General features: G+C 41.5%; 2 protein-coding genes and 1 pseudogene across 2 annotated transcripts; 2 read left to right on the forward strand and 1 right to left on the reverse strand.

The window, feature by feature from the left end:
• Positions 1-14,236: 14,236 nt before the first annotated feature.
• Positions 14,237-15,640, forward strand: LOC118902338 (annotated as a pseudogene).
• A 17,053-nt stretch (positions 15,641-32,693) lies between these two features.
• On the forward strand, positions 32,694-217,386 carry SCN8A (sodium voltage-gated channel alpha subunit 8). The gene is given in 28 exon segments (XM_036866860.1): positions 32,694-32,768; positions 99,303-99,632; positions 124,480-124,598; positions 126,524-126,613; positions 127,265-127,393; positions 129,290-129,381; positions 139,484-139,705; positions 140,699-140,762; positions 142,530-142,671; positions 144,235-144,441; positions 145,301-145,594; positions 155,585-155,947; positions 165,305-165,437; positions 170,237-170,475; positions 178,856-179,029; positions 181,139-181,495; positions 184,327-184,797; positions 185,337-185,454; positions 185,994-186,148; positions 189,065-189,238; positions 194,699-194,821; positions 200,642-200,926; positions 202,722-202,775; positions 203,289-203,426; positions 204,428-204,532; positions 207,506-207,776; positions 210,802-211,157; positions 211,159-217,386. Coding segments are annotated over 27 exon segments (5,943 nt in total). The 5' UTR covers positions 32,694-32,768; positions 99,303-99,356; the 3' UTR covers positions 211,951-217,386.
• Positions 217,387-218,259: 873 nt separating this feature from the next.
• On the reverse strand, positions 218,260-219,180 carry LOC118902768 (transmembrane and death domain protein 1-like). Its single transcript, XM_036867446.1, has one exon. It carries the CDS (start codon positions 219,178-219,180, stop codon positions 218,260-218,262), a length of 921 nt encoding a protein of 306 aa, XP_036723341.1.
• Between the last annotated feature and the right edge of the window lie 1,148 nt (positions 219,181-220,328).

The raw sequence follows: 220,328 nt of genomic DNA on the forward strand, positions 1-220,328 counted from the left end.
GACACACATCTTTGCCCTCATGGAGCTTATTAGTTCCAGTGGGGACACGGCAGAGGCTAGAAGCAACAGACATAATAAATAAGGTAATAAATGTGATGGGAAAAAGAAAAAGTCAAGTAGATGCAGGGAATCGAGTGCTGGGTGGGGCGAGATGCTGCTTGATGGAGAGGAGGGAGTCGGCCACCAGGGTCACTGCTAAGAAAGTTCTCTGAAGGCCCCGCCCTGCTCATTCTTTAATGCGCACCATAATCAGGTAGGGAGCTTGTGGAAAAAAACAGATTTCCAGGCTTCTTTGGCGTGTGTGGAGGGGAAGGAGGGTTAATATTTTTACAGGCACTTCCTGTTAGTCTGACGCTGGACGTCTGTGAACCGCAGGTGGAGACTCCACAGTAAGCAGCCTGGATGGTGACTAGGGCACAGCCCTGCCCTCAAAGAACTTACTCTTCAGTGAAATAGAGGGTCATCGGGATAAAACGTACTGCCTCTTGGAGCATTTCTCTGCCATTCATACGCACATGGGGCTTTCTGAAGTGAAGATTGCCTGGAGTAGAGAACTCTGGAGGGAAAAGTCTCGAGGAGCTAGGGAAGGAGGGATTCTGGGACAGCGATGGGAAGGCCTGCAATGAGCATCTAGGTTCCTGAGAGCCACAAAGGAGGTGCTGAGATACTGGGAAACGTCCCTTATGGGAGGATGAGAGGCCTTGAAATCTTCATAGGTTTTCCCAGAAGCTCTGCCTGGGGGGACAAAGTCTTCAGTCATGGGGAGACTGATAAATAGAAGGGACCTTACAGAGAGTAGCAGGTGCTATCGGTGCTGCCCCCGACCCCCTCAGGTCCCCTCACTGGCTCCGTGTCCACCGCCGGCTGCTTGTCTTCACTCCTAAGGGCTCCTGCCAACAACTGTCTTCAGAGGGTAAAACAAGGCTCGCGGGAGCTGTCTCAGCCAGGCACCAAGATCGGAAGTGCCTGTGAGTTTATTACGTCCCCTGGGTCAGTGGGAGCCAGTGATTGATGGGTGCAGGAGTATGAAGGAAGAGTCCCTTTGCCCCGAGATGGGCTACACATTATACTCCTGAGCTCCCCGCCGGGTTAGCCTGGGACTTCACCTGAAATCAAACACTGGCTTCTCCTTCCCTATTCTGCTTTCCCCAGCTCCTTAACAGAAGTGGGAATGTTTCTTTAGTAAATCACTTGACCTAAGACAGCAGAAAGTTCAAGCTCCAAAGCAACCTGCAGTTCTTTATGGAGAAGGGACAAAATAAGGGGTGGCAGGAAAAGTTGACCCTCTTTCCATGGCAACCTAGAGAAGCATTCCTCTCCCCTTGCCCAGCTTGGACCACTGAAATCTGCCTGGCCTGGCTTCTCTAGAAAGGGCATCATTAGTGGCCCAGGAGAGGAGGCACCAGTCTTTGGAATGCCCTGAGCTACAGGAAAATGATGGAAAATGCAAACTCGGTATCAATTTCAGGCAAAGCTAAAGGTGTAAATATGGAGCCCACACTTGAGTCAAAATAACTCCAAAACGCACATAGAGAAGACTCACCCTTTTTCGAAAGTCTAGGGAGCTGTCCAGACAGTTCAGGGTGTGCTGAGACCAGCATGAGAGACTTGGCCAAAAGATTGGACTTTCCATCCCATCTTTGCTCAGCCTGCCCTCTGCTGGAGTGACTTGTGAACAGCGGCTAGTCCAGAGGGACAGAGCCAAAAGCAGGAGGCCTCCAGGATCCCATTCAAATCCTACTCATCCTTCAGAGTCCAACTTAAATGTCACCTCCTCCAGGAAGCCTCCCCAGATTCTTGCAGCTGGAAGCAAGTCCTTTTACTATGTGCTCTCACAGTCCTTCATTTACACATCCCTAAATGGTGCTGTCTACCTTATGTCACGGTCATGTAGTGCATACGTTATCTCCCTGACTAATTTGTGAGATCCCAGGAGAAAAGGATTTCCTTTTTTTTTTTTTTTTTTTGGAAATTTACTCCCGAAAGATTTTGCACCTGCCCAGAAATGTCTCCTAAAAATAAACCCTGAATTTACATCATTAAAAGAAGTCCTTTGAATTCAGATGTATCTTCAAAAAGACCCAATGAAAATGTAACTATGAAAAGATGTCATCATGTTGCCCGGACTGTGAATTATTAACCACTTAGGGCATTAGCACGTCAGCAGTGCCCAGAGCTCAGAGCCGTAGTGTTATGGGAAAATTTTTTAGGTGGCAAAGAAAGATGATAAAAGGAAGAAGGTTAAAGAATAAAGGAGGAGGGACTTCCTTCGTGGTCCAGTGGTTAAGACTTCGTGCTCCCAGTGCAGGGGGCACAGGTTTGATCCGTGTTCGGGGAACTAAGATTCCGTATACCGCATGGCGCGGCCAAAAAACAAAAAAAAAGAATAAAAGGAATAAAGGAGGAGAGCTTGAGCACGAGACAGTTCTGAAGACAGCTGGCTGGGGAGGTTGGGGAGAGGTTGGGGTATTGGAGAGGGCAGAAGGGGACTCAGGACTCCCTTACCCTGAGCCAGAGGTTACAGAAGGAAAAGTGTGGGACACATATCAAAGGAGCCATTGCATCTTGTAGGATCCAAAGAGAAATTATTGGCTCCAAATACAAAAAGAAAACAGTAAAACAAAATGAACATGTACTTAATTAAATGTCAGTAAAATATAACATGTCAAATTCATTAATTGTTAAATTTAGCATTTATAAATATTCATTCCATTTGAATAGAATTTGTGGGTTAGATTTTCTCATTCATAAAAATTCCCAAGGAGAGACAATGACTCCTGAAAAATCGTAGCCAATCGCAAATTAAATATTACTCACAGCCAAATAATTTCTAAAGTAAAATTATAAAACTCCATTCAAATTTTCAGGGCAAAATTATATTTAATGTAGGATGTGAGTGCATTTTAATATATTTGATATAATAAAAGTAGGAGTCCCTGGGGCTTACAAAGTTTTTAAAACGGCCCTGAGTATCAAAGATCAACTTCATCCCCTTCAATTTCACTCTCTATGACGTCACACCTTCCACAAACAGACAAGCTGCTTCGTTCTCCAAAACAAAACTTGCATGGACCTTCTTGTCCACCTGCAAGGGCCAATCTTTTAGAACTGACTGATTGATTAAGTGCTTGGAATAAATAACTGAAATTTTTTCCTGTTCCCAAGGGATGCTCCAGAGGGAACCATTGTTATTCATTCCTTATGTATATTTTCCCAGTATCTTCTGCATTTACAAGCAAAAACTGGAGACATGCTTTCCTACTTTCCCCTTTACATAGCTATTAAGATACTGTGCACATCACTCACACTGCCATGTTCCTGGTCCTTTCTACTTAACAATCGAATCCCCTTTTTAAAACCCATAATTATGAGGAAACTACTAGTAACCCTCCCCGCAAAATGGTCAGAAGGGGAAGAAACGTACAGCCCTTTAGGAGGCAGAAGCAGTTTGTATCTAGTCAGAAGACACTGAGCTACAGAATGTAGTTAAAGAGAACTCCTAAGTCATTTTATACAGGAACAATTTGGACATCCGCAGAGAATGCCAAAGTCAGAGGCTATGGAATGAGTGAGCCCTGTAGAAGCCTGATGGCCAAGAGTGACATTTTTTTTTTTAATTGCAAGAGAAACAGTAATAGAGAAGGCCAATGCATCATCTTTCTCCTCATCCTTTCTTTCCTCTCTTATTCTTGCTGGAAATAAAAAAAGATGGCCGAGAAGTCTGGAGGCACAGGCAGATGGAGGCAGAGAGGGACCAGCTTGTCAATAAAAGTTGAGTGCATGCTGGGGGCAGAAGGAGAGGCATGGGTTGCAGGGCCTGGTCACAGCAGGGCTGCAGAGAACTCAACACCAGTTCAAGAGACCAGAGAAGCTGGCTGGAGTCCATAGTTAAGGGAGGACAGGAAGAAAATCCAAGGTTTAGTCAAGCCGTGCTTTCTCTCCTTGCATTTAGAAATTTAGTGAAGTCAATGAAGTGATATTTACTTAGTGGCTGCTGTGTACCAGGAAGGAGGACACAGGCGTGAGCAAAACAGATCAAGTCCACGTTTCATGGGGCTGTCAGGGAGAGACACAACACACAAATAGATGGCAAATACATGGGACATAATATCAGGTTGTGATCAGTGCTACAAAGACATAGAAAGCAGGGTAACAGGACAGAGAGTGACAGGATTATGGAGGAAGTGTGACTTTAGACAGGATAGTCAGGAAATGACTTTCTGGGGCTGAGGTGGTATTTGGGCAGAAACTCATATAAAGCAAAGGTCTGAACTATTTCAGTATCTGTATAATGAGTGTTCCAGGTATGAGTGATGGCACTTTGGCAATGTGCTGGGCTGGGTGGGAGATAAGGCTGGGGAGCTGGTCACGTGGGCAGAGTCCCAGGGAGAGGCTCACTAGTGGGGTGAGAGCAGCATGTGAAAAATCAAAATGGAATAGAAGAGAAAACATCAGAATGCACTGTGGGTGGTACAGTAATATATATGTGTACACAACATAAACAGAATTTCTTACACTAGATGTCCCAGTTGGAAAAGTCTGAAAGGCACTGATGTGAAGGTACTCAATCTGAACCTGGATCATCTTTACACACACACACACACACACACACACACACGTATTCACGTATTGTCGTAACATATACAATACCCATATATATGCAAATAGTAATATACATATACATGTATAGTAATAGACTTTTTATCTTGAAATAATTTTAGATTTTATAGAAGAGTCGTGAAGACAAAATACAGAGTTCCCACATACGCCCACCCAGTTTCCCCTGTTAGCATCTTATATTACCATAGTGCTTTGTTAAAACTAAGAAAACAACGTTGGTATATTATTATTAACTAAGCTCGAGACTCTATTTGGATTTCAGTCATTTTTACAGTTTTTAGTTCCAGGATCCAACCCAGGACACTGCCTTGCACTTAGTCACTATGTCTCCTTAGCCGTCTCTGGTCTGTGATAGTTTCTGTCTTTCCTTGTTTATCATGACCTTGACGATTTTGAGGAGTATTGGTATAAGATATTTTGTAGAATGTCCCTCAACCTGCAAACCATCCAGAGGTGGGTTTTTATCTTGTGTTTTTCTCATGATTAGAGTGGGCTTATGAGTTTTTAGGAAGAACCCTGAAGAGGTGGAGGACCTCCTATCACATCCTGTTGGGGGGTAGAGGATATTGACCTGACATCACTGGTGATGTTAACCTTGATCACTTGGTTAAGGTAGTGTTTGCCAGGGTTCTCCACTGTAAAGTGACTATTTTTCCCCTTTCCATTCTGTGTTCATTAAGTTCAGCCCACAGGAGGCGAGAATTAAGCTCCACCTACTAAGGGTAGAGTGTCTACTTGTATTATTTGGAATTCTTCTGTAAGGAAGGTTTGTCTTTTGTCCCCTATCCATATACTGAATCATAAATTTATACTAAGATGTCATGCATGTTCTATACTTTGGGTCGTAATCCAGTACCACGTTATTTATTTTGTCGCTCAAATTGTCCCAGCTTTAGCCATTGGGTGCTCTTTCAAGCTGGTCCCTGTGTCTGACATCCTTTTGTTTTTTGAGTGCTTCCTTGCTTTCTGGCACCACAAGTTGCTGATCTTTATATTTTTAAAGTCCTGCTGCTCTGAGTGTATCACTTTGTTGTTGTTTTTTTCCTTGCAAAAATTTGCATATTTATACTGTTGTATTAGACATGAACTGGAAGGGGGGAGTGGGTGGAGACTCTTGCCGTTTCCCAGTATCTATTCTCCCCTTCTTCCAAAATTACAAAGGTACCAGGTAAGCCTGGTTTTCCTAGCCTTTTTGCAGCCAGATGTGTCTCTTGACTGAGTTCTGGCCAATGATTTGTAAGTGGAGGTGATGCAAGCCACTCCCCATTTCTTGCCCTTACAAAGACGGAGCTTGAACGAGCTCCCTGGGTCCCTGTCCTCCTTCCTGCTGACTGACAGATGGTGAGATCCACAGCTGTTGCTTCCCATTAACTGCAGCAGCAAGAGCCCAGACCCCGTGTCGGGAAATGGTTTTCCAGCAGCTGAACTGGGGGCGTCCCCCAACCTGTTCTCTACCCCCGGCAGAGTCTTCATCACACCACACCGGCAGGACCAACAGACAACCACCAGCAAGCGGACCTCACACTGAAACAGGGCACGGTTGAGCAGCCTGCTAAAAACAGGTCTCGGGCAAATGTGCTCAGGGAGAGAGGAGATACGTGAGCCGCCTGGCCACAGCGCACCTCCCCCCCATCACAAGGTGCCTGGGCAGAGGTGGTTGACTCGGAGGAGGCTTGGCTTGCGCGGCCAGATGAAGGTCTGAGACCCAGCTCCTCACTGTCAGTGGGTAGTAAGTTGCTTTGGTTAGTTGCAAAAAGGAGATGCAGTTCCGATTTCACTTTTCTCTCCTCTCTCTCCCCCTCTTCCCTGATCCCTTTTAATGATAACAAATACTAATGATCAGAAACCATGAAATACTGGAGAAATAGAAAGAGCTAAGTGATATTCTGAATCCCTGGGTAAGGATCAAGGGAAACTAACAATTAATGAGTTCCTACTACATGCCAAACAATATGTCACACAGATTATATTATTCTTCAGAGCAACAATGAAGGCGAAATATTTTCTCTCTCACTGTTAAAAGGGAGAAGGTGGTCAGAAAAGTTAAGTGACTTTCCCAGGGTTGCACAGCAGGAAATCAGCAGAACTGGGATTGAACTCAAGGCTGCCTGTTCCCAGTTCTTTCCCCTACCTTGTCATCTCTGTGTCTCCAGGGCTGTTCAGGTCCTGCTATATAGTTTGTACTTTTCTACTTGGCCCTGTTCTTTTGGGGAGGGGGTTGGTATTTTTTGGACCCCAGCTTAGGAACCCTATCATTAGGACAACTCGGCTCCCTTTCCTTCTGGGCAGTTGTGATGGACTCTCTCCCACTCTGACAGTGGACCTTCTCTGGTGTCGTGTGTCCATTCTGCAACACTGAAGCCCGTCTGGGTTCTTCCTATGTCATCACATGCAGGAAAGCGTGCCTGGAACCGAGGGAGGGGCAGTAGACAGAGTCTCTGAACTGTCTAGCAATATAGAACCAATTCAGGTGTTCTGCGAAAACATGCAGAACGCTTGCGGGGTTGGGTTTTGCCTGGTGATGGCTGCCAACGTCATCTACGTAGCCTGGTGCTGAACTGCGTGAGCTTTGGAGCCAGATATCCTGGGTTCATCTCCAAATCTTGCTATTATGCCAGTTTGCTCTGTAACAAAGTACCTGGAAACGTAGTGGCAGCTATTTTATGTCACATGATTTTGTGGGTCAGGAATCCAGACGGGGCTTGGCAGGACAATTCTTTGGTCCACGTGGCATTAACTGGGGTCATTTGGTGGTCTTCAGCTGGCAACTGAAGACCAGCTGAAGGTCAGAAGGGTCCAAGATGGTTTCATTCATGTATCTGGTGCATCGTGGTGTTAGCTGGAAGTCTTGGCTCAGCTGGGCCCCTGTCTCTTTCCGTGTGGTCTCAGGGCCTCTCCACGTGGTCTCTCCAGCAGGGGTGTCAGATTTTTTACACGGCAGCTAGTGCTCCAAGGCTGGGTCTAGAATTCACAAAGCCCCCTTTCTGCTGTCAAAGCAATCCGAGGCCAGCCCAGATTTAAGAGAAGGGAGAAGAGATCTCACTCTCTGTGGGAGGAATGTCAAACAGTCTGGGACCACGTTTCACCCATCACTGCTCCTCACAACACTGTGTCCCTGGGTAAGTTTCTCAACTTCCTTGAGCCTCAGTTTCCTCGTCTGGAACAGTGGAGATAATAACACAAATCTCACAAAACTGTTGTTCTGAGGATTAAATTAGAGAGTGGATGCGAAGTGCTTAAGACATTGCCACAATATGTAATGCACTCAATAAATGGGAGCCCCTCTAGTGCCATGGTTAAGTTTACAGGCTCTGGAGTCAGACTGTCTGGGATTCATTTCTGCCACTTGGCAACTGTGTGACCCTGAGCTAGTTACCTAACTTCTTTTGCCTCCATCGTCTCCTCTGTAGCCACCCCATAGAATTGTGTTACTGGGATTGGGATCATACATGTAAGCACTGGCTCATAGAAAACACCCACATGTTGTTTGGATGGTGGGAGTGCGTTCCCTAAATTGGAGGAAGCATGTCCTTATCCTGGGCTTCAGTGACGAGATGCGTCTTTAGGTTAACACCTTGGGCACTCTTAAGGAAACTGAGCTCAAAGTGGAGGTGCCATGTGACACTGGATGCTGCCACTGACCCTTCTGGTCATAACTGTGAGCCAGGTACCAGGTAAAATGGGGTGGATGCCACCTTGCCGAGTTACTGACGATCCCACCATAAACCAGTGCAAAAGAGTCAATGTTGGCTGCTGTCTCTGGGCTGCAAGAAACACATCCACCCCAGACAAGGTAAAGCAAATCATTTCCACCTCCTGGAAAACATCAGAAGGAAACCGCAGAACAATAGCAGAGTGAAGGAGCAAAACTGTCAGAGGCTTTCATTAAGGATGGGGGCAGGGTTGTGCCATCCAGCTAGCACTTGGGGATTGTGCAGAGCCCAGGGAGTGACTGGTGGCATGGAGGCTCTGGAAAGTGCCCAATGGTCTGGCAGGTGGGTAATCCCATATCACAGAGGCCCAAGGTATCCATAGAAGGGGATGGCATCATCAAATCTCAGAGTTGGGAGAAATCCCAGAGGTCCCACCAGGTGCATGAATAACTCCTACCTTCTAGGACAGTGGTCATCGACATCTGCTTGTGCACCCCGGTGGAGAGTAGTTCGTTATCTCTTGTGGTAGTTCATCTTATTTATGTGCATCTCTGATTGTTAGTTCTCTCTTAAATTAAGACAAATCTGCTTATAATTCTAGTTCTGGTTCTAGTTCTGCTCTCTGGTAGCACACAAACAAGCCTCCTAACACATACTAGTTTTCTAGACACTTGAAATCAGTTCCCATCCCCTCTGAGCCTTCTCATCACCAGGACAAACAGCTCTAGCTCCTTCTATTGTGTCTCGGTGATCTGAACTCTCTCCACCACCCTCAGGATTCTTCTCTTGACCTTCTCTTTCTAGAAATAACACAAAACCACCCAGGTACCCCACAGCCAGAAAAACAAAAACAACTTTGAATTCGCTTGTGTTCCTCATCCACTCTTTAGTTCTGTGCTGACACTCTCTTATATAGTTGGTATCATAGCATTTGGGGGATGCTGCTGTCTTCACATCATGTGGTGGATGAAAATGGCCACAAATTCTTCGCTACTCTTTCCACCAAGAGGTGGAGCCTATTTCTCCACCCCTTGAATCTGGGCTGGCCTTTTGATTTGCTTTAGCCAGAACATAGCAGAGGTGATGTCTCAAGAGACCTAGCGGCTCCCACTTTGGTCCTCTTGGGATTCTGGCCTGAGACCACCATGCTGAGAAGAAGTCCAGGGTATGAGAGCCGGTGGAAAGAGAGGCCCATTTCTTTCAAACATTCCAGCCATCGCACCCGAGGCCCCAGACACACAAGTGAGGCCATTCTGTTGCATCAAGCCCAAGATGCAGCTGCAAGAATGGGGCCAGGAGAGATGAACATAAGAACTGCACTTTCAACCCACAGAATGATTAAAAAAATAAATTGTTCATGTTTTAAGCTACTAAATTTTGAGGGGTTTATTATGCAGCAGTAGAAAACTGATATTTTTACAGCAGAAATCATTCACTGGGTGCTTTTGCTCTACACTTACCCACAAGGGTTTTTCCCCTTGCAATAGTGAAATATTTATCTACTGACCTTCTCCCTGCTAGGTGTCCTCAGCTTAGGGCCCCCTGCTCTGGGGGGACAGAGTCCAGCTATCTTGTTTTGCCAATCAGCTGCATCACTGCTAAGAACACATGCCCAGCATGGGAATGAGCTGCTCAAGCCAGGAAACTCGACCCCTATTTTAAGTGACAGTTGTCATAGAAAAACAGAATGTCTGAAACTGACATCAGGAATAGGGTGTTATTCAATGGCTTGTATCTTATTGCCTGATACTGGGAGGAAGTTACAAGCCAAAGGAAAACACAGTAGCATATGGAAGAGGCCAAGTGGTAGACTCTCTGTGGACTCAAGAGAGGAACAAAATACTAGCTTCCATTGCCAAGAAGTTCTTTCTTTCTTTTTTCAGTATCTGTTTTTGTGTCTTTGGATTTCCAGGTAGCAAGACCTTAACAGACCTATAGAAATCAATTCATTTCAACAAACAATTCCGAGCATCTATTAAGTGCCACACCCTGTGGATGGGGAGGCAATGAAAAACAACACAGTTTCTGCCCTCAAGGAGGTCAGTTCAGAGTGGTTCAAATCCAGAGGACTTCATTGCAAGTAGCAAGGCTTGTAAATATGTCAAGATATCTGCTGCAGCTGTGATGCTTTAGCTCTGGAATCAGCAGTTTCTCTACAAAGCCTTGGTTCACAAATAAGATATACTATTGGCCAATAAGCACATAAAAACGTTGCTCAAGAGCATTAATCATCAGGAAATTTATATTAAAACCACAATGATATACCATTACACTCACTAGAATGGCTAAAATTAAAAGAATGACAATAAAATCATTGAAAAAGATGTGGATGACTAAAAAGCTCATACTGTTGAGCTTTGGAACAACTTTGGGGAAAAACTGGCAATTTTTAAATAAACTTGTAAGGTTTTGTATTTACCATGTGACCTAGAAATTTTACTCCCACGTATTAACCGAAGAGAAATGAAAATCTATGTCCACACAAAGACTTGTATGTGAATGTTCATAGCCACTTTATTCATAATAGTAAAATAATTGGAAACAAGGCAGATGTCCATTATCAGATGATTGGATCAAGAAATTGTGGTATATCCATACAATGGTCTACTCTGCAATAAATAGAAATGAACTGTGATACACAAGACAACACAGACTAATCTCAAAAACATTACGTTGAGTCAAAGAAGCCAGGCACAAAAGAATATATACTATATGATTTCATTTGTATGGAATTCTAAAGAAGATGAATGCATGGTAATAGAAAGCAGATGAGTGGTTGCTTGAAGCTGGTGTTGGATTGCAGAGCTTAACTGGGAAGGAACAACATAAGGAAACCTTGAGGGTAATAGAAATGTTCCATATGTTGGGTAATAGAAATGTTCCATATGTTGGGTAATAGAAACGTTCCATATGTTGGGTAATAGAAATGTTCCATATGTTGGATGTGAGCAGGGGGGTGGTTGCAAGAGTACATGCATTCATCAAAACTCATCAAATTGTATACTTTAAGTGGATTCATTTTATTGTATGTAAATTTCATTTCAATAAAGCTGATGGAAAAACTATACGAAGCGTATATGCAGAGAAGTGCTGCTATTTCTACCCCTTCTACTCAGTGTTCTGCTGGAGCCAGCTTGTACTTGCCTGCAAGAGCCAATTCTGTGCATCTCTGCAGGCAGCTTGAAATTGACCACGTTGGGAGTATTTACACCAAGGAAAGTGGCAAATTTACAAACCAAGGCTTTTGCAGGGTTTTGTTTCATTTTTTCCAGATAATTGGTTTACCTGCCTATCGCTGCCTCTACCTGACCTATCCTCCACCCCTTGTAGATAAACCATCTCACTGGTTTCTAGTTTATTCTGCCTGTATCTTTTTGTAAAAATCAGCAGATATATGTTTGTTTTCTTATTTCCTCTTTTTTCTTACACAAAAGTAGCATACTATATATGCTTTTTTGCATTTTGCTTTTATTCGCTTAACAATAAATCCAGGAACTCACTCCAGTTCAGTTCACAGAGATTATCTCCATTGTTTTTTCAGCTGCATAGTACTCCGTTGTTTGTACTGTAGTTTATTCAACCAATTTCCTGCTTTGGGGCATTTAAGTGGTTTCCAGTATTCTGCAGTTACAAGTTACCCATAATGCTATAATAAATAACCCTGTGCCTGTGTAGTTTTGTGTTGTTGGAGGTGTCTTTTGAACTTAAATTCTTAGAAATGGGATTGCTGGCTCAAAAGGCACATGTTAGACATTACCAACTTCCTCTCCATTGGGCTGTACTAGTTCGTATTATTACCAGCAATGTATGAGAGTGTCTGTATCATTACCACCTTGCCAACCACGTATGTTGTTAAGTTTTTGAATTTTTGCCAATATGATGAGTAAGGAATGGTATCTCAGTGTAGTTTCAATTTGTATGTCTCTTATAATGAGTGAAGTTGAACTTCTTTTCATGTAAAAGGGTATGGTGCAGACTCTTGCCCCCCACCCTACAAAACCTTTCATTTGTAGGGCCCCTTCTTGTCTGACCAAGTCTTAGCATCTTATTTCAAGTCATTGAAAGAGAATCTGATTGGCCCACCTCTCTGTGACTTGGTTGCTACCCCAGGTGCATTCGGCCCTGAGCAGCTGTCTATTCCTGTCATACAACAGGGGCTTGATGGGAATTCTCAGAAGGCAGTGAGCAGTCACTGTATGAAAGATGTTGAGTGAATACCAGTACTGAAAATGTGTGTTGGAGCCCAGATGGCCCCTTCTGCTAAGGCTGATACTGTCTGACAATTCCTTCATTCAATACATATTTTTCACGGAGTACCTACTATGTGTAAATGCTGGTCTAGGCACCATGGAGGAGGCAATTTTTTTAATTAAGAATATATTATGGAGCATTTCAAACAAATACAAAAGTAGAGAAAATATATAATGAAACTCCATAGACCCATCACCTAACTACAACTATCAACTCATTTCCATTGTTTTTTTCACCTATACACCACATACTACCCTCCCCCATGGCTTTACGTCATTTCATTTGTAGATATGTCAACATGAATCTCCAAAAGATAAGAACTCCTAACTATAAGGACATAACCATAATAACATTATCACACCTTAAAAATTAACAATAATTGCTTCATATCAAACATTCACTCATTTCAGGTTTGCATGTTTGGTTGTTTTTACAGTTTGTTCAAATCAAGATCCAAATAAAGTCCATATATTGTAATTGATTGATATGCCTTTCAAGTTTCTTTTAATCTATAGCTTCTCCCTTTTCTCTCTCTCTTTTTTCCTTTCAACTTAAGTATTGGAGAAAGCAGGTCATTTGTCCTACAGAGTTTCCCACCCATGGTATTATTTAAAATATTCCTCCATCCTCTGTACTTCTTTGAAATTCAGATTTTGGGACTTCCCTGGTGGTGCAGTGGTTAAGAATCTGCCTGCCAATGCAGGCGACACGGGTTCAAGCCCTGGTCTGGGAAGATCCCACATGCCACAGAGCAACTAAGCCTGTGCGCCACAACTAATGAACCTGTGCTCTAGAGCCTGCGAGCCACAACTACTGAGCCTGTGTGCTGCAACTACTGAAGCCCGCACACCTAGAGCCCATGATCCAGAACAAGAGAAGCCATCACAATGAGAAGCCCGCACACTGCAACAAAGAGTAGCCCCACTCGCCACAACTAGAGAAAGCCTGTGTGCAGCAATAAAGACCCAACGCAGCCATAAGTAAGTAAGTAAATAAATAATGAATAAATTCAGATTTTATTTTTTTTAATTTTATTTTTTCTGCTGCATCACACAGCATGTAGGATCTTAGTTCCCCAACCAGAGATGGAACCCGAGCCCCCTGCAGTGGAAGTGTGATGTCTTAACCACTGGACCACCAGGGAAGTCCCCAGATTTTATACATTTATTTATTTATTAAAAATTTATTTATTTATTTATTTTTGACCGTGTTGGGTCTTCGTTGTTGTGCGCGGGCTTTCTCTAGTAGCAGTGAGCAGGGGCTACTCTTCGTTGCAGTGCACGGGCTTCTCACTGCGGTGGTTTCTCTTGTCTTGGAGCACGGGCTCCAGTAGTTGCGGCACGTGGGCTCCGTAGTTGTGGCACAGGGGCTCTAGAATGCAGGCTTGGTAGTTGTGGCGCACGGGCTTAGTTGCTCCGCGGCACATGGGATCTTCCAGGACCAGGGCTCGAACCCGTGTCCCCTGCTTTGGCAGGCGGATTCTTAACCACTGCGCCACCAGGAAGTCCCTATACATTTATTTTGCAAGCTTCTTTCAGACAGACACAAAATATACGGTTGTCGACAGAGTGGAGAGAGTCAGGAGGCTGCGTCTGGCTCCAGCTTTCACAGCCACTGCAGTACGTTGAGCTCCATAGAGACAGTGCCCGGGCAAGTGAGAGCCGGATGGGCACTGGGCCCCCCTGTGCCTCACTGAGGAAAAATAATTAAACATGGGCAAAGGAGATCCTAAGAAGCCGAGAAGCAAAACGTCATCCTATGCATTGTTTGTGCAAACTTGCCGGGAGGAGCACGAGAAGAAACATCCAGATGCTTCAGTGAGCTTCTCAGTGTTTTCTAAGAAGTGCTCAGAGAGGTGGAAGACCATGTCCGCTAAAGAGAAAGGAAAATTCAAAGACATGTCAAAGGCAGGGCTTCCCTGGTGGTGCAGTGGTTGAGAGTCTGCCTGCCAATGCAGGGGACACGAGTTCGAGCCCTGGTCTGGGAAGATCCCACATGCCGCGGAGCAACTGGGCCCGTGAGCCACAACTACTGAGCCTGCGCGTCTGGAGCCTGTGCTCCGCAACAGGAGAGGCCATGACAGTGAGAGGCCCGCGCACCGCGATGAAGAGTGGCCCCCGCTCGCCACAACTAGAGAAAGCCCTCGCACAGAAACGAAGACCTAACACACCCAAAAATCAATCAATCAATAAATAAATTAAAAAAAAAAAAAAGACATGTCAAAGGCAGACAAGGCCCGTTATGAAAGAGAAATGAAAACGTATATCCCTCCTAAAGGGGAAACAAAAAAGTTCAAGGGTCCCAATGCACCCAAGAGGCCTCCTTCGGCCTTTGTCTTGTTTTGTTCTGAGTATCATCCAAAAATCAAAGGAGAACATCCTGGCCTATCCACTGGTGATGCTGCAGAGAAACTGGGAGAGATGTGGAGTAACACTGCTGCAGAGGACAAGCAGCCTTACGAGCAGAAGGCTGCTAAGCTGAAGGGAAAGTAGGAAAAGGATATTGCTGCATACCGAGTGAAAGGGAAGCCTGATGCAGCAGAAAAGGGAGGCGTCAAGGCTGAAAAAAGCAAGAGAGGAAGGAAGAGGAGGAAGATGAGGAAGAAGAAGAGGATGAAGAAGAAGAAGAAGATGATGTTGATGAAAAAGTCAGTTCTAGCGCAGTTTTTTTTTCTTGTCTATAAAGCATTTAACCCCCCTGTACACAACTCACTCCTTTTAAAGAAAAAATTGAAATGTAAGGCTGTGTAAGATTAGTTTTTAAACTGTACAGTGTCTTTTTTTTGTATAGTTAACACATTACCGAATGTGTCTTTAGATAACCCTGTCCTGGTGGTATTTTCAATAGCCACTAACCTTGCCTGGTACAGTATGGGGATTGTAAATTGGCATGGAAATTTAAAGCACGTTCTTGTTGGTGCACAGCACAAATTAGTTATATATGGGGATGGTAGTTTTTTCATCTTCAGTTGTCTCTGATGCAGCTTATACGAAATAATTATTGTTCTGTTAACTGAATACCATTCCATAATTACAAAAAAAAAAAAAAGAAAATAAGTTGCAGCTGTTTTGTTGACATTCTGAATGCTTCTAAGTAAATACAATTTTTTTTATTAGTATTGTTGTCCTTTTCATAGGTCTGAAAATTTTCTTCTTATGGGGAAGGTAGTCTTTTGCTTTTGCCATTTTGGATCAGACTAATCATTACAGTGTTTATCTTTCATACAGTTAGCTGATAAAAAGCTTTTGTCTACACACCCTGCATACTCATGATGAGGGTAATAAAAGTTGAACTGAGACAGTTTTCATCCATAACTGAAACTCAAATCTTGATCAGTTGATATCAGATTTCACATAGCCCAGTTACATTTACAAAGTGAAGAGTAACCAATCTACTCACAGGACTGGATTATTAGAATCAAACATTTTGAAAGTCTGTCCTTGAAGGACTAATAGAAAAGTATGTTCTAATCTTTACATGAGGACTCTACATTCTTTAACTCCCATTACCATGGAATGGCAGCTATATTTGCAGTTCCCATGTTAAAGACCTGAGAATGTATCCCCAAAAGCATGAGCTTAAAATACAAGACTAACATATTAAATTTTTTTGTTGACATTAGTCCCAGCAAAGGCTCTGGAAAAAAAGTGCTGGCTATAAATGTCTTCTCCTATTTTTCTAAATATGGATTGTTTAGGAAACTTGAGACCCTCCATTAAAGGTACTTTTAATTAATTGGGCCAACTTTTAAAATTGTATACCGCATTTTAAATCAGGTATATTTTCCTATATTATGGTCTGCCCCTTTATAAATCAAATAGACATGAGGGAAGAAGACACTTAAGCTTTGTGATCTCAGTATGAATTATCTGATTTATTTGAATTTGAATTTTCTTTACAAAACTCAGGCTCATTCATTAGAGTCATATGTTTGTCTGCTTAGCAGTTTAGGAAACACTTTGGCAATTTTGTGGTTTTCGAGATTACCATTCTCTTAAAGTGCCAGTGTTTTAAAATAGCGTTCTTGTAATTTTACACGCTTTTGAGATGGAGTGATGTTTTGTTATATAATGTGGACTTGGATTCTTTCCATTTGCATTTGTTTATGTAATTTCAGGAGGAATACTGAACATCTGAGTCCTGGATGATACTAATAAACTAATAACTGTAGGGTTTTAAAAAAATGTACGGTTGTCTCTTCTTTTGTGATGTCACTAGTCATGTTCAATCCATTATTAGTTCTTTAGGGGATACAAAGTGGTGATATTTTAATTCTATCATTGCTTCTTTATATATTAGCTGGAATATTTCTACAAAGAGAAACTTCTCCTTACCTGTTTGGTTATCCCTATTTATAGTTCCCTTAGAAAAGCAGGATAAGTACTTGAACCAGTTTCAACATAAGAATTGGTTCTTGGCATGGAAAATGCAAATTGAATCTGACATGGATCCTGCCCTCAAGGAGCGTCCCATTTGGTAGGGGGATAAGAAATGTGGACAGAAGTGATGAGAGAATCCAAGAGGTGCAAAGGATTCTGAGTATGTCCAGAGGACCATTGTTCCTAAGAGATAGAGCTGGCTAGGACTCAGTGCTTCTGGATACTGGACATCAGGGGGACCTAGTAAAAGTGTTCACATTTCAGCGGAACCTCTAAAGATGGGGTGGCAGGGAGTGCCAGTTGTTCTCTAACATTAGATCTCCCCTTCTTCTAAGCCTGGGCTCATGGTGTCCCAGAAATAAGATAACTTTTTATTCTTCCTTGCAGTTTGGTGTGGCCATATGGCAAAGTTCTGGCTTATGGGCTGTTATGAGAAAAAGTAACTTGTGTGATTTCCACATTGTACCCTTAAAGAGAGGGCAGGCCTTTCCCTTCCTCCTCCCCCATCCTACTGCTCACAAAGTAGATGTTGTGGTACCCCATCTTGGAACATGAGGACCAGGAAGCATCATAGAGATGGCAGAGCAACAAGATAGAAGGAAACTCCTGGGTTTCTGGTTGCCCTATGAGCCACTGTACCAGCCCTGGATGCTATCCAACTATGACAAGAACAAGGAATAAACCTCTTCCCCTGATGGGATAGCCGTGGTGATGGGAGTGCCATCTGGGGTCTCCCTTGAAGCATCTAGTATCTGCTGGTGCTAGGAAATGGTGGGAAAAGGAATCCAATTCAAAGAATGTAGGGGAAGGAAAAAGTGTGAGGCAAGGTAAATGTTTTCACATTGAAGAAGAGGAGAGAGCAATTAAAATATCCCAAAGTCTCTTAAGGGTAGGGCTATAGGTAGTTTTGAAAAGCATTGACTCTCCCTTTTCAATCCTGAAGTTTACTCAATGTGAGAATCAGGCTAAAGGTGTTTGTTACATTGATGGTCACATGGCCAAAGGCATTATTCACGCACCTTTAAAAAGTGAAGTGTTTTTTCAAATATTTTCTATATATTCTCAGAAATTATCTGATAGACGCTTTAGCACTCTTTTATTCACATTTAGATTTGAAATTCACATGGAGTTGGGTTTTGTGTATGGTATGAAGTAAGGACAAAGTTTCAACTGTTTTAAAAATCATCCTTTTTCTTATTGCACTACAGTGATAACTTTGTCATAAATCAAAGGCATTTGGGAGTATCTGCTAAAATTGAACATACATACACCCTCTGATCCATTAAGTCCACTCCTAGATGTATATCTAACAGAAATGCATTCATACGTGCATGAAAAGAGAGATTTGAGAATGTTTATAGCAGCACTACTCAAAATAGCCCAACAGACAACAATATTGTATTGTAATCATCAAACTTGCTAAGAGACCAGAACTTTATGGGTCTTAAGGATCATCATATATGGGATAGAGATGCTAATTATCCTACAATGGCAATCATATTACAGTATATAAATGTATCAAATTAACATGATGTACACCTTGAATTTGTGCAACGGTATATGTCAAATATATTTCAATCTTAAAAAGGTTAACTGTCCCCCAAAATAGCCCTAAAATGAAAACAACCAAAATGTCTATCAACAGTAGAATAGGTAAAGGAATCATGGTATATTCATGCAAGAAAATAGCATACAGCCATGAAAACAAGTGAGCTAAACTATATACAATAACTTTGATAAATCTCAGAAACAAGTTATTCAGTGAAAGAAATCAAAAGTAAAATAATATAAACTATCTCATTCTATGTATATAACGTTTAAAAATGGGCAAAACAAATCTATGGTGTTAGAAGGTTATCTTTGGGGAGGAGAGTAGAGTTAGTAACTGGGGGGGACCCGCAGAGGGTTTCTGAGGTACTATTAATGTTCTATTTCTTAACTCGCGTGGTGGTCACCTTGTAGTAATTCTTTGAACTGTACATTCATAATGTTTGCATTTTTTGTATGTGTATTATATATCAATCTAAAAGTTACTTTAAAAAAGAAGTTGGGGGACTTCCCTGGTGGCACAGTGGTTAAGAATCTGCCTGCCAATGCAGGGAACACGGGTTTGAGCCCTGGTCCGGGAAGATCCCACATTCCTTGGAGCAACTAAGCCCGTGTACCACAACTACTGAGCCTGCGCTCTAGAGCCTGGGAGCCACAACTACTAAGCCCACGTGCCACAACTACTGAAGCCCGCATGCCTAGAGCCCATGCTCCACAACAAGAGAAGCCACCGCAATGAGAAGCCCGTGCACCGCAGCGAAGAGTAGCCCCTGCTTGCCTCAACTAGAGAAAGCCCGAGCGCAGCAACGAAGACCCAACGCAGCCAAAAATAAATAAATAAATAAATAAATTTATGAAAAAAAAGAAAAGAAGTTGGTTGCTATGTTATATTCTAAAGGAAGGAAGACTGAAAGAGAGGCATGACAGAGTTAGGACAGAGCCTATGTGGAGGTGGTCTTCTTTTGGTTTCAAAGTATCAATAGCTGTTACATTTCTCCAGTGAAACACCAAAACATAAGATATTTGATATACATGCAAAGCAATGTTTGATATTTGATACAAATTGGTAGATGGAAGAGGAAGATAAAACTAGTAGTCAGATTTCAGCAAATCTCAAATACCATTGACCATTATTTTAATAAATCATTTATAGGGGAAAATGCTGCTAATTAAATGTGAAACCATACCTTAACAATAGTCCTGGGTGAAACCATACCTTAACAATAGTCCTGGGTGACACATGAATTGGTCATATCAGCTTCTTATTGCTTTGAGATTTCTTTGATTTATTCCAAAAGATCTGGCTATTTTTCCTCCCTTTATTTGCCTTATTTGCTTGATGATATTATGATTGACATTGCTTTTGCATATATGCATGTCAGGTACAAAATGGAACACAACTTCATCTTGTTGTGGGCCTCTTCCTTTCTTTGGTCCTGTAAAGCTCTTGGTTGGTCTTTACAGGAGAATTACAATTTTGGCCATTCCTCCAAAGTGAAATGTTTGCTTTATTACTACCAATGTGCCCCTGTTGCTCTGTTTCTCTGCCTTTCTGTGACTACAATAACCTTTCATTTCAATGAGCAGTCTTTTAAAGGACATTTTAAAAATCAGCTAAGCTCATCTGCAGTGATGCCAATAGAATAGCTATGGCCAAGTTCACACATGTGAAGCAGTGACACAGCTGCTGCCTGGCCAACAGTGACTATAAGAGGATTCTCGATTTCAGAGATGTTAAAATGTGAAAAAAAAATGTGCATCTTAGAACTGATGAATCAGTGTGTTGAAGGAAAAGGCAGAGTCAGAAAATTACTATTTACAGAATTAGAGGAAGTCTTACATACTTGCATAATTTGGGCTGAAAATAAGAAGTGATGTATTTCAAGGACCTAGAAGAAAATCAGGGAAAAGGTTAAAAGAAAATAACATAGTTTGCCTAAAATAAATATACTATGTTTGGTGGAGGCTGGTATTCATTAACTTGATGTAGAAAAGCATGGCTGGTCTCTCTCTCCCCTTGGGAGGCAAGGTGATATGATAACTTAGAGCATTGGAGTGCTGATAAATGTTTAGCAACTGGTTTTCTAGAAAAATGTGCATATATAGGTTTATTATAAATTTTACTGATATAAAGGGGATGTAGCACACAGTTTAAAAATATTATTAAATATACTACTCTTTGTTGTAAATTACCATATAGCCAATTGATTCCCACAGAACACTTTTGTTGATTTTTCCCTAACTCTGTATCCATAGCCAACCTACGGTTGCAGTTGACAAATGAGTACAGTTTTGACATGAACGTTGGTTGGTACTTTTGTTTACATTAATGAATAAGATCAAAGTGAACAGCAAAGACATATGCTGGAACTTCACTGGTTTGTCAATGACATGAGTGATTTCCTTGCTGAATCAGATAACAGTCTTCTAATACTGAAAGAATCTTCCCTCAGTGTTTTTATGTTATGAAGAATGTAACAGCTATAGACAAAACACACTTTCAAGTTTAGTCTACATTTCTAACATTTTCCCACCTTCTTAAGTCTAGACAATCAGCAAAATGATGAATGAAGCCCTGAATTGTAATATGTGCCAATTGCTATGTTGTAAATATTCCCAGCGTGGTCAATTTCAAGTTATCAAAGTGATCTTACTGAATGTGGAGTTAGGAAGAGATGTGAAGTAACACAATATTATTTAGTATTTCCACCCTATAGCTCTAAGAGATGTAAATAATCTTAAGAGTGTAGACACTAGTCAAAAGTAGTGGTAATAACTAGGAAGTAATTAATTTTGAATATTTATTCCCTTGTTTTAAATATAATATATTTATTTTAAGTTTGCATCACTTAATTTTTAATAATGGCTGTGCTTAACAAATGCTCATAAAATTCCTGAAACTTTGACTATCAGCTCTTACAAGGCTGTATGTGTCAGCTCCGGCACACCTCTGCTTTGGAGTCAGACAAGTTCAGGCTTTTATTTAACTTTACTGTTTCCTCGTTCTCCAACCATGGGCAATATATCTAGCCTCTTCAAGCCTGGTTATTTCTACAGCAGGGCTAATAATACCACCATCATAGAGATGAGTGAGGACAGAATGAGATCAAGTTTGTGAAGTGCCAAAATCAACACAAAATAGGAGCACAATATTAATTTTTTTTCAGTTAATGCACTTGGCTAGTCAGGAGGTATATTGATTTTTTTTAATTGAAGGATAATTGATCTATAACACTATGTTAGTTCCAGGTACACAACATAGTGATTCCATATTTCTATACATTACAAAATGATCACTGCACAATATTAATTTTTTCCTCTTTCTCTGGTCTTTCTCTCGTCTGATCTATCCTGAACACTGCTAGTTAAAATTACCTTCCTGAAGCAGAGATCCTTGCTATGTCATCTCTCTGACTTATAGTGGTATTAATCACAAACTTCAATTTGCTATCAAAGTCTACATCTTACCAATCTCATTTTTTCATTACTCCTTAGGTTGTCTGTGCCCCAGATACAAATCTGCTGACATTTCCCACAGAGTCCTTAGGGATCCCATCTCTACACCTTTGCTCCTGACACTCTTTCCTGTTGAGACCTTCGTATTATCTGTATCACCCTCCCCTCTCCCCGTCAAAACACACCTCCACAAGGCTGCCTTTGTTAGCCCCATCTCACGATGACCTCTAACCTGAGTACTCAGTGCTGGGGATGTGCCGGGAACTGTACAAAATGTCTATATGCATTATCCCCTTTAGTTAGTCCAATTTAAAGATGAGGAAACGGAGGCACCCTGAGAGTAAATCATTTTCCCAAGGTCATACACCTAGTGAATGGTAGAGCTCAGATTGCAACTCGGGTGGTCTGACTCCAGAACATGGGCTCTTAGACATCATGTTCCACTTAACTGCTTGAATAATTACCTTTTAAAATAAATTACATCAGTTTGTTTAATATTAATGTGTCATATATACTGTTATATATCACGTTCTTGGCCTTTTTCATGTCTAGGTTTATATGTTTTATTTAAGTACCATCTTCTTGAGGGCAGAGTTATTCATTTCTCAAACATTTATAAAGTGGTCTCCCTACGTATCAGGTGCTATATTAGACATTGGGGATATAGGACCTGTCCTTGGTTAAAGACATGACAAAACATCCATATAGTAGCATACTATGTAGCTATAACAAAAAATGAGGAGGCTCTTTATGTAAAGACATTGGAAGTGTTCCAAGATATACTGTTAAGTATAAAAGCAAGGGGCAGAACATTTTGTACACTATGCCAACTTTTGTGCAAAATAGGAGGAAGGGTTAAAACTTCTTCTGTGTATTTTTACCTGTTAAAATAATAGACTCAGTTCTTATCAATATGAAGTTCATAGTTTAGACAACATACTATAACAATGTTATAGTTATGTACAATGGAACTTTGACCATCAAAAATATATATTCTGAAATCTTCAAAGACTATAAAATAATGAATACCACTGTGGCAGTGAGGGCCAGCTGTTTAATGAAGTTTAATGCTCCCCTTGCAGGATATAGAGTTATTGCTGAGAAGTGGCTTCTAGCAAAGGACTTTGTTTCCAGCATTCCTTGCATGTGGGACCATGTGATTAGATTCTGGCCAATGGAATGTGGGCAGAAGTGATGTAACCATAAAACTTCCTGTGGGTATTGACATCCAGGAAGTTCCTGAATGACTGTGTACAGCAAAGCTACTTTACTCCCCTTCCTCCCTGCCACCCATCACCCATCGGGCTGCATATGAGAAATGAAACTCTATTGTGTTTAGCCAGTGAGATTACAGTGTATATCTGTTATTGCAGTTTGTATCAACTTCATTAATACACCTCTCTAGTATAAAATTTTCCTCTCAAAGTATAACTGAAAAATTTAAATGACTCTTTCAGACTCTTACTAATTTATCTCACCTGATACGCATAATTTGGTACACTGGCTGGAATACTCGCTGAAACAGTTTCACAAATTGATTTTTCTTATTTTTACCTAGTACCTATGGTAGGATCATCCACATCACAAAGCTATGCCACAGGCATATGTGACATTTCACTCTTTAATAGATCCAATATTTCCATTTTCTTGACAGAACTATATTTTCTTAGACCTTTTAACTTTTTACTCTAGTGTTGTTAACATCTTCCAGCTTTCCTCTTCTCTTCCTCCTTTTAAAAATTTTATTATGAGGGCTTCCCTGGTGGCACAGTGGTTGAGAATCTGCCTGCCAATGCAGGGCACACAGGTTCGAGCCCTGGTCCAGGAAGATCCCACATGCCGCGGAGCAACTGGGCCCGTGAGCCACAACTACTGAGCCTGCGCGTCTGGAGCTTGTGCTCTGCAACAAGAGAGGCCGCGATAGTGGGAGGCCCGCGCACCGCGATGAAGAGTGGCCCCCACTTGCTGCAACTGGAGAAAGCCCTTGCACAGAAACGAAGACCCAACACAGCCATAAATAATAAATAAATAAATAAATAAATAAATAAATAAATAAAAATTAAAAAAAATTTTATTATGAGATGCGTCATACATACAAAAGAGGGCATAAAACAGAGAGTACATTTTCAAGAAAAATCAGAAAATGAAGACCTGTAAAATGCCACCCAAGTCAAGAAACAGAACATTGCTGACCCCCAGAAGCCCTCCAATTGTCCCTTCCTGATTATAATTTCCTTTCTTCCCCTACAGAGGCAACCACTATCCTGACTTTGGTGATAACGATTTCCTTGCTTTTCTTTGTAGTTTTGCCTCCTGTGTCTGATCCCTGAATTATGTAATGTAGTTGATCTGTTTTTGAACTTTGTGTAAAGGGAGTAATCAGCTCTATTTACTTCGTGTCTTGCTTCTGTGTCCGAAACGATGTTTGTGAGAGTCATCCGTGTTGTTTCATGTAGGGCTAGTGAGTTCATTTCATTGCTGTAGAGCAGTCCTTTCTGTGACTATACTGCATTTAACTTATTCATTCTAGTGTTGAAGGACATTTGACTATGGTAAACATCGCCTTTATGAACATTCTTCCCCATGTATCCTGGTGCAGATGAGCATGAGTTTCTCTAAGGTACACACCTGAAGAGTGAAATTGCTAGGATATGGAATGTGCCTGTCTTTAATTTGACTGGATAATTGCATTCTGTCTTGCACAGTGCGCTCATTAGTGGTATATGAAAGGTCCCCTTGTCCCTCATCTAAGCCAACATTTGACATTGTCAGACTTTGAATTTTTTTGTCAATCTGATAGGCGTTTCATTGTGGTTTTAATTTGAAATTTTCATCATCAATAAGGTTGAAATACACCTCTTTATATATTTATTGACCATTTAGATTTCTCTTCGTGTGACGCGCTTAATTTAAGTCTTTGACTAGTTTCTAATGGTGGTTTGATTGCAGGAGTTCTTAATCTTAGGCCTGTGTCAGTTATATGTTTTTCAAATATTTTTCCTACCCCACACCTTGTCTTTGCACTTTCTTTATGGAATCTTTTGGAAAATAAAGACTCAATTTGATCAGGACTGGATTTATCTTTTCCTTTACAGGTGGTGCTTTTTGTGTCTGGTTTAAGAAATCCTTCTTTTCCCTGAGATCATAAAGTGATTCTCCAGTATTATATTCAAAGCTTTTATAGTTCTGGCTTTCACATTTAGATATTTATTTCACATGGAAGTAGAAGTCTAATTTCATTATTTTCCATCTGGTTACCCAATTTCAGCACCATTTATTGAAAAGTCTGTCATTTCCCCATTGATCTGCAATGTCACCTATGGTCGTACATCAAGAGTTCATATAAGTGGGGGTCTGTTTCCGGGATTTCCATTCTGTTCCATCGCTCTATTCATCTAACCCTGTACGAACACCATATATTTTTTCCCATTTCAGTTTTCCTTCTGTCATTCATTCAATACATTTATTTTGAGTGCCTGATAGACCCTCTTCTAGGTACTGAGGATAAAGCAGTGAATAAAGCAGACATAAAATCCCTGCCTTCCCAGAGTTTCTGTTCTAGTGGGAGAGTCAGACAATAAACAAGATAAATAAATAAAATAGACAGTAGGTTAGATAATAATATTTGCTAAGGAGAAAAATAAAGCAGGAAGGGGAATAGGAAGTACTGGGGGTGGGGCTGAAAGTTTGGATAGGATGACCAGGGAGGGCTTCACTGAGAAGGAGATACCTGGGTTTATATCTAAAGGGAATAGGGCGCACCCTGCAGCTGTCTGGAGGAAGAGAGAAGGATGATCCAGGCAGAAGGATCAGCAAGTGCAAAAGCCCTGAGATGGGACTGTGCCTGGTGTGTCTGAGTAATGGGTGAGGCCAGTGAGTGCTGTGGTGTGAGTACAGATAGAAGGATATGAAGTCAAAGAATTAGCAAGGGCCAATCCTGGGAGGGCTTGTAATTCATAATACAGGTTTTGGCTTTTACAGCTGTTAGAAGGTTTTGAGAGGAGTAACTTGACCTAACTTCTATTTAAAAGGATCCTTCTGGATGTTAAGTTGAGAAGAGACTGAAGAAGGGCCAGGGGAGAAACAGGGAGATCAGCCAAGAGGCGATTGAAACAAGTCAGGTGAAAGAAAATGGTGACTTGGACCAGAGGTAGCTGTAGTGAGAGAGGTTAGATTCTGGATTTGGCGACGGATCAGATGTGAGGTTTGAAAGATGGTAGTTAAGTCATGCTGATGATTGAATCCGAATCCCTGACATCTCACTCCACAGTCCACGTGGCTGACCACTATGAATACTGCCTCTCATTATGCCTATCAGAGAGTGTACTTACTACATAGAATGCATAGCAGTGACATCATTGAGGTTCCAGATGCTGATCTTGAGGCCTGAGGTATGCTCTTGTAGATGCAGTTTGACCAAATTAATCAGTAAATTATTTGTAAAGCTATAATAAAAGTAGGATAAGCCAAAAGTAAGATAAACCCAAAGTAGGATTGTCCAAAAGTCTACAGGCTAACACATGGTGGATATTGTCTTGGGGGATTTCACATTGCTTGCAGTGCAAAAGAAGACTAGAATGAGTGATGTCCTCCACATCGCCAATATTTCTGCAGTGTGGAAGATTAGGAGTAATCTCAGAGATAAAAGTTCCAGACTGGAGTCTGCTGGCATCACAGAAAGCTAAGGGATTAAATCCTGTGTCCATTGAAGGGAACAGTAAATTCAGAGGAAGCAGTAATGTCTGGAATGAGGGATAGAAGATTAAGTAAACTATTATGGGGTCAAAAGGTAGAGATGAGAAGTGAGGCAGAACATCCAAAGAGGGAAAGTACTTCTGCTGGATTTCCATCAGGAAACCATAGATGACCTCTAAAAGTAGTGGTGAGGTTGGGGATAGAACCCAAGTGTCACAGGCTCTCAGAGTAGGAAGGGGCATGTCCCACTTCACACTTTAAACATCTGTGTACACCAGGCATTCTTAACCCGGGGTTCAAGGATGAGTTTCACAATAGAATGTAAAGCTGTGCATTAGTATATGTGCATGTGTGTGCATGGATCTGCGAATTTATCTGGAAAGAAAAAAATCCATAGCTTTCATCAGATTTTCAAAGGAGTCCTTCATCCTAAAAATGTCCAGAACAACTGATCTTACAGTTTCTCCTTGAACAAATGCTTTTGGCTTCTTTCCTCAGGGGTGGTCTGTTTTGCTGCTGATCAGCTCTGTTAGAACGTCCTTCCTCATGGTGAGCTGGCACTTATCTTCTAGGAACTCCCACCCCTGGTCTAGGTTTTGCCCCCTGGAGCAACACTGGGAAGTCTAATTCCTCTTTCATCTCAGTGTATTGAATTTTTTTTCTGATATGAGCTTAGTTGTTAAAGGAAATCCTTGACATTTGTAATGCCTTCGAAGATTCTCATGAAGTCAGCAAAGATTCTCAAATTTTGAAAAGTTTGTAAGTTTAGCTACTCGGAGCTTAAAAGTAACAGATTCTATTACATGAACCCCATGTAATCCCATGAGGCTGAATTTCCATGTTCATGAAAATATTGGAGAAAGGATATAGAACTCTGTCCTCTCTCACTCTTTGGCAAATAATGTCTAATGGTAGCTCCAAAGGGTCTGATTTTCAGGAAAAGCAGTTTTAATAAGGAGGACATACATCCTGATTATAACAACCATAGAGCTTCAAAAATGCAAAACAAAAACCATTTACAAAGGCAAGTAAGAAGAAAGAGTTTCTCTATGTCATGGGATTAAATTTTTTAAAAATCTGTAACCTCAACTTCTCTAACTTATTTACACATTGGTTTTCTTATAAATTATACTACATAAAGCCTTTAGTAATTCTACTTTAACCATTTTTTTGTGGATTTCTTTTCCTTTCCTTCTCTTTACAATCATCTTGATATAGTTACCATATTGGAAATCAGTTCTCTGTCTCTTCATCTAGAATGAGGCCTGCTCCAATCAAAACCAACTTCTAGTTCAGTTATCCGGAGCCCCCTAAGCAGGTAATCTCTAAATGTTGATGTAAGATGAGAAGAAATAAATGCTCATTCATTCAATGAGTATGTATTCAAAGCCTACTGTATGCAATGCACACAAAGCCCAAGTGGTCAAAGAACTTACAGCTTAAGTTAGTACCCAAGTTAAGGCAAATACTTAAACTTATATAGTAGCAAAATAACACAGCAAAGAGTTATAGCAATAAGTCAACAATGTAGATGAAATGGACTCATAAAATATATTCCCATTGATCAATATAAGGCAGAAAAAGAGAAGAAGCAGAGAATAGAAAGAATAAATAGGAAACAAAGAGCACAATGTTAGATTTAACCCCAACCATATCAATAATCACATGAACTGTAAATTGCCTTACCACCCCAATTGAAAAACATAACTTGTTAGTTGGCAGGGGTGGGGAGTGGGGAACAAGACCCAACCATATGTTGCCCAAAAGAAACCCATTTTAAATATAAAGATATAAATAGGTTAAAATTTTTAAAATGTAAAAAGAAATACCATGCCAGTATTTGTCTGTATTAGACAAAGTGAATTTCAGAACAAAAAACATGGCCAAGGATGAAGAAGGTCATTTTTTTTTTTTGAATCCTGGTCTTTTTTTTTTTTAAGATTTATTTATTTATTTATTTATTTGGCTGCATTGGGTCTTCGTTACTGTGTGAGGGCTTTCTCTAGTTGAGGCGAGCGGGGGCTACTCTTCATTGTGGTGCACGGGCTTCTCATTGTGGTGGCATCTCTTGTTGCAGAGCACGGGCTCTAGGCACGCGGGCTTCAGTAGTTGTGGCACACGGGCTCAGCAGTTGTGGCTCGTGGGCTGTAGAGTGCAGGCTCAGTAGTTGTGGCTCATGGGCTTAGTTGCTCTGCGGCATGTGGGATCTTCCCGGACCAGGGCTTGAACCTGTGTCCCTTGAATTGTCAGGCAGATTCTTAACCACTGCGCCACCAGGGAAGTCCCACAGATGCAACAATTCTTAACAAAATGTTAGTAAATCAAATCCAAAAATATATAAAAAGGATAATACACCATGACCAATACATTGTCCTAGGTTGGTTTAACATTTGAAAATCAATGTAATTCACCATATTATTAGACTAAAAAGGAAAGCCATATGCAGAAAAAGGATTGAGAAAATTCAACATTCATTCCTGATAAAAGCTCTCAGGAAACTAGGAAAAGAAGAGACATTCCTCAACATGATAAAGGGTATCTAGGAAAAACCTACAGTTAACATCATACTCAGTGATGAAAGACTGAATGTATTCCCCCTAAGATGAGGAAGATTTTTGCTCTTACCACTTCTATGCAACATTGTACTAGAAGTCCTAGCCAGTGCAATAAGGTAAGAAAAAGGAATAAAAGGCATTCAGAATGGAAGGAAGAAGCAAAACTCTTTATTTGCCAATGACTTAATTGTCTCTGTAGAAAATCTGATGGAATCTACAAAGAAATCTACAACAGTTAATAAGTGAATTTAGCAAAGTTGCAATACATAAGATCAATATACAAAAATTAATTGTACTTCTATATACCAATGAATAATCAGAAATTAAATATAAAAACACTGGAACTTCCCTGGCGGTCCAATGGTTGGGACTCTGAGCTTCCACTGTGGGGGGGCATGGGTTTGATCCCTGGTCGGGAATTAGGATCCCACATGCCTTGCAGAGCAGCCAAAAAATAAAAACACTAATAGCATCAAAAATATGAAATATTTAGGAATAAATCCCAGAAAGGTGAAAAAAAAAACTGTATCCTGAAAATTACAGAACATTGTTGAGAGAAATTAAAGAGAACTGAAATAAATGGAATGATACATTGTGTTGTTGTTATGAAATCAATTCTCCCCAAATTGATCTACAGATTCAATGCAATCTTGATCAAAATTCCAGGGGGCTTTTTTTGCAGAATTTGACAAGCTGATTCTAAAATTCATATGGCCATGCAAAGGACCTAGAATAACAAAATCAATATTTAAAAAGGAAGAGCAAAGTTGGAGGGCTGACACTATTTGACTTCAAGATTTATTATAAAGCAGGGGTAATGAAGACAGTGGGGTATTAGTGTCAAGATAGACAAAAAGATCAATGAAATAGAATAGAGAGTCCAGAAGCAGACCCTTAACATACTTGATTAATTGATTTTTGACAAAGGTGCAAGGGTAATCAGATAGTGCAGGAACACTAGATATCAATGTCAAAAAAAAAAAAAGAACTTATATATTATTCCAAAAGCATGATCCATAGAAGAGGAGAAAGTCATAAATCAGACTTCATAAAAATTAAGAATTTCTGCTCTTTGAAAGACTTTAAGAGAATAAAAAGGTACACCCACACTGGGAGACGATATGTACAAATCACATATCTCATAAAAGACTTGTATCCGGAATATATAAACACCTCTCAAAACTCATTAATAAGAAACAAACAACCCAACTTAAAAAAATAGGCAAAAGACTTGAACAGACACGTCACCCAAGAGCATTTACTGATGACAAATAAGCCCACGAAAAGATGCTCAGTATCTTTAGTCATTAGGGAAATGCCAGTCAAAACCGTAATAACACTTCTTACCTGTTGGAATGGCTAAAATGAAGAAGACTGACCATACCTAGTGTTGTCAAGGATGTGGAGAAACTGAAACTCTCATATACTGCTAGTAAGAATGTACAATGACACAACCACTTTGAAAAGCAGTTTGGCCCTTTCGTTTTTTATAAATTTATTTATTTATTTATTTTAGCTGTGTTGGGTCTTCGTTTCTGTGCGAGGGCTTTCTCTAGTTGCGGCAAGCGGGGGCCACTCTTCATTGTGGTGCGCGGGCCTCTCGCTATCGCGGCCTCTCTTGTTGCGGAGCACAGGCTCCAGACGCGCAGGCTCAGTAGTTGTGGCTCACGGGCCTAGTTGCTCCACGGCATGTGAGATCTTCCCAGACCAGGGCTCGAACCCGTATCCCCTGCATTGGCAGGCAGATTCTCAACCACTGTGCCACCATGGAAGCCCTGGCCCTTTCTTAATATGTTAAATATGCATCTACAGTAGGACTCAGTCATTCCATTCTTAGATATTTATACCCAAGAGAAATAAAAGCATATGTCCATACAAGGACTTGCACACAAATACTCATAACAGCTTTATTTATAATGGGCAAAAACTGGATATAACCTAAATGTCATCACCAGGTGACTAGATAAACAAATTGTGGTATATCTCTATACTGAATAGTACTCAGCAATAAAAGGGAAAGAACTATTGATAGACAACCGAATAATTTCAAAATAATTAAACTGAGCAGAAGAAGCCCTACAAAGAAAGTACATACTGTATGATCCCATTTGTTTAAAATTCTGGAAAATGCAAACTATTGTACAGTAATAGCAAGAAGATTGTGGTTGCTTGGAGAGGGAGTGAGTGTGGGAGAGTGATGCACAGAGGAATTACACAGGGGCCTGGGAAAACTTTTGGAGGTGACGGGTATGTTCATTACCTTGATGGTTGTGATAGTTTCATGCATGCATACATATGTCAAAACTGTTCACTCTAAACATGCATAGTTTATCCTATGTCAAATATACCTCAATAAAGCTATTTAAAAATATATGTAGTGGGCACACTATGTGTGCCAGATCGTGTTCTCAGCGTGTGAAATGCATTCTCCTCTTTAATTCTCACAGCAAACCTGTCAGGTCAGTCCTATGATTGTTCCCTTTTACAGATGAGAACAATGAAGCCCATAGTCGTTCCCGTCCAAGGGTACTCAGTAAGCGGCGGCAGCCTGCCCATACTCTTTCACTCTTAACTGTGAACTTGCGGTAGAAATATGTGTGAGAAGCACAATAAGGTGCTAAGCGTTCTCACATTCATTGTCTAGATCCTCGTAAGAGAGTGTAGAGTAAGCAGTTCAAATGATTGTGCCTACTTTACAGATGGACAAACTGAGATTCAAAAAGATTAAGGTGACCATTACAGTTTCAGGCCTGGGGGAAGGGATGTCTCCCTCCTCCTCACACCAGAGCCGCGTCCACTGAATCACAAGGCTCCAGCTGCTGTTCATAGACTTCCGCGTTTTTTTCTCAGGCAGCCAAAGATAGGGTAAATTGAGTTCCTGGTGTTTATAGATGTCAGAAATTCTAACAACTGAGCACTGCACTGTTACTGGGCATTTCCTTCTGCGACTGTCGTTCAGGAGAAAGGTTAAGACTTGGCATTTCCAAGGGTCACGGGGCCCTCGAGTCCACATAGCACCTTTCGGGTTTCAACGCCCGCGTGCTGGCAGACAGCCCGTCAGCGTTCCGCGGCCGCGTCCCGGCACTCGGCCCGGGTGCCCCTCCCGCGCGGCTCGGCGGGGGCGTCGGGGAGGCGGGCCCGGGGACGCTCGCGAGGCGCTCCGGCGCGGCGCCCCCTGTCGGCGCCCTGCTCCCTCGCCCCGGATCCGGTCCGGGCGGCGCGGGGACGCCGGCCTGACAGCCAGCGAGCGGGCGGGCGGGCGCGCCCTGCAGAGGTAGGTGGGCTGCTGGGCGCAGGCAGGCAGGCGGGAGGGAGGGCGGGGGCGGCGTGCGCGGGCGGGGGCAGGGGGCGGGCAGGGGGCGCGCTCCGGGGGTCGGCGCGGGGGCAGGGCGGGCGGGGGGCCCGGCGGCGGGGGCGCGCGCGGCGGCGCGCGGCGGGCGCGAGTCATCAATTATGCAAGGACTTCGGCGGCGCGGGGGGCGGGCGCGGGGAGCGCTCCAAGATGGCGCCGACCGCAGTCCCGCCCGCAGCATCCTCCGCACCTCCGCAGTCCGGCCGCGCCTCCCGGGCCCCGCGTTAGGGCCGCCGCTGCCTCCCTTGCCGCCGCTGCCGTAAGTAGCCCCATAGCCCCCGCCCCGGCGCCTCTCCTCGCCCGCCGGCTTCCCCTTCTCGCCTCGGGACCCTGGAGCGGGGCTCGCCCACCTCCAGTCAGGGGCTTTGCCGCAGAGTGCGCGCCGGGGCTCCAGGGGCAGTGGAGCGGGGTTTCTGCCCTCCCTGTTTTGGACAGGTGTTTGGAAGTCTTGCTTCCTTCTACCGTGTTTACTGGGGATCCCTGAGGAGAACTGAGGACCACCGGCCCCCACCCCCATGCACCCTCTCTCTCCTCCGCTCTTGGCTGCACTGGGGGACACTGGCGTGCCCTCGGCGCCCCTTCCGTAGGGCAGCACCGTCTCCTCCCCATCTCTCAGAGCCGGGGCAGAGTCGGGGCCCCTCGCCCGGTTGCACTGGAAGGGCAGCGCCGTCCGGATCTTCTAGGCAGCTCCTTAGCTCTACCCCCTCCCCCATGTCTTACTGCATCCTTCTCCCCCATCCGGCTCCAGATTGTTACCAACTGCAGAAGCCTGGGGCTCGTGGGTTCTTAGGGCAGACAGGACTCCCCTGTCCTTTACTCGGATGCGTCCGTCCCCCTCCCGACAGGGTACTCTGGGGTTGTTGGGGGCCCCCGGGACCTTCCTCGGCAGGCTAGGATTCCTGCATTAGGGAGTACATCACTTTCAGAACATCCCCTTCCCCCGCCCCCACCCCTACGCCACCCGATGCAGAGCTTGCTCCTCTCCTCCTCTTTGCTTCCCTCCCCCACCTTCCCACCGGCAGCAGCACCCTGGGCTTCTGCTAGCTTTGGGCTTACAGGACTGCCCAGCTCCACAGGCTTGGACCCCTCCTCTCTAGTTCTCACTTGGTACTTGGGGGACCGCAAAGCCTCTGCATTTTTCCTGAGAGCTCAGCTCCATCGCCTCCTTGCCAGCAGCAACCACCGGTGGAGACTTGTCAGCTAACTTTCGGGGGGGCTTAGCCACGGCTTTCAGACCCCTTCAAGGGCCCCAGTTTCGAGGTGGGATGAAGTGGGAATAATTTTACAGCCTGATAAATATGATTCTACAATCCATGCCTTCCTTCCAACTACCCCACCCTGTGCCCTCTTCCTCACTTACACTGCAGTTTTTGAAACATGGGGGAATACATTTTATATCCGGAGATTCCAAGATGCCAAGGTTCAGCGTCGGTATTCATAATAAAAGGATGTCATCTGTTTTGGAGGAGGGGAAGGGGTAGAAGAAACTTTGCATTGCATCTGGCTAATTCAGGGAGAGGGAGAAATAATGAGCACAGAGCAAGCTCTACCAAACAGGGAAAATTGCTTTTGATGCACGCACAATGGGCACCAGAGAAGCCGGGATGGAAGCAGGAAGTGTGGGTGAGGGCTCTGGGGGCAAAGGGGGAGAGTGCTTTTTATAACCGTTTTCTCAAGTTTGAACCTGGAGAGCCTTTAGAGAGGTAGTGGTGTGCTAGGGCTGTGGGATGTTTTAGCTTTCCAAGGGAGATTTCGGGTGTGGTAGGTAGGTTTTCAGTGTTTCACAATCTTTCTGTACTTCTCTGTTCTCCACGTGTATTAGAAGATAATGGTGGTTAGGGGACTTCTTTTTCTTTCCTCAAAAAAAAAATTAGTTTTTTTTGATGTGTAATGCAAATGTCTGGATAACATTACCACCTGGTACCACCATCCCGGTAGAAATCTCAGGGGAATCAGACTTAAAATGCTGAAAGCTTTGTAACACGTTGACTGTAACCTGGTTCTTGAAATGCTGCAGCATTTTTTCTTTGGAGCTCATGATCCACAAGGCTTCAGTTCTCCCTGAAAGAGAATTTGATTGCTTGCAAGCGGGTAGTAGTGATGGCTTGGTACTCAGCAAACGTTGTCTGTCCTAGAAATTGAGGCTCTCCCTGGAGAGGGCTCCAAGCATGTTCTGTGTTCTATGGACTTCTGATTCAGGGTATGTGTAAATATGTTGTGTTTCTTAGTAGGGCTGGTGGTGGGTACTACAACACAGTTCTTGACATTGCTGGTCAGTTACTGGTTTCTTGGGTGCAGTTGGAGAGGCTTCAGTTTTCATTTGGGGTTTTGTCAACTTTTATCAAAATATTTGAAGGATTTTATTTTAAATTAATAAAGGATTATGAAATGGAATATAGCATACTTAAAAACAAACAATCATACAGTTGATGTTGCTTTCTTTGTAGGGGCTTTTTCGCAGGGCCCAACTTGCCCAGCTTTGGTTGCCGGTGTTGAGGTTTGCGCCAGGGTTTCCTGCTGTGGTGCTGAAAGGACAGTTCCCTGACAGTCCCGCCGTAGAGTGCACTCATGCTGGACATGATTTGGGTTTTTCTTGCTTTTATTATCAGCAGGCTTTCCTGTAGATGTGCGTGTGTGTGCACGCATGTGCATGCGCAGCTGGGTTTATACTTGAAGTTGCAGGCCTAGTTACCATATTTTATTACTCCCACATAACTCTTCATTTTGGCTGTCCCTCATGGAGACAGTGTTTTTACAGGCTGCAGCAGATCCATATGTAAGTCATACAGTGACATTTTGCTGACTGCATTATTTCAGCACATTTTGATAATTTCAAGTAGCAAGAAACTATTAATGTTATGGGGATTTGGTGTCCTCAAGAAGTAATCAGATAACTTGCTAAATTAAGCTGGATCAGAAGGGCATCTTCTTTGGGTTGATTTGAACAGTGAGCTGGGAAAAGGACTCAACACAGCAGAGGCCAGTATGCGATTCATTGTTTCACTAAAGTAATTTGTCAAAAAAGTATTTTAAAATCCTAAAATAGTGAACGGAGCCATAAAATTCAGCTTGTATGAATCTCCCACCTAGCACAGGGATCCCCTTATGGGAGATCTCACATAAAGCAGCTCGTTCCTTTTGGGTTCCACTGTGATTGAAGTACTTTTATGTCTTTGAAAAGGTAACATACATAAAGTTAAAAGACATATAAATTGGGGCTATGTCAGGGGCAAATGTCATTCTTGTGCTTCTTACCAAGAAAAGATTGACATTCAGTGTTCTATAGAGATTACACAAGAAACCTGCACCTGCTTGAAAAGAATACAAAGATAGAGACATATCCACCTAAAGCAAGAAAAACATTCTTGAATGGAAAGAAAAGTAACTATCTTTAATGTGCTGATATTATGTAACAAGTTGTTCTGGAGGCACATGCATGAATTAATGAATACTTAATTCCTATAGATTATATCTGAGAAGGAAAATAAAACCACGCTGTAACGCAGACGTAGAGAATGGACTTGAGGACACGGGGAGGGGGAGGGGTAAGCTGGGATGAAGTGAGAGAGTGGCATGGACATATATACACTACCAAATGTAAAATAGCTAGCTAGTGGGAAGCAGCTGCATAGCACAGGGAGATCAGCTCGGTGCTTTGTGACCACCTAGAGGGGTGGGATAGAGAGGGTGGGAGGGAGACGCAAGAGGGAGGAGATATGGGGATATATGTATATGTATAGCTGATTCACTTTGTTATAAAGCAGAAACTAACACACCATTGTAAAGCAATTATGCTCCAATAAAGATGTTAAAAACAAAAAACAAAAAAAAAACCCCCACACTGTACAGAAAGTGTTAAAAAATAGTTTATCCAGAGTCAGATCAGTTTCCATAATTATAAAAATAATGTATGCTTATTGCAGAAATATTTTAATATATAAAAGACAGGAAAAAAGTCATCCTTAGCAAAACAGTTGTCTGTGTTTATGGTTATTTCAGTCTTTTTTTTTTTTCTGTAGAGAGGGCAAGAAGCACTTGCAGAAGTTATTCAGAAGAGCAAAAAATAAGTATTTTAAAACCAAACCTTTTAAACTCTTAAGTTCACAGTCCACTAGTTAGTCATTGAGAGGCTTAAGAGCTAGATCGTTATATTTCAGTTTACCTTTATTTTCTGAATCATGTAAAAAAATTTCCACAAAATTATCTTTAATGTGAAAGAACTCATTCTTAGAATTGGACTCCTGTAAAGTCTTTTGATTTAAATATAGCAAGTTAACTAGAAGAATAAAGAAAACTTTACAGATATTCTCCCTGTGCACCTACTGTGTGTGAAGCATTGCACTAAGCACTAACACTCTTTAAATGGCAAGAATCAGCTTAGAAAATTATACTATGCTCAAAAACTATGGCTATTAAAGTGTTAAAAGAAGGAAACAGAACTTTCACCCTTCACATATATTAATTGCTGAAATGTTAACTGGAAGCCTATTGATCTTACCCAGTGATTTAACCTAAAAAGAATAATGTGTGCAGGAGTATGAAGTAAATGTATGTAAAGAAAAGACAAAGAAGAAATCCTCTGGAAAATTTTTGTCTGTCCCTTCGTGAAGTTATAGATACAAAATCAGGACCCACATTTAACTACCTATCAGGAACTAAGGTGAAATGAAGACCCAAGTTGCCTTAGTTACACTGCTGAGAAGAAAAAGTCAGAAGCAGTATAGGCTTTGGAGGTAGGCAAAACTAAGTTCAAGTCTTGATTCTGCTACTTACTAGCTTTGTCACCTTGGGTAAGTTATTTAATCTATCTGAGCTTCAGTGTTCTCATCTATAAAAATAGGAATAATAATACCTACGTTGCAAGGTGTTTGTGGGGATTAAATGAAATCTCTGTTTCCTTATGGTTCCTGACACATAGAGCTCAGTATATATTAGCTCCTTTTCCTCTAGGGATTTAGCAGCTTAGTGTGTATTTATATGTGTGTTTGATAGAGTATATATGTACTGTATTAAATTACAGTAGTCTGAAAAGCAGACGGTTGCTTTATCTTCAGTCTGGCAGAGAGAATAGAATCTGCAGGTGTGCTGACTTGGGTGGACATTGCTAATATAAAAGGAGAAAAGTTTTACTGTATAATTGCACTGCTGATCTCCACCAACACAGTGCAAATGCAGTTACCAAAGTAACTCTTTCTGCATTCATTCCCAAACTATTCTAGAATAGGACTATTTACCAAATAGGAATGCTCTGGCATTCGCCAGTTGGCAGGCAACTGGGCTGTTTTTAGCTATAGTTTGGGATCTGAAGGTGGAATGGGCCCAAAGGCTGAGGTGTCCCTTTATCCTTACTTGAGCTGAATGTGTTAATTGTAGTAAGTGATTATATGGGTTTGGAGTTGCTTTTGTCTTCAGCACCATTCTAGGTTTTCCCATTATATAGCCTTTTAATTGCTTTATTTGAATGAGTCTCATACATTTAGGTCGCATGGCTGACCATCTACTTTTGGTAATTATTACTCTATGTTTATCTGTTTATAAAAACTTTAAAAATCCTTCTATCAGTTGATTGTTTGAGTTAGGTAAGACAAATATTATTCTACACATTTTATAGCTGAGGAAACTGAGGATCCCAGAGCTTGAATGAGTTGTCTAGGGCTATGGGACCATTAAGTGATGGAGTGGAGACAGGGACGCAGGTTGGTTGACTCATGCTTAAAGATTTTTCTTCCATTAAATGATGTTATATTCTGATGTTCATATAACCAAGTATTGTGAACAATTTTGGCTTTAAGAAATTATCGTCACCCTAGGTATCTAAACATACCTTACTGAGTGGGCATAATGAAAGATTCTGGGATAGGCAGAGGGAGGGCAAGAGTACCTTTGAAGGAGAGCATTTTGGAAGCAGGAAGGAGACGGAAAATGAACAGAAGATGTATCAATAAATAAAATATGGATGAAAATAGGAGGCATTGAAGTAACGTGGTCGTTTTGTTTCTGCAGCTATCCTGGCTACTTTTTTAAAGGTCATCATGTCTTGGTGTCTACTTGTCATTTGTCATTTCTCTTGCACGTAAATACACATTTGGCTACTCGTAAATGCTCCCATGTTGCCAGTATAAGTTATAACCAGGACCACAGGGGAATTATGGCCACTATCACCTGGACTTTTTTGCTTATGCAAGGCTGAAATTGGTGTAGGACTCAGAGAAGAATTGGTGCTGGGTGGCGGGAGGGTTATGCTAGTTGAAGCAGAAAAAGTTCTGGGAGGCTCCAGATCTAAAAGAGCAAAGGTGAAAGTAGATAATAGTTACAATTTCCCTTAGGTATATGGAGATGCGTTATACTGAGGAGAGTGGAACAGAAGAAAAGCTGGGACCCTGAGGGTCTAAGATGTGCTCTTAGTTTGGGACCGAAGCTCTCTTGATCCTGGAAGGAGTCGATTGGGTTAGGATAACTAAAATGTTGTCTGGAGAGGTTTGGAACGCTTTTATATTCACTATTGGTGGTAGCGAGAGTCCTCCTGTGTTCACTGGGCTTGTCCCAGGATCTGGAAATGGAAAGCCTGAAATCCCTCAAAAGACACATTAACAGGCTCCTTTCATGTTCAGTTGATTAGTGCGATTTTTATGATGTAAAATCTTTTGAGTTCCTAGGGAGTAAGAACATTAGAGAAATATAGCGAATGCTTATTTATCCAAGGATGGATTATCTAGGCTATGAATTATACATGTCATTTATTTTCCTCTCATTTTCTGCATCTTGAGCATTTAACTGATCGTTAGCATTTCCATCAGAGTGAACTTGGGAAGGGAGAAAAAGTCAAAATTAAAATGTTACTTTAAATTTTTAGATAATGATTGAGAAAGGAAGAGATCAATGAGAAGGCAACTCATTTTTAATCTATTCTTATTCTCTCCTTATTTTAAAGTACAGACAGTTGAAAGCTGAGCCTCCAAGAGCTTCCCTGGAAGCCAGTGTGAAATAGCATTTTCCCCTCATTTTACTGAGTGACAGCCCTGTAAATAAATAGGGCTTAATTTATTACGTGGTTAGTTTCTTGTTTCACAAGGAATTCTTCTTCAATTAAGGATAATGCAGCAGGCTTTTCTTCACATTCACTAGTGACTTTTTGTCTTAGCAAAAAGCTGAATAAAATGCTTTTAAATGAAAACAAATTGATGCGTTATTATTAAATTGCAGAGAAAAATTGAGCAGGTTGCGAATGAGACTGGTAGAGCTTTCTCGGAGGTCAGAATAGCCAGAAATCTCATTTGCTACAGAATTCTTTTTTTTTTTTTTTAATTTTTATTTATTTGTTTATTTATGGCTGTGTTGGGTCTTCGTTTCTGTGCGAGGGCTTTCCTCTAGTTGTGGCAAGTGGGGGCCACTCTTCATCGCGGTGCGCGGGCCTCTCACTATCACGGCCTCTCTTGTTGCAGAGCACAGACTCCAGACGCGCAGGCTCAGTAATTGTGGCTCACGGGCCCAGTTGCTCCGCGGCATGTGGGATCTTCCCAGACCAGGGCTCGAACCCGTATCCCCTGCATTGGCAGGCAGATTCTCAACCACTGCGCCACCAGGGAAGCCCTGCTACAGAATTCTTAATTGGATTTCCTAAGATTTTGGTGAAGACTAAAAAGGCAGAATGTCTTATTTCTAGGAAAGATACCTTGAACAAAATAAAGCACTTTAAACAGATTTATATTGTGATAGGGAAGAAAGCATTGGGAGTGTGAGGAATCATCAGACTGGAGAGTGAGGAACGGTGAAAGAATGACTGCAGTGAAAATGGACAAGGGAATTTGGATGTGAACTTGGGGGAACTGCTCATGTTTTAAGAGAAAGAGTTCTCTCTCCTCTGCAAACTCCTTTGGATACATGTCTTTGTTCTTCTTCCTGAACTAAAGTTGTCCTGATTTTCCGGATAGGGCACAGAACCTTAGGAAGATGTTTTGTGTTTTAAATGTTATTTTATCCCTTTCTCTGCTAGAACTTTGCTGCAAATTGCTTACTTTATCTGATGTCTGCTTTGGAAAAGCTGGAGAAATTTTCTTGCTTTGTAGCGAAAAATTTAGTACCATTCTTAAATGTTCTTTCAAAATTTCCTTTTTTTTTAAAAAAAGGATTTTAAGTCATTTAATATAAAAAACATTTTCTCAAAAGGCACTGTGGAAGGTATCTCTGTATTCTATACATGAAATATATCTTTTACATTTTTTTTGAATAGTTAACAGAGGCAAAGGGTTAAAAAATCAGAGAGTTCAAAGTTAAGTCTTTTATACTGTCACCTTCACTCAGTGTGCCCTCCATAAAGGCAACTACTGTTACCAGTTTCTCTTGTATCCTTTCTACCTATATATGCCTGCACACATTTTCTCTCCCCTGCCCTTCCCCACAATTATGTCCATGGCCTTTTGAGGAAGACTGTTAAAATAGTTTGGGGATTTAACTCTCATTCTAGGTCATCTTAGATCAGTTAATTCCCCGTTAGCAAAAATTTTAGCGTCATTCTTAAGTGTTTTTTTTTTTATTTCCTCTTTTTATTGTTTTAAGGATTTAAGTCATTTAATATGAAAACATTTTCTCAAAAGGCACTGTTGAAGGTATCTCTTCCATTCTGTGTCATAAATTTGGGGATTTGAATATAGAGTATAATTAGAATTATATTCAAATTAGAATAGAAATTTTGCTAAGAACAAATCAGTTGGGCTGGGGTAGAATCCCCCAGTGGCAGATAAGCCTGCAAAGATACAGTAGAGTTAGCCAAACACTAAGAATTTTTTTGAAGTTGCATTTATCCTTGGAGACAATGGAGAACATAGAAGATTTTTTAGGGGGTGCAAAATGACACATCATCAAAGCCGTGCTTTAATATTTTAGGAGAATTGGGCAGCAGTGTGTATATAACAGGACGGAACAGAACAAGGAATGGACGTCCAGTTAATTGACTGTTTGATTTGGCCTAGCTGTGTGGTGACAAAGGCTTGGACTCGGATAGTAGTGATGAAGATGGAAAGGAAAGAATATAAATACAATTTTGTATATGTGTGTCACATGGATGTGTGCGTTTAAGTAGCATTTTTATAATGTAAGAAATCGTTTCGAGGAAGGCCCAATAGGAATTGGTGAATAACTTTACTTGGGGAAAAGGGAGGAGGAGGAGTTAAGATTATTTTGCTGTTTTAAAGTTCAGCGACAGAGAATCTTCTGTTTAGAAAATCTGAGGAAGTAAGTTCTGTAATACACATTGGCAGCGTAGTCCAGAGCATCTTGGTTAGCAAGCTACCTTAATTTCTAATTTTTAATACTTTCTCTGCAGAGGGTTTTCCCCCATCAGCTTCTCATGCTTTCTTTAAGGAAAACCTGAATCTTCCAACTTCTTTATTCTGTGCGTTCTCTCACTGATAAATATTACTTAATCTTTGTGGGTCTCTGTCCTTTTCTTATTTTGTGGTCTTTCATTCTGTCCATTTATAGGCACTTAGCTCGCTGTCTTTTTCCTTGATACTCTCAACTAACCTTCGGTTTAGCGTATAAAGAAACAAGAATTATGCACCTTTTCATAGGTGGATGACTGTTTTGTCCTTACTGAAACTCAATGACTTTCTTTCTTTGATCATTTGCTTATATTCTGTGTGTTTCAGGGAAGCCATAGTAAGTATTTGAAATTGCAGGTTGAATTAATGGTAGCAACTGAGAGAATTCTAATAGGTGAAAGCAGAGGGAAAGTGTTAGGCCTTATCAGCCAGTGATGTTGCTTGTTATTTCAGGTATTGACCTTGGGCTGTCAATACAAAATGTCAGACTTGCATAAACTTCCTTTGTGTAGCTGGGGTACAAGAGAGTAGAGAGTGGGCCCTAATGTGTAATTTCAGTATACTGTGATAATTTAGAGCAAAGGGTGAGCTCAGGGAGCTTGGGTTCTCGTCTAGCCTTTTGCAGTCAGTAAAGATCTTTGAATAAGAAAAAATAAAGGGTGGGCTTCCCTGGTGGCGCAGTGGTTAAGAATCCGCCTGCCAATGCAGGGGACACGGGTTTGAGCCCTGGTCCGGGAAGATCCCACATGCCGCGGAGCAACTAAGCCCGTGCACCACAACTACTGAGCCTGCGCTCTAGAGCCCGTGAGCCCCAACTACTGAGCCCGTGTGTTACAACTACTGAAGCCCGCGTGCCTAGAGCCCGTGCTCTGCGACAAGAGAAGCCACTGCAATGAGAAGCCTGCGCACTGCAACGAAGAGTAGCCCCCGCTCGCCGCAACTACAGAAAGCCCGTGTGTGGCAACGAAGACTCAACGCAACCAGAAATAAATAAATAAAATAAATAAATTTTTTAAAAAATAAAAAAAATTAAGGGTGATTGGAACATCAGAACATATACATGCAAAATAATAGAATGAGCCTGGAGAAAAGCAATTTAATTCAGTAAATCTTTCCATTTAATTTTCCTTCTCACCACCAAAGTTACTGAGTTTTTGCAAATTCCATTAACATTTGCCATAGTTTGCACTCAGATTGTTCGCAGAAGTCTCCATGGTTTATGTGGAACCAGTAGAGCAGGCAGAACTCATGTAAAAGATGTTAGTAAATTTAGACTCTGTTTAGGGATATAAAGCATCCTTACAGTAATCCCATCAGGAGGTTCTCTGTGCAGTCACACTGTAAGTTTGTACCTGCTTCCTAGTATGAATGCTCAAAGTAACAGTGATGAAGAATAGGTAAACAACAGACTCTTGGGAAGCCATTCTTAAAATAGTTTGGGGTGAGGAAAGTCCATAAAGACCACTAAACTGAAAGATGGCAATCTGTTTTATTAATCTAGATGTTCTAGTGCAAGTAATATTTCAGTAGGTTTATAGGTTTTTATTTTTTCACTTTCCTTCTATTTGTAATCTTTCTTCTTCCTTGTCTCTAGAAAAGAGGGGTGGTATAAAACCAAAGAAAGGCGCAGATTGAGTGATTGAGTGATTAAATGTAGTGGGGAAACAAAGTAGAATGATCCTATGAGTATTTCACTTACCTCACAAGGCTGTTTTCTGACTCATACAAGAAAACTTCAGCCATAAGGGCCAAAGAGGTAGAAATTTCTTTTATTTTGGGATCTTAATGTAGATTCTTTGCATTAGAAATTGCTCAAAAGCTATATAGTTCAAAGAAAATAAGTCCATTTTGAGTGATGAGTGGACATCAAAGACTTGTTATTAATTAGATCCGAGTGTCTTCCATCTTTAATTTTAATAAGCTTATGTGCAGCTTGACCCTTGGGGGCTGACGTGCTTTGTTCCTAGCCACACGCTCCTTCCTGACCATTAGTAAGTCTCTGGCCCGTATTGTCCCTTTCAGGTTGTAGGAGGTGCGCATCTTTCACTTCCCTCTCCTCAGCAGGCTGCCCAGGTTCCCAGGGGTGAGGCAGAGCACACAGGGGTGTGTGACTTCTATGCCCTGCTTGGGCTCAGCTCTGCAGCCCTGCCTTTGCCCAGGCTAGTGCTCAGAGAAAGGTTTTTTTTTTTAAGAGCAATGCATTTATCACTCAGTGCAACCTATTGCAAAATCTCAAGGAAAAAAAAAAATCCTCCAGAAAACAGTACAACTTTTCTAGCCAGGATTCCAGAGCCATCAGCTTCTTATAGGCACTGCTTCTGTTTATACATGTTGAGTTGTCAGGGCTTTGCCAGTTGTTTTTTCCTTCCATGGTTTAATCACAGAACCTAGTAAGAACTCTTATTTGTGAGAACTGAATGCTGACTTTTGAGGGTATTATAAAAATCTAGTGGATCTGTGGAGTTCGAAATGTGGGTGCTAGTCTATATTTTGGGCAAGAGAGTATCAGATATTCTTCTGGTGGAAATTGAGGCATCATAACCCTTGAAGTCTAGTTGTGGCCTTGGGCCAAGACACAGTGCCCCTGGGACAAACAGTGTCCTTTTTCCTATTTGGAAATTTATACCTATTAGGGTACTATAACCAAGTAGAGTACTATTTCCTTCAGAAGAATAAGTTCAATATTACTAATATTTGAAAACCTTTTGAAGTTCTAACTTATGTATGACAAATATATTTTTTCCTTTTTAACATTTTTAACAGCTTTGGTTATTTTTAATTGTTATTTTAAAAATTTACAAGCAGTACAGTTGAAAAAAATTTGGAATATAGTTCTATGACTTTTAACACATGTATAGATTCATGTAACCAGCACTACAATCAGGATATACAATAGTTCCATCACCTCAAAAAGCCCCCCTCTGCTGCCCCTTTGTAGTCAGACTCTCTGTAACCTGTGATCTCTGGCAACTCCCAATTGGCTCTCCATTCCTGTGGTTTTGCTTTTTTTAGAATATCATGTAAATGGAGTCATACTACAGAGTATAACCTTTTGAGACTGGCTTCTTTCACTCAGCATGATACCTTGGAGATTTATCTATGTTGTAGTCTTTATCAATAGTTTTTTTTTTTTTTTTACTGCTGAGTGGTATTCCATTGTGTGGTTATGTAACAGTTTGTTTATCCATTCATTTGTTGAAGGATATTTGAGATGTGTCCAATTTCAAGTGATTATGAATACTGCTGCTGTAAATGTGTAGGTTTTGGTGTGAATCTAAATTTACAGTATTCAAAGATAACCCTAAGGGTGAGATTGCTGAGTAATAAAGTAAGTATATGTTTACCTTTATAGGAAACTACTAAACTATTTTTCAGAGTGGTTATACCATTTTGCATTTCCACCAGCAGTGTATGAGAGTTCAGTTGTTAATATCCTCATTTGCACTTGGTATTGTCAGATTTTTGTTTGTTTTTTAGTTTTATTGTGGTAAGAACACAACATGAGATCTATCCTCTTAACAAATTTTTAAGTGTACAATACGTTATTGTTGACTATAGGTACAGTGTTTTACAGTGAATCTCTAGAGCTTATTCATCTTGCATAACTGAAACTTTCTGCCCAGTGGTAACTCCCTATTTCCCTCTTCCCCCAGCCCCTGGCAAACATCATTCTACTTGGATTCTATGAATTTGATGATTTTATATACTTCATATAAGTGTAATTATGCAGCATTTCTCTTTCTGTGACTGACTTGTTACACTTAGCATAATGTCCCCAAGGTTCATCCGTTTTATAGCATATGTCAGAATTTCCTTCTTTTAAAAAAAGGCTGAATAGTATTCCATTGTATGTATATGCCACATTTTCTTTAGATGTTATCTGTTGATGGACATTTAGGTTGTCTCCCTATCTTGGCTACAGTTGAATGGTGCTGCAATGAACATGATAGAGCTAATATTTCTTCAAGATCCTGATTTTAATTCTTTTGGATAAATACCCAAAAGTGGGATTGCTGGATCGTATGGTAGTTCTGTTTTTAATTTTTTGAGGAATCTCCATACTGTCTTCCATAGCAGCTGCAGTATTTTGCATTCCCACCAACAGCGTGCAGGGAGCTCCAGTTTTTCCACATCCTTGATAACACTTGTTATCTTCTGTTTTTTTTTTTTTTTTTTTTTTTTAATTTTTGTTTATGGCTGTGTTAGGCCTTCATTTCAGTGCGAGGGCTTTTTCTAGTTGCGGCAAGTGGGGGCCGCTCTTCATCACGGTGTGCAGGCCACTCACTATCGCGACCTCTCTTGTTGCAGAGCACAGGCTCCAGATGCGCAGGCTCAGTAATTGTGGCTCACGGGCCTAGTTGCTCTGCGGCATGTGGGATCTTCCCAGACCAGGGCTTGAACCCGTGTCCCCTGCATTGGCAGGCGGATTCTCAACCACTGTGCCACCAGGGAAGCCCCCCTTTTGGTATTTTTTTGATAATAGCTGTCTGACAGCTGTGATTTCTCACTGTAGTTTTGATTTTGCATTTCCTTGATGATTAGTGACATTGAGCATTGAGATTTTTTATTTTAGCTATTTTAATAGGTATGTAGTGGTATCTCATTGTGGTTTTAATTTGCATTTCCCTAATAGTAATGATCTTGAGCATTTTTTCACATGCTTATTGCCATCCATATATCTTTGGTCAAGTGTCTGTTCAAATCTTTTGCCCATTTTTTAAATTGGATTATTTGTTTTCTTACTGTGAGTTTTGAGAGTTTTTAAAAAAAACACATATCCTGGATATAAATCATCAGGTAAATTACTTGGACGTGTTTTCCCCTAGTGTGTAACTTTTCTTTTTCTTCTTTTTATCATGTCTTCTGTAGAGCTAACATTTAAAATTTTGATTAAGTCTAATTTATCAATTTCTTTCTTTTATGGATCATGTTTTTGATGTTATAAATAAGAATTCTTTGTCTAATCCAAGGTCACAAATATGTTCTCTGTTTTCCTCTAAAAGTTTTATAGTTTGCATTTTACATTTAGATCTGTGATCCATTTGAGTTAATTTTTGTATAATGTATGAAATTTAGGTCAAGGTTCATTTTTATGTATTTATTTTGCAGATAGATGTGTAATTGTTCCAGCACATTGCTATTAAAAGACTATTCTTCTTCCATTGAATTGACTTTGCACTCTTGTCAAAACTCAATTGGCTATATTTTTTTGGGGCCTTTTTCTAGGTTCTCTATTCTCTTCCATTGACCTATGTATCTGTCCTGTCACCAGTGCCCTACTGTTCTGATTACTGTAGCTTTACAGTGAGATTTAAAATTATATAGTGTGAGTCTTCCAACTTTATTCTTCTTTTTTCAAAATCGTTTTGCCTATTATAGTTATTTCATCTTTCCACTAAATTTCATAGTCAGCTTGTCTGTGTCTACAAAAACTCCTGCTGGCATTTTGCTTGGAACTGCATTAAATCAGTAGATCAATTTGAGAATTGATAACTGTATCATGTCTTCCAATCAATGAATATGATAAATGTCTTCATTTATTTAGGTTGTATTTGATTTCTTTCATCAACATTTTATTGTTTTCAGCATATAGATTTGCATATATTTTGTTACATTTATACCTAAGTATTTTTTAAGCTATTGTAAATTTTTAAAATTAGATTTCAGTTTCTAATTCATTCCTTGTATATAGAAATATGATGGATTTTTGTGTGTTGAACTTGTCTCTTACAACCTTGTTAAACTCATTAATTCTAGGAGCTTTATTATAAATTATTTTGGATTTTCTATATAGACAATTATGTCTTCTGTAAAAAGGAACAGTTTTATATCTTCCTTTCTAATCTATATGCTTTTTATTTCTCTCTCTCCTCCACCATTATTACAGACTTCTAGTAAGATATTGCATGAAAGTGGTGAGAGTGGATATTTGTGACTTCTTCCTGATCTTAGAGAAAAAGCATTTAGTCCCATCATTAAGTATGATGGTAGCTGTTAGTTTTCGTAGATACTCTTTCTCAGGTTGAGTAAATTCCCTTCTATTCCCAGTTTGTTGAGAGTTTTTTCAGGAATGGATGTTGAATTTTGTCAAACGCTTTTTCTGTATCAGTTGATATGATTATGTGATTTTTAAATTATTTTATCTGTTAATATAATGAATTACACTGATTGATTTTCAAATATTGACCTACCCTTGCATTCTTGGGATAAACACCACTTGGTTGTGATGTGTTATTCTTCTGTATTGTTGGATTTGATTTGCTAATATTTGTTGAGTTTTACATCTGTGTTCGTGAAGTTGTTAGTCTGTAGTTTTGTTTTTTTCTTGTCTTTATCTAGTTTTGGTATCAGGATAATGCTGGTCTTATAAAATAAGTTAAAAAGTGTTCCCTTTAGTATTTGGGGGAAGAGAAATTGTAGAATTCCTTTTTAAAAATATTTGGTAGAATTCTCCAGTGAACTGTGCCTAGAGTTTTCTTCTTGTGAGAGTTTTTAACTACGAATTAAATTTCTTTTAATAGATACAGGCCAATTCAGGTTGTCTGTTTCTTTTTGGGTGAGTTTTGGTACTTTGTGGCTTTGAAGGAATTGGCCCATTCATCTAATTTGTCAACTTTACGTACATAGATTTGTTCATAGTATTCCCTTATTATCCTTTTAATGTCTGTGGGTCTATAGTAATATCCTTTCTTTCATTCCTAATATTGATAATTTGTGTATTCATTCTTTTTTTTCCTTTGGCTAGAGGCTTAAAATTTTATTCATCTTTTCAAGGAAGCTGTTTTTTTTTTTTTTATAAGTATTTTTTTTTTTTTTTTAATTTATTTATGGCTGTGTTGGGTCTTCGTTTCTGTGCGAGGGCTTTCTCTAGTTGTGGCAAGCGGGGACCACTCTTCATCGCGGTGCGCAGGCCTCTCACTATCGCGGTCTCTCCTTGCGGAGCACAGGCTCCAGACGCGCAGGCTCAGTAATTGTGGCTCACGGGCCCAGCTGCTCCGCGGCACGTGGGATCTTCCCAAACCAGGGCTCGAACCCGTGTCCCCTGCATTGGCAGGCAGACTCTCAACCACTGTGCCACCAGGGAAGCCCGGAAGCTGTTTTTTATTTTATTGATTTTTCTCTTTTTTTTTCTGTTTTCAATATAATTGATTTCTGCTCTTTTATTTATTTTCTTCCTTCTGCTTGCTTTGAGTTAATTTACTCTTCTTTTTCTTTTCTATTTTTTTAAGGTGGAAAACTGTCTTTTTTAGATCATTGATTTGAGACCTTTCTTCCTTCCTAATATAAGCTTTTATTTTTAATACTATAAATCCCCCTGTAAGCACTGCTGTGTTTGCATTCTACAAATTTTGATATGTCAGACTTTTATTTCCCTTGAAAATTCTTCTTTGACCAATGGATTATTTAGAAGTGTGTTGTTTCAAGTGTTTGGAGTATTGGGAGATTTTCCAGAGTCTTTATTTTATTGATTTCTCGTTTAATTCCATTATGGTCAGAGGACATACTTTGTATGGTTTCAATATGTTTAAATTTGTTAAGGTTTGTTTTATGACCCAAGATGTGGTCTATCCTGGTGAATATCCCCTGTGCACTTGAATAGAATGTATATCCTACTGTTGTTAGGTGGAATGTTCTATAAATGTTAATTATATGGAATTGGTTGTTCAGTTCCTCTGTATCCTTGATTTTTTTCCTCCCAGTTTTATTGAGATATAACTGATATGAAGCACTGCATAAGTTTAAGGTGTACAGCATAATAATTTGACTTACATACATCATGAAATGATTATCGCAATAAGTTTAGTGGACATCCATCATCTCATATAGACATAAAATTAAAGAAATAGAAAACTTTTTTTCTTATGGTGAGAACTCTTAGGATTTACTTTCTTAACAACTTTCATATGTAATATACAGCAGGGTTAATTATGTTTATCATGTTGTACATTACATCCCAAATACTTATTTATCTTATAACTGGAAGTTTCTACCTTTTGACTGCCTTCATCCAATTCCCCCTCCTCCCAACCCCTGCCTCTGGTAACCACAAATCTGATCTCTTTTTCTATGTTTGTTTGTTTTTGTTTTTGAAGTATACTTGACCTACAACACTATGTTAGTTCCTTTTACACAACATATTGTTGTGATATTTCTATACATTTCAAAATGATCATCATGATAAGTCACCATACAAAGATATTACATAGTTATTGACTGTATTCCCCACGCTGTACATTTCATACGCGTGACTCATTTATTTTACAACTGGAAGTTTGTACCTCTTAATTTCCCTTACTTCTTTCTTTCCTCCCCTCACTCCCCTGTATCCTTGATTTTTTTCCTTATCCTTTAAAAAAAATTGAAATGTGATTTATTATTTAATTGCAACATTATATCCTATCTCTTTATTTTTTCAAATGTATTGAGATATTATTGACAAATAGGAATTATATATATTTAACATGTACAACATGTTTTGATATCCTTGATTATTTTCTGTTTACTTGTTTTATTGATTAGTAAGAAAGGAAGATTGAAATCTCTAACTATAATTATAGATTTGTCCATTTCTTCCCTTAGTTCTATCAATTTTTGCAACATATATTTTGAGGTTCTTTTCTTAGGTACACACACATTTAGGATTGTTATAAATTTTAGTGAATTGACCCTTTTATCATTATTTAATGATGAATAAATTTAAAATTTATTTTTAAATAAATAAATTTTTTAATTTTAAAATGATAAATAAATTTTTATCCCTGGTCATTTTCCTTGTTTTAAAGTCTACTTTATCTGATATTAATATAGCCTGTTAATATATAGTTAATATAGATCTGATAATTCATGTTTTCATGGTATATAGTTACCCCTCCTTTTACTTAAAAATTTTTTTTGAAATAATTTCAGATTTATAAGTGAGTTGCAAAAATAGTACAGAGAGTTCCCATATGCACTTTACCTAGCTTCCCCCAATGTTAACTTATTACGTAACCATAGTACATTCATCAAAACTAAGAAATTAACATTGGTACACTGTTAAGTAAGCTACAGAATTTTATATGGATTTCACCAGTTTTTCTACGAATGTTTTTTTTTCTGTTCTGTAATCCAATCCAGGCTGCCATATTACATTTAGCATCCTTTCATTTTTAACCTATATATATCATTGTATTTAGTGGGTTTCTGGTAGATGACATACAGTGTGTCTTTTTTTTAAAATCCATCCTCATAATCTCTCTTCTAATTGATGTGTTTAGACCATTTGCATTTAACATAATTATTGATATTTTAGATTTAGGTCTGCCATTTTATTATATGTTTTCTGTTTGTTCCTTCTGTTTTGTGTTTTTTTGTTTCCCTTTCTTTCCTCCTTTTGGATTATTTGAATTATTTTAGTATTCTATTTAAATTTCTCTATTGAATTTTTTATGATCTGCATTTGTATAGTTATTTTAGTGTTGACTAGGGATTATAGTACACATACTCAAGTATTCAGTCTACTTAAAATTAATATTTATCACTTCAAGTGGAATATAGAAACTTTAGTACCACATAGACTGGTTTGCCCTCTTCCTTTTATCTTGTAATTGTCATATGCATTACATCTACATTCATTGAAAACCCCATCAGACATTGTTATAATTTTTGCTTTCAATCATCTTTCATATTTTAAAGAACTTAGAAGTAAAATAAGCTATTACATTTACCCAGATTTTTACCATTTCTATTCTTCTTCCTTCTTTCCTGAAATTCTGAGTTTCCCTATTGTAACATTTCCTTCCATCTGAAGAATTTTCTTTAGCATCTTTGGCAAGTCTGCTGGTGATGACTTCTCTTGGTTTTCTTCATCTGAGAATTTATTTCATGATCGTTTTTTAAAGATATTTTCACTGGATATAGAATTCTGGGTTGATAGTTGTTTTCCAGCACTTAAAATTCTTGTTCCATTGCCTTCTGTTCTCTGTGGTTTCTGATAAAACATCCACAGTCAACTGAGTTATTTTTTCTCCTATGTGTAATGCATTATTTTTCTCTGACTGCTTTCAAGATTTTTTTCTTTGTTTCAGTTTTCACTGGGCAGGAATTTCTTCATCCTGTTTGCTGTTCACTGAGTTTCTTGAATCTACAAGTTTATGTCTTTTACTAAATTTGGGAAGTATTCGGCTATTATTTCTTCAAAAAACAATTTTTTTTTTTGACTGTGCTGTGTGGCTTGTGGGATCTTAGTTCCCCTACCAGGGATTGAGCCCTGGCCCACGGCAGTGAAAGTGCTGAGTCCTAACCACTGGACCACCAGGGAATTCCCTCAAATATTTTTTTCTGCACCACACTCTTTCTCCTTTACTTATGGGCCTTTGATGATACAAATGTCAGACCTTTTGGTATTTTCCAATGGGTCCTTGAGGCTCTGTTCATTTTTGTCTTCCAATCTTTTTTCTCGGTTGTTCAGCTTGGGTAATTTTTGTTGATCCATCTTCAAGTTCAGTGACTCTTCTGTCATCTCAGTTATACTATAGAGCCCATCTAGTGAAGTTTTAAATTTCTGTTATTGTATTTTCTAGTTTAGATTTTTTTCATTTGGTTCTTCTTCTTCTCCTTCTCCTCCTTCTACTTCTTTTTCTTCATCTATTTCTTTGTCGCGACTGTCTATTTTTGCATTTACTTCAAGAGCATTTGCCTTTATTTCTTGCAGCATGATTATAATAGCTGCTTTAAAGTCTGTTAATTCCAATATCTTGGGGTTGGTGTCTGTTGATTGGCTTTTCCCTTGTGAGATATTGAGATTTTCAAGTCTCTTTGTACAGGTTGACCCTTAAACAGTGTGGGGATTATGGACACCAACACCCATGCAGTCAAAAATCCACATATGACTTTATCAACGGCCCTCCATATCTGAAGTTCTGTATCTGCAGGTTCAACCAGCTGAGATTGTGTAGTATTATAGTATGCATTTATTGAAAAAAATCTGCATGTAAGTGGATCCACGCAGTTCAAACCCATGGTGTTTAAGGGTCAACTGTATATCAGTTTGGATTTGTATCCTGGACATTTTGAATATTATATTATGAGACTTTGGGTCTTGTTTAAATCCTGTAGAGAATGTTTTTGTTTGTTTGTTTATGTGAGCAGGCAGTCAATCCAGTTAGGTTCAGGCTACAAGTACCTACCGCCTTCTTTGGGCTGGGGTTCAGTATCTGTTCAGTTTTCAAAGTTCTGTTTGCTGTGCTATTTGTGTCTGTTCCATGTACATACCAGCCAGTGGCTAGACTCAGACCTGGGCAGTGGTATACCTCATAGATCAGTTGTCAAAACCTTCAGTATGCTGTTTAGGGTCAGATACTTTCATGTACAGCTTGGGGATGATTCCTGGAGTTCACACACAGCTTCACTGAGCTCCCTTTTCTTCCTGTTGTTCTCCCAAACTTTCTAGATCCAAAGGATTCTCCTTCCTGCTCCTCTTGCTAGAAAGCTGAGACTTGAATTTCTCTGCTCTGCCTTGCACGCCCTATGACTACCTTTCCCTTGGGAACCAAATAGCAAGAGGCTAGGGAGAGAAAACAAAGCAGTGGAGGTTCCCTCTATGCACCTGGGATCACAGTTCCTCAGGTCAGAGAAAAGGTTTTCCTTTCTGGCTGGTGTTGTCATTGCCACTGCTGCCTAATTGCCTTGGAGGTAGGGCAAGAGAGGAGAAAAGAAAAACAAACAGAGAAAATCAGGGGATTTCCTCTACTCCCTTTGACCTTAGGGGCTCCCTTTCCTGCTTCTTGGGCCAAAAATGGAGGTCTTCTCTTGGAGCTTTTTCTGTCTGTACCTGGTGCACAGTTCTGGGTTTGGGCTGCCTTTGAGTCCAGGCCAAGAGATACCAGAAGAAGAAAAAAGGGAAGCTCTGTTGGTTTCATGATATTTTGAGCTTTGGTTTGTTTTTCCTATCCACCTGCTATCAACTACTTTTCAGTCATCGGATAATGCATGGAGCATCTCTGTCTATCCATGGATTTTAGCTGAGTTCACTGGGAGAGACAGGGTGGAGTGAACTTACTCCATCTTAACTGGAACCAGAAACTTTGGTTATTTATTGGACACATTTTAAGAGAGGACCAAGGTTGGCAGGGGCAAGAAAGGTGTTGGCTTCAAGGCAGGTTATCAATTCTGAAAGATCAAATGACTGGACTGACAGGCCTTAGGGTCCCTAGTGGAGAAGACACCTCAAGGAAGGGCTCCAGTGTTTTCAGTGCAGGATGCTCTCTCTTCCTCCTTTTTAATTTTTAAATTTAAATTAAAAGCTTTAAAAAAATAGATTATATTTGTACTCAGTACAAAATTTCAAAGATATAAAGGGAACAAAGCGAGAGAGGTATGTCTCCCTCACTTACTTATCCCCTAGCTACCCAGTTCCTTCCCCTGGAGGCACCCATGTACCAATTGCTTGTGTATCCTTACAGAGACATTCCCCACAATACCAAATATAAAATGGGAATAAATGTGCATATAATAACAAAAACAGCAGTGTACTGTACATACTGCTCTATGCCTTGCTATCTCACTTAATATGTCCTGGAGACCTTTCCATAGCAGTGGCTACCGAAGGCTTCATTCTTCTTAGCAGCTGCAGAGAATGTCATTGAATGAATGCACTGTGATTCATTTAATAAGTCCCTTATTGGTGGGCTTTATTCCACCAATAAATGATTATTTAGTCAGCAAATAAATATTTATTCCATCAATTTCAGTCCTTTGTTATTACAGGAAAGTTGTATTGAATACCCTTGTATACATATTTAACATATGTGGGGCAATATCTATAGAATAAATACCTGGGAGTGACATTGCTGGACTAGAAAGTATGTGTGTCCATTTAAATTTACCAAATTGTTAATAGCATATTGATACCTTATTTCATACAACTGCAAATAATCCATCAATTTTTTAAGCCTTGGTAAGGAGAGTAATATTAGAATAGGTAATAGAAACCTTCATATAATCTTAAGTCTTTTTCTAACTCTGGTTAACATCTAACTCTGGTTCTGCCTAGTCTTTTACCAACATGATATGGAAGAAAAGGAAAATGTATTAATTGGCATTTTCCTTCTTTCTTCTCCCTTCTTACTCTAGTAAGAGACATGCCAACAAGCTGTGAAAAAAATATTGTAAAATAACTAAATAGGAAATATCCAAAAGGAAGGCTATAACAGTCAAGAGGATTTGGATGACCAATTGATTGGACAATCAGTTCCTAAACCTCAAATGTTGGTATGCATTAAAGCCTTTCTTCTGAGGAACATTTTATCTATCATGTGTTCTCACCTACACAACCATGCCCATATAGGTAGGTAGAGAGGGCAAGTGAAAGCTGTTATCATTTACTGTACTTATGGTGGAACAGAAGCCCGACAAATATAATGATTTTTTTTTCTGATCCCTAGATCAACACATTTGATGTGAAAATGTTTAATGTGAAGCAGTCTTGGAGACATATTTACTATCATGGATACCAAAGAGTTGTCACTTAGTGGTTTTTCTGATGGTTCATAGTATTTATTTGAAAGCAAGGCTTTCTTGGAAAATCTGACATACAGATTTTCCAACACGATGGAGCATTTTACTAGTAACAGTCCTTACATTACACCTGAGACTAGAAATCAGATCAGTTAGGTGCTTAAAAATTTTCATGTTTACTTGGCTTTGACTGTATTGTTATCTGCTTCAATTAATGTTTTTTTTCACACACACACACTGTATTTTATTTTTACAAGAGATAAATAGACTGACACCAAGCATTGTACATGGATGACCACAACAAAAGCAACAATGATTGCAATTACCAAACATGAAACACACTCATACTATGTCATAATATTGACATTCAGTCCAGTAATCCTCCACTGTAACAGCTCCTTTACTTTGCAGTGAAAATTGATTTGTATATTCTTTGCCTCTGAGTCCTTGTGGGATTTTTTTTTTTAATTCAAAGAGAAAGTCACAAAAATTATACTCATCCTCATCAGTTCACTCAGTCCTATGTAATTAATTTTTTTTCATCTTGATCTTTTGTTAGCACTTTTATAAGTTCATCAGTTTTTCATTAGAGTTCTGAAAATGCTTATTCATTCAGTTCAGCAGTACAGTCAGTTACCAGAAACCTGTACTTGTCAGAGTCTTTTCCATGAATTTCTTGAAGATGAAACCCTTTTATAGGAACATATTTGCAAAAGCATCAGAGTACACCCAGAACTGTCTGTAAATAACAAAAGACTTAAAAATGACCACGGTTAAAGATTTGATGAAAGTTCATAATAATGCAGTTGACAAGAAAATTAGTTATTTCTGAGATACACATTTTAAAGTAATAACTAGGATTATGACTTATAACATTATACCAGAACATATAAGATTTTTAGAAATTTCATGTAATGTCTGAAACATTTATATTAACATATTTCCATACAAATAACCCAATGAAAGTTTAGTATTAGTTGTTTTGTTTGTTTGTTTTTTATACTGCAGGTTCTTATTAGTTATCAATTTTATACACATCAGTGTATACATGTCAATCCCAATCGCCCAATTCAGCACACCACCATCCCCACCCCATCGCAGTTTCCCCCCCTTGGTGTCCATATGTCTGTTCTCTACATCTGTGTCTCAACTTCTGCCCTGCAAACCAGCTCATCTGTACCATTTTTCTAGGTTCCACATACATGCGTTAATATACAGTATTTGTTTTTATCTTTCTGACTGGTGTTCACTCTGTGAACTGGTGTTCACTTCACTCTGTATGACAGTCTCTAGATCCCTCCACGTCTCAACAAATGACTCAATTTCGTTCCTTTTTATGGCTGAGTAATATTCCATTGTATATATGTACCACAACTTCTTTATCCATTTGTCTGTTGATGGGCATTTGGGTTGCTTCCATGACCTGGCTATTGTAAATAGTGCTACAATGAACATTGGGGTGCATGTGTCTTTTTGAATTACGGTTTTCTCTGGGTATATGCCCAGTAGTGGGATTGCTGGGTCATATGGTAATTCTATTTTTAGTTTTTTAAGGAACCTCCATATTGTTCTCCATAGTGGCTGTATCAATTAACATTCCCACCAACAGTGCAAGAGGGTACCCTTTTCTCCACACCCTCTCCAGCATTTGTTGTTTGTAGATTTCCTGATGATGCCCATTCTAACTGGTGTGAGGTGATACCTCATTGTAGTTTTGATTTGCATTTCTCTAATAATTAGCGATGTTGAGCATATTTTTATGTGTCTCTTGCCCATCTGTATGTCTTCTTTGGAGAAATGTCTATCTAGGTCTTCTGCCCATTTTTGGATTGGGGTGTTTGTTTCTTTAATATTGAGCTGAATGAGCTGTTTATATATTTTAGAGATTAATCCTTTGTCCGTTGATTCGTTTGCAAATATTTTCTCCCATTCTGAGGGTTGTCTTTTCATCTTGTTTATGGTTTCCTTTGCTGTGCAAAAGCTTTGAAGTTTCATTAGGTCCCATTTGTTTATTTGTGTTTTTATTTCCATTACTCTAGGAGGTGGATCAAAAAAGATCTTGCTGTGATTTATGTCAAAGAGTGTTCTTCCTATGTTTTCCTCTAAGAGTTTTATAGTGTCCAGTCTTACATTTAGGTCTCTAATCCATTTTGAGTTTATTTTTGTGTATGGTGTTAGGGAGTATTCTAATTTCATTCTTTTACATGTAGCTGTCCAGTTTTCCCAGCACCACTTACTGAAGAGGCTGTCTTTTCTCCACTGTATATGCTTGCCTCCTTTATCAAAGATAAGGTGACCATATGTGCATGGGTTTATCTCTGGGCTTTCTATCCTGTTCCATTGATCTATGTTTCTGTTTTTGTGCCAGTACCAAACTGTCTTGATTACTGTAGCTTTGTAATATAGTCTGAAGTCAGGGAGCCTGATTCCTCCAGCTCCATTTTTCGTTCTCAAGATTGCTTTGGCTATTCGGGGTCTTTTGTGTTTCCATACAAATTGTGAAATTTTTTGTTCTAGTTCTGTGAAAAATGCCAGTGGTAGTTTGATAGGGATTGCATTGAATCTGTAGATTGCTTTGGGGAGTAGAGTCATTTTCACAATGTTGATTCTTCCAATCCAAGAACATGGTATATCTCTCCATCTGTTGGTATCATCTTTAATTTCTTTCATCAGTGTTTTATAGTTTTCTGCATACAGGTCTTTTGTCTCCCTAGGTAGGTTTATTCCTAGGTATTTTATTCTTTTTGTTGCAATGGTAAATGGGAGTGTTTCCATAATTTCTCTTTCAGATTTTTCATCATTAGTATATAGGAATGCAAGAGATTTCTGTGCATTAACTTTGTATCCTGCAACTTTAACATATTCATTAATCAGCTCTAGCAGTTTTCTGGTGGCAGTTTTAGGATTCTCTATGTATAGTGTCATGTCATCTGCAAACAGTGACAGTTTTACTTCTTCTTTTCCAATTTGTATTCCTTTTATTTCTTTTTCTTCTCTGATTGCCATGGCTAGGACTTCCAGAACTATGTTGAATAATAGTGGTGAGAGTGGACATCCTTGTGTCGTTCCTGATCTTAGAGGAAATGCTTTCAGTTTTTCACCATTGAGAATGATGTTTGCTGTGGGTTTGTCATATATGGCCTTTATTATGTTGAGGTAGGTTCCCTCTATGCCCACTTTCTGGAGAGTTTTTATCATAAATGGGTGTTGAATTTTGTCAAAAGCTTTTTCTGCATCTATTGAGATGATCATATGGTTTTTATTCTTCAGTTTGTTAATATGGTTTATCACATTGATTGATTTGCGTATATTGACGAATCCTTGCATCCCTGGGATAAATCCCACTTGATCGTGGTGTATGATCCTTTTAATGTGTTGTTGGATTCTATTTGCTAGTATTTTGTTGAGGATTTTTGCATCTATATTCATCAGTGATATTGGTCTGTAATTTTCTTTTTTTGTAGTGTCTTTGTCTGGTTTTGGTATCAGGGTGATGGTGGCCTCATAGAATGAGTTTGGGAGTGTTCCTTCCTCTGCAATTTTTTGGAAGAGTTTGAGAAGGATAGGTGTTAGCTCTTCTCTAAATGTTTGATAGAATTCACCTGTGAAGCCATCTGATCCTGGACTTTTGTTTGTTGGAAGACTTTTAATCACAGTTTCAATTTCATTACTTGTGATTGGTCTGTTCATATTTTCTGTTTCTTCCTGGTTCAGTCTTGGAAGGTTATACCTTTCTAAGAATTTGTCCATTTCTTCCAGATTGTCCATTTTATTGGCATAAAGTTGCTTGTAGTAGTCTCTTAGGATGCTTTGTAGTTCTGCGGTGTGTGTTGTAACTTCTCCTTTTTCATTTCTGATTTTATTGATTTGAGTCCTCTCCCTCTTTTTCTTGATGAGTCTGACCTAATGGCTTATCAATTTTGTTTATCTTCTCAAAGAACCAGCTTTTAGTTTTATTGATCTTTGCTATTGTTTTCTTTGTTTCTATTTCATTTATTTCCGCTCTGATCTTTATGATTTCTTTCCTTCTGCTAACTTTGGATTTTGTTTGTTCTTCTTTCTTTAGTTTCTTTAGGTGTAAGGTTAGATTGTTTACTTGAGATTTTTCTTGTTTCTTGAGGTAGGCTTGTATAGCTATAAACTTCCCTCTTAGAACTGCTTTTGCTGCATCCCATAGGTTTTGGGTCGTCGTGTTTTCATTGTCATTTGTCTCTAGGTATTTTTTGATTTCCTCTTTGATTTCTTCAGTGATCTCTTGGTTATTTAGTAAGGTATTGTTTAGCCTCCATGTATTTGTGTTTTTTACATTTTTTTCCCTGTAATTCATTTCTAATCTCATAGCGTTGTGGTCAGAAAAGATGCTTGATATGATTTCAGTTTTCTTAAATTTACTGAGGCTTGATTTGTGACCCAAGATGTGATTTATCCTGGAGAATGTTCCATGCGCACTTGAGAAGAAAGTGTCATCTGCTGTTTTTGGATGGAATGTCCTATAAATATCAATTTAATCTATCTGGTCTATTGTGTCATTTAAAGCTTCTGTTTCCTTATTTATTTTCATTTTGGATGATCTGTCCATTGGTGTAAGTGAGGTGTTAAAGTCCCCCACTATTACTGTGTTACTGTCAATTTCCTCTTTTATAGCTGTTAGCAGTTGCCTTATGTATTGAGGTGCTCCTATGTTGGGTGCATATGTATTTATAATTGTTATATCTTCTTCTTGGATTGATCCCTTGGTCATTATGTAGCATCCTTCTTTGTCTCTTGTAACATTCTTTATTTTAAAGTCTATTTTATCTGATATGAGTATAGCTACTCCAGCTTTCTTTTGATTTCCATTTGCATGGTATATCTTTTTCCATCCCCTCACTTTCAGTCTGTATGTGTCCCTAGGTCTGAAGTGGGTCTCTCGTAGACAGCATATATATGGGTCTTGTTTTTGTATCCATTCAGCAAGCCTGTGTCTTTTGGTTGGAGCATTTAATCCATTCACGTTTAAGGTAATTATCGATATGTATGTTCCTATGACCATTTTCTTAATTGTTTTGGGTTTGTTTTTGTAGGTCCTTTTCTTCTTTTTTGTTTCCCATTTAGAGAAGTTCCTTTAGCATTTGTTGTAGAGCTGGTTTGGTGGTGCTGGATTCTCTTAGCTTTTGCTTGTCTGTAAAGCTTTTGATTTCTCCATCAAATCTAAATGAGATCCTTGCCGGGTAGAGTAATCTTGGTTGTAGGTTCTTCCCTTTCATCACTTTAAGTATATCATGCCACTCCCTTCTGGCTTGTAGAGTTTCTGCTGAGAAATCAGCTGTTAACCTTATGGGAATTCCCTTGTATGTTATTTGTCGTTTTTCCCTTGCTGCTTTCAATAATTTTTCTTTGTCTTTAATTTTTGCCACTTTGATTACTATGTGTCTCGGTGTGTTTCTCCTTGGGTTTATCCTGTATGGGACTCTCTGCGCTTCCTGGACTTGGGTGGCTATTTCCTTTCCCATGTTAGGGAAGTTTTCGACTATAATCTTTTCAAATATTTTCTCTGGTCCTCTCTCTCTCTCTTCTCCTTCTGGGACCCCTATAATGCGAATGTTGTTGCGTTTAATGTTGTCCCAGAGGTCTCTTAGGCTGTCTTCATTTCTTTTCATTCTTTTTTCTTTAGTCTGTTCCGCAGCAGTGAATTCCACCATTCTGTCTTCCAGGTCACTTATCCGTTCTTCTGCCTCAGTTATTCTGCTATTGATTCCTTCTAGTGTAGTTTTCATTTCAGTTATTGTATTGGTCATCTCTGTTTGTTTGTTCTTTAATTCTTCTAGGTCTTTGTTAATCATTTCTTGCATCTTCTCAATCTTTGCCTCCATTCTTATTCCGAGGTCCTGGATCATCTTCACTATCATTATTCTGAATTCTTTTTCTGGAAGGTTGCCTATCTCTACTTCATTTAGTTGTTTTTCTGGGGTTTTTTCTTGTTCTTTCATCTGGTATATAGCCCTCTGCCTTTTCATCTTGTCTATCTTTCTGTAAATGTGGTTTTTGTTCCACAGGCTGCAGGATTGTAGTTTTTCTTGCTTCTGCTGTCTGCCCTCTGGTGGTTGAGGCTATCTAAGAGGCTTGATGGGAGCCTCTGGTGGTGGGTAGAGGTGACTGTTGCTGTGGTGGTCAGAGCTCCGTAAAACTTTAATCCTCTTGACTGTTGATGGGTGGGGCTGGGTTCCCTCCCTGTTGGTTGTTTTGCCTGAGGCAACCGAACACTGGAGCCTACCTGGGCTCTTTGGTGGGGCTAATGGCAGACTCAGGGAGGGCTCATGCCAAGGAGTACTTCCCAGAACCTCTGCTGCCAGTGTCCTTGTCCCCACAGTGAAACAGAGCCAGCCCCCACCTCTGCAGGAGACCCTCCAACACTAGCAGGTAGGTCTGGTTCAGTCTCCCCCAGGGTCACTGCTCCTTCCCCCGGGTCCTGATGCGCACACTATTCCGTGTGTGCCCTCCAAGAGTGGGGTCTCTGTTTCCCCCAGTCCTGTCGAAGTCCTGCAGTCAATTCCCACTAGGCTTCAAAGTCTGATTCTCTATGAATTCCTCCTCCCGTTGCCGGACCCCCAGGTTGGGAAGCCTGACGTGGGGCTCAGAACCTTCACTCCAGTGGGTGGACTTCTGTGGTATAAGTGTTCTCCAGTTTGTGAGTCACCCATCCAGCAGTTATGGGATTTGATTTTACTCTGATTGCGCCCCTCCTACTGTCTCACTGTGGCTTCTCCTCTGTCCTTGGACATGGGGTATCCTCCTTGGTGAAGTCCAGTGTCTTCCTGTCGATGATTGTCCAGCAGCCAGTTGTGATTCTGGTGCTCTCGCGAGAGGGAGTGAGAGCACGTCCTTCTACTCTGCCATCTTGGTTAATCCTCTGCTTCAATTAATTTTAAAAAGTAAAATTAGCTACAAAATTAATCTGGAAAAAAAAGACTATTTTTAAAGTGAATGGTGTGTTCTCTCCAAGTGGGGACCCTAATTGGGTAAATTATTAAGTAATAAAACTGGTTTGTGTGGCTCTTCAAATAGTCATCTTGCTTTTAATTTTTATGTATTTAACCCTATATTTTTGGAAAAATTTGGATGAGCATGTATTACTTTTTTTTAAAAATTTTTATTTATTTATTTTTGGCTGTGTTGGGTCTTCGTTTCTGTGTGAGGGCTTTCTCTACTTGCGGTGAGCGGGGGCCACTCTTTATCGCGGTGCGCGGGCCTCTCACTGTCGCGGCCTCTCTTGTTGCAGAGCACAAGCTCCAGACGCGCAGGCTCAGTAGTTGTGGTGCACAGGCTTAGTTGCTCCGCGGCATGTGGGATCTTCCCAGACCAGGGCCCGAACCCGTGTCCCCTGCATTGGCAGGCAGATTCTCAACCACTGAGCCACCAGGGAAGCCCCTGTATTACTTTTTTAAAGAAATATAACTCCGTAGAAAATATAAAACAAAGGAAAACAGTGATCTTGGAAGGCTGTGCACTTAATACAGTTAAGCAATTGTTACACAAAACATTGTTGGAATTTCTAGTTTGAAATTGCCCTTCAAACCTGTTCCACATCAGTCAAATTAAAAAAAAAAAAAAAAGACTAGGATCAGATAACACTATGGGGCAAACTGGGAAGGAAGAGTGTGACGGTTCTTACAATGACTTGAACGGAGTGGGCTTACTGGAAGATGCTGAGGATGGTTCACGGTGTATCCTTGGCCTTTCCTCCGATTGTGGCTTTACAGAGTAATGCAGCAGAGGAAAGACTGTCAAGAAACTTTTATTGTTTAAATACTTTATCTTTTATTTTTATCATCATAAAGTTTTGTGACCTTCTCTGCTTATCGTATAAAACAAGTTAATCAAGTGTGACCCTTATCATAAACTTACCGTGTCTCTTTGGGTCTAGAAACTCTCTCTCTTTTCAATGTTATTTACTGAAGTTGGATTTAGAGATCAGAGTCAGTATTCATCTTTCTGAGAAGGCAGCCGATGAATTCTTTGAATTTTAAATCATTACCCTAAATAGTGCTAATTTTCATTTAGGAATACAAAGTGCATTGTAATGATGACCTCTTTTAGATAGTGAGCTCTCAAAATTGTGCTAGTAGGATATTACTCGTCAGTTCGAGTACCTTATGCAGTTATTTGACTGTAGGCTAAGACATTGCTATTCTCAGTTTATGTACACAGTGATGCTTCTGGGAATGATTTAATCTGGACATGGAGAGACTGGGATTGTTCAGCTTTCTTTAGTTGTGTGTCAGAGGCAATAGTGAATAGAAGGAAGGGGCAGAGTCTCAGTCACAGCCCTAGACCTCTTATAGGCAGGCCAGGGTCCAGACCAGACAAGGTGAGAGTCTCAAGAGAGGCCAGAGTTCTGCTTCAAAGGCAAAAATGGCCAAGGAAGCCTACTTAATCTCATCTGGAGGTGTGGGAGGGAAGGGAGGAGTTCTTGTCAAAGAAAGAACATGTAGTCCTATACTGAGAGGATTATTTCTCCCTCTGGTAAAGAAGCACCTGACTGTGAATGTGCCATGGAAATGCATTTTCTCCATCAACAGGAGTATCATTACAGTAGATTCAGTTTATAAGATAGTGTGTCAGGTGCACTTCATTTGCTGTCTGTAAAAAGATGTGCCCAATAATGTGATCCTATACTTCTGTCATACAGAAGTCTTGCAAATAAAAATTTAGTTAATTGTTCCTCACTAATTTGACCCCACACCAGCATTAGATTATTTAAAAAATCAACTTTTAATTTTGGAATAATTTTAGATTTACAGAAAATTTGCAAATACAATACAGAGAGTTCCTGCATACCTCACTCAGTTTCCCCTAATGTTAACATCTTAAGTTACCATGGTATATTTGTCAAAACTAAGAAACCAACATCGGTGCGTTACTGTTAAATTCAAGGCTTTGTTTGGATTTTACCAGTTTTTACACTAATGCTCTTTTTCTGTTCCAGGATCCAGTTCAGTGTACCACATTGCATTGAGTCATCATGTCTCTCTCCTTAGGCTCCTCTGGTCTGTGACAGTTTCTCAGACTTCCCATGTTTTTTATGACTTTGGCAGTTTTGAGAGTACTGGTGAGGAATTTTGTAGACTGTTCCTCAATTTGGGTTTGTCTGAAGTCTTTCTCGTGATTAGACAAGGGTTATGGGGTTTGAGGAAGAATACCTTAGAGATGAAGTGTCTTCCTCATCACATCCTGTCTGGGGATGTGATGCTAACATGACTTATCACCAGTGGTGTTAACCTTGATCACTTGGTTAAGGTAGTGTTTGCCAGGTTTCTCCACCATAAAGTGACTCTTTTCCCCTTTCCCTGCTGTATTCTTTGGAAATGTCACTAAGTCCAGCCCACAATTGGGGGAGGAGGGGTGAGGATTAAGCTCCACCTCCTGGAGGAGGTACCGTCTGCACGTATTATTTGGAATTCTTCTGTAAAGGAAGACAAACTCTTTTTACCCGTGTGTTTATTAATTGCCATTTACAATTTACAATTGGCATTACAATTAATTGCCAATTACAATTACAATTTACATCACTATGAACACATATATTTTGGGTTATAATACAGTACCATTCTATTTATTTTATTGCTCAAATTGTTCCAGTTTTAGCTACTGGGAACTATTCCAGGCTGCCTTCTGTATCCCTTTGACATGCCCTCCTCCTTTTGCCACTTGAGCACTTCCTTACTTTCTGGAACTAGGAGGTGTTCCAGGCTCATCTTGTATTTTCCCTGCCCTTGCTCTAGAATCAGCATTTTCTTCAGGAGCCCTGGTTCTTTTCTTTGGAGAAACCAAGATCTGAGCATTGGGTGTGTGCATTGCTAGTAGCCCCCCTCAGCAGAGAGAGCTAGGAAATACACATATGTATACTAACCCACATGTATATACATATGTATAATTATTTATGTATCCATCTGCATATATATTAAGCTAAACATGGATTCACACTGTTATCTCTGACTCTAATCCTGTACCACAGAGTTTATTCTAGCCTTCCCCCCTTGCTTATCTGCAGTTCCTTCTCTGACAGTGAGAAACCTGCCTGTCACCATCCACCACAGTACATGGTGGGTTTACTTACTTATTTCATTATGTATACACGTGAAGCAAGTTCAGAATTGTCAACCCATACTCCCGTGAGCAGTAAATTTACCAATTAGCATACAGTGTTTATATACAGTTCCTTTTGTCTTTAGCCTTATAGTTCCCCACTGAAACAACATTTTCCAAGGTTACTTAGGTCAGCTCCTTTTTTCCCCCCACCCCCTTCAGTGAGTTTATGTCATACATTTATAATATGTGAGACTCATTTGTCACAGTCTGCATTCTATCTTGGGATCCCTTGACATCCTTTTTGAGTTTTAAAAAAAATTGTGTACATTAAAGTTCACTGTTTGTAAGGTATAGTTTTTTGGGTTTTGACAAATACATAAAGTCAGATATTTACCACCCCAGTACCATATAGAACAGTTCCATCACCCTAAAAATTTCCATGTACGTCCCCGCATAGCAGTCACACCGTCTAATCTGTTTAACGCCACTAATCTGTTTTCCATTCCTATAGTTTTGCCTTTTCTAGAATGTTACATAAATGGAATCATACAATTTGTAGTCTTTCACGTAGCAAAAATGCATTGAAGGTTCATCCATATTGCTTCATGAACCAGTAGCTTGTTCCTTTTTGTCATTGAATAATATTCCGTTCTATGGATATACCACAATTTGTTTATCCATTCACCTGTTGAAAGACATCTTGGTTGCTTCCAGTTTAAAGTTATAGGACCTTTATAGATAAAGTTGCTATAAACACTTAAGTAAACTGCCCAGCTGTGCAGCCTTAGAGTTTAGTCACCCATTTTCAGGTTTTTTTTTCTTTTTTGAGGGCAGAGGGAATAATTAACAATTGATAAAATTTGGGCTGAAAAAAGTCAACTAATTATTTACTTACCTTTGTAACATTCAACTTATCAAGTGGCTGCTGTATATATAGCATTAACTTTGGTGACTACGTGATACAAGAGAAGGTCTTGTTTAAGTCATCAAAGGAGGTGCCATCTAATAGGGGAGGTAAGATATTGTAGGCAGTGGTATAAGCCGGCATATAGGATTAGTCTGGGTTGAGTTCTGGTTCTTTGTGTCTGGTGGTGTGGTAGCGATAGTATCCAACTGATTTGTGCCGAAGTCTTAATTTATAAAGGCGACTGAGGGAGTTCCCTGGTGGTCCAGTGGTTAGGATTCCACGCTTTCACCGCTGAGGGCCCAGGTTTGATCCCTGGTCAGGGAACTAGGATCCCTTGTCCAAAATAAATAAATAAATATAAAGGCGATGAACCACAACATGGAGAGGTCAATGCCATTAAAAGAAAAATTTATCATTTACATGTCCCAAGAGAAGGGGACATGCCACATCACACGGGGACGCAATGAGAAGCACCTGGTTTGGTCAGTAGCGAGGAGAAAGCATGGCTCAGAGCCTTTGTGTTTTCCACGGGAAAGGCAAGGCAGGGCAGGGGAAATGGCTTAGAATTGGCTAGTTTGAATAATTCCTTGGATCCTGGGGCATAGGGGCTGTTCCTTGTTGTCTGGTACCTGGCCCTGGATTGATTTAGGGCAGGGGAAGTATTGGCCTTGTGTGTGAGAGTTAAATAAGATAGTCCCGAATATGGGCTCTTGCTGGCAGGGGAGGTGTAAACAATGCTGGCCATTAGTTTGGCCCTGTGATTAATGGATGCCAAATAGACAAATCCAGGCTCTGCGAAAACACAGAGTACTAATAGAACCTTCTTACATGGTGCTGTCTCTACCCAGCAGTCAAATAATCTAATTCAATACATTATTGACTGCCTACTTTGAAACAGGAGTACAAAAGTGTATGAGATGAGGTCTTTGCCCTCAGGGAGCTCATGATATATCAGAAAAAACAGATTCATTCATTCGCTAACTTTTACTGAACATCTACCATGTGCCAGGCACTTGCTAGTCTCTGAAGACACAGGGTTTAATCTAACAGATGGAAAGCTTATAACCAAATAAATAGAGTACGTTTCTCTCCCTTATAAACATTAATGTTTCATACAAAAATACATCCTTTTATTTTGCTCTGTGTTTCCAATTTCCCTCTACCCCCTACACTCCAGTTGTTTTCTGAATATATTGGGTGTGCCAAAAGGTTCATTCATTTTTTCCCATAAGATGACTCTAGTAACACATAGTTGTATTTAACTTCATTTGAAACAATTTTGTTAGATTGTATGTGACAGCTGTCATATCAGCGAGCATTTTAAAAAAAACATCAAATTTGGTGAATTTTTATGTAGCCATTTTAATATTGAAGATGGAAGAAAAAAAGCAACACTTCTGGCATATTATGCTTTATTATTTCAAGAAAGGTAAAAACGCAACTGAAATGCAAAAAAAGATTTGTGCAGTGCATGGAGAAGGTGCTGTGACTGATTGAACATGTCAAAAGTGGTTTGCGAAGTTTCATGCTGGAGATTTCTCGCTGGACCATGCTCCATGGTCAGGTAGACCAGTTGAAGTTGATAGTGATCAAACTGAAACAATAATTGAGAACAATCAACATTATACCACGCGGGAGATAGCTGACATACTCAAAATATCCAAATCAAGTGTTCAAAATCATTTGTACCAGCTTGGTTATGTGAATTCCTTTGATGTTTGGGTCCCACATAAGTTAAGCGAAAAAAACCTTCTTGACCGTATTTCTGCATGCGATGCTCTACTGAAATGTAATGAAAATGTTCTGTTTTTAAAACAAATTGTGACGGGCGATGAAAAGTGGATACTGGACAATAATGTGTAATGGAAGAGATCGTAGGGCAAGCGAAATGAACCACCACCAATCACACCAAAGGCTGGTCTTCATCCAAAGAAGGTGATGTTGTATATATGGTGGGATTGGAAGGGAGTCCTCTATTATGAGCTCCTTCCGGAAAACCAGATGATTAATTCAACAAGTACTGCTCCCAATTAGACCAAATGAAAGCAGCACTCGACGAAAAGCGTCTGGAATTAGTCAACAGAAAACGCATGATCTTCCATCAGGGTAACACAAGACCGCATGTTTCTTTGATGACCAGGCAAAAACTGTTACAGCTTGGCTGGGAAGTTCTGATTCATCTGCTGTATTCACCAGACGTTGCACCTTTGGATTTCCATTTATTTTGGTCTTTACAAAATTCTCTTAATAGAAAAAATTTCAATTCCCTGGAAGACTGTAAAAGACACCTGGAACAGTTCTTTGCTCAAAAGATAAAAAGTTTTGGGAAGATGGAATTATGAAGTTGCCTGAAAAATGGCAGAAGGTAGTAGAACAAAAGGGTGAATACGTTGTTCAATAAAGTTCTTGGTGAAAATGAAAAATCAGCTCGGTGCTTTGTGTCCCTCTAGAGGGGTGGGATAGGGAGGGTGGGAGGGAGACACAAGAGGGAGGGGATATGGGGATATATGTATACATATAGCTGATTCACTTTGTTATACAGCAGAAACTAACACACCATTGTAAAGCAATTATACTCCAGTAAAGATGTTAAAAAAAAAAAAAGAAAAATGTGTCTTTTATTTTTACTTAAAAAACTGAAGGTGCACCTATGGTCAACTAATCTATGACAAAGGAGGCAAGGATATACAATGGAGAAGAGACAGTCTCTTCAATAAGTGGTGCTGGGGAACCTGGACAGCTACCTGTAGAAGAATGAAATTCGAACACCCCCTAACAGCATACACAAAGATAAACTCAAAATGGATTAAAGACCTAAATGTAAGACTGGACACTATAAAACTCTTAGAGGAAAACATAGGAAGAACACTCTTTGATATAAATCACAGCAAGATCTTTTTTGACCCACCTCCTAGAGTAATGGAAATAAAAACAAAAATAAACAAATGGGACCTAATGAAACTTCAAAGCTTTTGCACAGCAAAGGAAACCATAAACAAGACGAAAAGACAACCCTCAGAATGGGAGAAAGTATTTGCAAACGAAGCAACTGACAAAGGATTAATCTCCAAAATATACAAGCAGCTCATGCAGCTCAATATCAAAAAACAAACAGCCCAATCAAAAAATGGGCAGAAGACCTAAATAGACATTTCTCCAAAGAAGACATACAGATGGGCAAGAGACACATAAAAATATGCTCAACATCGCTAATTATTAGAGAAATGCAAGTCAAAATTACAATGAGGTAGCACCTGACACCGGTTAGAATGGGCATCATCAGAAAATGTACAAACAATAAATGCTGGAGAGGGTGTGGAGAAAAGGGAACCCTCTGGCATTGTTGGTGGGGATGTAAATTGGTACAGTCACTATGGAGAGTAGTATGGAGGTTCCTTAAAAAATGGAAAATAGAATTACCATATGGCCCAGCAATCCCACTACTGGGCATATACCCAGAGAAAACCGGAATTCAAAAAGACACATGCACCCCAATGTTCACTGAAGCGCTGTTTACAATAGCCAGGTCATGGAAGCAACCTATATGTCCCTCGACAGACGAATGGATAAAGAAGATGTGGTACATATATATAATGGAATATTACTCACCATAAAAAGGAACGAAATTGAGTCATTTGTAGAGACGTGGATGGGCCTAGAGACTGTCATACAGAGTGAAGTAAGTCAGAAAGAGAACAACAAATATCGTATATTATTGCATATATGTGGAATCTAGCAAAATGGTACAGAGGAACCAGTTTGCAAGGCAGAAATAGAGACACAGATGTAGAGAACAAATGTATGGACACCAAGGGGGTTGGCAGGGTGGGATGAACTGGGTTATTGAGATTGACATATATACACTAATATGTATAAAATAGATAACTAATGAGAACCTGCTATATAGCACAGGGAACTCCACTTCATTGTACAGTAGAAATTAACACAACATTGTAAAACAACTATACCCCAATAACAAAACCAAACCCAAAACCAAACTAAACAAAAAAACTCGAAGGTACTTTTGGGCCCACCCAATACTTTAGATTTAGAGGAGCTTATTTTATGGATTTGAGTTTTCACATTCATGACAGATATAAGGAAAGGCATATGATCGACAGATTTTCTTTTAAGGATCTGGAGCAGATATTTTAAAAACTCAAAGTTGTGTTTAGGTAGTTGTCTTTTTACTATTGCATCTGAAAAGCAGCGATGGGGGAAGGAGCATAGTCACATGTGTGTAGCTGAAGGAGTTAGGGGAGGAGGGATTGTGCGGCACTATTTGGGGCTGTGAGGAAAGAGTTAGAAACTCGGGACTAGGAGTCAGGAAACTTGTTCTGCTGTTGATTTTGTTGTTAACATGTGCATCTGGAGCAGATGTCTTCCTCCTTCTAAGCCTAGTTTCCTCATTTACAGTTGGGGTTGATGATTACCACTTGGTCTACCTATCTTACATTGTTGTTAAAGATGAAATGAGATAATAAGACTTAAAGTCCATTATAAATGTAAGGTATATTACAATGCCTTATACATAAAAAGCCTCAGAAGATATTGAGGGAATGAATGAATATATCTCTTTTTTCTTTTGTTTCTGACATTCACTCCAAGGAATGAGGACTGAGCGACCTTGATCTTATTTTCTGAACTTTGGCAGTATTTATCATCTATAGCTATAATTTAGTAATTATGTTCTTTCTTATATTTAGTGATTGTTTTGAGTGAGTTAGTTTTGGCACTTTAAGGGGATAACTAAAGAGTATATATATTTCCTATCTCCTATGGAACCTAGAGTGCAAAGTACATTATAGGTACTCAATAAATATTTGTTGATTCATTGATACTGGTTCAATGTTTAGGGTATCTAAATAAACCCTTTGAGAACTAATTCTAAAGCAGGATATATGCAAGTGAGTGAGAAGTTGGTATACTGCCTGGGAGAGATCATCAAGGAAAGGATTTAATAAAAAAGACTTGATAGAAGGTTTGAGGCAGATCCTGATGTAGACCTTAAAGACACTGGAGGTTTAGTTTGGGAAACGAAGAAGGGCATGCCTGATGGAGGGTTAGAGGTTGGAATGGCAGTGGCGTATTAGGAGGTGCATGAACTGGTGGGACAGTAGTAAAGGCCAAGTTGTTGAGGTTTTAAGAATCATTTAAAAATTGCAGTTATTCACTGTGGCTATACATTTGTCAGAGTCAAACACGCAACGTTCGAACTTTGTTCAGAAATGAGTCCTTGTCATTGTATGGAGTAGCTCTTCAAGGTTTAGACTTAATGCTTACAAAGCCTCTTGCTTCTGCAGAGCCAATCTCTTAGACTGCTGATGTCATTAATAATATAATCCATGTAGAGTGTCAGGGGTTTTTAGCAGTTTTGTAGCTCAGATAAGCAAATAGGCCAGGAATTAGCAGCCTTTTATGGAGATGTTTGGGTTACTTTCCTTCTGGAGGATGAAGAGAATTCTTGCTGTGTAGGGATTCTCACAAGCTGGGGGGTGTGTGTGTGTGTGTGTGTGTGTGTGTGTGTGTGTGTCTGTGTCTACATGCTGGCCTCCGTGGTAGAGACTGTTTAAAGTGGAAAGAGGAGTCAAGTATGGGTATCAACAGGCCTGTGTTTGTGTGGGCTAGTGATGGCACTTCTCCCCTAAAATAAGGGTACCTTGCTTATCCAGGAATTACAGCAGGTTGGCAGGTGTCACCTCCTTCATGTTCACCATCAACCTAGTTATATATTAGTGAGTACTAGTTATATACTATTAAGTACTAATCTGGATATTTTTACTGGTAAACTGGGCAACACAATTTAGACATGTTACCTGACAATTTCAGTGTAGGACTCTTAAACCAAAATAAACATAAAAGCATGTCTAGACAATTATGTAAATGTCCATCTACTACGTTTATAAGATGTGGTAACTATCTTCTGATTTTGAAGGACGCCATGTAGATCAGGGAGTTGACTACCTTTTGACCTCAAGAATTAGCATTAAGGTTGATAGGTGAAAGCTCCTTAGAGGCAAATTCTGATGAAATGTGAGGAATGCACTTATTTGTTCACAGATGAAATGAACTGCCTCAGGTCACAGCTCTCTGTTCATCACGACAGCGGAGGCTGTTGTCTCTTGGCAGTTTGTAAAGGGAGTGCAAGTGGCATGGAAAGGTTGGGCTGTCAGCATCATCGTATCTCCACCTTGGCACCAGTGACATTTTGATTGGGAGAATTCTTTGATGTGGCGGGCTATTCTGTGCATTGTAGGCTGTTCAGCAGCAACCCTGGCCTACCACTAGATGCCAGTAGCACCCCCTTTGCCCGGAGTTGTGACACTCAAAAATGTCTCTAGACAATGCCAAATGTTCCCTGAAGGGCAAAACTGCCCCAGTAGAGAACCTCTGGGCCAGGTGAAGTTAAGGTGCCTCAGAACTTTTTAAACTTTTTTTTTTTCCTTTGCAAGTGAATTCTGCAGCATAAATTTTTTTTCAGCAGGAAAGAACTGTTTAGAGGGCCTACATAATTGGAGTCGTGGTATTCAGTTACTTTCCAATTCTGGGAGGCTTTCTAGGGTTGGAAGGTTTTCAGAACCTGTTGAGTGACTGTGAGCTTGGAATATATAGGACGTTTCCTAAACAGGGCATACTCTTGGGAGAGAGCTATGGGATGAAAATGAGAAGATTAGACAAGGTTTGAGTAAAGACACCCGAATGACTAGAGCAAGGGGAGAGATGTGAATTAGCCATTACAGCCAAGTCCACTGTGGTCAAGCAGCACATCAAGGTTCTCTTCCTGATCCTTTTCCTTCCCTCTGAAAGCCTGGACAGGTCTGTGGTGGAGGAGGAAGGAGTGCCCGAGGAGGTTACAAGCTTGAATCTTGGCTCCTCCATTTACTAGCTTTGACCTGACAAGTTTCTTAACCTTGTTTCCTATGCTTTGTTTATTTCATTTTTTAAAATTGTGGTAAAATATACATAACATAAAGTTTACCATTTTAAGCATTTCCCCCCCTACTACTTGTTTATCTTACAACTGGGAATTTGAACCTCTTGACTGCCTTCATCCAATTCCCCCTCCTCCCACCCTTTCGCTTCTGATAACCACAAATCTGATCTCTTTTTCTATGAGTTTGTCTGTTTTTGAAGTATAATTGACTTATAACACTATGCTAGTTCTTGTTACACAGCATAGCAATTCGGTACTTCTGTACATTTCAAAGTGATCACCACCTATGTCTAGTTACATATGTCACCATACAAAGGTATTACATAGTTATTGACTCTGTTCCTCACATTGTACATTTCATACCCATGACTCATAATTTTGCAACTAGAAGTTCAAGACTTCCAGTCTTAATCTCCCTCACCTATTTCTTTCCTCCCTACACTCCCTCCTCTCTGACAACCACCTGATTGGTCTCTGTATCTGTGACTTGGTTTCTGTTTTATTATGTTTATTCATTTGTTTTGGTGTTTAGAGTCCACGTGTAAGTGAGCTCAGACAGTATTTGTCTTTCTCTGCCTGACTTCTTTCGTTTGACATGATACCCTCTAGGTCCATCCATCTTGCTGCAGATGACAAGATTTCATTCTTTTTTATGGCCAAGTAATATTCCATTGTATATATGTACCACATCTTCTTTATCCATTCATTTATTGATGGGTACTTAAATTGCCATTTTAACTATTTTTTAAGTGTGCAGTTCAGTGACATTAAGTACATTCATATTGTTGTACAGCCATCACCACCATCCACCTCCAGAATTCTTTCATCTGTCAGAACTGAAACTCTGTACCCATTTAAACAATAACTCCCCATTTTCCCTTTCCCCCAACCGCTGGTAACCACCATTCTACTTTCTGTCTATGAATTTGACTACTCTAGGTACCTTGTATAAGAGGAATCATATAGTATTTGTCCTTTTGTGACTAGTTTATTTCACTCAGCAGAATGTTTTTAAGCTTCATCCATGTTGTAGGTTGTGTCAGAATTTGCTTTTTAAGGGTTAACAATATTACATTGTATGTATATGCCACATTTTCTTTATCCGTTCATCTATCAGTGGACACTTGAGTTGCTTCCACTTTTCGGCTACTGCAAATGATGCTGCTATGGTATTTTCTTTTCTGTTGTTGTTGTTTAAAAATGGCAACAAATAATGCTTCCTTTGTACCATGTGTAAAGGCTCCTTGAGGAGTGCCGGGCATTGGCACATGATAAGTGACATTTCCTTTCCTCACCTTTTTTTATGCCAGCTTCTTCACTTTTGCTTCTTTTATATCTCCCTCCTAGTACTGGTAATCAAACCAAAGCAGGGGCTAATGGATTTTTTTTTCCTGCCACTTAAAGTCTGTTCCAGGACTGATGTTTGCAATCACTGCCCTCTGAACTCTTTGTGTTATATCAAGACTAGTCAATCTCTGGAAATTGGAGTTGATTTTAAGGTTGCCTTAAGTGCTCAGGTTCTCTTTAATGGCTCTGAGAGTCCTTCACTAAACTCATTGTCACATTTTTCCCCAAGATAATTTGTTCTAAAACCTTGCTAGTGGCAGCTTGCTGTGCCCAGGGTCCTGAGGTCCCTTCATCAAGGGTTGATTCATTTGTCATTCAAAAGACTATTGATATCCTGAGGGTAAGTTTTAGATACACTTGGTGAATTTCACTGCTTTGTTCCTTTGACTCCTGCCTTTAAACACCCAGGCTCCCTCCCTGTGTGGGAAGGAATATTTTTGGCTGACCCTTTTCTGTCTGCGCTGTGCCATCTGTCACAGGGGTCATTGCTCAGAGGCTAGCTTCTTCCCTACTGGGAGCAGGTGGTCAAAACCAACGGCTATTGACAGGGTCAGGTTGGGGCAGCTTACCCGTATGCCCCCAAAGCTGTGTGTTTAGTTGTTATCTTCAGAGGAATATGAGAAGGCCTTACTTTTGGGTCTTTTTTGCATTAAAGAGGAAGGATGCAGATGTGATCCTAAATTGTTAGTTAATTCCTATAGTCCAGCCACTTATCCACTGTCCTGTCTGTGCTCTTGCCTCTATCCACTTCAACTGGTCTGGACTCTAAGACTACTACCTGAATCAACCTACAATGTACAAAGAAAGTACATCCATGAAAATTATGGACGATATAATTCCTCAAGCTGATTCACACCTAAGATGTGAGAAGTGACATCCTGATCCTTGTTCAAACAAAATAAAATCCCCTGAAATATTTCAATGCTCTTGGGTGGTAAAGACCTCGGTTTTAAAGTCTTATTTAAAGAGATTGTGCTTCCAACCACTCAGGATTCTGGGCCTGACTCACAGGAGAGCCAGCCCAGTGCTGAGTCACTTAGCCAACTTCATTCATTGATCATGTGCTTGTGCACAGCTTGGTTGCAAGGTGGGAGAGAATTACTATTTTCGAATGTTCCTTCCTGAGGTAGCGTGGTCCAGAAGTGAACCGAGAGACAGGATGCCAGAGTTCTATTCTTGGCCCAGCTATGCACCTTCAGCAAGATACATCCCTCCCCCCCTCCACCACTGTGTTAATATGGAAGGATTAGGGAAATAGGTAAAACCAGCACGACAGATAAGATAGAAGACGTTTTATATAAAATGGTTTTCCCAGCAAGATTATGAGGCAGTACAGCCCCCTACCCTGTGACTCCTGGTTGGCCAGGTTTTGTCACCACCCTTGCTCAAGTAACTTACCATAGCCTCCGCTTTTCTTTCCTTCTTTCTTTAAAGCTTTTTTTTTTAAATTAATTTATTTTATTTTATCTATTTTTGACTGCGTTGGGTCTTTGTTGCTGTGCGCAGGCTTTCTCTAGTTGTGGCGAGTGGGGGCTACTCTTCGTTACGGTGCGGGGGCTTCTCATTGCGGTGGCTTCTCTTGTTGCGGAGCACGGGCTCTAGGCGCGTGGGCTTCGGTAGTTGTGGCTCATGGGCTCAGTAGTTGTGGCTCGTGGGCTCTAGAGCGCAGGCTCAGTAGTTGTGGCGCATGGATGTAGTTGCTCCACGGCATGTGGGATCTTCCCAGACCAGGGATCGAACCCGTGTCCCCTGCATTGGCAGGCGGATTCTTAACCACTGTGCCACCAGGGAAGCCCTCCAATTTTAAAATAAGGAGGAGTTTCTCCTCCAAGATGAACCCCAGCATTCCTAGTCTTTGTTCTTTTTCAAACCAGTCATGCCTCTTTGCCACAGGACTCACTGCATTGTGCTTGGGTACATTCAGCTGTTTTAAAAAGCACAAACGATTTTTCTGTTAAGCGGGGGAATTATTTCAGAACAGTTTATGGAGTAAGTTCGTCCTAGGTGTGTGGCCTCAGGTTACTGAAATCAGCTTGACCCAATGTAAAGTACTGTTGGCTTCTTTGTGGGCTGCCTAGTTCCCCTCTAGGTCTACTGCTTGCATAACTCTGTCTCTCTTGCTTGTGTGCTCTTATGTCAACCTCCATCCTAAACATAGTTATACCTTTCACCTCTTCTGATTCCTGGAGAAGTAAAACCTTTTCTACCTAGGCCTCAGGTACTGTCTACCCCTTGGCATCCTAACCTCAATATGGTGGTATCTCTAAACTTCGCCCACAGAATTCTTTTATTTTTAATCTGAAATGGTTTAAGCCTACAGAAAAACATAGAGAATAATATAATATTTGCTTTAGGTCTCTTTCTGAATGTCAGAAATCATCATGGGTTCATCTGAAGCCCAGAATCACCGTGTGGGCCCCGCTCCCCAGCTCTTTTGAACAAACCTTCTTTGCAGAGTGCTTAGCCCCGCTGTAGGAGGTCTGCCTTCCAAGACCTATATTCATTATTCTGTTTCCTCAAGTGCTTTCACAGCTCCCCTCCCCATCCTTTGCTGTGACCTTGGGCAAATCGCTTTACCTCTCTGAGCTTTATATTTCTCTTCTGTAAAATGTGAATAATAGCAGCACCTGCCGTCGCCAAGTTATTTTGAGAATCAAATGCAGTAATGTATGTGGAGGTCGCTTGTAAAGCTCTGTGTTACATGTGGCGTCAGTCATCTGTATAGAGAACCCACAGCGATGTTTTCCAAGGCTGTGGGAGGGGGAGCGGAGGAAGGGAGATTGCCAAGGGAAGTGGTATATCAGAATCCCCAAGGGCTTTTTCATACTCTAACATATCTACTTTACACTTGGATGTGTTTACACACGTATGTACATACGCACAGATAAGAGTTAGAAATACTTGGAAGGTAGAGGCCATGGGGAAATCATCTCTATATTCCCTTCTATCATTTTCAAGGTTCTGAGCTTTTTTCTGACCTATCTCCCACATTGTTTTGCTGTGGAATGTCCACTTAAAAAAAGTCATTTTCTTAGTCTCTGTTTGCTCAAAAATCACATTTTCAATGAGAATCTTCATCAACTGTTTGGCTAAGGAGGTTTGCTTTTACCAATATGCTTTGCAAAATTTCTGTTACCGATTCTTTATGACCCCAGAATACGTCTTTCTCTCCTTTGTTCTTTATTTCTCCTGCTGAATGTAGTCTGAAGAGAGTTCTCCTGGTAAGAGTTAAGGATGCCTCAGCAATTCCTTTATAGCGCATTAAACTGAAGCTAGTCAGGTGTAATTACTGTTTAATCATTTCTGTACCACTGTGTGTAGGCTCTCTATATAGATCCTGGTTGCTGCTCATTGTCTCTTAGCCTTCCACATTTACTTAATTATGATACCCTGGCCCAAACTAGAGAAGGGATACTTGGGTGAAGGTATTCCTGAATAATTGTATTGAAGAACTATTCAGTTTTATAATTTAAAACGTTTAAGATTAAGTGTAGAAATTAAAAATGCTTATACTCTAGAACCCAGTAATCGAACTCCTAAGTATATATACCCAAAAGAAACTTTCTCATGTGAGCACATAGCGGCCTGGACAAGAATGTTTATGGTAGTGTTGTTGACAATAGTGCAAAATTGTTAGTAACAAAGATTCATCAATAGGGGAGTAAATAAATTATGGTATAGTCAAACAATGACCCACTACTATGAAGCTGTGAAAATGCATGAATAAGCAGAAAATATGTCAAAAGGAATAAATGTCAGCCATAATGTGGAATGGAAAAATGCAAGTTTTAGGATATGATCAGTATTTCACATTTATACAAAGTTTCAGAACATGCAAAACAATCCTTTTTGTTATATTGGATATGCTTTATGTGGTAATAGTTAAAAATAATATAAAATAATAAATTTTAGAACATGCAAAACAGTCCTTTATGTTATAATGGATACACTGTTTATGTGGTAATAATATAAAAAGTGCAAGAGTTTGAAAAACACCTAATTCAAAATAGTGGTTGCTTTTGAGGAGGGAAGAGAGGAATTGTATGGAAAAGAATACACAGGGAGCTTCAGTTGTATCTGTAAGGTTCTGTTGCTATCTATATGTTTTTGTTGTTGTTGTTGTTGTCTTTTGGCTGCAGCATGCAGGATCTTAGTTTCCACCAGGTATCGAACCCGTGCCCCCTGGTGTGGAAGCGAGGAGTCCTGACCACTGGACTGCCAGGGAATTCCCTGTGTTTTTTTAATACCTGAAATATTTCATAAAATAAGTCAACTGTAATAAAAAGAATTCAAAATGTATGTTTTAGTTCATTTAGGTTGCTATAACAAAATACCATAGTCTGGGTGACTTATAAACAACAGACATTTATTTCTCAGTTCTAGAGGCTGGGAAGTCCAAGGTCAAGGTGCTAGCAGATTCAGGTCTGGTGGGCGCCTGCTTCCTGGTTCATAGAAGGCTGTCTTTTCACTGTGTCTTCATGTGTGGAAGGGGCAAGGGAGCTCTCTGGGGTTTCTTTTATAAGGGACTCTATCTTTTGTAATTCAACATAAGAATTTTGGGAGGACACAAATATCCTATAGCAATGTATATAAAATATGACCCTCAACTTTGTAAAATTACAGACAAAGGAAAGAACATGGAAGGATTTAACAGTCATTCATCTCTAGACGGTTTTCATTTTTTATATTTTCCTGTATTTTTCGAGTTTTCTGTAGGAAAAATGATAATAAATATTACTCATTTAATATTTATTTAAGAGCTCACAGGATATCAAAATAAGACAGTAAAGTAGTATTGGCAGCCACTCAGAGTTTTTCTCCAATCTGGACCTGAGACTATTTTACAGTTACCTTAACTAGCTGTAATTTTCAAACACTTTAATTTGATGAGTGCTTTACTGTTCTCTTTGCATTAAAATTTTTTTTTTTTCTTAAAGAATTGGGTTTAGAGGAAAAAACTGCTAGGATTTTTAAAGCCAAAGAATGCTATTTAATATTATGTAAAATCATGTTAAGATGAATAATAATTTTCAAAGACTGACAGCATGGTTAACAAGTTAGCCACTTCCTAGTTTGAAGAAATTCTCATAGAGTTGAAGACAGGCTGGATCAGACTGCAGAGAAATAAACTTAATTTTAAGTTCTTTTCTGTTTGTCTTGTCCCTAGGACTTCACATTTCACATGTTCATAGAACAAACTACCCTTTCTTCTCACCTTAGATATTACTTTTATAGGAAACCCTACCTCTACCCCATCCCCACCCACACCCATCTGCCCCTAATTCTGGGTTATATGGATCCCTAGTACCTTATCCTTAATGCTGTTGTGTCACTGCATTGTAATTGGCTGATAATCTGTCTATCTTTACTGGGGTTTAAGCTCCACAGGATGGGATACAGATATTTTGTTCACTTTTCAATTAATCCCCAGTATCTAGCACGATGTCCAGCACATAGAAAGCACTGGTAATGCTTGAATTAATGAATAAATTGAATGAATCAATTAATGAAAATGTCACAACTGAAGGGGACATTCTGGAAACTGAGCCATTTGATAGGAAACTTTATTTATTTATTTTTTGAATTTAATTTTATTTTTTTATACAGCAGATCCTTATTAGTCATCCATTTCATACACATCAGTGTATACATGTCAATCCCAATCTCCCAATTCATCCCACCACCCCCCCACCCTGATAGGAAACTTTAGGGTTTTCTACTCATAGGTACAAGAGAAGTCATTAGGTTGAGTAATAAGAATTCCAGAATTCTCTCTGGAACTTTTTAAAAAAATAAATTTATTTATTTATTTATTTATTTTATAGCTGTGTTGGGTCCTCATTGCTGCGCGTGGGCTTTCTCTAGTTGTGGCGAGCGGGGGCTACTCTTAGTTGTGGTGTGCGGGCTTCTCATTACGGTGGCTTCTCTTGTTATGGAGTGCGGGCTCTAGGCGCGCGGGCTTGCTTCAGTAGTTGTGGCACGTGGGCTTCAGTAGTTGTGGCTCGTGGGCTCTAGAGCGCAGGCTCAGTAGTTGTGGTGCACAGGCTTAGTTGCTCCGTGGCATGTGGGATCTTCCTGGACCAGGGCACGAACCCGTGTCCCTTGCATTGGGAGGCGGATTCTTAACCACTGCACCATCAGGAAAGCCCCTCTCTGGAACTTTTAAGTGGGAAAATGAAAAGCCACAGTTTTAAATGCCATTGCCTTACTAGGCATAATGAATGAGGAAGTAGTGAAATGAAGAAAGTATACCTAGGATTGAAATAAATAATGATTTTAAAAGTTTTAATTGGTTCCTCCTTCATCTTATCTGATTTTAAGTGCTGTTTTAAGATATTGCTTTAAATGGTATGGTTTCTTTTTTCTTTCTTTTTGGTTTCTTAATATTAGATAAGTTCTTTAATCATCATTTATAAAAACTTCATATTGAAATATAGCATGCATGTAGAAAAATGCAGAAACCGTGACTATACGCTTGGTAAGTTTTCAGTGAACATACCTCTGTAACCAGTAAGCCAGAAGTCTCCTCCTGCCTCTTCTACCTTTCCCCAATGGAACTACTATCCTGAGTATTCACTTTTTGTTAATAATACAGTTTTTATAGACTACTTCAAACTGTCATACTCCTATTAATATCAGGAGTAAGTCAGCCTGTTGGGTCTGACTATTCAGATTGTTACTGTCTTCCACCTAGTGGTTTGAATGAAGGCATGGCAACTTCAGCCCAAAGGAGATGCTTCATTTTATTGACAATGAATGCCACATTCCCAAACCATCACTTAACTTTTATCACAGAGATCTTGGACTATGGGTATGTGGAAAGGTGATTAATAGAAAGTTATATAGTTGATTTTTGAGCCCTGGTTCTCTTGGATATTGATGATCTCAAGACTTCTGGATGCATTATTTAAAAGGTATTGGAGTCAATTTGCTTCCCAGTATAGCCGTTGTCTTAGGACAAAAACTGAATCTCATTCTTTCATTTATGCCACAGTTGTCTGACATGCCACTGTATTCCTCTTTGTGGGCAAAGCACAAGGCAAGGCATTCGGAGGATGCAGTGATTAATAAGCATGATCTTGCCCTTGAGTTACTTACGATCAGACAGGGAAAATGAAACACAGAAACATAAAACTTACAGTAGTATTTTAGGAGTGATATAAAATACTGAGGGGAGGGTGAGATTATTTTTGACTAGGGGAATATGAACAGCTATCCCAAGCAAGGATAGGTAAGGTAGCATTCCAGGCAAAAGGAGTGGTACAACCACAGGTGTGGGAATGGAAAAGCACAGAAGGAGTGAGGAGTGGTTTTATGGAGCATGAGATACAAGCAGAGAATGTCTATTAATAGGCTGAAAAGGACCCTGAGTGCCCATTTAAGGATTTGAAATTTTAATCAAAAGCAGCGGAGAGTCTGAAGGTTTCTGAGCAGAAGGGAGCCATGGCCATCAAACCTAAACTTCATACCAGTTTCCAAGTGTATCTACCAGTTTAGAATTACTGTACTGTCCAGAGGTTGCATGGGTTGTGCTGGATGAAAGGATTCATTTGTCACCAGTGAGGTGGTTAGCAATAGTTAAGGCACCATAACAATCATGAACAATTTTCTGCTTTAATTTTTCCTACAGGATTTTTTGCTAGTCCCATCGTCTCTGAGTAGATGAGAGAGAGAACTTTGAACATTGTAGGGGAAAGCGTAAGATTGATTTTTGTTAATGCTTTACAAATGAGATTAGAAATAGAGTTCTCATCTTGTTATCACTGTGCTCGTCCCATTATAACATTCTTTTCCTGAATGAGGAACATCAACCTACAGAAAAGCACACTGGATGAAGAGTCATATCCTGAGTTTAAGTCCTGGCTCTGCTACCTGCTATCTTTGTGACCCTGAAGATGTCACTTAACCTCTGTGAGCCTGTCATAGGGTGGTTGTGGGATTTCAGTTGGAAAGTAGTTGTGAAAGCATTACTAACAGTACTGGGATGCATGTTGCTGTGCTGTATATTCGGAGATGATGTTCATGGATGCTTCTGAAAAGACTGTCTACATCACGTCCACAGTGCTTAGAGGCAGTGTGTTGTCATAGAAAAGCACTGGGGTAGAAAGCAGAAGCACCGAGTCCCAGCCCACGCCCTGCCACTTGCCGGTGTAACTCAGATGTAACTGTCTGCTTTTGTAAGCTACCTTGCTTTTGTCTTAAGGCACCATAAAAACAAAACAGAACAGCAACAGAAACAAAACGCCCTCAAATTTGGCTCCAAAAGACTTTATGAGTAATGCGTGTCTTCACTGCATGATTCTTTTTTATAAATTTATTTATTTATTTATATTTATTTTTGGCTGTGTTGGGTCTTCGTTTCTGTGCGAGGGCTTTCTCCAGTTGCGGCGAGCGGGGGCCACTCTTCATCGCGGTGCGCGGGCCTCTCACCGTCGCGGCCCCACCTGTTGCGGGGCACAGTCTCCAGACGCGCAGGCTCAGTAGTTGTGGTTCACGGGCTTAGTCGCTCCGCGGCATGTGGTATCTTCCCAGACCAGGGCTCGAACCCGTGTCCCCCTGCACTGGCAGGCAGATTCTCAACCACTGCGCCACCAGCGAAGCCCCCACTGCATGATTCTTGAAGAGATTAGCAAAGCGTGTTGGGCATTAAGCTGCTAGACTTCCTAAAGAGTATTCTTTAGCCACTCCATATAATAGTTGTCCTGTCTCCTCTTTTTCTTTCTGTCCCCAAACTTCCCAGCTGCACTGACAGCCACCTCCAGTAGCAACCACGTTCCCGGAGTTTTCCTTTGTGGCTTCTTTACCATCATCATTATTATTATTTAAAGAGTGTTCCCCTTTCCCTTCTTACCCATTGTTCTTTTCAGCATTAGGAAGATAGCTAATTTTAACAGGTAAGGAATTCTCCCTCCTTAGAAAATGGATAGGGGCGCATTTAATACTTTGTCCCTGTGTCACTGGCTCTTTGAAACAAGGCAAGTCAGTTGGCCTCTCTAACCTCAAATACCTTTTCTGTGAAATTGAACCTGGCAGTATTTGCTCCTTTAACCTCACAAGTGAGGCTGAGATGAGGTAAAGGATAAGAAAATGCTCTGTAAATGTTACAGCCCTATACAAATATGAGGTTGCATTAATTTGTAGCCTCAGCAACTGTTTGCAAGTTTGTCGCTCTGTCAGCTGAATCTCCTAGGATTCCTAGCAAGTCTAAAATCTTGTTCAGGAAAGATCTATCCTGTTTTTAATCGTGGCTGACCACACCAGATTGTTTGCTGCGATGACCTCCTAGCACTTCACAGGCAGGCTACTGTGTATTGCTGTATTGACATTTGTGTAACACCTCAAGAGCTTTTGGCAGATACTCTCCCATCAGCTCCTCGCGGTAACCCTGTGAGGAGGCTTTCGTTACCCCCTGGTTGAAGCAGTATCTCAGACCCCCCTGTTGTGTCTGTCTCCCTGCTTGTAGTCACCGTGTCTGAGAACCACAGCAGCTACTTGGGTGACCCATCTTCCCTTCCCCCATACAACCTCATAGAAGTGTGAGCCGTGCTTGGTAAGTAGGTGATCTTCTAGTAACCATTTAGTGGGTCTGCCCTGCTATTCGTTAGAGATTGATTCAGCAAGTGAAGAGCAAAAACCGTACGCGCTCCACGAGACCTCTGTGGTTCCTGTATTCCAGCCTCTTAGCCACGCGCGACGCTTTGGTTCTCAATGCTGCTTGAATGCCCTAGGTCTGACCCAGTTGGGGTGTCACCTTTTTTGACCAGTGAAACAACCTGCGAGTTGCCTGAGTAGCAAAACTCCATATAAGCTGTCCATTCTTGCATCTTCCTCCTGTTTATAGAGCTTCTTTGGAGTAGGCAAGTACCTGACCTTAGTCTACGAGGGAAACCCTGCGGGCTTTGGAGGGAGGCTGCTTCCCATGTGACCTTGGGAATTCATATTTTTTATATGAGTCTCACTTTCCTCGCTTGTAAAATGAAGCTGTCAATACCTGCTTAATTAGGTTGTTGTGAGAATTAAAGGTAATGATTATAAAATGCCTGACAATCGATATTATAATAATCTTTATAGACATTACACCAGCTTTGCATACAGGCACATAACCACATTCATATATTTCTGCATGTCCATATCAAGTGAACTTTATTAGTAAACAATCACAATCCGTTGCTATAAGAGGTGTCCGCTGAATTCTGGAGTTCAAAGAGACCCAATAATTGTTTTGTGTAATACTTTCAGAGCCATCCTGACACTCTGCAGGAATGTCTTTGGGGTGACATGGGCAGAGCGAGGTGGACTTCAGGCTCACTCCCTGCTTCAACCAGAGCAGAGATGCTTTTGTGTATGTTATATATTGACATTTCATCTGAGATTTCATTTGAAAAACAAAAAAGCTTTAAAGTTTTCATCCAACTTTCTACTATCCAGTACAGGAATCTACTTTACAACATGACTGCCAAATAATGACTTAGGAGAATGTGTTCTGATATCAGTTTTCTAAGTTATAAGCTTGCCAGTGCCTGCCATATAGTAGACACCTAAGAAGTGCTTATTGAATGAATGAATTCTTGGTCACGGTTATCGTAAGGATCAACCAAATGGTACTTGACTTCTTTTTAGCCTCTGTGTTCATTCCTTTATTCAACGCATAATTATTTGATGATAGGTATTGAATCCGGACACAATTCTTTCTGATGTAAGCCTCTATACATTTAGAAACTTTGTAATTCTCTCAGAGAAGCCAACTTTGCTTAGCCTGTCGGAGTCCAGGGTAGCTAATTAGTCTATTTTTCTGGAAGCAGAGCTGAAAGGGATCTTAGAAGAGGTTCAGAGAAAGGGAAAGAGTGCTGATAACAAGAAGTAGTTTAGTGAAATGATGAAGAACACAGACCCTGGAGCCAAACAACTTGGGTTTGAATACCACTCTGTGATCTTGGGTAAATTACTTAATCTCTCTGTGCTTCAGTTTTCTCACAAGTAATATGGGATGGTAATTATACCTACCTCACAGGGTTGTAGGAAGGATCAAAAGAATTATAATAAAAACTCTTAGAGCTGTGCCTAGAGCATGTAGTAAATACTCCATATTAACTATTATTATTGGTAGTATTATGATTATCATTTATTTATTGAGACCTACTTCACATGCATCATCTCATTTAACCCTCAAATGAGGAAATGGAGGTTCCATAATATTATGGAATTTGCCCAAGGTCATTTAGCTGACCTTGGGCAAATTCCATAATATTATGGAACCTCCATAATATAGATCTGGCTCTATAAATCATTTCACTCACCTCCCTCCTTTTATAAATAAGACCAAGGCTTGGGTAGGTGAATTGATTTATTAAAGGCCATACAGCTGGTCAGTGACAATATCTGAATTACAACATCAGTTTCTTAAGCATGGCCTAGGATTGTATCTCTTTGGGGGGTGTAGTAGAGATCTTGATCTGATGTTTTAATGTAAAAAATAAATCTCTATGGCATAGGTGATGTCAGCTGTCCACAACCATTATTTTGATTGCAAATTGTCAAGCTTTTTAGATGCATATGGGCTGGGGTCTTACCAATGGTGGAAAACAGAAACCTTGTAATCCTCATTATAGTCAAACACCATATTTTGAAGATGGCAAAGTTAAAGCTAGCTGTGAAATCTTGTGACTTAAGTTCTGAATTCTATGTGCAATGAAAAAGGGTATATGCAGATGAAAGTAATATAACCCTGTGATGTTATTGATATGATTGTAGTCCATACCTTCATCCTCAGTTGTGAAAGATAAGTCCAGCAAGCATTTCCACCATCTCTTTCTCTGCTAAGAGTGAAATCATCTGCATTCCTCACTTGAGCTTGGCAAGTGTGCCTCTGGCTGTATGTAGTCTGTAATGTAGTAGAGAATATCTACAACTTGGCTACATTTGTCTTTTGTACACATGATATATTGATACCCCTTAACTACCATTTATACCCACATTTAGATTCTTTTTGTATCAACTGAGAAGTGAACATTATAGATAATGTTTCGTTCACTGACTGCCCACCACAAATGAATTTCCACAGTGATGGCATCTTTGTTCAGCAGGATTTATGCAGTGATTTGCAGAAATTGTTTTGGATTTTTATTTATTTTATGAAGGTTGTGTGGAATGGAAAAAATTAAACTGGTGATACAGATGGTATTAAGAGCTAATATTTACTGTGCCCTTTCTGCATGTTAGACACCATATTAACCCTGTGCTTTCTTTGTCGTATTAGTAGGTCTCACAGTCATTATATAGTAGAGGCAAAGCTTAAAACCGTTGGATTATGGGAATAAAGACACAGACCTACTAGAGAATGGACTTGAGGATATGGGGAGGGGGTGGGGTGAGATGTGACAGGGTGAGAGAGTGTCATGGACATATATACACTACCAAATGTAAAATAGATAGTTAGTGGGAAGCAGCCGCATAGCACAGGGAGATCAGCTCGGTGCTTTGTGACCACCTAGAGGGGTGGGATGGGGAGGGTGGGAGGGAGGGAGATGCAAGAGGGAAGAGATATGGGAACATATTGTATATGTATAACTGATTCACTTTGTTATAAAGCAGAAGCTAACACACCATTGTAAGGCAATTATACTTCAATAAAGATGTTTAAAAAAAAAACAAAAAAAAAAAACCGTTGGATTTTTGGTCAGAGCAGTGAATCATATATATATGAGTCCAAATCACATATTCATTGGACTTAAGCTGATTAACTGTATATAATTGTAAAGGAAAAAGCAACATCAAACTTGAGATTTGTTGATTTCCTCAGTTATAATTAGGAATTTTATAATGTTTTTGTGTGTACAGCTACTTCCTTCCTCCACTCCCAACATGTTCCTTCATATGGAGGGATTTTCCTGTTCCCACCATGCCCAATAAATGCTTATGGGAGACGGTATAAGGTGAGAGTTTCTCATCCAGGCTCTAGAGTAGTACCTAGAAGCCTGTCTTAGATACTTGAGATAAAATATGGCTTCCTAAACATTTTGGTCTTCCCTTAGAGTGGGAACACCTATGAATTGACATTTCTTTTCTCAGTGTCAAGCATATGTCAGTAGTTTAGCTCTCTGGAATACATGGAGACAATATAGAGGAAAATAAGACAACATCTGCTGTCTCTTTAGACAATTGCGTGGGGTTGCGTTGGGATGGGAGGAAGGGACCACATAGGTGAGAGGGGAATCTCAATGTTACTTTGAAAGAAATGCATAGGAAATTGAGGGTAAAATCTAATGTGCATGTTGGAATTGAGGCAGAAAGAAGTAGAGAACCACAGATCACAAAAATGAAACCCTTTTCAGTTATAAAGCAATAGGCAAGAAAAATTGTTTGCATCGTAACTTGAATCAGGAGACTAGTGAAGAGAATGACAGTAGATGGGAGGGTGGGGGAACAACCAGAGCCTACAAAGGGATAGAAAGGGGAAAGTCTCCTGTACCTTGTGGAAGAAATAAGAGGAGCATCGAAAGCCAGTTAAATTTGAAAAAAAGAAAATTGGTGATGGGGGATAGGTGATAAAATTGAGGGAAAATGTGACTTGTAGTGTCTGCAGGGCCAGGGAGATGGAAGTCTAATGACCTCTTGATTGGGCTGTATGTTGAGTAGCAGATAGAAGACTAGGCTTGATAGTTGTATGGATACATAGACAAGGTGGAAACCTATCTTCATTTTGGGCTGATGGGACCTGCTCAGAGAAGCTTTTAGATCCATTTAAAATCATTATAATCATTGGTTTTGACTTCACTTAAAAGCATTTTTAGATCAAAATATTCCAGTACTCAAAGTGTAAGTGCTTCACACGTACCTCCGGATAGAGTTACTTACTTATCATGGTTAATCTTACATTTATATCCATATTAGGCCTCTTTCAAAATATTCTATAAACAGATCTTTCAAAGGGTATCTGCAAGAAGACAGATGTAAATCAACCAAGAGTGCCTATCTCAGAGGATTAAGAAGAGACCAGTTATTGAGAATCAGAGGCAAATAGCTCAGCTTTGGAAAAGTTTGGTGGGTGTGAGGCTTAAGAAGAACAAACTTTGAAGTGGCCTCATGAGGTGGAAAGCCAGTGAGACAGAAGAATGCACAGGACAGCTGTCAGTTAGCACAGGTGCTGACATTCACCAGGGTGAGGATGGGCCATAACATCTTGTAGGAGGGAGAGCCAGATTTCGATGTTATCGAGAGAGGCTTAGGACAGCAATTTTTAATGTTTCAAATGAGTAAAATTAAGATTTGACAAAATTGTTTTTATTTCAGTTTCTAGAACTGTTATATGATTTTCCAAAATGAAATCTGTAAGTGACAAAGTAGAAAATTGGCAGCCTAGAATCTAGTTGTCACTGGAGGAAGGAGGGGCCCGGGGAGTGGGGACAGTGTAAACTCTATCCATCTGGCTGCATTTCTCTCTTCTCCTGTGATAAGAGCCGCCCACCTTCCTCCCAGAGCACTGCTGCTCCTCTGGCTAATTCCAAATGAGCTATATATCAACATGCAGAGACTGGCTGGCAGTCCTCAGAGTCTAGCTGTAGTTCTATACAAAGCTGCTTCTCTCCTTTTAGTTCTTGTCGTTAAGTCTTTCCCTTGAACTTCAGGACCACATGTCTACTGCCTATTCAGAATCTCCATTTGGATGTACCAGAGCAACTCAAAAGTGAAGTCATAACCGTAAACCCCAGAGCTGTGCGTCACATCTTATTCCCTGTCTCTGAATTTTACTACCTTGCATCCATTGCCCACAGCAAAGATCCGGGCCTCTTTCTCGATTTTCCGTCTACCTTACCTCCCACTTCAGTTAGTCGACATCCCGTTCTGTACATCATCCCTATTGCTGCTACCTGGTTCAGGCCGTCATTTTCTCTCAGCTGAATTGCTGCTACAACAGTCTTCTTACCTGGTCATCTTCTCTCTGATCTTGTTCTCCCCGACCTCATCTCCTCACTGCCTGCCTCATTCTTTACACTGTAGCCAGAATAATCTTCCTAAAAGTGTAACTTTGATCAAGTCATCCAGACCTTCAGTATCTCCTTATTGCCTTCAGGATAAAATCAAAACCACTTGCCATGATAATGACTTTGCCCCCCTGATGTGGCACCTGTTTACCTGTTAGTTAATTTTCTAAAGACCACTTACACTGAACTGTTTGCAGTACCTAAGGGGCTTGATCTCCCTTGTCTGTGGTCTTTTGTATATGCTATATTTTCTTCCTGCAAAGCTCTATCCATTTTCCTGCCATCTGGTACTTCACCAGCTTCAGGCTTTAGCTAAGATGTCACTTTCTTCAGGAAACCTTCCCTGATCTCCCTGATTAGGTGTCTTGCTTGTATCTGTCTGTAGAAGCCCATTTTACTTTACTGGATTTATCATACTGTACTTTGCCTGTTTATTTGTCTTCTACCCCCAGAAGACTTTAAAGGTCCCTGAAGGCAAGGAGCTAATAATAATGAGTACAGTTTCTGGCATATAGTAGGGACACAGTCAATGCTTCAGTTTTTTTCCTCTTTAAATAAATTGTGGTAAAATATACATAATATAAAATTTTCCTTTTTAACCATTTAAGTGTACAATTCAGTGGTATTGAGTACATTCACATTGTTGTACAACCATCACTACTATCCATCTCCAGAACTTTTTCATCATCCCAAACTGAAACTCTGTACCCATTAAACAATAACTCCCCCATTGCTCCTTTCCCCCAGCTCCTGGCAACCACTGTTCTACTTTCTGTCTCTATGCATTTGACTATAGGTACCGCATATAAGTGGAATCATACAATATTTGTCCTTTTGTGTCTGGTTTATTTCACTTAGCATAATGTCTTCAAGGTTCATCCATGTTGTAGCATATGTCAGAATTTCCTTCCCTTTTAAGGCTGAATAATATTCCATTGTATGTATATAGCACATTTTATTTATCCATTCATCTGTCCGTTGATATTTGTGTTGATTCCACCTTTTCGCTATTGTGAATAATGCTGCTGTGAACATGGGTGTACAAATATCTGTTTGAGTCCCTGCTTCCAGTTCTTTTGGGTATGTACCTAAAAGTGGGATTGCTGAATCTTATGGCAATTCTGTGTTTAATTTTTTGAGGAAGCGCCATACTGTTTTCCATAGCAGCACAAGAGTTCCAATTTCTCCACATTCTCCAACAGTTGTTATTTTGTTTTGTTTCATTTTATAATAGCCATCCTAACGAGTGTGAAGTGGTGTCTCATTGGGGTTTTGATTTCCATTTCCCTAATGATTAGTGATGTTGAGCATCTTTATATGTGGTTATTGGCCATTTGTATATCTTCTTTGGAGAATGTCTATTCAAGTCCTTTGACCATTTTTTATTTATTTATTTTTAAATTTATTTATTTATTTATTTGTTTATTTATTTATGGCTGCATTGGGTCTTCGTTGCTGCCCGCAGGCTTTCTCAAGTTGCAGCAAGTGGGGGCTACTCTTCATTTGCGGTGCGTGGACTTCTCATTGTGGTGGCTTCTCTTTGTTGCAGAGCACGGGCTCTAGGTGCTCGGGCTTCAGTAGTTGTGGCACGCGGCCTCAGTAGCTGTGGCTCGTGGGCTCTAGAGCGCAGGCTCAGTAGTTGTGGCACACGGGCTTAGTTGCTCCGCGGCATGTGGGATCTTCCCGGACCAGGGCTCGAACCCGTGTCCCCTGCATCGGCAGGCGGATTCTTAACCACTGCACCACCCAGGAAGTCCTGACCATTTTTTAAATTAGGTTTTTTGTTGTTGTTTTTGTTGTTGTAGGAATTCTTTATATATTCTGAGTATTAATCCCTTATGAAATACATGATTTGCAAATATTTTCTCTCATTCTGCGGGTTGCCTTTTCACTCTCTTGATAGTGTCCTTTGATGCAGAAAAGTTTTAAATTTTGGTGATGTGCAATATATCTATTTTTTCTTTTATTTCTGTGCTTTTGGTGTCATATGCAAGAAATCATTGCCAAATCCAATTTCGTGAAGTTTTTCCCCTATATTTTCTTCTAAGAATTTTATAATTTTATCTCTTACATTTAGATATTTGATCCATTTTGAGTTAATTTTTGTATACGGTATAATAAGGTGAGAGTCCAACTTCATTCTTTCACATTGGGTATCCGATTTTCCCAGCGCTATTTGTTGAAGACTGTTCTTTCCCCCATTGAATGGCCTTGGCACCCTTTTTGAAAATCATTTGACTGTATATGTGAGGATTTGTTTCTAGGCTCTCTAATGTATTCCATTGGTCTATATGTCTGTCTTTATGCCAGTACCACACTGCTTTGGTTAGTGTATCTTTGTAGTAATTTTTGATATCAGAAAATATGAGTCCTCCAATTTGTTCTTTTTTAAGTCTGAGACAAGTTTTTAATACTACTTGCTATTTGATCCTCCTCCTAACGTTTTTTGTGTACCCCTGCCTGTAGTGTTTCCCTTAACAACTCCTCCTAGATGACTTCTCTTCCTTCATCTCCATCATAACCTCACTCCAATGCCCGTTTTCTTTCCCTCTTCCACCCCCTTTTCCTTAATTTAGAGTCATCTTTATTTGTGTGTGTTCAAGCCACAATTGACATTTTAAGGTCTTAATATTCCTGGGTGACCAACAGAAGGGAGCCCTAATCATGGATTTCTCCCAACTTTGAGTCTGGTTCAATCTCTTTCAGAATTCTCAGGGCTAAAAGTCACATTTATTGTTATGATGGATGAGGTGCATTGCCTAAGAGACTGTGTGGCATAGTGAAAAAGCATTATATTGGAGGCCAAGAGACCTGTGCCCTAGCTCTGCATCTGTCACCGATTAGCAGTTAGACAACTCAGCCTCTCTTACTTAACTTACTGTTAAATTTTCTTATCTGTAAAGTTAAGGAAAGTTGGACTAGATGGTCTCTAAATTCCTTCTAAATCTAAAAAGTTTATATTTATTTTTAGTCCTCAGAAGGAGGAGGAATTTAAGCTGGTTTTAGAGATGAATGGAATTTAGATGAGAAGGAAAGAAAGACTTCAGGAGATTTAAAATAAGAAAATGAAAGTGTGCTTAGGAGTCAACGAAAACAACGGTGACCGTATATTAAGTGATGCTGGGTCAGTTGGAGACCCATGTAGAAAAAAAAATGAACCTTGACCTCTATCTCACACAATATTCAAAAATCAGTTCCAGATTATATGAAGTCTAAATAAGAAAGGTAAAACAAAAAAGCTTCTAGAAGAAAATTTAGGCTAATAGCTGCATGACTTTGGGATAAACAAAGATTTCTTATAACAACAACAACAAAAAACATGAAAGGGAAGATTGATGGATTGGATTTCAGTAAAATTAAGAACTACTTTTTATCAAAAGACACCATTAAGAAAGTAAAAAGGAGAAAAATATTTGAAATATATCTGACAAAAGACTTGTATGGGGAATGTGCAAAGAACTCCCACAAATCAATAAGAAAATGCAGATGACTCTAGAAAAAAGTGGGCAAAGATTTAAACTGGCATTCCACAAAGGAGGATTTCTAAATGGGCAATAAACATATGAAAAGGTGCTCAGTGTCGTCAGAGAAAAGCAAATTAAAACTCCAGTGAGCTAACGAACACATGGAAAAATGCTCAACATAATTAGTCATTAGAAAAATGCAAATCAAAACCACAGTGAGATACCACTTCACACCCACTAAGATGGCTGTTAAAAAAAATAATAATGAAAGGAAAATATGTGTTGGCTAAGATGTAAAGAAATTGGAACCTTGCTTATATTGCTGGTGAGAGTGCAAAGTGGTTTAGCCTCTGTGGAAAAACAATTTGGCATTTCCTCCAAAAATAAAGCTTAGAGTTACCATGTGACCCTGCAGTTCCACTCCTACGTGTATACTTAAAAGAAATAAAAACAGGGACTAAGGGACTTCCCTGGCGGTCCAGTGGTTGGGACTTTGCCTTCCAATGCAGGGGGTGAGGGGTTGGATACCTGGTCGGGGAGCTGGGGTCCCACATGCCTCGCGGCCGAAGAGCCAAGACATAGAATAGAGGCAGTGTTGTGGCAAGTTCAATAAAGACTTTAGAAATGGTCCACATCAGGGCCTCCCTGGTGGTGCAGTGGTTGAGAACCTGCCTGCCAACGCAGGGGACACGGGTTCGAGCCCTGGCCTGGGAAGATCCCACGTGCCGTGGAGCAACTCAGCCCGTGCGCCACAACTACTGAGCCTGCGCTCTACAGCCTGCGAGCCACAACTACTGAAGCCCGCATGCCTAGAGCCTGTGCTCTGCAACAAGAGAAGCCACCGCAACGAGAAGCCCGTGCACCGCAATGAAGAGTAGCCCCCGCGGGCTTCGCTGGTGGCGCAGTGGTTGAGACTCTGCCTGCCAATGCAGGGGACACGGGTTCGAGCCCTGGTCTGGGAAGATCCCACATGCCGCGGAGCAACTAGGCCCGTGAGCCACAACTACTGAGCGTGTGCGTCTGGAGCCTGTGCTCCGCAACAAGAGAAGCCGCGATAGTGAGAGGCCCGCGCACCGCGATGAAGAGTGGCCCCCGCTCGCCGCAACTAGAGAAAGCCCTCACACAGAAACGAAGACCCAACACAGCCAAAAATAAATAAATAAATTAAAATACTTATTAAAAAAAAAAAAAAAAGAGTAGCCCCCGCTCGCTGCAACTACAGAAAGCCCGTGCGCAGCAACGAAGACCCACTGCAGCCATAAATAAATTTATTAAAAAAAAAAAAAAAGAAATGGTCCACATCAAAAAAAACCAGGGATGAACTAAAATAAGTACATGTGCATGTACTGTTGACAATAGCCAAGAAGTGGAAAGACCTCCCCCCTCAGTTGTTCCTCAGTGGATGGATGAATAAATAGATTATGATACAGACATATATTGAAACGTTATTCATCCATAGAAAGGAGTGAAGAACTGATACATGCTACAATGAGGATGAAAGAAGCCAAACATGAAAGGTTACATACTGTATGATTCCATTTATATGAATTTCTGGAATAGATCAATCAATAGATTATAAAGACACAACACAGCCTGATGGGTGCCAGGAGCTGGGGGGTAGGGAGGCTTGGGGTCAGGTGGGTGCAGGGGAGAGGAATGGAGAGAAACTGATTAATGGGTAAAGGGTTTAACTTTGGAGTGATGGAAATGTTTTGGAACTAGATAGAGGTGGTAGTTGCAGTATGTTGTGAATGTACTCATTGCCACTGAGTTGTTCGCTTTAAAATGGTTAATTCCACCTCAGTAAATTATGTAAAAACCATGAGCTCTCACTGTATATATGCTCACTAGAATGGGTAAAACTTAAGAGGGCTGTCATTTCCAAGTGTTGGTGAGGATGTGGAGTAACTGGAACGCTCTTATCTTGCTGGTAGAAGTATCACTAAGGCTAAATAAACGCATGCTGTGAGCCCAGCATTCCACTCCTGTCTATATGCTGAAAAGAGAAGAGCACATATGGCCACCAACAGGCATGCACAAAAAGGTACTTAGCAGCTTTCATTCATAATAGCCTGAAACTATAATCAACCTAAATGTCCAGCAAAGTAGAATGGGTAAATAAATTGTATGTTCATACATGGAATACCACAGAGCAATAAAAAGAATGAACTACTGCTACACACACAATAGAGATGAATTTCACAGAAATAATGTTGAATGAAAGAAGCCAGATTTTGAAGAGTATATTTTATCTTCTGCTAAGGCCAAACTAATCTGTGGTGATAGATGTCAGAATAGCTTTTGCTGGGCAGGGATGGTTGTGGTGGTCTTTGATGGGGGAGCTCAAGAGAGCCATCTGGGGTGCTGGAAACATATCTTCTGTATCTTGATCTAAGTGGTGGTTACACAGGTGTATACATATTACAAACTAATCTGTGCACTTAAGATTTGTATACACTTTATTGTTCTACCTTTAAAAAAATACTAGAAAATTAAAACAAAAACCAGTCGCCAGAGTAGATGTTCTTGCAGGGAAGCAGTAGAAAAGAATGTTTGTGAAGTATAAGGTTGTAGATGAATATCTGAGAAGTGTAAGGTTGTAGAAAGCCTTGAATGGCAGTGAAATGGCAGAAGTTTGGATTCTGTTCTGTAACTCCAGTAGCTTCGAGGGAGGAAAATGACATAATGGAAGCATATTTTTTAGGGAAACGGATCTTTGGAGATGTGCCTGGTGGGCTGAGGACTGGTCCACAGGTGGGAGACTATTGCAGTAGGACCTGAATTAGGTTGAAAATGGAAACTCTGAAGGAAGAAGAATTAGTGAGGCTGGTGACTGGTTGGACAAGGACAGCAAAGGATGACAGGGCAAAGGTGACTGAAGGTCCACGCTAGATGGCTGGAAAAATGATGGTCCCGATCACAGGATTAAGAAAGCCAAGTGGAGGACTCCGTCTTGGAAGTAAAAAGATGAGTGGTTTTAAATGCTTTAATTGTGAAGTGGTGACAGGCAGTTGTGGGGCTCAGAAGAGCAATCAGGGCTGTGACAGAAATCTGAAAATCACCCACATACAGATTATTTTGAGTAGATGAGATCCCTAAAAGAAGGAGTGATGCAGAGAGATTGCAGAAAACCAGCGCTTAGAGAAGAAAAAGGTGGTAGGGGAAGAACCAGGATAGAACCAGGATATCAGAAGAGAACCAGGATCGCTTAAGCCAAATGAAGAGAGAGTGGCGGGCGGGGGTGGGGGGGTGGTGTGAAGATGTAAAGGGAGAAAATACAGAAGTAGGAGGGGAAAAGTAAAGATTGAGAATGTGATGGAGACCCATGATCTTTGAGGGAACCTGGTCTTGGAGAAGGCAGGAGGAAACAAAGGCAGAGACAAAGGCAGAGGGCTTAGCCTAGGATGGCTTTACCTATGAAGAGCCCAGGTGTGTACAGTCAGGTTACAAGAATTTGTCAGCATCTGCAGTGACTTCCTCTTGCAGTATTCTCTGTCCTCTAAGTAGGGTGACCCAGAGGGTGACCCAGGGTTGAGGATGAGTGTGGCTGTGGGAACCAAGGAGTCCCAAGTACTTGGACCAATTATGGGTTCCAGGCATAATCATATTCTCTGTGAGAAGAATACAAAAGAAGTTTAAGGCACCACTCATGCCCCTAGGGATTTATGTGGTGCAGTTGGACAATGACTGAGAGCCAAGGCAAGTGTGAATAAGATGTCTTGAACCCTGACTTTGCCATTTTCTAGCTGTGTAACTTTGGCCAAGCTCCGTTAGGACTCTGCCTCTTTTTCCTCATCTGTTAAAAGGGGATAATAATAATGTCTACCTCATAGGTTGTTCTGGAGATTAAATGAGTTAATACAAGCAAGGTGCTTGGAACAATACCTGAAACATAGCAAGTATGTGATAAATACTAGCTAAGAGATCACGATAAAGCTGTAGGAGTTCACAAGGGGAAAATAATTAGTAAGGGCTGGAGCTGATGGGAAGATTCTTCGGAGGAGTAGGGATTTATGGGAGGCAATTCAGGGACTGATAAGAGGAAAGGAATTTTAGGTTTGGGGGAAACAATGGAAGTAAAGTCTTAGATCAGTAAAACCATTGGCATTTGCGTGCGATTTACTTGAACCAGACTGTTCCCGTTGGGGAGTAGTGGGAGTCAGGCTGGGACAGGCAGAGGGGTAACTGATATTTGTCAGAATAAAAGAAGTATGAGTTGGGGGAGTCAGAGCTCTTTGTGTGTTTTTTCCTGGCCCTGTGACCTTGGGTACGTTGCCTCATCTCTTCAGATTCCAAGTTTCCTAATTCTTAAAATGAAATGGACTGGATCTATAAAATCCCTCGCAGCTCTAGAATCGCATGCTTCATACATGAAAAGGATTTCTTCGACCCCATGGTCTGAGGAATGGTGTTTTGTGTGCGTGCAGCTTGGAGCTGACTTGTGGTTCTGGCCTCGTCAGTGCCAGGCTGTAACCGAGCGAGCTGATCAGCCCACGTGGATACCACACACTGCCTTTCGCAGCCGTCACCACCACTGGAAAAATCTGGGCTCTCTGCGGGTGTATTTATGAAAAGAGCCCTTGGGTATTTCGCTCCCAAATTACTGAGCGTTAACTCTACTACTGGTCTCTTAAGGAGCCTCAAGTTTTCTGGATGCTTGCCTTGGAGTGGACCCTGAGGGCTAAGTAGGAGGGAAAGAACTGTTTTTAGCCTTTAAAAAAATTTCCCAGATTGTCTTTGTGAAGCTCAGAAAACAAAAGGAAGAAGCAGCACCACGAGCACCAGATGAACTGCCAGTGAAGCCCTAAAGCTTTCCTGGGGAGACTCACATTGCTTTGACATTAGGGAGCCCCCTGTTCCAAGGTGTGTATTTCAATAACCTAGGACTCTGTATAAACATAAATGAAAATGGGCTTTTCAAACACCATGCTTAGAAGTCTTTGGCTCTAGTATGGCACTACTTCAGTTTCTCTGTTTAGAAAGGGATTTGGTTTGTGATTCAGTTCTCACTTCCTGTCCTTCTGGCGTGAGCCCCGCTCAGGGGCCTTTCTGCTGTCGTTCACCCTGCAGTGCTGCAGGGCTGGTGCATCAGAGGAAGGTCTCTAAGATTCCTCTCCCATTTGCTTTTCCTGTTGCTGAGTGGGAGGTACGTAGAGCAATATCTGCCCTCTCCATGAAGGAAAGCGCTTTGTGTTTGTCCCTGGCATGAGCTTGGTCATCAGAGCAGGTACTTCTGGACGTTTATACCGGATGGGTTTTACAAACCTTGGTGAATTGAAGAAGAACTTGAAACAGAAGAGCCAAAGCAAATGGAAGCATTTCTATCTATATTTTTGTGCCTCCAAGGTTTTGAAGGGTTTAGTGTTTTCAGAAACTGAAATTTGAAAAGAGTGACAGTTTACCCTTGTGTTGTCCTTGGAAAAAGAGTGTTTCTTTAGGGAGCAGAGTTCTAGGAAAGGAAGATGACTTGAGCATATAAGGATTCCAAAGCTAATAGGTGCCTCTCGGTCATGTTAAACGTACCTTATTCATTTAGAATAGAAATTACTCGAGGGTATAAAATATATATATTTTTAATGTTGTCTATAAGAAAATCACTTTATTTTTTATTGAAGTATCGTTGCTATACAATATTATATAAGTTACAGGTGTACAATATAGTGATTCACAATTTTTAAAGGTTATATTCCATTTATAGTTATTATAAAATACTGGCTATATTCCCCATGTTGTACAATATATCCTTGTAGCCTATTTTATACCTAATAGTTAGTACCTCTTAATCCCTTTATTGCCCCTCTCCTCCTTCCCTTTCCCCACTGGTAACCACTAGTTTGTTCTCTGTATTTTTGTCTGCTTCTTTTTTGTTATATTCACTAGTTTTTGCTGTATTTTTTAGATTCCACATGTAAGTGATATCACAGAGTATTTGTCTTTGTCTGACTCATTTCACTAAGCGTAGAGGGTATGGAATGTATCTTTGTAGCTGTATGTGGTTACTAACTGTGAGCTGCATCTAAGTCAATAATAAAAACTAGCAATTCAGGAGACTCCCATGTTTTGATCTCCTTGGCTGCTCATTCCCCTGAGGGGTGGTTATGGACATTGCCTCGTCCATCCATGCCACAGACTTTCTGAAGAGAAAAATAACCATGTCATGGAAGCAACTCTATGTTGCGAAGGTTGTGAATAAAGGTTGAGGGTGAGATGGTTTGGTCTGGCCTCTTTTTAGAGCAGCGATGGATTAATGCTGTCTGTGTTGCCGTTTCTTCCAGAGCTGACCTGTCCTGGACGCAGCATAACTAACGAAGCTGCTGCAGGATGAGAAGATGGCAGCGCGGCTGCTCGCACCACCAGGCCCTGATAGTTTCAAGCCTTTCACCCCTGAGTCACTGGCCAACATTGAGAGGCGCATTGCTGAGAGCAAGCTCAAGAAACCGCCAAAGGCCGATGGCAGTCATCGGGAAGATGACGAGGACAGCAAGCCCAAGCCAAACAGTGACCTGGAAGCGGGGAAGAGTTTGCCTTTCATCTATGGGGACATCCCCCAAGGCCTGGTTGCGGTTCCCCTGGAGGACTTTGACCCGTACTATTTGACGCAGAAAGTGAGTTGGAGGAGGAGGAGCAGCAGCTTCAGATGCCCCTTTCCTAACAGGCGGAGGGGAGATGGGGAGAAAGAGCTGTGTCTTTGCCCGAGTTTGGATAAGTAGTTAGCCTTTTGTTTCTGTTCCAGTTTACGGCGATTCTTTCTTTGGTTTAATTGCTGCTAAGGGTCATTTATGGGTCTTGGCACTTTTCAATCTGTTAATAAGACTTCTGTTTTTGGCTCCTTTTTCTAATTTGACAGTAGAAAAAGATTGATGAACAAAAGGGGGGGACATACATGAAATGGGACTGTTTAATAGAGTACAAGAAAGATGGCATAGTGAGAGATGGCACAGCCCTGTAGACTCTTGCTCACCCATTCAGAATTCTATCTTTAAATATAAAGACGATGTTATTATTCCAGCATCAACGGAGCCTGTTGTTAATATAATGGAGATGATGGCTTTGTCTGCTTACCTAGCCCCCTTTGTGACATTAGATCGTAGCCTTTGGGGACAGGAATAGAATAGAGTAAACCAAACTGGGCCAATGAGGAGACCAGATCTGTAGCCCTGTTACACAGTTATCTGGGTTCAGCGAGCACTGATTCTTACATAGAGTCAATTCTGTTATTCCTGCTAGTAAGAAGCATGAGTGAGAGAAATACCAATCTTCATTTCGCCAAGAGTTTCAAATTTCCCTAACAAATGTTTGACCAAACCTTGGGTTTCTTTCTCACGATTATCTTTTGAAACTAGGCAACAAGTAAAGAAGCAGAACCCGCAGTTAATCCAATGGCCAAGTAATTAGCCATTGAATACTGAAGACTGACATCAGATACCATTTTAGGGATCCCCCATTTGACAGATGTCATTTAAAGAATTAAATCCATAGGTGTTTCCAGATGAAGGGTGAAAAGGCTTTGTGTAATTATATATTTACAAATATAAAGCTTAACTGAACTACCTTTATTAACAAAACTGTCTTATAAACTGCCGTTAACTAAATTGCCTTTTAGTCTTTCAGTAATGGAAGAAATTTCTGTTTGTCTTAATAATGGGACAGAAGTAAGACTTGAGGCGAACAGATCTCTTGATTTAGCTATAGTTGTGGAGGCATCTTAGGTCTGAATGGCAAAACTAGTTAAGATGTTGTCTACATAAAATGGCCCTTTACCCATGTGCTTCTGTTGCAGCTCAGAACAGCTACGTAATAGGAAAAAGTAGAATCAGTAGCCTGTAACTTCCACTGGGAAATTTAGAATGTTTAAGGAACAAAACATGATATGATATAAAGAAAAGTAGACTAGAAGTAAGAAATCCCCACTCTACCATAATTCACCATGTTTATTATTTATAGTTTCCTTCTTTAGTATGTGTATTTTTCAAGCTACCACAAATAGTTCATGGGAAAAGAAAGTAGTAGATAAAGAAAAAAATATTCTCAAAACTAGTTCATGTCCTTTAGCAAGTCATTTCACCTCTCTGGGCCTAGATTTCTCATGTAGAAATTGAGAAGTTGGACGAGACTTCTAAGGACTTTTTCAAATATCAAATTCTGGGGCTAAGTAAGTTTCCATAAACTGTCATTGATTTCCTCACTTACTTATCCTTTTTTTAAAAATCTAACTATTTAATCTGGGCCTTTGCTGAATGGGGGTAGGTGGGTGAGGAAGGAGACAAGGTTTTAACTTTCTGGGTTAGTGAATAAGGGAACATGGAATCTTGTGCTGTTTTTAAAAAAATATTTCATTGATTGTAAAATTTTGAAATATTTTAAGATATATTTCCCTCCTCTTTCCTACCCTTGCATCCTTAGTCTTAGTAGAGGTAAAAAGAAATAACAAAACACAGAGTTTAGGTCGTGCCTTTTTAGATAAGTTTGGCCAACTGGTATAACTTTTTCAGAAAATACTCTTATGGCAATAAGCAGATAGGTAAAGCCCTTTGGACTCTGGCCTTTCAGGTGCCTGAAACCTCTTTGCTTTTATTTGAACTATTTGTTTTTCTAACTCAGATGCAAATTAAACTTCCTTTTGTTAAACCTGACTAATATATGAAAAATGTAGAGAGCTATTCATTGTCAGAGCCTAGTTTTCCTTTGCATGCCTTTTTCCCTGGTTCTTGCCTTATAGACAGCCTCTTTCCATTCCCAATGCCTTAGATTTCAGTGCTCCTAGCTCGGGAGTGAGGATCCAAAGAGAGTGGTCTCTGGCCCTAATGGGTACTCTTTTTTGGGTAGGCCAGATGTTGATGGCACTCCAATAGGGGACCGGCTCTTCATGATAGAAAATCTGACTTCAGCCTTTGGCCTCACCACAAGGGTAAATAGTTTGTGGAGAGGATAACTTTAATTGTATTCTTTAAATTCTTTTTTTTAAAAAAAAACTGAAATATACCACCATGCAGAAAAATTCATAAAACATAAATGCTTAGCTTAATGATTATTAAAAGCAAACGAACACCTATGACAAGAAAGAACATTAGTAGCACTTCAAGGTATTATTTGTATTTTTAAATAAAGTGTTTTTCAATTGATTAAAAATAATGTGCTTGTTCAAGTTCACTTGCATATATTCACTGGCATTACTAATACGTCTTACTAACTAGGCCTTTCACTGGGCCAAATTAGCGAGGTCTCCCCTACAAGGAAGCACGCTGGGAATCAACCCACATATCGAAATATCCTGAGAGTAGGAAGGACTTTAAGAGGACATTCCCTTCCATTTGGTTTTCAAGGGCTGCCTTAAATAATTCTTGCAAAGTAGAATTTCTTTTCTTTGCTTAATGGTACAAGTGGGTTTCTCTACTTTTTCCCCATAGGTCTCGTTTTCTACCTGATTGATCATTTTTGTGACTCTCATAGAAACTGGTTTCTCATTTCCTTCTCTCTTTATTTTAGAGGGTAAAAGAAAACTAGTTCTCTGTTAGTAAAGTTCTGGTTTCATCCCATTGCGGATTTCACACTGTCCAGGGACACAGGGTCATAAAACATGTGTATCACATTTTCAAGACACCATTGTACCAGCTGGTGCTGGTTTGAGCTCTCGTAAGCTTCTTGGTGGTGTCCATATTGCATTTCACCTGACTTTCCCAGATGGTCCCTGGAACAATCCAGATCATCCTCTCTTTGGATTGTCTCAGAACGCCCAGTGCTACAACATTTTCCTTGCCTCTTGGTACTTTGTTCGAACGTCTCCATTCTTTGGCTTTCTTGTTTTTCGAGTGTCACCTGAAAATAATTGAATTTCCAGGACATTTAAACTTTTTAATTTATTTAATTTTTAAAATAGGTAATATATTTACATGGTTAAAAATTCAAGAAAAGGTATTCAGTAAAAAAGATATTGAGTAAAAAGTCTCCCCTTTACACCTCTCTCTCATCAGCCCACACTTCCTGCCTCTCTGCCACAGGTAACCATTGTTAGTAGTATCTTCCAGAGTTTCTTTATACTGTATATGTACAAGCAAAAACAAATAGGTATTTTAGGAACTTGAACTGTCCTGAAGGCCTTTGCTCTTGGTTTTCTTTCTGCTATTTTCTTAAGCCAACTGAAGTCTTAATTTTGTTATTTGTTTTCCCTTCTTTCATGCTATGGAATCTTAAGTTTTATCAGGGTAAATTCTCGGTTCATTTCTCCCCTTCCACATGCTTTTTGGTAAATCAAATCAAGGACTTCTTCTCTATTGCTCGAAGTGTCTTTCTATCTTTACTACAAAATATACTCTCCAATGCTTAATAACAACTTGTTGAATTTTAAATGGCCGTGTTTAGTCCTAAGAACTGTCTTAAGTGGGGCAGCAAGAAAGTCAGTGGATTAAGTTGAAAGAAGGCCTTCAGAGTTGGCTCCTACCCTTTTTCCTGTTTCTTAAAACCAATAATTGGTATTGGTGTCCTTTTTGTTCAGTGGATATGCCCTCTCATAAGAAAGCCCTATAAACAAAAATCCAAATTACAGGATTGATTATGTTCCTTTAAATTGGGCACATACCTATTGTATTAAAAAATTACATATGGTTTCCCAAAGTTCGTTTTACCTTCAAGTTTTCACGTCTGTCCTTTCCTGCAAATTGGAGTCAACCTAGAATCAAAGAAAATTAGAATATGGTAGCCTTAGACATCATCTAGTTCAGCCTCCTCATTTTCTAAATTTAATAAGGTGAAATGCTTTGTCAAAAGTATTTGCGAACACCTAACTCTCAGTTTGTTACAACATATTTCTAGTTTTCCACTTTTCTAATTTTTCATTGATTGATCCTCAGCCTCGGTTGGCTCAGTTCTTCTGAAGTGAGGCATGCAGATACGGAGAGAGAAAAAAACCTGCTTTTTCATTCACATCCCTGATAATGCCTGTGGTTTAATAACCCTTGTTAGGATGGGTCCTAAGAAATGCAGTGCTTCTGGGGGAAAGGATGGCATTTGTGTTAGCTCCAGTATTTTACCTTCTCAAGTGAAGGAGCTCTGAGTAGTCTAGCAGCCTAGACAACTTGTTCCAGAGACATGGGCTCAGTATCAATACTGCTACCACTGTTCAGCTGGACATGTAACTTGGAGGGAATTTACTTAACCTCTTCACATATTTTTGCTTTTTAAAGGAAGATTATTTCTTAGCCCCCGCCAACCCCCCAGCCTACCAGCAGAATGATATAGTGAAAAGAGCACCTAACTGGGAATAGAAAAACCTCATTTTAGTTCTACCATTGCCTCTTGTCTGCCCTTGGCCAAATCACTTAAATTCTCTGGGCTTCAAATTTCCTTATCTACAATATATGCAAGGTAAGAGTTGCGCTTATGTCTATATCTTTCTAATTGTATTTCACATGTTATGCCTATCACATATTATGTTTTAGCTGTTGCAAACTATTCTGTTTCCCTGGTGTCGCCTGCCTTCTGGTCTCCATCCCATTCTTCTGGAATGTACTCTATCCTTTAACTTCACCTTTCGACGCTCTACCCATTTGTCTAGGCCTATAGCCATGAGGCCTCTTCTTCCTTATAGTCTAACTTGATGGTTTACATTGGAACGGATTCCTCCTCCTGAATTTCTATAATACATTAAGATCCCAGCCCTAAGAAGTGGGTTTTAGCTGTAACTCAGGTTAGGTATGGCAGGGCACCCTGTTCCCAGCAATGTTTACAGTTTTTTCCTTACCTCCCTAATATTAATGCCATCAGCTTCCTCAAATGAAGAACTCTTAAGTCACACACACACACACACACACACACACATAGGCGCTGCATGCATGCATGCCCATGAGCTCCTGGCAGAAAATCCTTGCTGAATCTAGTGTCACACACCTTCAACAGGTGTGCAGAGTGGAGACAGGCTGTTAAAGGAGAGTTTATGTTCATTAGGTGTGATTTGAAGTATTGCTAATCAAGTGTTGAATTGCCTGTTGTTGCACAATAGGCCTAGATGCTGCTTTCTGTTTTGAGTGAAAACTAGATGTTTTAAAACTAGACATTTTATTTTGTTTAAAAAAACCGTTTTGCAACAATATAAAAAAACAAAATGTTTCCATTGTTTCATTCACCAAATCAAATTGAGGCAAATGCTTGTGGGTGAATGGGAGGAAGGCCATTCTCAGGGTGGTGGGTTAAGGAAGTGTGTGGTATGGGGTTCTTTTCCATTCTCCAAGTATCATTATCTAGAGGAAAAGGAATTTAATTAAACAATCTTAAATCAGATTCCTCTTTTATAGCCTTAGCAATAGACCAGGAGTTGGGAAACCTTATTTTTTTTTTTTTTTTTTAATTTATTTATTTATTTATGGCTGTGTTGGGTCTTCATTTCTGTGCGAGGGCTTTCTTCTAGTTGTGGCAAGCGGGGGCCACTCTTCATCGTGGTGCGCGGGCCTCTCACTATCGCAGCCTCTCTTGTTACGGAGCACGGGCTCCAGACGCGCAGGCTCAGTAATTGTGGCTCACGGGCCTAGTTGCTCCGCGGCATGTGGGATCCTCCCAGACCAGGGCTCGAACCCGTGTCCCCTGCATTGGCAGGCAGACTCTCAACCACTGCGCCACCAGGGAAGCCCGGGAAACCTTATTTCTGATCCCATTTCCACCTAATTCTAGATGATCTTGGGCATGTCACTTAACCATTCAGCATCTCAGTCTCCCTCGTATAGAAAATTAAGATTATGCTAATAGCTAATATCCCACCTATTCTACAGTGTTGTTGTGAAGATTATATCTTGCCTACACTATACAAAACAAAACAGCCTATTGTGCTAGACCTCCTTCATTTTTCTCCATTATACACCTAGCATATATTTATTTGTTTATTGTTCATTCTCTTGTATGCTCATTAGCTGGAGCAGTGCGTGCCCTATAGTAAGTGTTCAATCCATATTTGTTGAATGAATGAGTCACTCTTATGAGATAATGCCTGTGGAAACACTATGTAGTTTTCTAAGTGCTTTGAACATGAAAGGTGACATTATGATTTTTTTTTCCTAATGAAAAGTTTTCCCATCTACCAAAATGAATGGAACTCCAGGGGGAAAAAGACTGATTATCAATATATCTTTTCCTTTCCTGAAGAATTAGTTTCCTTTAGGGGCTGAGGAATTAGATCAAGAAATGGGTTTCCTGACATTTTAGGGGATTTTCGGATGGCTGAATTACTAGTTGGTAAGTGCCACCAGTCTTAACTCTCCTCTTGTAGAACCTTAGAATTATCAGGGACTTTATCAAAGACCATTAGGTAATAGCCTCTACCTAGTGCCCTTCTTGATTTATTGGTATCAAGTCTTTATTATACAAAGGATGTTATTTCCTGAATATTCTAAATTGTTTTGTCATGTCTACCTTTATTAAGTGTTTTGCTTCCTTCTCTTCTGTGGGAGTTGTGTTACCCTCCCTGTATTAACCGACTATAAAGGAAATGAGAGAAGCTGACGTGGGGTATATACCAGTTTGGGTTGTCTCATATAAAATATGATCTATTTATTCAACAGATACTTCTTGAGTACTTCCTATGTGTGAGACCTTGTGGGTATTGGGCTCTTTTGGGGGAAACACAGATTAATAAAGTCCATTTTTGACCCTTACATAGCTTATAACATGGTAGTGTGTAGGGTGGTATCACTTTTGACGAGGGGGCCTCAGAAAGGGCCTTCTTACTTCATAGTAGGCATAATATTTGGATTTTAGAAAAGAGGGATAGACTGAAACATTTCTAGGCAGAAAGAACAATATAAACAAAGGCTCAGAAACAAGGGCATAGGACAATGTACGAGAAAGCTAAATCGTCTAATTTGATTGGAATTTGGGGAGTTGGGTGATAAGTCTCAGAAGGGAGTGCTGGAGCCAAGTCATGGAGGACTTACAGTGTTAGACTGAGAAGTCTGGTCTTCACTTGGTAAGCAATAGAAAACTACTGAAGCCTTTTTTTTTTTTTTAATAAATTTATTTATTTATTTATTTTTGGCTGCGTTAGGTCTTCGTTGTTGCGCGCAGGCTTTTCTCTAGTTGTGGCGAGCGGGGGCTACTCTTCATTGCAGTGCGCGGGCTTCTCATTGCGGTGGCTTCTCTTGTTGCGGAGCACAGGCTGTAGGCACGCGGGCTTCAGTAGCTGTGGCTCGTGGGCTCTAGCGTGCAGGCTCAGTAGTTGTGGCGCCTGGGCTTAGTTGCTCCGCGGCATGTGGGATCTTCCCAGACCAGGGCTCGAACCCGTGTCCCCTGCATTGGCAGGCGGATTCTCAACCACTGCGCCACCAGGGAAGCCCTACTGAAGGCTTTTGAATGGGAGTAAGGATATGTGATCAAAGTTGTGTTTTGAGGAGATGAATGTGGCAGTGATGTGTAGGATAAACCAGAGGGAAAGAGAACTGGGACAGAGCGACCGGCTATGAAGTAGTGAGGGTCTGAACTGTGGTGGTGGAAGTGAAAAGTAAGGGGAATAGGTGAAGTCAGAAGTGATGCAGAGATAAATTGATAGGAATTTGTGATTGATTGTAGAAGCTTAAGGAAAGAGCTGAGCATTCAGTCCTTCATTTGATAATTTGATCAATTGTTATTGAGTGTTTTCTTTATACCCACGTTCTGTTCCATACCCTTGGGAACAAAGCAGGCAAGCTCTATATACTACTCCTGGAAGTTAGTTTTTTTTTTTTTTTTTAAACTTTTGGATTTATTTATTTATTTATTTATTTATTTATTTATTTATTTATGGCTGTGTTGGGTCTTCGTTTCTGTGCGAGGGCTTTCTCTAGTTGCGGCAAGTGGGGGCCACTCTTCATCACGGTGCGCGGGCCTCTCATTATCGCGGCCTCTCTTGTTGCGGAGCACAGGCTCCAGACGCGCAGGCTCAGTAGTTGTGGCTCACGGGCCTAGTTGCTCCGCGGCATGTGGGATCTTCCCAGACCACGGCTCGAACCCGTGTCCCCTGCATTGGTAGGCAGATTCTCAACCACTGCACCACCAGGGAAGCCCTGGAAGTTAGTTTTTGTTGGGGAGACAGATAATAGACAAGTAAAGAAATAAAGTTATTACAGATAACAATAGGTACATTAATGAATTTAATATAGTCCAGGTACCTTAAAGGTTGTGGTGCTCTAACTTGGTACAGAGACCCAAACTTAGAGAATGCAGGAGAGTCAAAGGCTACATGCTCTCTTAAACATTCAGTGTCTTAAATACGCTTTTAGCAAGTACTAAATTATAATCTTTAAAAGGACCCATACCACAGATATTCTGAGCTGTTTAAAAGCCAGTATTGTCACTCCACTGAGTTTGCCAATCTTAGATTTTTACATAGGCAGGAGTTCAATACATTTCAACATTAGTGTGAGCTACAGGGGCACCTGTAGATAAACCTAGCATTTTCCCCAGAAAAGAACCTCAGGTCTTCTCTAGTCCTTGTACAAGTCCTAATTTGCAGTTCCAAGGTTCTGAGCCACATAGCTTATAAGAGACAACTTTTACCTGAATTCTTGTGTGTGTATTATTAGCTAATCACCTGAGCCATAACATTACGCTGACTGGTAATTTTAGGAATTAATCTCTGATGGTTTCTCCAGGGTGTAGTTTATGAAATCTTTTTATTCTATCAAGAATTAACCTGTTGGGGAATTCCCTGGTGGCACAGTGGTTAAGAATCCGCCTGACAATGCAGGGGACACGGGTTCGAGCCCTGGTCCAGGAGGATCCCACATGCCGCGGAGCAACTAAGCCTGTGTGCCATAGCTACTGAGCCCATGTGCCACAACTACTGAAGCCTGCATGCCTAGAGCCTGTGCTCTGCAACAAGAGAAGCCACTGCAATGAGAAGCCCGTGCACCGCAACGAAGAGTAGCCCCCGCTCACCGCAACTAGAGAAAGCCCACGTGCAGCAACAAAGACCCAACGCAGCCAAAAATTTAAAATAAATAAATAAATTTAATTTTTAAAAAAAAGAATTAACCTGTTGAATGGGATATTTAATAATGACCATATAAATGTTGGAGGATTCTCAAGATTACAGTGATATTGATCATCTTCTCACTATAAGTAGCCATATTTTAAATCCCTTCTTAGGAAAAGAGAGTAAGACTGTGATGTCATTATACAGGGAATGCTTCTCTTACTGATTGATTCCAAATTCACATGAGTTGTAAATTCTTTATATATAACCCTATTTGACACAATTCAAGATTAGAATTTCCCCATTATATGGCATTTTCTGTCAACTGATTCTAGCAAAATTTTTGATACCTGCTCTGAAGAGGCACTCCTGTTCCAGACACTTTGTGAGTCTACAAAGTTTGGCCTATGGAATGAAGTTTGAATAAAATATTCCTCCCATTTCAGAGGATAAGGTACCCAACCCATCTGCTGCTCAATGTCAATCCCTCTCCCTGTGCCTTTGAGCCCGTCCATGCCTCCCAACCTTCTCTAGCACTTCCCTCTCTCAGTCATCCCCTCTCTTTTCTGTACTTTCTATCTTTCCCTTTCACAGTGGTTCTTCCCCTCACCCTATAAACATACTAAAAGCCTCTCCCATCTTAATGAACCCACACTTGACCCCATATCTCCAGCAGGTAAAATCTCTCTTCTCATGCCATTGAAGCTTTTAAAGAGTAGCCGTTGCCACCCTCACCACCTACACATCTCCCACCCACTCCTCCATCCTTGCAGCCTGACTCTGCATCCTCCCCGCTCTGTTGGCATTCTCAATATAAGATCCTCCAGGATCTCAAATTGCCAGATCTAATGGACATTTTTTCAGTTCTTATCTCACTGAACCTCTCTGCTGTATTTGACACTGTTTATTACTCCCTGATTCCTGCAGTTCTTCACTTCCTTGGCCTAATTCTCTTTACATCTCGGACCGTTCCTTCTCTTTCCTTCATTTCTTCCACCTTTCCTTTAAGTGTTGACGTTCCCACGGGTTCAGTCCTTGGCCTGTGTTCCTCTCATTTGGCAGATTCTCCCTGGCTGATCTCATCCATTCTCTCACTACTCTTGAATCTGTATCTCCAGCCTAGAGCACTCCTTAAATATTCAGTGTCTTGCCAGGCATCTCTATCTGGACTTCCCATAGGTAACTCAGTGTATTCAAAATTGAATTCATTTTCTCCCCTCAAACCTACTTATTTCATCTGCTACTTTAGTTGATGATACCACCCAAATTCTAGGTATCATTATTGACTCTCCAATTTTCTACAGTCCTTGAGGATCACTTAGGGAGCTATCAGTGAATGTTGCCCATTTTTACAAGTAAGAAAAAATTGTGGCTCAGAAATGTTAATTTGCTGCTGAAATTCCCTCACCTAGTGTGTGGTAGAGCCAGGTTTCAGTTCCCGGGATATGTGAATTTAATATTCATGGTCTTCCTGCCATATCATGCTGTCTCTATAGAGTATATTGCAGGATGATTTTTGGGTTTTGTTTTTTACTATCATTTTTAGATAATTTCTGTCATTTTGCACTGCCTCAATATGAATATAGTATGGGTTTTTTTAGTTCATTTGTTTCATATCATATCTTCAGCATGGTATCTAAGATATAGAAAAGATGAGAAGACTTTTCGAACTAAAATTAATGAATTTTTATGGGTGGATGAGGTAAAGAGTGGAAAAGGTCGATTAGACACCTGGCATAAAGGATATAGTTATAAGTTAGTTGATTTTAGCTGCATCATTGCCTCATGACTAAGAGATTCATTCATACAGTCAACAAATATGTACAAACTGTCTACCTTGTACCAGATGGGCATCATATTACATCTTCTGCTTGCTAAGCTAAGACAGTCACAGTAGTTGGAGATATACCCCTGCCTTTAAGGATCTCAGGGTCCAGTGAGAGTTACTGATGTATAAACAGAATGACAATACTATGTTAAGTGCTGTAACAGAAGTGTTGTGGGAACACACAGGAAGGAAGGATAATTCTGTTTGAGAGAGCTGAATGGAGAGGAGGTGATATTTGAGCTGTACCTTGAAGTATTAAAGTATGGTTAAAAATCATTTCATCTGTTAAAGAGAAGAAAGAGTAGTTTGGGTATAAAGAACAGTACATGAAAAGACAGAGAGACATGCAAAACGTTGAAGTGTTTAAAACCATGAGTTTCATTGTGACTGGAGCATGGGGCTTGGTTTGGTAAGAAGGGAGATAAAGGAGAGAGGCAGGTTGGATCCCACTGTGTGCATTCAGCAGTTGTTTTTTTTTTTTTTTTCTCCTGCTTCCAGAGTTCTCAGGTCTGAAATAACCTCTGGGGCCCATTTTGAGCCAGTGCAGCTGTACGGTGACTTTGGTCCTAGTGACTTTGGACTCTTGGTCTAGCTTATGCACAAGTGTCTTACTGGTTTATGTCAAGTGTGTGAATACTAAGTAACTTGAATATTACCCCTTAGTCCCCTCCTGCTACCCCACCTGTGGTGCCACAGAGCAGCAGCGATCTGTGTGATAGCAACAGCATTATCATAATCGCATTTGTTGAGTCCTTATTCTGTGCCAGGCACTGTAGTAAGGACTTTTTGTGAATTTTCACTTAATCCTCATAATCTGATAAAGTAGATACTATCAATCATTATCACTGTTTTTATCACTAAGAAAACTTAGCTTTGGCAACCAAAGTTAGTTGCCTAAAATCATGACAGCTAATAAGCAATGGAGCTGGGCCTTGAATCCAGGTCTTTGTGGCCTCAAAGCCTCTAAACCACTCTACTCTGCTGCTTTCTAAGAGAAAGGAGAGTGAGAATAAATTCTAGAATATGAGTACAGTGAGGAGAGGCATTAACATGCTTTACATAATAAACCTGCCTTTTGCTTTACCCTAGAGCAGCTGCAGGCTGGGTACCCCCAAGAGCGTAAGGGGGAAGGATATCAAAAGCAAACTCATTGAAGGACAGCGAGGAGGGGTGGCCGTGTAGGAGGTTCAGAGCCGCCCTGCCTTGGGGAGCAGCAGCATGCCGTTTCAGAGCTGAAGCAGCTGCTGTTCTGCCAGGTATGGCTTCCTGTGACCAGGATGTGGGCAGGAAGCGGGTGTCAGCTGCTCCAAATGTGGGTTGGAGGGCATGGGGTTACAAGGTCAAACCAGATGAGGAAGTGTATGCAGAAGCAGTGGGAAACAGCAAAGCCACAGACAGACGGGGTGCTAGCCTTATCTGCGTCGAGCTTAACTTGGGAAAATACCATAAATAGCTTCTGTGAACTCTGTGGCAGGTGCAAGGGCTTTTCTTTTTGCCAAAGTTAAAGGTATTAAGTAAAAAAGATTTCTTCATTGGTCTGAGGTTTGGACCAGATGACCTGGTGTGCTGAAAAGAGTTCGGGACTGGAAGCCAGGAAACCTGGCCTCTGAGGAACCCTTCTATTCCTGTTCCCACCTCTGTGGTCTCAGCTTGGGCAGAGCGCCCTGTGCTTGCTTTCTTATCTGTAAAGTGAGGAGTTAGATTTGATAAGTAGTTTTGAAGTTTTTTAAAAATTGCAGTATTGTGTGATAATTAAGTGTAGGCTTTGAGGCTTCCCTGGTGGCACAGTGGTTAAGAATCCGCCACTGCGGAACACGCAGGGAACATGGGTTCGAGCCCTGGTCTGGAAAAATCCCACATGCAGCGGAGCAACTGAGCCTGTGCGCCACAGCTACTGAGCCTACGTTCTAGTAGCCACAACTACTGAAGCCTGTGCGCCTAGAGCCTGTGCTCCGCAACAAGAGAAGCCACCGCAATGAGAAGCCCGCGCACCGCAACGAAGAGTAGCCCCCGCTCGCCGCAACTAGAGGAAGGCTGTGCGCAGCAACGAAGACCCGACGCAGTCAAAAATAAGATATATAAAATAAATAAATTTATTAAGAAAAAAGGAATAGGCTTTGGAGTTAGACTGCCTTGGTTCCGTTCTAAGTTTTACCACTGAACAACTTTGTGGTCTTGCTACAATTTCATCATCTATAAAATGTACCTACCTCATCAAGTGGTTGCTGTGAGACAGGTATTGTATAAGGCATCTCAGTAGGGTGCCTGCCGCATAGTACCTGCTTAATACCTGCTAAATGTTATTATTTCTTCAAATAGACTCATAGATACAATTATTAATGAATAAAAGGAATATAAATATGGGATTTAGAGGTCTCTCTTGCTCACTCCTCAGTGTAGTGGAATAGAGACTTGGAAGATTAGGGCTCTAAATATATAGTTCAAACAGAAGTATAAGCCTAAATGAAAATAAAAATTGCCTGTGTCCTGATGTCCTGCTTTTTAGTTCAGTATTTCTAAGCTGGGTACCAGGACACAGGTACTCTGGAAATTCAGGCCAGTTGTGCCGTTGCTGGAGCCTTTCCTGGGACACATTGGGACTATAATTGTAATTTTACTTGAGGGACCCACTGAGCAGATTAGCATTAAGAAAGGCATCAGGACTCCTTTTCAACAGGGTGTAGTCATTTTGACAGTGCAGGTCATTTATTTCTGAACAGCTTCCTAGTCTGAGGTAGAATCTGTTTAGATTTAGCATTAAGTTTTTCTATATTAAAACAGGGAAAATTTGAAAGGACATTTATTTGTTGCCTGCTGTATTGGCTGTATAGTTACTTAGAAGCGAATGCCAAAAACTGTAGCCATTGATTAGTGGACAACTGGCTACTGCTCTTATCACTGTTATAGCTGTTTTTCAGATCAGCTATATTTGTATTATTATTGGGTAGAAGAGTACTTCTCTGTGCATGCACACTCTGAAACCATTAGGCAGAGAGGATTTGCCCCCGTAGAAGGTAGCAGAATTAAGAATTTATAGTTAGGCAGGAAAGAGCTAAGAACTACTATAAGTCAAATTAGCTAGTTGCCTGTTTCAGAAGAGGTACATAGGTCTGGGAGAAAAAGGTATATATATATATATATATATTAGGTTTAGCAGGCAAGAATTTAAGGCTAGAAGTCAGCTAAAAATGAGAGGGTCAGGCAATTCCAGAAGTCAGAACAGTTAGGATCTAGGGTCCAAACCCTGGGAGATAGTCATAAATCAGTGTCGATAACAGTTGCAGCCAGATGGAGCCAAAGGATATTTGTTCCCAACTGCCCCCTTGTAGATTAGCTCAATCCCTGAGCCCCTAGGTGTTCATTATAACCAGAAGGTCATCAGATGCCTGCGGGTTACCTTCGCCCCAGTTGAGATGATGACCTCTCAGGGGAGGGAGAACTTGGTTGGGTGGAGAGCTGCTCTCTTGGGCCTTGTGTCCCACAGCAAACCAGGAGCTGGGTAATAAACCTTTCCCTAAGAGGCTTTCTGTTCTGTGATATACTCCACCCCTGCATTGAGTACTCTTCCCTGTAATGTCCTTTCATATTTACCCACCCTTTATTACTTTAATTTATACATTTTGTATGGCTACAAACATTAATCCAGTCCTGGGGTGAGGGTGGGGAAATGCTCATGAGTTGGCTGCATGCGGTACTTTGGTAACTGTGTGCGTTTATTGTACTGTGTTTGCAGTGTGCTAGGATTTGTTTGGCATGAATATGAATGAGCTCGTACCTGGCCTTGCACAATGTTCCTGCCCCTTATTGTAGACTGAAGAGAATATCTCTTACCCTGCGTTAGCAATGGCAAAGCTCCTCCATCGTGTGCTCCAAGCCCCACATTGCTAATTAGAAATGAAAAGCCTGCGCTTTTCAGAAGGCTCATCTTATGCCGGCATGACACATGTATTAATACTCCATATGCCGTAACTTGTAAAGAGCTGTTCCACCACTCCTAATGGGCATTGTGCTCACACACATTCAGTGGCTGTTGTTATAAACTGATATTTTCCCTTGGGCCATAAACCACAATTCAATTTCAATTTCCCTTTTAACTCATTTACTTCACAAAGATCTAATTTAAGACAGATTAGGTAAAACATTATTGGACTTCATGGGTGCCAAGTGACTGTTGCTTAAGAAATAGTCTCGTAAGAATCCAAAGCTTGCTGTCCTTCCCATTCCTCCTGAGCTTTAAAGGATCTGGTGTTGGAGCACGGTATTGAATAAGGGACGAATCTCCTTTTCTGGATTCTTACCAGCAGTTTAACAATGATTACTGAGATTTAAATCAGCCATGTGTATGACTTTAAAATGCTTTTGTATATATTTTTTTAAAAGTCAACCCATCACCAGTCATCCCTATCCATTCTCTCGCCCATAGTCACTGTTCTGCTAAAAACAGGGGTATAAGTAGGGGATATAGGGCAGGGAAAAAGCAGCCTGTGGTACAGTTCTGTCTGGTACACTTCTGCCCCATGCTGCCCCCTGCCCACATAAGTATAGTTGTCAGGATAGTATTAAGCACTGTTGACCATGGACTTGACAGAGTTTCAGTTGAAGAAGCAAAATAAATAACTCAGGAGAGTTCTACCAAGATGTAATGTGAAGGAATGAATAATAGTAGGTTTTCTCCTCAAAAGTATGGTTTGCTGCTTTGTTGCACTTAATATTGGATGCTTCTGTGTATTTTGTAAATTGTAGACTCACAGATGTCAGAGCTGGAAAGGACCTGGGCACGCCCATCAGGCAGCCCCCTCTCTCATGTTAGAGATGAGGAAAATGAGATCCAGAGAGCTGCAGGGGCTCCCCCAGGCCATACAGCCAGGTAGAGGCAGGTGAAGAAGGACAACCTATGTGTTTTAATACCTGACAGGTGATGTGGCAGTTCTCAAATCCTGATGAGCACAGATTCCTCTGCAGCTTGTTTATCAGAACCTCTGAGGTGGGCCTTCTGAATCTGCTTTTTTTTTTTTTTTTTTAAAGCTAATCAGATCATTCTTAAGCAACCAGTCTGGTTTAGGTCAGAACTAGTGTTAGTATATAAACAGGGATTAGCCAACCTTGACCGCTGGCCCAGATCAGCTCTGCCATTTGCTTTTGTACAGCCCATGAGTTAAGAAGGGTTTTCGCGGGACTTCCCTGGCGGTCCAGTGGTTAGGACTCCGTGCTTCCACTGCAGGGGGCACAGGTTCCATCCCTGGTTGGGGAACTAAGATCCCACAAGCCTCATGGTGTGGCAAAAAAAAAAAAAAAAAAGAAGGGTTTTCACATTTTTAACTGGTTGGGGAAAAGTCAAGAGCATAATAATATTTTGTGATATGTGAAAATTTTATGAAATTAAAATTTCCTTGTCTGTAAATAAAGTTTTATTTGAACACAGACACTCTTATTTGTTTATGTATTGTCTGTGGTTACTTTTGCAACTACAATGGCAGGTTGTTGCGACAGGGACTGTATGGCCCATAGAACCTATAATATTTGCTATCTGACCCTTTACAAAAAAGGTTTGCTGACCCCTGATATATATTATTCTATCTCTCAGATAAGCACTGCAAGCCCCAGTGTTAAAAGGAGATTCCTAAGCTTTGAGAACTTGTGTTGGTCCAAACAGCATCTTGCTTTATGCAAAAGGTGAACTTTGAAAAACTGCATATGAATTAAGCGTATGTAAATCTAATTATTTTAACAATAAAGTATGTTTTATTGTAATACAACTTGCTGCTTGAAGTATGGAGGATTCACCTTCATTTCTGGAGGTTTAGTGTAAGCTAGATGTTTATTTCTCTTTGAATAGAAAAAATATCTCCTGTTTTTATACTTGATAAAGATAGAGGATGTAAATATTTAGAAAGGAGTGATGATAAACTATTCTGTATGCAGTATTCAGTATCCAAATTAATTATGAAATTTCTACTTCACACATAAAATGTCCATAAGGAAGCCTTTATACCTACAAAACCATCGTTTTAGAATTCACTAAAAAGACCTAGATTCCCTCAGGATCATCAATCTCTTTCTTGCCAACTCAGCACTGTACTCATTCAGAATCCTAGCTACCGCCTAGTTTTTCTTCAACCAAGGCCTAACAACTTCAGTTTCCTAACGTCTTCCTTTTCCTTTTCCTCTTCTCCTTTTCCCTCACGTCAGACATACAAGCATTTGTTCAGTCACCAAGCAACAGGCATTTATCGAGCATCTGCTCCATGCCAGGTGCTGTGCAGGCCCTGATTCTGAGATAGGAAACACCCTCAGTGGTTCCTCTAGACCTATCTTTCCATCATGACCAAACTAAAAGATGAGAAATTGGGAAGGTGCAGAGTTTGTTAACTTTTAAAAACCCTGTTGCCTATCTTCTTCTAAGGCAGGTGGGTGATTTTGTAAAGGCCCAGCCTGGTGGTTTTAGATCCTGGGACACGGGCCAGTGCTTCTTTCGTTGTCGCTGAGGCTTTTATGCAGTGTACCCCAGGGGCTCAAATTTCTCATTCACCGGAGACTCCATCCCCCACACCAGGTTCATTCTCTGCCATATTCCCATTGAACTGCCTCTCAATCTGGCACAATAGAAGCTGTAAAGAGGCTCTAAACTTGGAATAATATGTTGCTCCTTGCTGCCTGACCTTTGATAGGTGGTGTCCCTCTCCTGAGCTTTTGTGAAATGCATAGAGGATAATAATCCCTCCTTCACACATACTTCATGGGAATATTATGAGGTTGAATGAGGAGGTTATTTAAAAGGCTTGGCATTTTCAGAGAGGGGGTTGCTATAGAAACACAGAGGAGTACAAGTACTTCAGAGAGGGGGTTTTGGGAAAGTGCGGGGCTCATTGTTTCTTTGGGAAGCCAAAATATGGAAGAGCCGTAGCTCAGCCCTTGACCTCTTTCAGCCTAACCCCAAGTCTACTACTTCCTCTTGCTTTTAGGATTAGTCTTTCCCTGCAGCGTACCCCACTGGAACCAGTCCCTTCTAGTACAGGAAGAATATTATTGCAGTGCATTCTCACACTGGGGATGGTGCATTGAGCATTTCCAGAATGTATATGGCTCAGTACCAGCACTGCTTTTCTACTGTGGAGAGACTGGTGTGACTCTGCCAGATTAGGAAAGGAAAGAGCAGAAGATGCGACGACAGGAACTTTGAAAAATCTGCCAGCAACCGTTTATTGGGAGTGCTTGGGTTGAGCATTATATTGGAGCTGTGGGAGGAAGTATGAGTGAGGTTGGTCCCTGCTCTCCAAGAGCTTGAAACTTAGTTCTAGGAGTAGGTGGGGAGGGTGGAGGGAAGGGTACAAAAAGAGCTGGGAGAACAATGAAAGACACAAACTCTGAGTGTAGAAAAGGGGGAGCTCAGAGTAACTGGAAATATACCACAAAAAAGTGGGACCTCAGTACCAAATTCAAAATATCACTGACCTCTGTGGGAAGGAGAGTGTGTATTTGGAAAGGAGTGCAGAAAGGAGCAGTATTGGTAAGGCATTATTTCCTAGACTAACTGATGGGTGCATAAATGTTTGTGGTATCATTCTTTAGACCTTTTTATATGTCTTATACCTCTTACATGGTTCATTTTCGTGTGTGTTTTTGTGGTGTTTTGTTTTCATTGAGATACAGTTCACAAGCTAGAAAATCCACCATTTTAAAGTGTACAATTCATTGGCTTTTTGTTGACAAGGTTTGCAGGCATTACCACTATCTAGTTTCAGAACATTTTCATCACCCTAAAGAGACCCATTTGCAGCGAGTTCCTAATCCCCTCTCCATCCAGCCCTAGGCAGCCACTAACCAACTTTCCATCAAGATTTGCCTATTCTGGACATTTCATGTGAACGAAATCGTACAATATGTGGCCTTTTGTGTCTGAACTCTTTTCAAGATTTTGCAAGGCCATGTTGCAGCATGTATAAACACTTAACTTCTCTTTTTTTTTTTCTTGGCCCAGATGTCCTTATTTTCCAAAAAGCTCCTTAAATCTTTCTGAAGTTCAGAATGGGTTGGGAACCACTTTTAGCTATTACTATTCTTAATTCTGTTATTTGGCTTGGAATAAAACTGATTTTAAAAAGTGTATCAATAACACCTTACTGGGCACTTTTCAGGTAATCATGTACGGTTGACCCTTGAACGATGCAGGGGTTAAGGCCATGGACCCTCAGCATAATCGAAAATCCACGTATAGTTTATAGCCAGCCCTCCAAACATGCAGTGTCCCCCACACCTGCGGTCCCTTAGTGTCTGCGGTTCCTCTGTACCTGTGCTTCTGCAGCCGACTGTGGATCGGGTAGTACTGTAGGATTTACTATTGAAAAAAATCCACGTACAGGTGGACCTGAGCAGTTCAAACCCATGTTGTTCAAGGGTCAATATATTTTTATTGTGGTAAACTATACATAACACAAAATTTACCATTTTAACCATTTTTAAGTGCACAATTCAGTGGTATTAAATACATCCACCATGTTGTACAACCATCGCCACTATCCATTTCCACAAATTTTTTTATCATCCCAAACAGAAACTTTGCCCATTAAACAATAACTCTCCATCCCTCCTGCCTGAGGCCCCTCATAAACTCTATTCTACTTTCTGTCTTTATGAATTTGCTAATTCTAGATACCTCAGATAAGTGGAATCACATAACATTCGTCCTTTTGTGTCTGGCTTATTTCACTTAGCATAATGTCTTCCAGGTTCATCCATGTTGTAGCATATGTCAGAATTTCAATCCTTTTAAGACTGGAGAGTATCCTGTTATATGGATATGTGCCATATTTTGTTTACCTGTTTGTCAGTTGATGGGTTGTTTCCACTTTTGCAGTATTTTGAATAATGCTTTTATGAACATCCATGTATACATTTTTGTGTGAACCTGTTTTTAGTTCTCCTGGATATATAGCTAGGAGTGGAATTGCTGGGTCATGTGGTAACTCATTGTTTAACTTTTGAGGAACTGCCAACTGTTTTCCAAAGTGGATTAACAATTTTACATTCCTGCCAGTAATAGAGTTCCAATTTCTTTATATTCTTGCCAGCATTTGTTATTTTCCTTGTTCTTTTTTTTAATTATTACCATCCTAGTGGATGTAAAGAGGTATCTCATTGTGGTTTTATTTGCATTTCCCTAATGACTAATAATGTTGAATATCTTTTCATGTGCTTATTGGCTGTTTGTATATCTGCTTTGTAGAAATGTCTATTCAAATCCTTACCCATTTTTAACTTGGATTATTTGTCTTTTTACTGTTGAGTCGTAGCTGTTTTTTTTTTTTTTTTAATCTATTCTGGCTGCTAAACCCTTATTAGATACATGATTTGCAAATATTTTCACCCATCCTTTGGGTTGTCTTTTCACTTTCTTAATAGTGTCATTTGCTGCACAAAAGTTTTGAATTTTGATGAAGTCCAGTTTATCTATTTTTTCCTTGGTTGCTTGTGCTTTAGGTGTCACATCTATGACACTATTGCGTAATCCAAAGGTATAAAGATTTACACCTATGTTTTCTTCAATGAGTTTTATAGTTTTAGCCTTTACATTTAGGTCTTTGATCCATTTTGAGTTAATTTTCATATCGGGTGTGAGATAGAGGTTCAGATTCATTCTTTTGCACGTGGTTATCAAGTTGTCCCAGCACCATTTATTGAAGACTGCTCTTTCCCCTTTAAAGTGTCTTCGCACCCTTGTCGAAAATCAATTGACTATAGATGTATGGGTTTATTTCTGGACTCTCAATTCTATCCTACTGATGTGTTTGGCTATCCTTATGTTAGTACCACAGTTTTGATTATTATAGCTTTGTGGTAAGCTTTGAAATGGAGAAGTGTGAGTCTTCAACTTTGTCCTTATTTTTCAAGATTGTTTTGGCTATTTTGGTTCCCTTAAATTTCTATACAGATTTTAGGATCAGCTTGTTAATTTCTGCCCAAAAAGGCAGTTGAAATTTTGATAGAGATTGCATTGAACCATAACAATATTAAGTCTTGCAATCCATGAGTGCAAGATGTCCTTCCATTTATCTACATTTTTTTCAATTTCTTTTAATGATGTTTTATAGTTTTCAGTGTTTAAGTCTTATACTTATTTTGTTAAATTTATTCCTAGGTGTTTTATTCTTTTGGATGCTCTTGTAAATGGAGTTGTTTTCTTTCTTTTTTTTTTCTTTTTATACTTTTTAAAACATTTATTTATTTTTGGCTGTGTTGGGTCTTCGTTGCTGAGCGCGGGCTTTCTCTAGTTGCGGCGAGTGGAGGCTACTCTTCGTGGCGGTACACAGGCTTCTCATTGCAGTAGCTTCTCCTGTTGCGGAGCATGGGCTCTAGGTGCACAAGCTTCAGTAGTTGTGGTGTGCGGGCTCAGTAGTTGTGGTTCACAGGCTCAGTAGTTGTGGCTCGCGGGCTCTAGAGTGCAGGCTCAGTAGTTGTGACACACGGGCTTAGTTGCTTTGCAGCATGTGGGATCTTCCTGGACCAGGGCTCGAACCCGTGTCCCCTGCATTGGCAGGTGGATTCTTAACCACTGAGCCACCAGGGAAGCCCCATAGCGTTGTTTTCTTAATTTCATTTTCAGATTGTTTATTGCTAGTATATGGAAATACAACTGATTTTTATATGTTGGTCTTGTGTCTTGGAACCTTGCTGAACTTGTTTATGAGCTCTAATAGTTTTGTGTGTATGTATTCCTTAGGGTTTTCCACGTACAAGATCATTTCATCTGCAAATAGAAATAGTTTTACTTGCTTAATTGGCTTGTCTAGAACATCCAGTACAGTGTTGAATGGAAGTGGTGAGAGTGGAATCCTTGTGCCTCGTTTTACGGAGAAAGCTTTTAGTCTTTTAACATTAAAAATGATGTTAGCTGTGGATTTTTCATAGATGCCCTTTATCAGGTTAAGGAAGTTCCCTTCTATTTCTAGTTTGTTGAATGTTTTTATTATGAAAGAGTATTGGATTTTGTCAAATGTTTTTTCTGCATCTATTGAGATGATCATGCAGTAATTATGCTTTATTTTATTAATATGTTGTATTACATTGATTGATTTTCATATGTTAAATCATCTTTGCATTTCTGGGATAAATCTCACTTGGTCGTGGTGTATAATCCTTATTTTATATGCTACCAGATACTGTTGGCTGGTATTTTGTTGAGGCTTTTTGTATCTATATTCAAAAGGGATATTAGTCTATAGTTTTCTTTTCTTGTAATGTCTTTGTATGGTTTTGTATCAAGGCAATACTGACCTTACAGAATGAGTTGGGAAGTGTGTCCTTTTCTTCTATTCTTTGGAAGAATTTGTGAAGGATTGGTGTTAATTCTTCTTTAAACATTTGGTAGCATTCATTAGAGAAGCCATCTAGTCCTGGGCTTTTCTTTGTGAGGGTTCTTTTTTTTTTTTTTTAACTTTTGGGTTTATTTATTTATTTATTTATTTATTTATTTATTTATGGCTGTGTTGGGTCTTCGTTTCTGTGCGAGGGCTTTCTCTAGTTGCGACAAGTGGGGGCCACTCTTCATCGCGGTGCGTGGGCCTCTCATTATCGCGGCCACTCTTGTTGCGGAGCACAGGCTCCAGACGCGCAGGCTCAGTAATTGTGGCTCACGGGCCTAGTTGCTCCGCGGCATGTGGGATCTTCCCAGACCAGGGCTCGAACCCGTGTCCCCTGCATTGGCAGGCAGATTCTCAACCACTGCGCCACCAGGGAAGCCCCTGGGTTCATTTTTTTAATGCAAGGTGCAGAAGAGTGTTTATGGTAGAATCCCATTTGAGAGAGAGAGAGAAGGAGAGTCTTTTTAAGGCTATATTTATGTTATATTAACACAGAAAAGTTTTGAAAAGATATACAAGCAGCAAAGTTTATCGTTGGGTAATGAGATGGAACTTGTCTTCTCTTCCTTTTTTTATGATTATGAACATGCATTGCTTTAAATTAAAAAACAAGACAAAAACAAAAACCTATTTTAAATGGCTAGCATTTGACCATTTGCTTTTTTCACCTGCACGGTGAGATGCTAGGGCTGTGTACTTGCCACTGACCTTGTGTCCTTAGGAACTCAGTCTAGTAGGCCCCTACATCTCTCTCCAGCTTCACAGTCTGCTGCTTCCCCTCTCTATTTTATCCTCCATCAACACTGAATTACTTATCAATTCCCTGAGAGCACCCACAGTTCTGTGCTACTGTGCCTTTGTAATCCTATGCTGGTCCCTTTCCTTGCCAACCCTTCCTCCTTTATCTGCCCAATTAATCTCTCTTAATCTCTGCTTATCCTTTAAAACCCCTTCCAAATGTTTAGTTACCTGCCTTTGTGAACACCTCCCAGCCCACTCTCTTCCCTTGCATTTCCCACCCAAGGGGGGAAAAAATCTCTCTCCTGCTGCCTCATACATTACGCATATTTTTGTTACTGAACTTTGTATTTACCCTGCATCATAATTACTAGTTCACATATATGTCTTCCCTAAAAGTGCAATTTTATTCAATCTTGTATCCAAGGAGCTTAGCACAATGCTTGGCACAAAACATGCTCAGAAAGATTTTAATTGAATTGAATTCATGCGACAGGAAAAGGCATTCTGGGTAGGATGAGCAATGAGAGCCAAGACCAAAGTTTAAATTACTATAACCTGTACTGGTTTGGCAAGACAGGAGGATTCATGCCAGGAATGTAGTTGAATGATTTTGGCAAGGCTGATAATGGAGGCTCTTAAAAGCCAGACAGAGTAGACTTGGTAGGTAAATACTGGTGGAATGAAGAACCCTCCTCACCTCCTTCGAGTTTTTGCTCAAATCTCTCTTCTCGGTAGGCTTACCCTGACTACCTGAGAGGGATAGGCGTGGAGTTTGGGGTTGATAGATGCAAACTATTACATTTAGAATGGATAAACAATAGGGTCCTATTGTGTAGCACAGGGAACTATATCCAATCTCGTGGAACCATAAACCATAAACCATAATGGAAAAGACTATTTAAAAAAAAAAAGAATGTGTATATGTGTATAACTGAGTCACTTTGCTGTACAGCACAACATTGTAAATCTACTATACTTCAAAAAAAAAAAACCCAAACCTGTCATCTCTCCATTCACCCCATCCCCTGACCCCTGTACTCTAGAGCTGCCTTTCCCTGATCGTCTTCCTTTTTCCATAGCACTTATCACATTCGGTGTAATTTACTTACTCATTATGTTTTTTATTTATTATCTGTCTCCCCCCTTAGAATATAAGCTCCTCACACTAGGGTGGCCTTGTTTACTGATACTTCCCAAGCACCTAGATCGGTGCCTGGCATATAGTAGGCACTGAGTAAATATTTGTTGAGTGAATGAATCCTAAATTAATAAACTTAAGTATCTTGTCCAGAGCCGGCATAAAATAGTTTACGTATAATTCAAATGTCTTGTTTCTGAAAGGAAAGTTTATTCTGTAAAACTGCTAAGATAGTGTCATCTATTTGTAATGTAATCTGGGGCAGGGCGGGGGGAGGGAGGTGAGGGAAAGAGGTTTCTCTTGTCTTAATATTGCCTGAAGGTTTCTTGCCCTAGACACCAAACTGGGAAGTAAAACTTACAAGTACATTTGAGTTTATTTCTTGCCTAGAAAAATGTTGTTTCATGTGATGATTAATTCCCATGCTTTAATAATTTCTCTCTCTCTTTTTCCACAGACCTTTGTAGTATTAAACAGAGGGAAAACTCTCTTCAGATTTAGTGCCACGCCTGCCTTGTACATTTTAAGTCCTTTTAACCTGATAAGAAGAATAGCTATTAAAATTTTGATACATTCATATCCTTTTCTGCAGATGTGGAGTGAGTGCAGCAGTTGCATGGTCGCTGGTGTGTGTTTCTGAATGTGGACAACTTAATTGTATAGTAAGTATTTTACCAATAGTGTAGGTGACTATCCCACCAGTTAGAAGTTTTAAGAGTGACTTCTGCTGAATCCTGAGCTGAGCTTCAGCAAATCCTTTTTTCTTAGGATGATGTCATGGGAGTCTGGAATTCTGTGGATATCATTAAGAGCGACAAATTAAGATGGTAACCTTTTACTGAAGTCTTACTTTTTAAAGCACTCAGACTTCAAGAGTTAGATTATTCAGCTTTTTATATATTAAAGTCCATATTAGAATTTTTGAAAAGCTACTTCTTGAGTTACAGATAATTGAATGAGTGTTTTAGAGATCTGCCTTGAATATTTTTGATTTCTTGAACAGTGAGCTTAGAAAGTATCTAAGATAGTTTCTCAGATTAAATGGCCTCCTTGGTACAGAGGTTTAGATCTAGATTGCAGGATTGTTATGAATCTGTTTTGGTATTCTTGCTCCCCTTAAACAGAAAATGCCAATTCATTCATGTGGCTTGACTTTTATGTCTTATTAATATAGGAGAGTATATGACAGATGAAAAATTATGTGATGGGGTTAGCAACTTTGCATAGTGACTTTAAACTTTCATGGTTGGTCTTCAATTTGACAGTACTTAGTCCCATGCTTCAGAGTTTTTGTACCCTCCAAGTAGGATGAGGAAACCAGCAGTTGCTACTTTGTAAATAGGTTTGCTAAGCTTTTGCACATTTTATTAACAGTAAGAGTTTAGCAACCTGGTCTGGAATCTTTGGTTTACAAGCAACATAGATCTGAAATCTAAAGGTTTATAAGTAAATAAATAATTCACAATGGACTTCTTCCCTTTTTGTTGGATCAGAAGATGGTGTTTTTTCTCTTCTAGCCAGAACATGTTATTATTCCCTGAAGAAAAATACAGCTGTAGTGAAGAAAAAAATCCAGCTGTAAGAAGTAGTTTTTCTTTTTAAAACTCCACTAATAGAATGAAGATAGTGAATGCCATTAGCAAGAGAGAGTGAATTAGCAACAAATGAGATATGGCTTCTGTGCTTATTAAAGTGACAGTTTGAGTTTGAGTAACTCATATTGACCTGAAGCAGTTTAATTTTTCTCAGTAGACAAGAACAGGAAGGGCTGAGGAAGATCCTGGATGGAATTAAAATGGCAACAAAATGATTTGCTACCCATAAACATTCCCAGGCACTTTCAGAATGATCAGATGAATTTGCTTCATTACCTAATTCTTAGGAGTACGGTGGTGCAGATGTCCTTAAAATCCTTACCCAATGTACCATAACTGGTTTCCCAGATTGGACAAATTCAGCATACATTGACTGTTGCCTTGCCCCACAAGAACAATCAGAACTTTGGAAGACTATTAAAAAAAAAAAATCATTAATGACATGCACATTTCCAAATAATGGGTAATGCAAGATAATTAACAATAAATGACTACTGAATAATATAGATTAGATTTAATTTATTTTCTCATCTGATGACTTTGGCATCTGGTAGACTACAAGATTTCTGGTTATTAGGCAAAGAGGTATTTAGAGGCTAAGTGGTAAGAGGGAGAAATGTTTATCCAAAAGGAGTAGAACAGTGACAGTGCTTTTGAAAGAAAGAGAGTGGCCATCCTGCTGTGTCCACTCACCTTCTCTGGCCAGGTGTGGATACACGTGGTGGCACTCTGTGTTCATGGTGATGACCACAGTTTTCATTATCACCTCGCCTTTTCCTCCTCTCTGTGCTTTGTCTCCTGTCAGGTTACTGATTTAATTCCTGTGATACCCAATGCGCTATGTGTTTGCTTCCTGAGGATAAAAACTGGCCAGATCTTGTATATTCTCCCTTGACTTTTTTCTACAGTATTTAGCATGATCATTATGTGCACTATTTTGACCAACTGTGTATTCATGACTTTTAGTAACCCTCCTGACTGGTCGAAGAATGTGGAGTAAGTAGCTCATTTATTTATTTTTCTGCCAGCTTGTTTTAAATATTTTTAGTCACTGAATCTTGCACTGCACAGCTTATGCATCAAGGAAGAAAATTATTGCCCATTTTTCATGTCACAAGGATGTGTGAGGATACATGTGGAATTTAAGAAATATCCTTAGAAGTCAACTCTAGAAAGAGAAAGTATGCCCTGGAAGTTACTACTCATCACCTCTGGCCTTTCCTATGTTAGCCAATGCTTTGACTTGCTGCTCCATCACCATCCTGTACCCTCAGTTCCTGATGATACTGCCTTCTCCTCCCACATTAGCTTTCCCTTTCTTTTTGACTTGTCTCAAGTTAAAATTAGCTGTGGGGCCTCCATGCCTGGTTCAATTGATCATGTGCTAGATGGCAATACAGAGTTTTTTGTTTGCAATCCCCGTCAGGGCCCAGTGCAACATTCCAGAGTTCTTGGTTTGTGCATTTCAGTAATTTTCATTTGAAGCATCCCTTTCTCTTCCTCACTTCCTTTCTGCCGCATTGGCTGTGTTCTTTCTATTTTGTCTCTGTTAGTTGAAGCCACCCGTCGGCAAGTGTTATCTTAAAAGATTCATTTAAAGTTTCTGTCTGTTCAGAAATTACCTCAAGATATCCATTTCTTTGACAGGTACACGTTCACAGGGATTTATACATTTGAATCACTAGTGAAAATCATTGCAAGAGGTTTCTGCATAGATGGCTTTACCTTTTTACGGGATCCGTGGAACTGGTTAGATTTCAGTGTCATCATGATGGCGTAAGTTCTCTGCTTACTTTATTGGTGTTCTGGGTGTGATTGTGTATGTGTGGTTGTACTCTTGGGTGTGTTTGTATGACAGTTTGTAAGTGTGAGTTTGTGGGCTTAGTTGTATGAGGAATTAATGGATAACCATGTAAGGTGGTATGGACTTATGCCTATGATTCTTGCTTATGAGGGCCTCTTGTGGTTCAGGAATTGACAGCATGTATATATGGGAGATGGTGAGCAGAGGCTTTACAGCTGGGAGGGAGTGTAGGAAGTGATTTCCCATTGACACTCCCTCATATTTTATTTTCCCCTACAACATTGACCAGGGGTCGCACAATTATCACTAGGCGGCCTCGGTGAAGACCTCAGATTTTTTAGGTGTAAACCTTAGGCTGGAACTCAGTGTCCTGGGTATGTTATATCACATGTAATTTCATGAGGCTATCCACATGTTGCAGAATTCAGAGCATATTTTAGAGTCAAAACATGAGCCAAGTATCCAGTCTGGTCACTTCGTAAAGAATTACTGACCAGAGCTTCGAACTATTATTAGTAGGGAGCAGTGTAACACCACATTGGTATGCTAGGGTAATTTGTGTTGTTTTAACAATGAAAATGTATCTCTTTGGGAAGTTTAGCTGGTGATAGAAGAGTTATAGCAGACTTTATTTTTATTTTCAGGTTGGGAAAGCACTTTGTGGTTTGGTAGGGGGTAAGTGTGTTGTATAGATTGTGTGTGTGTTTTATGTGTGTGCACACAGACGTGTAAGAAATTGAGTGCATTTGTGTATGTATGGGTCTGAACATCAGATAGAAAAATGTATGTCAACTATAAAGTGTGAATGAATGATATGCATTGAATATTTGAAACTGGAACTTTGACTTTCTGTTATATTAAGACAATTTCTAGCTTTCCAGCATTATGAATACACATTGGTGTTCATTTAAAATTTAAGTGTCCTTGCTAGGCACAGAGCTGGTGAGCACTTAACACAATATTGGCACTTAACACAGTGCCACAGTGCCACATTGGCACTTAAATGAGCACTTAACACAATATTGGCTCTGATCCCATGATCTAGATTTTTCCTGAGCCCTGTTTTTGTATGTCATGGGCTAAAACTTCATCTGTAGGCATGACTGCAAAGATACGCATACAACTCTTAGATAAATCATTTATCTAAGAGTTTTTAGGCAGAGATTTTAGGCATTTTTGCCATTGTCAACTAGGGAGTTTATTTTAATGTAGATTTGTTTTTATGAGACTCCTGTTGCAGAAATTTGTCTCCTTTTCCTAAGAAATTGTTCATAAAACTTGGAGACATAAGCCTTTGAATACCTCCTGGCCTTCCTTTTTACTAAAAAAAAGTGAATGGACTAAGTAGTCATTCTGATTGGGATCTGCACATCACAATGCTGAGGAAGAAAGAAAGCCCTAGGAACCTTCTGGTGGTATCACTTCTTTCAAATATACTTTTGAATTCTCCTTGCCCAATTGAAAAAAAAAATGTGTTCCTTAAATGTTTATATTTTGAAACTTTTCTTTTTCAAGGAAATAAATGAAATCATAGCTTGTATATAAGACCCTTTCTTACCCCCATTCTCAAACCCTCGCCCAGTGGTACCATTACAAGTTAACTTTGGTTTGATTCTGCAGGTATATAACAGAGTTTGTAAACCTAGGCAATGTTTCAGCTCTACGCACTTTCAGGGTACTGAGGGCTTTGAAAACTATTTCGGTAATCCCAGGTAAGATGGCCCGGGGTTGGTGTTAGGTGTTGGGTTAGGGCCCTGACGTGACGTATTGTACTTTTTGTTTTGTTGTGGTTTTGTTTTTTTTCTTTGGTGTTTGTGTTTGTGTCCGTGTTTGTCATTTGTGTCTGTGCGTGACCTCCCTTACTACAGATATGTGACAGAGTTTGTGGACCTGGGCAATGTCTCAGCGCTGAGAACATTCAGGGTTCTGCGAGCTTTGAAAACTATCTCTGTAATTCCAGGTGAGAAAATTTAAACACAAGACTGACTTTGCCTCATCTCCTCTTTCTCCTCCATTCATTTTGTCCACCACATTCTGAAGCGGCATCAGCACAGCTGATATGGCCTTGCATTCCGCATGTTTTTCCTGGGAGACGTTCTCTGGAATGGCTCTTTGGTCCTTAGGCAGTATCTCTGACAGTGCTTGCTAGGCACGCAGCCCCCATTCCATCCATGCTTTGAAAAAGCACGTGCTTAAGAATCACTTGGCTCTTACAGTATCTGAAAGAATTGTCACGGAGCTAGCTGTCTCTTTGAATATAAATCGTTTGCTTCCTATCCTCATGGAATTACAGTAATTTTAACATTCACCATCATTCCATTGCTTATGATTTCTAGGCTTCCTATAGCATGGTTGGCTGATGGGATATTATTCGAAGAATTGTACTTTTATTGTTACTGTGTTAATGGAATTATTATATATACATATACAGAAGAGACCTTACCCAGTTAACTAGTCCAGTGTTCCAGACAAATTTAAGAGCCTGAACTTTAATAATCACTGTCTATCACATTCTGTTGCTGTCTGTTTCACTAGAATAAGAACCAGTAGACATCTACTACATATATATTCAGAGACCATTCTCAAACATAAATCCCAGTGAAAGCTTATGCAGGTGCTGTTAAAAAAAAAAGTCAAAGGTAAGATAAGATACGTCTAAATATGTGGGCAAACAAAAAAGTACAGAAACTTCATAAGAAAAAAAAAAAAAAAGGAATCCGTGGGTGGTTGAGAGGTAGTTGATTGACAATCTCTCTAAAATTTTTGCCTTTTTTTTTCTTGGTTCTGGTTGAGCTAGCTCAGTGGTTCTTAACCTTTTGAAGGTTTTGGATCCTTTTGAGAATCAGATGAAAGGTCACAGGCACCACCCCCCCACACCAAAGCCCATCTGTGGCCCCCAGGTTGAGATCCATTAACTTAATTCAAATCCTTTCTACCAGGTAATAACTAATTTTCTAAAGACCAGTCTTGAAATCTGGAAGGAAAGATATTATAGTTAGTCTGCTAACTAAAATATTGTTGGCAGAAATGTGGCAGAAGTCAAGACTACGTTGTTGCTGGTTCGACTTTGGTTATGTTCAGGAGTTTTCAGAGAAGACTCCCGAGAGGCCAGGCTTTCCACTGCAGTTTTGTAGGAACAGGGACACGAAGAACAGAGGCATCCTATTCCTGGCATCACGTGGCTCTTCTCCTTGTGGCTGAACCAAAAATAATTCCTCTTTTCCCCTTTTCAACACATTACCTAGATATCAGATGCAGAGAGAGGGAAGCACAGAGGTAGAATCCCAGAGAGGGAAGACTTAGAATGTAGCTTACTGAGAACCTCAGGAAGGTAAACCTCAAGTTTCTCCATTTACAGATTTGGGCTATGAAGCGGGCCAGTAAATTATGGCCCTATTAAAAATGAATTCCGAGCTTCCCTGGTGGCACAGTGGTTAAGAATCCATCTGCCAGTGCAGGGGATGTGGGTTTGAGCCCTGGTCCGGGAAGATCCCACATGCCGCAGAGCAACTAAGCCCATGCGCCACAAGTACTGAGCCTGCGCTCTAGACCCCGCAAGCCACAACTACTGAGCCCATGTGCCACAACTACTGAAGCCTGCACGCCTAGAGCCCGTGCTCCGCAACAAGAGAAGCCACCGCAATGAGAAGCCCGTGCACCGCAACAAAGAGGAGCCCCAGCTCGCCGCAACTATAGAAAGCCCGCGCGCAGCAACAAAGACCCAACACAGCCAAAAATAAATAAATGAATGAATGAATGAATAAATAAATAAATAAATAAATAAATAAATAAATAAAATTATTTATTTATTTATTAAAAAAAAAAAGAATTCCTTGGCACTTCCCTGGTGGTCCAGTGGCTAAGACTCAGTGCTCCCAGTGCAGGGGGCCTGGGTTTGATCCCTGGTCAGGGAACTAGATCCCACATGCCACAACTAAGAGTTTGCGTGCCACAACTAAAAGATCCCGTGTGCCGCAACTAAGACCCAGTGCAGCCAAATAAATGAATATTTTTTAAAAATGAATTCCTTTATTTTTAACAATGGTAGCTTACTCCTTATCAACCAGAGGCTGGGTGTCAGTTGGAGTATATTCTCCTTGGCAAAAAACTATAACCCTGACTTATCAAGGTTTAGTTCCTAGCCATTTCAAATCCGTTTGACAGAAAATTCAGCTCATTCTCTAGGCAGCTTCATGAAGCTTGTTGATGGCAGCCTAACCCTTAGGCAGGCCTTGTCTTATTTTTTTTTTTAAGACATCTGTACCACCAAATCTTTACTTTCATTTTTCCTTTGGTCTCTTTCCTCCTCTGGCCTCTTTTAAATATGATCCCATGTTTTCTGCTCACTTCCCCCAGCGTACTCCGCAAGGCATCTGTCTCTTTATGTTCTTGTGATCTCAAGACTTCTCTTCCAGAATTAAATTGGAAAGCTGCGTTCTGCTCACTAACTAGGGCAGCAGATGCTGTCTCTGCTCCAGCTCTTAGCCTCTGTCTCTGTCTCTGCTGTATGATTAACTTCTGACCACAGACAGCATTTCTGCAAGATAACTCTTGACTGATGTCACGTAATTTATCCTTATTACTTTAGTTTTATAGATATATATTCATGTCTAGTTTTATATTCTGTATTACAAATATATATTTATAAGCACAGTGCCTGGCCCATAGTAGTCCTCTGTAAATGATTTTAGCAGTAGCAATCATAAAGAAGAAACCTAAACCCAAAGAAAGGGTTTGTATGAAGATTTAGACACCAGCTTCACAGTTTGAAATAGATTCCTGGATTCCTATTTCTAGAAGCACCCCCCAACTGAGATGGCTTTGGGAGGCTTTGGAAAATAACTTTAAGGGGTAATAAAGCCAATAATAGATCACTATCAGTGAATGGTATAATTGATACTTGAATTAAAGTGTGACTTTTAATCCCAAGTCCTTTTGCTCCCCATTCTACTTGTAGAGGGCTATTGCCTTGTTCCTACCTGCCTGTTACCCAGGTCTCCTTCCCAGGTGGTAACACCAGTGTATGAGGCAGTAGACCTGGGCCCTCTCTTGACTGGAAATCTAAGTCATTTTGACTCCACAGTTATAGAGTTGGGCCATAGTTCCCTCTAAGTAAAAGCCATTGCTTTGGGTACCAAGTTTTCTCATAGGCCACTTCAGTGGAATTGTTGCTTTCTTTTGCCTTTTCCTGCTCCCAGTTTGATGATAGGCTTTTGCCGAAGCTGCCAAAAACAGGAGTGAGAGCAGCCACAGAACTAATGTGGGACCTGCACGTTCTCACAGAGCTCTCTATGAGAGTTTTCCCTTTCCTAGAGCACTCACGCTGCTCACCTGGCTGATGCCGTCCTCCCTCTTAGCATCTTTGGTATTGATAGATGCTCTGAATGTGTCAGGGCAGCCAGGACTCCCTGAAGATTGGAGAGTACAGTGCATCAGTTAGCTCCAGCCTTTTGTACAACAGATGCTTTGATTTAGAGCCTTCTTGTGGCTTAGAAAAGACTAAACTCACATCCTGACCCTTTTTATTTGCCAACTCAAGACCTGGATACCTATCATTCATGGTTTCCCTTCTGCTTCGGAGAGCTCAACTTGAAGAACAGTGCCATGCAAACTGTGCTAAAAGGGTCAGTTATAGGAAAAGACCCTTTTAATATTTTCTTTGGTCTGGAACTTGCCGGATTCAACTTGACATTGAAGTATTCTGTGGAGAATGTCATATGTCTTAAAATTTTGTTTTCGCTTTGTGTTTATCTGGGTACAAAAATGAACTTCTAAGTGACTTTGTCAGAATTTTCATCTCCTGCGTGCTTTGGCCATGAGCCACAGGACTAACATGCCCCCAAGATAGGGTGGACGTCTTAAAGGAGGTGTCTCAGGGTTTTCTTAGAGTGTAGCACTTAATGGTGTAAATAAAACCGGTTGGGAGGGCCTCACTGCCAGTCCCTTTTCATTTCCATCATCATTTAAATGGCTCCCCAAAGCACTACTTCTGTTGGTCATTTTGCTCTCTTTAGAGCTGTAATTTCTTGATTATTTTTCTCTTGGATTTGTCTTTTCTCTGCTTTCATTTCTGTTACCGCCTCTCTCTCTCTTTACCTGTGGTATCAGATAAGAAGCAGTGAAAATGAGAGGCCCTTCTCCTTCCCACCCCAACATTCACAAAGAAGGTATTTTCTTTAAATGTGCCCATTATGAATGTGGCAATTTCTGCTGCACTGTGAAGGGGGATAGAAAGTGTTTTAAGACTCTATTCAGAGTCACTGTTTCTTTTAAACTATTCTAGTGATTAATCCAGTTGCTTTCGTGTTTCTCCTTTTTCCACACTGTTTCTCAGGAAAGACAGCTGATGTTTACCACCCCACAGTGGTCCTGAGTGGAGCAATACTGGGGACTCCCAGCCCCCCCCCTCCCAGCCCCACCTTTGGGAGCTAGTTTAGTTGTGGTCAGACTTTGATATGAATCTGGTCTTGAGTAAATAAATCGAGGGTGCCCCATGTCTCTCCCACATTACTCTTGATCTGAAGAACCTCCAAGAACTGTCACTGTGAGGACTGAATCTGCAGCAGGGAAGGTGACCCAGCATGACTGTACCCCAGGACTTGTCTGGACCGAGCCAGACTGTGGGGCTGGGAGCTGCTCTTCCCCCTGCTGTGAGAGCTGCTTGTTACTGCTGTTGAGGCCTGTTCTGATGTTCATTTTATAGGAGTAGCTCGTGTTGCTTCAAACCAGTTAGATTTCTCAACCTGAGCTACAAACTAGGAAAGATAAATTGACTTTATTTATAATCTGGCATCAGCATGGTGGAAGATCTTGATCCCAGTATGCATGGCTGATTTCTCTGGACTTAGCACATAAGCAGGCTTTGTTCATTTGTTCAGGGGATTGCTGGGCGTTGGGAAAGGTGACAGGAGATTCAGAGGCGCCTTTGGACATAGAGCAGAGTAAAATTCTGTGACAGCGGCTTCACCTGCTTCTCAAAATTTCTTAAGTGTCTGACTTCCGGTCTGGTAGCTGACCTTTCTGTACATTGGGTCCAGCTGTCTTCCCTTGTTCTGTAGTAAATCTATTAACTGCTTCTGCTCAGACACATCCCAGGGCTAGTTAACGTTAGCCTCTTCTTCTCGCTGTCCAATTTGCTGCCACGTGGCTTCTGTGTCACACTCTGTTGTGTAGGAGTCATACGAAGGAGCTTTCTGCTCTGTTTCGGATTATTAGTTTTCTTGCTTATTCTGGTATGTGGTGTTGTGAACCAGTCGAGGAAGTAAGACAGTTTATCCTCACAACCAGAACAGTGGCATTCTCCATTCTGGCACGCCTCAGGTCAGAAATTCTACCAGCAACTTCTTACTTTCTTTGACCTGCGTTGCTTGTTGCTGGGGGAGCACTTTTGCTCGGCTGTGTTTACTAGTATGTGGCAGCCACTGCTGGCAAGACTATGAAGGTTGAGCTTAAGAAAAGCATTGATGGTGTCATTTCCATAAATTGGCATCAGTGTCTGCAAATATGGTCATTTGCAATTATCAACCCTAATGGAAGGAAGAAGAGTCTTGGCTGAGACCTGTGTATAATCCAGTAACCATTTACATTTAATATTGCTGAGTAATTGTGTGCCTAACTTCACTTACAGACATTAAGTTACATCACCTTTCTTCTTCCTGTGCCTTCCTCTAATTTTCTCCCAACAATCTGGATGAGAATCTTAGAGAGTAAACTTTTTGGGTGGCCATAGTGTTATTTAGTGATCATTTTTGTTTAATTAAGTTTTGTTCCTTTGAGACCCTGTGAAGTATAAGCGTCTGAATACCATTTCCAACTTCAGTCTCTAATTTAACCTTCTTGAAAGCTGAAAGAACTCCACAGAGGAGTTGATCTAAGCCTCAGACTTCAAAGCAAAACACTTGAAAATTTTTTTTTAGCTTTCTGGACTCATGTGTACAGATTTCTTCAGCAGTGGCATCTGGTTTATGGAGAAGAGATGTTGAACCAGCTGATTGTGAGTGTTCAGGTCAATCCCCAGAAAAGTGAGGAGTTCCATGTAGGGTTGGTGTATTATTCGAGCATCTCTGGTTGCAAGTAAAAAGATACAGGAGTACTTCAAGGAAACTAAGGGCTGGAATGCTTTGGGGCTTCTGGAAGCCAGTGAAACCAGAATGCAGAGCCAGAAAGCCCCAGACACCAGGGAGTACCTTGTCTTCATCTTTCTCTTCTCCATGCTCCTGTTTCCTTTTTCTATCCCTTAGCATGCTGTCTTGACTTCACAGACATATCCTAACATAATGATAGAATATGGCTACCATTTAGCTCCCAGATTTATATATTATCATTCCCACCACGTGAAAAGGCTACTGGACTGTCTCTTGTCCCATTCTATATTCCTGGAGGACAGGATCCAGATTTAGGTCAGGTGTCCATTCTGACATCTAACTACTAAGAGAAGGTCACTTCCTACAAACAAGGCTGCTGGGAGCCCACCCTTATGGAACCGAAGGAAGTTTGAGCTCATAGCCTGGAATTTCCTGTTGTATGGGCTTGGAACTGTCCAAAGAGTTCCCAGCCCAGGAAAATCAGATTAGACTTATGCTAAAATTGTATGTTTTTAAAAATTAATTAATGTCACAAATACATTGGTTTGACTATTTTAAAGTTTTATCCTCTTGTTACTAATACAAACGACAGCTTACAGCTCATTTCTCAATTCATTAATATAGAAGTAGAAAGGGCCTTGAACTATCATCCAGTATTCACACAGGTGATTGTCTGAACCATTCAGGAGAGATGGCTATATAAGCTCTTCATAAAGAAGTCCAGGAAAAGAAACTTTACAGCCATTCTTCAGTGACCTATTCAACTACTCTTTTTTTTTAAATTTATTTTTTATTGATGTATAGTTGAATTACAATGTTGTCTTAATTACTGCTGTACAGGAAAGTGACTCAGTTATACATATATATACATTCTTTTTCATATTCTTTTCCACTATGGTTTATCAACTACTCTTTTTTAAAAATCACTCTTGGGCTTCCCTGGTGGTGCAGTGGTTGAGAATCTGCCTGCTAATGCAGGGGACACGGGTTCGAGCCCTGGTCTGGGAAGATCCCATATGCCGCGGAGCAACTAGGCCTGTGAGCCACAATTACTGAGCCTGCGCGTCTGGAGCCTGTGCCCCGCAACGGGAGAGGCCACGATAGTGAGAGGCCCGCGCACCGCGATGAAGAGTGGCCCCCGCTTGCCGCAACTAGAGAAAGCCCTCGCACAGAAACGAAGACCCAACACAGCCAAAAATAAACAAACAAACAAACAAATAAATAAATAATTTAAAAAGCACTCTTTGACTTTGAAAGCAGAACTGTATAATTCTAGGAGCCTAGAATTGACTTATCGACCCAACGTACACCTGCCTCAACCCAGCCAAATATAGTGAAGGACTTTTCTATTCTTAGCAACTTACTGAAATGAGTTCCAGAACACTGGAACAATTTTTACTTCTTTATAGCTGCCTTTTATTCTGTACCACCAATACCTTCTTACCTAGCTGTGTGATTATGATACAATTTTCCAGGACTTAGGAATAAAAGATTGAAACTTCAACTACTTAATCACGAATAAGTAAATATCTCTGCCCTATTTTTAAAGACTTTGAGAGGGACCTCCCTGGCGGTCCAGTGGTTAAGACTCTATGCTTCCACTGCAGGGGGCACGGGTTTGATCCCTGGTCGGGGAACTAAGATCCCACGTGCCATAAGGCACAGTTAAAAAATTTTAAAAAGAAAAAAAACAAAACAAAACACTTTTAGAGACGATTCTTCAGCTTCTCCTCCACTGCCCACTGCCGGTGCTCCTGTGTTTATCCATGTTCTGTGTATGAGAAAATGAGACTGGGAGGTGAGCTTAAGTTTGTTCTGAAACACAGTGGGTCATAAATAGTGGCTGAGCCAGGATCAGAATTCCTGCTTTCTGATTCCTGCCTTGTGCTCTTTCTGAACAGCCCTGTGAGGAGACAAGGAATCAGGCCAGAAATGCCTTATTCCTGGAGCCCAGGCAAGCTCTTCCTAATCCCTTTGGTGGCCACAGTCTCCATGGAAGGCCCGCTCTGTGAGCAAACATAAGCCTTTGCACACTGCTGTGTCTCTACAGTCTAACTCTTGGCTCTTTTTTCTTTAATTTCCCTTACATCCCTTTCAGGATATCTGTGTGAGAGGAAAGAAAGCTTCTTATTCATTTACTCTTTCAATAAAGAACTTAAAAACATATTAAGTGTCTGCTTTGTGCCAGGGCTTGTGCTAGGCACAGCATCCATTACTACTATTGGACTCAACTTTGAAAATTCTAGGTAGTCACTTGCAAAATGCAGCAAAAGAAGAGTCACGTCCACACCACCCATTAGATCACCGTCGTACGAGGTTAGCCATGCAGTGTCATTATCCCATTATCCTGTCTCTTTGAGGAGGGCAACATATGTATCATAGTGATAGCTAACAAGTATTAAGTACCAGGCACTGTACTTGGTATTTAACATTCATTATCTTATTTAAACCTCACAACATATTTTAAATACTTTTACAAATGAGTAAACTAAGGTTCAGACAAAAATGGTTAACATTTGATTCATTTATTGTGTGCCAGGTGCTATGTTAAGTGTTTGTATGAATCATGCTTAATCCTCGCAACAGCCCTAAGATACTCTACTCTAATTATCCCCATTTTAAAGATGAAAACACTGAGATCCAAGGAGGTTAGGTTTATTGGTCAGGTCACATAAGTAAGTTGTATAACTTGATTAAGATTAGCAATTATCTACCCAGACTCAGGATTGGAATTAGGATTAGGATTTAGGATCAGAGCCAGGATTAGGATTTCTGTAGAATTTCAGTGTGATAGTCTTGTCTTCAGAAGTAGATTAGGGATAAGATCCCTCTCGAGGCCTGTGTGTCAAGGCTCTGTGTCTGCCTGCTGTCCGTCCTGGTGTTTTGGCACCCCGGGAGTGCTCAGTGCTTTCTTGGCCGTGTCTTATGGTTAGCTGATGTGTGAGCATGCCCAGGAGAACCACATGGAGACTCAGTCTTGATCCAAACATCACGAACCCACAACCATACTTTTCTTTGCCTCCTATCACTGATCTCTCCCTGTGCAGTTAAGAAATCTGCCTGCAGATTCAAATTTGAACCAGTGGCTTGCGTTTAAACCGCCAATTCAAGTGGGTTATATGCTTTTTTAAACTTTGTAAAGTTTTTAATCTAGGACAGAAAAAAGGTATAGTATATGTGACACAGAGAAGGTATATTTTTTAGTGGAAAGACAAACCATAAATACTGGATTGATAATGATCAACCTTTTCAATACACTGGCATTTCCAGAGCTCTTGGGAAAATATTATTGTACCTTCTCACTTATTATTGGCTTTTAAACTTACCTGTAGTTCTCTTTCCGAACTGGAAGCCTCCTCAATTCCTGATTTTCTGTTTATTTATTCAGCTAATATTTACTGAGTACCTTGTGGGCTAAGCCATGCAGATACACCTGTGAACAAGGCAGACATAATTAACTCTAACCATGATAAATGCTACAGAGGAAGTAAAGGGTGCTATTAAAATAGTAATAGTAGGGGAGGGAGAAGAGTTGTAAAGTCAGGGAAGGCTTTCTGGGGGAATTGCTCTTTAAGCAGAGAGTGGAGGTTGAATAGGAAACAGGCAGGAGGGACAAGAGAAGGGAAGGAAGCATTCCAGGCAGAGGGAACAGCATGTGTGGCGACACTGAGGCAAGTAAGACCTTGACTCATCTGAGTCGCGGAGAAGAAGTCAGAGACAGGGAAGTACTTCCAGGAAGAAAAGAGCCACATGCTGGAGAAGGGACTTTCTTTTTCAAAAAATATTGACTTAAAAATTGATGTCCCTGGAAGAATTGATAATACCGCTGCCCCATTGTTATTCCCATGGTATAAATGGTGAAGTGGCCGTGCTTCATGGGTGGCCCTGTGGGACTAGGAGCCGTGGTGGAGTGGGGAGGCTGGGGGAGGTGGGGAGGGCTGGGGGATGACTCTGACTCGGGGGGTTCTCTCCCCTCAGGCCTGAAGACCATCGTGGGCGCCCTAATTCAGTCTGTGAAGAAGCTGTCAGATGTGATGATCTTGACAGTGTTCTGCCTGAGTGTCTTTGCCTTGATCGGACTGCAGCTCTTCATGGGAAACCTGCGGAACAAGTGTGTGGTGTGGCCCATAAACTTCAACGAGAGCTATCTTGAAAACGGCACCAAGGGCTTTGACTGGGAAGAGTACATCAACAATAAAAGTAGGTGGCCCCGTCTCTGCAAGTGGGGGAAGAAAAAGTCTTGCAGAAAGGAAGGCCAGGGCTGCTGGAAGGAGCCTTGTGAACTTACTCCCTTCCCTTGAGGTCGGATTATGTTCAGAAGCTCTCAAATATCAACCCTCTCTCCCTCTCTCTCTTTTCTCTCCCTTTAAAAACAAAGATGAAACTTTAGATCTTTTTCACATGTACCCCTAAACTTTTGCTTTGAAAATCAGGCTTAGAAACTTGATAAAAATCCTCTTTTCCCTGAGATATTTAAACATTTAGTTAATAGAGTATACCTAGTAAGGTTTCTGAATACTACTTAGACCTTAGGAATCAATCTGGTCTAGGGAGTCGAGTAATCTCTAAGTAATCATTTGATCCTATTACAGTTAAGGAGTTTTAACAAGTTCATTTCAGGAACCAAGGCACTTGGGTCTTACCCTTAGGAATATTTGGTATAGTAGTACTTCTGTAAAACAATGGGGGAAAGTTAGCAGTATCACTGTTAGTCACTCCTGAGGAAATAAAGGCAGTTAGTACCTACAAGAAAGTGTTGCAAAGGGGATTTCAGGGACACGAAAGGGAAACGTGCCTTCTAATTTAAAATAGGGCATGGTAACTAGCGATCAGTTTATCTTTGGTAGAGAGAAGTTGTAAGGATAGAAGAGTAAAGTGGTGTAAAGGGGTAAAGAACTCAGAAACCTCTTTTTTAGACCCTTTGATTCAAGTGCTAGAACGTGGCTTACAGATCTGAAGTACGAGTAGAGGTCAGGTGTCTGTGAAAAGAACATTGCACTAAAGGCTAAACATTGCACTAAAGCAGCACTTTTCATTGTTAAATATATATAGGAAAATAGTTAATGGGAAAGAATTCTTATCAGGTTTCACTGCTGTCAGAAAAGATTTATATGAGCTAAAATCAATAACTGTTTATTCTCTCATTCACTGAAATCTACCTTATTCATTTCCTGCCTCCTTAAACTTTTCTAGCAAATTTTTACACAGTTCCTGGCATGCTGGAACCTTTACTCTGTGGGAACAGTTCTGATGCTGGGTAAGTAGCTCACCTAATTTTATTCTCCTCCCTTAAAATAATTTGTCAGACAAAAATGGACAATATGTTCTCTTTCTTTGTGCTCATACAGTGGATCCTTAGTGGACCCGATGTATTGGGTGACTCAGATCTTCTTTCTGTTTTGTATTTGTCCGTCCAAAGTTGACATTTCACTAGTAGGTGAAGGTGTCCATAGTCTCAAGCCAAAATTAAAGATGTAAAAGGCTAAAGACAGAATCTATAACATCAGATATCTTGCCTGTCTCTTGAAGACTCTCCTCATTCTATCCTAATACAATTAATAAAACATCGAATAAGGACACTGTCTTCATGATAGGTTAGCGCCCAAGGTTGACCCAGAATATGCCAGGCCTGACAACGTGGGGGAGGGAAAAGAGTTGCAATGTAATATCTTTTCCCCTTTTTATATTGTGGCAAAATACACGTAACATAAAATTTGGTCTCTTAACCATTTCTACATGTACAGTTTGGTGGTATTAAGTATGCTAATGTTGTTATGCAACCGTCACCACCATCCATCTCCAGAACTCTTCATCTTCCTACAGTGAAACTCTGTACCCAATAACTCCCCATTCTCCCCTCCCCCCAGCCCCTGGTGACCACCATTCTACTTTCTGTCTCTATGATTTTGACCAGTCTAAGTACCTTACTTAAGTAGAATCATACAGTAATTGTCTTTCTGCAACTGACTTATTTCACTTAGCATAATGTCCTCAGGGTTCATCCATGTTATAGTATATGTCAGAATTTCCTTCCTTTTTAAGGCTGAATAATATTCCATTGTATGTATATATCACATTTTGTTTATCCATTCATCTGTCAATAGACACTTGGGTTGTTTCCACATGTTAGCTATTGTGAATAATGCTTCTATGAACATGAGTGTACAGCAACAAAGTTTAGTCCTGATTCTGCTACTTCTAGACTTTTGGCAAGCCATTTAACTTATGTGAGCCTCCACTTCTTCATCTAAAAACGGATTTAATCATGTTCTCACTTTCTCAAAGGGTTATGTAAGGATCCAATTAGATAACATACGTGAAAGTGCTTTGTAAACAGAGGACTATATAAATGTAGGGTGTAGTGTCATTATTTAGAGTATATTGGTAAATACAGGAATTGGTGTTTTAAGATGACATGACGACTAGAAGTTCATTTAATTTCTGTATTGAAGTAGCTACTAGAAATTACACTGAAATAAATATCAGGCGAGTCTTAAAGCAGAAGAACTGTTATAATCAAGGTCACTGAAATCCCCATTATGACATGGTTGTCACAATGGGTGTTAAGAGAATCGAGATGATTAAGAGGAACTTCTAGCCATTTGTCATTTCGGATAGCAGCTAAGTTAAATTTGGTTGAATTGCACATTGTTATGAATCTAGGACAGTGATTCTCAAATTTTGGCATGCATAAGAATCATCTGACACGCCCCTTAAAAATACAGATTCATGGATCCCATATCCAGAGCTTTTATTCCTAGGTCTTGGGTAGGACATAGGAATCAACATTTTTCAGGTGATTCTAATCCTAGACTGTCCCCATGACATCATTTTTTGAAAAATTGACCTTGCTACTTTGTTTCTTTCCTCTTTTTCTTTTTTTTAATTCCTGTTTGTTGTCCTGTAATAAATAACCATCTTTATAGATGGTTATTTATTATCTCCAAGGTCATAGAGATGCCTTACAGCTGATGACTGGGTAGGATTACATTGAAAAGCCCTTTGTTTCCCTTTCTTTCCTCAGGCAATGCCCAGAGGGATACCAGTGTATGAAAGCAGGAAGGAACCCCAACTATGGTTACACAAGCTTTGACACTTTTAGCTGGGCCTTCTTGGCATTGTTTCGCCTTATGACCCAGGACTACTGGGAAAACTTGTATCAATTAGTAAGTAATACCTCTTTTTCGAGTGCTACCTCTCTTTCTTTGGTGATAGAATTTACTTGAGGATATGTGGGGTTGGGGACATTCTGTGTGAGAGACCTTTGGTGAAGACGTTATATAGGATCTTAGGATGGTATTTCTCAGAGTCAGCTGGTTTACAAAAGTAAGTGAATTCTCCCAGCTCTTGGCCCGGTTTCTTTAATGCTCATCATGTATAGCTGTAGAGGTTCACAGACTTGAGAGCCTCTTGCCTGGCCTGGGAATCTGCCTTCTCTACCTACTTCCTATCATTTCACCAGACCATCTTCAGTATTTCTCCTTTTGGACTTTTGGGCTTAGGGCATCTTTTTAAGAAATATTAAACACATTGTGCAAGGCCCTATACTAGACATTATAAAGATGAGATTTTATCCACAGGGATCTTGGAGCCTAAATATGTCAATGTTTTGAAATTTGTAACACATTTGTATTTGTTCAAGAATGTTGTGACAGATATTTTTAAAAAGGTCACTACTATTCTGTTGGGCTGCTTTGGTGACTCTGGGCAAGTCATTTAATTTTGCTGGTTGTGGTGGAGAAGTTAGTCTAGGTGACTGCTGAGGGTCTTCCAGTTTAGAGATTCTCTGATGATCCACTGTTTTCCATTTGACTCTGGCATTTGGTAATGCAAGTTAGTTTGAGGATAAGAAATGTGTTCCCCTCAGGCATGAAGGAAGCTCTTTAAGGGAAGTTTTTTATTCGTATCTCCTAGAATTCTTCGTTTCTGTTGTACAGCCTAGTATTCCCTCAGGATTGAATCTTTCCCATGAAATATTTGTGACTTATGCTAAGTTTCAATTTGTGGTTGAGAAGAACAAAAATGAAAACTAAGTAATAGTGGGTCCCGTGTACATAACCTAAAACACAATTGTTCTTTGATGTCTATTTGCTTGCTCAAGGAGTACTCAGTATTCCTTGAGTATTCCCCAAGGGATACTCTTGGGATCCTCCTTCCTGTTTTCTTTTCCTTCCACTATCCTTTATGTCATATCCCTCTTTAAAAACTCATCCTATTACAAAAGGCTAAGGAAGGATGTCCCTCAAGATAGGGACTTCCTATGACTTGGACCTGATCCCAGAGATGGAATTTGTCTGTTAATGCTCTTTGAGGACCAGTAGATAAATGAGCTGAGGTCTTGTATTCATTTCTTCAGACTTGTTTTAGAACCAGCTGACAAAGTCAAATGTAATTCTTAGCCCAGAGTGATTTTTCCTTTAAAAAAAAATTAAGCATTTTTCTACGAAAGCAGTATACTAAGAGTATTTGGAAGTGGAAGAGGACTTTTTTGTCATAATGAATGGGACGTACTACCAACATTTGCTGTGAGTTGAGGGTAGGGGAGGCCATTTGGCCGTTGGGGATGCTAAGTGTTCTGCAGTGTGAAGAAGTACCACGCGGTGAAGTACTGTCCTGTTCAAAATGCAGTAGTGCCCCTGCAGAGGAACACCAGCCCATGAGTTGTTTTCAGCCTGATTCATTTGATGCAAGTGACTCAGAAAGTGGTCTTTGTCTCTTTGTCTTTACAGACCTTAAGAGCAGCTGGGAAGACGTACATGATCTTCTTCGTCTTGGTCATCTTTGTGGGTTCTTTCTATCTGGTGAACTTGATCTTGGCTGTGGTGGCCATGGCTTATGAAGAACAGAACCAGGCAACACTGGAGGAAGCAGAGCAGAAAGAGGCTGAATTCAAAGCAATGTTGGAGCAACTTAAGAAGCAACAGGAAGAGGCACAGGTTGGTGACCAATTCTTTGCTGTGGTCCTTCCTGCCAGATCACGGTGACTAAGGCCCCACCTGATTGCCATTCCAATTGATCTTTTTAGCCATCAGTCACTGTCAAATAGAAGTCATTGATCTGATTAAAATAACCCAAGTAACAACTGCAGATGGTCAGTCCAATTATTCCATTTGTCTTAATGGCCAAATTGTTTGTGAATATGATCTTTTGTTGAATTTCTCAACTGTTCAGTGTACAACTGCTGTGCTGGCTGGGGAGAAAAAAAAGTGGCCAGAGCAATTTATATAATGCTTCATATAAGCATAGCCTTTTTGTTGAGAAAAACATTAGGATCTCCTTCAGAGATTCTCCGTGGTCATACCAAGTCTTGAAAAGAAGATACAGGTAAAATATTAAAGTAAAATTTGAAAAACAAACTTGTGATTCCACCAACACCCTAACACTTTACTTTTTAATCTTTATCCAAATATACATGTATTTTTACATTGTTGGGCCCATAATGTATAGTATAGTTTCTTAGCATTGATTTTCAGAGTTGTCCAAAAAAAGGATCATTTGGTACCAAGGTGGCAGCCACATTCTTGTCTGAGATACTCAAGAGAATAAATCCCAGAGTTCTCACCATGCCGTTCTGCTCTGATTATGCAAGGCTGTGTGCCACGGTACAAATTCAGCTAGGAAAAAGAGATACCAGGCCCCAGCCACAGTCTCCTCTGACGGGCTGGCTTTCCTTCCTCCTTTTTTCCCTTTTTCCCCTATCTATGGGAAAGGAAGTGATCTGTACTAATTGCTTGGCTTTGGGTGGCTCCAGTTAATTGCTTCCGATCTGCTCTGCTGCTGTGGCTCCTTTCGTAGGCGGCGGCGATGGCCACTTCAGCAGGAACTGTCTCAGAAGATGCCATAGAGGAAGAAGGTGAAGAAGGGGCAGGCTCTCCCCGGAGCTCATCTGAAATCTCTAAGCTCAGTTCCAAGAGTGCCAAAGAGAGACGTAACAGGAGAAAGAAGAGGAAACAAAAGGAGCTCTCTGAAGGGGAAGAGAAAGGGGATCCCGAAAAGGTGTTCAAGTCAGAGTCAGAAGATGGTATGAGGAGGAAGGGCTTTCGGCTACCAGACAACAGAATTGGGAGGAAATTTTCCATCATGAATCAGGTAAACTCTTTGCGCTGGGTCAAATAAGCCTAAGAAATTTTGGTTTTCCTAATCTCACTTGATTCTCATATTCCCCTTTGGGTTTACGTTTTCCAGACCCATCTCTGCATTCTCAGGCCTACCTCTCCATACCTACACGTTGTTTTCCTTTTGGAGGAAGTGTTACTCGCATATTAGGCTGCCCTGTGCTCTAATCCTGCCCTCCCTTCTCTGCTCTAAAGCTAGCCCTAGGACAACCTGGTCACCTTTGGCAAACTTCCTACAGCAGTAAAGTCTGTGTCACAGCCAGCAAGCCTTATGTTCTAAAACATCATGAAGAACTTTTCTCCGCTTAGCATCTGAACTTCAGAATTTAGATCAAATACCTCTTTTTAAGAGTTTCATATAATTTTAGGTTAAAAAAAAAAAGTCATGAAACTCTTTAGGTCACCTTATTTGAGTGTGGCAAGTTCTAGTAATTAATTATTCTAGATATATAGTGTCATGCTGATAAATTAGCCTATGATATATTAAAAGCCTCCAGTTTTACCCAACTTTGATAAATCAAGAAACTAAGAGAAAGAGAAGGGAGAGGACTTATGGATAATTATTGAGCATTGTATTACTATAAATTTCATCACATAATAGGTATTTTTGGATTTCAGAGAACACCACCAAAATCCAATTCTTAAGCCATTTAATTCCCCCCCTTTTTTTTTTTTAATTTATTTTTGGCTGCATTGGGTCTTCGTTGCTGCATGCAGGCTTTCTCTCGTTTTGGTGAGGGAGGCTACTCTTTGTTGCGGTGCATGGGCTTCTCATTGCGGTGGCTTCTCTTGTTGCGGAGCACGGGCTCTAGGCATGCAGGCTTCAGTAGTTGTGGCACACGGGCTCTAGAGTGCAGGCTCAGTAGTTGTGGCGCACGGGCTTAGTTGCTCTGTGGCATGTGGGATCTTCCCGGACCAGGGCTCAAACCCGTGTCCCCTGCATTCGCAGGCGGATTCTTAACCACTGCGCCACCAGGGAAGCCCTAATTCCCCATTTTAAAGAAAGTTTTGTAAGGTATAGAATAGATTATAGTTCCTGGTTATGGCAGTGTATTCAGTGTCTTTTCTTGTTTCCCAGAGATGATTGATTGTGCCTCTCCCTTACATCTCTCACCTCCCAGTTCAGTCTTTTGCTAGTCCAGTTCGTTTTATCACAGAATCTCTCATGTCCATCCCCTTCTTTTTATTCCTATTAATCCTATTTTAGTTCAGACTTTGTGTTGCTTTGTTCTACTGCAGTTATCCATTGCAGCTTCATTCACTCTTGTCTCTCTCTTCTTTATGTTTTATATATCGTCAGCAGATCACTTCCTAAAACATATCTCTCATTATTCATCACCAAGCATTTATGGAGTGCCTACTGTGTGTCAAGGATTGTGCTAGGTCCTAGAGATTAAAAGGTGGTTAGAACACCATCCCTGTCCTAGGGAGCTTACAGTGTAATGGGGCAACCAGATACATTAAAAAAATTATTTGTATAATAGCATTGATGATATTATTCCATAATTGAGATACGCTGGGGTGTTTTGGAGGGCACAGATCTATCCCAACCTGGAGGTTCAGCAAAGATTTCTGGGGAAGATCAATGAAGGATAAACAGGAGTTAGTCAAGTAATGTACATGTGTGTTGGTGAGGGAGCAGTAAGACGGAAGAAAGGACATTCCAGGTTTGGAAGAAAAGTATGTTTCAGTTTGGACATCCCAAGTTTGAATTGTTTGTTGGGAAACCAAGTAGACACATGGATAGTCAAATGATAGCTCAGGGAAGAGGTCCTGAGCTGAGAGGTGGGGATTGAAACCATGAGACTGGATGAGATGACTCGGAGAGGTTGTGTCAGGTGGAAGAACAGTGGGCCACTGATGTTCACGGGCATCGGAGGTGGAGCTCATGGAGGAAAACAAGTGAACGGTCATTAGAGGTGCTAAGAGAACCGACAGTGCAGTGAGGGCTGGAGAGCACAAGGGTGGGAGAAGGCAGTGGAGTGATCAGTGGATTGAAACTTCACAGAGATGCTTGATGAGATCAGAACTGGAAATGTCCGTTGGATTCGGCAATAGAAGTCACTGAGAACTTGAAAGTTACATTTCAGTCCAGGGTAAGGGTGGATGCCATATTGAGTGGGAAGTAGAGACTTCTCATTCAAACTTCTTTAAAGAATGTAGATGAAAGTAAGCATTTTTATAATCTGTTGGGGAGGAAACCCAGAAGAAGAAGGGTTGGAAGTAAAAATGGAGTAGAATAGAAAAGAAAATAGAACACAGTCTTGGGAGATGTGAAAATAGGTGTAGCCTCTAACAGGAAAGGGGGTACCTTGTCCCCCCCAAAGACGCCAGCACAATAGAGGTGTGTGTGTGTGGATAAGTTTGTAGATGGGGAGTAGGAAGTGGAGAAAGATGACACCTGTCAGTCTCTAGTTTTCGATAATGTAGGAAATTAAAAATCTTATCGAAGGGATTGAGAGCTTGAGTCGGGAGGTTGAAGAAAACAGTGACAGTTTAGAGTAGTTATTAGGAAGAATGGGAGAGGGAACTCCCCTTTGGGGTGGAATTCATAGCACTCCCCCTCCCCGATGCAGACTCCCTTTTCAGTCTCCAGTCCCTGTGCCCCTTCAAGCACCCTATACTTACACCAGAGTGAACTACTAGATGCTTCTCATACACGATGCTTCTTTTCTACCCTCTGGTTTGCTCCAGAAACAGCCTCTCTAAGATGCCCTGTTTTTTCCATTTCTGAATTGTCCACATTGTATTTATTCTTCATATCCTTTTCTCAAGAAACCTTCCCTGACCCTCCTCTATCCCACCCCCAATTGGAAATTATCATTTCATCTTTCCATTATGTTTATACGTACCTCTTTGCATGTTGCTTTTTACTGTATGTGGTTTTATATTTACTAATGTTCATATCCTCTCTTCTCTCAGATAAAATCCTAAAGTCAAGGCCTGCTTCTATGCCTATTCAGATATTTGTTGGAAAAATGAATGAAGAACTTTTATAAATCTGATTTAACCCCTTCTGGGACTTCTTTATGGCCTTTACGGAACCATCTCTGTCTCACCTTCACCTCACCTTTCTCCTAGTTCAGTCTCTTTTGGGGGAAAACTGTGATTGTAGCTTTGTTGTAATCCAACCCTTGTCTTGAGAGCCATCCTGAGCTAGTTAATAAATACCTTAGTACCATTAGCACTTTGCTATTGAATGGGCTCTGATTAATCCATAGGCTTCAGCACAGAGTTGCACTGATTGCTCCCTAGCTCAAAAATAAAGCTGGGCTTCTGAGATGTCCTGCTTTGCATGAAAATGTTCACTTCCTCTAATTTCCCCATCTGAAAAAAACTGTGGATTCCTAGAGTCCGTGGCTGACTGCCAAGACTTGCTTAGAAGCCCCACACAGTAGTAATACTCTTTGTCCCAGGACTCTCCCGCAGTTTCTCTGATTTTATCTGGAGGAATGGTTGCAGAAACTGAGGCCTAGAGAGATTTACTAATTTATTTAAGGCTATATAGCTAGTAGGTGTTGCAGGCAAGATTTGAACCGGGGGCTTCTGACTCTTAAGCCTCGTACTGCAGTCTCTAGCCACGCCCTCCTCACTCACCTCCACACATACCTGGTCGTCTGTTCTGTTGGCTTAACGGCGACTGGCTTCAGTTTTCCCACCGCACAGTTCAAGTGAATGTCGGTTTCCTGTATTTCATATCTGCTGAGATCCTCTCGAGACATCTGCCCAACCTGTCTCCTGCCTGTTTCTCTGTAAAATTACTGCTGTGTTTTTAGGGTTTAGGTGAAAACAGGTATTAGGTTGAGTTCATTTTTGCAAAGTATTTTAATTATTCTGTTGCAGCAGTTCTCAAACTTTTTGGTCTTTATATCTTTAAGAATTATTGAGGACCCCAAAGAGCTTTTTTTAAATGTGCTTTCAATTTATTGTGTTAGAAATTATAATTAAGAAATTTTAAAATGTTTGTTTACTGATTTATTTAAAATAATAATGATAAACCCATTATATGTTTAACACAGATCATACATATTTTTGAAAAAATAAACTGTTTTCCAGATCAAAAAAAAAAATTAGTGTAAAAAGTGGTACTGTTTACATCTTTCCAAATCTCTTTAATCTGTGGTTGATAGAAGACAGCTGGAATATACCTGTATTCAGTCTGTTGCGATGTACGTTTTTTTGGTTGAAGTATTTAAAGAAAATCTCGTTTCATACAGATGTAGTTGGAAAAGGGAGGAATATTTTAAGAGCCTCTTTAGATAATTGTGAATATTCTTCTTCGATGCTTTTCCAAAACTGGATAATGGTAGATTTTTAAATGGTTAGTTGCAATGTGGAAGCTGAAACTGTATCAGTAACTTGGTACTCTGTTACATTAAAATCCTTTGCTGTATTTTGCACTATAGGTCTTTAACTCATGAATGACTTGTAGCGTCTTACATTGACCATTTGGGAAATACTGGTTCACTGAGTTATGCAGATCTTCGAAGTACTGACACACAATATTAAAAAATCACATATATTATTATCTCTATCAAGCTCATATGAAAAGTCTTTAAATTCTGTGAAACTGTCAGGCTCACAGAGTCTACTGTATGCCTGTGAGAAAACGAGAGTGATAAAGGCAGACATCATCTTAGTATTATTATGAAGTAGTTTTAATCTTGTGACACCCCCCCCAATAAAAGGGTCACAAGGACCCCCAGGAGTTCCCAGACCACATTTTAAGAACCAACTGCTGTGTTGGAAAGAAAAAGTGAAGAAAAGGTGAAATATGGCATGGAAGTAGGACATTTAAATCATCAATTTATTACATTCTAAACGTCCCAGTCATTGTTAAGCCTTATCCCAGTAAACAGCCGACATGGATGCCCTGAAATTCCCAATTAATTTTTCTGTGTAATGTGAGGGCTACTCCCCCAAACCAAGAACGCCCCAGAGCTATTCTCCCAAGCAAACACCTAGATCTAAGGTAGTATTTTTAGTTAGCTGTGATGTGACTGCCTGAGAAGGACCAGAAGCTCCTGGTTTGTTGACAGGAAAGATTTTGAAAACAGGACCTATCTCATAAACTAGCCTGGATCCCAGGATTTAATAGAGCCACGGGTCCTGAGTCATAACTAAAACCCTCCAGTCCAGGAAAATTGAGACTGGGGGGCCGGGGGCTACCCTCAGGATATGTCTCCTTAGGGAATTGGCTAGATCAGGCTTAGATACAAGGGGTACCAGGAGAAATGGGACAAGTTCATCTTTTCCCCTTCCACATTTATTGCAGTCAACTCTTTTGCCAAGAATGGAGCAAAGAATTAAAGAATAATAGATAAACTGTTTCCTTTTAGTGTGTATCGTCTCAGGATCCTGATTCCTAAGTGTTCCTGGGTCACTGAATTGGTCATTATCTTTCTATCACTTCCTCTCACTTTCCTATCAGTTAAGAATAGTCAGGTGTTATATACTATATGAGATCTAATATAGTATATAATATTTCCTCATGTAGTACATAGTATTTCCTACTAGGCTGCAGGTTTCGAGAGGGCAGGGACCATGTTATATATCTTGTTCACCACTGTATCCACATCACTTAGCACACAACAGGTATTTAATGATCATTTGTCAAATAAAAATCAAACCTCTTTCCTAATATGTAGACCTAATATAGTAGGTAGGGTCAGCACCCAACATCGGCCTTGTGAAAATCACAGATTCAGTCCAGGGAAGCTTGCTGTGAGAAGGGAGGCAGTTTTTTATTTTCTGTATTTTATGGTGCTTTGACATGTTAGGAGCCTTGCTGGCTGGGAGTAGCTGCCCCTCTTGGTGCTAGTTTAATTCCTAGAGAGAGCGAACAACTTGCCAGGAAGTGTGCCTTTTGTATGCAGATTAACCAGTCCAAGACCCTTATCCCCAACCTCCTGTTATCTAATTCACACACCCAGCCAATATTTCCCATGCCCTAAATCACTCCAGAGCCAGGACCATTCCTATAGCCCAGAACCTGTTTGAAATTATTCAAACTATCCAATTTTAAACTTGTTCAAATGTGCCTGCTCTGCCTCACCCATCCCTTCCACAGCAAAGGCTCTGGGCCAGGCTTTTCCCCTCGCTCCTCCTGCCTCCTGACTGACCCTCGTACCCACCCCCACAGCCCCGTGAGGCCCTGTGTGGCCTAGCATGACATGATGCAGCATGCCATGCCCCCTTATTTTGGGAACTGTAAGTAATAAACTCTTCTTTCAAAGGCAGTTATCTCTGTGTCTGTCACCTTACCATACCTGATTAAAACAAAATCATAGGTGAGACTCCCCTGGTGGTCCAGTGGGTGAGACTCCACGCTCCCAATGCAGGGGCCCTGGGTTCGATCCCTGATCGGGGAACCAGATCCCGCATGCATGCCGCGACTAAGTCCACATGCCTCAACTAAGAAGCTTGCATGCCACAACTATGAGCCCCCATGCTGCAACTAAAAAAGATCCCGCATGCTGCAACTAAGACCCGGCACAGCCTAAATAAATAAATATTAAAAAAAAAAAAAAAAAAGGGAAAGAAACCAAAACTCATAGGTACGTTCTAACACTTAACAAATCTTCTGGCCAGCCACATTGTTTAGAGAAGTGCTTCTCAAACTATCTGTAGCGAAGGACCAGTTTTTGTCTTTCCCATTTCTTCATGAATGATACTCTTGTAAAATATAATTGCAATAAACTTCTAGAAAAATTATCACATTCTTGGAGGTTGTAAAAATGCCTACTTGCTATTAAAATTTCTAAATGCTTCTCTCAGGTTTTTACTGTCTCGTTGCAAACCAGTAGCGGATCATATACTAGCATTGATCTGTGAATGGTTCAGGGGAATGAATCAGTGAGGGTGCCCAAACATATATGTGAAATGAGGAATAGCAAGCAATAAGCTGGAGGAGACACTGACCCCTCTACCAGCTCAACAGCATGGAGAAGGAACATGGCCATGTAGGTGCCCTTTTAATACACAGTGACACCCTCCACTCATAAATGAGACCCAATGAACATTCTAGAATCTAACCTCTGCAGCTCCTCCTCTCTGGTGCAGGGATGAGGCAGAAGAGCAAAACAAGTCAGAGTGATCAGGAAAGGGGTCAGAGATGTTGCATACCTGAATCCTATTTTTTAGAGGCCTACATACAGCCTATAGTATGTATTTAACAATAACATTTATATAAAATGATCTGTGGTAAGTGGTTTTCTTGATGCAGTTTCCAGTAATCAAATTCATTTATTATCTCAGAGATTTGTGAGTTGCTTCAAGCCAAGGCAAGAAGAGACTACATAACAAGGGAAATACAGGTTAGAGAGTGAAGTATGATAAAACTAGAAATATCCAAAGAAAATGTACCCATCTGGGCATGGGGGCTTTGTACATTATAGGAAGAGAATGGAACTGGGATCATTTTGAGTCTAGAACTAGAAGTGGAATTCTAGGTAACAAAAAGATATGGGCAGAAATATTAAAGAGGAGCCCTACAGCCATTCCAGGGTTATCATCAAAAGTATTATTTTAAAATGTTTATTTAGCACTTTTAATATGTATACTATATTGGCAGAGTCCTAGCCCACAAAGAACTTTCACAATGGAATCATTTTACCAGAAGGGTAAGGCCTAAACTCTAAGGCAAAAGTCTTATATAGCTAAAAGTTACTTTGAAATTCCTTCAAAGTCATAATTGGGCAAACTAAGTATCTCAGGGTAGCAAGGAGGATTGTCTGAGGTCAGTTGTCTGTCAGGTTTTGTTCTCTTAGAGCAGAGGTCCTCAAACTGGGATTGCATCCCCTGAGGGCACTTGAAGACTTTCTAAGCACAGTTTTAAGGAACCTGATTTCCAGATCTTGAAGTTACATTTTCCTATGCCTAGGGTGAGGCCTGTGGTCCAAAGTCACACCAGTTCTTTTCCACTTTTCTTTTCACAGTCAGCCTTCTCCCACTTTACAAAAGGAAGGCATACCTCTCTCTCATCCCAAATCCTAAGTAGTATATTGCCCTAAGATATAAAAATCTTTGGAGGTGCGAAGCAAGGGGACAGTTGAAAATATTAGGGTCTAAAAAGTTTTCTTTAATCTAGGAAACAAATCCATTGTTAGGCTTTCTGAATTTACCTATCTCTTACATACTTCTAATAAGAGTGAAATATAGAGTTATAATCAGGGGCATTGGGATGTTTGAAGTTCAGGAGCAAGATGGATGTCACTGGGATACATATTAATACATTTATTAAAAATCAAAAATGAAGTCATACTTTTTCCAATGAAAATAAGTCTGATTTGGCCAATTGCTTTGACATTGGGGACTGACTTTGCTAATTAGATCATATGGTGGGCATTTTTGTAAATTAAATGAGCTAAATCTGTGGCTTTAAGGTTTTGATGAAAATATCTTTAAAGCATGTGGTAACATCATTTTATTAAAAAATTAATGTTGGCAGTGATGTGTAGAAATTGACAATATTTTGGTTGTTCCAGCCTTTTCTGTTGGGTTAAATAAGGTTCCTTTAAAGTAAAAGAATAACCCCTGTAAGAGGTACCGATATAATTATTAGTTAATAATAAATAAAGCCTTTTTGATATCCTCAGAAATCAGGAAATGGAATACTTCTATCAACTGGGTACAAATCCTTTGGCAAGTTGGGTGGTTTTCAGTTCTTTGCTTTCAGCACAATTAAAAGAGGACTTGATTTAATTGTCAGCTGATAGATCATTAAGATAAATTTTGCTGATAGCTTACTATGCAATTTTGGCATATAACTTAGAAGGAGTTCAAAGAATTGAGGGACATTACTGTTTATAACAATATTCTTCTGTTCCAAGATACCATTTACATGAATAAGGTTTCTCAGCACTTAAAATCTAAATAATATTAGAAGGGGGAGAGGGGTTGCTGTTGAACATGTCTGATTCTAATAATAAATAATACTAGCTACAAATATTTAAACACCAAAACACCAATTGGAAAAAAAAAATTCATCTCATTGAGATATATTTTAATAAAATTTTATTTTTAAGCTTAGTAATTACTTATAAAATATAGAATATATTTGTGATCAGTTGTATTAATGAGAATTGTAATAAAAACACAATCCAGGAGAATTTTTAAAATTTCTTGGAGACTCATGGTCACAGGAAAATTTTTTTTAAATTTTAAGTACAGTTTATTTATAATTTTTTGTTGCAGAAAAGTATTGAAAGGTGATCAATAAAACGCATTAAAGCATAAAGATATACATTCGCATAAAATTCTCTAGGGAAGGTGGAATGGAAGTATGAGCTGAACGAGAAAAAGATGAAAAATTTCTAAGTGATAAATACAAGTTTGACTTTAAAATGTCAATGCTGGGAATTATATAATTTACAAATACTTAAACTTCTCATGAAAAAAACGTTGACTTTAAAATGGAGGAGGCGGGGACAGATACCATTTTCAACTGAACTAAAAAACCACTGTTGGCATAGTTCTTAGCCTCTAGGGCATGTGGTACCCATTGAGAGAGTGGCAAGTGATTGGGCACTTTTAAATTCTCCCCTTTTGCCAAGTGTGGCATAGAATCTAACTTGGTAGATTAAAGGCACACTCCACGTGAGCTCATAGTAATGAGAAATAGACACTGAATGTATTTCCTGGTGGATTCAATACACAGAGCATGAGATAAAAGCATCCTTTCAATACGTGGGTGAACAGTGACTAGAACTTGTGAATGGTTAACAGGTCAAAGACAGGTGTATCACAAGGTTATGGGGCAAGGAGAGGTGAGTAATGATGGGTGTTGAAAAGCAGTAGAAATTCAACATCCAGAAGTGCTTTCTGGAAACACCTGTGTTCTGATTAACAGGAATGCAAGGATGGGGCCAGGCTGGGGAAGCTGACAGCCTTTGTTCAGCCTCTACGGGGTCCCCTTCCTGTCTCATGCCTCCCTCTCTGTCTTTCTGTCTTCCTGCCCCTACAGTCACTGCTCAGCATTCCGGGCTCCCCATTCCTGTCCCGCCACAACAGCAAAAGCAGCATCTTCAGCTTCAGGGGGCCCGGGCGGTTCCGGGACCCGGGCTCCGAGAACGAGTTTGCGGACGACGAGCACAGCACGGTGGAGGAGAGCGAGGGCCGCCGGGACTCGCTCTTCATCCCCATCCGAGCCCGCGAGCGCCGCAGCAGCTACAGCGGCTACAGCGGCTACAGCCAGGGCAGCCGCTCCTCGCGCATCTTCCCCAGCCTGCGGCGCAGCGTCAAGCGCAACAGCACGGTGGACTGCAACGGTGTGGTGTCCCTCATCGGCGGCCCCGGCTCCCACATCAGCGGGCGTCTCCTGCCAGAGGTGAAAATAGATAAGGCAGCTACTGATGACAGTGTAAGGAAGTAAAAAAGTAGACCGAGGCTAGGCATGGCATTCTCTCCCACTCCCTTCCTCTCTTCTCTCCCTGCTCTGTCCATTTCCACCCGGTCTCTCTTCCACGCTCCATCCCAACTCTTGTCTCTACCCCCCACCACTTCTGTTTTCTCCCTCCTGGTTTGTTTCTATTTCTCTCTTCAGCCCTCCTCTTTTACTCTCCCTGTTTTCCCTTTTACTTTATTCCTTGCTCCATTTTCCCCCATCTTCCTTTCTTGTTTCTGACTCTGGCCCTTTCCCCATCAACTCTTTCCTTTATTTTATCCCTTTTTCTCTCTCTCCATCTCTGCACGTCTCTGCCTGCTTGTCTCTTTTCCTCCCCACGCCTGCTTTGACTGAATGCCTCTGGCCAGCGGATCCTGCCCGGATGGAATGAGAAGGGCCTCTGCCGTCACCAATGACCAAGTCTGAGCGGGTTTGGAACTACCATTGCTTCTCTCCCCCTACGTGCTCCCTCCTCGTAGGGAAACAGCTTGGAATTTAAAGCTCTTATCTTCCTATTAAAAAAAAAAGTAACATAGCTTTGAATAATTTTCTTAGGCTCCTCTGCAAGAGTGAGATGTGATTTTTCCTCTTTTTCCAAAGAGGAATGTGCATGGGTGATGCTGAGGGTAGGAAGTAGGCACTGGGAGAGCCAGGCAAGGAGAGGTTAAGGAAACCAGTGGGGAACTGGACCTAGACATTTAAAAGGGATTGAGATGGAAATAAATCAAAGGAGGGGAAGGTAGGTGGTCAGGGCAAGAACACATGGTATATGGGGGAGGAAGGAAAAGGGAAGTGAAAGATGAATTTTAAATGTAATCAAATGTCAGGCTCTGGAGGAGCTGTATATAATGGCTTCACAAAATCACTTGTCTAGGGGTTAGGATAATGGCTCGCCTCTTTGGGAAAAGCCATCTCTTAACATTTCTTTAGATTCTAAGCTGTTTATACCTTTTTTTCTAGTTTTAAATTCTTACAACCTTAATGATCCTAATCCTTTCTACCTCTAGTTCCTTAACTTTCCTCAGTCCCTCCTTAGCTGGTCTCAGCTTCTTGAGATAGCATGTCGGTCTGTTTTGTTCCAACACTTCAGTTTCCTCTAGCACAGCATGAAGATAGCCAGCCCTTTAATTAGCATGATGCATGTGTGGAGGAAAATTGGATAATCAAGGATGGAATTATTCGGAATGATCTGCTTTTGGCACTTTAGGACAGTTGTTGACTGTCCTAAATTCAAAAGACAGTTAGGATATTTGACGTCCTTTCTCTTCCTGCCTTTTTATTTAAAAGCAAAATATTTTCCCCCTTATGTTTGTATAGCTTTTTACAAGCTACAAATTACTTTTACATGCTTTATTTGTTTCGAATAAAAATTCCATAAGGCTGACAAAGTGGAGCTGATTATTCCTGTTTTTGAGACGGGGAAACAGGCTCAGTGAATCTGTACTCCTTGGGGTTACACAGTTCATTACTGACAGACCTTTCAGAAACCTCAATCTTCTGTTTCTCAGTTAATTGTAATGTCTTCTCCACCTAGTCACATGGCCATTGCTCTTCTGGAGAACTGTTTGTTTTCAGATCAAGCGTAATAGGAACAATAATAATAACAAACAGTGGCTCCAAAGTCCCCCTCCAAGCTAGGTAGTTGGCCGAAATAAATGTTATGAATGACTGTCTTTACTTGACATATAAGTTTTTGGTCTTCACTGGTTCTATGTCTAGATGTAAATTTTTTGGCTCCATAATTAGACAGATAATTATATTCTCTAAAAAAACAAGACATGATCTCAATGGAGAATGAGGGGTGGGTCAGCACGGACAGTACAGTGGGGATAATTCAAATGTTGAAAACCAAAGTAAATTTTGATATCCTAGCAGTTTTAAAAGATATTTAAGCGAAATAATATATCTTGCTTTTTCTTTGAAGAGAAGGTATTAGAAAAGGTGTCCAGGAAGAAGGAGCTTGAACTTCAGCTTAAAGGCAGATGCGCAGGTTTGCGGGTTTTGTTTTTGTTTTTTTAGCAGTTTGTGTTACGTTGTGTGGGAGACAAATCTGAGAGGCAGTTGAGCAGTTGGCTGTGGAATGGAAGGCTGTCTGCGCCACCTTACGTTGTGGCTGACAGAACGCTGCCCTCGGGGTTTTGGGGGTCCTGCACACTCAACACCCTGTAAGCACTTAGGAGATGCTTTGCAGTGGCCCCAAGTGATGGTGGTGACAGACCTGAGGATTCCCAAGGCCAGGAGGTCAGATCCCAAAGTGGCAGGAAGATGAGGTAGGTAGGACTGTATCATTCCCAAGGGCTTCGTAACAAGGAAAAATTATTTTGTTAGAAGCCATAAAGAAGCACTTCCTAGTTGTTAATGGTGTGGGGAAATATCTAAGTTACATTAATAGGCCAAAAAGACAAAACAAAACAATAACAGAATGCATATAGTCTGTGTGGTATGATATTGTCTATATAAAGACAAACTGCATATAGAAAAAAGATGACTGACTAAAAGTTAACAGTAGCTGCCTTTGGAAGGGGAAATTATTAGTGACTTTTTTTTCCTTCCTTACACTTTTCTTTTCTTTCTAGTTTTCTACAATGGGCCTAATACTTATAGCTGCCATAGACTGAGTTCTGATGACACTATGCTAAGCACTTTATATGTATGATCTCATTTAATTCTTATAACTTCCCCATTCAGTAGGTGGTTTTATCCAATCAACAGATAGACTCAGAGACTTAGTGATTTGTGGAAATGGAACCAAGGTCTTCCTGATGCCAAGAGAACTTCCTGACTGCTTATTTGGGAAGTAGGAAAAGTCATTTATCTTAGAAGGAATTAATATATTCATAATGTTATATGCAGCCCGGGCCAAATGAGCAATTATTATACCTCTTTGGGCTAGAAGATAGTGATTCTCACTGTCAAAACGTTTTGGATGCGTCTGCAGCTACGGATTAACTTGTCCTCGCCTGAACCATCAGAGTGCTTCCAGTTACATACTCATGCTTTATGGACTGTTGTAGGAGCCGTTGATGGTCCATAAGCTGATCTCACACAACATTAATGCTTGGGCTATGCCACATCTGTATTTTTTTCTTTAGGCTCAAATTAAGAAATATAATATTTTCTATGAAAAAAAGACATCCAGACATCACCTCATTAGAATCTCATCAAAAACTATTTCACATCTTCATTAATTATTCAGTTGTGATTGAGTGGTGATAATTTTTTGATTGAGAACTTTTGCTTTTTGCTGAAGCAGAGGATAAGGGGACTTTTCCATGTCTTCATCTCTGAGCTGGAAAATCATTGCTCTTCACTCGTAAAGGAAGCAGGTGCCACTGACCATCCAAAAACACACATAACTCAGAAATCATGTTGTAAATGTAAAGCATTATCTCATTTCATGCTCACAACTCCTGCCCTCTGAGTTAGATACTACTATTGTGTGCATTTTGCGAGGAGGAAACCAAGGCTTAGAGAAATAAAGCAACTTGTCCAAGATTGCACAGTAAGCAGTAGAGTTAGGATTTGAATCCAGACAATCAAACTCCACAGCATTAACCACTAACCATTATGCTATGCTAACTACGAAGCCCGGGTTCTTTATTTACTCAAGTGATCCTGAAAAATGAGCATCTCTAAGCCCATTTCCTTATCTGTAAAAAAGAGATTAAAAGGACCGTTGTTATAGGGCTATTTGAAGATTAAATGTAATAACATTTATAAAATGTGAAGCATATTGCTTGGCCCATCCTTGGTATTCAGAAAGCCAGTTTCCATTCCTTTCCCTATACTTTTTTGACCTTTGTAGACTGAGAAGTAGACAGTGGGATTTCTGCTGAATTGCTTGACTTGGAGAGGGTCGGATTTCTTCTAAGATTCCAAAGATCCTTTGAGAAGGAGAAATTATTGTACAGTATTTTAAAGCAGAATACTACAAAAATTTTAGAAAGGCTTGAACAGGAGATAAATGGCTAGGTCCTAAGGCCACTTCTAAAATGCTCTAAATTTCAGTCCCAAGAAAGGTGACTGGCTGGTAAGTTGCCAGTTATGTATTGCCACGTGAAAGCAGTTCAGAATCAATAACAACTTGAGATTCCTTGGATAGATCTATAGAAATGTGGCAGAACCTGCCATCTGCAGACATGGTAGAGTATCTCTTTGAGAAGGACAGCTACAATTTAGGAGGTTGGAAGTCAGTGGCTAAATGCCTAATAAACTTTGTGTTTGAGTTAAGAGAAATGCAACAAATTTGTATTGGGTTTAAAGTAATTAAGGTTCTCAGTTGCTTCCTCTGTTACTGATAGTTTTGCACCAAGGCTCCTTAGGGGCTGAATTTTTAAAAGGCAGAGAGGCTCCTGACTTTAAAAAGTTGTTAGTTCTCCTCCTCCCTCCCCAACAAAATGAAAGAAAACAAAACAAATAAAAATATACACCTTCATTTCCCCCCCCCCCAAAAAAAATGACCCGAAGAAATAAGGGAGGGGAGAGAATGAGTATGTGATCTTTCCTCTGGTCCTTCGGTCTCAGCATGCTTGGAGGAAGACACCTTCTTCCCACCTTCCAGGTGATGAGAATTGGGCAGCTGAGCCAATAGTAGAGACATACCTCACAGAATCCCAAGCAGATTCTAGGTGGAAAGTGACGATGAAGCTGCTTTACATGGGAGAGAGTCTGCTCCAGGTTTTCTTCCCTTCAATTGGTCATAGTCTGACACAAGAAACAGTAGCCAACATTACTGGTGGGAAAGTGAAATAGTGCAGACACTTTGGAAAACAGTTTGGCAGCTCCTCATAAAGTTAAACATAGAGTTATCAGATGACGCAGAGATTCTACTCATAGGTATATACCCAGGAAAACAGGTGTTCACACAAAAATTTATACATAAATATGTGTATATGTTTTTTTCAAAAAACACAGAATTTTGGTAGTGATTGTACTGAATCTATAGATCACTTTGGGGAGAATGGACATCTTAATTATATTGAGTCTTCCAATCTATGAATGTGGCACATTTCTCCATTTATTTAAGTCTTCTCAAGTTTCTCTCAGCAAAGCTGTGTAGTTTTTAGTGGGGGTCTTAGACATCTTTCATTAGATTTTTTTCCTTGGTATTTGATATTTTTTGATACTATTGTAAAAGGTATAATTAAAATTTTTATTTTCAATTATTTGTTGCCAGAATATAGAAATACAGTTGATTTTTGTATATTGACCTTATATCTCATGACCTTGATAAATTAATGTATTGGTTCTATTAGCCTTGGAGGGTTTTTGTTTTTTGGGGTTTTTTTTGGTAAATTCCATAGTGTTTCCTACATGCACAGTAATATTTTCTGTGAGTAAGAGCAACTGCAATCTTTATGCTCTTAATTTATTTTTCCTGCTTTATTGCACTAGCTAAGACTTTAGATACAAAATTGAATAGACTTGATGAAAGCGTACATCCTTCCTTGTTTCCAGTATTAGAGGAAAAGGATTTAATGTTTCACCAAGAAGCATGATGTTGGCTATAGGTTTCATAGATGATCTTTATCAGACTGAAGCTGCTACATTGTATTTGTGGCTTGCTGAGAAATTTTATTTTTATGCAGAGGTGTTGAATTTTGTTAAATGTTCTTTTTCTGCATCTGTGAGATGATCATATGGTTTTTCTCCTTTATTCTGTTAACGTGATGAATAACACTGACTTTTTTCCTAGTATTAAATTAACCTTGCTTTCCTGGGATAACTCTGTTGGTCATGATGTAGTATCCTTTGTATATATTGCTGGATTCTATTTACTCATATTTTGTTAAGGTTTTCACATCTCTGTTGATGGGGGATATTGATCTCTAATTTTCTTTTCTTGTAATGTTCTTGTCAGGTTTAGTATCAGGGTTATGTTCACTTTATAAAACAAGTTGAGAAGTAGTCTCTTAATCTCTGTTTTCTGAAAGAATTTGTGTAAAATTAGTATTTCTTCCGTAAACATTTGATAGAATTCACTTGTGGAGCCCCATCTGGGCCTAGAGTTCTCTTTGTGATAAGATTTTTTATTATAATTTCTTGAATTAATATGGGCTATTTAGATTTTCTATTTCTTCTTATGTCAGTTTTTATAAGTTGTGTTTGGATATGTTTGTCTATTTCATCCAAGATGAAATGGCATAAAGTTATTCACAACATATCCTTATTATCTTAATAACGTCTATAGGATTTATAGTGATATCCTGTTTTTTCACTCCTGAAAATTATAATTTGTGTTTTCTCTATTTTTTTTCTTGATCAATCTTGCCTGGGGAATTATCAATTTTATTAATCTTTTTAAAGAACCAGCATTTGACCATTTTTGATTGTCTATTATTTGTCCATTTACTAATTCATTAATTTCCATTCTTATTCTTTCCTTTCATATACTTACCTATGGCTTAATTTGATCCTCTTTTTCTAGCTTCTTAAGGCAGAAGCTTTGAGCATTGATCTTATATCTTTTTTTATTTTCTAATATAAACATTTAAAGCTGTAAAATTTTCTCTAACAATTTCTTTAGCTTCATCCCATAAATCTTGATGTATTGTGTTTTCATTGTCATCAGTTAAACTATTTTTTAAATTTCCCTGTGCAAACCTCTTTGATCAATTCACAGATCTTTAGAAGTCTGTTGTTTAATTTACAAATATGTGGGAATTTTTCTGGATATCTTATTATTACCAAGACTTTTGATGGAACCAGTTATTTGGATCTATGCTAAATGCTCTTGCCTTTGTAAAAAGATAATTAATGAATTTCTCTTTTTACCTTCTAAAATTTCCTAAGTATGGGCTTTGAAATGTTCATTTCTCGGCATCTTCTTTCATTTGTTTCTTTTTTAAAATTTAAGCAATTGTACAGTATAGATTATAGTTCTATAACACATTATGGATTATGGAACAAATTTTAATATTTCAGAAGTTGTCTCCACATAGCCTTGCTATAGTTTACTTTCATTTTACATAGAAAGAGATAAATAGTAATTGTTCCATCTTAATATTAAGTGTGGGGATAAATTTTTCTTTAATTTTTGTGGATTTTTTTATCCAAGCTAAAAATTGTTTTATCTTTTGAATAGGTGTCAACAAATGATAACATAATGATTTGGCTAGGTCTTTTTAGATAGCATTTTCATTAATTTTGTTTTTTTAAGGTTGGTGTTATTAAAGCCTGAAGAATTTATATCTTATTATATCCAGCATGCCCAGAAGACAGTAAGCTACACTAATACCAAAGCCATATTACGTGCAGTTTCATCCTTCTTTGATGAACCAGCCAGTCCATTAGATCTTCCAGTACCTCGGGGGTCAGCATTATAAAATCTATCTATTGTAGATTTGTGGAAGGGCAGTTCAATAAAAATCTAGAATCAATAAATGTCAGAAATGAGAATGTCCATTGTATTGGGACTTCTGTGTTCATTTTTAGATGATTGTCATTTTTTTAATAAATTTATTTATTTATTTATTTATTTTAATTTGGCTGCATTGGGTCTTCGTTGCTGCGCGTGGGCTTTCCGTAGTTGCAATGAGCGGGGGCTACTCTTCGTTGTGGTGCACGGGCTTCTCATTGCGGTGGCTTCTCTCGTTGCAGAGCACGGGCTCTGGGCGCTCTAGCTACTGTACTTCAGTAGCTGTGGCACGAGGGCTCAGTAGTTGTGGCTCGCAGGCTCCAGAGCACAGGCTCAGTAGTTGCAGCGCTCGGACTTAGTTGCTCCGCGGCATGTGGGATCTTCCCGGACTGGGGCTTGAACCTGTGTCCCCTGCACTGGTAGGCGGATTCTTAACCACTGCGCTACCAGGGAAGTCCTGTCATTTTTTAAATATAGTAGTTTAATCTCATTTATTAAATGTCATGAATATCAGGCTGGGAATTGTAGCAAAAAGTGATTTCTCAAAGAAACATACCGTATCATGACCTGAGCTAATGGTTAAGTCATTCTTACAAATACAGATGTTTGTATAGTAATGCACCCAGGAATTCCCAAGGAAACCAGTTCTTTTTCTTTTCCATTTCTTCTGCAGCTAGCTCTGCCAAGCAAACAAAACAAAACAAACAAAACCCTAAGGTAAACCAAATCTCTGAATCAGTGCAACTATTTGATAAAACACTATGATGGGATAAATTATAATCTGCCAGGAACTTTCTTCAGTACAGTTCTTAAAATCTAAATATATGTAAGAGTAGAAAGGCTTTCTGATGTAACTCTCCAGAGATGATTATTTTCTTTTCAAAACTTTCTGTCACTGATCAGACAGATACTTCTCTAGCTTCATACAAACACATGTCTCCCCTGTCCTGTGGTGACTGTCTCTGTCCTCTTACCTTCACATGGAAGGAGCAGCTAAGTTTATATGGATGACGTGTTACAGTGGACAGCATGGTTACTAGAAAGCTACGTTTTAAGCCACCCCATTAAGCCTGATCTGATGTAGAATATTCAGGTTGGCACAAACAGCGCAAGCAAGGGACATTCAGAGACCCTTTGCCGTAATCTACCATACTGGTATTGCCCACGGAGGAGCGTGTAAAAATATTTTGTTTAACAGTCTGATGGTGTTTTCTGCCCTTTTTATTTGGTTGGGAATTTGAAAATTTCAGGTTAACTCATAAAATAAAAATGTAAAAAGACAAGATAAATGTAAAAAGACATATGAGGCAATGTGTTTATTTTAATTAAGATGGCAAAACCTACCATTCTTGTTTGCAGTGGCTTGGAGGAGATTTGGAGTAGAACTTCTACTTGCTAACGTTCAGTTAGGCCCAGGTTTGACATTTGGAAGTGACAGTTTGGTAGAATGACGGTGCTCCTACAAGTGAAGGAAACTGTGTCTGTAATACTCAGTGTGATCAGGGACCTGGCCCTTCATGAAATTACACATACAGGTGAATTTGACTTATTTTATCATGTGGTCCGATTCTAGCCAAATGCTGTGGATATGAGAGGAGGACAGGAGAACTCAGGGTCTACTTCTGATGGCATTTTCCCAGGGGATCTGGTCTTTCTACTCTATGCTTACATTGAGCAGATCAGGTATTTGGATCCCAGGCAGACTCTTGGGTTCACTGTAGATTTTATACACACTTAAACGACTTGGTCTTGTCATCTGTGGAACTAAGGATGATCCATGGCCAGCTCGTTTCATTCTACTTCTTGAGGTGAATAGGATTGTAGGATCAAAGTAAAAAGATCTAAGGAAGAGCATATGTTCTCACTCACTCCGGACTATATCCGGTAAGGCCCAGCCTTAACGTTTATAAGACTTTACTCACCCAACTTGCTGTTTTTTTCAGGCTACAACCGAGGTGGAAATTAAGAAGAAAGGCCCTGGATCTCTCTTAGTTTCCATGGACCAATTGGCCTCCTATGGGCGGAAGGACAGGATCAACAGTATATTGAGTGTTGTTACAAATACACTGGTAGAAGGTATGTGCCTTGTGATGTTGGTCCAAGCTGCTGAGCTATAAATATGTAGTGTGCATGATTATATAAATATAGTCCCTTGGTCTGAGTTTTGCAAAAATTGTCTCTGAGCTTTAGGAATAGAGTCTGCTGGTTATAGAAACCAGCATTTCAGATCTACATGCGGAGAATCCAGGAAGGACTTCAAAGCCGCTGCCAGCACTGTACACTGATAGGTAAGAAGTATGAAGGAACAACATAAGAGTGAGCTAGAGGACCTCAAGAAGTCTCTGTAATCATCACCATGAGGAGCCAATAGGGTGACGTGAGGCAGAGAGGAACAGAGACGGAAGAACTGTGATGATAGAAAATGATGGAACCCCCCCTTGTGCCCTCGACCACAAAACTTACCTTCCTCTTTTCCTTTTTAGCTACTTACAGATCTTTTGGTTTTCCCTTAAGGACAAATGTGCCGTGCGTTGTGATTATACCTAATTCTGCCTCGCTTTAAACACCCCCATATCCATAAATATATTGCACGTGTGAACAGGTAAGCTGAAACCCCTCTAACGCTGGCGCTCTGTGCCCAGGGGAAGGGCAGCCACTGTTGAATCATAGTGTGCCTGCAGCAGCGTAGCCGTCAGAGCCTGAAGTCAGTAGCAGGTGGCTCCTCCATGACACAGCCTGGCTTGCTGAGGAGCAGCTGAGGATTTCCCATTACACTGCAGTTCCCTCGCAAGTGTCTGCTTTCTGTCCGACTGTGGTCTGTATTCCAGGCTCCTCTTGGCTTCTTTGGCAGTAGATTCAGTGACCAGGTTTTCTCTCACAAGATTCTGATTGATTCTGCATGCTTCTTCTTCATCTGATTCGTGTTGATGTAGCTGAGTTGTCCCATCATAGACCCGTACTGTTCCTGATTGCCGTTCTTCAGAATCCACACACCCAGGCTAACCCAGGAATAATCAGAGTCCCTGAGAATCCCTAGAAGGGAACCCGAAACTCCCCTGGAATACTCATATCTGCACATATGGGCAAGGAGTTAGACTAAACCTAGACTAATCTTGAGAATGTATCACGTAAGAAGAATACTGAACTAACTACTTTTCAGCTCCTGAACAGCTTCATTTAGTCCTGTTTTCTTTAATTCCCACTGAGGTCATTGTCTGATAGAACATCTTTAAGCTTTATAGTTTATACTTTGAGATAACAGGTAAGTAACTGCAGATCATAAGAATTCCAAGGTAAGATATATCAATATTAGCCTAAGAACCTTAGCAAATTTTATTCTTCACTTGGAGACCAAGACAAGATTTCTCTGAGTATCTGTAGCAGTTGAGAAAGAAAAACGAACAACCTCCAACAGGCCTATTTTATTCCTGGTAAAAACATCAGAGCAGGAGAACTATCCATGCAACGCAACAGTGATTTATTGGTTACCTCGGTGGCCTAGCGCAGGGTCTGGCAAAAGTAGATGCTCAAAAGATGTGTCCTGAACTGAATTTTGTTGTGCTTGGAATTGGGGAGGAGTACTGGGGCTGCAGGATTCCTTTCGGAGGCCTTAGTACCTGTCCTGCCTTTCCCTGCTCACACATCCTCCCATCCTATCTCCCTTTGCTAAAGCTGATGAGACAGAACTGCTGTAATCAAAGGACGATGCATGGCTGGAGCTGAAAGATGTGAGAGAATTAAAGGACATTAAGAAAGATCCATTCCTATTTAACCACTGTTCCCTCTGTATTTAACAATTGCTACAACATGGAAAGCCAGCACTGAATGAATAATTGTTTTTGCTTTTCAGCCTTCAGTTAGGAAACTCTGACATTATTTTAATCCAAAGAAGCGGGCTTCTTATCTAATGGTTTAGAAACCACAGTGGAGAATTCCAGAATCCTGTAAATAATGAGATAATCCTGCCTGCTCTGCCTCACCCCTATCCTATTGCGAGCATGCTCACCAGGATCCAATAAACTCAGCGGAATTCACAATCAGCAGAGCCATAAGCTTTGGGGATATTTCAGAGGACGGGGCATGGGGTGTCGGCAGAGAGTAATGTGGTCTTACTTCTGCTCAAAGCAGTAAAGCTATGGGAGAAGGGGAGAGGGTTGAAGTAAGAATGAGGAAGCAGTGATGGTATTTAGCATTTTTGATTCTCTGGTGAAACAGTTTCAAAAGTGTCAGTGCAATTACTTACCTGGTATCTGCCTTTCCAGGTGTGGCTATAAGCTCTGTGAGGGTGGCGATTCTTGTTCGTCAGTGTAGTCCCAGTGCCTAGCACGTTGTTGAATTGACCTGGGAGAAGCCTTGGCCTTCAGAAACCTCCTGGTCTACAAAGGCCACCATCTTGGAGGAATCATGAGGCCCTCTCTGAAAACAATTCCCAGTGCCCCCAAGGTTGAGACTACAATTCCCAGTGCCCCCAAGGTTGAGTGCCCCCAAGGTTCTCTCTGAAAATGTCCAGGAGCAAACTAAGGGGAGCCCCACAAACTTCTGGACATCTCACCCCCATATGTTAACACATTCGCCCAGAGTTTGCTGTTCCGGGTGTGCAGGGCCAGTAACGATGTGCAGAGTTGTGAGTCTCTTTATAAACCTCCTTATTCACCTAACTGATCTCTTCTAGCTCCTAAAGCTCCACATTATCTTAGTTTTTGTGGAACGGAAACGAGTATCCTGAGGATCTTCCCCTCTCAGTAAATGGGAGGGATACTAGATATCTAGTATCCCTTTTTGGTGCCCCATAGGGTAGGGAAACCTACCCTTGTCTGTCTGGCAAGGACTCAGAGCCTAGTTCATTGTAAAATGTTACAATTGTGTCAACTGTTAGAAACGTGAACAGTCCGCTGCTTCAACCTCCATGTGCAGGTGAACAGCAGACATTTGGAGAAAGGAGGAGATAAAAAAAGGAACGGAACCAGATTTCCAAATATGTACTATAAGAATTTATGGAAATAAGAGAACCTTTTCAATTTTCTTTTTTGGGAAGAAGACTAAATTTACCTTGGGAAGGGAGGGAGTTCTATGAGGAAGAAACCAAAGCAAATTTTCTTCACAGACTTCCTTTCCCACACAGACTCCCACGTGTCGCTTACTGTGGCCCTTAAATCTGAAAAACCAAGGCAACCATTTTCTTAGCAACCAGGGAGCCAATTAGAAGCCCAACCAAAGCACCCCATCTAAAATAAAGCCATCACCATGGGCACCATCCGGCTGGTTGGAAAAAGGGAAAGTAGACTGATTTAAAGCAGCCATCTTGCTCTTCGTGAAATGTTGGGAAACTTTTTTTCTATTCCCTGAATGATTTGATTTTGTTAGTGGATTTGAGTGGGGTCAGGGTGGTAGCGGATGCAGTTATATCCAACCCCACAGAGCCAAGACCTGGCCTCTAAGGATTATCATGCTGACGGGTTTTCAAAGTTACACCTCTTCAAGAATATCCTTCCAGATCAAGGTCCTTGGACTTTTGTGATGCTAGCTATTATATTTCATACTTAATTTGAGGAGGGCTTTGTTACCGAGGGCCTCACGCCTAGATTGTTGGAGCTGAATGGCTCTCCGCCTTTAGTGTCTAATTGTCCTTTCTAATCTTTGCTTTGTAAACGACCTTAGAGCTCATCGAGTCCAGTGATTGTCAGTCTGGGTTTATCAGAGTCCTAGGACCCTGGGGAAGTACCTCAGGGAAGGAAGACTTGGATTGCCCTGGACTCCAAGCTTCTCTTCCTGCCTAAACTAGAGCAGCTCCTGGTTTGTCTATTTTACATATTGGGGGTCACATAAGATCTTGTTTGAAAAAATGCGTCCTGCTTTTAAAAGAGGGACAGACTAAAGAGACGAAGAGGAGAAGACAAAAGAAGAGAGAAACAAAAAGGAAGGAAGAAAGAGACTGAGGGACGGGGAGACGAAGAAGATAGAGAAAGAAAGGATGAGAGTGGGAAAGGGTGAAAGGGCAAGAGAAGGAGAAAGAGAGAAGAGCAGAGATGAGAAAGAGGAAGGAAGGAGCAAAGGGGAAGGAATGCAACCTCTGTTCCTGACTGCATTGCGAACTCACATTGTGAACTCGTACATCTTTGGGAACCTAAGACAGATGGTCCATGTGGTGGCTTGGTTGACAATGCTGGTTCTGCTGTAAAGAAAATAAACAACAATAGCAAATGCTTTCATAGCACTTGCTGTATGCTAGGGTGTTCTGAGGCACTTTATATATGTTTTAGCTCATTTAACTGTCGCAGCAAACTGAAGTAATTTACTCAAGGGCCCACAGTTAGCAATTGCCTGAGCTGGTTACACCCATATATGTCTGGCTTCAGTGTGTGTGCTTTTGACTGCTTCTCTGATAATAAATAGTTTAATGATACCATGTGTAATAAAATATCTACCGTTTATTGAGGACTTACCTTGTGCCAGGCCCTGTGCTGTCTGCTATCAACCACTTAATCTGTAAGCAAAGGAGGAGGATTATAGGACTCATTTAGTCCTATAGCCTGAAAGTCAGTGCCCTTTTAGATGAGGCAACGGAAGCATAGAGGACGCAGTACCTTGCCTGAGATCATACACTTGTGAGTGTGGAAGCCAGTTGAACCAGGGTTGCTATGCTTCCCAAACGGGTGGATTGAGTTTTGTTTATAACTAGATCCTTGTTAACTGGGATGTGACCTGGCACTGGTCATGCCTCCTCTCTGCCTTCAAGAGAAGGAAAACTGAGGGAAGCTCTCAGGAAAGTCAGCACTCCCTGGCCACCTTCCTTCTTGTGTTAATAGCAGTGATACCCAACCCTTTTGTTTTCTTCCCAAGACTGAGGGGCTACCTTTGTTCTTTACCCACTACAGAGCTGGAAGAGTCTCAGAGAAAGTGCCCGCCGTGCTGGTATAAATTTGCCAACACTTTCCTCATCTGGGAGTGTCACCCCTACTGGATAAAGCTGAAAGAGATTGTAAACTTGATCGTCATGGACCCTTTTGTGGACTTGGCTATCACCATCTGCATTGTCCTGAATACACTGTTTATGGCAATGGAGCACCATCCTATGACGCCACAGTTTGAACATGTCTTGGCTGTAGGAAATCTGGTAAGATGGAGCATGGCCTCCTGATTTGACCATCTGAACGGGTTTTGCCTGTAGGAATTTTGTTTCTGAGACTGAAAGCTGGAGTTTAGTTGAAAAGAAAGTAATAGTTAATTGGAAGACAAATGCTTCCACATATGCCGCAGCCCCGCCGCTTCTGCTCGCTTGTGATCCCTTGGCTGTTTCCTCTTTCTGCAGAACTTTGAAGACGTCATTTAGGAGCTGTTGGTGACAGAATGGGAGGCATGGTACAGTGGGTTGGTTTCAGCAACCTGAGCCAAGGACTTGTGGATTTCTTTCTCATTCTGTTTCTCACATTACTTCCTGCATTACTCCAGCAAATCGCTTCCCCTTTCACCTTCAGTAACAACCACCACAAAATAGGGGAGCTCTTTCAGGGCGTTAAATCTAACGATAAATTTGCGCACACCGTCATATCTTAATTATCCATATGGGGACTGTCCACGGGAAATTTTAAATACTAGGCTGGTTTCCCCTCCTGTCCAACTTCTGAGTGTCATCCAGTTTCTACCATTAGTTGATCTGTGCCAAATTTATTTTAACGTTGGTTTAAGTGATTAATTTATATTATTTAGAAGATAAGTATGCAGTTTTTAAAAAATAGATTATGTCGTGTATTGTGAAGTCAAGTAGTTGTAATTTGGGGATTTTCTGTTTTACTTCTTTAGTACAAAAATCAGGAGTTGATTGAATTTTGATCGACTGTAAAGAGTTAGTTGGAAAGAATCCTCTAGGTCATCTGGCTGCATTATTCCTTAGGAGTTGCACTATAGGCATGTCAGATCTAGTTGTTACCATTTAATTTGTGCATGATCTCTGCCTGGTATTTCTCTCTCTCTCTCTCTTTCACACACACACACACACACACACACACACACACACAGAGTTTCTACCTTAAGTCCTAATATACTGTTAAAGTGTTATAATATCATTTTGACTGCTGATTCGGAAAACACACACTGGTTAGTCCTTACAGCTGATGTTCCCTAGTACACATCCAAGGTGATACTGTAATCTTTCCAATCTTTATGTCTGAGTTAGTGACACACTTCAGACTCACTACTGCGATGTGCAGCTCAATGAAATACCCAGAGTCTTGAAACAGGATACCCTCATAGACTATCCAGGAAATCTGTTAACTGTCTCTGAAAGGCCTCTGAAGGTGGCTTGCTGTGTGATTGGCCGACCCTGGGGCTTGGCCATCAAGCAGCATTTTGAGTCAATCAATAATATCATATAGATATAAGCTTTATTTTATTAGCCAATAGTTATGTAACGAGAAATATGACTTGATCAACTTTGTTGTTGATGGTAGTGGCAGTGATGTGTTTCCTGCAGTGTTCTGTTTTTCTCAAAGCCTTTACTTTTACTTGCTTTTTGCAGAATCAGTCCTTGATTTCCAAGGGATTTTGAAAGGCCTTTTCACATACTACCAGCAGAATTGCCCTCAGACCAGGCCAGAAAATAACGTTATTTTTCTCTTCTTGAAAATCTAGAGGGGACTTCCCTGGTGGTCAGGTGGTTAAGACTCCACCCTTCCATTGCTTCCACTGCAGGGGGCACGGGTTCCATCTCTGGTTGGGGAACTAAGGTCCCACATGCCGCACAGCACAGCCCCCCCCCCAAAAAAAGGAAACCTAAATTAGAGTCGTGAGCATTCAGAAGACTTTGGTCAGAATCATCACTGAAGAAGAGGGAGAGAGGAGAAGTTCAGCAGCTAATATTCAGGGACTTCCTGAGCCAAGCCAACCAGAACCAAGTTCTAAAAAGAGAAAGCACTCCGGGGGCAGAGTTTTCAAGGGAAAAGTAATGTCTGATTAGCAGTGGGGATGGAGAACAGTGAATGGTTCAGGATACTTTGGACTGGCCAGTGAATTGGACATGAGGGTTGATGGGAAAGAAATCAGGAATGGTGCCTAGATCGGGGAAGTTTGGTAAGCGAGGGGGAAATGGGGATGACTGAGCAAGGAACAGGGGTGGAGTTTAAAATCAGGAGTTCTGTTTTGGACATATTAGCCTTAAATAAGCCATTGATTTCTGTCCGGAAATGTTTTACATCTGTAAAATGAGGATGACACCATGTCATCAGTAGTTGGGAGGAAAAAATGAGAACCTATACAGAAGTATTTGGACTAGTGAAAAGTACTCTCCATACTTAGGAACTGTATGAGTGTAGTTCAGTAGGAGAATTTTCAAAGGCTTGGAGATTTGGATACAGCCTTTGACTGAACCTGAGAATAAGAGAACAAAAAAAAAATGTGTGGACTAGCTTATGAAATAGACTGGGACCTTCTCTTGTGGTTGGACGGTGAGGCTTTTCCCACAGCTGGGACAGTGAATTGAGTTGTGTTTGTCCACAAACGTGCAGATAGATGTTTTTGAGGGAAGATGAGAACAGCATTTTGTAAATTGGCAATCCCTGCCTCTTCCATCCTCCCCATAAGAAAAAAATGTTCATAATAGGAGGAAGAGTAAAGATAATTCGATCCAACCCCCATGTTTTATAGAGGAAAGTGAACCCAGGGAAGCTACTTGACTTTTGTATTGTTTAGTAGATAAATGTAATGATTCTTTTCTTGCCTTTTTTTGGTAACCATTTGAACACAACAGTGAGTTTATAACGTGGTTTTTTAAACAATCTTAATCTTACAGAAAAGTTTCAAGTACAGTGTAAAAAACTATTTTTTAAGAGGAAGTTGCTGACACAGCCTGTCACCCCCAAATACTGTAGTGTGCTTTTACAAACAAGTACATTCTCCTGGACTTTTGGGGGACTTTCGCACAAGCGAGACTGTCATCTTCTCATTACATCTACCAGGTGGCACATGATTTGCATTTGTCCCGTTTCTGCCTGTGGTCACTTGATCACTTGATTAAGGAGGTTCTGCCAGGCTTCTCCCCTGTACAGTTACTCTTTTTCCATTTATAATTAATAAGTGTTTGTGAGGAAGACACTTTGAAGCTATCTAAATTTCCTGTTTTTCATTAAACTTTTGATTTATTCCTTTACTTACTTATATCTGTATGGACTCAAGGTTTTCAGTCTTATTCAGTGGGTTTTAATCCATTACTGTCATGTACTTAGATGTTTAAACCATTCCCGATTTGGCCAGTAGGAGTCCCTTCAAGGTGGCTTCCGTGTCCTTTCAACACGTCCTCGTTGCTTCCTTGCTTTCTCAGAAATATTCCAGGCTAACTTTATATTTTTCCTGTCTCAGGTCTGGAATCAGCCATTTCTCAAGCAGCCCTTGTTGTTTTAGTGGAAACTGACATTTAGAAGTCAAGATCTGTTGAAGCAATATACACAACTGGGCCCTCTCCGTACAGGGCTCACTGCTTATTCTAACCCAGCATTACAGGATTCATTCTAGTGTTCCTCTTTCTATGTTTATAACTCCTTCTCCAACAAAAAGAGACCTGGTTGCCACCATCTTTAGTATATTCCCTTATTTGATTTTAAAAAAAAAGCCATGGTTACCTCTTCCAGCGTGGGTGTCCTCTCCCCCTGGTCAGGCTCTGACGCCCCATGCTGGGCTCTCCAGCAGCCACGGAGCTCCTCCACGTGGACCCCTCCTCACACTTCTCAGGCACTGTCATCCCCGGCCAGGCCACGCCACACATCCTTGTTTCCCGTGCCCCACTTGAACGTGAACGCCTCATAGTGGACCTTCCCCCCGCATGGACCCCTCCTCACCCCACACCAGGCTTCCCCTACCTAGAAGCTCTCAGCATCCTGCTTGGACTCGGGCACCCCATGCCAGCCCACCCTTCCTGGCCCTGCTCGAGCGCTGACTCTCCACTCCATGCTGCCCGTCTGCAGGGACACTTTCCCCCCATCTCAGGCTGTCCTTCCACCTAGAAGTTCTCCTCGCCCGGCTCTGTAGCTAGCTCCAGAGGCCAGGCCACACCCTCCTCACTCTGCTTGGCTCTGACACCCCACACCAGGCTGTCCTCCCCATGAGGTTGCAGTCTCCACCTGCTTAAGCTCTAACTCTCTCTGCGGGTCCCCCACCCCCTCCAGGGTGGACACCCTCCCATCCCATTTAGGCCTCAACATCCTGTGCTGGGCAGCCATTCTACACAAATACCCTCCTTATCCCACTCAGTCACTGGGCTGTCCCCCCCAAAGTGAACACTCTCCTTGGCCTGCATTGGCTCTGATAGCCCATGCTAAGCTGCCCTCCTGCACAGATGCCCTGCTTGGGCTCCAGCTCCTGACACCAGGCCCCCCTCCATGTGGATAAGGGCTTTTGGCGGGGAGGGGGTATGGAAGGAAGGGCAAAAGCTTAACCTAACATGTAAGTTGAATTTCTGAGAATCTAAGCAAAAAAGGAAAAACAGGAAGTTATTTTCATCCTTCACCAAATACACATGAATGTTATGGTTTCTTTTTTTTTTTTTTTTTAATTAATTAATTAATTTATTTATTTTTGGCTGTGTTGGGTCTTCGTTTCTGTGCAAGGGCTTTCTCTAGTTGCAGCGAGTGGGGGCCACTCTTCATCGCGGTGCGCGGGCCTCTCACTGTCGCGGCCTCTCTTGTTGCGGAGCACAGGCTCCAGACGCGCAGGCTCAGTAGTTGTGGCTCACGGGCCCAGTCGCTCCGCGGCATGTGGGGTCTTCCCAGACCAGGGCTCGAACCTGTGTCCCCTGCATTGGCAGGCAGACTCTCAACCACTGCGCCACCAGGGAAGCCCGTTATGGTTTCTTAATTGTAGCTTAGCTAGATTTTCAACCCAAAGGAATTCTTTTCAGATTTTCATTTTTCTTTATCTGTGTCCCTGTAGCCCCTCACGCATACCTCTTTTTAAATTCTTACTACCTGCTAAATGTTTTTGTGCCTGTCTTCTCCTGGTTGGGTAAGCACAGATCTGAGGGGGCTCCTAGGATGTGGAACTTTCACTTTGAAAGTGGGACGGTTCTGGGCATACCAGTTCAAGCTGATCACCCTGTCGACCCAGGATGCAGGACTTTCAGTATTAAAACCAGACAAGTCTCAGTACTAAACCCAGCCAAGTTGGTCACCTGACTCAGTTGTGACCAATGGGTGACTCAGTTCCTGAGGATCCATTATTTTTCATGGTCATATTTTTTTTTCATGTCTCCATTGTGGTACATAGGGCTTTTATCAAATTGAATTTCATTAACTTTGGAAGAGGATCCACTACAGAACAGGAGCTGATTAGCCTCCTTCTGGGCGTAGACAGGGGCATGCAAATCCCAGTGGCTCCCAAATGAGCCTAGCTTTGTAGACACAGTTATGGCAGAGGAGATGTGCTGCTTCTCCCTGCCCTTCCCAAGCCCCAGGCAGAGCCCCAAATGAAATACCCCAGTCTTGGGGCACTGTAGGCCTTGCCTGGTGAGCTGGCATCACAAGTGCTCAGGCCTATGCCCAGGGGCCTGTCCAGTAGGCCCCTGAAACATATGCTGACCATGAATTCAGAACATTCAATTAGGACAGAATTCTCGATCTTTCTTTGGTCTTAGGACCACTTTATACTCTTAAAAAGAGCTAAAGAGCTTTTTTTTATGAGAGTTGTATCTTTTGATATTTACCATATTTGAAATTAAAACCAAGAAAAATCTTAAATATTTATTTTAAAATCACAATAATATACCCATTATACAATTACATAAATAATATTTTATGGGGAAAAACTGTATTTTCTGAGAAAAAAATGGCATTGTTTGGCATTTTTGCAAATCTCTTTCATGTCTGGTTTGATAGAAGATACCTAGATTCTCTTACCTGCTTCTGTATTTAATGCATTGTGATATATTATTTTGGTTAAGTATAGGACGAAAACCTGGCCTCACACAGATGTGTAGTTGGAAAAGGGAAAGGATTTCATGACCCTTGAAAGGGTCTTAGGGACCCCAGGGATCCCTGACTACACTTTGAGATCTGCTGCACTAGAACATAAATTCTTAGGTGAATATTTGATGACATTCACAAGAGGGACATTTATATACAGTTGATGTGCTGCTTGTAGTTCCCTTTTTTTAAAAATTAATTAATTAATTAATTTATATTTGGCTGTGTTGGGTCTTTGTTGCTGCACGTGGGCTTTCTCTAGTTGCGGAGGGCAGGGGCTACCCTTCGTAGCGGTGCACGGGCTTCTCATTGCGGTGGCTTCTCTTGTTGCGGAGCACGGGCTCTAGGCGCACAGGCTTCAGTAGTTGTGGCACGCGGGCTCAGTAGTTGTGGCTCCCGGGCTCTAGAGCTCAGGCTCAGTAGTTGTGGCGCACAGGCTTAGTTGCTCCGCGGCATGTGGGATCTTCCCGGACCAGGGCTCGGACCCGTGTCCCCTGCATTAGCAGGCGGATTCTTAACCACTGCGCCACCGAGAAAATCCTTGTAGTTCCTTTTTCTCCTCAAGAAGCATATCACAGTGCCAAGAAGAATGGCATCAAATGGATAACCTTAAATCTACTCTTCTCCATTTAATTCCTTCCAATAGTTACAAATTTATTTTCACCCAAACCCCAAACAAGGGCAGCACACTATGTGCTGAAACAACATGGGTGCCGACCTCTGTCACAGGCATTTCTACCAGGCGCCTGGAGGCCTTTCATCCCATTGAAAGGCAGCACCACATAACTGTGTCATTGATCTTCTGTCAGGAACCAGAGTTCCCACAGTATAGATATTCCGAGGTCAGTCAGCCCGTGCTTGTTACTGAGCACTTAATGTATGCTCACCAAGAACTAATGGGACAGCAAATTCAGTCTCTACTTAGTGTGCGTTAAGTGGGTTAATGTTTCTATGTAGAGAAACCTTTGATGGGCTGATGCTAAGGGTAAAGTGTGTGTCAGGAGTTGATTCACTGCCCCTACTTTCCTGACCTCACGCAGAGTGGTATTCTATTTGTATACGCTTAGCTTGCACTATGAACTTTGATTTAACTTAACCAGATCTCTTCAGGGAATATTTTCTTTCAATTTTAGGGTACTGCATCTTCAATTTAGAAAAATGGCGGACCATAGAAACGTATATGGACCCCCAAAATTTCCAGCCCAGTTATCCATTTTGTTGTGTTTTCATCAAGTCATTCTGTTTATTGCTATACATTAATTCAGTGTATTCAAAACAGTGTCTGTAATCTAAGTATTTTTCACTATTTTTAATTCTGTCCTCAGACCATATCTCCAAAGTTTTCCTCAAACTCCTTCATATGTAAACTTGGTAACGAAGTGGTTACAAGTATTAACTTACTATGAATTTTAAATCTGCTGCGTATAAAGTCTTCTCCTCTAAAAACAGAATATTCAGTAATAGTCGTATGTTACATGCTTAGGCTAGAATGAGGGTATTGGTCTTGTCAAAACTGGAGTTCATGGGATTTTACTTTCTCCCTGCATGTTATGTTACTAAGGCCTTGGGAAGGATGCAGAAAGCATTGGGAAACACAAGGTGCTCTGAAAGGCAGAAAAGTGGGAGCCAGGTAACACAGGGAAGAAGTCATTCTCGTACCCAATAAGCTCCAAATCTAAAACAATTACTACATTATTGACTATCATACTGAAAAAATCAAAAGGACGCACCAAAGTCTCCAACAATAAGAAAGTTCTTTGAGGATATATTTACCCAATAGAATATTATACAAGCAATAAAAGTGAGAGTTACGAAGACCGTGTTGCAACATGAATGGAGTCATGATAAATGAAAAATGCGTGATAAGTGAAATGAGTCGTGATAAGTCAAGATAAGTGTAAAGCCAAAATATTATGTAGTCTGTGGCTTACAACTCTGACAAAATATATATGCATTTGAAGAAAAAAAAAGAAAAGGAGTACATTAAAATAATAGTTGTATGCAAGGTGGTGAGACTGAATGTTTCTCCTGTATTTTTCACACTTTTAGCAATGTTCTGTTGCTTTTACCATTTAAAATAAGAAAGCCTGCAGTATATGTCGACGTTTGAGAAGACACATAATGTCAAATCAGGAATAATACTGTATTTTTTAAATATAATTATAACACGAGTGATTTTTTTCTTTTTTTTTGGCCAACATCCCAAACGTGGCATACACATTCAAATGACTGCTGACCCTTTAGGAGTCACCTGTGTGATATTTTCAATTGCTTAGAATAATTTTTTAACTGCACGTTTGAACAATATGAATTGGGTAGTTCTGGCAACAAAGATGTGAACATTTCCTCTTCATTCAAGAGGAAAATAAGAAGACTTTCCTGCATCACGTGGAGTGGTCAGGGGACATCCAGGTATTGTTGTCCTCAGATGCAGAATTTAGCCAAGGCTGGCGCTTGGGGCTTCTTGGACATGCCATATTCAAAGATAATGATAAAGGCATTTTCTTTTTATTATTTCCTTTTTCTTACCCCCTGCCTTCCCCTCTTTAGGTTTTCACTGGAATTTTCACAGCGGAAATGTTCCTGAAGCTCATAGCCATGGATCCCTACTATTATTTCCAAGAAGGTTGGAACATTTTTGATGGATTTATTGTCTCCCTCAGTTTAATGGAACTGAGTCTAGCAGACGTGGAGGGGCTTTCGGTGCTGCGATCTTTCCGATTGGTATTCCATATTTCTCCAATTTCTTTTTATATTTCCTGTCTTGCAGCTACTAGAAAGAGTTTTGCATAAGTTAATCTGATGACTTTTAAAAATCCTTAGCTATATTCTACTCCCAATTTCAGTTGGCTGTTTATTGGCTTAGCAACTAAAATATTGAAAACTTTTCTGCTAACTACCTAATATAGAAAGTAGTTGTTAAAATCAGTCAACAAACAGAAATCAATTTTATGAAGTTCCTCAGAAAATAATGGTTAATCTAAAAGACGAAGAAGAAGGATTCCCAAGGGCTATTCTGAGGTCAAATTTGGATTTGCTAGTAAGCCTCTTTCTTTATCTGAACATCTCCCTGAAATGGCAAGAATTTCTCCTTTTTCAAAGATGGCTCTACTCATTTCTTCTATCATGGTGACCCCTTCCATAAAATGAGAATAAAATAATGTTTTTTAAAGTTATATTGAAATTAGTAGTTGAACATCCATCATTAGCTAAGAAAGATTTTTCAAATGTATTTGAAGAAGTTAGTGTTCAAATTACTAAAATGCCTCTGAAAGAATAGTTAACGATATCCTTGAAATAGCTTCCCATATGCATAGGCATAAGTGATGTCCTGATTAAGGCCCTTGAGAAGCTGAGTTATCATGGAGGTATCCCAGTCAGGCAAAGCATCAGACAAAGCATCTCCTTATTGGGAAGATACCTAAGCACTTGCAACTGAAAGGATTTCAGGATATTCAGCATATCTAAGAAATAGAATTGGATTAGAGTGAAACTGTTCATAAAACAGAAATCTCATTGAATCCAAGTCACAAATATTTGTCAAGTTTCTGGAACCTCTGCTTACTGGTCTTTGGTTAGGATCCAGCCCACAGTAGACTTTCTGAGAATAGTTCTTATTATCTAGAAGATAAAATGAAGAATTAAGAGATAGAAGCCTTACCACTAATACACTTGATAAATTAAAAGCCAGTCAGAATAGGGAAAAAATATGAGAGACCCAGAGTATGCACAGAGCAACATCTGGTAAATCTTGGAACTCTCAAATAAGATTCAAGTTTTCTTTTTTTTTTTAGATTTATTGAGGTTTATTTTTATATCAAAGGATAGTACAAAGATTTACCATACACCATTAACATAAATACAATAAGTTTAACCTTCTAAAAGTGCAATTGCTTGCTCAGAGATAGATCTGCAGATGGTTTTGCCACGTAATGCCAAATTGCCCTCCTCAAGGTTTACATCAAATGACAGTCCCACTAACAATGTATGAAGACTCAAGTTTTCAATAGGAAAAAAAAAGTCCTAATCAGTGCTGTTGCCTTCTACCAGAATTCTTATTACATCACGTGTTAGTTATTGACTTAAGACATATGATGATGATCTCTGTTCATGGGCTTCATGCATTATAATTCTCAGGCTATTAGTCAAGACCTTGTAATCATTCATTACAGAATACAGAAATCTTGTGATTGACAGATACCAAAAGTTCTGTCCTCTGAATTAATATCAGTATAGTCCCTTTTCATAAGATATTTGACATATTGGAACTGCCCCTACTTGGAGGTTGTGGTTTTCCTCCAAGTTATTCCAAGCATGTCACGAAGTTTCATATCAGCGATTGATTATTTATTGGCAAACAAAAAGAGAGGTATGTAGAATTTTTAAATGCTTGCTTTTTTAAAGAGACAGATGATTTATTTTCACCGTCCTTACCCAACTGACCTTTTGGTTCACTACAAATCACATTTTCCTTGATATGACCCTTGAGAAGTCAGGGGGAAAATCAGTGGGAAAAGGATTATTTCAGGTATGGATTTTTAAAAGGTAGATTGACCAGAGACTAATTCAGGGGACTAGAGGCAGTATTCTTGGTACTTAGTTCTAAAGCTTTCACTTACTGTGCAGTTAATCTGTTTTCCTTCATCTTTGCCTCAGTTTCTCTCATTTTTGTCTAAGATACTGTTAGAAAGTCCTGGGGATTTCCCAAGGGTGCTCAATAAATGTTAAGATGATCTTAGTAACTTCACATGTTTTTATTGTAGCCACGTGGTAAGAATAAATGAACTGAGTTTCACTTGGGTTTTGTTTGGGTTTTTTTTTTTTTTTCCATAGCTCCGAGTCTTCAAACTGGCCAAATCCTGGCCCACCCTGAACATGCTGATCAAGATTATTGGAAATTCAGTGGGTGCCCTGGGCAACCTGACCCTGGTGCTGGCCATTATTGTTTTCATCTTCGCTGTGGTGGGAATGCAGCTCTTTGGAAAGAGCTACAAAGAGTGTGTCTGCAAGATCAACCAGGACTGTGAACTCCCTCGCTGGCACATGCATGACTTTTTTCATTCTTTCCTCATTGTCTTTCGAGTGTTGTGCGGGGAGTGGATCGAGACTATGTGGGACTGCATGGAGGTGGCCGGCCAGGCCATGTGCCTCATTGTCTTCATGATGGTCATGGTTATTGGCAACCTGGTGGTTAGTACTAACTTGTAGATCTTTTTGTTCTTTGCTCTGAACATCTTACCCTTGACCCAGAAGCCCAATCTGCTTAGTCCTTCTGCTACCTTCCATGTCTGTGTTGGTCTTTATTCTTCCTTGGCTCGAGAACCCTAAGGTACAAATGAAGGAAAGGAGACTGCTGTTTTCAGAGTCCTGCTAGGTCATGAGCCCCCATAAGCTGTCAACCTTCTTTCATAGTTGTGGAAACAAAACTCAGCAAAGTTAAGACATTTTTCCAGAGTCACACAGCTGATAAGTGTCAGGGCTCATATTAGATCCTTGACTTCAAAGTCTGTGCTCTTTCTGCTACAAAAAAAAATAGAATTTCCCGACCTTGACAATATTGATCTTTGGGGCTAGATAATTATTTGTTGTGGAACTTTCCTGCATGTTGTAGGGTGTTTACAGTATCCTGGCCTCTACTCTTTACTGTCCAGTAGTGACTCCCATCCCAAGTTGTGAAAACCAAACATGTCTTCAGACATTGCCAACTGTCCTCAGGGGTCAAAATTGCCCTCCATTGAGAACCATGGATCTAAACCATCCCAGGATTTTATCTGATTTGTATAAATTGCAAATCACTCTCTTGCTTTACTCTGATCTGTCTGCCTGCTGTCTTCTGCCTCTGTATATAGAACATTCCCCAACAGAGACTTCACACCTTGTTTCTCAAAGTGTCATCTGAGGACTAGCAGCAATGAGATCGTTCGAGAGTGTCCTAGAGATGCAGAATCTCAGACCCCTCCCCAGAACTACTGAATTAGCATCTGCATTTGTAACGAGATCCCCAGGTGATGCACGGGCATGCTGAAGTTTGAGAAGCACTCATCTTTCAGATCAGGCCAAAGCCCACTTGCAAGTGTAGAGCAAGGAGGGCTGGAAGGAGGCATACTCAGATGACCCCTTATAAGCGCATCCATAGTAGGTCTCTTCCTTTTTCTGCCATAGAGAAGCACATGCCAGTAGAGGGTTCCTACTCACCAACCTCTGAACTAGCCATGCTCCCCCTATCCTTTCACTGGACCTATAAAAATAGACACTGTAATGCTTCTTAATCACTCCCATTCTCCATGCCCAGCCACCTTCCCCTCAGTCCTGATCCCCCTGGTCTTTCCACTGCTTCAGTGAATACAGCTACTGCCTGCTGGTCTGTAGTGGGATCAACATTACCAGCCCTGACCTCCTCCCGTTTCTCTAGCCTCCTTTTCTCAGTTGTCTCAGGGACATCTCCCCATGACTGGCTATAGATACCTGAGCACATGACAGAATCCACTATTATTTCTGCCTCTGATGACACCTTTCCCAGTTCCCCTTGGCTCAGTCCTTCTGCCCATGTAGTCTCTAGTAATCTGTAAGTCTTTCTGACTTTTCTCTCCACTCCTAGTAAATATCTGATGTCTGTCATATGTCTTTCTTCTTAGCATTTCTATACCTACATCTTTCTTCATAGTATTTCTGAGATCTGCCCCTTCCTTTCCATTTCTACAACCCATCTATTATTTCTAAAAGTGTGAGGAAGACCACCTTCATCACAATCACCTGAGTTTCACTCATTAAAAAAGGCCAAGTCCCAGGCCTTACATCAGATCTACTGAATCAGAATCTTTCAGGTGAGGCCAAGGAAATGCTTGTTTTTAACAAGCATCCCACCCCAGGAGATTCTTCTGCATGCTAAGGTTTGAGGTTACTATAGCCTAATCCAGAGCCTCATCAGTTCATGCAAGCAACAGCCTCCTAATTCCTAGTCCCCCCTAACGCCCCCCCCCACGACCTGTGTACATAGCTAGTAGGAATGACTCTCTCAAATCTCTGTCATCATCTGTGACTCCTTTGCTCAAGGACCAATAGTGAATCCAGTTAAATAAAATTCAAAGCTTTCAGCCTGGCCTTCAAAGCCCTCTGCAACTGACCCCCATTTTACCGACTCTATTCCTTTGTAATTCTGCAAATGGCCGCAGTAACCCTGATACATATAGTTCATATATTGTTTCCATTTCTCCCACTCTGCACATATGATTATCTCCACCGAAAAACTATGCCCTACTCTTCTTCAGAAGTGTGACAAAGTAAGGGCCAAGTGTAAATCAAGAAGTGAACATCTCTCCCACTTTTCAAAAGTAAGTCTTAATAAAAATAATTAACTTAATGCCCAATGTGGTGAAATAAGGGGAAAAAACAACATAAATAAAGCTTGTTTCTGATGGCTTGACACTTTGATATATGATAGAACACAAAAGTCACCATCACTGTCTTGCTAGAGCTACTTCATTTTGATAAATGTTAGGAAGACAAAGAAAATTAATTCTTAAAATAGGGTGACATCAAATATATTTCAGTTCCACCGTCTAGATTTGTGGTATGAGAGTCTGGCTCGCCAAGCCTAATTTTTTTCTAACCTGGGTCCTCCAGGACATCTGCTGCTCATGAACACATGGCATCTATGCATTCTTTGATCCTCCCCAATAATCCATGCCCACCTTTTTGTTTTTATTTTTGGGGAATTTTCTCCCAAAATGGATACAGCCTTTGCTTTCTCGGATTATAAGAAAAGCAGTATGTTTTGAAGTACATATATATGTATATAACACTACAAAAGAACCAAGAAAAGGGGTACTAAACTTGTATTACAACCAAAACCAAACAAAATGCCCACCTAGTGACATTTAAAACACTCCGTGGGTCAAATGAAACACAATAGAAACTCTTGAGTCTTTCACATAAGTCTGTGGGCAACCCTAGTTTAGTGGATTCCTTTACCCAATACCATTCTACATTCACTCTCCTTTTTCCTAATGCTCCTGGTACAGGTGCTGAACCTGTTTCTGGCCTTGCTCCTGAGCTCCTTCAGTGCTGACAACTTGGCAGCCACAGATGATGATGGGGAAATGAACAACCTGCAAATCTCAGTAATCCGGATCAAGAAGGGCGTGGCTTGGACCAAACTGAAAGTGCGCGCCTTCATGCAGGCCCACTTCAAGCAGCGCGAGGCCGATGAAGTGAAACCTCTGGATGAGCTGTACGAAAAGAAGGCCAACTGTATCGCCAACCACACTGGCGCCGACATCCACCGGAACGGTGACTTCCAGAAGAATGGCAATGGCACAACCAGCGGCATCGGCAGCAGCGTGGAGAAGTACATCATTGATGAGGACCACATGTCCTTCATCAACAATCCCAACCTGACCGTGAGAGTGCCCATCGCGGTAGGCGAGTCTGATTTTGAGAACCTCAACACCGAGGACGTTAGCAGCGAGTCGGATCCTGAAGGCAGCAAAGATGTAAGGTCCTAGCCTAGAAACGAGTCTTGATCCTATGTGAGAACAAACGGCTCTGTCAGCCCCAAGGCATTGGTTCAGCTATGGGTCTGGCAGAGAGATTCTGGAAGAGCCAACTCTCAACTTTGAGAACCAACCCTACCCACCCCCCCCCCATTGTTATTCTAGATGAGCTAGATTCCTGAGATGTTTCCAGATCTGTCTCCATTGCTTCTGGATCATCTGGATCCAGAGGCTGGAGAAAACCCTCAGGTACTTCCCTGCCATTAATCTGTCTGAGCTGTATTACTGAGACCAATCTGTAGCCCATCTTCTGCTTAGGGTAGATCACTGTCATCTGTGAGTGGGCTTTAATGTTGTACCCCATCCTGACAGAAGTTTTGAGGGTGCTGTGGTAATTGTTTGCCTGTGATGAACTGGATGATCGTGGATTTGTAACAAGAATTGTAGCCGGTACATCATCTGTACCAAGGTAGCGTAGTCAGTGTAGAGTGGACATGGTGCTGCAGTGTTGCTTCTCTCCCTTTTCCTTGTGTATCTAGAAACTGGATGACACTAGCTCCTCTGAAGGCAGCACCATTGATATCAAACCAGAAGTAGAAGAAGTCCCTGTGGAACAGCCTGAGGAATACTTGGATCCAGATGCCTGTTTCACAGAAGGTGAAAGGGGGCCAGGAGAGGGGATGGCACGTAGCACTTGCACTGCTCACAGACACATTTCTGCCAGGGTCACTGGTTGGCTGGGGAGGGGGGCTCAGTGGCTATCTTCAGGAACTTTGTTCCCCGCCTCATCATTTTGAGGGAGGTTGATACTGTTTTCCCTATTTGATTCTTAGCTGTCACAAGTTTTTACTCTCAGGCTTTTCTTTGTCCTTTTTTCTTGACATCAGCCCAGAACTTCCACTAGAAAGGCCTGTTCTGTCATGACTGTGTCTGCCTCCTGACTCCCCTTTTCTCCTCCCTCTCACTGCTTCCTTATAGGGCATCTTCCCAATGCCAGAGGGCCTTGCCCTGGTAGCCTGGCAGCGTGGCCTCAGCCCTGCCACCCTCTCCACTTCTGAGTCAGACCTTCCGATTCAGCCACTGAACTCCTGGCTGTGTGGTGGGGCAGCACCTGGTGGGGCCTGGGAGAAGGAGGAGAGGGCACATCTGGGCGGGGCACGTCCCACAGTCTGACCTGCCTCTCCCTCTGGTGCCAGGCTGTGTCCAGAGATTCAAGTGCTGCCAGGTCAACATTGAGGAAGGGCTGGGCAAGTCTTGGTGGATCCTGCGGAAAACCTGCTTTCTCATTGTGGAGCACAATTGGTTTGAGACCTTCATCATCTTCATGATTCTGCTCAGCAGTGGCGCCCTGGTGAGGTCCGGGGGAAAGAACCATGGGGGATTGGCTGGGGAAGGGGTAGAGCAGGGAAGACTGGATGGGCCCAAGCCCGGTTTCTCTGAGAACACAGCTTGACTGTAGACCCAAGAATAATGATCTACTAAAGTGCTTCGAGCTGGTGTTTTGAGCCTTTGGGATTAGGATTCAAACTTGTCCAAATCTTCATCTTTAGACTCAGCACGATCCCTCTGAAGCCTAGGACCCCCTTTTCATCAGGAAGAGAATACAGATTACCAAGTATCTTCACTGCTTAGTTTGCCCCATTCAAAACAACTTCCTAAAATGAGCTTCCCTTTCTCGCCTAATACCCTGAATCACTAGTTCTTGACTTTTCAGTTACCCAAGATAGGAGGGAGGTGGTACCCCTCCACCCCCTCTCCCCTCATACGCTGCTGAACTTGGAGAACCCATGGCCTTAGCAGATATTAAGAGTCAGATCTCTGGTACAAAGGTCATTTATATTCACGTGGTTGTAAGTGCTTCTCATTAATCAGTGAGGCACACAGGGCACTGAACACACAGGTTCCTCCCCTACTAGGACTAATTATCTTGGTGTTTGCTTTCATTTTTTAGCAGGATTATAACTGAGGAGATCTGGACAGGGTCTGCTGTGAGGGAGCTGCTTCCTAGTTGAGTAGATTCGAAGACAGCAGAGACTAGAGACACCACACATTTTCCTTCTTTTAATTAAGGGAGAAGTAAAGAATGCTGGATTTTGAAATGCTTTTAAAGAAGGTGGGCACATTCATGTAGGTGTGGAATTAGAGCCTAATCTGGAAGCAAAAATTAACAAGAGAGAAGCCCCAAATTTAGTGTTAAAGATCCCCCAGTGACTTGAGAAGTCTCTCTGACTTGTGAGGTAGGAGAATAGGAGAAGCCGAGACAGGAAGTGACATGTGGTGAAGAAGAGCCCGAGCATGAAGCAGTGGGGAGTGGGGGGTGGTGAGGAATGCAGGAAAGCATCAGGACTAGCGCAGGAGGCAAAAAAGCCTCCATCCCTAGTGAAGGGGAGCCAGACCACCCTGCCTGCACCCGGGCCGTTTATTGCACCAACAGGCATTCACTCAGCACCTCCTGAGGTGCTGTAGAGGCCCCAAGATGACAGCGCAGGCCCTGCCCTTGAGAAAGGGAGGATCAGACTCAGGCCAGAGATGGAGGAAGGTCTTTTATTATTGCTGTCATCATTATTCTTCAAATCTAGTCAATGAAAACCTAAAATAAGAGAGGACATGCCTCACCCGTTGATTCTTCTCTTCCCCCATCTCTATGAAAAAGAGTAGAAGCACCAGTGAAACAAATGTATTGAACTTTCTTTACTGCTACCTGGGACAGTCTTTATTTATCAAAGGTGAATAAAACGGGGGAGTCTGGGCTCAGGACATGAAGACCCTGCGCAGTAGTAGGCGTGAGACTCAAGTCAAGTGAAGCCACAGCTAAAACGTCCAAGAAAAGACTAGAATGTGGTTGTGAGGAGATTTCAGAGGGGGATCAGAGCCCCCAGTGACAGGGTGATCAGTCTCAGACAGCTCACATATGTTGGGTTCTAGGATGGATTTCTACAGGTGGAGCTAAGGGGAAACGTGACGTGGAAGCTATAGCTTTTCCACTGAGCGGAGAGGATTTATTTGTACCAGACCCTGAGGACTGTGGACCCGTGATTTCTGTCCCCACTGCCCAGCAGTGAACCTGGATGTCCGTGTGCCTGCATTTTGGAAGAAGAGTCTGCGGGCAGCCTGACTCTGTCCTTCCTTCTGGAACTGTTCAGATCAGGCTCCTCCACCGCAGGGCACAGGACCCTTTGCCCACCTCCAGTTTTTTTTTTTTTCATGCTTCAGGGATTCCCTCCCCCCAGCACAGAGCTTCTGCAGTCCACCCCCCTGCACGCACGAGTGCTCCGACCTTCACATGACAAAGGCTCATCCCCTCATTTGGGAGTTCCAGAGAAAGAAAGGAGTGTTGAGATTCTCTTCACCCCGTGTCTTCCAGTCCTGGAACTCTCCACCTGTACCTGTGGTGTCAGGGGCTGAAGGGAGAAAAATTTTTGTCCTATAAATATATAAAGTGTCAACAAGGATGTGGAGAAATTGGACCCCTCATATACTGCTGGTGGGAATGTAAACTGGTCCGGCCTCTTTGGAAAACAGTTTGGCAATTCCTCAAAAAAATTAAACTTGAGTTACCAATGACCCAGCCGTTCCACTCCTAGGTATATACCCAAGGGGCATAAAAACATGTCCACATGAAAACTTGTACACAAATGTTCATAGCAGCATTATTCACAATAGCCAAAAAGTGAAAACAACACAAATGTCCATCAACTGATGAAGGATAAACAAAATGTTGGTATAGCCATAACTGGAACATTATTCATCAATAAAAAGAAAAATGAAGTGCTGAGGGGTGCTGCGATATGGATGAACTTTGAAAATATTATTCTAAGTTAAAGAAGCCAGTCGCAAAGGACCTCATATTATATGATTCCATTTATATGAAATGTCCAGAAGGAGTAGATCTGTGGAGATAGAAAATAGATGAGTGGTTGCCGGGACTAGGGGGAGATCGGGAGACTAGAGGGTGACAGCTAGAGGTGTGGGGTTTCTTTGGGGGGGTAATGAAAATATTCTAAAATTGTGGTGATGGATGTACGACTCTGAATTGTATTAATAGCTATTGCATCGTACACTTTAAATCGCTGAATTGTGAGGTATGTGAGTTACATCTCAAGAACACTTTTTTAAAGAGAAAAGCCACGTGTAGCAAGGGATAGAGCGAAAGAGACAGGGAGCTGATGACGGGCCACCGCAGGCGGGAGGGCTGCCGAGGGGGGCAGTACCTCCGTGTTGCTTGTTTCCCTTTAGGCACTATAGGCCGCTGCTGCCTCTCTTCCAGGCCTTCGAGGACATCTACATTGAGCAGAGAAAGAGCATTCGTACCATCCTGGAGTACGCTGACAAAGTCTTCACCTATATCTTCATCCTGGAGATGTTGCTCAAGTGGATAGCCTACGGCTTCGTCAAATTCTTCACCAATGCCTGGTGCTGGCTGGACTTCCTCATCGTGGCTGTACGTGTCCTGCTTTCTACTTCCCACCCATGCCAGCAGGAAAGCAAAACCAGGGACTGTCCTTCCTCTAAGGGCTGGAGTTGCCTGGGGCCCAGGGTGTAGGGCAAGATGTAGATGGAGCACTCAGATCGTAACTCTGGGAAGGGACTCTGAAGTCCTACATTTGCTCCAGGGACTAACTCAGCAGCTCTTTACTCTGGTGGTTTGGCCTAGAAGTTTCAGAGATCAGGATTGGGAAGAATCACTGGTGTCAGAGCCTTGTTATTAGGCTGGGAACAGGAAGATTCTGTCCCCGAACCAGTGTGATGTCCTCCTCCTGCTGCCAGGAGAGGGCTTAGAGGACGAGGTGGGTGCTGCTGGGATGGAGGTGGTGGTGGGATCTAAGTAGACTCTCCTGCTGACCGTCCCCATGGACACCCCCATCCACCTCAAGTCTTCATACCAGACTCATCTGAACAAGTCAGACTGTCAGGGAGAGGACGAGTTTACCCCGAAACAAACCCCTCCCTCTTCCCACACATTGCCATTTCCACAGAGGTGATCAAACTCTTAAAAAATCCTTTTTCCTCCAGGTTTTGAGACCATCTCCACAGCTCAGTGGCCTTCACCTGCCATGTTATTTTTCAGGGTGGAAGCTGCATCACCTGAAACTATTTCTCACCCCACCACGACTTGTTCCTTACTGGGTTTTCTAACCATGATGAGTGTTTCTTATTCTGTCTAATCACTAAAGCTTTTTTTCTTTCAGTCAAATCAGCATTTGAATGGGAATTTCAGGAGCAGGGCCTATGGAAACTTCACTTCCTTCTGAGGGCTGAGAAGTGCCAAGAAAGTGGAGTGTTTGGCGGCTGGGTTGATACATTTAGAATATGGGTTTCATTGGCTATATGGTGAACTACGTGTAGAGTGCCTCCGGGATCTAGCACAGAGCAGCGAGGAAGTAACAGGCACCTGGCGTTCTGCTCTGTTAATGTGCTCCTTTCCCAACACAGCACCTGCAACTTCCATGGTTTAATGACTCCTTCCAAGAGCTGTCACTATGCTCCTATCTACATTCCCCATTTCAAAAAGCAAGCCTTTGGGAAGATCCCTAAATGAAGCGAGGAGGTCACTGGCTGCCGTCTGAGTGAACCGGAGACGTATCGCCCCAGAGTTGCCAGCAAGAGAGGCTCCTAGCCAGAGGTTTCAGCAGCCTTGGATGGAAGGGACTCTACCTCCCACAGATGGAAAGCTTGAGTTCTAGGAACTAAGGAATGGGCTTGGGATAAGGCCCAGAGAACTAAAGTGACACTGGGCCAGCTTTCTTTCTACAGAACAGGGGAAGTGCTCTGGAGTCTTCATTTCACTGTAACTCCTCAGGACCACTTAGAATCAGGTGGGACCCCGTGGGAATCCTAGAAGCCCCTCATCTTCTGGACCTTCCAAGAACTCGGATAGATACATCCACTACCACACTTCCAACAGCCCTAGGAAAGCTGTGATTCAGAACAGATCTTCCCTACCATGACCGGCCTCCTGTTCACCCTAACCTCTACTACTCTATTCCTCTTCCCCCTGGGGTGGGCAACCCCAGAGTTTGTGAGGCTTAATCAAGTATCCCACATTCCTCTGGTACCCAAATAAGCTGCTAAAAGCATTAACGATTCTGCATGTCACCATTTATTTATTTAGCAAATATTTTTAGTACTTTTTATACTAGGTGGCAGGGAAACAAAAAACATGAGAAAGGCATGTAGCCAACTGACAATAATCCTTAAATCTCCCTAGCTTTGGGGAATTGCTGGATTCTTAATTGCCATGAGACCTGACACTGGCTCCTGAGACTACCTCTGGACCAGTGACTAGTAGACAGACATAAATGAAATACCATTCTCCGTGTGGAATTGTCCCAGAAGCCATAGGGAGTCACGGGACAGGCAGGCATAGTCCCGGCCCCTGGGAAGCTCACACTGGCTTGCTGGGCCACTCTGACCTGATTCCAGGCTGAGGAAATCCAGCATTCCAGGAACAGGGCTTTCCCAGGACCTTCCTTCTGTTTTCTCTGGGACAGAGCAGTGCATTTATTCTTCACGTCTCATGTCTATCGAGCACCCGCAACACAAAGCTTCCTGCCAGGTATTGTGGGGGGATACAGAGAGTAGAAGACAAGGTCACTTCTCTCAAAGGACTGAAAAGATGGGACATGTACACAAATAACCAGTGTGAAGCAGAGTGTGCTGGTGGTGGGGGGGTGGTGTGGGGGGAGCCCCAGTCCATGCCGTGGCTGCACTGTTTGCCACTTTTGAGTTGTGGGTGGAGAACAGGCTTAGACTGACCCTTGGACACGTGGAACTGTCAGTTTTTGCTGTCCTTTTGGACAAAGTGTCTAGTGCCTTTGGCATTTGAGAACATCCAGCAGGTGTAAATTTTAGGTCCTAATTTTGCAGCATCTCTGAGACTCTCTTCCTCCCATTTCATCCACCGGTGACTTGATGTCTGAATCTGTTATTCATCACCATGTTTGTTTCCCTAATGGATTTTCATTCTTCCTTGTTGCCCTTTATAGCTGCTCACAGTACTTTTTAGAATCATGGGGATGATCTAGACAACTTCCAAGGTTAACTCTCTGTGTTTATAAGCCAGGTGAATTCCCAAACAGAGACAACATTTTCTTTTGCCCAGGTCCTTGGCTGCACTGGAGATCTTGTCCTGGAAAAGAATTTTGTCATCTTTTCCCAGGGAAATTTACCACATCAGATCCGGAGATTAGCCAGCATTATCGGTTCCAGGGATGGGAACTTGCAGAGACCATTCACCTCATCCTGAATTCAGACTACTGAAACCATTCTCCATTTGAAAATGTTCACATCATTTTGAAAAAGCCACCCAGTGTCTCTCCCTTTTTTTCAATGCCTGAAGCCACAGATACCCTGGATTTTGACTTCCCCTCAACTCCTTTTTTTTTTTTTCAGGTTTGATTCTTTCCTTAACTCTAAACAATGTTCTGATTATGTCCAGTGAGAGTTTAACATGGAGACTCAGCAGATTATAAAATTGCCCCTAACTGTTTAGGAATAACCCAGATAGGATGCTTGCTGATCCTGTCTTGGGTGATCTTGGCCAGGTTGATGAGTTGAGCGGCAGACTATCTCTCAGCACCATTTAGAGCCAGCCTCTGAATTGGCATCTGTACCTCCTCCACCCTTCCCCCCACCTTAGGTAGGCCTATTTATTATCAGATAAATTACGCACCGCCCCCCGCCCCGAGAAGAACTTGGGTTGTCTTGTCTTGTATGAAACTTAGTTTTTTGCAGTCTTTACCTGGCATAGTTTCACAGGATGAAGTTGACTCAGGTATTTTGAACTCATGTATTTGGTTGAGGTCACTTACCTTCAGATGTACCTATAGATTCTTTGGGGTTAAGAGTTGGCTGCACTTGGCAATAGTAGGCAGAAGACACCTCCATGTAGAGTCTTACTGTTAATGATGGATGGAGGGAAAATGATTGGTTGGTACTACTGTGTTCTAGATAAGGATTTTGAGGCCCTTGTTTTGAACAGAAATTGAACTCTGAGCCATCTACCCTTCAAAGAGCATGAGACGTACTCATGTAGGTCTCTTTAGTCAGCCTTAGGGCAGCATTTAATTCCAGATTTGCTTTGGATACTGCCCAGGACTCTAGAGAAGAGACCTACACTAATGGGTTATGAGGACAGGCATAGTTGAAGGTTCACAACCCTTTTAAAAACTGAAACCTTTGAGCCTGTCATCCGTGACCTTCACTAGGTCATTGACCTGCTACTTCTACCCCTGCCAGCCTGCTGCTTAATTATAAATATCTTCATTTAAAGCAACTTTTTTTTGTTTGTTTTACAGTTCAGAGATACAGAATCAAAGAAGTAAATCCCTCAGCTAGAGATAAAAAGCAACAAATGAAACTAAGTTATGGATTGTTGCTTTAAAATACCAGTTTAGGCCAAGCCAATCTGTAATCACCACTTCCCAGTAGAGGGAATTTAAGAATTGTTGATGGAAACATCTTAACCGATCCCAGAATTTGTGGTGCAATATAAAGGAAAGACTGCTCTAAGAAAGCCAGAGCCCAAACATTTTAACTAAAGGTATTTCAGGTCTGGTGCCCCCTGAAGAGCTACATATCTCTCTCCGGTTAGGCCCAGGCAGCCCTAGGTATAGTTAAGGGTCGGCGTGGTAACTGTTCTGAGAGCTCTGGTAGAATAAGGTGAGTTTGCTGGTGGAAGAGCAGGGAAGAATTTGACCGTGACTCTAGGCCTAGAGACCAGACTACTTCTCCCCAGCATGGCAACATATTCAACCCCAAATTGTTCAGATACCGTAATCCTCTACTGAGATTTTGTCATCCAACCTTCCAGTGAGGGAGGTGACCTATCCATGGGAGAAAGAGCTCTGGCCTGGGAATCAGGCATGTGAGCCTTTAATCCTGGCTCCAGAACTGCCAATGTGACACTGGGCAAATTCTTGTGTATGGGTCTCAATTTCCTCATCTATAAATAAAAAATTATTCCAAGAACCCTTCCATCTGTTATTCTGATGATGAGAGTAATAGAAGATTGTCCTGGAAAGGACAGACCTGAGGCCAGTTCTTTTGGGGCTGTTCTGGAGAGAAAGAATGGGAATTATAAGGGAAAATATGGATTCAGTTGTCCAGACCCACCCAAGCTCTCGTGGCCATGAAGGAGTCATGGTTACAGTTAAAAGATGGAAGGATTGTTGCGGTTAAAAGTGAGAGATAGAATCACTTAAGTGAGTTCCCATGGAGCCAAACCTCCATCAAGAAGTTTCTTCTTTTGGTCCTTTTCTTGTTGGGAACTGCAAAGTCAGCTGTGGTACTTACTGAATACGTTTCCTTGCTGATGTAGTAACACATCCAATTCTCAAACCAATGGTTTCTTGTCAACCAGGAGTAAGAGAGTTTGTCCCTGTTGGAAATCCATGGTGAATGAGCTGAGGAGGGGGCAGCCTGTGTGGAGTGTGTGTATTTATCTGTATTCTTTTCCATAGGTACCATTAAATTTGTCTGGCTTAATTTAATGGGAACTTCTGGGACCTGCAGAGACTATAAAGGGCGAGGGTAAGGTTTTTGTCATCTGTTCAGGCTCCTCTCCTTCCAATGGAACTTCCTCATTCTCCCTCTCCCTTCAGCCTCTTCCCTTTGCCAACTTGTATGTCTGTTCTACTGCCCTCTCTCCGCGTTCTCTTCCCTTTGTGTTTTTTCTTCTGCCTCTCAACCACCTTTCCTTCCAGGTCGTTTGAGTCCAAGTTGAAGTAGGCAGCTGGTGTTACCCACTTCCTCTTCCTGGGGTGGGGGGGGAGGCCCAATCTGTATAATCAGTGCTAGGGGCTTTATTCTAACACTCTGGAACCTCTGTTTTCTTTTCTTTTTTTTTTTTTTCTTTTGTTTCCTTTTTTTGTTTTTGTTTTTCTCTTCTGTTTCCGTGTAGGTCTCTTTAGTCAGCCTTATAGCTAATGCCCTGGGCTACTCGGAACTAGGTGCCATAAAGTCCCTTAGGACCCTAAGAGCTTTGAGACCCTTAAGAGCCTTATCACGATTTGAAGGGATGAGGGTAAGATACTAAGAGCAGCTGATCCTTCTGCATGCCAGTGGAAACTGTCTAAGCATGCTAGAACTGATCACGTGGTGGAAAGATCATTCACACACGAACTCTGGATGCAGCTGCTGATTTGATCCTCCACTCTTTCTCCCCCGCACCTGCCCCAAGGGCAGTCGCGTTTAGCTGCCTCATCACATTAATACCGGCCCCACCCCCAACGACATGCCATCGCAGAACATGTTAACATTGGCTATTCTCATCTGGCCTGGCTTACCTGTAGCCCTTGGGGCGGCTTTCTGGGCTGTTGATTTAATAGGGAGAATCACCAGGTGCAAAGAAGGGGAATTGTCACCCACAGACCAACTGAAAAGCAGAGGCCGCAGGCAGGGAGAGTGCAGTGTAGGGGCGTCAGCCAGGTGGGGACTGCGGCCTTGGAGTCACTGAGAAAGCGGCCGAGTAGGGGCTTGAAGACGGGATGGCAGGCCTGGAATTGGGGACGGAGCAGAATTTGGCATGGCCCCGGGAAAAGAAATGCTTTTCTTTCTGTTCTGATTCCTCTTATTGCACCTTGTTGTTCTCAGCCCAGTCCCGTAAGGACTGGCAGCCTCTGTCTGATAGCAAAGCTTTCCTCCTCACCCCGCTACCCCTCTGCCCACGCTATACGGTCCCCTGTCCTAACACTGTCAAAATAACAACCGGGTACAATGCTAGATGACTATCAGCTAGTTCTCCTGAAATTTCTCAACACCTGCTATTCCTGCTTTGGCGATAACTCCACCCAAATCCAAACAGTGCAAGGTGCTGTCACCCTGCCAATTATAGAAATAAGGCTCCCTCTTTTGGTGCCTTTTTGCTGTCTCTCTTGGTTTAAAAAAATTGTGTGTGTGTGCACATGTGTGTGCACGAGTGTGCACACACACACACACACACACACACACACACACACAGACATGCAAGTCCGTAAAATCAAATGGACCACTGGCTTTTGGTGGTAATGGTTGTCCCGTGGTAATCAGAGAGGTCTGTTATACTTAACGAGACCAAGAAAACTCATTTTAATTCAGATGTTGAATACATGCAGGAGAGCAAACCAGAGGATGCGTTTTTAAACGTGCAGATATCAGAATGTAGGAATAAAAATTAAACTGTTGTGGTAGCCCACGTGAAGCAAGACTGCTCAGAGAAACTAGGTACCAGGACAGTGCTGCGTCATCAGTCCCCATCTGTGGGTTCCTGGCCGCTGTTTCGTGAAGCCACCCACATCTGTACAGGAAGACGAAAATTTCACTGGGACTTGGGAATTTTATTATTTTAGTTTATCCAGACAAATGCTTTCTGCAAGAAATTTGCATTTCTCCTGTAGCACAGTCACAGTTTGGTTTACTAAATATAAGCTTTCTGCAACCCACCTGAAACCATCTGCAGGAAGGTCAGTTCCACAGCAGCATAAATTTATTTTAATTTAAGAAACAAAACTTGGGATTCTAAGTCTTTCTCCCACAGATAAGAGAGGCTTCAGAATGTGTGCAATCAGGTCATTGTTATGCTCGAGCTAAATGTAAGGGGAAAGAGAGGATATTGCGGAGGGCTCAGTGTTTTAGGGGGCCATGGTGTCACTGAAAACAGGATTAAAATGCTCTTCCCTCCTCTCCCACCTTCCCACTTTTTTCAGAAGGGGTGAGTTAAATTTTTTAAATAAGTCATACTAGTTTTGTTATAAAGTTGATAATCCGTTTTGGTGACTGAAAACTGAAGACAATAATTGCAACATTGTACCTAAACTCAGTAGCCTGTGATCCGCCACATGCCCCAGGAGGGGTCCTGGAACTCCTAAAAGGAGACTGGTAATACCCAAAGAAAGCCCAAAAAAAGATGCCCGACTGCCACTGCTACTGACTTTCTCCATCTCGGTGCCCATCACTGCCAGTCCCAACCTGTGGCAGAGGCAGTCCTCCCTGACCAGCTGCCTCCAGTTGGCTCACGAGGAAATTAGGTGAATTGTCCCAACACAGGAGTGCTTCTGGTGGCCACACCTCTTCCCTTTAGCTCCTCCTTCTTTCCTCACCTTTCCGGGACTTGCAGTTTCCATTTCCTCAACACTTTTACTTGTCAACTTTCAAGTGGTTGAGGAGCCCAGAGGCCTGGAATGGGTGACCAGAAGAGCAGACAGTTTTATTTGAAAAGCATTAGTAAAGGTTTTTTCAAATGAGATGATAAGGGCAGGAACAAGTTTGAACCCAAAGCCGGGCTTTCAAACAGTAAACATTCAGTAAGGGAAGCTCTGGTAAAGGATGTCACCTCCTTTGGTTGGCTCCAGTCAGCAACAGCACGGCCACTTCTGGTTGGGCCGGAGGTGAAAACTCAGGACCCATTCCTTTCCTGCAGTCCTCCAGCCTTTCTGTGCAAGAATAACTGCAAGAAGGGAGGAGTGAATTTGCCCCAATAATAAACAGAATTAGGGACCTACGTTTTACTTGAACGTTACTCTTCCGCAGGGCCGTGTTTTTCATTTCTTGGTTTGGGTCCTTGTGTGTGCCAACACTTGCATAATCTAAGCGATTATCCCCTTAGAAAATTTTAAACAAGACATCTTTATGAACATCAATGCAGATGGGCTCAACTGTCACTGTGCTGCTCCAGTGAGAGGTTCAGACCTTCGCTTGAGAGGGAACATAAGGCCCTAGCCTGTCCTGGGACACTGACTTCAGTCTCTTCCTCAAACCAAAGACCAGAACACTGAAACACTCATGCTGTCGGCAAAGGAATGCTTAATGTAGTTCTTTGCTTTTCTCTCCTCCATAGTAATCTTCATTTAAGGATTTTGCTGTGCTGTTAAATTTTTGAGGGTACAGAATAGTAATGCTGTGAAACATGCATGCATTTTTGTTGTCAGTATATAGTTGTCCATTAAAGCCATGTTCCCTCTGCCAGATATTAAAAGCTATTTGACAGATTTTATAGTATTTAATGAGCAATAATGTTCTAGGCATTATAGAGAAGACAAAAATGCTGAAAGAATTAGTACGCATTGGAATTTTTTCATCAAATGAGATTTCTATCAACTGCTAAATATAAACTTCCATTGCAGAAAGTAACTTTATAGGTTGCTAGATCCTAGCTTTGAGTAATATTTCTATACCTAACTTTTAACAATAATGAATTTCATCATAATTAAAGGTGACACAGAATAACTTGAGTTATTAGGGAGCAGAAGAGGAGATCCACTTTATTATGTAACTATCCATGGAAACTTAAATTATTTATATATATGTCTATAGTGTAAGAGTTCAAAATAAGAAAGCATGGTTTCTTGCTCTTTGGTTGCTGAGAATATTAGCTAATGTTCACAACAAGGAAGAATTATTAGTAAAGTTCATCAGCTGTTTACTGTTTTATTCATGAAATGAAGCAAAGAAGTTTTTCTTTGGTTATAATGAAAGCACATTTCATTATAAGTGAAAGTACATTTACATCTTACAAGTACATTGGATTTTATAGGATTTTTATGTCGTATATATCAGAGAACGAGGCCCAGTAAATACTTTTGTGTACTGATTCCCTTGAGCATATCTATGAGTTTAAAAGTGCAAAGAGATTTCTTAGTCAATTAGCTAATTATTCTCCCCTGCTGGAAATATTGCCCCATATTTAACTGTAACACACAGACACTATGTAGGACAGGTTAGACTAGGTTAAGGCAGTCAGAAGAATTCCTAGAGGAGGTATATTCTGAATTGATATAAAAAGCAAGATTTCTAGGTTTCAAATCTTTTGGGGCCAACTTCTGTATTGCACACTTGTGATGGTCTAATAGAAGGTCACGCTGTCTCACCTGAGCTCTGCTGCAAAATGCTGTCACGTAGACTTGAGCTTCTGAAACTTTACATAACCTACTCTCTTAACTTTTGAGAAATAAATTATTCCATTTGTGGGTCATCTTCCTTTTGCCTATTCTTTTGCACATTTCATTGCCTTGAAGTACTCCCATCAAAGGGTAAGCAACTGTAGAAAGAGGAGGTAAAATTCATATCTGATCACCTGACACATTTGGTAACATAAATTAATAAATATGAATATCATTCTCCATAATAACATTGGGGAGTTCCCAGATTCCAGGTATTCTGGCTTTCCTTGCTCAAAGTAATGAACAATGGAAGTATAATTATTTTATACCAATGACAGAGCTATTACATCTAGAAGAGATTTCTTGGTCTAAGAATTAAGAAATAACTGCCTCTCAATCTAAAGGCCTTGATACATGAATTGGAGAAACACAAAACTAATATTTTAATCTAAGGGAGAGTGACTCCTTAGCAGAATATCGTTGCCTTTTTTATATAGGACAGGACAGACAGCTCTTCTCAGCCACGTGTTCCAATGAGCGACATTACAATCTAAGGCAAAAACAGAAGATAAGGAAAACCTGATCCCAAATCGGGCTCAAATTAGAGCCCAGAGCTGCCCCCTGGTGTTCCTTCTACAGCACGGCCCTTTTGGCCGTTTCCATGCTGTGCTGGTTGGCAGCGTGTCCTGTCTCTTCCCTGCACTGAAAAGCGGATGGAGGAAGGTGGTGATACTTGTCACCTCCTTCTAACAAAACATTAGAAGACTTTGTTTCTATCCAGGGTCTTTATTTTAACTCCACTTATCCTCCTAGGATACTAGAAAAAGGAAGAAACATGCTTCCCATTTTAGGGTCACCTTTCTGGGCCTTAGCAGTCCTGCTTAAGACAACAGCAAGTGAGAATCAGGGAAGAAATGAACACCAGCTTTGTTTTCTGCCCCACCACCTGAAACGCTATTTTTGTAAAGCACTTTGAACTCTTCTAGTGAAAACTGCTGCCACAGTGGAAGTGTTGTCTAGCTATTCTCATCTACAGTGTGAAGCAAAATCAAAGTTAAAGACAACACAGAAACTTTGATTCCTGAGGGAGCTCCTTTCCCTTTGCTTTTTTTCACTCCCGAGCTTACTGTAGTCAGTGATTTTTAACAATATGCCAGTTTTTGGGTTTCAAGACCAGTGATCTAACCCAAAATTCTCCAAAAAACCCCAAATTATTCCTTTTTCTAATAATACATTGTGAAGAGTTGAGTCAAACCCCAGATTGAGCAGAGAGACACCAGCATTAGCCAAGCAGAGGGCGACTCAGATCTAGAAGCCTGCAAAGTCAGAAAAAAAAAAGCCTGAAGAAGAATAATGAATCTTGCATGGAAAACACAACTGTTCAGATTTTATTTTATACTGTTTGGTAGAGGGAATATAGCTTTTTTTTTTTTTTTTCCTTGAGCCTGCAAAAAATGCATGCTCAGCTCTTGCCTGAAATAAGATAACTGGCCTTGCACAATCATAAAAGAGACTTTATGTACCGTTGAGTGATTCACTGCTAACCCCACAGGGTAGTTCTCTGTGATTTTGAACAATCTCATCTTGCTTTGCAGAGGGGGAATGTCTGACGAAAGGCAACTGGTGAGCTTGAAGTCACTCAGATTTTCCCACGGGGGGGCATATTTTATGAGTTGATGAGAAGGGACACTAGACAATGAAATAATTTTTTCGGTCCGAGGTTGATGCCTAGGAGAGAGACCTAGGTCAACTTGGGCAGGAGAATTTGTGGTCAATGAAATAAATATGTAATTTTTAGAATTCCTCAAAGTATATTTCATAGATATACAAAATTTTGGTCCTGCTTATGGATCCCTAATTCCAAAGGGAACATAATGTTTCCATAGTCAGAACAAGCCACAAAGTGTCATTCCCCTCCTGGAAATCAAAAGAGTATGCGTGCCTGTACTTCTTCCCGACACTCAGCAACCTCCCCCTTCCAAATGCAGGTGGTGGTGAATGCCTTGGTGGGCGCCATCCCCTCCATCATGAATGTGCTGCTGGTGTGTCTCATCTTCTGGCTGATTTTCAGCATCATGGGAGTTAACCTGTTTGCCGGGAAGTACCACTACTGCTTTAATGAGTCTTCTGAAATCCGATTTGAAATTGAAGATGTCAACAATAAAACTGAGTGTGAAAAGCTCATGGAGGGGAACAATACAGAAATCAGATGGAAGAACGTGAAGATCAACTTTGACAACGTCGGGGCAGGATATCTGGCGCTTCTTCAAGTGGTAAGGATTGTTTTCAGTCCTATGAAATCCAGAAGGCTAGCAGAAATCTCATTTGGTTCCTTCTCAACCCTGTGTCCAGAATCAGGATTGCTGTGAATAAGTCAGAGGACAATGTCATTTCCCAAACCAGTTCCAGGGAGACACCTTTCCTGAGTACTCTGACATCTCCAAAACCTCAGCCAAGGGAATCTGTCACTGTGCTCAGAAGCAGAGTTCTGCTTAGCAACAAATAAGGATTCCTGCAGCGTAATAAAGTTGCAGAGAGATCACCATCTCTCTCCATGACAGAGTATGTAGTTAAAGAGAAAGAAAAAATAAAGTAGGTAAGTGCATAGACCAAAAAAAAAAAAAAAAAAATTGATGGAGCAGAACAATCCCACGTAACAGCTACACTAGAGTTAACTAAATATGACAATATGACGGTGCTATGATGCCGCTACTCATGTCAGCTCAACCCCAGAGAAAGGTCTCAAGTTAATGTATCACAGTAAACAATGAAGCATTCCATCATGTCTAGTTTTCTCTTTCTGTCTGGTCGATTTTTTGGAGTGTTTGACAAGGCAGTAGAGTACAATGAAAGCTCCTAGTCTTTGGACTCAAACAGATGTAGGTTTGAGCCACACACTCTGGTATTTATTGGATATGTAACCTTGGACAAATTACTAAACCTCTCTGAGTCTATTTCTTCATCTGTTAAATTTGAGTAATAATACCTTGCATGGTAGTTAAGAGGATTCATGATAATTTATTAACATTTCTTAGCACAATGCCTGGCACATAGCAGTGCTTAATTAATGGTATTTGCTATTATGTTTCTTTGTTACTATTACAACTGTCCCTATGTCATAGGGTTGTTGGGAGTATTAAATGTGATAACGCAGGTGAAGCTCTCAACTCGGCCTTGCGTATAGTAAGCACTTACTGTTAGCTTGTAGGAATTAATGGGATGAGCAGTGGTTTATCCCACTCCAGAGCTCTTTAGCTGTTCTCTCCCAGTTCAAGAAATTGGACCCACAGATTGAACCTAAATTGGAGCAGCTCCAGGAAACCAGTGCATATCAGCCAGCCAAACATTGTATTGAGTCCCCACCACATGCGAGGCACTGTGCTTGCGCAGTACCAGGGCCATCAGATGAATAAAGAACTGCCCGGGCCCTGAAAAAACTTAGAATCTGGTTGAGTAAGTAAAACATAGAACGAAAGGAAAACATGGAGGCTGTTAAACTGGTTACCCGTATTAGTTTCCAAAATCAGGTTAGGTATAGTGGGAGAATCGGGAAGGGGCTGCCTAGGATGAAGCCAGTGTGGCCACTACCATAGGCTAAATAAACGTGTATCTTAGGGGGAAAGTTCTGACCTTGTTTTTTTTTAATGCAGCTATTAATTTTTCAGACCCCCCCCCCATTGCTTGTTTAACACCTTTCTAAAAAAATGACTCCTTCATGGAGGGCTAAGTTCTAAGTAAACTCAGTAGATTCCTGCCACTCATAAATATGAGTTTGCCCTAGCTTTAGGCGACCTTCTCAGACCCATTTTAAAGACCTTTTGTAAAAGTATTGATCCAGTTACCACCGTCAACATGTTTCTCTGCCAATCTTTGATGTTATATTCAGGGACTTAGACAAAGCTCCCCTGGGACCTGTATTAACAAACAGAAAATTCTGTGTCCACGTGAGGCTGCACCCAAACTCCCTGACTTGTGTTCTCGCTGAACCTAAGCCTGCCTTTGGGACCCTGCCCAGACTCCCGCCCACCCCCTCACAGGCACAGTCTAATGACTGACTCTGTTTGCCAGGCAACCTTCAAAGGCTGGATGGACATCATGTATGCAGCTGTAGATTCCCGAAAGGTAAGGTTATACCTGGTGAAACCACAACCTTCTTAAATGGTTAGAAAGCAAGCAGCATGGTGGAGCTCATCAAGAAAGAGAGAGAGGGTTAGAACCTGTTTTGCCTGTCTCACTGATTACAGATCACTTTCCTCCTCTCAGGGAGTCATCACTCTCTTACAGTGGCTCCAGATGGTGAGGCTGTTGGTTTTCACCTGGCCCTCATGGAGCTGTCTGCTCTTCAGTGCTGATTTGAAATGAGTGTGGCTCCTAGCAGACAGCCCTCCCCTCCCCCCTCGCCTCACGATTTGCATATTCTTCACATACGTCATGGAAGGCATAATGCCTTCTCAGGGCAGGACCTGCCAGTGTGGAGAAGGAGACAGGCAGAGAGAACCTAGGGCTCCCCTACCCCAGCTGGCTCAGCAGCTCAAGCGGTCAGCGGGGCTGACGGCCTTGGCATGTCGGAATCCCCCACCTGACCCCCAAGCTAGGAGCTGACTCTCTTTTTTTTTTTCTCCTGTCCTTTGACAGCCTGATGAGCAGCCTAAGTATGAGGACAACATCTACATGTACATCTACTTTGTCATCTTCATCATCTTCGGCTCCTTCTTCACCCTGAACCTGTTCATTGGTGTCATCATTGATAACTTCAATCAACAAAAGAAAAAGATAGGTCTCCTCCCCACATTGCCCGTGGCCGGAGGTCAACCCAGATGAGAGGCACTTCTGTCCCTCTCTCTAGAGAGAAATACCTCTCTTTCTCTAAAATCCGTATCATCATCTCACTGTGGCACTGGCCCCACTGTACATTAGTCCCAACCAGCTCGTTCTGTTCTGCTGGATTTTGCAGTGTGCGGTTTACCACATTTACTAGACCAAACTAGCAATTTACTAGTACCAAATTTACTAGCAATTCCTGAGGCTTTTTACTAGGTTTGGCCTCCCACCAGAGGGAGGTAGGGTCAGAGAGGGTCTAGTGACAGCTGAAAAGGAAAGCAGCAGATGAATAGTTTGAGTGAGAAGTAGAAATTGTCTCGACTTGTCATTATCTATGTTAATCCCTGGTACCACCAGCACATTGGGATTTGAGAGATCAACCTTGGAAAGCTCACTTCCTTTACTTGTCCCAGATCGTTAACAATTTTTCCAAAGCAAATAAGATTACTCTTGTCATCCATTTTATAAATCAAGCCTGTCCCAACAAACTCCAAGGAACTTCCCAAATTGTTTGCTCCCACCAAGATTTCTAAATTTTTAATATTGTCAGAAATGAATGGGCCGTTAGCCAGGACTTGAAAATCCTTTCATTTTAAAATGCTTTTTTGAGAATTGTGTCAGGAAAGCAGGCCCCCCAAAATTTATGAAGATGTGTTTAGAGTCATGGCTCTCAAGTTTATCCTTCCCTGGGGGTCTGTTAGTCCATTTCCTTCCTTTTTTCCTTCCTAGCCCCTAGCAGGTCTCAGAAATCCCAAGCTGAAAACAAAGGTATCTCTTCGAATTAGATTAGTTGTCCCAGGTCTACCTCACTCCGGGACAACCATTAGCTAAACTGACCTCTGGAAAGTAAAAGGGGGTTGATCCCCCTCGGTTCTCAGGGTTGCACCTTAGGTCCAAACCTGTAGCATGTGAAAGCCAGTTGTAATTGCACGTTCTCTTTTTCCCTCCTTTACTTTGGAGGTCAAGACATCTTCATGACCGAAGAACAGAAGAAGTACTACAATGCCATGAAAAAGCTGGGCTCAAAGAAACCACAGAAACCCATCCCCCGCCCCCTGGTGAGTGCATTGTGCGGGCCCAGGGCAGAGTGAGGCCCCATATGGGAAAAGACACGGCTAGAGTTACCGCAGAGGGAGGAAAGGGGCAGATGACGGGCGGCCTGTGCCCTCCAATCCTCTCCTCGCTGCCCCATCCAAAAGATCTGAGGAAGGGAATTCCCTGGCAGTCCAGTGGTTAGGACTCTGTGCTTTCACTGCCGAGGGCCCGGGTTCAATCCCCGGTCGGGGAACTAAGATCCCGCAAGCAGGGATCTGAGGAAGACGGCAGAAGACCTGAGGAAGATGGCAGAAGAACAGGGGTTAAGGTATGGGACGGCTTTTGCATTTGCACCTGACCTTTCCTCTGAGGCATCCTTGGGCAGCAGCAGAGAATCGGCATGTTGACCACATTGGCTGTGACCCTGGTAGAGTGATGTTTTAAGAGACCCACTAAAACTTAACAAAGGAAAGTGAAATGAAAGCTGATCTCTTTCCTACCAGTACAAGATAGGATTTGGTCATTATTTTCTCAGCTCTCTGCTTAACAAGTAAGTCTTTTGCAAGGATGTGCCTGAAAGCTAAGCTAATGCCTCTTTCTGGTTATCTGTGGGAGCAGGAGAGGGTGAAGCTAGGAGAGTCTGTGGCCTGATTTCCCCCCTTGAACTGAGCCTTTTGTAAAACAGATTTGGAGACTGGGATTCTGCTTGACCCTGTGTTGGTGGTGGTTCTCTTGCTTCAGAGAAGGAGACGCTGTGCTCCTGAAGCCATACATCCCGCTGAGTGGGACATGACCCCCAAAAGCCACGCTCAAAGTTCCTTTTTCTGTAACTTTTATTTAAAGTAACTTTTTAGGGAATTCCCTGGTGGTCCAGTAGTTAGGACTCCGTGCTACCACTGCCGGGGCCCCGGGTTCGATCCATGGTTGGGGAACTAAGATCCCACAAGCCGTGCGGTGTGGCCAAAAATAAATAAATAAATAAAGTAACTTTTTATTTAAAACAACAACAACACCACAGCAGAACTCTTAAAAGCTTACCTGGCAACCTAATTTATAAAAATGAAAGTGAAGCTACTTTGTTTGAATCAAGAGTGGGAGTCCCAGACCATTTTCCTGACTTAACCCCACACGCCCTGTTCCTGGCATACCCCCTCACCAACTTCTGAGGGAGAGGAAACCCTAGGGCTTTGTGGAACAGTTTGAAAACCACCAAGTTAAGTAATCCTGAAAATAAGCATGAGCTCAAGTGCCTAGGTATCTAAAATATCAGGGAGATCTTAAGAAAGAGAACATTTTTTATATTTCCTTGATGATAGTTTCCACTTTGATAGAAATGTGATCAGAGGGAATGCAGGAGGATTGCCATTTCTAAAGTTCTGTTCAGTACTTTGCACGTGGGAACCTGAGCGTATTTTCTTCCACACTAAAATATAAACGCTCAGTGTGGTAGGAAGCATTAATAAAGACTTATTCCGCAAATAGTTACAGATCTCCTACTGTGTACCAGGCACTAGGCAAAAAGTGATGAACAAATTTAGACCACAATCATGGAGCTTACAGTGTAGTGGGGATATAGATAATAAATAAGTGAACAGCTATTATAAAATGCAGGGACTTCCCTGGCAGTCCGGTGGTTAAGACTTCGCCTTCCAATGCAGGGGTTGCGGGTTCAGTCCCTGGCCGGGGAGCTAAGATCCCACATGCCTCGCGGCCCAAAAACCAGAAACGTAAAAAAAAAACCAGAAGCAATATTGTAACAAATTCAATGAAGACTTTAAAAATGGTCCGCATCAAATAAATAAATAAATAAAACGAAATGCAGAGTGTTGTGAGAAAAAAATTAACTGAAGGGCCATGACAGAAAATAATGGAGGCCTGGGCTTGTGGGGGGGTCTCCTTTAACAGAGTCGTGGGAGAAGCCTCACTACGGCGGGTCTATTTGAGTGGATGAGACGGAGCCAAAATGCTGGGGAAAGGAATCCTGGAAAAGCAAATGAGGCCCTAAAAGCAGGAAACACTAGTGTGGCCAGGTGGTGATGAACCAGAGGAGGGGGTGTGAGGTGAGCAGGATCAGACTGTGAAAGGCATTTTGAAGTCAGGTTAACCATAGGAATTTTGTTGCAAGTCCAATGAGAAACTAGTGAGAGATTTTAAGTAGGAGAGTGATGGGATCCATTTATGTTTTTAAATAATCACACCTGCTACTGTGTGGAGACTGCATTGGATAAGGGCAAGAGAGGAAGCAGGAAGACCAGTCAGGAGACCCTTCTAGAAGCCCAAAAGGGAAGATGATGGTGCCTTAGTTAGAGGATGGTAGCAGAAATGGAATGAAGCAGATGAATTCAAGGAAGAATCCACAGGACCTGCAGTGGATTAGATGGGGGATGAGGGAGAGGGAAGAGCAGGAATGACCCTCAGATTTCTGGCTTAGAGACTGGATAAGTAATTGCGGTGAGAGAAGAGCAAGTTGGGAGAGGGGCAGAGGAAAGGAGGTAGCTCTGCTTTGGACTTGTTGAGCTTTAGATGCTTATGAGTCATCCAGGAGTGATATCAAGCAAGCAACCCAGGAGTTCAGAGGAAAGACACGGGCTGGAGAAGAAAACACTTGGGAAACTGAAGTGCCTAGGTAATGTGTGAACGGTAGGAATAGATGGTAGGTGAGCTCTCCAAGGGAGGAAGAAGAGATTAAGAGAAGAAATGGCTGGCAAATGAGACTAAAATGGAGCAGCTGGAGAGGTAGGAAGACACCCAGAAACGTGTGATGGCACAGACACAAAGAGAAGAGTGGCAATTTTAGAAAACTCTTGGTGAGGGAATGTTGACATTGGTCTTTGTCTATGCTCCTGATATCCTGCTAGAGCAGCAGCAGAGAGCTGGCCAGTATTCCAGCAAAGAAAGCAAAGAGAACTTCGATTAACAGGATGGCAGCTCCCACAGTCTGCTGGGGAAGGTTTTCATGAAGCCTTTTCTGTCTTCCTCCCTCCCTGTCCACCCAGAACAAAATCCAAGGTATCATCTTTGATTTTGTCACTCAACAAGCCTTTGACATTGTTATCATGATGCTCATCTGCCTTAACATGGTGACAATGATGGTGGAGACAGATACGCAGAGCAAGCAGATGGAGAACATTCTCTACTGGATTAACCTGGTCTTTGTCATCTTCTTCACCTGTGAGTGTGTGCTCAAAATGTTTGCCTTGAGGCACTACTACTTCACCATTGGCTGGAACATCTTCGACTTCGTGGTGGTCATCCTCTCCATTGTGGGTGAGTGGGGCAGGCGAGGAGGGGAAAGGGACCTGACTGGCCCTGAGGATGGGATTCCGGGGAGTGCAACGAATGACACAGGGCCGAAGGGCAGGCAGGTTACTCTTGGGTTACACCCATGGGGGACTCCAAGTCAACTTGTGGGCCAGCCCCAAATTGCTGATATGGGTCAGCAAGTTTCTACGAGTCTTCATAGTAGTCTTGGATTGTAAATTTTGTGGCTGAAGAGGGGGAAAAGATTAGATTTGGTTCTTGCTTTCAAAGAGTTTACATTCTACCAGGTAAGGTAAAAGAAATATATTTTAAAATCTGGCTACAATAGCAGTATAAAGTGGAAAAAGGCCTGGTAAGAGATTGTTAAGTTGGATATTAATGAGGAACATTCTGGTGGCGACGGCAGTGACAGTACTGCTGCTGATGGCAACGCTCATTTACTAAGGTTTTATGGTGCCAAGTAGTTGGAGAGTTTCTTCACTTGTGTTATCTCATTTGATCCTTACGACAGCCCAGGAAGCAAGGTATTTTACTATCTTTGCTGTGAAGATGTCCAGGGTCACTCAGTTAGGAGGTGGCAGAGGCAGAACTCAAGTTGGTTTTTAACAGTGACTGTGTGGCATTTGCTTCACCCTAAGGGCCTGGAAGGGCTGATGTCCTGGCAGGCAGCAGAAATGCTGTCCTATTGATCACCCTCGCCCAAATTTCCTTGCCTTCCTAAAAGGCATCTCGAATGGTGAAACACTACCTTGGTTCCAGGTGGGTTTGACTGACTTACGCTAGCAGAGGTAGAGCGCCCGAGACCCAGGGAACCAGCTCCAGAGCTGGTTTAGCAAGGTGGCCACCAGAAGGCAGCTGCGCTCCCACTTTCTAGTTCTGTCCTCCAGAGCAGGGTGTCCAAAAATGTGTTGACTAATCTCATACATTTCTCCCCAAGAAAAGAATCCCATGATGAATTTACTTTGGGCAACACTGTACAATACATTGAATTTCCCTTTGGAGGGTCACAAGGCACATTAGCCTACAGGAGGCTCTTGCAAGTCTTGGAGTAAAGAATTCTGTTTCACACATCATCCCACCTTTATTCAATCAGAACACCCCGTTTTCAAGTAATAATAATGTTTCTAAGAGTTTAATGGAACATACTATGTGCCGGTCACCATTCTAAGTGCTTTACATGTTTTAATTCATGTAACCCTCACAACAGCCCTGTAAGTATCATGAGGAACGAAGGCACAGAGCAGTTACTGAGACATGCAACTGGTAAGCGAGCGAGCCCAGCCCCCTGGCCTCAGCTCCGCACTCCTAACCTCCCACAAAACACACTTTGGACCATGCTACCCTTGTCCACGTTTCTTAAACTTTTTCTGCCCACTCATCACTAAGTGGGATGGAAAACCCACAGACGAAACCATGCCCCCTATTCTCAGATGGTACTTGAAAATAAGGAAGAAGAAGAGTTTCTTCTGATAATTGGGATTTTTTTTAATGTTTTTAATCTGTTCAGAAACAAAAGTTAGAAAAAAATCTTTTTAAATTAAGAGGAGTTTGGGTAAAACTCTCCCTGGAACCTCCTGGAGGACCCCTTAAATGTTGATCCCACTGCCTGGATTGCTGTCTGCCCATCTCTCTCCCCTTTTCTCTGGGCACAAATACACATTCATCCTACAGAACCTTACTGAGGCATCATCTCCTCTCTGAAGCCTCACTTGCCCACCATGTACGGAATGCAAGTATTTCGTACATTACCTGACTTCTTATGGTCACTGGTTATGACTTCATTGAGAAGTAAAAAGAGGAGAGCTGAGAAATCATCTTGAGTCCTGGCTGAGGTAGAGATTTTCTTGAAAGCTGAAAGTTAAGATTCATAGCTTAAAACCTTAAAACCTGCAGTTCACTACCCCAATATTTATGAATCCTTATGGTTGGAAGATATTTCTTTATTTAAATGAAGATGTGCTCACACTCTCTCGTGGGGGCCTCGACAGCAAGAGAAGACACTGAAGGAAGAGCACGTGGTGTCACTGCCATGCCTTCAGCTGTCGTCTCCCAACCTTTTCATCTCCTCTTCCTTCTGTGTCCCCTCACTGGGCTCCCGTTATCGCTCTTTAGTTTTAAAGGCAAGTGGTCTGGTGGAAGCGGACCCCTGGATGAATGTGAACAGAAAAAGGCCCTCTGATGTGCGTTTCACCCTCTACTTTTATATCCTATTAATGTCTGGACATTTTTACCTGGTGTTACTGGTTTTTGATTGATGGCTTTAAACACAAAAATCTAGAAGCTCTTGAGTTGAAAACTACTCCCGAGAGATCCCTTTAGTTTGTAGGCTAGTTTGGTAGGGTAGGAACATGGGACAATGAGAACCAAAAATATCTTTTCAGAGCCAGGAAGAAGATGCCCTGAGAATTAGTGGCATTAGCGGACTAAGACTTCACAGCCAGAGGGTAGTGAAGTTATGGGGTGGAGCCAGGACTTCTCATTCACTGTTTGTGGATGTGGTAATTTGACAGCACTTTGGAGAAGAATCCATAACACCTCAGAAAGTTGTGCATGGACAAATCTGAAAAAAAACGAATTTAACACCAGAGATCAATCTCACAAACATAATGTTACGTCTCAAAAGCAAGTTAGAGATCTAGAAAGAGAGATACGGTATAATTCCTTAAACATAGTAGGCTGCTACCTATGTATTATTTATGGGTTCATACATAGCAAAATTACGAAGACACTGGGGTGATACATGTCATCTGCAGGATAGTGGTTGCTTCTGGGGGTGATGAGTGGAAGCAAATTTGGTATCTGGGTGTTAGGTACCTAGGTGTCCATTTTCTTGTTTTCTCTGCTTCTCTATATGTTTGAGACATGCGATTTTCTTTTGAGAAAATTTTTTATTCTGAGGGTTCAGATTGAATAGTAAGGCACTCATTCTGTAAAGTCCTTTGAAGTTAAGGGCTCCATAGTGCCAGGCGACATAAGTAAAGAGAAAGGGCATCTCCAATCTCAGTAACATATCTTCTGTTCCTCTTCTTAGGAATGTTCCTGGCTGATATAATTGAGAAATACTTTGTTTCCCCAACCCTGTTCCGAGTCATCCGATTGGCCCGTATTGGGCGCATCTTGCGTCTGATCAAAGGCGCCAAAGGGATTCGTACCCTGCTCTTTGCCTTAATGATGTCCTTGCCTGCTCTGTTCAACATCGGCCTTCTGCTCTTCCTGGTCATGTTCATCTTCTCCATCTTTGGGATGTCCAATTTTGCATATGTAAAGCACGAGGCTGGCATTGATGACATGTTCAACTTTGAGACATTCGGCAACAGCATGATCTGCCTATTTCAGATCACAACCTCGGCCGGTTGGGACGGCCTGCTGCTGCCCATCCTAAACCGCCCCCCCCGACTGCAGTCTGGATAAGGAACACCCAGGGAGTGGCTTTAAAGGGGACTGCGGGAACCCCTCAGTGGGCATCTTCTTCTTTGTGAGCTACATCATCGTCTCCTTCCTGATCGTGGTGAACATGTACATTGCCATCATCTTGGAGAACTTCAGCGTAGCCACGGAGGAAAGTGCAGACCCTCTGAGTGAGGATGACTTTGAGACCTTCTATGAGATCTGGGAGAAGTTCGACCCCGATGCCACCCAGTTCATCGAGTACAGTAAGCTGGCAGACTTTGCAGATGCCTTGGAGCATCCTCTCCGAGTGCCCAAGCCCAACACCATAGAGCTCATTGCCATGGATCTGCCAATGGTCAGCGGGGATCGCATCCACTGCTTGGACGTCCTTTTTGCCTTCACCAAGCGGGTCCTGGGAGACAGCGGAGAGTTGGACATCCTTCGGCAGCAGATGGAGGAGAGGTTCGTGGCATCCAATCCTTCCAAAATGTCTTACGAGCCAATCACGACCACGCTGCGGCGCAAGCAGGAAGAGGTGTCAGCAGTGGTCCTGCAGCGCGCCTACCGGGGACATTTAGCAAGGCGGGGCTTCACTTGCAAAAAGACAACTTCCAATAAGCTGGAGAATGGAGGCACCCACCGGGAGAAAAAAGAGAGCACCCCTTCTACAGCCTCCCTCCCATCCTATGACAGTGTAACTAAACCCGAGAAGGAGAAACAGCAACGGGCAGAGGAAGGAAGAAGGGAAAGAGCCAAAAGACAAAAAGAGGTCAGAGAATCCAAGTGTTAGAGGAAAGCAAAAATTAAACACTGTACAGATTTAAAACTTGCAAGTGAAAGATTGTTTACAAACTTCCTGAATATTATCAATGCAGAACAGCTGTGGAGACACTTTAACCCGAAGATCTATACCAAACGTAGTCTGCTTACCATGTAACACGGTTGCATCTCGAGCAGTGACCTGCCAAGGGCAAAGGACCCTGCTCCCTGGACTCACAGATTTTCTAATGCTTGGGCAGGTGGTTACTGCATGTTCCACATCAGTCAATGCAACTTAGGACAAAACTAACAGGATACAAAAACAGAGGCGAGGCTGCCGGGACCAGTGTATTTCCGTTGCAGCCAAATGGATTTTATTTTTTCATTCTGTTGATTCTCAGAAGCAGAAAGCATCAATTTAAAAGTTTGTTTGTTCATGCAAACTCTATTTGCATTCTTACATTAGTTAGGCTAAGCAGCAAAAAGAAAAAACACACACACTCACATTTAGCCCATGTCATTTAATTGTCAGTTTCTTTGACATAAGCCGCATCTTCTCCACATGGGCTTCACGTGGTTTGGAGATGGGTGGGGGAAAACAATCAGGTTTCTTCAGGCTGAGGAGGACTTGCTCAGGCCAATTCCAAACATTGTGCTCGTTCAATGCGTAGAAATGATTTGCATGATGGCATGCCGTGATCAGAAGTCATGCATGAGAACCGTACACCACAGGACACTACTAATCCTGTCCCCTGCACTGGGTCAGCCTTTGGACAGGACCCAGCCCTGCACCGTTCACTGTATTTGGAGGAAAAAAATGGTAAGCGTTCCATACCCGCTGCAATTCTTTCTGAATTCTTAGAAGTCTTTCGTACACCTTCCGGGTAGGGAAACATAACCAACCAATTGACTACCACCACCAACAAAAAACAAACCCAGTCCAACAAGCAGATGGATCCGTTGTGTGTATATGTTTAACAGACATCTCTAACATACAGCCATTGTTGCACATTTTGAAAGATGAACTATTTAATGCTGCTCTGTGTCCCATACCTGGGGAAATTTTGATCTCGAATGGCTTGTATTAACGTCACTGTAAAACCAAATCCTAGGGCTAAAAACAAAAATCAAAAAAAATTTTTTTCATTTATATCTTGCAATATTTATGATGATTGTTTAGCCTTCATACTGGAGAACTGACTTTTTTTGGGGTAGAGATAAAAGTGCTATTCAAAGTAGCATGTTATCTCTAGAGGGTCATTTGGGGGAACTTAAAACAACCTTTCGTTGGGGGTAAAGGGGTGCTCACTTCATCAGTATCATGTCCTTCTGCATTGTGGCTTTCTCTGGGCTTGGGTCCATGTGGAGAGGGGTTCAGATATTCTGAACAGGCCTCTCTTCTACAGAGGGGTTGTCACAAGCTGACACACCGCATGGTTCCTCTTGCCTCCATCACATTTTTCCACCAAGCAGGGCTTCCTTTACCCACAGAGGTGGGTGAGGGCCACAGCACTGGAGCTACAGCTGTGGTTTCTTTCATTTATTATTAGAATAAATAGTCACTGGTGGGACCTCAGTAGAGATGGAGCCGCCTCTGAACCCAGCCCACTTGGTTTCTTTATTGCATTGGTTCTCATGAGAAAGCGACTTAATATGAATTCTTAAGAAGTTCCAGCTTCCCCCAGCACCTTCCCTTTCGGCCAGTTTTGCCATCTACTTAGAGACCTGCCCATTGTCATCGGAGGGTGGCTTTGCGGGGGAGTGTCATAGCTTCCGTCCGTCTCCCGCTTCAGGGAAGACAGTTTTTAGTCCAGGGGTTTCTCATCTGATGACTCGATTTCAGAGCTAAGATGCTGCAGTTGAATGTGTCAGGAAGTCGATACAAAGAGTGAGGAGAGACTTCAGCATGCAAACCAAATCAAAATAAATTCTTCCTGAACCATAAAATGGAGGGAGAAAAACAACCCATGATCAGACACACCAATCTGCCTTGCAGTAGAAGCACTTTGGATGTAATTTCACAGTCCACCTGACTAGTTTTGTGTAGAACAAACCACAGCAAGTCAGTAAGCAGAGCTTTCTATCTTGTTGGACCATTAGAAACTCTGTCCAGCTTTCACAAGCCTGCTTCTGCAGCACCATCCGTAGTACTTTTTGTACTACACCTGATACCAGGTTGGGAAGGCGTTTTTCTCGGTGACCTTGCTAACTGCTAGGATGAATGTATAGTAACGTGGACAGGCTACATCGTAAACAGCACAAAACAGAAGCTGACGTGTGGTTATTCTTTTTAAGAGAATTATAAATACTGTAATATATCATTTTATTTTATTGGCATGCCTTTTTGTAAATACAAATTATTAACTTATTAAATAGGAAATGGCTTCTGGCTTATGCCATTGTCATGTTTATTTTTATTTTTTATACTTTTCTTTCTTCTTAGAACTTAGATGCTGTCAGCCAATGTACATCCCCAAACCAGACAGACAGACAAAAAATTTTTATTGCTAATGGTCTTTTCCAAAACAACAAAAAATATATATATTTTTGTTCCAATGTGCAATAAATTCTAACCACTTCTATGCAAGATTTGGCTAAACTTCATAATCGTTCTTGTTCTTAGGTCTTGAGATGGGCAACAGAACTATAAGATCCCGCTCCGTCCTCTAAGTGCTCGTGCTAGTGATGTCATTAAGCTACTAGAGCATATTAATGAGATTTTTCTGACCTCTGACCCTTTTCCTCCCCCAGACCCTGGTCCCCACCCAGCGGGTTATCTCCTCAGTGACACACACGGGCCTTGGTATCTGACACCCATCAGCCAGCTTCATAGGGAAGAAGCCGCCTCCACTCTATTTGAAGTTTCACTTTTTTTTTTTAACTTTTCCCACCTTCTTTCCCCTCACCCATCGCCCCTCTACCCACCCTCTCGCTCACGCGCTCTCGCCCTCACCCGCCCTGCTCCACACTTCTTTGGTAGTAAGTGACACCATCACCAGCAGTTGACACCCGCAGTTAACAGGCATTGAACTCAAAGAGTCAGTGATGACGTTCTTCTACGTCTTCACCGAGTGGGTAAGTGGCAACGCTTTGCCAAATATTAACGAAGCCAATCAAGAAGCAGCAGCAGCCACAGTATCACTGCACATATATATATATAGATATATAAATACAATATAAATATTTATTTTTTGTAGCCAGGTCCTTGGTGCAGTATTTATACTTCACAATCCACCTTTAAAAAAGGACAAAAAGCAAAAAGACGTGTGATGCTGTTAATTTAAAACGCAGAGCCAAAGCCACTGAGCAGCAGCTGACACGGTTGCTGGCTTGTGTGTGAAAAACACTTTCCCCTCTTCTTTCCTTAACCTCCATGTTGCTTAGGATGAGGAGACTCCGTAATTTAAAGCAGAGGGCGAGAGCAGGATGAACTTCCCAAGTCAGCGGACCTGCTCCCATCCCTCTCTGAATGAGCCACTCTTGGCCTCAGAAGTTGGCTGAGGAGAGATTAACATAAACTCCCAGTCAAAGCCCCTGGAACGACAGTGCCCAGAGTTCTTTTATTTTTCGCCGCAACCTATGTAAGCTTGTAAAAGACCAATAGTGAAGACTAGTGTATTAGTGAACGCATGGAGGCCAGCACTGCTCTAAACGAGACGTGATAAAAAGTACATCACTACTATAAGCCAAAAGGAAACAAAATAAAAATGACCCTTTTTACTGTACAAGGGAAGCCTGTCTTGGTGTGCGTTTGTTGCTTGACTCTCCCAATTTTTGATTCCTGGGAGGGGTCTGGGAATTGGGACTTCAGCACATTTGGGGAAAGGAGGGGAATGGAAGGGAGAGAAATCAGAGGGTTTCCTGCAAAGTTCTGGCTAAAAAGTAGAGATTGGAGAGAAAAGCAAGGTCCTGTCCGTCCCCCCCACCCAGATCCCCAGTCACCCATTGCATGTGGCATTCCTCCCACTACTGGGCCAGTGCTTCAAGGCCCATGAAACCCCTTCCTCATCGGTCCCCCCGGCAGAGCCCCCAGAGAGGCTGTCAGCCAACCCAGCCGGGCTGGCCTTACTTCTGCCTTTTTCACGTTTTTTAAGAAAAAAACTGTCCCAACGCCCCAAAGCTCGGGCGAGCACGACGCCCAGCAGCCTCCCCTCTGCTAGCTAACGCTGGGCCCTGCCCTCCACCAGCCCCAGCGGCAAACCAGCAGACTAGGGCTGCTCTCATTCGCATTCGGCAGGGAAGGGGGGTGCCCCTCCCCTTCCCTCACCCTGCCCGGCTTTGGGGACAACCCTCTCTAGGCCGTGTCTCCCAGTCCAGGAACACTCAGGAGGATTTTGAAGTGCCCACTCTAGTCCGCTCCAGTAGCTCCACTCTGGAGAGAGATGGCTGGTAGGTCAGTCCCCATCCTCCTCCCCTCGGCCCCCCGCCTCCAGGCCTGCTGTGGAGGTGAGATTGCCATGGGTTATGACTTTGTGACTTGAGTCCTGGGCATCTTCTGTGATGATGCCTCTTTCTTTTCTCAGATGTTGCCCAAAGTTTTGCAAAAAGCTTCGTTCATTTTCAGGTACCCCCACCCCCTAAAGAATCGGCTGCAACTAGCCAGCCAGGGGGACATCAGGAGGGAAGAAGAAGTCTGGGTTCGGAGGGGCCCGAGGTTTGCACAGTCTGTGCTGTGGCTCAGCATTGTGCTTTCTTGGATTCCCCTTCCAAGAGTACCAAGATTTCCTCCATCAAAACGCTCCTGAGGCACCCCCTACCCCTGCCCCCCACTGCTGTTTGCTGTACATAGAGGCTAAGTGGGGTGGGGTGGGCGGGTGTGCACGTGTGGTGTGTGTGTGTGTGAAGAATGTATATAGGTAAAGGGGAGCGTGGTCCAGTGGTTCCAGAAAAGGGACAGAACTCCTGTGTTCCATCCCCAGCTCGACCACTGACTCGCTGTGTGGCCTTGGGCAAGTCACTTAACCTCTCTGTGCCTCAGTTTCCCCATCTGTAAAATGGGGATAATAATACTGACCTACCTCACAGGGGTGTTGTGAGGCTTTAACTAAATGTTTTGTAAAGTGTTTTTGAGATACAGAGGCAAAGGCACTAGGGAAGGGCAAAGTATTATTTGGACTTATGGAAGATGAAATGGTACCATAAATGCTGCTATTCTGAGAGCCATTTTAAACTGCACTGCTCCAACCACCCCCGCTTCTCATCACCAGGACAGCAGGTCGAGAAAATGTCTTTCCTTTCACTTGCTTCTGGGGTTTGTGATTATTCCAGACACTTAATTTTTTTCCCTTGCTGTATCTCCTTCCCTCACCCCCTCGACTTGTTCCCTGTTCCGTTTATGCGGAAATGGCAGAAATGCTTGAGAAATGAGAATGTATAAGAGGATCGGAAGTTTATAGTCTGAAATTTCAATTTTACTTTGTACTGTACATCTTTTTACTTTAGAATTTGCAATAAAGGGTTACGTCAATCTTGTTTTCAACTCTCTTCTTGGACTGGCCTGTCATTCTGTCATTACTCTCACACCAGAGCCCCTCAGCCCAGGGTAGCCAGGGAGTCAAGCACTCCCACCCAGCAGGACCCCACAGCTGTCCTCTCCCCTTCCTCTGGCAGGGGCACAGTCTGAGCAGGGTCTGTGTGAGGGCTCACCCAGGCTCAGCTCCCCTGATGGGCGGGCGGTGCCCCAGACACTCAGGTGGGTGGGAAAAGTTTGGGGCTCCAGGTAGAGCTTCAGGAGGCCTTGCCTGACTGGAGAGAGCAGCTTGGAGGCAGCAGACCCTGGAAGTGGGCACACCTCTAGCTGTGCCGCCCACAGCCCATTCCAGCAGGGCCTCAGAATAAACGGAAATTCTGCACCTTGTTCCGGTCCCCATCCTGTTTCTCCAGCTCCCTTACTGCTCATGGATCATTCCCTCTGGAGCTCAAACTTTTGGCTCAGGCAGCTCTGGATGCAAACACCTGACTATGCCACTAACTAGTTGTGGCCAGTTTCCTTATGTGTAATTGAGATAATACCTTATAACCTTGGGTTTTGAAGATTATATCAAATATTGTAGTATGTAACTTCTTAGCCTAGGGCCTGGCACACAGTTAGTGCTCAATAAATGGTAGCTCTTCTTAGTGGAAGAATAAGTGCGAGACAAAGAAGGAACTAAAGCTGACAAGAATTGGGAGGGTCTGCCCTCTCGGGAAGACTGGCACCGGAGGCCCTCCTCTGCCACTGGCTGCCCCGCTGGCTATGCCGGCCATTTCCAACCAACAAACCGATCGCTCCCACTTTTGCGTATTTCGTAACTTTTATAATATGTCAAAGGCAGCACGCCACCAAGATTGTGCTCCCATTTCACGGCCGGGGACACAGAGGCAAGGGGATATCTGGCCCACCTGCAGCCCAGGCCCCCGGGGATGCGAGGGGCTCTGCAGTCAAGAGCGGCTCCTCTTCCCCGCAGCCGGGCGCCCCGGCGGGCCGGAGCAGGGGAGGGGCAGGCGGCCGGAGGCTGTGGGGCCGCGCCCCGTCGCCGTCGCCGCCCGTGATCCACGGCGTGAGCAGGATGAGCAGCGCCCCGGCGCCCAGCGCCCCTCCGAAGCCGGTGAGGAAGCCGAGCGCCAGCGGCCCGGCCCAGCCCGTGGGGCTCCGCTCGTACGGAGCCTGGGGCAGTCGCTCCACGATCAGCTCCAGCTCGTCCCAGTTGGGCTCGGGGACAGAGGAGCGGCGGGGGCGCAGGGCCGGGGCCGGGATGGGGGCAGCGGGGGCGCCGGCTGGGGGCAGGTAGCTCTGCCCGAACTTGCGCAGCTGCAGCGTCGCCTGCTGGTGGAGGTTCTTGCCCAGCTCCCGGGCCACGTCCGGGCGGCCGCTGCGCCGCAGGGCCCGGGCCACGCGGTCCCACGACAAGGACGGGGCCTCGGCAGCCAGCCAGGCCGCCAGTCCCTCCCGGCAGCCGTCGGACACGTTCGCGGGCTCGGTCGCCCGGCCCGCCGGCTCCCCCTCCGCCTCGCGCCGCCGCCGCCGCCGCCCCGGTGCCGCCGAGGTGGGCACCGGCTCGGGCCGCGCCAGCCGGTCCTCCGAAAGCCTGGCCAGCTCGGCCTCGACGTCCGGCTCCGGCGCCTTCAGGAGCGACTGGAAGTGGCCGCACTCCTCCGGAGTCAGCAGCTCTGCCAGGCGGACGGCCGCGTGAGGGCCCATGGCGTCCACGGCCCCCGCCGGAGCCAGCGCCCAGCCCCAGAGCGCCAGGGCCAGGGCCCCCGCCGGACCCCGCGCAGCCATCACCGGGTGGTGACCACAATCCACGGACTGTGGGGGGAGGGGCTCCGAATGCTCACGGATGGGGGAGGGGCGCCAACACCCACGGATGGTGGCAGGAATGAGGGTCCTACATCTGGGGACTGGGGGCGGGACGAGGGGGACACCCAGGGACGGGAAGGGGGGCCCTCCGACACAGGCAACTTGGAGGAGGAGGATCTGCTAACATCCAGAAACTAGGAATTAAGAGGGGAGGGTCTCACAAAACCCGGGGATTTGAGTGAGAGTTTCCCAATACCCAGGGAGTGGGTGGGGGGGACTCAGTCCCCCAGGAGGCAAGGATCCCGGGCCCTTAGACTGAAATGCCCGCCAGAGGCCTCCGGGCTGTCCCACTAATGTCTCAAACTTAGCAAGTCTCCCACATCTCTTCTAACCCATTTACCGCCCCTGACCCTCCACCAGAAGCCCTAGACCCCTTGCTCTCCTTTATTTCTGATATCCAATCAAGTCCCACATTCTCTTATTACCTGCTAAATACAAAATATGTATAGACTCTACCAGTTCCCGCCCTCCCACGGGTGCATCCAAACCCTCCTCCTCCGTTTGGATAAGGTAAGCTCCTCCTCAAGTCCCCCACCCTCAAGGACTGAACTGGCTTCCTTTCCCCAAGCAAGCTTGGCTCAGGCTCTCCTTTAGATCTTGGACTGCACTCTGCTCTGCCTCAGTCACTCCCCAGCTGACAGGTCCCTTCTGGGACGCCCTCCCTGCCCCCCACACACCCTTTTGCCTTGTCTCTCCATTAGGCACCCCTCCTATGTACTCCCACAGCACGCTGCCGCTCTGCCTGTTTACTGTCTGTCTCCCGCATTAGAGTGTAAGGTCCATCTATTGTCCCCATAGCAACTAGCGCATAATAGTGTTCAGTAAAGATTTGTTGAATCAGTGGGTGAACTCTTAACTTGCAAATCAGTCCCTGTCCACTGGCCACTAACCCCCTCCCCGCCCCACACACGCAGGCTTCATCGTGGAGCCTCAGCTCTTCACAGGGCATGGAAGGTCCTCCTAGTGCAGCGGTGCAGTTCCATGATTCCTCCCACTTCTCCCCACTCCTGCCCTCACTTTATGCTCTTGTAACAAGTCACAGGTATGGTGCAGTTTCCAGCCTCCATAGC

Source organism: Balaenoptera musculus, chromosome 10, assembly GCF_009873245.2.
Source record: "Balaenoptera musculus isolate JJ_BM4_2016_0621 chromosome 10, mBalMus1.pri.v3, whole genome shotgun sequence".
Taxonomy (NCBI): domain Eukaryota; kingdom Metazoa; phylum Chordata; class Mammalia; order Artiodactyla; family Balaenopteridae; genus Balaenoptera; species Balaenoptera musculus.

Bases quoted from the DNA above. Each gene is read 5' to 3' on its own strand.
- LOC118902768 (XM_036867446.1), bottom strand. From the start codon at position 219,180: ATGGCTGCGCGGGGTCCGGCGGGGGCCCTGGCCCTGGCGCTCTGGGGC.